Source organism: Chaetodon auriga, chromosome 10 (assembly GCF_051107435.1).
Source record: "Chaetodon auriga isolate fChaAug3 chromosome 10, fChaAug3.hap1, whole genome shotgun sequence".
In the NCBI taxonomy this organism is placed as follows: Eukaryota; Metazoa; Chordata; class Actinopteri; order Chaetodontiformes; family Chaetodontidae; genus Chaetodon; species Chaetodon auriga.
Window position 1 is genome coordinate 3372084 of NC_135083.1, and position 284601 is coordinate 3656684.

The 284601-nt window shown below is 44.2% G+C and overlaps 18 protein-coding genes, 1 non-coding gene and 7 pseudogenes across 26 annotated transcripts; 9 read left to right on the forward strand and 17 right to left on the reverse strand.

Annotated features, from left to right (window-relative positions):
* The first annotated feature begins 13112 nt into the window (after positions 1-13112).
* On the forward strand, positions 13113-21462 carry ccn5 (cellular communication network factor 5). Its single transcript, XM_076742032.1, has 5 exons — positions 13113-13642; positions 14681-14897; positions 15377-15625; positions 16733-16974; positions 17419-21462. The coding sequence occupies exons 1-5, from the start codon at positions 13580-13582 to the stop codon at positions 17704-17706; spliced, it is 1059 nt and encodes a 352-aa protein (XP_076598147.1). The 5' UTR covers positions 13113-13579; the 3' UTR covers positions 17707-21462.
* A 19-nt stretch (positions 21463-21481) lies between these two features.
* On the forward strand, positions 21482-22793 carry LOC143327593 (P2Y purinoceptor 1-like). The gene has a single exon (XM_076742034.1). It carries the CDS (start codon positions 21487-21489, stop codon positions 22450-22452), a length of 966 nt encoding a protein of 321 aa, XP_076598149.1. The 5' UTR covers positions 21482-21486; the 3' UTR covers positions 22453-22793.
* A 1623-nt stretch (positions 22794-24416) lies between these two features.
* LOC143327510 (P2Y purinoceptor 1-like) lies at positions 24417-25430 on the forward strand. The gene has a single exon (XM_076741883.1). It carries the CDS (start codon positions 24426-24428, stop codon positions 25428-25430), a length of 1005 nt encoding a protein of 334 aa, XP_076597998.1. The 5' UTR covers positions 24417-24425.
* A 1091-nt stretch (positions 25431-26521) lies between these two features.
* Positions 26522-27600, forward strand: LOC143327059 (P2Y purinoceptor 1-like; annotated as a pseudogene).
* A 1481-nt stretch (positions 27601-29081) lies between these two features.
* LOC143327264 (UDP-glucuronosyltransferase 2B20 pseudogene) lies at positions 29082-30692 on the reverse strand (annotated as a pseudogene).
* Positions 30693-36240: 5548 nt separating this feature from the next.
* LOC143327263 (UDP-glucuronosyltransferase 2C1 pseudogene) lies at positions 36241-37851 on the reverse strand (annotated as a pseudogene).
* Positions 37852-41436: 3585 nt separating this feature from the next.
* LOC143327262 (UDP-glucuronosyltransferase 2C1 pseudogene) lies at positions 41437-43139 on the reverse strand (annotated as a pseudogene).
* Positions 43140-45752: 2613 nt separating this feature from the next.
* On the reverse strand, positions 45753-47375 carry LOC143327041 (UDP-glucuronosyltransferase 2C1 pseudogene; annotated as a pseudogene).
* Positions 47376-49996: 2621 nt separating this feature from the next.
* On the reverse strand, positions 49997-51607 carry LOC143327021 (UDP-glucuronosyltransferase 2A2 pseudogene; annotated as a pseudogene).
* A 4662-nt stretch (positions 51608-56269) lies between these two features.
* Positions 56270-57266, forward strand: LOC143327461 (P2Y purinoceptor 1-like). Its single transcript, XM_076741812.1, has one exon. It carries the CDS (start codon positions 56270-56272, stop codon positions 57254-57256), a length of 987 nt encoding a protein of 328 aa, XP_076597927.1. The 3' UTR covers positions 57257-57266.
* A 2875-nt stretch (positions 57267-60141) lies between these two features.
* LOC143327140 (UDP-glucuronosyltransferase 2C1 pseudogene) lies at positions 60142-61748 on the reverse strand (annotated as a pseudogene).
* Positions 61749-67759: 6011 nt separating this feature from the next.
* Positions 67760-75276, forward strand: LOC143326987 (6-phosphofructo-2-kinase/fructose-2,6-bisphosphatase-like). The gene is made up of 14 exons (XM_076741089.1): positions 67760-67958; positions 69175-69300; positions 69483-69579; positions 69756-69822; positions 70169-70243; positions 70740-70796; positions 70893-71014; positions 71108-71315; positions 71417-71563; positions 72218-72322; positions 73387-73516; positions 73623-73685; positions 73769-73833; positions 74717-75276. The coding sequence occupies exons 1-14, from the start codon at positions 67856-67858 to the stop codon at positions 74774-74776; spliced, it is 1425 nt and encodes a 474-aa protein (XP_076597204.1). The 5' UTR covers positions 67760-67855; the 3' UTR covers positions 74777-75276.
* A 193-nt stretch (positions 75277-75469) lies between these two features.
* itih6 (inter-alpha-trypsin inhibitor heavy chain family member 6) lies at positions 75470-86137 on the forward strand. The gene is made up of 17 exons (XM_076741087.1): positions 75470-76059; positions 76707-76742; positions 77559-77713; positions 79205-79315; positions 79473-79720; positions 80150-80319; positions 80412-80528; positions 80675-80846; positions 80931-82550; positions 82676-82702; positions 82875-82892; positions 82987-83034; positions 83133-83162; positions 83320-83364; positions 83469-83582; positions 83714-84097; positions 84640-86137. Exons 1-17 carry the CDS (start codon positions 75952-75954, stop codon positions 84891-84893), a joined length of 3657 nt encoding a protein of 1218 aa, XP_076597202.1. The 5' UTR covers positions 75470-75951; the 3' UTR covers positions 84894-86137.
* Positions 85600-93337, reverse strand: gdi1 (GDP dissociation inhibitor 1). Its single transcript, XM_076741091.1, has 11 exons — positions 93049-93337; positions 92043-92150; positions 91736-91835; positions 91396-91530; positions 91106-91304; positions 90268-90399; positions 90065-90164; positions 89776-89947; positions 89366-89510; positions 89174-89228; positions 85600-88427 (listed from the first exon to the last, which is right to left on the reverse strand). Exons 1-11 carry the CDS (start codon positions 93091-93093, stop codon positions 88275-88277), a joined length of 1344 nt encoding a protein of 447 aa, XP_076597206.1. The 5' UTR covers positions 93094-93337; the 3' UTR covers positions 85600-88274.
* Positions 93338-93378: 41 nt separating this feature from the next.
* Positions 93379-99186, forward strand: LOC143326988 (V-type proton ATPase subunit S1-like). The gene is made up of 10 exons (XM_076741090.1): positions 93379-94383; positions 95177-95297; positions 95770-95844; positions 95932-96125; positions 96213-96250; positions 96377-96462; positions 96604-96830; positions 96944-96979; positions 97775-98012; positions 98159-99186. Exons 1-10 carry the CDS (start codon positions 94262-94264, stop codon positions 98369-98371), a joined length of 1350 nt encoding a protein of 449 aa, XP_076597205.1. The 5' UTR covers positions 93379-94261; the 3' UTR covers positions 98372-99186.
* A 51-nt stretch (positions 99187-99237) lies between these two features.
* Positions 99238-102277, forward strand: LOC143326991 (ciliary microtubule-associated protein 3). Its single transcript, XM_076741093.1, has 5 exons — positions 99238-99525; positions 99637-99735; positions 100312-100445; positions 100552-100669; positions 102169-102277. Exons 1-5 carry the CDS (start codon positions 99376-99378, stop codon positions 102232-102234), a joined length of 567 nt encoding a protein of 188 aa, XP_076597208.1. The 5' UTR covers positions 99238-99375; the 3' UTR covers positions 102235-102277.
* A 425-nt stretch (positions 102278-102702) lies between these two features.
* taf8 (TAF8 RNA polymerase II, TATA box binding protein (TBP)-associated factor) lies at positions 102703-108044 on the reverse strand. Its single transcript, XM_076741092.1, has 8 exons — positions 107878-108044; positions 107166-107325; positions 106083-106181; positions 105936-105998; positions 105722-105846; positions 105357-105504; positions 105084-105226; positions 102703-102843 (listed from the first exon to the last, which is right to left on the reverse strand). The coding sequence occupies exons 1-8, from the start codon at positions 107923-107925 to the stop codon at positions 102703-102705; spliced, it is 927 nt and encodes a 308-aa protein (XP_076597207.1). The 5' UTR covers positions 107926-108044.
* A 395-nt stretch (positions 108045-108439) lies between these two features.
* On the reverse strand, positions 108440-109313 carry g0s2 (G0/G1 switch 2). Its single transcript, XM_076741702.1, has 2 exons — positions 109247-109313; positions 108440-109125 (listed from the first exon to the last, which is right to left on the reverse strand). Exon 2 carries the CDS (start codon positions 109104-109106, stop codon positions 108753-108755), a length of 354 nt encoding a protein of 117 aa, XP_076597817.1. The 5' UTR covers positions 109107-109125; positions 109247-109313; the 3' UTR covers positions 108440-108752.
* A 2533-nt stretch (positions 109314-111846) lies between these two features.
* camk1gb (calcium/calmodulin-dependent protein kinase IGb) lies at positions 111847-122371 on the reverse strand. Its single transcript, XM_076741436.1, has 13 exons — positions 122028-122371; positions 120311-120422; positions 117186-117311; positions 116951-117025; positions 116712-116850; positions 116256-116379; positions 116069-116144; positions 115657-115769; positions 115462-115540; positions 114113-114200; positions 113432-113781; positions 113245-113343; positions 111847-112850 (listed from the first exon to the last, which is right to left on the reverse strand). Exons 2-12 carry the CDS (start codon positions 120394-120396, stop codon positions 113286-113288), a joined length of 1314 nt encoding a protein of 437 aa, XP_076597551.1. The 5' UTR covers positions 120397-120422; positions 122028-122371; the 3' UTR covers positions 111847-112850; positions 113245-113285.
* A 3133-nt stretch (positions 122372-125504) lies between these two features.
* On the reverse strand, positions 125505-143498 carry mical1 (microtubule associated monooxygenase, calponin and LIM domain containing 1). Of its 3 annotated transcripts, none has more exons than XM_076740970.1 (24): positions 143346-143498; positions 140356-140665; positions 139135-139342; positions 138148-138255; positions 137920-138015; positions 137625-137780; positions 136794-136894; positions 136274-136531; positions 135324-135439; positions 134215-134341; positions 133523-133601; positions 133163-133310; positions 132764-132954; positions 131607-131713; positions 131307-131357; positions 130950-131193; positions 130534-130601; positions 129454-130258; positions 129239-129363; positions 129041-129154; positions 128528-128621; positions 128286-128379; positions 127937-128010; positions 125505-126856 (listed from the first exon to the last, which is right to left on the reverse strand). In XM_076740970.1, exons 2-24 carry the CDS (start codon positions 140611-140613, stop codon positions 126663-126665), a joined length of 3816 nt encoding a protein of 1271 aa, XP_076597085.1. In that variant the 5' UTR covers positions 140614-140665; positions 143346-143498; the 3' UTR covers positions 125505-126662. The 3 variants fall into 3 exon arrangements, with proteins under 3 accessions (XP_076597085.1, XP_076597082.1, XP_076597084.1); XM_076740967.1 differs by having other exon boundaries at positions 132752-132954; positions 143346-143485; XM_076740969.1 differs by lacking the exon at positions 143346-143498 and having other exon boundaries at positions 132752-132954; positions 140356-140752.
* A 1894-nt stretch (positions 143499-145392) lies between these two features.
* On the reverse strand, positions 145393-171949 carry src (v-src avian sarcoma (Schmidt-Ruppin A-2) viral oncogene homolog). 3 transcript variants are annotated; one of them, XM_076740709.1, is made up of 14 exons: positions 171567-171949; positions 155089-155350; positions 154909-155008; positions 153797-153814; positions 153071-153169; positions 151886-151912; positions 151596-151699; positions 149790-149939; positions 149545-149700; positions 149273-149452; positions 148862-148938; positions 148617-148770; positions 148075-148206; positions 145393-147955 (listed from the first exon to the last, which is right to left on the reverse strand). In XM_076740709.1, exons 2-14 carry the CDS (start codon positions 155339-155341, stop codon positions 147747-147749), a joined length of 1659 nt encoding a protein of 552 aa, XP_076596824.1. In that variant the 5' UTR covers positions 155342-155350; positions 171567-171949; the 3' UTR covers positions 145393-147746. The 3 variants fall into 3 exon arrangements, with proteins under 3 accessions (XP_076596824.1, XP_076596825.1, XP_076596826.1); XM_076740710.1 differs by lacking the exon at positions 151886-151912; XM_076740711.1 differs by lacking the exons at positions 151886-151912; positions 153797-153814 and having other exon boundaries at positions 171567-171947.
* Positions 171950-173832: 1883 nt separating this feature from the next.
* kcng1 (potassium voltage-gated channel, subfamily G, member 1) lies at positions 173833-184944 on the reverse strand. The gene is made up of 3 exons (XM_076740101.1): positions 184531-184944; positions 177155-177989; positions 173833-175470 (listed from the first exon to the last, which is right to left on the reverse strand). The coding sequence occupies exons 2-3, from the start codon at positions 177935-177937 to the stop codon at positions 174694-174696; spliced, it is 1560 nt and encodes a 519-aa protein (XP_076596216.1). The 5' UTR covers positions 177938-177989; positions 184531-184944; the 3' UTR covers positions 173833-174693.
* A 9798-nt stretch (positions 184945-194742) lies between these two features.
* On the reverse strand, positions 194743-194814 carry trnam-cau (transfer RNA methionine (anticodon CAU)). Its single transcript has one exon. It is a non-coding gene; the product is annotated as a tRNA-Met (tRNA).
* A 13245-nt stretch (positions 194815-208059) lies between these two features.
* nfatc2a (nuclear factor of activated T cells 2a) lies at positions 208060-227598 on the reverse strand. Of its 4 annotated transcripts, none has more exons than XM_076739981.1 (10): positions 227513-227598; positions 224612-225545; positions 224340-224508; positions 221826-222028; positions 221547-221719; positions 219465-219605; positions 217324-217379; positions 217056-217215; positions 216227-216940; positions 208060-210002 (listed from the first exon to the last, which is right to left on the reverse strand). In XM_076739981.1, the coding sequence occupies exons 1-10, from the start codon at positions 227568-227570 to the stop codon at positions 209947-209949; spliced, it is 2664 nt and encodes an 887-aa protein (XP_076596096.1). In that variant the 5' UTR covers positions 227571-227598; the 3' UTR covers positions 208060-209946. The 4 variants fall into 4 exon arrangements, with proteins under 4 accessions (XP_076596096.1, XP_076596095.1, XP_076596094.1 ...); XM_076739980.1 differs by lacking the exon at positions 227513-227598 and adding an exon at positions 225943-226224 and having other exon boundaries at positions 217083-217215; XM_076739979.1 differs by lacking the exon at positions 227513-227598 and adding an exon at positions 225943-226224 and having other exon boundaries at positions 216233-216940.
* Positions 227599-235169: 7571 nt separating this feature from the next.
* atp9a (ATPase phospholipid transporting 9A) lies at positions 235170-265329 on the reverse strand. The gene is made up of 28 exons (XM_076740488.1): positions 265200-265329; positions 262587-262731; positions 260605-260718; positions 260279-260387; positions 259059-259117; positions 258160-258211; positions 257004-257098; positions 256211-256291; positions 256027-256102; positions 255496-255572; positions 255152-255312; positions 254911-255053; positions 254005-254117; positions 253034-253243; positions 250766-250927; positions 250100-250192; positions 249907-249990; positions 248502-248672; positions 247537-247635; positions 245564-245653; positions 245184-245328; positions 243977-244041; positions 242929-243084; positions 241171-241235; positions 240822-240930; positions 240650-240707; positions 239037-239240; positions 235170-236908 (listed from the first exon to the last, which is right to left on the reverse strand). The coding sequence occupies exons 1-28, from the start codon at positions 265265-265267 to the stop codon at positions 236772-236774; spliced, it is 3141 nt and encodes a 1046-aa protein (XP_076596603.1). The 5' UTR covers positions 265268-265329; the 3' UTR covers positions 235170-236771.
* A 1857-nt stretch (positions 265330-267186) lies between these two features.
* sall4 (spalt-like transcription factor 4) lies at positions 267187-274737 on the reverse strand. Its single transcript, XM_076741361.1, has 4 exons — positions 274622-274737; positions 269859-272309; positions 269474-269775; positions 267187-269121 (listed from the first exon to the last, which is right to left on the reverse strand). The coding sequence occupies exons 1-4, from the start codon at positions 274686-274688 to the stop codon at positions 268687-268689; spliced, it is 3255 nt and encodes a 1084-aa protein (XP_076597476.1). The 5' UTR covers positions 274689-274737; the 3' UTR covers positions 267187-268686.
* Between the last annotated feature and the right edge of the window lie 9864 nt (positions 274738-284601).

Genomic DNA, 284601 nt, shown 5'->3' on the forward strand with positions numbered 1-284601 from the left:
AGATGTTTAAAGTCGTCACCTTTGACTCTTGCAATTTTTCACCTTTTTTTTCTTTTAAACGTTAGCTGCAGCCCTACAGGTAACGTCACCATAGCACACTGTCACTTCTTTGTCAGTGACCTCTTCTGGTTTTCATCCTTACAGATGCAGCAGCTCCAAACAGTTAAACTATCAAGCTTCTGTTAGTCTTTCTTTGTGCTTTGGCTGCAGATGCAGCAGATTTGTCTTCTCCTGAAACTGAGCCCATCAGCATCATTGCCTTGCGTGTGTGTGTGTGTGTGTGTGTGTGTGTGTGTGTGTGTGTGTGTGTGTGTGTGTGTGTTGCTCTTCCACTTCCGCTGCCCAGATGTCAGTTGTTTGCTGACAGAACGAACCTTTGGCACAATTTTATTCCAACACAGACAAACAGCTGCAGCGACTCCTCTCAGTGTTGTGTTTGTGGCGTCTCTTGGAGATCTTAAGAGATGTTTTGAGCGCCTCCGAGTGTCCCAGCGAGCTAAAAGATTCCCCTTAGATCTGAATATCTGATCAGCAGTCCTCTATTACTCTAAAGGGATCAGTCTGAAAAAGCAGTCATACTCTGTCATTCAATACAAAGGCGTATGGGTCATATCAGTCTCTGCTGAGGTCGTCTTACTGCCAGTCGTTCAGTTCACTTAAACTCACTCTGGTTTTGCAAAGAAAATAACTTTTCCTCTCTGGCTGCGTCTCCTGTTTTGTCCTTTGCACAAACAAGCATCCATTAGCTGCTCATTAGTGTTTAAACAGTGCAGTTTTTCTAATCGCCCTAATAAAGATAAGGGAGACTGTGCACAACTCTTGACAGAAAGGTGTTTTCTTATCTGACAGCCTTGGTTTCACTTGTGCTTGTTTTATATGTGGATAAAACCAAGATTTTGACATCATATTTGAGAAATCAGAAGTTGTGAAACGAGAGCTGTGTGGCAGCAGAAGCGCACCACCTCACATCACATTTACAGATGTGTGCAATTTCATTGAGATATTGTGAAACCAAATGCTAAGTGAATAAGACACAGATGCACACAAATGACCTGGAAAGGCTCCTTTCTGAATGGTGACAGCAATCCAAACAGATGTCAGAGAAATAACAACTCCTCCTAAAGTTAAGACTCACTGTTTACTTTCTATTCTGCTTCTAGAAGTAAGACAACATCTACAGTCTTTGTCCTAGAAGGCCAAAAGAACACCAAGACATGGAAAGTGGGAAGCAACACAATTACCGTTTTTACCTTTGGACAGAGCCAGGCTACCTTTTTCTACCGTTTCCAGTCTTTATGCTAAGCTAAGCTAATGTCTCTTGGCTGTAGCTTCATATTCAGTGTACAGACATGAGAGATCTTTTCATTTAGCTCTCAGTAAGGATGTGAATGAGCCCGTTCGAAGCGTTGAACACCTTCTCTATCATTTATACTCATTTGTGACTGTTGGGCATCTCAGTCCACCGCCCTGGTCATTAACATGCCGCTCAAACAGCTTCTCGCTGCAGACACATCGGCCACACTGAGCTCCGGCTCGCGGTCTGTGTTTGAGTTCATATCAGAGGTGTTACAGGTGCTTGAGCTCAGGGATCTTACACAACTCAGCCACTCCCCTGTGGACTTTGCCTTGTTATGTCAAGAACAGGAAAGGGCTTTCCCCAAATTGTTCGAAAGCATACTGTACACGCGGCAGCATTAAAGGAAAAGGACTTTCTTTTGATGCTTAGATGACGAGAGTGATGCCAGTCTAATGTTCTGAAGCCAAATGTGAAGCTACATCCAGCAGCTGATTGTCTTAGCTTAGCAGGGGGAAACAGCTCCTGACTATCCAACAGATACAAAATCCACCTACCAGCTTATCTGCAGCTCACTAATTAACATGTTGTTTATACTGTCCTTTATCCTGCTGTGTGAAGTGACTCCCTGGAGTTTTTGTACAGATAATGTGTAAATTAGTAACTTCTGGACATGATGGAGGAGTCCATAAAGCTGAGATTCTGGTCCAGGATAAAACTTTTCACCAGGCCTTCCTATTAAAAATGTCCAGCAGGTGGTTGTGAGACACGAAACAAACTAACAGGTATACTTTTGAGTAAAATGCTTTACCAGAAACAAACATTTACTCCTGTCTGAGGCCCAGGTTCAGGCTCAACCAATCAAACGTGCTCTCTTTTCATCCTCTATCATATCAAAGCTGTGTTTGATCTGCAGCCCAGCATTGATTTCTCTGCAGCTTTCAAACGCCGCACCGAGCTTTTCAACCTCTGTCACATCCGAGCGGCACAATATGGATTCTGTGTGATGGAGGGAGAGTCCGAGTGTCTCCTCTGGTGGACTTTTCATTTGCATCACAATTTCACAAAATGTCCTGCAGATGTTCCCACCTTCACCAGTCACAGCTGTGTTCACACAAGCCTACAAATGTGAACACTCTTCTAACTGCAGTGCGTTCTTACAACATGCACATTGTTCAGCTAATAAACAAATGAGTCATGCGCCCCTTTTTAATATGACACCAAGATGTCTTTATTCTATCTCCATTTTCTGTCCGGTTCATTTGGGGTTTTCCACAGCACATAGTTTGAATACTAACAGGAAAAACACAGGTTTTACTTATAACATTCATAATGGCTCCATTCCATTAAGGATCCAGGATTCTAGGAAGCTCATGAGTCCATGAAGATCCTCCTCTGCATCCTGACCTGGAGAAATCGAACTGAATTCAGTGCTTTGCTAACTATCTTACAAACTGTTTCTCAAATGCTATTCTGTATAGTTGCATTTCATTTTCACACGTTTGAATCGAGGATGGACGCTCTACTAACTACTTCAGTCTGCAGCCTGCATCTTCTCCAGAGAGCTGCGTGTGTGTTCAGGTACATATCTGATGTCATCCTGCAACTTCCTTTTTTTCGTCGGGGGCGTCTGTCCACAGCTTCCGGCTTAAAGTGTGCTGTTTATGGCCCACCAGCACTGTCACACAGTGCGCTCACGCAGGTTCAAAATGCTATTTGCCTTTTCAGCGCATGGTGGCAGCAGCGCTTTGTAGCTCTGCCTGGCTGTGTGACCCATGCTGCGACCCCGACCAGCCGATTTCTGCAATGGCGACAGCAGATGAAAAGAGGAAAGTTGACGGTGGAAATTTCAATATTTTCTCGTCAGTCTGCGATGAAAGCACCGACGCATCTGGCTGCTCCGTTACTGTTTTTTTTTTAGAGGAGCTGAAGAGGACTTGAACGCAACAGAGGAGCTGCTTGACCTCAAAAACCTTAAAGGCCAAGTAAGAAGAACTGATTAATTCTTCTATTTGTTCAGCTGTTGAAGTTATTAAAGTTATTAAACTACCCTGGAACAAAGTGAGTGCGTTTATCACCGATGGCGCGACTGTGATGGCGATTATCCCTCTGATCTGACCTGATCTGATCTGATCTGACCTGATCTGATCTGACCTGATCTGATCTGATCTGACCTGATCTGATCTGATCTGACCTGATCTGATCTGACCTGATCTGATCTGATCTGATCTGATCTGATCTGATCTGACCTGATCTGATCTGATCTGATCTGACCTGATCTGACCTGATCAGTCAAACTCCACTCTGTCATTCAGCAGCAGGTTCAAACATCTCAGACTTGATCGTGTTATGAATCCGGTGGGAAACACTATTAATGTCATTCACTCTGAAGCCCTAACGAGTTACTTACATTTGGTTACATTCCCATTTAAAGAAATGACAACTGCTGTGCCATTTAATATAAAATTGTTATGAAACAGTGCACCGTCAGGAGGGACATAATTAGTTTTTAATTATGCTTGACTCATACAATAATCACTAGTACAAAAAATAGTAGTGATAAAATAATATTTAGAATAAGATCCACAGCTTGAAAGGACATAATACATCTGACTAACTTAAGCAGAAATCCGACTGTTCGTCTTTGTTGGGTCACATTTAAACATGTATTGATGGATTTGTCCACTTGAGGGCAACACAACACAGTGCAAACACTGATGGACGATCAGCTTTTAAAGATGTGTTAGCAAGCTTGTGAATGTTCTCCACCAACTTCTGACGGAAATATGTGACTGTAATTGCTCCACTAATTTCACCAGCTCGCCTTTGGGTTAATGTTGGGGTCAAACAGCTGCCTCCTGCGGCTCAAAACGACGCTGATGACAGTGAATGAAAGCAGGAAAGCTGACAGCAGCCATGAGTTTAAGGCCTGCAGAGCACATTACAGGCACGTACTTGATATAAAAACCTTGACAAGAGCACATTTGAGCACATAAAATTATATTATTGCTCTCATAAATTTCACCAAGGTTAAAATAGAAATTAATGACACATCCAGAGGACGGGGCCCTGTCAGTATCACAGTGAGTCACAGGAGGCGGACATTTTCCCCATCAAGGGCCATTTCAGCGGGGGGGGGGGGGGGGGTATCAGGGTGGCCTCGGCCCCCCTGGCTCACTTTATGGTGCCATAATAAATTACACATATATCACACTAACCTCTGTGATGGCTGCTATGCTTCTCTTTGGCTGATGTCAGATGCTAGTGATGATGTACTTTGAGAGATTTTAAGAAAAAAAAAACAATAGGGAACGCTGAATGCCACCATGTGAGTTTGGCCACTAGAGGTCTCTTTGACCACATTAAACAGCCCGGGTATGAACTGGGTGTGCTGATGCATGAACCCTCGTCACTGTCTTACAGGACAGCCTTACATGCCCCCCTGCTCAAAGAAAAACCCTGAACTATAAAAGCATCAGTCCAGGAAAACAAAAGCAATATTTCCAAATGGATACCTGGCCTGGTTTCCAAAAGGTCGATGAAAATGCAACCAATCTGACAAAGGACTTTAATCACCAAACTGTAGCACACCTGCCAGCCTTACAGGTGATTTATAAATAGTTTACACGTATTTATGAGCTTTATCAATCTCACACACCTGCTCATCATCCAGAATAACATATCAGATATAAATCAGGTAAGCAGCTCACATCTATATCAGCTGACCACTAATGGAAATTAACTAAGTACTTGTTCTTCAGAATAATCAGTAATCATTAAATAATAAATATAAAGCACGTTCTTATGAAGAATGTTATAGGGGGTATAGGTCAGAGTGATGAAGATGAAGAAATGTTTGGGTCAGCTGATCCTCATCTTTCTGAATTTTGGATAATAACATACTGATGGCAGCGAAGCAGATCTGTATGTCAAGTCAGGTCACCATTAGAGCTCCGATTACACCTGGAAACACAGGATGCCTGTGAAATCACTCCCAGACACTGATCTAAAGGAAAAATCTACAAACATTGTGAAAATGAGAGTACTTGCTTGTAGACCGTCTCCAGTACATCCAGTCTACTCCCACACACTCCGTCATGCCATCACTGAATCATTGCACATGTAATTCAGCCGTGGAGCTCTGCGGCGCGTCCAGGACTCTGTTAACCTCACAGCTGCGGTCGGTCTCTGACACTCTGACACTGAGCTGCACTCACAGCGTTATTAGCGTTGTCTCAGGAAATGGATTAGAATGATCCACCTCGTTAGTAACATCTGAAGAATTACGTCTGCTGTTCTTCCCAGAAGGCAGATTAAACTAATAAATCAGGCAAACATGAACTGAATTATTTCTAAATGAGGTAAAACATTCCTCTAACATTCCCTCGGCCGTGTGTCACATGCTTTTACTCTCAGAAGAATCCCATCACATGTGTGCACAGCCCAGAATTATGGTTTCCAGGACAGCGTGAATGTGTCTGTCATGACTTCATTAAGTCGACCAGCAGGGGCGAGCATGATAAAAACAATCCTGAGTGGGGTTCCTATGTTTAATGTGTCTGCAGCGGAATATATCTGTCCTGTGCCTGAAGTTAGTGTACAATCCCAGATAAAAATATTGACACTGAGTGCCATGCTAGGAAGTCGCTGCCCTCATGAATTGAATCCTTGTTACTTATTTATTTGTTCTCATTTATTTTTAGTAACTGAAGCTAGAAATGGATGTGTTGTTGGTTTAGGTGTGTCAATGAATTCAGGAGGCTATTTCAGCTTTCCACAAACACCTCCTGAACTCGGCCATGGACAAAAAAAGTTTACATAAGTGGGAGAATGATGAGATAGCAATATGCACGTCAAGGGTTTTGTTAGTGCAGTGTTGCAGCTAAGCTAATGTATCAGGGGACAGTCAAGCAATAAAGGAAAGACAAGACTAAGAATCTACAGCCACCAGTAGCTCCATGCGGTGCTACTCAGCTAAATGCTAACATCAGCATGCTAACATGCGTATGACAATACTACCGTGCTCATGTTAAGCAGATAGCATGCTTACTATGTTCACCATGTGTGTAGGTCATTAGCATGCTAACATTAGCTAAATACAGAGTCCAGCTACTGAGGCTGGTGTGAATGTTATTAGTGTTGAAGATATTTGGTAATATATGAAAGGACAAATTAAAATTGCATATTAAAAAAACAAGTCAATGGATGACCGAAGTTCACAATCCATCCACAAGCTGTCCAGATATTTCACTTAACAGCAGGTCAACCTCATGGTGGCGCTATAGGAAAAGTCAGGGTGGGAGCCATGAATCAGTATAAAGTACATGGAGGAGATACTGATATGTTTGCTAGATGAAAAGTTGGGGGCTCACCACAGTCTGTATGGATTCATCCTCTGAGCACCAGGAATGGCACTCATGAAGGCACCAGAGGAAAGTGAAGGAGGATTCGTCCTCTGGGGACTGAAGGTCTGCACAACATTTCATGATGATTCATCCAATAGCTGTTGAGTTTTTTCAGCCTGGACCAAAGTGGCAGACAGACGGACAGACGGACAGACAGATCTTGCCAACCCTAAAGAAGACCCAGATGAGGAAGAGATTCAGGGAGATTCTTCCTCCTATTATTGCTGAACATGTTGTACCTGCCAATTTCCCTCTTTCAGCACCATCGTTTGAGAGCGAAGCTGCACAGGAAGTTATCATCAGAGCAACATTTCCTGGCATTTGATGCAGCCTGCAATGCCGTGCAGACAGTTGTTTCTACCTTTGCTGATGGCATCTGTCAGTACAGCTGTGACGATGAGGAGGTGCGAATGAGCGTCTGGATGATCTGTGCTTTTCTTTTGTCGCTGTAGACACGGCAGTGACCTCAACCCCGTCTGCGTCAGGAGGTGACCTCTGGTCAGGACGACGTCCTGAACGTCGGCTGTTGGTGTTCCTGTGGCAACACTGTGGGATTTTCACACGTCGAGCTGGAATGCCTGGAATTTTAGGTGTAATATTAGGGAAAACATTAGGGCTGCGGCTGGAGTTATGCATGCTGAGGAGCCCTGGCCATGAGTGTGTGTCTCCTATAGCTGCTTACATCTGGACCACATCTCAACAGTCATATAAATGGCAGTGATATGCACATGGACAAAGGACAATCACTTCTCGAGAACACTCCCTTTCTTTTGCAAGTTGCCATTTTGTGGTTTTGATGCAGTTCTAGTTTAGTGAAAGTCTAGACGTTTTCAGACTTTGGTGTGAGGAATGCAGGTAATTACAGTATTTAGTCTCTGTTGAGTGGTTAGGCAGACTTAAAACATGTCTGCGTTTGTTGTTTTGGATATAATTAGACCACTCATTACAATTAAAATTGTATATTACATCATCTAACGGCCGTGCACCTGTAGTATTTCCTCTGCAGTTTCACAAGAGTGATTTCAGAGGAAACGCCTGGTCATCGTAGTGGTCAGAGTACTTCTGCTGCTGTTCATTTTGTTATGTAAATGTTAGACAGATTTTCCATCTGTTTAAATGTTTGCCCCCTCCTCTTGTCTTTTTCCTCACTAGTAAAAATTTTTTGACAGAGCTGTTTAAAGCTGCACTTATTTCACTTTTCAGACTGCTGCCAAGATTCATACAGAACAAAAAACCACAAGTCCATCCAGAGGTCTTGAGTCTGACAACATCATCTCCAGTGCTGACATTTAAAGGAACGTTGTAAGAGGAAGCTGTTTGAGCCGAGGTCTTGAAGTAGACACACAATGAAAGAGAAACAGTGAGTTTGAGCGTTTATTGTTTTTTGGGTGGATTAGGACGGCTCTGTCTGTGACCTCCTCGGGGTGTGGTGGTGATCCAGTGATGCCCGACATTACTTCTCCAAACTCCTTACTGGAATAATGAGTCAGTACATCAACATCATGAACAGAGTACAACCCACACGTGCTTCCTGACTCGAGGCTGCAAAGCTCGAACGCTGCCTGCTATTTCTGACTGTTCCAGCAGTCACGGCTAATCTGCACTCTTCACTGAAAGAATACCTGCAGATCTCAAAGAACCTGCCAATGACGGGAACCCTTTCAGCAACACGTGGTGCCAAAACCTCAGACACCAATTACCAAGTGCACTTGGAGCTGCATGTGTCAAATATTGTCCTGGGAAAAGATTTGAGTATTATTTGTGGCCGTTACAGACCACAGCCTGTTTATTCTGACTCACACTCGAATCAGTCACAGCGAGTTGGCAACACCCAAACCCACAAACTGGCAAACCTGAATATTGTCTGGGTTTGTCGAGGTCGCAAATGTCGGGGGTACGAAAATGAACTCTTAGAGAAAGAACAAACCTAAAAATGTGTTGGGAATCAGCAGGATGCCTTCTGTTTGTTCAGACATTTCAACAAATAAAAAACAAAGTGAATGTTCACCTCTCGTCAGTCACACGAATTTCAGCTGTAAGGTTGCTAAATGTTCACTAGCTAGCAGCGTATGCACCAACCCTGTCTGTGTGAAAGCGGTGTATTTGTTCTCATGTCCAAACATTTTCATTTCGCTCAATGTGTCGTTGCATCATTTTGTTTGAATTTGCATCTGCTTGTCTTTTCCCACTGACTTTGAATGCAGTTGTGCCACCTCTAATGTTTGCCACACGTTCTGAATACACTAAGAGCCAAAAGCCATGCTAGCGGCTCTGTGAGGCTGTGCTTTGAGTTAAACACTTACTCCAGTGTGCTAACATGCTCAAAATGACAACTGTGTGATGCTGATGTGTAGCAGGTACAATATTTAACATGTTCGCCATCTAGTAAAACCAGTAAAATACTGATACTGTGCAACTAGGGCTCTGGTTTAGTGTGTTAGCATGCTAACATTTACTAATTCTAATAGGTCCACCTGAGGCTGATTGAATTTGCATTAGTTTCAAGGGTATTTACACCAAAGTATTGTAAAAATTTTAACCTGATGATGGCATTAGATGAAAGGTCAAGGGATCAACTTAGTTCTGACAGTTCATTCTGAGGGGAACATGAATGTCTGTTAAATTTCATGGCAATCGATCCAATAGTTATTTAGACAAAGCCACAAATGTGAACCCCATGGTGGCGTCAGAGGAAAAATTAGGGGAATCACCAAAGTGGGGTTCATCCTGTGGGAGCCATGAATTCCTGTAGAAACTTCTATGGCATCCAGAAGTTGTTGAGAGTCTGGACCAAAGTGGACGACAAACAGAAATTGCTGGTCCCTTATGTGGCTCAGTCTCGATATTCATTCAGCATCTGTTACTGTCTGATTTTACTGTGAAACTGTCCTTGAACTGCAGCGTTTCACATCTGTAAATGTGATTTAAGCACTGCAGAACTGTAGCAGTGTCACCTCTGAGTACCATTACAACAGCCTGCATTCTGTACTCCCTCCACTCTGAGGTATTTTTGGGTTGTTGGACAACTTTCCTGAACATGTGTTAGACATTTTTGCTCCATAGTGACAGATTTGGTAGAGTGATTTTCCTTTCTTTCAGCACTGAGATCACTGCATTCTTTTCTAACATTTACAGGACAAATAATATTTTCATTGCTTTGCTGTGCAGTTTTTGCATCTGTGAATCAACAGGGAATCCAGTGGGCTTTTCCTACATACCATCACACACCAAAACAATATTCACCCAAACTGAAAGAGGGTCATTGTACAGGATTTGGGGGTTTCTTCAGCAGCTCTGCTGACAGTGAGGGTGATACTCCAACATCTGTGTGCTCTGGAAAAATGTGTCGAGCCTTCTCTGCCACTCCTGGTTTGAATTGGCAGATATTGTATGATTTCACTATGAGTGATACTGGTTGCAGGTGTTGATGTTATGACTCGGCTAAATCCTTTTCACACAGTAGCTGTTCATAGATCAAGCATAATAAAGCTTGATTAGGCTAGACTGTTCATACAGTGTGTCCTACCAAGCATACATAGGATCATTCAGGATTTTATATTAAGTACAGAAAGACTTTTTCCACACAAGATAATAGTCTATGTAAGATTTCACTGAGCTGCATTCGTTACATAAATTAATTGGAGTCTTCCACAGCAGTGTGTGTCGTGGATCTACTGCCCATTACTGTGCGATCCTTCCAGCCTCTGTCATTCTTGGAGAGCATGGAAAACATGTGGAGTGGTGGCCAGGAAAGCATCGATTTCAGAGAAGGCTGAATGTGAGGCCCTGCAGTACATCGACACTGGCTGCCCACCTGGAGCCCACCTGGAGCCCACCTGGAGCCCACCTGCCTGGACATACATTCTTTCCTTTTCTCTACCTTTCTCTCTGTCTCTGTCTATTTATAAGTCATCACTGGATGTCTGCACTGCCCACCCAGCTGTGGGCTCAAATGTCTGATGTTGAAATTCAGGAATGTAGTGTAACTTCTGACTGAAGCCCCTAACCATGAATGGCTTACTTTCTGTGCTCAGTTTCAGGCTTGGAGCTATGACGGCATCCCTCTAACGTGTATGTATGTAACTGTGTTGTAGAAATAAATGTTTCTTTCTCAGGAACACTGGCTGATCTAAGGATGCCAATGTCAGTGAGACGGCGGGTCCACCATGAAAATAAATAGCATCTACATCTACTGGGTGGACTGACAGACAGGGGCGTAGCACCAAATTCTGGGCCCTGTACACTCTCAATGTCAGTGGGCCCCTATCCATGCCAGTGCACGAGGCGCGTGGGCAAAAAAAAAAAAGAAGAAGAAGAAGAAGAAAAAGACAAAAAGAGGGTATTTATTTAAAATTAAAAAAGCATAAATAGGGTTTTAAGCTACAGCCAGATCAGATTATATTGATGAGTGGTTCTTTCATTCACCACCTGAATTGATGCATTTGGTCTACTTCTGCTCAAATACCTAAAACATTAGGCTACATCTGGTTTCTGTACTAACGTTTTGATCCATGACACTCTTGCAAATTTTGATTTAAAAACATTTATTCTTGAACAGGAGAACAGGAGACAACTGCACACTCAGGATCAAATCAAATAAGCTGCATTACTTTTGTAATGAGATGGTACAGTATAAATGAACAGAAAAATATTAAGGTTCAATGTGAAAAAAAGAAGCTGTGACTGGTTTCTGCTTTTTACATTAAAGGCCTATGTCATTTTATCAACAGAGCCTGCGATAGTACAAAATGTTGACTGTCAAATTGTTCTTCAGCTTGCAGAAAAAGAAATAAAGCCTTGCTGACATGAGATGTAAAGTGACAACTAACGTTATCTAAAGCTGCAAAAAGCTGCAAGCAGCCTGGTTGGAAACTAGCAAAGCTAAAGACTTCACATGAGCATACAACATCAGCAGCAGCTGTCTGTAGTGGACTACGTTAACTTTCATTGGATTTTGCATAACAAGCAAACTCGGTTCACCTTTTGGAAAGAAAGCAGTCAACAGCTGCCTCCCTTCATTCTGCCTTTTTTCTTTTGCCTTCCGCTCTTTCTTCTTTTGATACCCCGATTTTTGCTTTTTGGGCAGCATGCTGTCTGACCCCCAAGTCATTCAATCCGGGCTCACTGATGTTCCACTTGTCGCCGGTCGCTGTCGGGCGGACTAAACCATTTTGCGCGTCCAAGAGGGGGGGCCCCCAGAATGTCCAATATGTTGGGAGGACTGTGACATAAAGTTCATTCTCTCAGTTGATGTTATAAATATATTTGAAATAAATTATGACACCAATAAATTGGAGGGCCCAATTCATTCGAAATAAAAACATCACAAAAAAAAAAAAAAAAAAAAAAAAATCAGGATTGTCATGGGCCCCTCTCCCAACTCGGGCCCTGGGTAGTCAGGTCCACTTTTCCCCCCACTACCACGCCCATGCTGACAGACATTCATGATCCTCAGAGGATGACACCTCATGTCTTTGGGGATCCTCTGACTTTTTGTCCAGTGCCACTAGCAGATCAAAAAATTCTCTTATCTCATCTTATCTATCTCATCTCAACATCTACTTAATGAATTAGTTTGATTTCCTCCATTGCCACCATGAGGTAGACATTTTTAGTTAAAACTCGGCTAGCAACCAGAACCATGAAGAGGGAGCACATTAGTCCAGTTTTAGCTGCTCTGCTTTGGCGTCCTGTAGCATTCAGTAAGTCCTCCTGCTTGCATACAAAGCCCTTAGTGGGTTAGGACCAAGCTACATTACTGAATCTCCTGTTCACTATTTGCCTTCAGCTGCTGCTGGTTTATTGGAGATTTCCAGCAACATCCCCCCAAAAATTGGGGATGCAGCTAATTCAACATTCCCATCATCCTCAATTGTACCTCGTGTTTAGAGCTAACATTAGCATGCTAACACAGTGACCTAAGATGATGTCATTGATAAACATTACACCTGCTAAACAATAGCCTGTTAGCATCAAGCATTTAGCTCAAAGCACCGCTTTTACAAGGGTTAATGAAGATGGCTGTTTACTACTTACACTGTGTATCCTGATCTGAATTGGGCTCATTGTTGGTACTTCTGCCTCTGCATTAACTGCTAAATGAAGCAGCTCAGCTCTGCTCTGTAGACAACTTGCGTTCTTGTGGCTTGTGTGGAGCCTTTCGACTGTTTGTTTCCTGGCTTCTGCTTAAATTCTCTTCATTGGCAAACTGCTTCTCTCACAACAGCTCATGATGATTCACGTTCACACCAACTTCAGACATGCTGCCTTCACACCATGGAAACCAGAGAGAAGAGACGGTTTCATCTCTTTCAAGTCTGGCTGAAGTTGCACACTATGGTTTCACGAGTATTTTAGGTTTGGGGGGGAAAGATTATATCCGTCCTTTCAAAGGATCGGCTGCTATATGTAACTGACCATGCAGCGAAGCAGCAGCCTGTGAAAACATCAGCAAGATAAAATCTCGTCGACTTAAATTGGAATCGTTGCCACAAAAGCCCCGGAGGTTGTTTGACTTGTAGACAACTGGACTAATGTATTTTTCTCCCCTCAGCTCGTGTTAAGCTGTGTAAACTTAGAACGCCACAAGACTGGAAAGAGAGGGAGGAGAGGAAAAAGAGGGAAAGGCTTGGGGGTGGAGGTGTGTGTGTCTGTGTGTGTGTCTGGAAGTGGAAATGGGCAGCAGGGAGGAGGAATGTGAAACATTTCTGATGCTGGTCTAACGGCTGTTTACACGGTAGTCAGCCTCTGACATCAGAGTCCAGACTTTATAAATGTCAGCAGGCGCAAGAATGAGCAGTTCGCAAACAGCTGCACCGGTCGCACCACCCTCACGCAGGTCAGTGAGACGGACTGAGCTCCATCAGCAACACCAGCCCTCATGGACCGACTGCTGTGTGACTGTGCGAGAGCGCTGGCTGTGCTGCTGTGTGTGGCTACACAGGTGAGGCCTGTTCCTGCTTACCTACAGTAGTTTGCTGTGAATGAGGTGATGGTGTGTGAGTGTGTGTGTGTGTGTCTGTCTGTCTGTCTGTCTGTCTGTCTGTCTGTCTGTGTGCGCGTGCAGGCATGGAGGTCCAAACAGTGAAGTGGATTTCCTGTCGTTCATCACTTTAGAGTCTCAGTGGGATCACTTGTTCATGAATTATAGTTGTTTGACTTATTTCCTGTATAGAGAAGAAGAAGAAGAGATTTTATCTGCACAGAAATGAGGTTGCAGACAACTTTGATTGATGAAGATATGTAAATAGGATAAGACAAGCAGGGCTGTAACTAACAGTTTTAGTTGTTTGCTCTACCAGATGTCAGAAAATCCAAATTTACCTTTAAAGCCCAAGGTGATATGATATGCTTCTTTTGTCCAGATATTCATTTTATGGTCACATAAGACCAAAAATAGCAGCAAATCCTCACATTTGAGGAGCTGGAACTAAAGAACTTTTGGCATTTTTGCTTGAAAAATGAGTCAAATGAGTGAGAAACAATGAAAATAATAAGCAATTGACTGACTAATCATTTCAGCCCTGAAGCTAAATAAATGAATCTAGGCAAAAACATAACTCTTATGAAACTGCCTCATTTACATATTTAAAGGCACATGTTTCTCTTCTGTGTTATCATCTTGCTGTTTGGACTGCAGTTCTTCTGTTCTGGTTAAATAAGACTCTGGTTGTCCAGATCTCGCCTGTGTTTTGGCTCCACCACATTCATGTAATTGGAAACAGCGGTTTGGCCCGACAGTGTTGGATACCAACGTGCAGTTTCTGAGAATTTTCTTCTTCTTGCTTCGGCTGCTCCCATTAGGGGTCGCCACAGTGGATCGCTGGCAGACCAGGTCCCTCTCGACCCGGCTGATTTGATTTGACATCGGCTTTTAATGCTGGATGACCTTCCAGACGCAACTGCCACAACAATTAGATGATGATTCTGATAATTGTGGTGATGGTAAACTAACCAGTTCCCATGCATGTTGTCCCTGCAGGTGTTGTGCCAGCTGTGTGCCAGGCCCTGCCTTTGCCCCAGTCCTGCCCCCCAGTGCCCCTCAGGAGTCCCACTGGTGCTGGACGGCTGCGGGTGCTGCCAGGTGTGCGCCCGGCAGCAGGGCGAGCCGTGCACTGAGATGATCCCCTGCGACAGCCAGAGAGGACTGAAGTGCGACTACAGCGCCAGCTTCCCCGGAGGCCCCGGGGAGTGTGTCAGTGAGTGCCTCTTCTAACGCGAACAGCCAGGCCCACGTCTGTGTGGGTAAGAGTGGAGGACATGCATCCTCAGTCAGTCTGCGTGAGAGGGACAGACAGACAGTTAATGTTTAAGGTCTGGTCAGAGGACTGGGAGTCAACGCCTGCCGGGCGGCGGTGCTCTGCCAGAAAACCAAAATGTTTCATCTTCTATTTCGAGACTGCTGTTGACACTTTTCCTCTAATTGCCACCCTTTGAACGTGATAGATTGCAGAGGCAACACTCGTGGATTGAAAACCAGACTCCTCAGTTCTTCAGTAGAGAGGCCTGGTTTCCCAAAAAACTGCATAACCATTGGCACGACAGCAGCTCCTGTGTCCTCCCTCTCTCTTCAGCTGACCTAATCCTTTCACTTCCTGATTAAGTTTCCCACATCAGTCCAAAGTGCGGGTGTGGTGGAGGAAGTTGAGACGACGTCTGTACTGTGTGTTCCTTACAGGTCAGGAGGATCTGGGCTGTGAAGTCAACGGCATCACTTACCACGAGGGCCAGTCCTTTCAGCCGTCCTGTGACGCTTACTGCCACTGCAGAGGCGGAGGGGTGAGCTGTGTGCCAGCCTGCCCTCTGGACGCCCGGCTTCCCACGCCAGACTGTCCCAACCCACAACACGTCCGGCTACCGGGGAAATGCTGCAAGGAATGGGTGTGTGAAAACCTGGAGAACACAGTCATCCAGGATGCCATCACAGGTAAACTCCACAGGTGGATGGAGGAGTTATGAGGGTCAAATCCAGCCTTAAAGGTGGAGCACCTCAGACACCCTGAGATGCAGGCTTTAACTTGAAAAACGCTTATTCACTGTCTTACAAAGATTTAAATAAGATGACTGATTCAGCTCTCATGCCTGCATTAAAAATATGAAGCATCCAGCAGCTGGTTAGCTTAGCTTAGCATAAAGACTGGAAACAGGGGAAACAGCTAGCCTGGCTCAGTCCAAAGCTAACAAAATCTGCCCTCTAGCAGCTCTAAAGCTCACTAATTAACTTATTACAACATGTTTTTGTCATCTGTACAAAAACTGAGAGTTTGTGTTTCCAGTCTTTCTACAAACGTTGCTCACTGATGGTCAGCCCAGATGGCAGCATAATCCTTCCTTCATTTATAAGAGGGTTGTCACTGTCTGTTGTCATGTCTGGGAGGTTTTACTGGAGTGTTTTTGCATGAGGCTGGGGTGTGTCTGGCCAAAGGAAAACTCACAAAGTCCAAATATAACCAACATTTTTCCGGAAAAGTCAAAACATATTTTTTTTCCCAGTCACCATGTTTCCTAGTGTCATAACAACAGCTGTGAAACAATTAAACATGTGAAGCCATGTAGAGGATATTTCTCAGTTAGAAGGAAAGTGTGTGAGTGTGTGTGTGCGTGAGTGCGAGTGGGTGTTTGGGAAATGAAGCCATTCTCAAAACATCTGGAATTCTAAATACCGTCAGTGTCAAACAACGTGATGAGAGCGGCGGTGGAACATTGTGCTCTTGAATAGAAAACCTGCGACGTCATGCCTGAAGATCAGCTGATTATTATGACATATACGTGTTAGTTTTGGGAGGGAGGACATTTTGCTTTGGATTTTTCTATTCACAAAAGTCCAAAGCTTTGGATTAGATTTGAACTGGACATTTTGGGATGCAAAAACAGTCAGACGAGACATTAAAGTAACTGGGAATGAACCACTGAGGTGAACCAGTTCCAGCTTAGGTCAGTTGAGATCAGATGTTGTCAAACTGAGGCTGAAAGCTGCATCATGAACTGTGGATCTGCTTCTTATCCTCGTCATTGTTTTATTTGCTTTCTGTAGCCATGAGACCCACCAGGTTGTGGCCAGCTCTCCCGAGGGATCATCCTCGAAACAGACCGGTTACGCCGGCCTCCACCTGTACAGAGCGGAGCACCCAGTGGAGTGCCTGTTCCCAGAGCTGTGGGGCGGGGGTCTCCACACGGGTTTCTAACCAGAACCCAGCCTGCAAGCTGCAAATGGAAACTCGGCTTTGTAAAGTGCGGCCTTGTCATACGGGTCAGCCTTCTTCGAGGAAACCCACGGTGAGCTCCTCATGTTTCTTTGACAGCTTTAAACGTTCACCCAAACTCACGACGAAGCGTTTCTGAGGAAACACTGAATTTTGTTTACAAGGAAACTTCAGAAGGCTGTATTTAAATTTCTGAACTTCAGTAAAAAAGGCCAGAGCTGAGGGAAAATGAAGTCAGGTGATCAGCTCCAGACTGAAAAATGTAGTTTTGTGACGTAGTGACCAGCACAATGACATAGTGTCACTGAAACAAGCTAGAACCAGCTGAGCTTTGAGGGAGACATTTCGGCATCTTTTGACCTGCGTTCACTTCTCAGTGGGAGTTTCTCTTGCAGCTTACCTCTGTGTGTGTGTGTGTGTGTGTGTGTGTGTGTGTGTGTGTGTGTGTGTGTGTGTGTGTGTGTGTGTGTGTGTGTGTGTGTGTGTGTGTGTTCGTATGTGCGTGCTGTGTTCCCAGCGTGGACGGCAGCGGCGGTGCAGGGCCAGCTACACATCGCCCGGCCCCGTTCGGCTCGTTCACCAGGGCTGCTACAGCACTCGTGCCTACAAGCTGCGGTACTGCGGACAGTGCACTGACTCCCGCTGCTGCACGCCGTATCAAACCACCACGGCCGAGGTGACCTTCAGGTGCCCCTCTGGCAGACTGCTGCAGCGAGCTGTGATGATGATCCACTCGTGTGTTTGTCATAATAACTGCCCCTACGCGCCTTTCAGTAACCCCGCTCTGTGGGGATTCAGGCCCTGATCGGCCTGCGCGAGCACTGATTCATTCAGAACAGGAAGTGAGCGTCACAGGGGGCAGAAATGACTTCACCGACTGATGACCACCACAAGGAACCACATAGGCTTCCTCCAATCAATGGACCTTGAAAGAAAAAAATGGTAATTGCAGATAAACCCTGTGACTGAGTTGGGATGAATGTTGATCTTCACACATGTACAATCTCAATCTGCACTTATTCACAGCTCCTTTATACGCCGACGCCTCGGGAAGTCATCATACCGGTGGTTTCATCCTCATCCAAGAATCTGAAATATTTGGCAAATCTAGAGACAGCAAGCAAGGAAAATTAATTTCCAGTATACAGATCTTTTTACACAGACTTTACAAAGTGCTTCACATGAAGAATGGTGTAGAAGACGCAGAGAAGACGGTATGTATTAAATCAGGGGAAATAAGTGTAAAACCTACAAAGTAAAAGTTATGGAATTAAGAAAACGAGTAGGTTTTAAGAAAGATGTGCACTGATTTGCCCAAGTCCCAACTCGCCACTGGTCATGACCTCCTTAGCATCACTTTTTAAGGCACTGGGTCCTCCTTTAGTATCATTGTTCAGTATGCAATGTTAAGTTAGCAACAATAAATATGGGACGTCTGGTTAGCAAAGCCTGGGTAGACTTTCAAAATGAAGCTTGCTGAGAACAAGCTTGAAACCAAAAATGAAGTTGACTGATTTGCCCATTTTCCTCACAGAGGCCAGAGGGCACAGCAGCTCCTTTAAGTACAGAGGTGTGTGCTCATGTCACGCCTGTATGTCCAAGTGAAATGTAAAGATGAGTCCTCAAAGTGACAGGAAGCCCGCAGAGAGACACTGACGCTGGCGTTCTGCCATTCAGAGCAAGGCGTGATGCAGTTAAAGCAGGGTTGACAACTTCTCACATGGAGCTCAAACGAAGGCTGGGATTGGATGCAATCCCAAAATTTTACACTGGGTTAAAACATGGGCCAATTAAATTTGAGTAATCTGGGCCAAGAAAAAGACATTATTAGAATTCTTAAAGTTTTTTTTTCTAACCTAAACTCTGAATTAAGGACAGTTGGCCATGATATTAATTTGGCCATGAAGATAGTCTTAAAGGAGTATTCACACTGCTAACAGTCGAATCTCAATGAGGTTAAAATGTGTTTCTTTGATAGAGTTGAAAGCGACAGATTGACTCCAACCTTTGTGTTGATAGAGATTGATTTCCGACGTGCGCCATGCAAATTTACCTTGTACAGTCTCCTTTGTGTGTTTGTAGTCAGATGACATTGCACTTATTCCTTCGTTTCCTCTTGTGTTGTAAATAATTCTGGACAGATGTCTCTTTTGTATAGTGAAAAATGTATTTTGCATATGTCCTGTATTTTTACTCTCAAGGATTTTTGTGGTTTTGATTTATATTTTTGCATATTACAGGATTCACAGATGTAGGCCTTTTGTACATACTGTAGCTTTTTTACGTACCCTTTTTTCTAATGTTTCACTTCACCATTTGTCAGTAATCACTGAACAGTCAGGGGAGCATGTAGGCATTCTTCCTCCCTCCTCCTCCTCCTCCTCCTCCTCCTCCTCCTCCTCCTCTAACCCAAAGCTATTCATTTCTTCGTGGGCCCCTCTCACATGTACTCAGTCCCCCCCCGCCCCCCAGTTACAAATACAAATACACAGCACCACAGAAGTCTTTTTTTGTATTCATGTAAAATAGAAGCCAAGTAAATGACTACTGTTAGATGTAATGGCCTTTTGTTGTTGCTCAAGTGTGCACTGTGAAGGCTGTTTCAGTTTCATGACCTTGTGAGACATCCTGCCATCTAGTGGACAAATGGATCTACTGCTGGGGCTGAAGGCAGAGCGGGAGCTTTATCAGCAGCATCATGAGAGCAGAGAATACTTCTTGAAGTGAAGTTGAGCTTCAAGACATTTAGACCTCTAAACCAAAGTATTGGACACATTGAAGTTCTGATCACATGATGGGACTCGAGGAAAAGTCAATGAAATATGAAAGAAATCTTGACAGCTGACAAACTCGTGACTGAAGACGGTTCAGGAGACCTGGATGTCATACATGGGTCACAGTCTGCCAGCTCCTTACCTGCTGTCATTGGTTCTCTCATCTGCTCACCTGTTCAGCCAGCACTGCTCAGCCACGCCCACCTGCCCAATCACCTGAGCACACACCTGAGACTCATCTCTAATCAGTGCAGTACTTATGCTGCTCTCCCACTCTCACCTGTTGTCAGATTGTTCTTCCCTGTCATGCACTACTATTGTTCTGCCTTCTCAGTATCGACCCTGCCTGCCTCATCTCAGACTCGGAGAGACCTCTGTTTTCAGGTAGTGCTGCCATGGAGTCCTGACCTTAGCTGTTACAACATGGAAGCATTTATTGAAGTTCAATCAAGAAAACTATGGAAGAGAGCTACAACAGAGTCTCTGGACTGCCATGCAGCTCAGAAGGATACTTCCTGATGTGGAGTATTTAAGCCTCACTGGACCCCCGAGATGCACTACACCTCCAAGTAAGGTTACTTCACTCATCTATATATATGTGAGGATTCTACACGGTGTTGAGAGAGACTTCCTACCTAAGTCATGCTGAATGGTACACTCAGGTCACATGTAAAGCATGTGCAAGGGGAGACAAACAGACAGACAGACAGTCAGTGTGTTGATTCTGGGCAGCGTGCAGCCTTATCAGGACAGCTGCAGGGTTCAGTCATCCTCACACAATCCATCCCATAGTTGTTCAGACATGTCACTTAAAAGCATAAACCTGTACCTCTTTGTGGCTGTGAAGGAAAATTCAGATTAACGTCAGAGATTAATGTCTGAGGGCCGTGACTGTTCACAGCATTTCATCCAGTAGTTCTGAGTTTTGTGTAGAAATGCGCCCCTGCAACTTGCATCAAGAATCTCATTCCTCCTCAGAGTTATTACTCAGTCAAATCTGCACACACAGACATAATACACATATTTTTACATTCAGTATAAGACCTTCATAAAGAAAAAGAGATTGTAAAGAAGAAACATTTGTTAAATATTGTGGAAAATACACAGCTGTCAAACTAATCCACGAGGATGATACCAAACAGTCGCTGTGATATGACTGAAGAACACCATCAGCTCAATGTTGAGCAGCTACAACAGGAAAGTATGTTAACACAGGAAGTGGAAAATTTTACTGTTTCTGAACCGTACGAGGTAACTGATCTTAGAAATATGGAACCTCTAACCACCAGCAGAAGACTTCCCTCTAATAAACAAACTGCAAACTTCAGAAAGTGTAAACTGGGATATCTATACCTATCTCTCAAAAAAAAAGTAAATATATATATATATCTCCACTCCTAACCACTGGCCGTTAACTGTTCAAATATCACAGCCTCTTGGGGCTTATTGCTTTATTCATGTAAAAACCTCTTCTTTATGTTCAAAGAATCTATTTCTCATAAAGTTCTGTGTTGTCAAAGAAAAACAGAAAAAGAAAGAAAACCTGGATGTGAGGAGGTATATATAAATTGTAGTCTAAGTTGTTTATTGGGCTCAGCATGGAGCACTTCAGATTACTTTTATTTTCCAATAAAAAGATCTCACAAACCAGCCAACTGATGTAATTTCCTGCGTACTGGCAGGTTCAGAAACCTAAACGTCGAGGGCTTAAAACAGGAAGTCTTCTCTGAACCACGCATGCTTTCATTCAGTAAATCTGTAGAGAATCCGCAGAGCATCCACAGAGAGAAGGAACTTCTGTCCAGAAGACAATGAATAACACCTCTTGTCCTCGCATCGACTTTGACTTTACAGGCAGGTTCCTGCCTCCTGTTTACATCTCAGTATTCATCATTGGTCTGGTAGCTAATGGATGGGGACTGAAGTCTTTGCTGCACAACTGGAAGAAACTGGGTAACATCAACGTGTTTGTTCTCAACCTTGGACTCACTGATTTTTTGTACCTGCTCACACTCCCATTTTTGGTGGTGTACTACTTCATGGAGAGTAAATGGATCTTTGGAGATACATTCTGCAAGATAACAAGATTCTGCTTCAACCTGAATTTATATGGCAGCATTGGGTTCCTTACTTGTATAAGTGTGTACAGGTACCTGGCCATTGTCCATCCAATGAGAGTGAAGGGAAGAATAACTGTCACTCACTCTGTGACCATCTCAGTCATGGTTTGGCTGTTGGTGAGTGTTCAAAGTCTTCCTGACATGTTTTACCCCAAAACATTTGGAAACAGCACTGGAAAATGTTACGATACTACCAGCAAGATCCATGTTGAGGATTACCTGAAATACAGCCTTGGATGGACGCTCACTGGGTTCTGTATCCCATTCCTCATCACACTGGGCTGCTATGGACATGTGATCATCGTTCTCTGCCGCACGAACACCATCGACAAGGTTCTGAAACAGAGAAGTTTGAGGTTGTTGTTCATCTTGATTCTTCTCTTCTCTGTTTGTTACATCCCCTATCACGTTCTCAAAAACCTCAACCTCTGGTCAAGAGTTCTGTCCAAACAGCGGATGTGTCGTGGATGGTTCAACGGAGTCTACGTTGCTCGTCAGATAAGTCGTAGCCTTGTGTGTCTGAACAGTGCTCTCAACCCTCTGGTTTACCTCCATGGACAAGAAGATATCCCCGCTCAGCTCAGACGACTCCGCCAGCAAGCTCGTCAAGCTGTCATGCAGCTGTCCGTCACCTATAGTCAAGCTCCCCTGGTGTAATTTTTGATATGAGAATGAAATTGAACAATTGTATTGCACAATCTGCCATCATAACACCTGTTCTGTACTGGGTCATCTGATTTGTGTGGTCATCACATTACTGTTAACCTGCACACAAAAAAAAACTCAGATTAAAAAAACTTAAATTCTGAAAATGTCTCATTCACTTTCTGAGAGAATAATTGCATATTGTTGTGGGGAGGCTCAGAAAAACAGGAAGCTGAAAGTGTGAATGTGTAAAAATAGACGGGGTGCAAATTACATGACAATCACAGAGCGCAACATGGCTTCATCGGCTGCACATCAAAGACATGCACAGGAAGAAAAACGGCAGATTTACAACGTGTCACTACTGGTGCTGTGCCTAAAATCCTACCATACAAAACGTTCCTGCAAAAGAAAGCCTGACATATTAGACCTGTTAACAGCAATGTGTTTGCACAATCCCTCCAACTCAAACATTTTGTTGTATGACAACAGTAATAATTATCATTATGTAGGGGTTGAGGAAATCCAACTAATTAAGCCCTTTAAAAACTCACGGGATGGCTGAGCTGCTTGGTTCCTCAAAAACAGACATTTGTAGTGAAGCAAAAAAAAAAAAATCACATTGCAAATTTAGTTATTTACAAATTAAAGTTGTGCTAACTAGCTAGCTGCAGCCCATCCTGTCTTGTAATACCACTTCATACCTCAAGGGGCGATGATCCAATCGCACAGCCCACTGTAGTTTCAGCTGGGACATGGATGTGAATTTGTTACGTTTCACAAGCGTCCTTAGCTTTTATTGTCAAATAAAAAAAAAAAAAAACTTGTAAAATGTCAAGAAAGGAAAAATTCTTACACCTTTTCTCTTTATCAAACAGAAAATATACAACATTCCAGCTCTAGACATTGCTTTTCCACACTGATGATTACTGACCTTCCTCTCACTGCACTGCCATGTTACAGCATGTTAGCATTCATTTGAAGTCGTATTCCTGGCCATATGGTGAATTTCGGTCCATTCGCTCTCTCTGCAGCTTCATTTTGGTGTACTCCTAAAGCAAATATTTGGCTCTTTGCTGCTAAATGCTCAGCTAAACTCACTAGCTTTTGCTAATTTTGTAATTTAAGTGTGAAATTAAGCTGAACAGTATACTCCGGTGAATCACATATTTCAGGAGGAATAATTCCAGTGTTATTACTGACTTGCAGAATAATGAAATTAAGTTTACTATTGAATTATTTCATTATCATTTTCTGGCACTGTAACTGTGCTTATCTTTATATATTTATGTGTACCTGTTTTTGTTATTTCATTATTTCATGTTCTGTATGCCTAAGAGTTAATATTAGTTCCAACCTGCAATTGGTTAGGAGGGACATTTGTGAGTGTAATGTGCACTCAAGAAGTCTGGTGTGAGCCATGAGAGAGTGAAACTGGTTGCATAGTGTCTTGTCATGTTGGTGTCGACTAAAGAAGGAAATTCAAAGAGAAACTCTAGTCTGTTTATTCCCCACAGACCAGAAGTGGACATGGAGAACATGACCAACCAAGAAAATAGTGTTGGTCTCTGCAAAATTACAATCCAGTGTGCAAATCATTGACCAGAATGGACGAATCAAGTTCCTGCTAGTGCAGTAAAACTGTTTTTCTTTTTCATTAATAAAATTAAAATTAGAATTAAAAATTAGAAAGCACTAAAATATGTAAAAAAAAACAATAAACAAAGCGTGAGGTGAAACTATGTGACATTTTACACCTAAAAGCGAAACATGATTGCATGTATCCTGTGGTATCATTTCATCATTGGATCAACACGCCTTTGGAAATGACATCTTAACTTTCTGTTTGATCCCGCAATGATAAGGTTCTAAGAATAGTGATCATTCGGCAGGAAAGAATCGTTAAAGACATATTGCCTCACTTACTTGAACCATTCTAGGTGCCACACTTGCTTTACAGCATTTGGTGCTTTTCATGAGACAGAATGAATAACACCTCTTGTCCTCGTATCAACTTTGACTTTAAAGGCAGGTTCCTGCCTCCTGTTTACATCTCAGTTTTCATCATTGGTCTGGTAGCTAATGGATGGGGACTGAAATCTTTGCTGCACGACTGGAAAAGACTAAAGATCATCAACGTGTTTGTTCTCAACCTTGGACTCGCTGATATTTTGCACCTCCTCACACTCCCATTTTTGGTGGTGTACCACTTCATGAAGAGTAAATGGATCTTTGGAGATACATTCTGCAAGATAACAAGATTCTGCTTCAACCTGAATTTATATGGCAGCATTGGTTTCCTTACTTGCATAAGTGTGTACAGGTACTTGGCCATTGTCCATCCAGTGAGAGCCATGGGAAGATTAACTATCACTCACTCTGTGACCATCTCAGTCATGGTTTGGCTGTTGGTGAGTGTTCAGAGTCTTCCTGACATGTTTTATCCCAAAACATTCGGAAACAGCACTGGACAATGTTTCAGTACCACCAGTAAGATCCATGTTGAGGATTACCTGAAATACAGCCTTGGATGGACGCTCACTGGGTTCTGTATCCCATTCCTCGTCACACTGGGGTGCTATGGACACATGTCTGTAGTTTTATGGACAATGAAGAGAACTGACAAGGTACAGAAACAGAGAAGCTTGAGGTTGTTGTTCATCTTGATTCTTCTCTTCTCTGTTTGTTACATCCCCTACCACGTTCTCAGGAACCTCAACCTCTGGTCAAGAGTTCTGTCCAAACAGCGGATGTGTTGTGGATGGTTCAACGGAGTCTATGTAGCTTGGCAGATAAGTCATTCCCTTGTGTGTCTGAACAGTGCTCTCAACCCTCTGGTTTACCTCCATGGAAATGATGATATTCCTGCTCAGCTCAGACAGCTGCTCCAGCAAGCTCGTCAGATGTTCAGTGGTTTCTTTCAGTCAAACTCGGCTCGTGTGCATGTGGCACAAACTGCAGATGACATTTCACAAGAATTAACATTTTAACTGTTTAATTGGCTCAAACAGCACCTCTTGGAACTTTATTATTTACTGTCTATCAGAGATAGTGGCGTAAATTCATTACAATGTGAGTGGAATTGTCAGCCATTGGTCATTAAATGAATTTGAAAGATCTCACCTTGTTTTACACAACAGCTATTCATCAGACCACAAGAGGGTGTGTCATTTAACTTCCTTATTTTGAAATCCGAGAAAACTGAAATGCTAATTCTTTGTCCAAAGCAGATGAGAAATAAACTCTGCGATCTCACTCTGAATGTACATAGTTCCACATTTTCACAGAGACCTTGTATTAGAAATGTCAGTGATCCTTATCTCTGCTTTGAAGAACATATCAGCAATATTATTAAGACAAAGGAAAGTACAACCTGCATAAAATACTGCTGCTAGAATATTAACCACAGCTACAACATGTATGCACGGTTGTGTAGTTGTACCGTCTGTTACACTTTTTTGTATATCTACGGCTTGTGTTTGCTAATGAAGCTCATTGCTGTTTTTATTGTATGTGTCAAATATTCCATTTGTAGTGGTTTGGTTTGTATGTAGTTAATCTCACTTTACATTATTGGGTGCTTTGCTAATGAAGCTCATTGCTGTTTTTATTATATGTACAGCTCTTTGAGGCATGCTTTGTGATACTGGGATATAATAAACTTTGACTTTACTCGACTTGACTATCTTAAGTATTGCATTCTTTGCCTGATTAACACTTGTGCTGCAGAGGGTTAATTTTTTTTAATCTTTGTCGTGATGCTTTTACCACATACAGAGAAATGTTCCAAATAACCAGGAAGTTCAGATAAATCACATCTCTTGGTGTCCCTCTTTGAGATCTGCAGGGAGATTAGGATCATTTTATATGATTGGTGATGCGGAAGCCCTGTGCCATGCATAGTCTCTGTTATTTCAGATCAGGAAATAATGGTGTCTGACAAATAGACTCTAAATGTGATGTCTTTTAGGTATACTTATGATACGGTACACATTCATAAGTCTTCCTTCTGCCTTTCTCAACTCACAGAATCTATAGCATCAGCTGCATTTTGACTGATACCAGTACAGAATAAGCAGAGATGGTAGTTCTTCTGGACCTGGACAGTGATAATCGTGTCATGGTTGTAGCATCCCCGGCTGAATAATGGTCTGGCTCTCTGACTGATGGTTCAAAGGTACTTTAATAATCATTTGATTCTTCCACAACTTGTCCTTGTATACCATAAACACAACTTGAACACACTGTAAGAGCTGGTGAGAAAGCAAAATAAAAAAAAAACATTTTAATTACACATAACAATGAAATGTCTTCTTAAGATCCCTTTTTAACTCTTTTAACTGAAATCACTACTGACAATCTCTGTATTAGAGTGCTTTAATGTCCTATACACTTTTATCTCAACATATTTATTCAACAAATGTTAGCTTAAAATGTAGGAAACAGCATTGCTATGCATGAATTACTACTTCTTCGTTATTCTTCTGTCATATCAAATCCATTTCTTTCACTGGAAATTACATATTTCTTAAACAGAAGTGTTTCATATAGACAAAACCCCTTATAAAGCCATGTCATGCTAACAACAGGGCTAAAATGGTGAAATACTAGCTTAACTCGCACATTTCTCAGACTCAATCATGGTTTGGCTGTTGGTGAGTGTTCAATGTTTTCCAGACATGTTTTACCCCAAAACATTTGGAAACGGCACTGGAAAACGTTATCATACCACCTCTATGGTCATTGTTGAGGATTAAATGAAATACAGCCTTGGATGGATGCTCACTGGGTTCTGTATCCATTCCAGACACATGTCTGTAGTTTTATGGACAATGAAGAGAACTGACAAGGTACAGAAACAGAGAAGATTGAAGTTGTTGCTCATCTTGATTCTTCTCTTCTCCGTTTGTTACATCCCCTATCATGTTCTTAGGAACGTCAACCTCTGGTCAAGAGTTCTGGTAAAAAAGAGGATGTCATGGGTGGTTAAATAGAGTCTATGTAGCTTGGCAGATAAGTGGTTCCCTTGTGTGTCTGATCAGTGTTCTCAACCGTCTGGTTTGCCTCCATGGAAATGACTATATTCTTGTTCAGCTCAGACAGCAGCTCCAGCAAGCTCGTCAGATGTTCAACAGTTGCATGTGGGCAGGGATACAGTGATGAGTTCTGATAGGTAGGAAGGACTGGTGGAGTGGATGGCTTGGTAAGTGAGAACAAGGACCTTGTAGTTAATTCGTTGGTGGATGGGGAGTCAGTGAAGATTGAAGAGCACAAGGGAGATATGCTCATGGGGAGAGGTACGAGTGAGAAGCCTTGCAGCACAATTTTAGACGTACTGCAGCCAATTGATGGTCTTGTCCTTTGCCCCCACAAGAAGGGCATTGCCGTAGTCCAACTGGGAGGATTTGAAAGTGTGGATGAGGCACTCTGCAGCAGGTTGTGAGAGAAAGCAGCGAATCCAAACAATGTTCCTCAGATGGAAAAAAGAGACTTTGGTGACATGCTTGATATGAGCCTCAAATAAGAGTTGGCTGTCTAGGTACACTCCCAGGTTATGAACCTGGGTTGAGGGGAGGCCCTTACACCATCGATCTCAAGAGAAAAGTTGGCAAGCTGTTTCAGTGTGGTCTTGGTCGGCCAGGTGCCATTGAAGTTGGCTAGAGACAACACGTTCTAGGACTTTGGCCAGGAAGGGGAGGTTGGATAGGGGCCTGAAGTTTGACAGCTCAGATGGGTTGGCACCTACTTTTTTGAGTGACAGGAGTGAGAGCTGCATGTTTGAGATCATCTGGAACAATCCCGGTGCTGAAGGATGTATTGATAATGGCTGTGATAGAAGGCACCAGAACAGGTAGGAAGATCTTGACCAGAGATGTTGGGAGATGGTCAAGAGAGCAGGTGGTGTTCCTCATCTGGTGAGCCAATTCAGACACAGCAGCTGTGTTGTGCAAAGATGGAGAGACCAGTGACTGGGAGGACAGGAGATGGCAGCTCCACAGCAGTGGATGGCATGGAGAGAATAATGTTATTGATGGAGTCAATTTTGCTCTGGAAATAATGAAGGAAGTTCTTGCACTGCTCAGTGGAGGAGGTAAAAGGAGTGTTGGCAGGTCGGAGGAACTGGTTCACTGTAGAGAACAGGACTCGTGAGTCCCTGCACTATTGATGAGAATTGAGCAGTAGGACGACTGGGCAGAGACTAGAGCGTTTTGTAATCCTTTTGATGCTGTTGAAACATCTGGACATGGACTGTTAGACCGGTTTTCTTATACTGGCGTTCGAGTTTTCTGCCTGTCACCTTAAATGAGCAGAACTCTTCATTATACCAGGGAGAGGATTTGGAAAAAGGACACTGTGCATTCCTTTAATATACGACTATTGATAATTAATTCCCAGGGAAGAGGACAAAAAACAGAAAATTGTAAAACAAATTCATGGTGCACTTTAATTATTTAAAGATCAAAAATGTATTTCATCATTTTAATGCTATTATAGGATTAGAATTTCCATCACTGTCACATTGATATTCATGTAAGTTCTGTATATTGTTCCCTGTTGTTATTCCATAGTTTCTGTAAATAACTGGACTGTTTTATCTTAGTTTTATAAACAGTACCAAGCTTGTTCATTCATGATGTTATCTAATCATTCTTGGACTTGTATGTGGACCTCTTCATCCTCATCGAACATCGAATGAGACATTTACAGGAAAGCCAAACTAAAGCAATGATCAGCAGACCAAATGCTACAAAGACTGCCATCACATCTAGACAGTGATAAGCATACCATGGCAACTGATATGACTCAGTGCGCAGATGTGCCGCGCCCTTGTGCCTCATGACGTACTCTATCCAGAAAAGGGCACTGTCCATGGGTTTTATGGGTTTGTCGTGATGCAGCTGTGACAGTTTGAGCATATTCTGTTTGTATGGCTTTTCTGGGTCTAGAATATTCTTCAGAGCACTTGTCAGTGACTCAACATCTATTGTTGTCACGTCAACGAACTCAGCCACCCCCCGAGCCTTCATTCGGACCATGTTGTCGTACTGGTCAAAGATCAAAGGAATGCCCAGAACTGGGACACCATGGTAGATGGCCTCATAAAGCCCATTAGTACCCCCATGTGTGACAAAAACCTTGGCTTTAGGGTGACCTAGAATATCATTTTGAGGCAGCCATTTAACCAGTTTGGTGTTGTTTCCCAGAGTTGTGGGTCTCTTCCCGATGTGTCTCCACACAACTTTCTGAGGAAGGTTGGCAAATGCTGAGGCGATGATCTCTGACATCTCAGGGCCGAGGTCACCCAACAGGGTCCCCAGAGTCATGACGACCACACCATGTTCACCAGAACTCTGCACAAAGTCCTCTAAATCTGATGAAAGAGGTTTGGATGGCTTACCCTGGAACCCTCCAATGTAGACAACATTGGGCATGGTTGGACGAGGGAACTCTAATGTGAAGTCAACCCGCATTAGCCAGATATCAGCTCCCTGGATGAGAGACATGGTGCTGACATTATGTCCAAAATAATGATCGCACACAGCCTGGTAAGGTGGATTTGAGACATAGTAGTACATGTAAACCAACATGCCATGACGGATTATATTATGAAGTCTTTGGAAAAAGTCCATCTTGTCGGAGTTCTCAGAGAACAATTGGGGCACGAAGGACAGAGGAGAAGGGGCGATGGTGAAGTGTGCATCTTGAGTGAACAGCCAGCGCACACTGAAAACCATGGGAAGCTGGAGATAGTGTGCCAACAGCACTCCGCCTGGAAATGCAGGGTCAGTCAGACAAAGATCATATCCAGTTTCCTTCAACTCCTTGATTAGTGGCTTATTCTCAAAGATGCTGGTGATCAGTTTTGCCACAGCTGCCTGGTTTTCCCCTACCAGGTTGAAAAAGTTCTTATAAAAATCCAGAAACGCCCATGGTGAGCCTCTCCTCCGACGGATCTCTATTGACCTCTTCAAAAACGAGGTCATGATGGTTTGGTTCTCAAAGTGTTGGGAACTTTCCTGGGTGATGGTGATGGAGGTGTAATGAGGTGAAAATTCAGAAACATACCAGCTGGTGGAGGTACGTATTACTGTTATTTGATGGCCCTGAGAATGAAGCATCTCCACCATGACTCTCATATTAATCCAGTGGCTCCCATCCATAGGGAAAACCAGCACTTTTCCAGCATCACAACGGAAGGACAGAGTTGCTGAAAACAGCATGACGAACGCCAGGGCTGGATATGACCCCATCACTGTAGAAGAGACACAGAACTTACTGAACAAGTATTTGAAGTTCATACATTCCTCAAAGTGCAGAAGAACTCCCATATTATCATCTTTAAAAGCTGTCACACTGTCTCAGTGTGGAGCAAACAATTGCCCACATACACACCCAGTAGACATGGAGGTCACATGACCCATTTAAGGTGTGATGGGCTGTGCTCCCACATCATTTATTTCCTATATATCTCTAACAAAAAAGGAAGACACTCGCAGCATACTGCTAACTCTCACAGGAGCCGGTTAAAACAATAATCTTGAGGAGTCATGGGGCCAGGAACAACGTGGAAACAAGCAAGCAGCACAGAGTGGGTTCATGAGCTCTTAGCTTTCTAGATGTTAAACTAGAACGATTTGTGAACCTTGTCTGCCATTTGGTTGTGGAAAGTTAGCCTACAGTGGGTTGATCGGAGCCTGTATGCTTGAAACAGATTGGAAAGGGTTATAAATACAATATTAAAGCATAAAGAGACCGCTTTTAAACCCCCCATGGCTTTTCCAACTGGTGTTACTGTTGCTGCTGCTGTCACAAAGACAACCAGACTGCTTTCCATTTTCCTTTTGAGAACAGTAACTATCAAATACAAAGAATACACTGCAGTGGATTCTGAATTTCAGGGAAGAAATGAGCAACACCACTTTGGAGACAAAAGAGAAGAAAGAAGCATGTACACTCAAGAGGCAAAGTGAAATTGTCAAATTGTTTACATTTTTTAAATTGAATTTATGATATGTTTATGTTCACTCCACTGTAACACAATATGTCTTGTCTTTTCTAAATATGATCATTCATTTTGCTCTTTGTACAGCGGCTGAATCTGTTTTTTGTTTTCTCCTGGAACTGTGAAGTAATGTTTAACACCAGTTGTGCAGTCAAAGTCCTTGTGCACTGACACATGAAAGAGTCATGCATCAGTTATGTATGATCAAAGCATGGAATCTTCAGTGTTAAGTCTTCAGTGTGCACAGAATGTAATGAAATGTAAAATATTAAACTGACTAAAATTTAAATTCATATTATCTATGATTTGTCTGCTCTCTCTCATTTGGCAAATGATCATCATCATCATCTTAAACTGTAGCATAGGGCAAAACTGGCCATCACAGGATATAACAAAACCATAAAGTGGATGCAGTACCTGACTGAGCTGTAGTGTAGACCCAGTTTGAGATCAAACGTCAAATGAGAAGAGAAGAAAGCAATGAAAGCTTTGTTGGAAAAAACTTATTTGTGGTTTTAAATAGTCTCTCATCACAATTAAGATTTTTCTGAGCAGCAGTTACAGTAATGATGAAAGTCATGTATTAATGAAACAACAGGCCTCTTCCTGTGATGTGTGAAGAAATGTTTCTGAACGATCTTCACATTGTCCATAAAAAATTAAAGCACACAAGCAGCAGCACACAGTTTGTTAGCAAATCCTCACCTCAGAGTGTGTGATGTGTCCCTGCAGCCATGAAGAATCTAGTGTCTGAGGATATATGTAGCAGCTGAAAAGCAGGTCAATGTATAACTCTACAGGTCAGACGAGGCCATCTCTGCAGCCAAATGTAATTATACAGATGCCCCCCCCCAACCCTCCTCTCAGGTTTTTTCCTGTTACAGCTGTTCTGCTTTCTGCCTGAACACTAACATTTTTACAAACTTCCAGAATACAGCATTTCACAGAAATATTCAATTCAATTCAGTTCAATTCAGCTTTATTTATAAAGTGCCAAATCACAACAGAAGTTGTCTCAGGACACTTTCCAGAGCTGTTACGGGCCGAGCTCTTCTATTGACTATTGACAGAGACCCAACAATTCCCTCATGAGCAAGCGCTTGGCAAAGTGGTGCTGAGCTGAAGTTCTGGCAAGTCCAACGCTTTCAAACCCAACTATGATTGTAGTGTAGTGTAGAGCGACAACTTGATTATTACAGAATATGTATTTTGTTAGAATCAGAGGAAGAATGAGGAAAAAAGGAAATAAACCAAAAGATATTTAGTGAATTTGTTATTCTGCTGTCAAAACTATGTTTCCAAGATAACTTGGCGTCTTAGTACTGCACTGCATGTTTGTGCATGAGCTTTGAGCTGGAGGACGTTGGACCATTCATATTCACTCCAGTCAGTGGTTGACATTTGGCACTGTAACAGTTTGTTTTGTCCTCATTGAGTGACAATACAACATTTCTCCCAGTTCTGCTTTAACTGCCCTCCTCCAGTTGAGGTCTCACATTAACTGCTGCCATTTTACAGGTGCATTTATAAGAAATCTAATTCAGCTGATGATTTACATTCATTTCCTGGAGAGTAACTGTAACCTCACCTAAAACCTAACTGTAATCAAAGTCTTCACCTTAAATTGAATGATTTACGTTATGGGGACTTCCGTTTTGCCCCTAGAAGGAAAATGAGTCCCCACAATGTGACTGTGTCAAGAGATATATGTCCTCACAATGTGAGTAATACAAGTCCATACAGACACACACACACACCCACACACAGTTAAGCATGTCATGATGGCTGTAGCAAAGCTTCCCTTAGTTGTTTATTGATGCCATAAGAGCTTCTGTTGTTTTACCGTCCATTGTTGTCTTTTTTCTTATTTCTCCTGCATTTCTTGCAACGTTGGTTGTTGCTGTTTCCTGCTGTTAGCATTAGCATCATATTAGCAAACACCTTGAATTCTGCATTGTGTTGGTTCTTTAGATGTTTTATACAATCTCGTGTTAAAGGAGATGCCTTTCACCTCTTTTGAAAGATTTGGGAACTCATCACCACAACAAATGGAGCGATCAAAAAAGTTGCAGAAATCCAACAGTTTAGTCAGTTTAAATCACCTTCTTTGGAGGTAAATATAAAAAGTGAGTGCACCCAAAATGTCTGCTTCAACCTGACTTTATATGGCAGCACTGAGTAAAGCACTGTGGTACACAGAATCTAAAAGGTGGAGTGTACAAGAGGCATGCATGCATGTAGACAACATCACCACAGTCCAAAGCACTTAAAGCTTTTTCCTGGCTAACAGCAGACTTGTGTAACCTGGGGATTGGAAACAAGCCCTAGAAAAAGTCATGGATTTGGTTTTCCTGGCATTAAGAACTAACTCGAGCCCATGTAGTGAGACCTGAAGCAGTTGAAATGCTATCTGATGCTGATTATTGGCTTGGCTCAACTGAGTACACCGCTGTCATCTGCATACTGGTGCAGTTTAGTAGTTTTCAAGTCCTTGCCCATGTTATTTTCTAATATAGAAAACAAAAATTTCTGAGAGAGTCTTATTTAAGACCATCTGTAAAAACACATTACACACCTCGAAGGCCATTACCCTGCTTGTACCATGGTCAGTCAAAGAAAAACAAATGTATACCATTGATTAATATTTTCATGCAATTGGCTGCATATTTGCAGTCAACATCTAGTTCTTTACAATCCATAACTCAGTTTTCCGGCAAACACATGAGGGTTTCGCTAACACCTGCAACAATCATTACCGTCCAATAAGATTCTTATCCAATGGAAACACCGTTCACGACTTCAATCTGAAACGGGGAAATATTTCTAGTCAACTCAGCTCATAGAACTCGTTGACCAAGCTATGAGCCAGAAAGCTAACGTGATGAAGTCAGTAATATTGCGTGTAATTGACCAAGAGTAAATATAATTTGACACACTGATTAAGAACAAGACTAGCCATGTCATTGTCCCCAAATCAATATCAAGATCATCATGAACAAATGAATAGCCGTTTGTGCTGTCGGCGGCAGACTGATGTAATGAGTTTAACAGTGAATTGGATGTAAGATTATCACTTTTATTCATTTTTATTTATTCAGTTTTCTTTCTAATGTTGATTGTCTGCAGCTAGCTTATGCTAATGCAAGCAGAGGCTTCGGGATCAGATTAGATATATTGTCTTTAGTACAGGTAATAAAAGCACTTATTATAGTTCTTGACATCTGCAGAAGATAGGTTGATTACTTTTAAGAGAAACAAAAAGAAAATGTAGACAAATGCCTTTACTATCTAAACAAAGACATCTGCCCCTTAAATTATGCATCTTACTTATCTATTCCTTTGAAATATAAAATCGTATTATCTACATTTAATTATATTTGAATAGAAAAAACATAATTCTGTACAATAATATAGACACCATTACCAAGGGAAGTCAACTCATAACAGAGCTACTAAGTACAACCATAAATCAAGCAATCCAGGTGAATACATATGCTGTCAAACATTGCCAATCATCATTTAATATTACATCAACTTAAATTATTACCATAACAGGCATTTCCAACATCAATACCAAAAGCAGCACTTCTCTGATGAATATTAATCATTCATTTCATACCAGTAGTAGAACACTTTATTTAATGAGCCAGCTTTCTTCATAACACGTACTCCTTTCTGTTTTATGAGTAGTTTATCTTGTATGACTTTAACTCAACATTCATAATACATTTCAAGCTCTGTGTGTGCGTGACATTTCAAATACTCTTGTGGGCCCCCTGGTGGCCAAGGGGGGGGCTACTAAGCAGGCGCTTAGTTCACTTATGCATGGGGCCGGCTCAGGGATGCAGGAAGGCAGAAAACAAGAAGACTTGATTCTAAAATAACTCTGAAAATACCCTTATCATACACAGCGAATTAGAAATAAAGGCCTGTCTCTAATATAGTGCATTTGAAGTAAAGGCCTAGTAGTCAAGATAAATCAAGGCCCAAATGCTATTAAATAATTTATGATAATTTTCTCCTCACTGGATAGGGGAATACTGGTTGAATGAAAATAATGATTAAGCTTGGACAAGGCACCTAGGAGCTAGTTAATGTGTAAGGGACTGGAAAGATGGTCTACCAAACCTACTGATAGGTTGAACAAGCAGGGCCAGAGAATGCTGAACGGCTGAGTTGGAATGGATGTGAACCATTGGTGTAAGCAGCTGCAGCTGCAATGTGGAAGCCTGGATGATGGATGATCATTTTCCTGCAACTGGAGATGTTCAGAGATAGCTTGGCTGGAATAGTCAGAGACTGCATGATGGCGATGAGGGACTTATCAATCTTTGTGTCTAAATAAAACACCTTTATTGTAAGTCACAGTTGTTGCCTGCAAGGGACAATTCTGGAGTAGCAGATTAGACTGGGTGAGCAAGAGAAAAAGTAGAACAGATGTTCCTCGTTTTAGGCTGACAAATTGGACATCAGCTTGCTAATACTAGCAGGAAGTGAAAAAGCTAAACTGAGCATATGCCATTTGCGTCGCTCTGACATTCATCAAAGATCAATCAGAAGTTCAAGTTTTTCAGAATCAGTGGTTTTATAGAGTCTCAGTGCCCATCAGGTAATTTGTGGCCTATTGTGTATGAACAGTCTTTCATCACTCTGGTTGACCTTCATGGAAATGAAGATGCCCCTGTTCAGCTCATCTCATTGTTCTTTGTTGTTCCATAATTTCTGTGACATTGTCAATTACTGGTCTGTATTGTCTTACTTTTATCAACAGTACCATGGATGTTCTATCATGTTATTTATTCATTCTTGGACTTGTATGTTGACCTCTTCATCCTCATCGCATGTCCAATGAGACACTTACAGGAAAGCCAAACTAAAGCAATGATCAGCAGACCAAATGCTACAAAGACTGCCATCACATCTAGACAGTGATAAGCATACCATGGCAACCGATATGACTCAGTGCGCAGATGTGCCGCGCCCTTGTGCCTCATGACGTACTCTATCCAGAAAAGGGCACTGTCCATGGGTTTTATGGGTTTGTCGTGATGCAGCTGTGACAGTTTGAGCATATTCTGTTTGTATGGCTTTTCTGGGTCTAGAATATTCTTCAGAGCACTTGTCAGGGACTCAACATCTATTGTTGTCACGTCAACAAACTCAGCCACCCCCCGAGCCTTCATTCGGACCATGTTGTCGTACTGGTCAAAGATCAAAGGAATGCCCAGAACTGGGACACCGTGGTAGATGGCCTCGTAAAGCCCATTAGTACCCCCATGTGTGACAAAAACCTTGGTTTTAGGGTGACCTAGAATATCATTTTGAGGCAGCCATTTAACCAGTTTGGTGTTGTTTCCCAGAGTTGTGGGTCTCTTCCCGATGTGCCTCCACACAACTTTCTGAGGAAGGTTGGCAAATGCTGAGGCGATGATCTCTGACATCTCAGGGCCGAGGTCACCCAGCAGGGTCCCCAGAGTCATGACGACCACACCATGTTCACCAGAACTCTGCACAAAGTCCTCTAAATCTGATGAAAGAGGTTTGGCCGGCTTACCCTGGAACCCTCCGATGTAGACAACATTAGGCATGGTTGGACGAGGGAACTCAAATATAAAGTCAACCCGCATTAACCAGATATCAGCTCCCTGGATGAGAGACATGGCGCTGACATCAGGTCCAAAATATTGATCGCACACAGCCTGGTAAGGTGGAATTGTGACATAGTAGTACATGTAAACCAACATGCCATGACGGATTATATTATCAAATCTTTGGAAAAAGTCCATCTTGTCAGAGTTCCCAGAGAACAATTGGGGCACGAAGGACAGAGGAGAAGGGGCGATGGTGAAGTGTGCATCTCCACTGGTAAGCCAGCGCACATTTAAAACCATGGGAAGCTGGAGATAGTGTGCCAACAGCACTCCGCCTGGAAGTGCAGGGTCAGTCAGACAAAGATCGTATCCAGTTTCCTTCAACTCCTTGATTAGTGTCTTATTCTCAAAGATGCTGGTGATCTGTTTTGCCACAGCTGCCTCGTTCTCCCCCATCACACTGAAAAGGTGCCTATAAGAATCCAGAAACGCCCATGGTGAGCCTCTCCTCCGGCGGATCTCTATTGTTGTCATCAATGATGAGGTCATGAAGTCTTGGCTCTCAATGTGTTGGGAACTTTCCTGGGTGATGGTGATGGAGGTGTAATGAGGTGAAAATTCAGAAACATACCAGCTGGTGGAGGTACGTATTACTGTTATTTGATGGCCCTGAGAATGAAGCATCTCCACCAGGATTCTCATATTAAGCCAGTGGCTCCCATCTACAGGGAAAACCAGCACTTTTCCAGCATCACAACTGAAGGACAGAGTTGCTGAAAACAGCATGACAAACGCCAGGGCTGGATATGACCCCATCACTGTAGAAGAGACACAGAACTTACTGAACAAGTATTTGCAGTTCATACATTTGTCAAAGTGCAGAAAAACTCCCATATTATTTTCTTTAAAAGCTGTCACACTGTCTCACTGTGTTAGCAAACAATTGCCCGCATACACACCCAGTAGACACGGAGGTCACTGTGAAGTAATGTTTAGCACCAGTTATGCAGTCAAAGTCCTTGTGCACCGAGAGATGAGAGAATCACACGTCAGATATGTAGTATCAAAGTGTGAAAACTTCAGTGTGAAGTCTTCGGTGTGCACAGAATGTTATGAAATGTAAAATATTAAACTTTGACTAAAACCAACAGATGTAACATCGCAGTGCTCACAATCAAATCTGTGATTCGTCTGCTCTGAAAGTTTGGTCTGTGTGGCAAATGATCATCATCATCATCTTAAACTGTAGCACAGGGCACAACTGGCCATCACAGGATATAACTAAACCACAAAGTGGATGCAGTACCTGACTGAGCTGTAGTGTAGACCCAGTTTCAGATCAAACGTCAAATGAGAAGACAAGAAAGAAAACAATGAAAGCTTTGTCTGGAAAAAAAAAAAAAAAAAATCTCATTTGTGGTTTTTAAATAATCTCTCAACACAAGTAAGATTTTTCTGAGCAGCAGTTACAGTAATGATGAAAGTCATGTATTAATGAAACAACAGGCCTCTTCCTGTGATGTGTGAAGAAATGTTTCTGAACGATCTTCACATTGTCCATAAAAAGTTAAAGCACACAGATAGCAGCACACAGTTTGTTCGCAAAATCCTCACCTCAGAGTGTGTGATGTGTCCCTGCAGCCATGAAGAATCTAGTGTCTGAGGATATATTCAGCAGCTGAAAAGCAGGTCAATGTATAACTCTACAGGTCAGATGAGGCCATCTCTGCAGCCAATTTGCCCCCCCCCCCCCCAACCCTCCTCTCAGGTTTTTTCCTGTTACAGCTGTTCTGGTTTCTGGCTGAACACTAACATTTTTACAAACTTCCAGAATACAACATTTCACAGAAATATTAAAGTGGTGCTTAGCCAAAGTTCTGGCAAGTGTAAAGCTTTCAAACCCAACTATGATTGTACTGTAGTGTAGCACATACATGTTTGTGCATCAACTTTGAGCTTTGAGTTGGACCATTCATCTTCACTCCAATCAGTGGTTGACATTTGGCACTGTAACAGTTTGTTTTGTTTAATAAGATTTAATCATGGAGTTGGAGTTCGAAAGAAGTGAGTTCACTGGACTTCTCCATTAGCTGTAGCAGCAGATACAGCAGATATTTTTGAGCTTGTCTCACATCAAGAATATCTTCTGGAGGTGTTTGCTGGGCCTGTAGACCACTGCTGAGGGCAAGAGAAAGTCACACACATCTTACAGAACTCTTGTAGCAGAACTGGTCTGTAACTGACCATTATTATTAGAAGACCACTTTGGATTGTCTAATGATGTAGAAGCATGTAAGAGTTGTTTTACTTTCTATCAGTAGTATTCCCTTTTATATCTACATTAATTAGCATTCCCATGTCCCCAATCTATACTACATACTAAGTCTAGGCAGTGAATACTACACAATAATGGTCATGGTATAATGTTAGTGGTTATATTTACCATTTTACACCTTTTTTTTTTTTTAACAAAAGGAAATGATAAAATATGTGTTCCCAATGATGGTTGAATCCAGGGCAACTGGACTCTGTTGTAGGTACAACCTCGATTCAGAAACAGCTGAGATGCTGCATAAAGCAAATAACACAAAATGTGATAACTTGCGAATCGTTTTTGACATAAACTCAACTGAAACCAGCAAAAAGACAATATATTTAATGTTTTTCCTCATCAGCTTCATAGATTTTTGTAAATATCTGTATATTCTGAATCTGATGCAGCAACACAAGACTGGGAAAGTTGTGGAATGCTCCAAAAACACCTGTTTGGAACATTCCACAGGTAAACAGATTCAAAGGTAACAGGTGATAGTATCATGATTAGGTCTGAAAGGGGCATCCTGGAAAGGCTCAGTTGCCCACAAACAAGGTTGGAGTGAGGTTCACCACTTTGTGAACCCCTGAATGGATAAAAGAGATTACTGCATGAACTCAGGGACACTTTGTGCCAAACCAGTTTGTTAACTAAGTGATGGGGAGTCCCAGATATTAAACCTCTCATTATCGAGGTCACTCATACCACCTGGCTCTTCAGTGGTTGTTGAAACAATGTTCAACATAAACATTATCTGAATTCTTCCCATCTTTTAACCTCCAAGCTGTTCAGAGAAACACAACCTTGATATCTCTGCAATCACAGGACTGTATACTCTGATCCACCCTTGATGAATAAGGCCTTTAATTAATTTTGTGCTCATTTCTGTAGGTCTGACTCATGACTGATCATTTCCCTTTTCCAGATTCCCTTAATTGCCCACTCATTTCCATCTCTTACATCACCAGTTCATTTTTGGCATTTTTGCAAACCCAAATCTACGTGTGAGGATTTTTCTGCTGGCACCTGTCATGGCCAGGTCGCGCCCTCGTTATTTCCACTGTGTTGTGTGTGTGTGGAGTGGGCGTGACCTCCCTTCAGGCTCTGCTCCTCCTGCACTCCTGCCATCAATCAGCTCATCAGCCTCGCAGTATTTGAGCCCCAGCACTTCACACTGCGGTGGTTACTGTGGTGGAGGTGTGCTCCAGGCCCCTCTGGTGAGATGCACGTTCTTTGTATTTTTATACTGGATTGTACTAAGTATGTTTTCCTTATGCTTAAAATCTGACAGCACCACCCTCTCACACACACACACACACACACACACACACACACACACACACACACACACAAGCTTGAAATTGTTGTTCATCCTGTTGTACATCTTAAAAAAGAGGACATGTCATGGGTGGTTAAATAGAGTCTATGTAGCTTGGCAGATAAGTTGTTCCCTTGTGTGTCTGAACAGTGCTCTCAACCCTCTGGTTTACCTCCATGGAAATGATGATATTCTTGTTCAGCTCAGACAGCAGGACAGCAGCTCCAGCAAGCTCGTCAGATGTTCAACAGCTTAGCAAACTGTAGCCGTGTGTGAAATTTAACACAAGTAAACATGTTTCAGGGCAACTCTATGAAATTCAGAATTCTGTAAAAGGCTCACTTAATCACTCCAATTGTGTCCCTTGTAAGAAGTATGAAATATAACAACATATATTTTATCTTAATATAATTCCATAATTATTCGTTCTGTTTATTTTTAATCATGATTATAAATGAACAAAACAACATATTGTCTCCAATTAAGTGATTTTTAAATCTATAACTTTTATCACAGGCATTGCAATATACAACTAATAATAATTAATTTCCAGGGAAGAGGACAAAAAGAACATTGTAAAACAAATTCATGGTGCACTCTCATTGTTTAAAGATGAAAAATTTATCCCTCTGCAAACTGATTTTCAATTTACAAAAAGACAGTTCAGATAACAAAATAGCACTGATAATTTCAACATTTTAACGCTATTATAGGATTAGAATTTTCATCACTTTCACATTGATATTCATGTAAGTTCTGTATATTGTTCCTGTTGTTGTTATTCCATAGTTTCTGTAAATTACTGGTCTGTATTGTCTTACTCTTATCTACAGTATCAAGTTTGTTTTATCATTATGTTGTCTAATCATTCTTGGACTTGTATGTGGACCTCTTCATCCTCATCAAATGTCCAATGAGACATTTACAGGAAAGCCAAACTAAAGCGATGATCAGCAGACCAAATGCTACAAAGACTGCCATCACATCTAGACAGTGATAAGCATACCATGGCAACCGATATGACTCAGTGCGCAGATGTGCCGCGCCCTTGTGCCTCATGACGTACTCTATCCAGAAAAGGGCACTGTCCATGGGTTTTATGGGTTTGTCGTGATGCAGCTGTGACAGTTTGAGCATATTCTGTTTGTATGGCTTTTCTGGGTCTAGAATATTCTTCAGAGCACTTGTCAGGGACTCAACATCTATTGTTGTCACGTCAACAAACTCAGCCACCCCCCGAGCCTTCATTCGGACCATGTTGTCATACTGGTCAAAGATCAAAGGAATGCCCAGAACTGGGACACCGTGGTAGATGGCCTCGTAAAGCCCATTAGTACCCCCATGTGTGACAAAAACCTTGGTTTTAGGGTGACCTAGAATATCAGTTTGAGGCAGCCATTTAACCAGTTTGGTGTTGTTTCCCAGAGTTGTGGGTCTCTTCCCAATGTGCCTCCACACAACTTTCTGAGGGAGGTTGGCAAATGCTGAGGCGATGATCTCTGACATCTCAGGGCCGAGGTCACCCAGCAGGGTCCCCAGAGTCATGACGACCACACCATGTTCACCAGAACTCTGCACAAAGTCCTCTAAATCTGATGAAAGAGGTTTGGCCGGCTTACCCTGGAACCCTCCGATGTAGACAACATTAGGCATGGTTGGACGAGGCAACTCGAATGTGAAGTCAACCCGTATTAGCCAGATATCAGCTCCCTGGATGAGAGACATGGCGCTGACATCAGGTCCAAAATATTGATCGCACACAGCCTGGTAAGGTGGATTTGAGACATAGTAGTACATGTAAACTAACATACCATGACGGATAATATTATCAAGTCTTTGGAAAAAGTCCATCTTGTCAGAGTATTCAGAGAACAATTGGGGCACATAGGACAGAGGAGAAGGGGCGATGGCAAAGTGTGCTTCTCCATTGAAAAGCCAGCGCACATTTAAAACCATGGGAAGCTGGAGATAGTGTGCCAACAGTACTCCGCCTGGAAGTCCAGGGTCAGTCAGACAAAGATCATATCCAGTTTCCTTCAACTCCTTAATCAGTGTCTTATTCTCAAAGATGCTGGTGACCAGTTTTGCCACAGCTACCTCGTTCTCCCCTATCAGGTTGAAAATGTTCTTATAAAAATCCAGAAACGCCCATGGTGAGCCTCTCCTCCGACGGATCTCTATTGACCTCTTCAAAAATGAGGTCATGAAGTCTTGGCTCTCAAGGTGTTGGGAACTTTCCTGGGTGATGGTGATGGAGGTGTAATGAGGTGAAAATTCAGAAACATACCAGCTGGTGGAGGTACGTATTACCGTTATTTGATGGCCCTGAGAATGAAGCATCTCCACCAGGATTTTCATGTTAATCCAGTGGCTCCCATCCATAGGGAAAACCAGCACTTTTCCAGCATCACAACTGAAGGACAGAGTTGCTGAAAACAGCATGACGAACGCCAGGGCTGGATATGACCCCATCACTGTAGAAGAGACACAGGGATACACTGCAGTGGTTTCCATTTCAGGGAAGAACTGATCAACACCACTTTGGGAATACAAGAGAAGAAAGAAGCATGTACACTCAAGAGGCAAAGTGAAATTGTCATCATTTTATATGGAGTAATCTCATTTTGATTGTTTCTTGGTTCTATTTTAATGTTTATACCACAGCTGATGAAAGTAGGGCCTGTGGATGGAGGGTGAAGTCTCGGGTTAAAGTTAAGGTAAAGGTTAGGCAAGTAGTGGTTATGGTTATGGTGAGGGGAAGTCTCCAGGAAATGAATCTAAGTCTATGCAATGTCCCCAAACGTGACAGAAATACCACTGTGTGTGTGTGTGTGTGTGTGTGTGTGTGTGTGTGTGTGTGTGTTTGTTTGTTTGTGTGTGTTTGTTCAAATTCCTGATGAGGCCAATGAAGCCCATGAGGCCCCCCATTTCCTTAAGGCATGATCAACTTTCCACTTCTTTCCCAAATGTCTCCAGCTACTCTCTATGTGTAACATTGAATTTATGTTGTGTTTCTATTCACCACTCTGTGACACAATATAACTTGTCTTTTCTAAATCAGATCATTCATTTTACTCTTTGTACAGCGGCTGAATCTGTTTGTTTTTTGCCTTGGGCTGTGTAATGTTTAGCACCAGTTATGCAGTCAAAGTCCTTGTGTACTGACACAAGAGAGAGTCACGAATCAGTTATGTACGATCAAAGCGAGATATGTAAAGTCTTCAGTGTGCACAGAATGTTATGAAATGTAAAATATTAAACTGACGAAATTTAACAGATGTAACATCGCAGTGCTCACAATCAAATCTATGATTCGTCTGCTCTGAAAGTTTGGTCTGTGTGGCAAATGATCATCATCATCTTAAACTGTAGCACAGGGCACAACTGGCCATCACAGGATATAACAAAACCATAAAGTGGATGTAGTACCTGACTGAGCTGTAGTGTAGACCCAGTTTGAGATCAAACGTCAAATGAGAAGACAAGAAAGCAAAGAAAGAAAACAATGATAGCTTTGTCAGAAAAAAAACCTTATTTGTGGTTTTAAATAATCTCTCAACACAAGTAAGATTTTTCTGAGCAGCAGTTACAATAATGATGAAAGTCATGTATTAATGAAACAACAGGCCTCTTCCTGTGATGTGTGAAGAAATGTTTCTGAACGATCTTCACATTGTCCATAAAAAATTAAAGCACACAAGCAGCAGCACACAGTTTGTTAGCAAAATCCTCACCTCAGAGTGTGTGATGTGTCCCTGCAGCCATGAAGCATCTAGTGTCTGAGGATATATGTAGCAGCTGAAGAGCAGGTATTTGTATATCTCTACAGGTCAGACGAGGCCATCTCTGCAGCCAATTTAATTATGCCGATGCCCCCTCCAAACCCTGCTCTCAGGTTTTTTCCTGTTACAGCTGTTTTGCTTTCTGGCTGAACACTAACATTTTTTTCAAACTTCCACAATACAACATTTCACAGAAATATTAAAGTGGTGCTTAGCCAAAGTTTTGGCAAGTCTAATGCTTTCAAACCCAACTATGATTGTACTGTAGTGTAGAGCAACAGCTTGATTATTACAGAATATGTATTTTGTTAGAAAAAGAGTAAGAATGAGGAAAAAAGGAAATAAACCAAAACATATTTAGTGAATTTGTTATTCTGCTGTCAAAACTATGTTTCCTTATCAAAGAGTACAGATTTGGTAAGATAACTTGGCGTCTTAGTACTGCACTGCATGTTTGTGCATGAACTTTGAGCTGGAGGACGTTGGACCATTCATATTCACTCCAGTCAGTGGTTGACATTTGGCACTGTAACAGTTTGTTTTGTCCTCATTGAGTGACAATACAACATTTCTCCCAGTTCTGCTTTAACTGCCCTCCTCCAGTTGAGGTCTCACATTAACTGCTGCCATTTTACAGGTGCATTTAGAAAAAGATCAAATTCAGCTGATGATTTACATTCATTTCCTTGAGAGTAACAGTAACCTCAGCCAAACGTCTGGCTGTGTGCCTGTGGTACATACATGTTTCATGGCAATTCTATGAAATTCAGAATTCTGTAAAAGGCTCACTTAATTGCTCCAATTGTGTCCCTTGTAAGAAGTATGAGATATAACAAAATATATTTTATCTTAATATAATTCCATAATTGTTCCTTCTGTTTATTTTTAATCATGATTGTAAAACAACCCAAACAACATATTGTCTCCAATCATGTAGTTTTTATATCCAGAATTTTTATAATCACAGGCATTGCAATATACAACTAATAATAATTCATTCCCAGGGAAGAGGAAAAAGAAAAGAACATTGCAAAACAAATTCATGGTGCACTTTAATTATTTCAAGATCAAAAATTTATTCTTCTACAAATTGATTTTCAATTTACAAAAAGACAGTTCAGATAACAAAATAGCACTGATAATTTCAACATTTTAACGCTATTATAGGATTAGAATTTTCATCACTTTCACATTGATATTCATGTAAGTTCTGTATATTGTTCCTGTTGTTGTTATTCCATAGTTTCTGTAAATTACTGGTCTGTATTGTCTTACTCTTATCTACAGTATCAAGTTTGTTTTATCATTATGTTGTCTAATCATTCTTGGACTTGTATGTGGACCTCTTCATCCTCATCAAATGTCCAATGAGACATTTACAGGAAAGCCAAACTAAAGCGATGATCAGCAGACCAAATGCTACAAAGACTGCCATCACATCTAGACAGTGATAAGCATACCATGGCAACTGATATGACTCAGTGCGCAGATGTGCCGCGCCCTTGTGCCTCATGACGTACTCTATCCAGAAAAGGGCACTGTCCATGGGTTTTATGGGTTTGTCGTGATGCAGCTGTGACAGTTTGAGCATATTCTGTTTGTATGGCTTTTCTGGGTCTAGAATTTTCTTCAGAGCACTTGTCAGGGACTCAACATCTATTGTTGTCACGTCAACGAACTCAGCCACCCCACGAGCCTTCATTCGGACCATGTTGTCGTACTGGTCAAAGATCAAAGGAATGCCCAGAACTGGGACACCGTGGTAGATGGCCTCGTAAAGCCCATTAGTACCCCCATGTGTGACAAAAACCTTGGTTTTAGGGTGACCTAGAATATCATTTTGAGGCAGCCAATCAACCAGTTTGGTGTTGTTTCCCAGAGTTGTGGGTCTCTTCCCAATGTGCCTCCACACAACTTTCTGAGGAAGGTTGGCAAATGCTGAGGCGATGATCTCTGATATCTCAGGGCCGAGGTCACCCAGCAGGGTCCCCAGAGTCATGACGACCACACCATGTTCACCAGAACTCTGCACAAAGTCCTCTAAATCTGATGAAAGAGGTTTGGCCGGCTTACCCTGGAACCCTCCGATGTAGACAACATTAGGCATGGTTGGACGAGGGAACTCTAATATAAAGTCAACCCGTATTAGCCAGATATCAGCTCCCTGGATGAGAGACATGGCGCTGACATCAGGTCCAAAATATTGATCGCACACAGCCTGGTAAGGTGGATTTGTGACATAGTAGTACATGAAAACCAACATGCCATGACGGATAATATTATCAAGTCTTTGGAAAAAGTCCATCTTGTCAGAGTTCTCAGACAACATTTGGGGCACATAGGACAGAGGAGAAGGGGCAATGGTGAAGTGTGGATCTCCACTGGAAAGCCAGCGCACATTTAAAACCATGGGAAGCTGGAGATAGTGTGCCAACAGCACTCCGCCTGGAAATGCAGGGTCAGTCAGACAAAGATCGTATCCAGTTTCCTTCAACTCCTTGATCAGTGTCTTATTCTCAAAGATGCTGGTGATCAGTTTTGCCACAGCTGCCTGGTTCTCCCCTACCAGGTTGAAAATGTTCTTATAAAAATCCAGAAACGCCCATGGTGAGCCTCTCCTCCGACGGATCTCTATTGAACTCTTCAAAAACGAGTTCATGAAGTCTTGGGTCGCAAGGTGTTGGGAACTTTCCTGGGTGATGGTGATGGAGGTGTAATGAGGTGAAAATTCAGAAACATACCAGCTGGCGGAGGTACGTATTACCGTTATTTGATGGCCTTGAGAATGAAGCATCTCCACCAGGATTCTCATATTAAGCCAGTGGCTCCCATCCATAGGGAAAACCAGCACTTTTCCAGCATCACAACTGAAGGACAGAGTTGCTGAAAACAGCATGACGAACGCCAGGGCTGGATATGACCCCATCACTGTAGAAGAGACACAGGGATACACAGCAGTGGTTTCCATTTGAGGGAAGACATGATCAACACCACTTTGGGAACAAAAGAGAAGAAAGAAGCATGTACACTCAAGAGGCAAAGTGAAATTGTCATCATTTTATATGGAGTAATCTCATTTTGATTGTTTCTTGGTTCTATTTTAATGTTTATACCACAGCTGATGAAAGTAGGGCCTGTGGATGGAGGGTGAAGTCTTGGGTTAAAGTTAAGGTAAAGGTTAGGCAAGTAGTGGTTATGGTTATGGTGAGGGGAAGTCTCCAGGAAATGAATCTAAGTCTATGCAATGTCCCCAAACGTGACAGAAATACCACTGTGTGTGTGTGTGTGTGTGTGTGTGTGTTTGTTTGTTTGTGTGTGTTTGTTCAAATTCCTGATGAGGCCAATGAAGCCCATGAGGCCCCCCATTTCCTTAAGGCATGATCAACTTTCCACTTCTTTCCCAAATGTCTCCAGTTACTCTCTATGTGTAACATTGAATTTATGTTGTGTTTCTATTCAACACTCTGTGACACAATATAACTTGTCTTTTCTAAATCAGATCATTCATTTTACTCTTTGTACAGCGGCTGAATCTGTTTGTTTTTTGCCTTGGGCTGTGTAATGTTTAGCACCAGTTGTGCAGTCAAAGTCCTTGTGTACTGACACAAGAGAGAGTCACGAATCAGTTATGTACGATCAAAGCATGATATGTAAAGTCTTCAGTGTGCACAGAATGTTATGAAATGTAAAATATTAAACTGACGAAATTTAACAGATGTAACATCGCAGTGCTCACAATCAAATCTATGATTCGTCTGCTCTGAAAGTTTGGTCTGTGTGGCAAATGATCATCATCATCTTAAACTGTAGCACAGGGCACAACTGGCCATCACAGGATATAACTAAACCAGAAAGTGGATGTAGTACCTGACTGAGCTGTAGTGTAGACCCAGTTTGAGATCAAACGGCAAATGAGAAGACAAGAAAGCAAAGAAAGAAAACAATGATAGCTTTGTCAGAAAAAAAAAAAAAAAAAACCTTATTTGTGGTTTTAAATAATCTCTCAACACAAGTAAGATTTTTCTGAGCAGCAGTTACAGTAATGATGAAAGTCATGTATTAATGAAACAACAGGCCTCTTCCTGTGATGTGTGAAGAAATGTTTCTGAACGATCTTCACATTGTCCATAAAAAATTAAAGCACACAAGCAGCAGCACACAGTTTGTTAGCAAAATCCTCACCTCAGAGTGTGTGATGTGTCCCTGCAGCCATGAAGCATCTAGTGTCTGAGGATATATTCAGCAGCTGAAAAGCAGGTATTTGTATATCTCTACAGGTCAGACGAGGCCATCTCTGCAGCCAATTTAATTATGCCGATGCCCCCTCCAAACCCTGCTCTCAGGTTTTTTCCTGTTACAGCTGTTTTGCTTTCTGGATGAACACTAACATTTTTTTTCAAACTTCCACAATACAACATTTCACAGAAATATTAAAGTGGTGCTTAGCCAAAGTTTTGGCAAGTCTAATGCTTTCAAACCCAACTATGATTGTACTGTAGTGTAGAGCAACAGCTTGATTATTACAGAATATGTATTTTGTTAGAATAAGAGGAAGAATGAGGAAAAAAAGGAAATAAATCAAAACATATTTAGTGAATTTGTTATTCTGCTGTCAAAACTATGTTTCCTTATCAAAGAGTACAGATTTGGTAAGATAACTTGGCGTCTTAGTACTGCACTGCATGTTTGTGCATGAACTTTGAGCTGGAGGACGTTGGACCATTCATATTCACTCCAGTCAGTGGTTGACATTTGGCACTGTAACAGTTTGTTTTGTCCTCATTGAGTGACAATACAACATTTCTCCCAGTTCTGCTTTAACTGCCCTCCTCCAGTTGAGGTCTCACATTAACTGCTGCCATTTTACAGGTGCATTTAGAAAAAGATCAAATTCAGCTGATGATTTACATTCATTTCCTTGAGAGTAACAGTAACCTCAGCCAAACGTCTGGCTGTGTGCCTGTGGTACATACATGTTTCATGGCAATTCTATGAAATTCAGAATTCTGTAAAAGGCTCACTTAATTGCTCCAATTGTGTCCCTTGTAAGAAGTATGAGATATAACAAAATATATTTTATCTTAATATAATTCCATAATTGTTCCTTCTGTTTATTTTTAATCATGATTGTAAAACAACCCAAACAACATATTGTCTCCAATCATGTAGTTTTTATATCCAGAATTTTTATAATCACAGGCATTGCAATATACAACTAATAATAATTCATTCCCAGGGAAGAGGAAAAAGAAAAGAACATTGCAAAACAAATTCATGGTGCACTTTAATTATTTCAAGATCAAAAATTTATTCTTCTACAAATTGATTTTCAATTTACAAAAAGACAGTTCAGATAACAAAATAGCACTGATAATTTCAGCATTTTAACGCTATTATAGGATTAGAATTTTCATCACTTTCACATTGATATTCATGTAAGTTCTGTATATTGTTCCTGTTGTTGTTATTCCATAGTTTCTGTAAATTACTGGTCTGTATTGTCTTACTCTTATCTACAGTATCAAGTTTGTTTTATCATTATGTTGTCTAATCATTCTTGGACTTGTATGTGGACCTTTTCATCCTCATCAAATGTCCAATGAGACATTTACAGGAAAGCCAAACTAAAGCAATGATCAGCAGAGCAAATGCTGCAAAGACTGCCATCACATCTAGACAGTGATAAGCATACCATGGCAACCGATATGACTCAGTGCGCAGATGTGCCGCGCCCTTGTGCCTCATGACGTACTCTATCCAGAAAAGGGCACTGTCCATGGGTTTTATGGGTTTGTCGTGATGCAGCTGTGACAGTTTGAGCATATTCTGTTTGTATGGCTTTTCTTGGTCTAGAATATTCTTCAGAGCACTTGTCAGGGACTCAACATCCATTGTTGTCACGTCAACGAACTCAGCCACCCCCCGAGCCTTCATTCGGACCATGTTGTCGTACTGGTCAAAGATCAAAGGAATGCCCAGAACTGGGACACCGTGGTAGATGGCCTCATACAGCCCATTAGTACCCCCATGTGTGACAAAAACCTTGGTTTTAGAGTGACCTAAGATATCATTTTGAGGCAGCCAATCAACCAGTTTGGTGTTGTTTCCCAGAGTTGTGGGTCTCTTCCCAATGTGCCTCCACACAACTTTCTGAGGGAGGTTGGCAAATGCTGAGGCAATGATCTCTGACATCTCAGGGCCGAGGTCACCCAGTAGGGTCCCCAGAGTCATGACAACCACACCATGTTCACCAGAACTCTGCACAAAGTCCTCTAAATCTGATGAAAGAGGTTTGGCCGGCTTACCCTGGAACCCCCCGATGTAGACAACATTGGGCATGGTTGGACGAGGGAACTCTAATGTGAAGTCAACCCGCATTAGCCAGATATCAGCTCCCTGGATGAGAGACATGGTGCTGACATCATGTCCAAAATAATGATCGCACACAGCCTGGTAAGGTGGATTTGAGACATAGTAGTACATGTAAACCAACATGCCATGACGGATAATATTATCAAGTCTTTGGAAAAAGTCCATCTTGTCAGAGTTCTCAGAGAACAATTGGGGCACATAGGACAGAGGAGAAGGGGCGATGGCAAAGTGTGCTTCTCCATTGAAAAGCCAGCGCACATTTAAAACCATGGGAAGCTGGAGATAGTGTGCCAACAGCACTCCGCCTGGAAATGCAGGGTCAGTCAGACAAAGATCGTATCCAGTTTCCTTCAACTCCTTAATCAGTGTCTTATTCTCAAAGATGCTGGTGATCAGTTTTGCCACAGCCGCCTGGTTTTCCCCTATCAGGTTGAAAATATTTTTATAAAAATCCAGAAACGCCCATGGTGAGCCTCTCCTCCGACGGATCTCTATTGACCTCTTCAAAAACGAGGTCATGAAGTCTTGGCTCTCAATGTGTTGGGAACTTTCCTGGGTGATGGTGATGGAAGTGTAATGAGGTGAAAATTCAGAAACATACCAGCTGGTGGAGGTACGTATTACTGTTATTTGATGGCCTTGAGAATGAAGCATCTCCACCAGGATTTTCATGTTAATCCAGTGGCTCCCATCCATAGGGAAAACCAGCACTTTTCCAGCATCACAACTGAAGGACAGAGTTGCTGAAAACAGCATGACGAACGCCAGGGCTGGATATGACCCCATCACTGTAGAAGAGACACAGAACTTACTGAACAAGTATTTGCAGTCCAAACATTTGTCAATGTGCAGAAGAACTCCCATATTATCATCTTTAAAAGCTGTCACACTGTCTCAGTGTGTTAGGAAATTATTGCCCGTATACACACTCAGTTGACATGGAGGTCACAGACCCCATTTAAGGTGTGACGGGCTGTGCTCCCACATCACTTATTTCCTATATATCTCTCACAAAAAAGGGCAACACTCGCAGCATACTGCTAACTCTCACAGGAGCCAGTAAAAACAATAACCTTGAGGTGTCATGGGGCCAGGAACAAGATGGAAACAAGCAAGCAGCACAGTGTGGGTTCATGAGCTCTTAGCTTTCTAGATGTTAAACTAGAACGATTTGTGAACCTTGTCTGCCATTTGGTTGTGGAAAGTTAGCCTACAGTGGGTTGATCGGAGCCTGTATGCTTGAAACAGACTGGAAAGGGTTATAAATACAATATTAAAGCATAACAGACCATGGCTTTTCCAAGTGGTTTTACTGTTGCTGCTGCTGTCACAAAGACAACCAGACTGCTCTCCATTTCCATACACTGCAGTGGTTTCCATTTCAGGGAAGAACTGATCAACACCACTTTGGGAATACAAGAGAAGAAAGAAGCATGTACACTCAAGAGGCAAAGTGAAATTGTCATCATTTTATATGGAGTAATCCCATTTTGATGGTTTCTTGGTTCTATTTTGATGTTTATACCACAGCTGATGAAAGTAGGGCCTGTGGATGGAGGGTGAAGTCTTGGGTTAAAGTTAAGGTAAAGGTTAGGCAAGTAGTGGTTATGGTTATGGTGAGGGGAAGTCTCCAGGAAATGAATCTAAGTCTATGCAATGTCCCCAAACGTGACAGAAATACCACTGTGTGTGTGTGTGTGTGTTTGTTCAAATTCCTGATGAGGCCAATGAAGCCCATGAGGCCCCCCATTTCCTTAAGGCATGATCAACTTTCCACTTCTTTCCCAAATGTCTCCAGCTACTCTCTATGTGTAACATTGGATTTATGTTGTGTTTCTATTCACTCCTCTGTGACATGATATGTCTCGTCTTTTCTAAATCAGATCATTCATTTTGCTCTTTGTACAACGGCTGAATCTCTTTTTTTTTCCCCTGGAGCTGTGAACTGTGTTATGTTTAGCACCAGTTATGCAGTCAAAGTCCTTCTGTACCGAGATATGAGAGAATCACACATCAGTTATGTACAATCAAAGCGTGACATCTTCAGTGTAAAGTCTTCAGTGTGCACAGAATGTTATGAAATGTAAAATATCAAACTTTGGCTAAAATTAACAGATGTAACATCGCAGTGCTCACAGTCAAATCTATGATTCGTCTGCTCTGAACGTTTGGTCTGTGTGGCAAATGATCATCATCATCTTAAACTGTAGCACAGGGCACAACTGGCCATCACAGGATATAACAAAACCATAAAGTGGATGTAGTACCTGACTGAGCTGTAGTGTAGACCCAGTTTGAGATCAGACGTCAAATGAGAAGAGAAGTAGCACAAGCAGCAGCACACAGTTTGTTAGCAAAATCCTCGCCTCAGAGTGTGTGATGTGTCCCTGCAGCCATAAAGAATCAGGTGCCTGAGGATATATGCAGCAGCTGAAAAGCAGGTCAATGTATAACTCTGCAGGTTAGAACAGGCCCTTTCTACAGCCAAATGTAAATATACAGATGCCCCCCCCCCCCCCCCCAGCCCTACTCTCAGGTTTTTTCCTGTTACAGCTGTTCTGCATTCTGCCTGAACACTAACATTTTTACAAACTTCCAGAATACAACATTTCACAGAAATATTAAAGTGGTGCTTAGCCAAAGTTTTGGCAAGTCTAATGCTTTCAAACCCAACTATGATTGTACTGTAGTGTAGAGCAACAGCTTGATTATTACATGTATTTTGTTAGAATCAGAGGAAAATTGAGGAAAAAAGGAAATAAACCAAAAGATATTTCGTGAATTTGTTATTCTGCTGTCAAAACTATGTTTCCTTATCAAAGAGTACAGAGTTGGTAAGACAACTTGGCGTCTTAGTACTGCACTGCATGTTTGTGCATGAACTTTGAGCTGGAGGACGTTGGACCATTCATCTTCACTCCAGTCAGTGGTTCACATTTCGCACTGTAACAGTTTGTTTTGTCCCCATTGAGTGACAATACAACATTTCTCCCAGTTCTGCTTTAACTGCCCTCCTCCAGTTGAGGTCTCACATTAACTGCTGCCATTTTATTGGTGCATTTAGAAAAAAATCAAATTCAGCTGATGATTTACATTCATTTCCTGGAGAGTAACTGTAACCTCAGCCAAAACCTAACTGTAATCAAAGTCTTCACCTTAAATTGAATGATTTACGTTATGGGGACTTCCGTTTTGTCCCCAGACGGAAGATGAGTCCCCACAATGTGACTGTGTCAAGAGATTTATGTCCTCACAATGTAATACAAGTCCATACTGACACACACACCACACACACACACACGCACGCACACACACACAGTTAAGCATCTCTTGATGGCTGTAGCAAAGCTTCCCTTAATTGTTTATTGATGCCATAAGAGCTTCTGTTGTTTTTACCGTCCGTTATTTATCTTTTTCTCTTATTTCTCCTGCATTTGTTGCAACGTCGGTTGTTGCTGTTTGCTGCTGTTAGCGTTAGCATCATGTTAGCAAACACCTTGAATTCTGCATTGTGTTGGTTCTTTCAATGTTGTATACAATTTCAAGTTACAGGAGATGCCTTTCACCTCTCTTATTTACAGTTTAGCAGAGCATAGCTTGCTGTCTGAGCTGCTTTTACCATCATTTGTCATCCTAAAACATCTCCAAACTGTTGACATTGCTCCTCTTCCTACCTGCTCAACTGACAAGAGGTTAGAGTTGCATTGCTGTAAAGTGGTATCAGGTGCTATAGCACCAGAGTAGTTTTATGAGTACAAGTGCATGCACACTTTATCAGACTTGATACCTGATACTGATATCAGGGCTGCTGTGTCTCACCACTTCTTTCGACTTTAGCCTTTGAAACTTTATTTATCCCACACTGGGGAAATTCACAGAGAAATGCAGTAATTAGAAACTGCATATAATGCTGCATTAGAACTAAAATATATTATACTCAGGCAGTATCATATACTTATATTCTCATACTTTTTACTCCTAATAGACTTTTACACATCCCCATCCTCACTTGTGAATCCCTGCTAAACTAATGGTATTCAAATTAGCCTTAAATGTTAGCATGACAGACGAAGTGTCAAAGATATTGAACATGTGAAACATTTCCCTTGTATAACATCAGAACATCTGACTAATGACTGATCATTTCCCTTTTCCAGATTCCCTTAATTGCCCACTCATTTCCATCACTTGCATCATCAGTTCATTTTCGTTATTTTTGCAAACCCAAATCTACGTATGAGGATTTTTCTGCTGGCACCTGTCATGGCCAGGTCGTGCCATCATTATTTCCACTGTGTTGTGTGTGTGTGTGTGTGTGTGTGTGTGTGTGTGTGTGTGTGGAGTGGGCGTGACCTCCCTCCAGGCTCAATGCTCTGCTCCTCCTGCACTCCTGCCATCAATCAGCTCATCAGCCTCGCAGTATTTGAGCCCCAGCACTTCACACTGCGATGGTTACTGTGGTAGAGGTGTGCTCCAGGCCCCTCTGGTGAGATGCACGTTCTTTGTGTTTTTATACTGGATTGTACTAAGTGTGAAAAATCTGACAGCACCACCCTCTCTCTCTCTCTCTCTCTCTCTCTCTCTCTCTCTCTCTCTCTCTCTCTCACACACACACACACACACACACACAGAGTCATGTATACATAATTTATGGATTTATGGGGACATTACATGGACTTACATTCATTTCCTGGAGAGTTCCTCTTACCATAACCAAAACCACTACTTGCCTAACCCTATCCCTATCTTTAACCCCAGTCCCCCATAGGGAAGAGGAGTCCCCACGATGTGACTGTGTAAACAGCTTTATGTCCCTGCAATATAAGAAATACACACAGAAAGAAAACTTATGTTGCACTACCAGACACACCTCTCCACTTCTCTGCTCATACCGTGATAAAGCTTTTCATAAAGGCTTGCTAAAACCTTGACTTTGTCACCACCCTCTGGTCAGTATTTTCCATTAATGTCACCATGGATGTCACCAATTTGGAAATTTCCTCACTGTGGGACTAATATAGGAATATCTTATCTTATCTTATCTTATCTCATGACTGCTCAGCATCAGAAACAAACTTGGCTTTTATCCAACAGTGTGTTTTTCCTTTATAATGAGCATTACAGCCTCACAGAACCATCACTACACAAAGGTAAAAAGTATGCACAAGTCTTCATCTTCCAGCTCACCTGCAGTTTGTTAAAGCGTATAAAGGTGATAATGTGAAAGCAGGGTTCATCACAAAGTCGTTCACAAACAAGCAAATAAGACATTACAGATGTTACACATGTGTATATTAGTCTGTGATCTCAGATCTACATCTGAGACAGCAGGGTTTCAAAGAGGAAGTCTTATTTGAACAAATAGTAGGTCACGTGGTCTTTCAGCTCACACAAGCAAGATCACCCACAGACGAAACAGTTTGTGCCAACTTCTTTTCAGTAGGCAGAATGAATAAAAGCCTCTGTCCTCGTGTCAGTTTCCACTTTGAGCACAGGTTCCTGCCTCCTGTTTACATCTCAGTATTCATCATTGGTCTGGTGGCTAATGGATGGGGACTGAAGTCTTTGCTGCACAACTGGAAGAAACTGGGTAACATCAACGTGTTTGTTCTCAACCTTGGACTCGCTGATTTTTTGTACCTGCTCACACTCCCATTTTTGGTGGTGTACTACTTCATGAAGAGTAAATGGATCTTTGGGGATACATTCTGCAAGATAACAAGATTCTGCTTCCACCTGAATTTATATGGCAGCATTGGGTTCCTTACTTGTATAAGTGTGTACAGGTACTTGGCCATTGTCCATCCAATGAGAGTGAAGGGAAGAATAACTGTCACTCACTCTGTGACCATCTCAGTCATGGTTTGGCTGTTGGTGAGTGTTCAAAGTCTTCCTGACATGTTTTACCCCAAAACATTCGGAAACAGCACTGAACAATGTTTCGGTACCACCAGTAAGATCCATGTTGAGGATTACCTGAAATACAGCCTTGGATGGACGCTCACTGGGTTCTGTATCCCATTCCTCATCACACTGGGCTGCTATGGACATGTGATCATCGTTCTCTGCCGCACGAACACCATCGACAAGGTTCTGAAACAGAGAGGTTTGAGGTTGTTGTTCATCTTGATTCTTCTCTTCTCTGTTTGTTACATCCCCTATCACGTACTCAAAAACCTCAACCTCTGGTCAAGAGTTCTGTCCAAACAGCGGATGTGTCGTGGATGGTTCAGTCGAGTCTACGTTGCTCGTCAGATAAGTCGTGGCCTTGTGTGTCTGAACAGCGCTCTCAACCCTCTGGTTTACCTCCATGGGCATGAAGATATCCCCGCTCAGCTCAGACAGCTGCTCCAGCAAGCTCGTCAGATGTTCAGCCGTTTGTTTCAGTCGCACTCCGGCCGTGAGCGAGTGGCACAAACTGCAGGTGACATTTAACAAGTTAAGATTTTAACGTGAAACATTGGAGGACAAACAGCTGAAACAGCAGCTCTTGCATACACTTACATACACTTTTTATTCTTTGCCTGAATAAGACTTTTGCTGTACAGGGGTACATTTTTTATCTTTATCATGATACTTTAACCACATACTGGAAAATGTTCTAAATAAACAGGAAATTCAGACAAACTACGCATCTTGGTGTTGGTATGCTTCTTTTAGAACAGGGTTGTAGTTACTGTATTTGCAGTTGCTAAGATCTGGGAAGTCATCACCACAACAAATGGAACGAGTTGCAGAAACCCAATACTTTTACCAGTTTAAATCACTTTATTTGTAGCTAAATATAAAAAGTGAGTGCACCTGACATGTCTGTAATTATCCCTCACTGTGCACAAAGAGTTTTGTTATTTTAGTAGAATCAGGGTGTCAGCTTGTAAAGCATGATAATAATTTTTCTGTTCCTTTTTCTTTCATCCTTTACATTAGATGAATGTAGTTGTTTTCTGAAACCTAATCTAACTTCGTGTTTTTCTCTACTGGTTGTCACATGACATGTTTTATCTCTTTGAGTAATCAAGAATATCCATTTGCTCAAGACCATTCAGATAATCTGTTGGGTTAAACTGTGAAAGCTGCAAGAGAGAAACAACACCTGGTGTGAGCATTAGGTGTGTTTGTGCACACATTTAAGATCTGAACAGGAAGTCCTCTCGGTTCAAAAAAATCACACATTCCCCTCACCTCAGAATTCATGTTGCATTTCTAGAAAACCCCATCACACTTAGAGAGACATAACAACATAAATAAAAGGTATATGTACACCTCACAGTTTATCTTTACTGAAGACTAAAGATCATCATGTTTGTTCTCAAACTTAGACTTTGACGTTTGTACCTGCTCACACTCCCATTTTTGATAGTGTACTACTTTTCTGAAGAGTAAGTGGTTGTCTCTAGATGCATTCTGCAAGATAACAAGCACTGAGTAAAGCACTGTGGTACACAGAATCTAAAAGGTGGAGTGTACAAGAGGCATGCATGCATGTAGACAACATCACCACAGTCCAAAGCACTTAAAGCTTTTTCCTGGCTAACAACAGACTTGTGTAACCAGGGGATTGGAAACAAGCCCTAGAAAAAGTCATGGATTTAGTTTTCCTGGCATTAAGAACTAACTCGAGCCCATGTAGTGAGACCTAAAGTTGTTGAAATGCAATCTGATCATAAATTGCTTGGCTCAACTGAGTACACCACTGTGTCATCTGCATACTGGTGCAATTTAGCAGCTTGCAAGTCCTTGCCCATGTTATTTTTAAATATAGAAAACAAAAATCACTGAAAAAGTCTGATTTAAGACCATCTGTAAGAACACATTACACACCTTGATGGCCATTATCCTGCTTGTACCATGGTCAGTTATCAGAAAAACAAATGTATACCATTGATGAATATTTTCATGCAATTGGCTGCATATTTGCAGTCAACATCTAGTTCTTCACAATCCACTCAGTTTTCCTGCTAACACATGAGGGTTTCACTAACACCTGCAACAATCATTACCATCCAATAAGATTCTTATCCAATGGAAACATTGTTCACGACTTCAGTCTGAGATGGGGAAATATTTCTGGTCAACTCAGCTCATGGAACTTTTTGACTAAGCTATGAGCCAGTAAGCTAACATTATGCTATCAAGATTTAAAGTCAGTAACATTGTGTACAATTATCACAAATGACAGCCGGTTTGTGCTGCCGGCCGCAGACTAATGTAATGAGTTTAACAGCGAACTGGATGTGAGATGATCACTGTTGTGTATCTGTTTTATTTATTCAGTTTTTTCCTAATGTTGATTTGTCTGCAGCTAGCTTATGCTAATGCAACAAGAGGATTGTAGGTCAGATTAGATATATTGTCTTTATTGGAGGTAATAAAAGCACTTATAGTTTTTGACATCTGCAGAAGAAATCGATAGGTTGATCACTGTTACAGTTCCAATTAGTCATTTGGCAGACGCTTTTATCCAAAGCGACGTACATATGAATTCACACACCAATGGCACGGCATCAGGGGCAGTTTTGGGATTCAGTATCTTGCCCAAGGATATTTCGGCACGTGGACTGCTGAGGCCTGGGATCAAACTACCAACTTCCTGATCAGTGGATGACCGCTATACCTCCTGAGCCACAGCTGCCCCTTTTAAGGGAAACAAAAGGAAAATGTTGACAAATGCTTTTACTTTCCAAACAAAGACATCTGCTCTTTAAATTATGCATGTTATTTATCTATTCCCTAGAAAAATCGGACATCAGCTTGCTAATACTAGCAGGAAGTGAAAAAGCTAAACTGAGCATGTGCCATTTTTGTCATTCTGACACTGAACTGACAGTGGCAGGAAGGCACAATTTTTGAACTTTGACAGCATTGAGATGATTGGCTAACAGAGGTCGTGGTGAAATCTGACCGGTTTAACTGAGAGAGTGAACAGCCTCAGTCAGCGGATTGAGTTGAAAGCAGGAACAGACCAAACACTGAGAGGGGGAGTAAATAATAATAAGTGTAAGTGTGAAGATAGTACCCTAAGCTTCATCTTTGTTCTATATTCAAGCAAGGACAACTGAGGCTCACAAACTTTATTATTTTATTCATCAAAGTTAAGATCAACCAGAGCTTCAAGTTTTTCAGAATCAGTGGTTTTATAGAGTCTCAGTGCTCAACACTTCCATCCCTCTGATTTACCTTCATGGAAATGAAAATGCCCCCGTTCAGCTCAGCTCATTGTTCTTTGTTGTTGTTCCATAACTTTTGTTACATTGCAAATCACTGGACTGTTTTATCTTACTTTCATAAACAGTATAAAGCTTGTTCCTTCATTATGTCATCTAATCATTCTTGGACTTGTATGTGGACCTCTTCATCCTCATCAAACGTCCAATGAGACATCTGTAGGAAACCCAAACTAAAGCGATGATCAGTAGACCAAATGCTGCAAAGACTGCCATCACATCTAGACAGTGATAAGCATACCATGGCAACCGATATGACTCAGTGCGCAGATGTGCCGCGCCCTTGTGCCTCATGACGTACTCTATCCAGAAAAGGGCACTGTCCATGGGTTTTATGGGTTTGTCGTGATGCAGCTGTGACAGTTTGAGCATATTCTGTTTGTATGGCTTTTCTGGGTCTAGAATATTCTTCAGAGCACTTGTCAGGGACTCAACATCTATTGTTGTCACGTCAACAAACTCAGCCACCCCCAAGCCTTCATTCGGACCATGTTGTCGTACTGGTCAAAGATCAAAGGAATGCCCAGAACTGGGACACCGTGGTAGATGGCCTCGTAAAGCCCATTAGTACCCCCATGTGTGACAAAAACCTTGGTTTTAGAGTGACCTAAGATATCATTTTGAGGCAGCCAATCAACCAGTTTGGTGTTGTTTCCCAGAGTTGTGGGTCTCTTCCCGATGTGCCTCCACACAACTTTCTGAGGGAGGTTGGCAAATGCTGAGGCGATGATCTCTGATATCTCAGGGCCGAGGTCACCCAGCAGGGTCCCCAGAGTCATGACGACCACACCATGTTCACCAGAACTCTGCACAAAGTCCTCTAAATCTGATGAAAGAGGTTTGGCCGGCTTACCCTGGAACCCTCCGATGTAGACAACATTAGGCATGGTTGGACGAGGGAACTCGAATGTGAAGTCAACCGGCATTAGCCAGATATCAGCTCCCTGGATGAGAGACATGGTGCTGACATTATGTCCAAAATAATGATCGCACACAGTCTGGTAAGGTGGATTTGAGACATAGTAGTACATGTAAACCAACATGCCATGACGGACAATATTATCAAGTCTTTGGAAGAAGTCCATCTTGTCAGAGTTCTCAGAGAACAATTGGGGCACGTAGGACAGAGGAGAAGGGGCGATAGTGAAGTGTTCATCTCCACTGGAAAGCCAGCGCACATTTAAAACCATGGGAAGCTGGAGATAGTGTGCCAACAGCACTCCGCCTGGAAGTCCAGGGTCAGTCAGACAAAGATCATATCCAGTTTCCTTCAACTCCTTGATTAGTGGCTTATTCTCAAAGATGCTGGTGACCAGTTTTGCCACAGCTGCCTGGTTTTCCCCTATCAGGTTGAAGATGTTCTTATAAAAATCCAGAAACGCCCATGGTGAGCCTCTCCTCTGATGGATCTCTACTGACCTCTTAAAAGACGAGGTCATGAAGGCTTGGTTCTCAATGTGTTGGGAACTTTCCTGGGTGATGGTGATGGAGGTGTAATGAGGTGAAAATTCAGAAACATACCAGCTGGTGGAGGTACGTATTACCGTTATTTGAAGGCCTTGAGAATGAAGCATCTCCACCAGGATTTTCATGTTAATCCAGTGGCTCCCATCAGGGAAAACCAGAACTTTTCCAGCATGACAACTGAAGGACAGAATTACTGAAAACAGCATGACGAATGCCAGGGCTGGATATGACCCCATCACTGTAGAGGAGACACTGAGTTTACTGAACAAGCATTTGCAGTTCACACATTCCTCAAAGTCCAGAAAAACTCCCATATTATCATCTTTAAAAGCTGTCACGTGTTAGCAAGCAATTGCCCGTATACACATTCAGTAGACATGGAGGTCACATGACCCCATTTAAGGTGTGACAGACTGTGCTCCCACATCATTTAATTCCTATATCTCTAACAAGAAAGGAAGACACCTGCAGCATCCTGCTAACTCTCACAGGAGCCGGTTAAAGCATGCATGCACACCTTTTGTTTTTTGCAGGCAGTTCAGTGTAACATGAAACAGGTCACATCAACTCCACTTTAAGCTCTGAGAGAATGCGTAACTGAACTGATACGTTCTCATCCATTTTTTCGTGTTACGGTTGTTTTGCTTTCTACCTGACCGCCATCTGGATACCATTTTACAAACTTCCAGAGCGGAACGGCTCACAGAAATATAAAAGTGCTGCTTAAGCAGAATGCAAACAGGTCTAACATATTCAAACAAGCTACAGTTTTTGTCTCTGCTCTCAATCACTTCACACCATTGCAACAGTTGTTTATTCATACAATATGTATTTAGTTAAAAGATATCCCTCTTCCCGCCTCTTCTCTCCACACGCATACACAAGAGTGAGGAAAAAAGAAAAAAAAAATAATAATAACATATTTAGGTAATTTGTTATACTGCTGTCAAAACCATGTTTCCTTATCAAAGAGCACAGTCAGGTATCTTTCTTTTAATAACAAATCAATGTAATGTCCCCACTTGACTGTGGATAAGCCTTGAGTTAGAGTACACTGGACAGAATTTTAACCATCCATTGCCTGGAGTTGCCAGGTCAGCCTGCATGACCAGGCATCTTCATTCACTAATGGTCATTTTGTCATGGCCAGCGAGCACAGGCGACAGGGATAGGACTCGAACACAGAAGCAGGCAGACAGGATCAGTTCAATGATTTATTTACAGAAGGTCTATAGTCTTCCATAAGGCAGCCTAGAAAACCTCAGACAAGGTTTAAAGACTAGAAAGCAATGGCAAAAGCACATGCTAACTTTGATGATCTGGCAAGGGAAGAAAGGGCCTAGTTAAATTTCTGTTGGGCCGATGAGGGGAAGAGACACAGGGCAGGCCATTTAACATAAAATATCACTACAACAACAGTGTGGATACCTGACCTGAGCCCAGTGGGACCCGTTGGGACCCGACAGGTTGGGCTGGATTCACACAAAAGAGATGATAGAAATGATGGTTGGGTTAGGTTGGATTCAGTCGTGTTGGCTGGAGTAGCCTACTTGACATGGTGCTATCTAGAAACATTGAAATGACTTTAACTATGAAGTTCATTTGTTTAGCTGCACTTAAACTCACTGTATTTCACTCAAACTTTAGTTAAGCAATTAGAATAAGGTTTTTACTCATGTAATGGAGCTAAAGTGACAATAAATTAAAATACCAACAGTCAGGCTGACATCTTCTTACACTGTTTACATATAGCAGCTAGCAAAAAAACCCATTTCTGACCTGACTGTCATTGTCCGCATCAATCTTGATCAAATCAACATGAAAGGCCTTTACGGTTCTTAGGAATATGTTATAATGAGATGATATCAGATACATAGTAGTAGTAGCAGGAATAATACACTGTGGTCTTTGGGATAGAAAAGATTTTAACCAAGCGAGCACCAGGCCAGAGACGACAAATGGTTTTCGAGTTGGTGTAGGTGTATACCATGATCACAGGTATCGAAAGCCACAATGAGAAGCAGTAATCAAAACACAGAGGTGCAATTGAATCAATAGAGAGCAAAATGTCACTCAGCACTTTACTAAGTGCAGTTTCAGTGGAGCAACAGGCCCTTTCATAAGTTCACATTTAACCACAGCAGTCTTAAAGCTGGTGGGGACAATGCAGTTGTAAGTGATGAATTAACAATATTGAGCTTTGGACGTTCCAGAGATGGCCAGAGGTCTTTAAAAAGTTTAGCTGAAGGAGGAGGCAGGCAGTTTGTTTAGAAGCTAGAAGCAGTTTAGGCAACCTGTCCTGTAGGCCTGCTTAAGAGCATGTGTTTGACCTTTAAACAGGGTATAGACTTCCTTGACCGTCCAGTTTTGGTTGAAGGCGCAAAAGGGATTAGTTGAAGTTCCAAGTACAATTTTCAGCAGGCTCTGTTGCTGTCATGGAGGGAGCAAGACTGCTGGCAACCGTTCTTTAAATGCACCTAAAGTTTCCTGTCCCACCAACTAATCACCAGCAGAGCCAGTAGCCAATCCAGTGGGTTGCTAAGTAAGATTAATAAATTACCACCATGGCCAAATAATTTCCAATTGCCAGTCTCTCATTTACCAGCGCTGGCTTATCACTGATCAATAGCTGCCTTCAACAAGGATATAGCTGCTGCTGACCCCATAGTCCCTAGAAAAAAAACCCTTAAAAGGGCCTGAGGTCCACGTGGTCTACACAGTACCACAAGGTGGAATCCATTTCACTGGACAAAGCAATTTACAGTTGATGGAGATAGTTTTAGTAATAATAATAATTTAATAATAATTGATAATAATGCTGAGAAAACATTTGGTTTCAACTATCTTCACATAAACCAATCATGTCCAGATTATTCTCAAGCATCAGGTCGTTTATCAGTCAGACTTTGGTAAACAGTGATCTGACGTTCATGAAACTAAATTTGTGGGTCTTGCTGGGGCTGCAGTCCGATCAGTGGAGCTATGAGTAGATAATGTCTTAACTGGAAGAAGATACCTTTTATCATTAGTATGGGTTCTTTCTGTGTGTCAGTGAAGGGATACAGTAGTGACATGTTAACTAAATCCAAATCTGCACTGACTATAACCCGAGCAGGCTCTCTGAACAACTGCGACCTGCCGAGCATTAAATCCTTAATGTCAAACCTGACGGCTATTTAAAAATAGACCATATTTAGTGTGCATGCTGTCTGGGTCGAGTTCACTTTATTTTGGCACGATTGCATCATTTCTTCTTGGTGTAAATTGTGAAGTATGTGGATTTTTTTTTTTTTGGTATACCAACTGCGAGAACAGTATTAGCTTGACCTGCAAAGAGTTAGATTGCAGTATGGATTGGGACATGCCATATGTCTTCCACAGTCTGTATATAGATTTTAAGCCACCATGACTGTTCTGTACTTTACTAAGATGATCTGTATGTTGAGAATCATATTGTGTGCTTCAGTGACTCCTCACAGCTGACGTCAGTGCCATCACTGTTGTTCATTAAACTGGTCATGCGTAATGACGGTCTGTAAGCATAAATATTGTCATGCCTCCCTGTGCAACAACAATCACCTCCTCAGCGACCTTTGCACTTGTTACAACGCGCCCTCTGAGTGCTGCTTCTCCCTGCCATGTGTGTACGATGTGAACTCTGGCCTTGGCAAACATTAAAGGACAAGCCCTGTCTGCTGCTATCATATGTCCATGTGTCATGAAAAGAGAGGGCTCGGGGGTGCGGGGGGTGGGTTGAGAGTACTTTGGCAGAGTGGTTTAGTTTCTTTAAAAAGAGCAGCGGTTGTGTTGTCGCTGGCCACATAATCCAGCGTGTCGATTGTGTCGATGGTCTTCAGCCCCTCTGCTGGCTGCTTCATTGGAACGTAGCACAGAATGGAGCTTCCCCAGCTGGAGCATGTGAGGCTACGCAGGTGTGACAGCGCAGGTGAGATCATGGGGGAACTGCCTCTGCAGAGAGCATGCCAAAACAATACATAGAAGAAACCTTGCAGCAAGCTTTCTGCTAATATGTGACTTATGCAGCACATAGATATGTTCATAATGACTGACTGCAACGCAGATATGACAGACTAAAAATAGACCCCATGTGTTTTTATGGAATGCAATGCTTTGTGCAGCAATGAAGCAACTCCCTCGTTGAGTGAAGCAACTGCACAAGTAGAGAGTCCATAAAAATGATAAGACATAAACAGGAAGTACAGAGGGCTGCTGGGTTTGTCTCCTATTATACAGACTTGCTTTTCTATATTTCTCTCACTTGCTTTGTGTGTTTTGTGGTGCATGAGTGATGACAGCATGGAGTGACTTCATGGGGCAGTAAAAGCCACAAACCATGAACGAAAACACACATATGGCTTGATTCTGAAAGATAAATACCACAGGAAGATGAGGAAGTTGTGGCTTCTGAAGGCCTGCTTGCTTTGAAATATTCGGTGGAATTTGCTCTCGTGTTATTTCATTTTTCTTCTTATGATGCTGTTATGTTTGCGTGTCCAGTATGCATGTGAGCGGGGGTAGATAGGGGGTGAAGTAGTGACAGGAAGAGCCCCAACTTCAATCCCCCCAGGGCTGTCGTTTGGTAAGACATGTTGAACTCCTGCCAGGAAAAACGTCCATTAGAATAGCATGCACTGTACCTCTTCTGAATGGTCAAGCTTATCCCAAAACTGGAAACACTAACCATTAGTGGCCATCATCATAATCTTTGGCCAAGAGTAACTGTTTGTTTGCTCAGAGAAATGATGTCTCTGGACACTCTGATCTTTAAAAGCATCAAATTACACTGAACGTAACCAACAAATCATTTATTCAAGATCACTCTGAGGTCTGAATATGAATATTAAGTGAGCTTTGGAGGTGCTGGAGCCAGATTTTGTTACCTTTGGACCGAACCAAGCTAGCTGCTTCCCCCTGCATCCAGTCTTTATGCTAAGCTAAGATAACCGGCTGCTGGCTGTAGCTTCATATTTAACTGACACATATGAGAGTGATATCAATCTTCTCATGTAACTTTCCGCCAGACAGTGAACAAGCTGTAACGTCGCGTTATATTGTAGTATTATAAGTGCAGTTTTGTGGTGCTTTTCTATGAAGTTCAACATATTGGTATTTTTAAAGGATCAGTTTGTAAAAGGTTATGCATTCTTGTAGATTAAACTACAGCTCCAACTCCACAAGCTACTTTTAAATGCTGTTTATATCAGTAATAATAATAATAATAGTAATAATAAGGAATCAGAATGAATACTTTGACTTTTGCATTTGCTGCTCATACTTCTGTATTTGTACTTACAATTTAAGGTCCATCGTGTAGGAGTTAGGGGATCTACTGGCAGAAATGCAATATGATATTTATAGTTTGTTTTCATTGGCTTTAAATCATGTGAAAATAAGAATCACTGTGCTTTTGTTACCTTAAACTGAGCCCTTTGTATCTATAGAGGGAGCAGGCCGTCTTCCATGGAGGCTGCCATGTTTCTACAGTACCCCAGAACAGAGAAACCAAGCGCAGGCTCTGGAGAGGCCACCATAGCTTCTCCTGCACAGAAAGGAAGAGGTCAAGCAAGGTGTATCCAGTTGTTTGCCTTCTGCAACCTCACTGCTAGATGCCACTAACACATTGGTCCTTTAAGTATATTCATATTGTGACATCCACTCACAAAGCAGCAGCCAGTCTGGGTGTTACTTCTCTCTGATGATCTGCTTTTATGAATGGCACCTTCACTGAGGAGAGTTAGCTGATGAGCTGAGACATCCAGTTTCCACATGCACACAGCATTTCAATTTGGTCCTTTTATAGAGTCTGGGGAAACATCTAATTTGTGGCAGTTTAAAAACCTTTAACTGTCACTTCCTGGAGTATCTCAGGTTTGAAGTTAAGGCTTAAACTGCCCTCTAGTGGTAAAAAAGGAGAAGCCCCACTCTTAGTTTGATAAACAGCTCATTCGGTGCCAGCCGAGCTCATCTGAATTCATGAGAGTTTCCCACCTTTGTTGTCTCACATGATCCTGTTGCTCTCACTCTGGCTGAGAAAGCAGCTGTGTCACCACAACACATGTAGAGAAAGATGGCTTTGGATGCTGCTCTGCTGTCTGACACCACCACAGAGATTCGGCCAGCTCCCCTCAGGCCTTTTAAATCACGAAACAGACGGAGAGGCAGACAAACAGCATGTCCTCAGGTCCTCCCCCTCCTGCCTACCAAGTACTTCTCCTTAGCAACAGTCAGCTGACCTGCAGTAGGTGTTCAGTGAAGCACACAGATCACAGAGCTGTGCGTCTCAGTCGTTCACGCTCACTCCTCCACCCGCCGCTCAGGCCTCATGGCTCTCACCATCAACACAGAACAGAAACAGCTCACACAGACTCCTCTGCTCAAGATCTGGGTGCCATGGATGGGCTGCAACTTGAACCGCAGGAGAGGATGTAAGTGCAGCTCGAGTAGAAGATGATCCGGATACTTTACCTCGTCTGTCTTGTTCTGCCTCTGCTTTAACTTGTTCCAGCAGATGAAGCTAGCGTTTGTTTTAACACTCCCAGCAGTCATATCTGTGTGTTTTGTGCCACCTGCGCTGGATCCTCACCGCTCAGGCCTGTCAGGGGATGCAGGTAGACAGGCAGCAGTCTGAGAGACAGAGAGGTCAGCCATGGATGACAGCCAGGCGAGACTAAGCCAGGTCCGAGTTGGCTCTCTGTTCAGTGTCTGACGTGGTCCTTTGAGCATTTTGCTGACACATCATACTCCATTGATAATCGAACAGCCTGGAGGCTGACACTCTCCCTGTCCTTGTATAGACACACACAGGCCAGGGGGGGTCCACCTAACTGGAAGGCAACCCTGCAGGCTGCCTTATAAATTACTGGTATTTTTGTGACCCCAGAGGCAGACAAGCATGCAACAGCTGGCTCACTGCTGGGTAAGAAACACCAGAAACGCGCTAAAATTATCTTCAAAATATGTCAGGTTTGTGTGGAAGTGTATGAGCAGGGAATGATTTATCTCAGAAGTCATACAACAGTGTCTCACTTCTCTCTCTGAGCTAGAATTGTCCAGTAAGAATAATGGTGCCATCTTGGGGACGGTGTTGTGAATAGCTGAGCAGATTTGAAACCATCTGCACGGAGGAGGCTGACATTTTAACACACGTGGAGATTAAGTGTCCTATTCCTGTGATTGTCAGCCATATGGTGCAGTGCACTCTGCTGCTCTGGTTTCTGAGACTGCCTGAGGAGGAGAAGTGTCTGCTCAGTCAAAGTTCTCCTTTAAAGGGGTATTTTACTATTTGAAAATTATTAATTCATTGTTTTGATGTGTTTGGTTATTTGGTTTTGTTTGGGGTTGTTTGGACGAGACGTGCAGCCAAAGACGGGCAGATTAGCCTGTGACTCTGCACTAGTTTGCAGACATTTGAGCTTCGTCTTGGAGCTCTTATTCTCTCTCTTAATGCAGATTACCTTGGCAGGGACACTCACACAGGGCCTCAGAGGGAGGCTCTGGATTGCATTGGACCATGTGAATGCGATGCTAATGCTCTCCTGCTGAATGATGTGTCGCATTTGCAGCAATCACGCTTAAATGTGAACATCAGTGGCATTCGGTGACTTTTCCTTTATGATATTTGTGTTTTTGTCTTCATCTCAGCCTCAGTGCCTCAGCTCTGTAACTCTCCCACATTGATTGTGATGGTGGGATTGCCAGCCAGAGGGAAGACATACATCTCCAAGAAGCTCACTCGCTACCTGAACTGGATCGGAGTGCCGACAAAAAGTCAGTTCTCAGAGTGAATCCTTGAACGCTGAACTTAAAAATGTATGAAAGAAGTCAAAGAATGGAACGTTTCAGTGTTAAAAACACTACGAGTTCATCAAAATTCAGCACCTTTCATTTTTTCTTGTCCTAAAGAGGAATCTATTTTTTAACCTCTATGTTTCCCACCCAAATCCAACCAGTGTTCAACGTGGGTCAGTACCGCAGGGAGGCCGTCAAGATCTACAAGAACTATGAGTTCTTTAGACCTGATAATGAGGAGGCCATGAGGATCCGCAAGTAAGAGGAACAACGCATGCCAAAACAGTAGAATATCACACAAAATATTAGAAATGAGTCACCTAATGCTCAGAGATGTGATTTGTCTTCAGCTCATTTTCACCCTGCGTCCATCATTCACTCGTATTTTTGCAGTTTTTGCTCCTTTGCCTACACGAGTCTAACTTCTCTCTCAGGGCGTGTGCTGCCGCCGCCCTCAAAGACGTCGCTGCCTACTTCACAAAGGAACACGGACAAGTAGCCGTGAGTAAGAGGACAACTGAAACTGTCCCTCTAATCACAATAAAACACTCTGATGATTGGTTAATGTTGTTTCATGTATGTGTGTGAGACTATTTAATTGCATAAATGTGCAGAGAGGATAATTAGCAAGTGAGATCAGAAATTATAAAATTATGGTTTTGAAGAGCTTTTTCTTTCATTGTTGTTGTAAAAACAGTATATAAGAACATCTATCATGATGTTGTGTTAGAGTGTGTAACAGCATAATATGTTCTCTTGTAATGCAGATGCTTGATATACAATCATTACTAGCATTTGTCAGTGTTATAAGGATGCATTGATAACACCTGTGCGCCGTCCCATGCAGGTATTTGATGCTACCAACACCACCAGGGAGAGGAGGGCAATCATCATTAGCTTTGCAAAGGAGAGGGGTTACAAAGTGAGTACATCTGCCAAAGCTGGGGTCATATTTGAGAAATATGCTCATCCACTTTCTCGCTCAGAGTAAGAAGAGAAGATTGATATCACTGAATCCAATTTGAAGCTAGAGCTAGAAGATGGTTAGCTTAGCTTAGCATAATGACTGGAAGCAGGGGGAAACAGCTAGCCTGGCTGTGTCCAGAGGTACAAAACTCTGCCTACCAGCAGCTCTTAAGATCAGTAATTAACATGTTATATCTCATTTGTTTAATTCATGCATTTCATTCAAAACCATATTGTAAAGATTACAAATCCTTTATTTTGACATATGTGTGGGACTTTTTCATGGCCGGTGACAACAAGACTCCAGATTCCACATTTTGTTGTGTTTGGACAAAACCAGACAGCTGTTTCCTTTATGCTAAGCTAAGCTAAGCTAAGCTAATCATCTTCTGCATGGTCACAAGAGGAAAATAAAGGACACATTTCACAGACATTTAACAATTTGTGTGCAGGTGTTCTTTGTGGAATCAATCTGTGATGACCCAGAGATTATTGCAGAGAACATTAAGGTGAGAAGCATCTTCACGCCAGGATATGTTTTATTAAATTTAAGCATCTGCAGAAGTTTTTCTCAATAAAATTCCAAATCTGCCTTTTCTATCCAGCAAGTAAAATTTGGGAGTCCAGATTACGTGGATCGTGACATTGATGAGGCCATGGAGGACTTCGTCCAGCGCATTGAGTGCTACAGGGCCAGCTACATGCCGATAGACGATGAGAGGGACAGGTACTTACCCATGATGCTTTACTTCTTGTGAGATTAAAGAGGGAAGTGGATGGTGGAAGCACAGTCTAAATTCTGCAAATTGACCTTGAACAGGAAGCTCTCCTACATCAAGATCTTCAACGTGGGCAGTAGATACCTGGTGAACCGGGTCCAGGACCACATTCAAAGCAGGATAGTCTACTACCTCATGAATATCCACGTCACGCCGAGATCCATCTACCTGAGCCGCCACGGAGAGAGCGAGCTCAACCTGTTAGGTCGCATCGGTGGAGATTCGGGCCTCTCACCCAGAGGACAGAGGGTGAGCTGATCACACCGCACAGATGGAGCTGAATCCTTCTATCACAGACAGAATGAACACGTTCTAAAGCAGGTTTAAAAAACTGAACTCATTGTTTCCAGTATGCAAACGCCTTGGCGGCCTTCATCAAAGGTCAGAATATCAGCGATCTGAAGGTGTGGACCAGCCACATGAAGAGGACCATCCAGACCGCAGAGGCTCTGGGAGTCCAGTATGAGCAGTGGAAGGCCCTCAATGAGATCGACGCTGTGAGTTTTTATTAAGAACATCCCTTCATCTTAAAACACAGTCCTTCAGACGAAGACGCGTCTAAGGTTAATTTAATATTTCTAAATGATGATTTCAGATGTTGTGTCGTGGTTGAATGCATCAGAGGTTTATTTCAGAGCTTTCACTCTGCAAATTATTTATTCACAGTTTAAGTTTTAAAACCAAAAGATGTCTTCCCAGGTCAAAAAGTAGTACATGTTAATGTATTAGAAATATAATTAAAGTACAGTAAAGTCATTAAAGTACTTTTTTACTTTTTGAAAGTATCTTTGGCATGTACTTTTAAAAAGTGTGCTTCTAAATGTCAATAAGTTCTACTTAAACTACTTTATTTGTATATTATAAATTGTACTTAAGTGTACTTTTAAAAAGTGTGCTGAATTACAAATACTTTTAATAGTGTACTTATGAAAAGTACACTTCATGCTTAGTTAAAGTGTTCTTTAATTTCACTTCATTTTTAAGTATATAGCACACACTCATGTACTTCAGTTCTCTTAAAGTTTGTAAAAGTATCTCTGTCACCTGAAGGTGACAAAAAGAGCACAGAGTGTACTTAGTGCCTTATTCAAACAGTATACTGTAAGTATAGTATTTTTTCAGCTGGGTTAATGATACTTTTTCTCACTAAGGGGGTCTGTGAGGAGCTAACCTACGAGGAGATTCAGGAGAATTTCCCAGAAGAGTTTGCACTGAGAGATCAAGACAAGTATCGTTATCGTTACCCCAAGGGTGAGGTGAGAGCTCCCCTGAGTGTACTGTGACTTCTGAACTTTATTTAACTGCTAAAGTATCAGTTTTTCAGGAGTTTTCAGCGTGAGTTAGTTTTCAGGAGACAGTTATCTTATCTTAATCTATCTTATCTTAGTGTAAAGACTGGAAACAAGTGTAAACAACTAGCCTGGCTCTGTCCAAACTCCAGAGATAACAAAGCTGTGGATTTATGAGGCGTTTCGTGCAGGATTATTGCTTGATTGGCAGAGTCACAGAGATGATTTGTTTATTTGTTGCTTATATTTTGTGTTAATGATCTGAATCTGTGAAGAATCTATTAAAGGTGTGTTGAGTCATTCTGGAGCATAGTATCTCCTCACACTCTGCGAGCTGTCCGCTCTGTGTGTGTACTGAAGAAATCTGGTATTTGTACACATCACTGGTTCACTGTTCCAGCCAATCAGCAACAGGTGGCGAGTAATCACACTGTGAGGAAGGAACTGTTGGCAATATCAACGATCTTCCTGAGAATGACTCAGCCCACCTTTAACTAAACTGTCAAAGTTAGTGCAGTAAAAAGTAAAATATTTTCCACCAAGTAGGAGTAGAATGTAGCATTAAAAGGAAATACTGAAGTAAAGTACAACTACCTCAATATTGTACAGTACTTCAGTAAATAGAGGTGCTGGCAGGTGGGTTTTTTTTTTTTTTTACTTTTGGACAGAGCCAGGCTAGCAGTTTCCCTCTGTTTCCAGTCTTTGTGCTAAGCTAAGCTAACCGTCTTTTGTCTGTAGCTTCATATTTATCAGACACTTATGGGAGAAGCATCAATCTTTTCATCTAACTCTCACCATGAAAGTGAATAAATGTGTTTCCTAGAATGCTGAACTATTCCTTTAAGGGCCTTGCACAAGAGGCCCCATCCAAATGTATTCTGCAGAGATATTCATGATAAGAGTGAGGTCAGGTAGGGTCAGTTCAGCGTTGTACAGTATACATGCCCTCACCAAATGGGCTGAGATGATCAAACAGAATGACTCCAGTTGAATAATTAATGAGCTCTTCAATTATTTTGTCTCTCGTCCAGTCCTATGAGGACCTTGTCCATCGTCTGGAGCCGGTGATCATGGAGCTGGAAAGGCAGGAAAACGTTCTGGTGATCTGCCACCAGGCCGTAATGCGCTGCTTGTTGGCCTACTTTCTGGACAAACCCGCAGGTACAGAAATCCAGACTCAACCGATGCACAAACGGCTTCTTCTCCATTTGTGATACACAATACTATGTGATGTTGTTTCTTAATGATCTTATTTTCTCCTCTGAAGATGAGCTGCCTTATCTAAGGTGCCCCCTTCACACAGTGCTCAAACTCACACCAATAGCCTATGGTATGTGCTAAGTGCCGGCATGAGATACTCAGTCTCTAAATCTAAATCTCTCCCTGACAGTCTGGCTTTCTCCTCAATTGCAGGGTGTAAAGTCGAGCCATTTTTCCTCAATATTGAAGCGGTTAACACACACAGAGAGAAGCCAGTGGTAAGTTTCCACAAGCACACATTTGTCATAATGGATACTTGTCTCTGCCAAACGCTGGGTCTGTGGTACATTATGTCTGATGGCAGGCAGAAATAGTTTCACAAAATTCATCTTACTAACTAAAAGTTACATTCATATGCAGTGAGGAGCTCCTTCCTCAGTTGCTCACACTCGGAGGCTTTGCTGTTTTAGCCTCACTCAGTCTGGTGAGACCATTAGCTTATGGTGGCTAGTGTTAGCTAAGGTTAGTTAAAGGAGATGCTGTGTAACTGACAAATTGTTGAAAAGGTTTATTAAAACCATTGGATTGTTTAAAAAGAACAGCAGGACATTTTAGAGTTGGAGTTGGATGGAGTTAAATATCCTGTAATTGCCACTTGTGGCCACAGTGGCCACTATTCGGTCCCATATCCATATTACATACCAATTCTGTGCACACAATAATGGTCATACTGCTCTAGCAGTTAGTAAACAACAAAATGAACACACACAATTTTGGAATATCACTAAGCCAAACTGAAATAGAAAATGTTTGTCTGAAAACTGAGTTCTTATTTTTGTGGAGAACCTCCACAGTGCCTGTGGGCTTAGCTAGCTAGCCAGAGAGACCTCGCTAACCCTTTTTAGGACACAAGTGGATGCTGCTCAGTAGTGGTGCTTTGCCTTTAGTCATGTTTTATATACTTCTACTTTCCAAAACCAAAAACCCGCTAATCCTGGCCTAGCATACTGCAAGATACATGGATCTAACAGTTTCATGCTGCATGCTGCTGTATGCATGTAGTACATACTGCATACTGCGTTGGAGTGTGAACTGGATTTGGGACATGCTGATCGTCTCGCTTCAGTTTGACTCTCGGCATTTGTGTTTCTGTCCTTGCAGAATGTCGACATCAACAGAAACCCAGACGAAGCTCTGCAGACTGTTCCTGACCACATATAAGTGCCGTTTTGAGGGAAAGGGACGACAATCATACGAAACTGGATGTGTTGCTGCTTATTAGCTTCACTTAATAATAGAGGCGCACTCCAGTTAAAGGTTGACTGTGTGGAAACAGAGGACGGAAGATGAGACGTGGAGCTAACAGTCTGTTTAATGCCTAAAATCGTCACTACAGAAGCACATGATGGAGAGGGTGGTGCAGGAGACTCTGTCTTCAGCATGTCTGTCAAATGTTCTTGTCTAACCTGACTAGAGTTTGCTTTTCTCAACATTTTGAAACTGTCACTTGTTTACAAATGATTTAGAGGAAACTGTGTATTGAGGCTGAGAGGACAGCGGGTGAAAGATGCAGCCAGGATGTCCTTGTAACTGTTGTACAGATAACAAAATGTGTTGTTGATAATCTAATTACAGAGGTGAGAATCAGCACCATGGACAGCGCCCAAACAAACAAAGTGTGTTGGCTTGAATGGAATCCTGTAAATAAAGCGAAGCCTGCAACATGTCTGTGAGCACAAAGTCAATTCACGTCACAAGTCAGAGACATGCTGCTGTTTTGCTGAAGCTAAAGTCAACAAAACGATTCCCCGACACACCAAAGTGCTGCTCCCTTCAGCCAATAATGGGCCTTTGAGAAAGAGCGCGCGCAAGGGAAATGAAAACCCGCATTTGGGGTTAAAACAAGGAATCAAACTCAGACTGGAGACTTTTTAGGAGCACTCCTGCAGAGAAGGGGAGGAGGAGGAGGAGGTGTTTTGGTAGGGGGGTGTTCTCCCCAAATAGCCGAGCAGGGGTTAATAATCCCTCATTTCTCGTGCACCTCGGTGGCAGCAGTTCGCGTAATTTCCAGCATGTACGAACACAAACTGAGAGCTGCTTTCTGCAAACCCAGCGCGACTCACGCAACTTTCTGACTCAAACTCACGCTTTTTCGCCATCTTTTTTTCCACAACACCTGACGGATATCAGAGCGTACACAGATCTGTCATTCTCCCCGCGGTGGAGCCGTTTAAAGTTAGCTGAGGTGAGGGAGAGGAGAGGGAGTAACTTGTGTAAAATGTGAGGTATGTGCGCGGAGTCCTGCTGCTGTACGAGCTGCCTCAGTCCCGCTGACAACGTGAGACCTCTGGGCAGTTTACTTCACCCTGCAGCCTAAAACCTGAACTCCTGTGGACATGATGACCTTAAAGGTTCAGTGCATTCTAGTTTTCTTCACTTTCTATGTGCAAGAGGGATTATCAAGGGATTATGACGCAAACCTCGGAGCAAATATTCTTTTGCAGGTATACTTTCTTTTTACTTTTTTCAGTTTTGTGTCGAAAGACATTGAAGGCCACTTGTAGAACTTTATTTTATATATTGAAAGACAAGAATGACTGTACCTCAACCATACCTGAGTCACAAACATTTGGTAGAACAATTTAAAAGCCCATGTTTCCTGAAATGAGCCCTAACAGTAGTTTACTTCTGCAGAACATATCATAAAGTCTTGTTTTCTTCTATACATTCTATGATTTTTATGTCTCTCCATAAAGGGTTTCCACTCTTAAAGTTATGTGTTTATGTTAAATTCCCAGGATATGTGGTAATGTATTGACACAGCAATGACTTGTGTGCAAAATTAACATTTGAGACCAAACCGTGCAACCCTCTCTGGCCCTGTGTACAGTGAAAGCATTTATTTCCAGTTCCACTTCCCCTCCATTCATGAATGGCTTTGATTCAGACTATTTTGACACAAAATCTTGACCCAGCCCTCACATGGGCGGATTGTGGAGATGGAGGCATTTTGCACAAATTGCTAATGAATAGTATCACGCACCAAACCATAACAAATGTGCCTCCATCTTGAAAGCAAATTATTATTATATTATTGTTTTTTGAAGCCACCCGTGCACTTGATTGACTCGCTTCCTTGTTTCTTTTCCAGAGACTGAAACGTCAAAGCAAGCCAACAAAAGCAGCGGTAAGTTTGTAACGCTTGCTGAACATTTATTATATCTCTGAACTTCATTTGCGTGTGATGGCAGAAATATTTAACCAGCTATTAATGCAAAAATAAGACCTGCAGATCTAAATTACAGCTGTGTGTTTCAGCCCGGGTTCTGCCCTCTGTTAGACAAAGTGAAGCGCCGAGCCTGCTCCACAGGGAAACAACCACCAGCACCTCTCAGGGTATTATCTGTAGCTTCACTGTGGTTTCCCATCTGCTTGCTTCACTGTTAACTGTGAAGCAATCCCCTGAAAATGTGCAGTAACTCAGTTTGCATGGCACAAACCGCAGCTCTCCTAAATAGCCGTGAGCTGGAGGGCTGATGTGGCTGTCTTCCTCCTGCCTGTCGCCTCTTCCTGCAGTAATGTGGCCTGTGCTGACCAGATTGGCCTCAGCAGGCGCCGGCGTTACCCGAGTAAACAAGAGCAGGACAGAGACACCATGCAGGGAACTGCTTTGTGTTGTTTCGTCGACTCGCCGGAGCGATGCAGGCCAAACCGTGATGTGGGTAAAAAAAGAAAGTGCTGTGTGTGACGGTTAGGACTTGTTTTCCTTACGCGTCAGGGTAGGACGGCGGGTTTAGGTAAAGGTCGACGGTTGTCTGGTATAGTCAGGCCTGATTGGTGTTATGATCTGTGGAGCTGACTCCTTTCTGTTCTCAATAAGTTTAATTCAAGTGGCAAACTCATCCACCCAGACCTCCTGTCCTGCATTCACCATCGCTCCTGTGTGATCAAACTCATTTCAGACCTCCTCAGTGATTTCTGCCTGTGTTTGTGCCTCCACCAGCTGAAGGTGACAGACTACCATGTGAGGTGTTCAGTGGTGTCCCGCTATGCTGTCACCACAGTCCAGAGTTCAGTATGGAACCAGCTCCCAATCACCAAGGAGGCCGCCTTTGAGGTGGACCTGCCGTCCTCTGCTTTCATCTCCAACTTCACCATGTAAGTCAGTCCATCAGTGTCTTTCACCGTCTCTCTATCTCCCACAGCACTCAGTGTTTCTGCATCATTTCTTCCTGTGTTTAAGTTTTAAACTCTAACATTCAACCAGTCATTGTCTCACATCATGTCTTTCAGATGGGACCTTATTGAAAATACACCTACTGAGTCAAAAGTATTGAAGTTGGCAGGGAAATATTATTTCCTGCAGAAATAATATTTCCTTGCCATATGGTGAGAAATAAATAGGAGCAATGTTCTGGTTAACGGGCGGAACCCAGAAATAAGACTTCAGAGGAATTATGTAAGGAACTCGAATTCCGGTCAAGAGGAGATGCAGAATTTGATCAGTCAGAGGGCGCTCCTTCAAAAAATACTAAATATAAACAAAACAAATAAGTCAACACTGCAGGCCAAACAGCAGCCCTGGAGCTGGATTTGGGAGCGGAAGCAGGTCAGGAGGAGGTGGAACCTGAGGGCAGATGAATACCAGCCTTTGTAAATGGAAGTCAGAAAGTTAATAGAGAAAATGACAGGAGTTTGCCCAGTCCCCCTTTTCTCCCCCGCACAGTTTACTGAGGCAGCCAGCCAGTTTAGATACGCTACACGCACACACACACACCTACATCGACTGTATGTATGCGTGCACACATGGAGGTGGATGTAGGCTTTTTAAGTATGTGTGAGTCTGGAACTGGTACAGCTTTTTACAATCCTTTAGATTTCTGTTTTTCACAGACATGCACACTCGCTCATACGCCTTTCACACGCACACTCAGAACACCACCAAAAACCCAGAGGAAAAAAACAGGCTGCGGCAAATGTGTTGCGTTACTTCTTTGGCATTTGTGTGTCTGAAACTGAGAGCTCTGTGTTCTGTGTGCAGGTCACTGATGTACGGCCATTCCTGAACCCCCTCAGCCAGCCACACATAGAAATACAAGCGCCTCCATTTTCCACTCTGCTCTCTCTGCCATTCTGCTCTGTTCCTCAAACAAGACCCGCTTCAAGCCTGTGGGTTTATTTTAGTTAGCCCTTGATGTTTTTTCTCTTTGGATATATTTGTTCAAAGGACTTGACCTTAATTTAGCACCTTGTCACATGACGTCGGTGGTCACCAAAGTCTACGAAGTGCACTGTGTGAATCAGATCCCACTCTTGAGCGGTGGTTTTGGTTGGGAATTTGTTGGGTGCAGCACGCAGCGGAACTCCCTCCGAGCGTCATCGGCCTGCAAGATCTCTCTTCATTAATGCTGTTTTTAGAGGGAAATTACTCTTTTCCACTCAACCTGTTTATGACCCCACCTCGCCTTCACATGCTATGAGCTCCATTTGTAAACAAGCACGGTGCGTGTTTGTGAAGCAGCACAAGGAGCAAAATCAAGTAAATCATGCTCAAGAGCTCAATGCAGGCCAGGAGTGTTTCTGAAATATAATCTGGCTACTGTGAGTCACACAGAGAGCTGTTTCTGCCTCTTTTCTCCATCCCATCAGCACCTCCAACGGCAAGGTGTACGTGGCCCAGGTGAAGGAAAGAGCTGCTGCCAGGAAAATTTACGACGCTGCTAAGAAGCAAGGAAAAACAGCCGGACTTGTTGCTACCAAGTCAGTCTCAAGCAAAATTTGTTCTTTTTTCCTTTAATTTCCACAGAATCATTATCAGTCATTTGCAATGTCACGCTGCATGTTCTCCAGTTATTGAAAGGAGACTAACTTCCAATCCAATACTTCTTTCCCTCTCTTTTCCTCTGCGGCTCTCCAGAGAGAGGGAGATCGAGAAGTTTCGTGTGGCAGTGAGCGTCCCGTCAGGAGCTCGGGTGTTCTTCTCCCTGTCCTACGAGGAGCTGTTACCTCGTCGGCTCGGCCGCTACGAGCTCAGTCTGGGACTGAGGCCCGGGCAGCCTGTGCAAAACCTCACATTAGATGTCAGCATAACAGAGCGGCCGGGCATCAGTTTCATTAAAGTTCTGCCTCTCAAGACAAGCCGGCTGCTCTCCAACACTGCTCAAGGTAAGATCTGACAAAGACATGAACCGTCAGGATGGTTAACTAGCTCTTATGCTCTGGCAAAATACAGGTACGCTGCCTCGGATCCCCCATCAGGTGTTTAAAGCGGGAAGTGTAGAAGCTTCCAGGAATCTGAACAGCCTCTCTGGTTGAAAAAAATAACTGTAACTTTAATCACAATAGAAGATGATTTAGACGAGAGGGTCGATACCAATGGCAATTTTCTTACCTTACCTTAGAAGCAAGGTTAGCTTTTCCCCCCGTAGCTGCCATACGGACATGAAAGTAGTATTAATCGTCTCATCTGGCAAGAATGCAAATAAACATATTTCCCACAATGTCAATGTCAATTCCTTTAATGGACATGCTGTAGATAATTACTTGAACCGTTTCTGGTTGCAACGACATTGATTTACCCATGTATTCCTGCAGGTGATGCCGGCGCCCCTGCCTCCACTCATGTTGAGCACAGCGGCGGCTGTGCTCGAGTCCGCTACAGTCCCACCCTACAGCAGCAGAGCAGCATCTCCTCCAAAGGTCTTAACGCAGACTTCATCATTCAGTATGATGTGGACCTCAGAGACCTCTTGGGTGAAATCCAGGTCAGGAGCATCTTTTCATTCCTGGCTGGTAAAATGTGCTGAGCTTGCATGTTTGTGACAATAACAGTGTGTTTTTCTATTTTTGTCCTCAGGTGTATGATGGCTATTTTGTGCATTACTTTGCACCCAGAGGGCTTCCTGTGGTACCTAAGGATGTTATATTTGTCATTGATGTCAGTGGCTCAATGATAGGCACCAAGATAAAACAGGTAAAGTGGACAAACTTCATGCGCTCCCTGTGGCTCAAGCTACAGTTCAGGCATGAAAAAACTAACTAAAACTTGCTAAATCTAACAACATTCTGTGAAAATAATGTGAAATTTCTGTCAATAATCCAATAAATTTCTGTCAGTAGACCAAGCAGGCCATGAGCACCATTCTCGGCGACCTTAGAGAGGGAGACCACTTCAATATCATCACCTTCTCAGACAAGGTTCACACCTGGAAGAAAGGACGAACCGTGCGGGCAACACGGCAGAATGTCCGAGACGCCAAAGACTTTGTGAAGAGGATTATCGCAGAGGGATGTGAGTGGAAATGTGATGTTGTTTGAATTGTGGCATCAAAGTTGACCCTCTTTGAACTTAACTTTTGTTCTCCTCCTTCCTCAGGGACGAATATCAATGCAGCTCTTATTTCAGCTGCCCAGCTCGTCAACCCTCCATCCTCTGCCTCCTCCAAACTGCTCTCACCTCGCCGTGTTCCTCTGGTAATTTTCCTCACTGATGGGGAGGCAACCATCGGAGTAACAGCTGGTGACACCATTCTTACCAATGCCAAGAAGGCTTTGGGCTCCGCTTCCCTGTTTGGCCTTGCCTTTGGAGATGATGCAGACTTCCTGCTCCTCAAACGTCTGGCTCTGGATAACCGAGGCGTGGCCAGGATGGTGTATGAGGATGCAGACGCAGCCTTGCAGCTGAAGGGCTTTTATGATGAAGTAGCCAGCCCTTTGCTGTCAGACATCCAGCTGTCGTACCTGGATGATCAGGCGTTTGACATCACCCGCTCTTTGTTCCCAAACTACTTCCAAGGCTCTGAGTTGGTGGTGGCTGGGAAGGTCAAACCAGGGGTCAAGGATTTAAAGGTGTCGATGTCCGCCACTAATTCGAAGCAGCAAGTCAAGTTGGAGAACGATGTGTTGATTTCTCATGCAAAGGCGAATGGAAGTGCAGATTCACTAGACTGCTCAGCAGGCTTAGAGGGAATCTCCAGCTTTGTGCACCGTCTCTGGGCGTATTTCACCATCAAAGAGCTGCTACTGGCCAAACTGAACACCACTGACCCAGCAACTCAAAGGTTACTGGCAGACAAAGCCACCAACCTCTCCCTCAAATATAACTTTGTAACACCAGTCACTTCTTTAGTTGTAGTTAAGCCAGATGCAGATGAAGCAGCTCAAACTCCATCCACCGCAAAACCCACCACTGCAGCCACTACAACCACGACTGCTGCTACCACCAAAATATCAGCTGCTGGTGCTGCAAAGAAGCCCAGCTCACCTTCTAACCCCCGGCCAAACAAAACCAAACCGGACCCTCCTCAGCCCCCTCCAAACACGCCTCACACTAAAAAAATCCCACCGCCAGCTTCCACAGCAAAAACTGTGGTTTCACCGTCCAAGAAAACCACGACAACCTCCAGCCCCAGCTCTGTCAAAACTGCTCCAGCTCCGTTCTCTGGTAAAAAGCTTGCTCCTTCCCAGAATGAATCCAAAACTGCGCCTCCTCCTCCTGCTGGTAAGATCCCCACCTCTGTGCTTAATGCTCTAAAAACAGCATCACCCCCAGCACCTGGAAAAGTCTCCACTCCCCAGCACAGCGCCACGAAAACAACCACTCCCTCAACAACCACCACAATGTTATCATTCACCACCAGCACCACGCTTCCACTCAGCTCAGTCAGAACCGACCCCGTGCCCCTGCCAGGAAGACCCCTTACCCCACAGCCCAGTGCAGTGAGGACAGCCCCCCCTCCTGTCAAGGTGACTGCACCCTCCACAGAGGCAGGAAACGGCAGCACATCTGCTCCAGATGTTCCTCAGCCTGAAGTCACCACCGCTCTGCCCGAGCTGCCGTCGCCACTCACCTCTCCAACCCCGGCACCGGCTCCGGCTGTGGAGGACAACGACACGGAGACAGACCTGAGCATCGCCACCTTTGTGTCGGCCACCTTTGCCCCCATGCCTGGTGTCACAGACGGGCCTCGGCTGTGGGAGGCAGCAGGGCTTCTGGGTAGGTTGTCCACTGCGTTTCATCAGTCTAATCTGAAATCACAGCCTTTCTGTGCCCTGAGCTTAATGCGAAGGGTGCAGACTCTGTATTTATTCCTAATTGAATGTTCTTTATCTCTCCACTAGATGTCTCTACTTTCATCCAGAGAAAAGGTGAACATGACTTCTCTATTGCAGTGACAGATCATGTTTCTATGAGCTTTGAATTACATTTTGTCTGGTAAAAATGAATGGCTGCTGTTTGATTCTAATACACCATGTTAATCAGCTACAGTACAGCATTGGGACTGAAATATAAGTCAGTCTTTTGTTCTGTCTCTTACAGATATTGATCTTGTGAAAGGTGAGTATCAATATCCATGCTTCTGTCCTCCCCTGTAAAATCAAAATGAGCTGCAGAATGTCTCCTGACCTCGATGCTTGCTTCCATTTCCCAGACTATGATGCAACCTATGACTACGACTATGATCTCACCTATGATGCCTGTAAGTTTTTAAATGCTCATCAGAGGCAAATCTGCACCATAGCTGCTTTTCAGGCCTTAATGGATTCATGTCAAATGCATTTTCTGACTTACTTTTAGGGGACGATACTGCAGACACGGAATCATTTGGTACGTATTTACAGGATTTCATTCACAGCTGCATGTCTTAAATCATATTTCATTTATTATAGAGACACTGCTTGCAATACCTGTGGAGCTCTGTCATTGGTTTCAGTGCTTGGCAGTGAGGGGGGCTGTCCTTTAGTTGAATGTCTTGTGCTTTTAGAACCGACGTCCAGACTGAGCACCGTCCGGGTCTTCTCCTCATCAGGTAGAGGACCGACATTGTATTTAGTTGTTTCCAATGACACTGCCAAAGTCATTTAATATTTGATGTTCTCATGTTGTATTAATGCTTGCTGTTGTCTCTTGTAGTTGATGGAGATCCTCATTTTGTGGTCCAGCTGCCAAAGCTGCACCAGAACCTGTGTTTCACGGTAGACGGCAGGGCTAATGATGTCCTCAGACTGTTAGAGGACTCAGAGAGAGGTATGCTTAGATACACTCATCTCTGCTAAGTGTGTAAATATTCATGTTTTAAGACCAACTAATACATGTTACTACACTGTCAGTGTTGACTTTTTAAGCGTATCACTAAATGTGTTCCCTTCCTCCACAAGGGATCATTGTCGATGGGCACCTGATGGGGGCTCCCTCCAAGCACGGTGCAGAAGACCGACCCCGAACCTACTTCGACCAGCTCACCATTTCCTCGGCCACAGGCGGCTCCGGTGACATCACGATCACCCTCTCATTGGACGCTGTGGTGGTGGAAGGGGAGGGTCGGGATACCCTTCCTATCAATCAGCAGGGGTCCGTGAGGAGGCAGGGTGTGACGGTTTCCTTGGACAACCATCGTAGCTGCTGGATCGAGCTGGCCAAGGACGTGCGCTTCCTGGTCCTGTTCCACCACTATAAACACCCCAGCTACCTGCAGATGGCTCACCTGGGCTTTTACATCACAGATGGAAAGGGACTGTCAGCTTCAACCCAAGGCCTGCTGGGTATGTACACCTCAGCTCGTCACTGATACCGCTCAGTGATGGAAGAAGTACTCACATCCTTTACTTAGGCTAAAGTACCAGTACAGCAATGTAAAAACTCATTGTGACTGTGACTGATAGATTACATGATTAGATTGTTTATATTGATGCAGCAGTTGTTGCATTTCACTGGTGTGGCTGGTTGAGGTGGAGCTGATGCTAAACTACTTTAAATACAGATAAGTAGTATTAAGCAGTACAGAGTTTCCCAGCCGAGAGGTCGGGCCCTCCCAAAGGATCCCAACACAAATGTGAGCTGCTGTGCTTTTTAAAATGTGAACTAATCTTCTGGACCTTTCCTACACTTAACTTTTTTGTGGTACTTTTACCTCTTTGGACCTGAAGAAATTATTTAAAGTAACTCTGAAGCAACTGTCAAACCTGTCAACAGGCACCAACTGCTAAAGTACTTAAAAGCAAGGTTAGCTTTTCCCCCCTGCTAAAGTACTTAAATAAATGCACTGAGTAACTTCCCTCCACTGCTGTCCCTCGTCTGTCCACAGGCCAGTTTCAGCACGCTGACATGAGTTTAACTGCCGTGAAGGATTATCTGGATGGAGGAGTTCACAAGGACACGGTTTCAGCCAGGGGGATCCTGAGGTGGGGCGCCGAGCACGTGCCGGTCACCTTGCAAGACAAGACGCTGAAAGACACGGTGCGAAAACGCCACGCAGGCAAGTGCTGGGTGGTGCCCAAGGCGGAGATAGAGAGGCTACTGGGTCATCCATACGAGAGCTACGTGGTGGATCAGGTGTAATTCTAGCCGAGTCAGCTCCACCTTGCTGCCTCTCTGCTGCACAGCTCAGGTCACAGCAGTTATCGAGGTGCGGTTATCGGACAAAGGGTGAGCAAGAACTGGACTCCGCGAGGCTAAAATGACACGCCGCCGGTCTCTGAATGAGGCTGTCTAATATTCTTTAAGACAAACACAAACAGGTGTGGTTCCAAAAGAGGACAGGAGGGGATGACAGCGGTGAAAGAGGAAGCTGTGAATGTGAAGGAGTGACGAGGACGCACGGTTCGACTAATATAGCGACGGTGTGAGCGATGCTGCCCTTCTCTCCGGCTCTGAATTTGAATCGGATTCAAGCTCTGTGTTCTGTATCTGTGACAGAGACGCAATGTTCTCCTGTTCGCATGGCAACCACAAAATGTCCATTTGTGCTGCAGCAGTTTGCGCTCGCTCCAAAATGTCTTGCACACGAACTCCGTCCAACTTCAGAGATATTTAGCTAATTATTCTTATATTTCACGGTGGAATGATTATTAGGCTAAAGCCAGATTGTTCTCCTTCAGAGCCACCTGTTGTTCTTGTTAAAGCTCTATCATTCTGTGAGTTGTATTTTTTAGTCCAAGTGTATATAAAATATTATTGTAAGTATAGAAAATGCTCCCATAACAGAGTACTGACCTGGTTGTAGCTACTGCATCTCCAAAAAGATAAACAAAGCAAATTCAGGGTGTTTCCAGGTTTGCCATGTGCTTTTTATTTTTCTATCATTTCATTCATAGTTTAATTCATTTTATTTGTTACACAAGACATTAGGCATTGTTCACATACTAGTGATCAAACAAGGACAGTAAGTTTTCTACTACTCAGCCTGAACTATTTCTTTTGTCAATTTCAAGGGATATTGTCAGTAGTGGTTTTCCAAAGGCCAAACTGGATGAAAATTAAAACAGTACAACCACACATGGGGCTTTTGTTTTCAATAAATAAAAAAGAGGCTGATGCTGAGGAAGGGCAGGGGAGGGGGGGCTTCAAATATGTCTCTGTTCAAAGAGTAAACAGTATTCCAGTTGTACTCAGATAACATGTTTCCAGGATGAAGACCACACACAATGTTGAATGAAGCACAGTGTGAAAACCGTTGAATGCACAGCTGTATAGAGTTTGCTTTCGGCTCCATGACTTGACCGTCGCTGTTATCCTTCCATCAAAACCTGTTTCTTAGGAATGCTAATAATCATATTAAATCGTGACGCGGCACTGGAATGATCGTAACACATGACACGGCAAAAAACAAACAAAAACAAAGAATTTCTGAGTGCATCACTTTGAAAAATCCATTTTTACCATCGGAACGTAAACTAATAGCATAGCATACTCAGCTTTTTGAGATAAGCCTTCCCACAACACGTCAGTGAAAATCAAATAAATAGAGCATAACGATAAGACACGTCAAACACCCCAAACACACGATGACTTGGTTTAGAGTCCAGGGATTTGTCGTGGACGATAAAGTGAAATGGAACTGCTTCGGTGTTTCAGAGAAAACGCCTCGTCCGTTGGGTGAGCGAGTGTGCGCTGCAGAGACACGAGCCTCGGCTCAGGTGTGCACGAACAGCCCCGATGTGGTCGGAAACAATATCCCTTCTATAGTATTCAGTCGGATCTGCAGAGCGACGTTCACTACCAAACATCTGTCAGCAAGTTTCGCCAATAACAGCAACCATTTTTGGCACACGACTGACCTGCCACTAACGGTTAGTTAAAACGAAGCAGTAAATTTTTGAAAGGGCACAAACATTTGAATAAGACCCCAAATTAAGGCTAAAACCAAATAAAAGCATCTTGGTTCATTCTTACGGGGCGGCACCTGTCACTGTGGCTTCACACCTTTGCTATGCTACGAAGTCGTTTAAAGTTATGGGAGTATCCAGCTTTTCCCTCTAATAACAACTAGTCTTCATAGGATTTAGTCCCTACGGGAGTGACTTATCTAAATGACATACACAAGGGTTGAAACAACCAAGACACAATCTGGTGCTTTCACTAGGAGCTGAAATTTCAGTCTTCACCCTCTTCACTCAGAAGTGAAACTTTCCAAACGCCAAAACCAAAAACATTTCCTGTATACATTCTTAAACCCCGTGCCACACTTCCTCTCAACTCAGTTCCATCATTTTCATCACTCGTTCCAGATCTTCCAGCCTCGCCTGACTCGAGGAAAATCCTCTCCACGCCTCTTTTGTTCCTTACATTCCCTTTTTTTTTTTCAATGTTCAACTTGAAGACCACAGTTTCAACCTCAGATCTGTAAACGTCATAACTTCAGCCAGTGAAACGTGAACCAAATATATAGAAATAAAACTCTTCAATAATTTAAAATGTTAGAAAGTAAACTATTCAAATTCAAAACTGACATCACACAACAGAGATAAACAAAGGAACAGTTTTTTTTGGGAGGGGGGGCAGGGGTGGGGGGGTGGGGTGACAGTAATTAGCCACTGGTTAGCTTGCTTGCTAGCACAGGGAACACAACAGCATTGCAAAGTGAGCACTATCAGTTCACAGAACAGCCCATTTATGTGTAATTTATCATCACATTTTTTTTGCCCGACCAACAGATTTTGCCAAAAGGAGCGGCGTCTTTTGAAGTAACACAGGTAAAAGACCAAGTAAGAGAAAAGTGAAAGCAGGGTTGACAGGAGCGATGCGTGGAATGGTCCAGCCTTCATACAGCAGTGTCGTTTGAGTCTATGTACAATACTACCGTGTGTAAAAGATGCATGCATGTCAACTGGAGGTGACCCTTCCAGAGGATTCTACACTAAGCCGTCACAGACCTCTCATGTCAGAGCTCGCGGTTCAGACCTCTCAATGCCATCAATCCTCCTTCCACCCGACCTCTGATACGAGGAGAAAGACGTTACAGAAAGAATGAAATGCTTTGAAAATCGCCAACAACAAGTAATAAATTCACCTCTAATGATAATAGTTAAGACATGATTATACTGTAAATTCTACAATGGAATGAAAGACCGTATCAACCCTGCTTTTCGGTGACAGAGAGAAGGAGTGCGAGTATTTGAACAGTGTGTGTGTGTGTGTGTGTGTGTGTGTGTGTGTGTGCGTATGTGTGTGTGTGTGTGTTTGTGAGCATTTATGTGTTTGGACATGTGTCAAGAGAGAGAGGGACGTAAGGAAAAGGAGGCAAAAGGCTGAGGGCGAGCAGAGCCCAGAAGTGCACCCCCCCCCCCCCCCCCCGGCCACGCTCACACTCCCCACCCCTCTGTTTTTTAAGGGCTGCTCGGGCAGCCCCGGCCCTCTACCGCAGGCTCTGCCGCCTCTTTTGCCCCTTTTCGCCCCGCCTGCTCTCCCGGCCCCGCCCTCTCTCGAAAGCCCCTCTACCGCTCACTGCTCATCCTCCCCAAACACGTCGTTCTGTTTGCGCTTCATGTTCTCAAAGTCAAAGTCGCTCCCGGTCATACGTTTGTAGATGTCCTTGATGTCGTTGCAAGTGGTCTCGAAGTGAGTGGTGGCATCATAGGACCTCGAGGCAAAGACCTGGAAATGGTAAAATAAGAGACTGAGAATCTGCAGCCGAGCTAGCGGCTCTGTGAGGCACGGCTGTGCTTGAGCTAAATGCTAACATGCTCACAGCGACAGCGCTAACCTACTGATGTTTACTGTTTTGTTATTTAAGCTCATCGCATGCTGACTTCAGTAAGTTAAATGCTAACATGCCCACAGTGATAATGCTAACCTACTAACATTAGCTCATTGCATGCTACTTTACCAAGCTACATGCTAACATGCTCACAGTAACAGTGCTAACCTACTGATGTTTAGTGTTTTGTTAATTTAGCTTATTGCATGCTAACTTCGCCGATCTAAATGCTAACATGCTCACAGTGATAATGCTAACCTACTGATGTTCAATGTTTTGTTACTTTGGCTTGTCGCACGCTAACTTCACCAATTTGAATGAAACACAAAGCCAAGGCTAAATCAAAGATTTGGGGCAAATTTTATTTTTTTCATAAGAGTTGATTCTGTGGAGATCCTCAATATCTGCAGTAATTTCACGATAATCCATCCAGTAGATTTCAGGCTAGTTTACTCAAAACTTGTCCACCTCATAGTGGTTCAAGATGAGTTGAACCACTATGTGGTGTGCTGTGCACATCTGTAGAGCATCAGCATCATTAGGCTTCATCCTCTGATGGATGGTCTCCGATAGCATACTGGTTTCTAAAGACTTAGCTTATTTATAGTTACAGTTTGATGTTGGGGTAAAAAAAATCTCTTACCTGGCTCTCAGTACCGTCATCTGTGGGCTCATAAAGGTCACTAATAGCCACAAACCTGTCCAAAAAAAAAAAAAAAAAAAACACCTGTTAGCTACACCTGGCTATTATTTAAAATGTTTTTCATTGTGTTATTGTTGTCTTGAGTTTTACATCGAGCTTATTTTTGAAACCATAAATGCGTGAAATGCTGACTTTTGGTCGATGGGCTCCAGCAGCTCCAGGGCCGGCTCTATCTCAGCCTCGGGCTCGCTGGTCTCCACTGTGGTGCTGACGATGGCGATGTACTTCCCCTGGGCTGCCACGTTGTGAGCATAGGAGATCATGCACACGTAGATGTCTGAGAATTGACAAAAAATGAGGAGAAGAAAGTCAAATCAGTCACCTAAAAGCTGCATTCACTGTTTTTTTAGCCACTTGGGGGCAGTAGAAACAAGCTGTCATCACAGCATCCTCTTATAAAGTTGTTATGGCAGACTTGCTAGCAAGCAGTTGCTTATTTGACACTAAAATCAAATCAATTATATTTAACAGAGAAGCATCTTTGTTCTCCATCAAACTGCACTTTGTCATTTAACTGATTCCTTAGCGACCATGATCCGTACCTGAGTTGCGGTTAACCTGATTCTGAGGAATGATGATCTGGCAGGAGTTGGCGTCATTGGTGTTTTTGATGGGGTGGCTGAGGATGCAGATCACACGGATCACCTGACCCGCCTTACGGACGCGGTCTGGGATGTAGCTGGGGTCGCAGATGAGCTGCTTACAACGAGCCACCTGCAGCGGGAACGACGGGGAAACGAACAAGCACCATTTTAAAGGACTTTCCTGAGTGAACAAACTAAATGACGTTAAATTTGCTTAATCACGGATGATGAATCAGCACCGCCGTACCTCGCCCTCAGACTTCACTCCAACCACGTGGCCACCCTCCATCACTATCTCATCCACGGGTTTGTTCAGCATGTACGTCCCTCCGTAGATTGCACTCAATCTAAAATGATAAATTAGTAAGAACTGTTCAATCATGGAGTGGTTTTGCATTTCTGTATTTATCATTAAAGTAGTATGTGGATATAAAATGTATTAACAATAACCTGGCAAATCCCTGCGGCAGCTCCCCTAGACCATACAGGGGGTAGAGGTAGGGGCTCTTCCCATACCGGGCCAGAGATTCACTGTACAGCTTGATACGATTGATGGTCTCCAAACAGGGAACATCAAGATAGCTGAAGGAGAAAACAACAGAAGAAGACAATAAAAATACAGAAATGATGTGACACACACAATGTGTCACATCGCTAATTCAGATCAGAAGTTCATCTTCATAAAGTTCTGTTAAAAAAAATAATCCTACTCGCTGGTGAGTATTCAAGTTAAAGGCGCGCTATGCAGGATTTGTCGGTTGCTGTTTGTAAACACAACATCCAAAGCTGGCCCCTCCCCCTAGCAAGAGAGAGAGAGAGTGTGTGTGTGTGTGTATGTGTGTGTGTGTGTGTGTGTGTGTGTGTGTGTGTGTCTGACCCGCCCTCGGTCAAGCAGAAACACAGACCTGCGGCTCTTTAAACATCCATGATGGAGACAAGAGAACGGAGGAGACGGAGACCGCGATATAACCTGGTCACTACGTTTTTCTAGAGTCCCACCCTCGCACCCTGCCCGCTGTGATTGGCTGGGGGCCGAACACAGCAAAACAATCAGAACATAAAGGCAGAGGAGGGGGCCTCACCACACACTTAAAGTGATGATAGAGAGGGATTCTTTTTGTTTGAGTCTATAAATTGTTTTTAGGAACATCCTGCAGAGTGCACCTTTAAAAAATGACCTTCATGTGACATCAGGCAGTCAGTTCCTACACTGAAGCTTTATTAACCCTTCATAAGAGCTTTTACTCTTGAGCTAAAATCCTGTCCGACGCCGTGCTGTTGCTCTTACTCGTCTGTCCTGTAGAGGGCCAGGGCGTGGCCAGTGAAGTCAATGACATCCTGGCCGAGGTCAAACTTCTTGTAAACATCCCTCATCGTTGTGGTTTTGGGGTCCACGCCCTCAAAGGTCTTGGGGTCATTCTCATCGAAGTTGGCCACAAAGACTAAAAACTTCCGAAACCTTCGCTTCTCGAACATTCCCATCAGATCTGGAGATTCAAACAAAGGCTTTATGCGATCAAATGGGATTTAAATACTCGTAATATTTTGCTCATTAACTGACATATTCGAGCGGCTTACTTGAAGCTAGCGCCTCAGTCTCGGTCGACGGCACCTTGTAGATCTTTCCTCCTTTGTAAACAAAGCTTCCCTCCACTACTTTAAAGTCCAGGTATCGTGTCACTTCTGTGTATAGCAGCATCTTCACCAGCTGACCTGCAGTCACACACACACACACACGTTACATCTCAGCATTCAAGCAATCACACATGAACATAGAGAATCCCACTTCACCTTTCACAAACACTAATTATCACCTAATCATCATAACTATCTCCCAAGTCTATGATGAGTGATGCCAGAGAGTTTTATGGAGACATATTCATCCCTTTACGCCCTCAGACAGTGAAGTGGCACTGACCGTTGGCCATGAGAAACTTGGGGATGAGGTCAACGTTCCAGTCCCTTCCTCTGCCCATCGCCTCGGGCGGAGTGTCTGGAAGACTGAAGCGCTTGTACAGCTGTGCAACGACAGAAAAGAGAAACATAAACTCCATCCTGTGAGGCTGAAATCTACGAAGCTGACAGAATCTGAGGCATTAAGAAGGATATGGCGGTGAGCAAATGAAGACAATAAAAACAGCAGCTGATGCACTGAAAGTAAAATGAGATGTAGTGAGGGACATAAAATATATTGATTGGTTTTACAGATCCCAGGAGGCCTTTACCTCCTCCAGAGGGGTGATGGAAGAGCTCTCGCCACCATAGTAGGGGTTCCTGTCCATGTGCAGAACCTTCTTCCCATTCACAGACATGATCCCGGACAGAATGCACTCCTGCATAAAACAAGATTTAGTGCCGACATCAATTTGAAAATGAACAAACATGAAATAAAGGCTGTTCGGGGAGGAGATCTCTCCAAATGAAAAGAGAGATTTAATAGAAGCCATAATGGGAAGTTGAGAGGTTTTGACAGAAAGCTGCAGGGAGGACAGAAGGAACGGTGTGCGCATGCGCGACAAGCTCGTTTCACCCATGTATCCATAATAACAATAATCATCATTATTATTATTATGATTGTCAATATCATTAAAATGTGTAATCTTAATACGATATCCGGATGATATTATCACGACATAAAATCAAATTCAAATTATTATGGCAAAGCACTGACAAAGGATATTTGATACCTTTAATAAAACTACCAATATGTCGACTTTTACGCGTGCGAAAATCCAGATTAATATCCCCAAACATGTGTCGGGCGTGTTTCTGACGCACTGGGCGTGATAAGTGGAGGGAATTGCGGCGAAGAGAAGCGGCGGTGAGACGCTCAGTCATTTAATAAACCCGTGCTCAGGCCTGCGCCAACCTCAGGATGGAGGCCTGTCTGCGCGGAGAGGACCATGACACTGTGGGGTTACGCCTAAAAGATGCTCCTGGGTGGAACTCAGCACCGGGCCGGCTGGGAGGACGTGAAAATAACTCCCGGAGCACCGTGTGCGTCCTGTCGTGCACAAGCAGGCCGTCTGGCACATTTAGCGACATTTCCGAAGCGCATCTAATATCACAATTTCCTAATGTCACAGGCGCACTGGGATGCAGGAGGCTTTCACTCCTGGGCTCGGACAGATGGAGGATAGCAGGCCTAGTTTGGCTAAAATAATCCCGTGGAAACTCGCACAATCCGTCTCCTGCGTCTCTGCGCAATGTGAATGAATCTTGACTACTTACTGTGAGTCCGGTGCCCAAAACGATCACATCATATTCCTCATCCATGTTGTATCACCGCCTCTCCCGTCTCGCCCTCTTTTTGCCTTGAGAAATGAAGGGTATTGAAGGAAAGAATGCCGGTGAGTCCACAAAACCGGGGGTTTGGCTCCCTTTCTCTGCCCAAAGTGCTTTAAACGGCTCGTTCAAAGTTAAATATTATTTATTAATCATTAGGCTTTAATGACTAATGGAATATACTGTCCACACTGTCACCGGCGAGGACGACCAAAGATGGCCCTGATCATGGAGCACTACAGAACAATGTTAGTGCGCGTCGGCAAATAGTGCGCATCCTCCTTCCCTCTTCCCATCCCGTCACACAATGGACTCAAGCTGAAAAGCTGACGGTACGGGCAAACCCCGCTCTGAGCTGGCTTCATCGAGCGGTTATGCACGTGTGGCGTTTCGTTTTAGAGTTTGGCTTTGAGTTTAACATTTTTTGCCATTTAAAGTACATTTCGTCCAAGTCTGTGCGGTCTCTATTTTCTTTTCTATGCTTCGTTTCCAGTTGTAGGCGCAGCGTTGCGTGGATGCAGGCTGTGGTATCCCTCCGCCGCCACAGCTGTGTGGATCGGAGTTGCTTTCACTAACTGACCGTACGCAGGCCTTTCAGCAGAAAAAACTACTCAAAACTTTGCTTGCATTTTTTATGTGTTACTCTTAATAAAGACCTCATGTGTGGATGATGAGTTATGATGAGAAGAGTAGTGAAATGCCAAATTTTAAGCGTGTGTCAGCACCATGGACAGTTGCATGTCTTAGTTGTTATTCGTAAACAAAGGTCAGAGTTCAGCAGCTTTATACAAGTCACATGTCGGTTTATGGCACAGTACATCTTATGACAGCCAGTGCAGTTGATTGTTATTGCACCTGTTATTCTGCAAAGCACTAAACTGAGGTATAAACTAACTAGCATTAGCATTGTAGCAGCAGCTCGCACAGGAAGGTCAGAACAGCTAATGCTGGCTGTGTCCGGATCAGGAGGAATAAAACAATTCTTCCGTTTTTTGACGTGACCAGGGCAAAGCAGCCACAGCTGCAGCCTGTCGTGGCGTTCCGAGGCAGCTGTGGGCAGGGTGAAAGAAGCAGGAAGTGCTTTCTTTAGCGCTGCGGCACATGACTGTCAGCTGGTTTGCGTCACGTGACCAGAACTTTGCGGAAAAGCTGGACAAAAATGGCAGGATCGAGGCGCTCGAGTCGAGTGCGAGGGATGACTTTTATTGCCTTTTTCTGCGCCCTTTTCGCCACGGGGAGCTTCACTGCTCAAGTTCCAGTTCTGATGTGGTCCAATGATGGGTAATATTTCATTTCCATTATTTATTTGCAACGTAAGACTCACTTTAACGGCCAGCACTGGCTAGCTGTCTCATATGCTAATGCTAACACTTAGCAACTCAGCTAACTGAGTTCTTACTTCTACACGGGTAAGACTAGTTGGTCGACCGAGGTAGAACTCAAAGGCTAGAGTCTAAAAGCAAAGTATGTCACGTTTGTTTTGACCTTCAGTCCGTACAGTAATCTGAAATCCATAGCGAACGTAATGTAGCTTCCACACATACTGAAATGATCCAGTGAAACAGTGAGTTAACGTCTGTTTCACAGACATTGTACGTGTCATTAATAGAGTTTATTTGCACATTTAAACGTGAGTACAGTCGCTACTCAAACGCATTTACACTACAGGTTTACATACAGTAGGTGCCACGGTTCCTTAGTGTCAAGCAGCCAGACATTAGACGGGGCCTACTCATACTGCTCAATGAGGTGGTTTCGTCAGAGGAAGTAACCCAGAGACTGTGAGGACATCACAGCCAGGTTTCACTATGAGAAAATACTCAGATATGAAATAGACAGACAGAAGAAACTAACATGAATTTGTTTTATGGAGACGTGACCGCTTCACTTATTTAATTTGTGTGTTGCTTTTATTCTAAGTGTGATTCCGATAGGAGTACAAGGTGCAACACCTTCATGTGATGTTTGTACTTATTGGTCTGATAACTGCCACACACTGTCAAGCATGTGTTAAATCAGCTGAGAACAGGTGTATTCATATCACAGTTTGTCTTTATTTTTCCTGCATGTGTAGCTTACCACCACTGGCCTCACCTGCAGCTGGTCACATCACGTCTGATGACCAGTTCGCTGCCTACCTCAACTCTGCCTTTGGCTCCGGCCCCCACACTGTGCTGCTGTTTCTGCAGGACAAGGTCAGTCCCTGAGACATGAAGACCACATTCCTGCTCTGCAGCAGACGTGGTTACTGTATGTCACTAAACACATCGCGGCTGAGGGTGAAAAGTGTTGAGGTCAAAGACTCGGTTTGTGCTGTACGGTCAAAGATTCTCTGAGATTTTCATGGATTTCATAACATCGATTGTAGAGCTAGTCTTGGATGTGTACGTTTTGTAGAACAGGGTAGTAATGAGTCATGTGTCGTTGCACTGCAGTCCCATGTGACACAGTCTTCTCATAGTGGTATGATGGTGAGCTTTGGCAAAACTTCCCCTTTCAAAGTTCCTCAGTAACGCATGGCTCAGGTTTGATGTTCATTGCTGTGACTGATTCATGATCTTGATTCATGTAGTTATATTTCAGTTTTCATTGTGTAAAGATATAAATATTTATTCTACTTCTCGTGTAGCTCATTTGTGATGTTCTACTGTCGTTATTTGTGTTCAGTTAAGCAAAGATGACTTCACAGTCTTCGGTGGAGTGTTTGGAAACAAGCAGGATAGTGCCTTTCAAAACCTCGAGGTGGGTTTTTATAACTTAAACATTAGTCCTAGATTAATGCTTTTGTCTGACTTATAATACTGATAATTCGTTCTGCCCACTCTTCAGGCTGCAGTGCAGTCCTCTTCCTCGTCAGTGACGCTTCCTGCATTGGAGTGGTCAGGCTCCTCTGCCGTCCTGGCTATGCTGCAGGAGAAGCTTGGAGTCTCGCCTCTGCTTGTAGACGCAGACACTCTGTCACATCTCAGCATCAACGCGTCTGTCAGCAATCTGCTGCTCCTCAATCTTCCGTATTGTACCAGGTAGGACTCGTGTTCTGCAGCGTATCAGTGAATGGAAATATTTCTGTTTCTAACTGGATAAAATGTAACATTTTTTACTGTTTCTAGTTTGCACAAGCCTTGCAAAGAAGTCCTACGTGACAATGGTAAGTTGTTACTGTTAAGGAATTTCATAGTGTAAAATCATCATCATTTTAGTCACTGTGTATTTATACTCATGTATTAGTAGTTGATGTGAAATGGATGAGTAAAATGTATTTTGCTTTCAACAGATGAGATAATTGGGAACGTTCTGAGTACAATGAAAGCCAAAAATGTCCCATACACTGCGATATACACAGGACTCCAGCCGTCACGAGTAAGATTTGTCAGCTAGCACACATTAAAGTTGCCCCATCGTGTAACAGAATTACAGTTTTTGTAATGATTTCTATCCTGACACACGTCATATGAAGACAAAACGCATACTAATTTTAGTTTTGGCTACTTCTCCCTGCAGGTGATTGCAGAGAGATCTATGTCTAACCAGCCTGTCGGGCGGTCTTTGCTCCAAGCAGTTGTGCCGGATGTCAAACCGCCCATCATGTTTAATGTGTCCGGGAGCCCTTGCATCATGCTCTGGGCTCAGAATCTCAGTGTGAGCCTCTCACAAACGTCAGAGTGGATCGACCTCGCTGCACAAACACCTTCCCTCACAGGATCCCTGTGTAACAGCACTAACTCACGGTGAGACAGCGAGCATGTTAGCCTGTGTTTTCCCTGTTGACAGGAGAAGCTCAGTTTTGTCTTATTTGAAGGAAATAAGTCTTTTTAAATGTGTTCTTCTTCTCTCACTTTAGGCTTGTCCTCAGGTATCCTTCAGGGTTTACGCTAAGGTAAGGCAGTACGTTGCTCATTTAAAGGAATAGTTGGACATTTTGGGAAATTCTCTTTCTTATATCTGTCTATCTAAATATTTTGTTATAGCCAGCAGCTGGTTAGCTTAGCTTCACACAAAGCTTCACTTCAGTGGAAGCAAATGAAAACCAATACACTGTCTCTGCCTGAACATAACAAAGTCTTCTCTGAAGCTCACTCAGTGACTTGTCATGTCTTGTTTGTTTATTTTTCATTTTTCTGATGCTGGAGTGAATGTAGCTCAGTCTGGATTGACAAACATATCTCCCAAAATTGTTCAAATGTTGCTTTAATAATTTGTTTTAAAACCTTGAAAACTTGCCTTTCTCTGATAAATACTTGTGACCAAATAAGCATCATCTTTAGGTATTATTTAATAAGAGTTTTAACAGTCAGGAGCTCAGCTCATCTATCTCATCATGTTTTCAAGGCCTTCAGTCTTTGAAATGGCTGAATCAGTCTCAGACGATGCATAACTGTCGACCTTATTCTTCAGCATAATTCACCTTTCAACTACTTTTTCTTCTATTAAAGATAGAATTAGTTCAGTGTAAGTGTGTTAGGGTGGTGCCATGTGTTGCAGTCTGTTTCAGACTGTGGTCTTTTATGATTCTACCACAGGAAGAGCGAGGAATTGGAGCATAATTTACTGAACAGTTAAGCCATAGATGAATTAATAGAAATAAGTAACCAATTGTCGCAGCTCTAGCTATAAGCACTAGTCCTTTATTTCAATATGCTGTCAGTAAAAACTCTCTTCTGTTGATCTCCAGTTTCTTCATGAGTCAACGGTTCTATCCTGTGTCTGCACGGAACTGGTTCAGTCTGGACTCTGTGCAGCTACAGTCTAACGGTCTAACCGCATCTTTCATCGGGAGCCGGAGCATCTACGCCCCTGCAGAGTACTCCTTCCACTGCCAGTCCGTCAGCAGCTTCCGAGACACTCTGCTCGTGCCAAACAACACCAACCAAAACACCTCGCAGTGGAGGCTCAATTTTGTCGACTTCCAGGTATGTCTACAGTGCTGCGTTTACCTCCTGCTACTCAGTATTCCTACAGCAGCAAATCAAGTACTTTTTAAATGAGGGCTGTTTTTTAATATCCAGGTGTCTTTAGTCTGGATTGAGTGTTTAATGCATTTCATTTTACGGTGCAGATTCAGGGTTTCGGATTGGCCAACGGAACAAATTTCTCCTACGCCAGTGACTGTGCAGGCTTCTTCACCCCTGGGATTTGGATGGGGCTGCTGACCTCACTGCTCCTGCTGTTCATTTTCGTGTACGGTCTGCACATGATCATGCAGCTGAACACCATGGATCGATTCGACGACCCCAAAGGTCCATCGATTTCAGTGCCTCAGTCGGAGTGAAGCACTCCAAAACACGCACAGTCCTCAGTCTTCAGTGCCTCCCGTGTAGATGGTGGACCCAGGAGAGTTCCTCCTCGTCTTGAAGCTTTTGTACTTTTGGGCCTTTTTCTCTGAAGATTTATTCTTCGGGCAGATTGAGCTTCTCTCTGATAATTCTCTCCTGTGCTTTTCTCTAATGAATCCTTCCACTGCTGCCTTTGGGGTGCCGTTACCTTGAGAGGCGCATTCGATTTCATCTCTCAGCAAGTGCCAAAATGGATGCACCTTTTGTATGAGCTGATTTTGAATGCATGTGCTAAAAGATGTTTTTGTGCCACTGTTGGCAAGATATAGCAGATCTCTTCCCAAAAATAATCTGCAATAATTTCTCTTACCAGAGAAAGCCTTCTACGCCAACATGAATGTGTTTGCTGGATGCTGTAGGACCGTTTCAGACCTCAGTTCTTACTTTATCTTTCCAACTCGACTTTAATTTAAAGACTACTGGTTATGGAAGAAGTCCCTGTATATAAAGACCAGAATACTGTTTGTGAATGTGTCCTGACGTGTTGCTGTATGCTAATGCTTTTCTTTGGATCAAGTTCTGTTCTCACGCCTCACAGACAAATCCCACACAAGTGCTTTTCAATCCATGAAGTAATTTATTTATGTACAAAAAGAAAGTTTCTCTAACTTTAGCTACACTTTAAGTTTCCCACTTGCTGCAGGTTCATGAACGCATCGGACAGTGCCTCAGTTCCGCTTTTGTCAAACGTATTGTTGTGCAGTTGCCTCGTGTATTGTCTTTAAATGAAAATAAAGATCTAGAAAATGTGGTTTTAATTGTGTTGTTTAAAGTGTAAACAAGGAAACGCCTCCAATTTGCATAATTTATGCGTCACGCCGGTTGCCATCGTTACAGCAAGTGAAAACGACAACGTCATGGCGGGTGGAGACGGAGCTGAACGTGAGCTCGCATAGCTTTTCTTTTACCGTCACTTTCTTTCCCACAGGTGTTTTCCAGAATGTCAGCAGCTCCTGTTAAGAGAGTGTCTTTCGGCAGCTGTCAGGAGAGGAAACTCCTTCCCCTCCATCATCCACCGAACCGGCTGGGAAACCAAACGTGCCGACAGGGAGCGCCGCATGTCGGCCCCGGCTGTTATGACAACCATGAGGTTCGTCCCCGGAGTACCTGCTTCATCTTGTTTGTGCTGGTTGTTTGCTTTACAACGAAAAGTGTCCTCAGTGTACGGCAGCAGGACTAAATCTCTCCACTTCCTTCACAGTTTGGCACCATACTTTATAACTCACAAAAGACACCGGGGAGTAAGAGAGGATACGGTCTCTCTGCGAGGACTGCAGCTCGTTTTCCAGCCGGCAGCAAGGTGCATAAAACAAACTCACCCCAGCCAGAGAACATTGAAGAGGCCGGGGTCCACTTAAAGGGTGTACTTAACGCATGAAGTTCAGGTTATTTGTCAGAGGGAGTGTGACTCCGCCTGTGGAGCATCTGTCTCATATCTTCCACAGCTGCGTGACTCTAAAAGTTAAAGACAGAAAGCCTGGATCACAGACTGCAGGTGTGACGTTTGGAAGAATTGGACATTTAGATTCAGAATCGCCTTTATTGGCCAAGTATGTGTGCACCAAAGCTGTAAAGTCAAAGTACAATCTGCCTCTGAGGTGTAGTGGAGTAGAAGTACAAAATACCTTGAGTTTATACTCAAGTACAGTGCTTGAGTAAATGTACTCAGTCTGATGTTGCATCATGGGAATTGTAGGATCCAGCCTTTTTGGAGCTTGACCCATATTAGAGACGATCACATCTCAGCCGCTCCCGCTTTGACTGGTCCTTTCTGTTAGACTCTGTCTCTTGTGAGTCCCCCAGCTTTACTGAAGTGCAGTACTAAAGCACTGGAGAGCATTTTAACATGTCCCACATTTACCGTTTCTATCACCAGACAGAGACCCCGTCCCCACAGCAGTACCAGCAGGATCAGAGCCGGTCCAGAGTCCCCCCTCCTGCCAGAACACCTTTCAACTCAACCACGCCGAGGTTCAGAAGCACGCGACGTCCCGCCGAGGAGAGCCCGGGGTGAGACACACACACACACACACACACACACACACACACACACACACACACACACACAATGCGACGGCGCTGAACCGAGCTGACAGGTGTTCATGTTGTGACGCAGCCCCGGGACCTACGCCCACAACGCAGCGACCAACAGGAAGGTGAGCTGGCCCATGCGCTTCGGGAGCCCAGACTGGTCCAGGCTGCCTCAGCTGGAGAAGAAGTCCCTCAGGGTGAAGGTGGGTGAGTTTGGTTTTTAAAGGCAGAATGAGCAGTAAACACAACATTCAAAGTCCGCCCTCCTCTGCCGCTCATGGTGCTTAGATCTGTTCGCCCCCCGACAAAACGTTTGTTTAATCTGAAACTTTTTTCATTGTTAATAACTTTACGGAGAAAAATTCAGTTCAGTTCATTCAATGCATAAAGTAGACATGTTGTTCATCATAAAAGTAGCAGTAGATTTACTCCACAGTACAAAAACGACATAAATTGTACCTCAAACACAATGTAGATAAAGATAAAAAACCTTCAGGCTCCGCTGAACTGGAGTACATTTGAAATGTCCAAATAATCTAATAGTTTTTTTTTTCAATTTACAGTGTTTGAGATTTGAAATCAGTATCTGAAAAAGTATAAAAGAGGGTAACCTTTTAACTCATTTACTCGGAAACGCTGGTGCGCTGTCTGTTATCTTGCCTGTTGTCTTGTTAATACAGGTCGCTGCTGACTGGGTGACACCTCAGACAGCTGATAGAAAACGTACCTAAAAGCCAGTTTGACGTCATTCAACCAGGAAACCGTAACAAACACCCGGCGTGACTTTGTTATTGGCTGAGGGCTTCAAAGGTTGACGCCCACAAACATCCTCAACACAGCAAATAAGAAAATCTCCGCTGACACAGACTGTCACACACTTACTTTCTGTATTAGTGAATACTTTTTCAGGAAATCTTTCTCATTCTGCCTTCAAGGTTTTCACTCCAAAATGTAAAACCCAACAGCTGCTTCAGACACGTGAACTCATGTCCATCGTCAGGCTAAAACCAGCGACACGAGGTTAAACAACAAACAGCCTGAGGAGATTTTCCAGACTTTCACGAGGTGGTTGTGGATGCTGGTTCCATGACTTCATGGAGACGTGAGGCGATTTAACGTGGCTGTCTCACAGGAATATTTAGCTGTTTTTGGAAATATGCTTTTTGCTTTCTTGCCAAGATTTAGACAAAGAGGTCGCTGTCACGTCAGTTAAATATGAAGCTGCAGCCAGTTAGCTTAGCTTAGCTTAGCATAAAGACTTAAAACATATCGCTCCTTCTGACAAGGCCCTGGCCAATCACAGACATGCAACCACACGTTCTTCGTCGATTACTGTGTAACTGCGTATTTCTACCTCTTGCTTTGCTTTAATCAGGGTTGTTTTCAGTCTCAGTGCTCACTGAAGAGTTCCTGGTAGATCTTTTCAAGCTTTTGACGGAGAGACTGGCCTCTGTAGAGCTCTTTACCCACAGACATGACAGCGGTATCATCGAGCTCGCGGCAAGAAAGCGAACAAGAGCATTAAAGAGTTTGATGTGCAGTTAAAAACATGTTTTAGAGTCACATCAGTGCTGCTGACCCACAGTTACTCACAGCTGCTGCTGAAAATGCCTGATTTTCTTTAAACGATTTCTGTTTAATGGGAAGAATTCAGTGAACTAAATGTTCAACATTTAATGTGTTTTTCTTTTTTCCCCTTCAGCTTGACAGTGAAAAGGAGTTTCAGAAGCACAGGAGCAGAGTGGCCTACTTGAGTTTGTACTACTGACTCTGGAGCTGATGGATGAAAACCCACCACACTGACACAAGATGGAGCTTTTTCCTGAACTTTTGCTGTCAACAAAACCGACAACAACTAGTTAATTTACTGAACTGAAACTGCTGCCAAAAGTTGGATTTCACCAGAATAAAAAAAGAAACATTTCTTTATTTCCAAAACGACTGGACACCTGTGTGGTTTGTATGTTATTCTATGACGTTTGTTACAAAGTGACGATACACAAAGTTTAAACAAAGTGAGTGCTTGCTGAAAAAAAAGTTATCTTCAATAGAAGTCAGTCAGTGTAGAACAGCGGTCCTGGTCCCAGCGCCAGGGCCGCTGTCGCCGCTGGTCCCGGCTCACGCTGCGGGCCTCAACACCGGGCCGTCGACCCCGTGGAGCGAATCACTGTCTGCACTGCTGAAAGCACCAACCACTGTGGCAAACATGAGTCCGTTGGCTCGGGCGGGTCCCGACTCATTTCTTCCTCCTCACTTTGGGCTTCTTGACCGGCCGGAGGTACGGGTTGTCGATCACGTTGTCCTCGTTGGCCTTTGTGGAGGGAACGACGCCGCTGGGAGGAAGCATGGAGTTCTCTTTGTCAGTTCCTGGATCATCCTGAATGAGGGACACAGAAAAAAGGTGGACGTCAACAATCATTGTTGAGCACTTTATTGCCAGTTAGATGGGACGATTGAGTCACTCAATTATCTGTTAAGTATGGAGATGATTAGCTTAGCTTAGCATAGAGACTGGAACCAGGGGCAAACAGCTAGCCTGGTTCTGTCCAAAGTAAATGGAAGTTGTCATGATGCTGACATGTTTGATTCTAGTGAATGATTTCCAGTAAGAATAATATAATGAATACAGAATATTATGATGTCACAATGACGTTGACCTTTGACCTTTTGGATATAAAATGTCGTTTTATCCTATGAGACATTTGTGTGAGTTATGGTCAAAAATGTGTTTCTTTTTTTGTTGTGTAATTGTTGAGTTCAAGTGAACGTTTGCCACATTTTAAGGAAGTCCCTCAAGGTGTTCTGAGATATCGTGTTCACGAGACTAGGACAGACTGACGGACGCATGGACAGACAACCTGACAACCAGCGCCAGCCATGACAGAAACGACCCACCAACACGTCTAAAGCTCATCGGTTAACACATCGTATTTGAGTTCATCAGCACAGAAATGGAAGCCACTACTCCTGACCAAGAAAGAGAAACAGCTTGTAACTTATAAAACCACGACTTGTTTTTACACTTCTGTTTATGTACAGAATAAACAATGTTATGGGAGTATCGATTTATCTACAGTGAGGAGGTCGTGAGGGTCAAAACACAGAACTTTCACTCGGAAGACCAAAGTCTGAGTCCTGCATGAAACCCAGAATCAATGCTGACTTCTGCTGTTCAGCTCGGTTACATTTAGGCACCAGAACTATTTGGTTAGGTTTAGCAAACGGATCATCGTTTGAGCGCTAACAGCTTGTTGGCTCCTGACACCTGGATGCTAACAGTATCTGCCTTGTGTTAATGCCTCTGGACGGAGTCTCTATGCTGAGCTGAGCTGACTGTCTCCTTGCTTTAACTTCAGCATTCTCTCAGTTACAACATAAGTCACTCTGAACACATCTGCACTGCACCCTGACATGAACTCAATAATATAAGCACATTCATTTGAAAAGGCAAACTGGATTCTTTAAACTCTGATTCATCAAACCTCCTGCTGGGTGTCGGGCCTCTAGAAGCGCGACTCACTGAGGAATTTGAGGATTTCATGTAGAGTATACAAAAGCTCTATTATGAACATCTTCTGTGGCTTGAGGATTTCTCAGGAAATTACGTCAAACTCTTTTCCTGGTTCAGGGAGTGTTCTTACCCGCAAGAACACGGGATTGTTAGCATTTGGATGTGTGTGTGTATCTGTGCGTTCCTCTGCTTGAAAACTGAAACAAAGACGCCCTCTCTGAACCTCACTGACGCTATCATGCAGCTGCCGTAGCTAAATTCAAAATCCCAACCTTGAAATCTTGTTATTACACTAATTAAACCGGATGGGCCTTTCAGATGCAGTGGTTTCTGCTAACCCGTGAGGGCTTTTCTTTCTCTGCCAATCCAACCTGAAATAACCTCTGGGTCAGGCCTAACATGATCACACACTCCTCTGTTTCCATTACTAATTGTCCTTTGGCAACAAAGCAATGGATGAGCAACCATTTTAAGAAGTTAAATGAGACTGAAATCGTACTAAACGCCCCCAAAACATAAAGAGAAATGCTGTTTAATAATGTGGGAAATAAAGTCCCTGGATTTCATCTGAGGCTACAGTCTGACTGTTAGCTTAGATTCACATCTAAGCTTCAAGTCCGACATCAACGAGGTGACGAAAACTTCATTTTTCCACCTTAGAAACAGCTAAAGCACGACAATTCGATGATGACAACCCAACTCAGTGCACTGACTTCCTGTAACATTCAGCACTGATTTTAAGGTCTTCCTCCTCGTATACAAAACCCTTAATGCTCTGGAACACACTACCTGTAGATATCAGGGAAGCACCTCGTAATTTATCTCTAAAAGAAAGCTAAAAACTGATCTCTTCACTTTAGCCTTTAACTCGCTATGACTTCCTGATAAAGGCCTGAAACTTCTGTGCAGCTGAACTTCTTTCAAATTGTTGTATTTGACCTGATTGTTATGCATTATGTGTAGTCTGTTATCTTACTTTCAGCATCATTATAAAGAGGGTTTTATTCTCCATCTTATTTTACATTAAAGTTTCTAAGTCTGTTCTTTGTCTCTTTGATGTGAAGCACTTTGAGCAGCAATTCTCAGTTCCAGTCATGAGGACTTACATTGATGATGTTTCCTGCCGTGTTCTCGCTGTCTGTCTGGTCGTCCTGCTCCGAGGAGTCCGTCTCCTCCAGACTCTGCAGTTCCAGCTCTGATGGCAGGAGGGCGCTGAGATACGGGATGCTGCTTGGCCGCGCCGCGATCACTGACAACAGAATTGGAAGAATTGGAACTCGCGTTAAAAAACGTGCCCTTAGTAGCATAACAGACATGCAGGCATACATGTACCCAACAAAACTTGAACGTGTCAGCTCCGTCTTGGTGGAATCACTCACATGGGAAGGCGGTGATGTCGTCTTTGAAGAGGCTCTGCGTTTCTCCGGTCTTGGCCATGAAGCGTGTGAGCGCTCGCTCCACGTCTCTCCTCTGACTGGCTGCCTTCTCTCTCACCACTTGGTAGTCTGACACAGGCTCTCTGAACGTCTGAGCGCACAAAGAAAAACACACCTCACACTTTCTGCATTTCATATGCTCACATAACGAAGGACTCGGCTGGGCGATGCCCTGACAGTCACTCAGGGAGAATCACATTAACATAATGGTTTATATTTTATCCTCAGACAGTATTACTGAAGGAAAATTAAATTATTTCAGGTTTGATTGAGGATCTATGTAAAAACCATGAAAAGTTGTGACTCACAGGTGTTTTGATGTAGGTGTGAGGGTCGGGGAACTCTGGGAAGTGGCTGGGGATGTGGGGCGGATGTGCGCGTTTCTGTCCGGCTGACAGCGCTTTGGGAGTCACTGGGGGGTTTGTGACCGGAGCTGAAAACCATAAAAGATCACAGCTATGTCATGAACCACCATTACTGATCCACTTCATAATCCACAGTGGAGGCAGAGTGACTACTTACGGGCCGTTATGACCATCCTCTGCGATCTCTTGGCATACACAGGCAGGGTGTCGACATTGAAACCTGCAGCGACACAGACGGATTAACGTCCTCTGTCTCATCTTGTGTTGATGTATAATTCATCTGTTGCTGTCCTCCAGTACTTACCCATTTCAATGAGAGTGACCACTGTATCCGACAGGGTTGGGACGCTTCTGGCTGTGTGTTCACAGTAAGCTTTAGCACACCGACCGATTTCAGTTATATCTGAAAAAGGGACAGAACACTGTGGTTTACAGCTTTCAGACATAATGAATGATCAGTCATAAAGGATGACATTTCATTTGTATTCTGTAGTATCCATGTGCGTCATTAAAAGAAGATGAAGTACACAGTGCTGATACAAGAATATAGATACAGCAGCTGATCAGATGCTACAAGTTCTACAGTAACTCAACAGGTTTGCAGCAGTCCTACTTTTTCTCTCCCAGTACGGATCCTGGTACTAGACTTCCAGTCCAGTACCAGCGCTCCCTCTCTCACACTGTGTGAGATTCTGTTCTTTGTACTAATAAATGTAACGCCAGTCCTGATTTCCTGAACCACTCTCCTTTATCAAGTTTTGTCAAACCTCCATAAAACTGTTTTGACCCTGCAGTATATCAAAATGATTTCCTGACTGTATTATTAGAAAAATGATACCGAATCAGTTTTAGGTAATATTAGCGAACCACAAAAGGCACAGTCAACACTTCCAACCTGAACCATAACTGACTGAAGCACACACTTAAACACTTAACACTTAAAAATTTGCTCACAACAGCAAATGAATGGAGCGCAACGAAAAGCTGAATCAAATGTAGATCAGTCACATCCAGCTGACACTTTCACACATAATAACAGGTCAGAATCAGGACCTATATTGAGCCAACAAATCAGCTCAGGGCACCGACAACAACAACCATAATGATGAATGACCTCAAGGATCGAACTGTATTCACAAATGAAGAAGCCTGCACAAATGTTTTCACGCAAGTTTTCATCAACCTTGACTCTGAAACAGTTGGGACGCTGCATAAAACATAACTAAAAACAGAACAAATCATTGCAAACAAACTGTTTACCGACAACAGTTACGAAGTGTGAGCTCATGTGGTAATCCCCTTCATCCAATCATGGGTTCACAAAGTGGAACATGAGCATGGTCACACCCTGAGTGAATGGAGGCTCGACTTTAGGACTCATACATACAGCTCTGCATCATCTCAGTCAGAGTCTCCACCGCCGCCTTCTCTGCACTCTCGAAGCCGCACTCAGTGAGGAGGGCGCTGACTACAACCTGCAGGGTGCGCCGCCGGGCCAGGTGGTAGTTCTCTGCGGGGCTGGAAGCTGCTTTCAGACCGCTGCCCCGCTGGAAAACACACATCGAATAACAAATACAGTTATTCTGTAAAAGCAGTGAAGTTATCTGAAACCTCAGGAAATCACACATGACACTGAGCACGAAGCGGACCATTAACACAGTATCTCCAGGCACTTGACAGGAGCACATGTTCACATCAGCAGGTGTAGCTTTAAGATAACAAATAGAGAGAACGTAGCCCAGATTTACACCTTTACTATACACTGTGTGCTATTCCAATTCTTAGCAGTTAATGGTGGTTAGAGAGGCTGCACAGAGGAATGCCCACGACGTTAAAATGCAGCTAACACATGACAGTATACTAACATTTGACGAGGAGGGGAAATATTCGCTCATTAGCAAACAGTGAACTAACCTCATAGTCTGTAACGAAGTGCAGCAGATTTATACTGGAGTCAACAGTAGTTACTTTAAGTTATTCGTCCTTGTTGGGAGACACTCAAGACTGACGGGTCTCTTCCTACAGACTGCTAGGTTAGCTTAACACCGCAAACCGGCTACATCCCGCTCAAAACGGCGAGTTTAACAAGCTTCTCTTACCCCTCCTGCGTTCAGAGGTCCTCCCGATGCCACCGCAGGATCCGCCATCTGTAACTGTCTGTACCCGCTGCGTTAAAGTGATTTAATTCTACAGGGACAACAACTTTATTTGTCCGACGACCATTTAGCCGCCGTTAGTAAACACGGTATGAATTTATGTCGTCGCTTCCGTCAACCGCCGGAAGTAGGAGTTACTTCACTCTATGCCGACTGCCGCCACCTAGTGTCTATATGTGGAATTACACCTGATGCATTTTCAATCGCCGAGCTGCAGATCAATGGGAGATGATGGTGATTATGGGGTATTTTAAAATCCTCCACAGGATGGATTACTTTGCTCTCCTTAAAAACGGACACAGGAAAAAGTAAATTTTCTAAGCATAAATTTGTCACACAGAAGATTATATTGATCAAATGTACTGTGGTTAAATGTAGCTCATTTCTTCTCTTAATTCACAAATGTATATCATGGTCTTAGAAATATATCTATTTCAGTCTTCTTGCAAAATGTACAAAACGTAAAGCCATGACCATGGAATATTTTTATATTTCAGTTGCCAGCCGAAATATAGCTTTATTGGAGTGCAAAATGAATCAAATCACACACATTCCATTTTTTCCCATCACATTCATCCACAGCCACATCCACAAGAATCTGCTGCCCAGCAGCCAGACGTTACTGTTCCCTGCAGTTGTCAGTGTATCTGCACATCTCATTTTTTATGCCAGTCAACAGGGGCAAATTTCATATTTTAACCGAATCTGAAATAAAAGAATGAGCACAGTGGCCGGTTCAACATGGTGATTTAATTTACCACCTCTACCATCAACATTGCAAGTGTCTTGTCCATTTACATCAGCAGGGGTGAGTTTCTTTAAGAAGCGTGTAGGCGGTTGGCTGAGCTTCTCTGTCCAGCTGTCACCAGATGTTTGGCTTTGACCTCGATCACTGCCGTCTCCAGCACGTCCACAACTTCAGGGCGAACCAAGGTGGTGTGCGACGTCAGCACCTGCTTCTTCTCCTTCTTCCTCTCCACCATCAGCTCTGCCAGTGTGTCTTCAACATTCTCCTGCGCCGCAAATGGCAGAAGAACCGTTTCCACCAGTCCGCCAACCACTCCGAGCATCGCCAGAGTGGAGCCGAGCATGTAGATCTTCAGCATGCCCCGGTTGGGCTTCTGGTTCAGCATCTCCTTAGCAAATGGGATGATCTCGCCAATGGTTTCCATGTTGTGTTGTTTGATTTGTCTGTTGAAAAGAAGAGGAGAAATCACACACAGTTGATTCAGCGTTTCAAACAAAGCACTTTGGATACACAGAAATCAATCTTTCTACTATAAAGATAAAATGCTGATGGACAAATACTCACTTTGAAGTACACTTCAAACTCTGAGTTTCCTCAGTGTTCGGCCCAGTCAGGCATTCGCAGGCAGAGAGACGAGGGCAGATCCTGCAATTTAAACACAAGTGGAGCCAGGTCAACTCCCACAGTGGCGACAACATGCATATTCATGAGGCTGCTGCAGTTGCTTGTTTGTGTGAAAGGACATGAGCTTTCAGGACAAGCAGTGAGGGAAATATTCCCTGGAGGTGAAGCTGTGGCTGTGACATCACATGAGGCCTGTGGTCCACAAGAGTCCACAATGAGGATAAATCATGTCAGCATGCAAATACTACACATGTTGCTGAACATTGAACAACATGAGTGGTTGGTTCGTGTTGCGTGGCTTGTTACCATAAACATTGATCCTCATCAGGAGAGCTTGAACAGTGTCCAATCACAGCAGGTGAAACTGTGGAAGGCCAGTCCCACTTATTGGCTGGAAGGCATTGTTTGACAACTGTATGATTACATTTAGCCCTGTATCGAACAAATACTCCTTATCAAATGCCGAGAGATAAGGTTCAGGGGAGGAGAAGGTTCCCCCCAGTCATGCAATCCATGCACGGTCTGACCGTGGAGCTGACAATGAAGCAGTGAGAGATTGCAGGGGTTAACGTGTGTGTGTGTGTGTGTGTGTGTGTGTGTGTGTGTGTGTGTGTGTGTGTGTGTGTGTGTGTCCTCATCTGAAATGCTTTGCCCTTTGACCTCGTCCCCTCGCTGCAGGAGAGCAGGGGGTGAAGTCAGGCAAAGGAGTTGTGAAATGTGTCTGATCTTTGTCACAGAGAGACATGTGTCATCAGCTGTCAGTGAAAATGACAGCCGGCCAACGTCACGAGACATCTGCACGTTGGTTCAACATCTGCGCACCAGATGTTCGACTGCAGTGTGATTTTCAGGCATTGTGAAGTGGCCGTGTCAGCCGGTCTGTTACTGTTGGTCAGTTTACCACTTTAGTTCAGGCCAAAACAGTTTGTACAGACACTCGTGGTCCCCAGACGTTGTATCAGTGATCCACTGACTTTTCATCTTGTGCCATGCAGTACTTTAGTTTACGACTAAATAAGGTCATCTCCATCAGCCTCAGATGCACTTTGTGTTTAGTGCTAATTGGCAAATGCTAGCATGCTAACAACGTAAACTAACAAGGTGAACATGGGAAACATTATACCTGCTAATATCAATATGTTAGCATTATCACTGTGAGCATATTAGCATGCTGATGTTAGCGTTTAGCGCAGGTGCAGCATCACAGAGTTTTTCCAGCTGTGCCTTAAAATGAATGAAGGCCCACAAAGGTTCAAAAACATATGAGCGATATGAAAAGACGCAATTATGACGATGAACGCTGTACACATACACACGTCTCTTCTTCTAAATCACTTTAGTAACATATTCTATTGCAAAATACACATAATTGCAAAATGTGCAAAAAAAACCCAAAAACAAAGTGGTTTAGGAAGTACAAACTTTGAAAACACAGTAAAGAAAAGAAAAGCTAAAAAAAAAAAAAAAACTCTTATGGCGCAACTACTGTTTTGGTGGTTTATTGATCAACGTTTGAACTTTCACTCAGCAGTGATGAAATGTGGTTAAATCTGAGAGCAACCCTTCCCCCGTAAGACAGTTTCTGGAGCGCAGAGTTTCCACAGACGCTGCTGCTCCAATCACCATAATTACACTGTCAATAACGATCCTCCTTCAGCAGCTCCGTGCGGATTCTGAGCATTCATGTTTGCCACTGCTGGGAAAAGGTTGAGACTGTTTGGAGACCTTTGCCCCATATTTCTGGCTTCTTCTGCTTCAATGGACAGTCTGTCTCCACACTGGACTTCACCAGTCCAGCACGTTGTGGCTGTGGGGGGGTTGAGGAGGGTTTACAGTTCAACAGGAGCTCAGGGGAGGAAAGGGTAAGTGTACACGGGGTTTTAGTGTAATGATTCAGGAAGAAGAAATGGCACACATGATCATTTAAAGAATCTGTCACTTTTTGATGTATTATATAAAATTAGGCTCCTGTTAGCAAAGGTGATTGTGATTCAAAGCCAGTGCTCATAGCAAAAACTGAATATGACACTTAAATATATGAGTATTAATGCAACACGCATTTCAAAACATTGGTGAGGATTTCCAGCCTCTGATCCACACTCATGTTTTGATAAAAGCTGCTTTCATTCAGTTCACTTTCAGTTGCACAAGGACTTATTTTTCCTATTTATTATTTATTTTGTTAGATTTTAAATTAAATAAGTTACATTAGTTTTTTTTTTTATTGCTTACAGATGTATTTTAATGAGGAAACCAAACAAAAACTAAAGAAAGACATTAAAAAATACAAATTAAATGTGAGGAAATTAAAACAAGTGGAGAGGAGAGCTGTCCTGTACGGACATGTAGATTTCATTCTCAGCACGTTCTTCTGAGCTCAGATTCCAGCTGTTCTTAGTTAGAAAAGTCTTGTGCTGTACAGGTAATAACTTGATGTAGTTTTGCTACTGACTGACTATTAATTTCTCCATTCTTTGTATGTTTTCAGTGGTTGGTGGGAAGGTGTTTTCCCAAGACAAAAGACAAGACTGCAGCGAGTCTAATGCAGATTCTGTACAGGTTTTATTTATGAGACATCATAATACACAGAGCAGATCGATATCTATTGAATGCATCAATACAAAGCCACGAGCAGACTGAGCAGAACGAACCTCTGACAGTAAACACACAAACATCTATTACAGCGAGTATAAATGAGATTTTATATTCTAGCAGGTTGATGGCATGTGAGAGCTATGAGTTGGCAAATTCTGGATAAATCGTGTTAGACTGTTGATGATTCGTCAGTTCGACCATCTATTATGTTTGTGTTTGCTTTTTATTTTGTGTATAGTTATGTCATTACTTTTTCTTTCTTTTTTTTAAAAAAAGGATGCACATACTTAGAAAAGTAAAACAGAAGAATAGATGAACACAAAGAATAAATAGAATAACAAGAATAAAAATAAGGGACAATTTTTACCAGAATAGATTATATATTATATAAGTATGGCGCATTTGAAGCAGTACGCATGCAGTTTTTCCATATATTCTATTGCACTAAAAGATAATATTTTACACATCAAGTACAATAATTTCCCTTATTGCATTGTTTGTATTTTCTTAAGCGACATGTTACAAAGATCCTCATAAACCAGGACACTAAGCTGCTGAATTAAACTCTCCCACCACCCCAGAGGTCAGCACCGCCTCACCAGCAACGAGCTGGACGCTGACGTGGAGCCCAGCAGCAGGCGAGCCGTCACGTCCCCCTCTGAGAGAGACGACCGCGTGAATACTGTCTGAACTGTCCTGTTTAACTGAAGTCTACCCTGTGCTTCTGAGATCCAGTGAGTCCTGTGCGTTTGTGTGTGTTTGTGTGTGTGTTTGCGTGCTTCTGCGTGGTTGCCGGGAAGCTTCGTAGGCACTCTTTCCAAAATGAAATGTCCCGCTGACTGCGTGGACCTCCTGGGTCCGTCAGAGGATCAACCTCCTCTCATTCTCAGTACCGGGGGACCTGCTGACACAAAACAGCTGCATGCTGAGTCAGCACTGCAACACTGACCTGCAGAGGGCAGAAACACACTCAGGGTGAGACACACACACACACACGTTTGTCTGTACTGAGCTGAGAATTGAGTTGCACAAATTGGTTTGTTTCTACTTCTGTCCCAGTCAGGCTGTTAGCAGTGTGGAGCTCACAGACATTAACAAGGCCGTGCACCTGCTTCAAACTAAGTCTCCTATGAACCATTTATTAATGTTTATACGCTGCTCATAAATGCTAAACACAGTGAGTTCGAGTGTTGCTATTTATGTCATCGAATCTTTAAACATAATAACGATTTATCCTTGTTATTTGTGTGACACTGACTTGTTTAATAAAGGGTTTGGACACAGTTATTCCTTGTACTACAGCGTATCTGATTCTGATATGCAAATGACTGACATGAACCTACCAATTAAAATGCTTTTTTTCCACATACACTTCATGCAGCCTTCACATGACTGAGCAAACTCCAGTCTGCACAGGTTTGCCATTATGGTTTTTACCATACCTGAAAGCAAAAGAGAAAATTCACAGGTGAGTCCTGCTGCCATGTCAGAAACTGAAAAGTCACAGCGTCCGATGAAGCGCGCACAAACCCGTTGAGGTTGGCCGGCTCGGAGTGGTAGATGTGCTTGCCCTGCTCGGCTATGGTGGGCGGGTGGTGACCTCCGCACTGGCTCTGAGTGGTCTTCAGCGGGTGGTAGTGGCTCTTCAGCTCCACATGGCTGCTGGGCAGGGACATGTGATTTGTCCCGTTTGAATTCCCGTTGATCTCCGCCGCCTTGGGGTCAAGTCTGTCTGGATCCAGATGTTTGCAGTTTTTCGTTGGGGAGGAGACATCGATCACCTTGATTTCCGGGATGCTGGCCTGCCTCAGGACCAGCTCTGAGTGGGCCAGCTGCAGCTTCTTCATGTGGTTGATGGCCACGGCGGCGTTAAAGGCTTGCTGTGAAGTGAGCAAAGACAGGATGTTAGCTACACATAGCGTCATTTGAACTGCTCCATGATGATGACCACCAAGTCTGAGCATGCAGAAGATTGTCCAGACGACAGATTGATGTATTACAGTCATTTTTACTGCCGAACAATCAAGCGCACCGTTTCCTCTGACAGTAAGAGCCCTACATCAGCCATCAGCGGCCTTGATTACAGAACAATATCTTATTAAACTGTCCTTAATCAGGAAGGATTTAGGTGGAAACCCGATTAATCTACTATAAACTGCAGGCCCTTAATGAGCTTACCACATCAAAGCCAAGAAATCAGTGAGGACTGACCTTCCACTTGGTCCTGGCGAAGTTCTTCTGGATCTGAACGCTGACTGAATAGTAGATGTCCTGGCTGCGGGCCGTCTTTCCGATAATCCTGGAAAACAGACGACAGGCCGGGACGCTTACGTTTGTGTTTTTAATGCTGAACCCATCTGTGTGACCTCAGATGTTCTTTCTCCTGGACTCACACACCTGTGACTTTTATGAATGTGAGTTTGCAGAGTCACTAAAATGTTAGAAATCTGAGCGTCATCACAAATTACACTCCTGTTCTAGCAGGTTCGTTTGTCTATTTGGGATTCAAGCTGCACATTTAAAAGGAAAACTAGCTCATGTTTTGTGTGCAAACTTCCCTGCTCTGCCGAGTTTGGGGCGTCACCGTCGCAACACCGAACGTCACCGGAAAGACCCGAGTAGTCCCGAAGGACGACCGACAAGTTACGTGTAGCGTGCTGCGCACGTCTTATTCAGGAGAGACAGCGCTAAACAACCGGGTTGTAGCCATCCATGTCGTTATTTGCTGTTGTGCGTGAGTACAAAGTATGTTTGCATTTGTTGTTATTATATGTTGTAACGCGCCACCATACCTGATGCATGTTCTTGCTCACGGACTTTTTTCTAAGTGACGTATGTTGCTACGGGCCGGTAATGCGTCCGTCTTTATCCATGTGTGTGTTTTAACCGTGTGGGTCTGTTGTGGTTGAGTGTTTCATGCATGGATGATTGCAATATCTGACGATATGTATGTTACGTTGTGTGTAATGACGCAGCCTGAAGCGCCCCCCGTGCGGCCATTAAGAAGTATTAATAGACCAAAGTTCTTGTTTTACTGCGTTCTTTGTGTGCTACCATTCGTGTGTTTATCTTACAAACATGTTAATAGCTGTATTGTGTATTTGTTCCATACTTCAGGAAACCACAACCTAAAGCAATACAAGCATCCTGCACCTTGTTCATGTGTGGAGCAAATAAAGAAGAAGAGCAAAACTCTCTGGACTAGCTGCAGTTTTTCTGACCGAAAACTAAGGCCAGACTGTGTACGCCAGCATCCAACATACATTTCACATTTTGAATCTTTTATATTTATAATTATAACTTTCAAGACATGAAATGATCCGAATTTTTAATTGCTGCACGTTGTTTTAACTATGGTACCGTATCCTAAAGGCTCTGTGAAAATGAATCAATAACAGCCTTACTCAGCTCGAGAAACACAACTAGGCTGCAGGGAGTTATTTACTCATTTTACAAAATCAGTTAAAGGGTAAAAAGATTAGGCAATTTCACATTTTAAGAGTCTAATTTCATGTGTCATAACCAGTGTTTGTGCTACGAGGCTGATGCCTGACACTCACCAGGGATGTCTGAGTGCTAGTTCAGTGGTGTAGCGCATGCTGGGATTCTTCTGCATCATGTTACGGATGAAATCTTTAGCTGCAGATGGAAAGATGGCACACAGATGGCAGATGACACACACAGCTCTGTAAGTGGGAACAAAGCGGCTGCAGCAAGCTGCACAATATGTCTGCGCTAATGCTCAGTGCAATTACCAGACTCAGAGATGTCATCCCAGAAGGGCGAGTCGAACTCGTACTGCGCCTTCATGATCTTGGAGAAGAGTCTGGTCTCACTTTCTTCATAAAAGGGAGGATATCCACAGAGTCTGCAACATAAGCATTTATCACCGCCGGAAGAAAGGAGCTCAGGAAAGGCTCCACAATAAGGTGAATGTGCTGGTTAACAGTATGTATCATCGATGCTCACTAGGTGGTGCTCTGGCTCAATAACCGCATCGTTACCCTGCATTCAGGTAGCAGCGTCATGACCTGCAGTGGCCTTTAATCTGAACATCCTGCCACTTAGTGAGGGGAAACCTAAAGCTAGTCTTTGGTTGAAAGGACTCTTTCCTCTCTTTATCTCAGTGTGCTGATGCGTAGCTTCATATCGTAGCTTCATACTTACAAGATGTAAGTGATAACTCCAATCGACCAGCAGTCCACCGCCTTGCTGTAGGGCTTCTGTGCCAAGACTTCAGGAGCTGAAAGCGAGGAGAAAACGTCAAAGCTACACCGGTGTTGCTTCTTAACGTTAGACCACCACGTGTCTTATATTTCTCTGGAGTCCACTCATTAGACAGACGCGTCCTCACCTACGTATCCTGGGGTGCCGCAAGCTGTCGACATGATGTCGTTGTCCACCATCTTGGAGAGGCCGAAATCACTGATCATGATCTTGGAGGTCTCATCTGGGCTGTAGTACAAGATGTTCTCTGGCTGCACAGGGACAAAGAGAGGAGAGCTGTTCACACACTGACGTCCTCAGTGACGTGCTACCTCGCCTGCGGTGGGACAGATTCTTTAATGGAGCTGTAGAAGTCATTGAGTGATTAATGAGATGTGAACTTTCACATTTTGACATGTTTTTGCTGTGAGTTATCTCATTTTAGCACAAGCTGAGAGTCAGTTAATCCAAGAAATAATCCAGTACATAACCACAAATTAGTGTTTTTAAATCCAGTTTTACTTGTGCAGATTGAACAAGACATGACGTGTCAACACTTCAGCCTGTGTAAATGTGTGATTGTGTTATATTATCTGATCCATACCTTGAGGTCACGATGCACGATGCCGTTCTGGTGCAGGTAGCTAACGGCCTGCAGCACCTGCTGGATCACCGTGCTGGCATCCTTCTCTGAGTACACCCCCCGGTCCAGTATCCGGTCAAAGAGCTCCCCGCCTGAAACACTGGTGAGAAGATCGCACTGCCATCAGAGTTTGAACTTAAACCTCATTTTAATCAGCTGACGTGCTCATTAAATAATAACAGAAAGACTGAAAAACTCACAGCTCCATGATCAGATAGTAATGAGTCCGACTTTCATAGAAATCCTCCATCCCCACCACGTTCTCGTGTTTGATTCTGTGGAAATAACAAGGTGCTTTCATGAGTCCCACAAGAGGACTCACATATTTTCATCATAAGCAGCAGCCGGAGGAGAAAGCTAATCAGTGTGATCGCTTCCCACACAGACTGCTGAGAGAACATGAGATGAAAGCCGAAAGGCTGATTCAAAATTCACCTTCTCAACACGGCGATCTCGTTCTCCAGATTGAGGTCTCTTTTCTGCTTCTTCTTCACGCACTTCATGGCGAACAGCTTTCCTGTCTTCTTCTCCTTCACCATGTACACCTCTGAGAACGCCCCCCTGTTAATTAACACACACACACACACGAGACACACACACGAGACTTTTAATGACGGAGTCAGCGATCGCTTTGAAACTTCACAGGAAGAGACAACAGGTTTTCCCCCGGCAGAGGAAATGAGTCGTCCCTCGTCTTAGAACAGAGGACGTGTTAGTGAAATACTTTGTTGGCCTACGTCAAATGTGTCTGATGTGACTCAAATACATGAAAGTATGAAAAAAATGAAAAACTACTGTCAGTAACTGTCACTGTCAGTTTGTTTGGAAATGACTGGTTCTGTTTTTATTTATGTTTTAAACAACATCCCGGCTAATTTGGAGTCAGGGCTGTAAGATTATTCCTCTTCTCGCTGACAGTTGAAAACATTGATACCACTCTCACATTGCTTCAGTATGAAGCTGGTGCAAGTAGACGATTAGCTTAGCTTAGCACAAGGACTGGAAACAGGGAAACTGCCAGCCAAGATCTGTGTACAGATGAGACTGTGGGACTGTTCGACCTCCGTAAAACCACAAGTTTTAACACAAATTTTCTACACCGGCTATGAGACGTTTTGGATTTTGTTGTCTTTGGACTGAACCAAGCTTGCAACATTTAATCCGCTCTTAAAGTTGCCTGTGATGGAAACAGTGTCAATTTCTTGGAGAGCACCAGAACTAAAATAAACACGGGGCAGAAATAGCAATATCAAGGGGTTCAATTAAGATCTACTAAAGATCTCTGTGGCTTAACCATTCGCATGTCAGAGGCTTGTTGCTCGGCTCTGTGCTGCTCCGCGGTCCTGCTATCTTCAGCCCTGTCTGGGAATAGCTGTTCTACCTGGTGGATTAGGCCCTTTATCCCTGACGCAATGGAAACGGTGGCGGGCTGAGGGCTTGAGGCGCAAAGGTCAGAAACTGAGCATGTGCAGCTGTGATCCTGACAACAGGCTCAGGACAGGCCAGGTCACAGACAGGTGTCAAGGGCTTTGGGCAGACATGGACCGCTGCGGCCCCGCCCTCTGTCTTGAAGGTGATGACATTGACCCTGAAGGAATGTGCTCTAATCACGATGGACACACACGCCTGCTGGAGCATCTGAGCACCTTTCACAGTGTTTCTTCAGCAGCACAGTGTGACTCACAACTGTTTGCAGCTTTATTTCACATTTTGAGTGTCACATTTGGAAGAGAAAGCCTGTCTCACACACACACACACACACACACACACACACACACACACACCGTCTAACACCGGCTCAGGGCAGCACTTCACATCCCATTGCTCAGCTGATTTCTTCTTGGTTACCAGAGCTCATTTTCTTCCTGCGTCCTCCTTGAAGCTTGTTGTGGCTCTCAAGAGAAATCATCAATCAACCCCTGGACATAAATGCCACACGACGTCCTTCTTTTAAAGAAACACAAAGGGCAATCAGAGACCACTGACGCACTAGCTTGTGTGTGGAAATTTGCAAGTTTGACATTCAAAAATGTTAAGAATTAATTTGCTTTTTGAGCCTTTGTGGGAGTCATGTGACCCCCTGAGGAGACTGCGTCCTGATTGCCTGGAAACCATTAGGAAGTTGTTTACGCTGCGTGTGATGAGGCCCGATGGGAAAAGCTGTATTTGGTTTTCCATGCAATCTCCTGTCCCCTCTGTATTCTCTTCCTTTTTATTGTGATGGAAACAGGAGGACTAAAAAACGACAGCGTCTACCTGAGAGCGGGCAAAACAGCTCAGGGGGTTCATCCTGTTGACACCTTCAACAGAAGTGAAAGCAGCTCAGACAGCAGCAGGGTCTCCCCTTCGCTTCCTGGCCTTTAATTCTTCTTCAGACGTGATTGTCAAACAGACTTGTGGTTCAAAGTGTTTGGGGAAATAAAAGTACTTGCTGCAAACTAATTGAACCTGGATCACATCCTGGGCCCAGCGGGGCCTCGCCTCCTTCACAGTCTAATCACCGCTGATCTCAGCACAGATCCGCTCTGTTTTCCAGCAACACGCTGACGTCTCTGCCTTTATTTACTGCTGGCCAGCGATCTGCTGCTCTCCAGGCACTCACAAATACTCCAGAGTGTTCAGAAGACCTGCTGATTATTAATGCTGACCTCACAGAAAGTAGGCCAGCAGCAGAGGCTGTTGACTGAATAACACTTTCCTCATGATTACTGCAGGCGAACATTGACATCAGCTTAAAAATGCACATCAACTCGTATTTCAGCAGTTTCTTTGTTTTCAATGCTGCAACTTACTCATGACAAACTAATGATAACTAATATTTTCATTATTGATGAATTCATTTGTTATTGTCTCGATTCAGTCCGTAACTGATTTGATCTATTTCTATCTTTCACATAGTCTGTTGTTCTTAGCACAGCTGTTCAATCTGATGAACATTTGTTATTTATTTGATTGATTGGTTTAATCACCCATTTCCACTTCTTTTAATTCACCTGTTTTTATTTATTCTCTTGCTTCTTCACTTTATTGTGAAGCTAAAAGCACATTGAGAGCTGTGTGCTTTTTGTCAATGAGCTGCTAAGCTGGCTTCACAGCCAGACGGCATCAGGACAGTCGGACTAAACCTCCAGCAGCCACAGCGTCTTGTTGTCTAACACCTCGGTAAAGTAGGCCTCCTCATGTCAATCCAATCAAACCAGTAATCTGTCCCGCGACTCACACAGCATGTCGAGGGTCTGTGGTCACGCCACGTCCACAGAAAGTCAAGAGAAAAGATTTACTTTCACTAAAACAAAGCAATGCAAAATATTCCCAGAGTACTAAGAAAAGCAGGAAAGAAATCTACAGCAACAAAAACTGGACAGGAAACGAAAACCGCTCAAAAAATACAAAGATTTCTTAAATGAATGAGTTGCATGTTTGTCCGTCCTGGGAGACAGATCCCTCCTCTGCTGATCTTCCAGAGGTTTCTCCCATTTTTGTGTTTTTGAGGAGTCTCCTGATCAGCGTTTTGCATGTTAATGAAGGGTGCTGTCTTACATAGAGTACAATGTACTTACGATCCCAGCTCCTCCATGATGTCGAACACCTCCTGGATGTTTTCAGTGTTCTTCTTCCACACATAGTCGGCCTCTTGACGACCCATGTCTGCAGGCACTTCAACAGGGATTTCTTTCAGAATTAAGGAGAAAGAAAAGACTTAAGAACAGATGTCAACACCGAAGTTCCCCCACGCCATGCAGTAATCCTGTCCTAATGTCCAGACTCCCTCATCATCATAATCATGAAGTCCTTGGGGATTATTGAATAGTCATGAGAAAGCAGGTATGAAGGTTGATGTGTCTGCTGCTCAGACGAGCAGATGAGACAGACATGAGTCTTTGTCTGGCAGACAAAAGGTTAGCGCTCTAATCCGAGCTCTAACGAGCACACAGGAAGGTATCAAGCAGTGCCAGAGCTGGCTTATGCTGCATCTGGGCCAGATGATACTGAATGAACCTGCAGCGTATCAACGAGACTGACAAACAATCTGACAAACGACGAGAAAAGTGAAAGAAATCTGTTGCCTTGACTTTCTTTCTGCACTTGTAAGAAAATGTGCACTTGAAAAGAAATAATCTACAAGGATTAGAAAGTCGTGAAGAATGACTTATCCACTAAAACTGAAGGTACTGAGAAGGATTAGGAACACTTAAAATGAGCAGGTCACCCAGTTTAGCTTCCTGGCCTCTTTTCTCTTATATAAGGGATTAGTAACCTTTGATCTGGAGACCTGACCTTATCACAGGTGAACAAAGGGTAGAGCCTCCAACAAAGAAAACTTAAAATGCAGAATCAGTGTCTTCACATATGTTATATGGTGAGCATTGAAAAATCTGTGAGAAAAAAAAACAGTCCATGCAAACCGACATTAAGTCATTACGTTTAAAACGTGACATTTGAGGACAAACGCTTCTCTGAAATGATTTTTAGTGCCCCCTCATTCATTCAAACTGCGTCTGTTCAGACACTGAGGAGCTCTGAGGGTCCTGCGCCTTTTGTTCTCATTGCTTTGCCTGCAGTCATTATTTCTTTCACCGCGGCACTGTGTGCACGTCAGATTGTATGAGCCTCAGCATCAGATCGCTGGCGCCCAGCAGCAGCCGCGCAGCTGTATCCGACCCTCACTCTCATGCAAAACGCGCTGAATGCTGGAGAATGTGTCCAGAACCACAAACAGCGATGCGAAACTAATGTGACAGTCAAAACATGACCCACATTTCAATGCACTTTTCTGCAGATGAGTCCTGCTGCAGGTTGACAGCCACGCGTTTCGTTACCGTGATGCAGAAAGACCCGACGATGCAAAGATACTAACACCGGCAAGACCCGAGCTGATGTGACGGTGACTGACGTGCAGCCCCCCGTCGCCACCCTGAGGCCACCTACGACCGAGCTGGCTGCGGCACCGGCGGAAGAGTCCTCTGCGGCAAACGATCAGATATTCAGATCAAGCTTGAAGCGCACAAGCCTGAAGCCTGAGCATTCAAAAGATTCATCATGATGAATGTTAACGTAGCAACACTGAAAACTACCCAAATAACGCGCAGAATACAAATGAGGCATCACTCATTTGTTGTCTGAAAAACAAACAAACAAACAAACAAACAAACAAACAAAAAAGTCCCTAAATTGCAGCTTGACAAATTAAACAACAGTGGGTTTGAGACACAGAGATCCAAATAATTCAGTTCATAAAGAAAAGGTTCATTCAGCTGCAGACCGGCTGACACTTACCTAGAGACTCTGCTGCCGGAGCTCTGACTCTCCTGTCTACAGCTCGCCGAGGTCTGGACAGATTACTCTGTCTGGGACGTTAGAAGTAGCCTACCTGTTGTCAAGCCAGAGATTACATCCATGGAGAGAGGCGGGGGAGGGGCTGGCAGTGTCACAGGTGCTCATTGAGACTGACGGCACAGACTCCAGATCAGGCAGCTGCTGCAGCACCGCTCATCTTTTTCCACACAGCCGCAGGATTAGACGGAAAATCAGTGCGTCTTGCGCATAAAGGAGCAGCTGTACCCCAAAACTGCACGATTCATTCAAGACAGCTCGCTCCATGTGCACGCGCACCCACGCGCACACGCACTTCTCAGCACTGATAAAAGTGAACTTGAATGAAAGCAGATTTAATGTGACTTTTCTGACTCTGGTCAACAGAAAATTACAATTTAATGTCAAAGCGAAAACAGATCTCTCTAAAGCACTAATACAAAATACCTGTTTGCTAAGTGTTTACTCCTCCCAGATCTGTATTTGTGCACTTTTGGCAGCAATTCAAGCCTTGAGGTCAGCTGTGACTTTCACAGAAGTCCTGATGATTGAGGTGTGTCTTGTTAAAGGGCGTGAATGCTTCTGAAAACACATTTGATATTAAAATGTCTTTTTCTCTTGATTAGTGTTAAAAAAAAAAAAAAAAGCCACATAAGAACTCATCTGATTCAATGCTGTAAAACAATAAAACATGAAAACTTCCAATTCGATCATCATCTGACTGATGTTTGTGCAGGTTAGAATCTGTGACGCCGACCAGCAGCCTAACTGTGCTGCGTATTGATAAACCCATGGAGCTGTCTGTGGTGCTGAAGCAGCAGCAACAGGTAGTCCTGAAAGACTGAGAGGATCACAGAGACGCACTGCTGCCTGGAGTATTCCTATCATATTCCTATGATCATTCAGTGGCATCTGTGCTGCTCAAAATACCCCAGACCCAAATATTTCAGAGACATGAATAATAATGGATTAATGCAGTTCTAAATGCTGCTGAAACGTATGAATATTCACAGGTTTTCATTTACTTATCAATAAGTCATCCGGTCTGTACTTGTTCATAAGTCATTAATAAAGTGTTTTCACAGGAATTAGTTTAATCTACAGTCTTAGTAAATGTAATGCAGCTCTTTTGGGATCAGTCCAGTTGATGATAAGGAGCTAAAAGGAGGATAAACACCATCTAGGCAGATTTTTCATAACACGGCAGCCCAGATGATGTTCTTATTAACAGCTAATTAACAATCCATTTGTCACAGCTTTTTAAATCCTTTTACAAGCCCGTGTCTTCTCAGAAAGTGGCTCAGACGGCTTGTTTTCACATTTCACACTCGAGTAGAAATTTTACACCTGGAGCACAGACTGTGGTCATCACAGCATTAGGCTCTAAGCATGTCTCAGTACACGGCGTGGTCTTCAGAGGCAACCTTTAACAGGCTTATGCATTAATCTGCATCAGGTGCTCATTTCACCTGCCGCACAAGCAGCCATGCAGTATAACAGGTCAAGCTGATGACACATTCAGCGCCCTCTGTTCATGTTCTTACTGAGAACAAGGACGCAAAACAAGTCTGCTTCTGCCGTGCAAAATAAATGATGCCCAGATATTTCACCTGCCATCAGAGGCTGCAGGGTTGCGATCTGAGCTGCGTACCTTCACAGTGCAGCCTACCTGAGTTTCAGGCATGTGCTGTGAAGGGACAGGATATATCAATAGCTGGACTGGCTCGTCACGTTGTCATGGATACTGGTTCAAGAGGCTGTCACGGCTGTCTTGGATTTCACCAGAATGAGCATTTTCCAATCAGGACAGGAGTCACAAGGCCTGCGGGAAACAGCAGCTTCTGAAATGAGAGCGTCACACTGGGTGATGGATGTCAAACAGCACAAAGCAGCACAGTCACTGCAGTTACACAGAGCAGGAAAGAGCTGTCTTCACGATCTGTACCACCATGCAAAATAGTCCAAAATATTAAATCTAAATATATCAAATTCCAGTTACATTTCAATGCAAATCAACTTGTTTCAAATATTTTCTAACATGGAGTTCAGTAATAATAATCTTAAATATAATAAAAGGGGCCATTCTGCATAATGAGGAGCTTTTATGAGTATATTCACACTGCAGTACTGATACTTTTACTGAGTACTTTTCCAGTTCGTCTTTGTAGAGGCTGATGAAGCACTGACACCAGACTCATGTAACCTCACATCACTGACCAGCTTGATCTTTCTGAGGCCTGCCGGTGGGATTATCCAACGCTCCAGCTTCAATTATGTCATTAAAGTGATGCAAAACAAAGCTCTCCATTCTCCTCAGTGGGATTACACCAACAGCCATCACATCTTATATAACCTGAGCTGTAACTACAGCCTCCAGAGTTCAAGTGAAGCAGCTCCCGCATGAGGAAGAGTCACCGAAGACGTTAAACTCAGCACAGACCTTATAAAAAAAAATCAATCAATCAATCAAAAGGTAACCAGGATTTAATTCAACAACAGACATGAGTTTTTAATGTGGCTATAAAAGTTACATAAGTCAGTCAAATTAGAGCTAAAAATGTTAATTGCTCACGTAACCGGAGATTAAACTGAAGTTAGCGCTCGCATGAAAGTGGTGAGCCGTGTGTGGTAACTGATCAGCCAAGGTTATATAAAGTCTTTATCACTGCTCCTAAAGTGTGTTTGACAATAAACATGATTAATGATCACACTGCTGGAATCATAATTGTTACCTTTAGGCGTCACTTCATCCGGAGACGGCGCTCATCCTCCACACAGGCTTCCTCCAGAAGGTCATGAGGTCAGATAAATATTTACATTCATTCAGCAGACACAACTCTGCGAAGATGAGCCAGTTATCATGTGCATATTCTACACATTTTGACGACTGTGAAGTAATTTAAGGTAACTGGACACAAGTATCTCCTAAACACACCAGCAGCACCTTGTAGAGGTACAAGGTGCTGCTGGTGTGTTAAAAAATTAAATCTGGGCTTAAGAACCCTGAAAGCGTTCAAGTGGTCCAATGTAACCAGCTTTATACTTCCACTTCAGTACATTTCAGACAGAAATATAGTACTTTAGTACTCCACTGTGTTTTTTTGACATTAACTAAATACATATAAACATCTCATTAAGTATCAAATAAACTATCACACTGAGTACTTCTGAATACTAACTCCATGCCTGATGAGCTGAGGAGTTCCTCAGACATTACTGCTATGGCAGCATTAGTTTACTGGCAATCAAGAGGACAAGTGCGCACCCTAGAGGTTAGAGGTTAGAACAGCAGGCAAACCCTTTATATAACTACAGTTGTGTGTGTGGCCAAGGTTATGGCAACATGCCCAGTAACAAACAAAGCACCTGACAAGGCTGGACATGCATTAGTTAAAGCACTGAAGACCGTGATGTATCATCAAAAACAGGAAAACTGACGCATCAAAGTGCATGATCTTTATTTGATATACTGTGAAGTGCCGTCCAGGTGGCACAAAATGGCAGCAGAACAATGAGTATATAAGGCTCCTTTTCACTAACAACAAACTGCTCTTTGTCTTGATTTTGGCTATTCTGCCAGCACATGAATAGCAACACCTGCAAACGATAAATGATGGCGTTTAGAAATAGATGAACCGGTCCGTTAAGTCTGTTTCTCATTCACACCCGAATCCCTTGTGTTCATATAATACACCACAACTTAAAGAGCAGCCGACAGTTGAAGGCCATCAGTGAAAAACGTAGCTCTGATCCTAGAGGACTGAACGATCGACCCCTGAGATAAACTATCCCACATGCTATCAGGGAAGGTGAACAGCAGGGAGTGCTACAAAAATCAGAAAATTCATTAATGGAACGTAAGCCGGATAATAGAATGAAATCGTGAATAACGGAATTTAATAATTCAAATATTTACCTACCTTTCCGCTTCTTCTCCACCATCATATTTCTAGAATTTATTCAGCGTACAAATGCCAAACATAGAATTATGATATGTATATCATGTGTACAGTAGCACTTATTCATGATGTCACAGGTAAAATCAACGTGAACACTGAAGGACTCTCAAAAACACCATCTGTCCTGTGTTTTCAGCCTACATCCATCCCAAAGGCTCCGACGCCGGCTGCCGCAGGTTCCCCACCGCTGTCGTTCTCTGCTGCTGAGTCGCACGTTTCTGACACCAAACCAGGCCGAGTCCCCGGCTGGGTAACGACCATCTGCTGTGCCGTGGTTGTTAAATCACTGGAGGTCCTTTCTCAGGTGTGATCTGTTGCTGTGACCCCGATATCCGGGCAGGAACCCTTAGTCGAGGACTTGTTAGACGCCTCAGAGCTCCAGGCTAAAGTCTCCCTCTAGGGGGCGGATTGCAACTAAAATACCCTCAGCCTCTGGCCCTTAAGCCCCAACTCTTCCTCCTATCTGGAGATCGAGGAGCCGCTCGTGGTGGGTTACGCTCCGCAACGATTCTGTCTCATCTTTGGCTTCTCAAAAGTTCAGTTTCAGGTTCCAAGTCTGAAAGCAGCGAGTGTCACGCACAGTAGATGTGAGGGCATCTACAGTACAGGTTCATGCTGAGTACGTGTGTGTGCGACAGCCTTACGCCCAGTGAACCTGAGCTCCTGCCTTCGAGTGCCGTTTGGCCTCCCGGATGGAGAAGGCCTCTTGCTCCTCGCTCATCTCCTTCAGCCTCTTCTCCTCCAGAAACGCCACTAAGGAGTTCCTCATGTCCACCACCTCGATCATCTGCTGGAGGACCCGGTCTTCCTCCGCCTGCTGCTCCAATGTCTTGTCTGCGAGATGAACACATATGCAGCCTTTAAAGCAGCTATAATCCAACACTTTATGGAGCTTGACTTTCAGCTCATTGTTTAACTTTCCGACCTCCAACTTTTTTTCTTTCACCGCTCTCATAGCATCATGTTTGAGCTCTTAAACCCACTGCACACTAGCTGCCCAGCACTGAACAGCAGGCAGACACAGTTAGCAGCTAGCTGGTGAACACAGGGGAGCATTTAGCAGCTAAAGAGCCAGATATTACCCTCAGGTAATAGACCTAAAACACACCAAAACATGACTCCAATGAGGGATTGTGCTGCTCTGTAATGGCTAGATGAGAAAATTAGCTTCTGCTAACAAGTTCACCATATCAGCTTAAAATCAGTTGCTGCAGGTTTTAATTAAGAATGAAACTCAGCCACTAATCCAACACAGACGTGCACTAAACACAGACGTATTTAGTCTAAATTGCATCCTGTAATCCGGCTCTGACCGGCCTCTCCTCCAGCAGCAGAGAGGTCTAACATGAGGAGCGATGGCTGCATAAGACCAGACGACGATATATGACGACCCGTATTGTCAGACAACCCCGCCCTCTCTGTCACCTGTTATTTAATTATGTATTTTTGCAAAAAGACTTTTTGAAGGCACAAAGAATCTTCAGACTTGTCCTGCCTGTTGGGAAAGTTTCCAAATCTAATTTTCCTGGAGATTGATTGTGATTTCCTCCTGTTCATACTGACTGCAAAGTAAACATGCATCTTAGTGTTCAGCCAAAGCTAATATCAGCTAATCAAATCAAGACTTTTTAGGACAACATTTCCTCTTTCTGTACTATCCCGCCTTTACAGTTCAGCACAGACACATGGAGAACACATGGTCATATATTTGGGCTGACACTTCACTAAATGCACTGACAGGACTGAAGCGGAGCAGAAGAAGAGAAGGAAGGAAACATGCAATAATTGTTCCGGCTAAATACAATGGGTGCTTGTTTGTAACTTGTTTTCCTGTTACAGCCTCAAAATCAAAAAAGCCTGCTCAAGAACCTCCGACAACAAAACGTGCTAATGCGAGCACACCAAAGTACACACCCGTAAGCTCCATGTATTTCCTGAGCTCCATCTCCAGCATGCTCTGCTTGTCTTCCAGCTCCAGCTGTCGAGACCTGAGAGAAAAACAAACATCAGCTGAGTCATGTCAACATCACATCCTGCTGTAGCCGCGGGTCATTATGAGGCCATAAGACAAACAGAGCCCGACTGTATCGACGACTGCTTGCTGCCACGGTGAGAACACACAGAAACTGCAGTGTTTTTGAGGCGAAGGTCTGCGGACCCTCTGGCTACTCAGTCACTTCCGCTCCTGCACAAAAGCTGTGCTGTGTTCCCAGCCAGACGACACAGGCGCTCACTGTCTGAGCCAAGGAAGGTGCACACTTACGCCACCATGAGGTCAGACTCCTCGGAGACCAGCGCGTTCTTCTCGTGGACCAGTTGGATCCACTGTTCGATCATCTCAGGAGAGCCACTGCTGCCTGGAAGTGGAAGAGCGCAGTGTTTGGATATCCGTGTGTTCGTTAAGTTAGAAAGAAAGAGGAAGTGTTGTGGAACAAGATTCATGTGTGTGAGACAACACCCATGTGAGCGAGTGCGTCTGCAGGTTTCTGTAGACTCGGGTCTTACCAGCCTCTCCTCGCAGAGCTCGCTCCAGCTCTACACCCTTTTCCTCCAAGTCCTTGAAGGTCACCTCAATCTCCTCCAGTCTCCTCTGGATGGACTGTGAACCACGAAAACAACGTTTGTTGAGAAAAACATTAAAGTTAGATTCCTCATTCATTAAATCAAACCCTGTATTCACGGTCGCCATCACTTGAGTTTCTTTCTTCGTACTGTAAACAGATGCACATTTGCTCTTGTCTTGCATTTCAGACAAAGTAGCTGCTCAAGCAGTCCTCACTTTGACCTGTATTAAACAACACTTGCTGTTACTACCAGTATCCACAGGGGGCGCCACATCAACCAGGAAAGAAATCTCAAGGATTCAAACACACAATAAATATTCTGGAAAGAAATCGCTGCACTGTTGACAGATTAAGAGCAATAAAATTTGATTTTCGAGTTCATAGCTTCTGAGTGATGCTGGAGAAGCTGCTGATCCATAAAACATAGATGAGCGATGAGTATTGTGACACTGACCTGGGCTTTGCGCAGTCGCTGTAATTCGCTCATCTTGGCACGCCGCTCCAGCGTCCTCATCTTCATCAGCTCCAGCTTCTCGGCCTCAGCAGGGTCTGATGGCACAGTCTGGAACTGGAGGCAAAAAGTCAGCGTTGTTCGTGCACTTCTGGTAAGAATGAAGCAGCATGCACAAAGAAAACGTCAGGCTCTCCTTACTTTCTCATCAAATAAGTCCATATCATCTTGTTCAAACATCTCATCGTCGTCATCGTCATCATCGTCGTCGTCGTCTCCGTCGGCGCCCTCCTCTGAGGCGCTGTGAACGTGTCTGAATGTTGTTTCTGTGGTAAAAATGCAAGAAAGATGTTGTGACAAGTGTGACCAGATTGACCAAGATCTCAAACCAAAGAGGAGACGAGTGGTCAGCTTACCCACTCTCCCTGGATGACTGACGAGGACGCTGAGTCGGGGGTCTCTGCTGATCCTCGGGGACGAGAGATTCCAGGGGGAAAACTTGGACCGTACTCTGGTCTGCCCGCTTGGCATCTCTTTCCTCCTGAAGCAGCGCCGATTCCTCTTCTCCCGGACGTGACTGGCGGTGCTCCCGCTCCAGTAGCCCTCCTCTTCTTGTCCATCCAGGCCCTCTGGCTTCGGAGGGCTTGGGCCTCCTGCGGTTGCGGAGGAGGAGGAGCAGGAGGAGGATCCACCAGGGGTCTCTGAGTCGGAGTCTGCGCTGAAGCTCTGAAGATTCACCAGTTGGGTTTTCTCCTCAGCGGTCAGCTGAAGCTTTCGGAGCGACTGCTTCGGACGGGAGTCTGGCGCTGCCTTGGAGATCTCCGTCAGGGCTGGAGACGAATGTTTTTCTGGAGTGGAGGGGTTGAAAATGTGGAGCGTGCGAGGCTTTGCGGTTGGAGGAGACGGCTGAGGGCTGGGGTTCTGCCGAGAGAGACGGGGCTTGGGGACCGGACAGGGCGCGTTGGGAGGAAGCTCCTCAGTCTCCTCCTTGGGGGGTGCTGCTACCTCAGCTTTTGATGGAGCGTCTGTGGAAACTTTCGATGTGTGTGGTTCTTGGGATTCCACTTGGGATTCAAGTACATGACGGTCCTGCCCTTCAGGTTCATGCGTGGGACCACAGTCCAGAGTGTGCTCGTACTCCTCATCTGACGGAGACGGGGTGTAATCGTCGCTGGAAAGCCCATTCTCTTCATTTGTCCCTTTCAGATTTCCTTCGCTATCCTGCAAACAGAAATGACATTGAAAAACAAAAAAGGAAAGTGCTCATGATGTTTTGGTCTGCAGGCCTCACATTCTTTGACACAATGATTAGCTGTGCATAACTGCTGCGAGCGAGTCAGCCCTGCAGGCTGATGACATCAGACCAGCACCAGAAGGATGATGTATCATGCAACAGAAGATTGTGTAACACAAGCATTATGAACACAAGGATTCGACATGGAGTCTGGAGCAGCACGCGGCAGAATGGCTTACATCTGTTCTGCTCAGTGACCCACCTTACAAGACGGTTCAGCCCCGTCTGCCAGCTCCAGCTCCTCAGAGTGCAGCTCACAGAAAAATCTCCCTGAGGAGACATCACAGATAAAAACAATAAACGGAGTTGAAAAGTCAGAGACAAGCGACGTGCTCAAGAGGAAAAACCCTGCTGTTCTCTTAAATCATTCATCACTCATCTCAGTCTGAGTGGAACCCCCTTTAAAAGGGTCTCAGTGCAAATTATTAATTAGACAAATAAATAAATAACTAAGTGGTGCTTCACTTACTGGAGCAAAACCTTGTCCTGGCTTTGAGAGAGCACATTATACCACAGGTTGGAACCAGAATTACAAGTGATTTGTCCTCAGCGACACAGAATCAAGAAGAAGCTGCTGAATAGGGATGACTGGAGCAGATTTTAGCAGCAAGTGCTCACCTGTGGTCTGGTCGAAGGTGTATCCTCCCAGCCTGAGTGTGATGCCGCACCGGTGGCATGTGAAGCAGCTCCGATGGAAGAACTTGCCCTCGGCACTGATGCGCTCCAACACGTAGACCCTCTGACCGCAGAAGTAACACTCCTCGCTGTTGGTCATCACCGCACCGGGACCGGGACCGGGTTCAGGCTCAGGAGCAGGTGTGGGTGTGGGACTGAGCTCAGGGGACACAGGAAGCACCACCGGCTGAGGGAAGAGGTCGTAAGGCAGAGTTAAACTCAGTGAGGCAAAAACAAGACGAATTAGTAGTGAAAGCTTCGAAAGCAGAATCCGGTTAGTCAAACACAGCTCGCACTGACCTCATCTTCCATCCTCGTCTCTCTTGCTCGTTTCTCAGATGCCAGAATCTCCTGCAGAGAAAACAAGAAAAAAAAAACAACCGTCGCATGACCTGATTATGCAGAGAATATTCAAACGAGCCTTTTCAATGAATAACCACAATCCGCTTCCCATGAAATAACAGACGAAACGGGCGTGAGTCACACAGAGCGAAGGCCCAGACGTGACCTCCAGCCGCCGAGCCGGCGCGTTTGAAGATATCTTTACCAAACACTTCTGGCTGCTGTGTAAACACTGAGCCCTGGTCACAGTGGGCGTACCTTGCGTCTTTGCAGAGAGTTGTGCTTCAGCTTGTTCAGGAAAAAGATAGCTGACTGTGTCTGGGAGAGAGTCAGAGGCTTGGACGATGGCAGGAAGCCTGCAGGTTCTGTAGCCAGCACAAAATGAAAGAAAGAAAAATGTCAGAGGGACACACAGCAGATTCACTTTATCTTCCTGTTACACTGCAAGCCTGGAGACACCTCACTGCTGGCCTACTTGCAGCTTTGCATACAGCTGCATAAAATCTTCTGACTGCCTTTTTCAATATCCTCAAGGTAATATCCTTTTATGTCGGATACTGTGTCAGAAATCTAAATAATCCCTCTTGTATTTTCCGTAGCGTCACAGCAGCAGCAGCAGCAGCTGAATTCAACTTGTCAATCCACATAAAAAGTCCTCAGCTCCAGCTCTGACTACCACTCCCACTCTTTCATCACTCAGATAAGGTTACCGGAGACTGACAGCTCCCTCCTGCCTGCACATCAGTCAGCGGATGCCGAGCGGAGCAGCGCAGCATCACAGACACGGGAGCGTATCACACCCACTCCAATTCATTCACTGCCTTCAAACGCTGGGTTCACATTTACGCTGCACAAACTCCTCACGGTACAAAGGCTGTGAAAAATACCTCTGCTGCAAACAGCCGGGAGGAAAATCCTGCTTCAGCGCAGGAACAGCAGACCCCCTTCAGGAAAGCTAGTCCCACCAGAGCCCCGATCGGCCAGGTCCACACCGAGACTGTGTGCTCTGCTGCTGCTGGGCTGGCTGAGAGCAGGAGAGCAGCTCGACCAGTAGAGGCTGGCTCTGAGCACAGCACTGGCCACTTGAGCCAAAATGAATTCTGGGTAATGTGCTCTTAAAGAGACAGCAGCCATTTGATCACTTCTCAACAGCAAACACATTTCAGTGGGAGGACACCTGACCCTTTTAAGGTGATGCTAATGCTGTGCAGTGTCTAAGCAACCGGGTTACGTAAGATTGAGGCTGCTGTCACCAACAGCTATCTCCAGGATAATATCGGAACATAAACAGCATTAAAAATGACATAATTAAGGAAAACATTAACTGTGGTGTATTGCAAAGTGCTTTTTTGGCTTTTCCATTTGGCCTTGCTTGATATTCTTTTTACCCTTGTACAACATACCCAAACCTTTACCTTTCGCCGGCACACTGAAGGCCTTTTGGATCTGGGTGAGATAGAGGACCATAGACAACTTGTCTATCTGACCGCTGTTGGCTAAATCACTGGCAGACATGACAGGTGGGATGCCCAGCTCCTTCTCCAAGATGCTAAAAGCCAGTTGGTTGTTGTGGACGGTGCTGGACTCATCCAGGGAGGACATGTTACTGTGGACGAGTTAAAAAGATGGATTATTGTACAGAGGGTGCCACTAAATTAGTTTTTGGTTACTCTTTGGTTAGCCAAGGATTTTATTAGGTCAAATGTCTTAAATGCACATTTTCTTTGAAGAACTGGGTCAAATTAGCATAATTAAACCATTACGTATCTATACAGCATCCTACAGGATGTTAATGCTAATGGCTAATGACTCACATGAGCTGAGGCCTGAAGTGGTGGATCAGAGCACACAGAGCCAGGCCGGACCTCCAGGACTGGGTGAAATCTTTGACATCCACATTCTCATAACCCGCCGTGTGTTTCTGGCACCATTTCAGCAACTCTTCAAAACCACTGACTGAATCTGGGTGGATGAACACGGACAATTCATCAGACTCCGCAACCTTGTTGTGGTTTTACAATCATGAAAAATGTCTGGCTCTGACATGTAAATATGGTACGAGTGAAGTGTCAATACCACGGAGCCACAAAGTGCTTCCTGCTTTACTCAACACGCCTCAAAGAAAAACCATCATGCACTGAGCCTGAGGGGCTGCACAGTGAGGTAAAGCTGACCTTGACGCATGTGCGGCAACCGGTTCTTCTCTTTCTTGCTCGATGGATTGGATTTATCAACATCATACAGGTGCTGCACCTAAATGAAATGACAGAGATGTTAGTCAATAGACTCTGATTAAATTAACCTCTGAACAGGAGCACAGCAAGACCTCATAATAATGCAACTTTGTGTGGGAGTCAAAACTGCTGTCAGAATTACTTTGCTGACAATAAATATGTAGAACACCTGATACTTAGAGGTCCAGCGTGTGGGATTTAGGAAGATTTATTGGCAGAAATGGGATATAATATTCATACGTATGTTTTCATTTGAGTATGATCACCTGAAAATAAGAATAGCTTTGTTTTTGTTTCCTTACAATGAGCTCTTCATATCTACAGAGGTGCCTTCACATGTTGTCAGAAAGGACAAACCAATCATGAGCTCCAAAGAGCGCCTTTGGCGTTTTCCATGGCCTCCGTTGGGAAGCAGTCTGCTGCTAGATGCCACTACATCCTACACACTGGTCCTTTAAACTCAGGCTGATATTTATTTCCTTACTATTTAAACAGAACGTGAAGTCTATTTTGTTAACGCTGCCTTACTCTCATGTCTTCTAGACTTTAATCTGCATCTCTGAATAACCTCCACGCTCAAAGTGACCCTGATTCAGATCTGTGTTGAGTAAATAAAGGATAACAGTCCTGACCTGGCTGGTCTGGATGGAGGACAGGTTGACTCTGGTGTAGCGTGTTTTGGGGTTGATGCTGTAGCCAGCGTAGTTTTTGCTGGTGTTCTCAGGTGTGGTCTGGGACAGGATCTGGTAGATACTCTCTCTGTATGTTTGTGAAGAAAAGGGGTAATTCAGAGTCGAGCACAGCCCGAAATCAATCAGCACATGGAAACCCAGAGATATTATGCATTGAATGAGTTTGAAAATAACCAGAGAGGTTGTAGACACCTTATTTTGTCTTGTCAGCCATATTTTCATTAAAGTTTTGTCTTGAAAATTCCTTAATCTCACATTTGGCACATTTTACAGGAAAACATGACTCGAGTCAAACACCAGAAGCCTCATCGTTTTATTCTTGTCACATCAAGGAATCATGCTGAAATAATTTTTACATCTATGCAATCAAAACAACTACCCAGCACACTAATTATCTCAGGATGGGAGATCCTCCTCATGAGCTGATCCACGGGTATACTGATGATCTGGGACTATGTATGTATATATATATATATATATAGTTTGTTTTTCAAAGCCATCTATTGATTTTCTAAACTTATAATCCTTATTTTAGTCTCCCTTTGACCAAATATTGTACTGTAATTCTGTAGTAGAACCTACACTGCAAAAAGTGAAATCACAGGAAGATGAAATGTCGTAAATCAAAGCGTTATGTTATATCCTCTTAGCAGGCAGTTTTTATGTTGGAGCATCTCACTTGGGTCGAGCTTTGTTGTCTTTACTTATCTCTAGATTTTATAACTTGTGGCAGATTTTATTAAAGGTTCTGAGTCACTTAATGCTTGAAACTTCCACAAGAACAAAACTGTTTTGTTGAGGTCATAATTTCTTTATATCCACACAAAACACTTGTTTTTCACTGTGTGTCAGCAATTGACAGAAACACTTTCTCTATCTGAAAGTGCAGCATTTCACTGAATTAACAGTTAGTGCAGGTGGTGAGAAATATGGCAGGAAGTGAAGAAACAGGAAGTAGTTTCATCATGTGTTTTTTTCTTATGATGTAAGAGATAAAACCCGGCTGTCAGCACTGTGTGCCGCTTAGTGGTTTTATGAAGCCAGCTCACCGCTCAGCCAGGACCTTGAGATGCGGGACCCCCATGCCCCAGCTCCTCACCATCCACGCTGTGTCGAAAGCAGCTAGAAAGCCACGGGCGATACCCGTACCCAGGGGCCAGAACGGCTGCAGGGAACACAGCATAAGAACAACATTAACATAACCTCGCAAATAATGAGCAGTGTAGCAGATATACAGTGAGTGATTATCACACTGCAGCTGACCAGCTTTTCACACTCGACATGAAAGATTATCAGTCATCAATAAGACTACGTGTCACACTAGCTGCTATGAGAGAGACACAGAGGTGCTTTAAGCTAAATGCTAACGTCAGAATGCAAACAAACTGACGATGAACATGCAGATGTTTAGTCTGCACACAGCCGTGCTTTGAGCTAAAGGCTGATGTTAGCACGCTAACGTGCTCAGAATGACAATGCTAACAACTGTTCAGCAGGTATTATGTTCAGCATGCTCATCATCTTAGTTTAGCATATTAATTGCTAATTAGAACTAAGTAAAGTGAAGCGGGTGCTCATGGGAATGTTGTCAGTTGTGCAGTTATGAACCAAAGTATTATACAAATGCAAAGCTTGAACAAATGACCCGTCAAAAACGTGAAGTTATAACAACGTATCTTGAGGGAGATGTTGCCAGATTTCATGGCAATCTATCAAAAAGTTGTTCAGACATTTAACTCAAAACAACAAATATCAACCTAATGGCGGTGGAGGAAAAGTCGATGGGTCACATCATCTGGTGACCATGAATGTTCGTATATTTTCTTCCAATCTATTTTGTAGATGCTGAGACATTTCACTGGATAAATAAAAAATTTGGCACTACATGAAAAGATGGTTTCATCCTCTGGGGACCATGAATGCACCTTCCATCCATAAACCAAAGCGGTGGACGAACTGTGGCTAAAAACGTGAACTTGGGGACATTTGCACCACTTACCTCCACCAGGCAATCTCCAACAAGACCCATCAACAATTTCTTGCCCCTCCTCTCCCTGACCAGGGAGGCATTCTCAGCGCGTTGCATGCAGGTGAAGTCAAACATGGCCACGTCTGGCTGGCCGGCGTGGTTCAGAGCAAACTGGAGATCGGGCAGTTTGCCACCTGTGGAGAAGTAGGCGGCATCGTGGGCATAGAGGCGCAAAGCCTCGGGATCCACGTTTGCAGGAGCCAGCAGCTCCTCTGCATTGCTGCAGTCCTGTAAAGACAGAGAGGTGCGATCTGATGAGTCATGGCACCTTTTCTGAGTCGGAGTGACAAGTCTCATACCCGGTTTACTGCATTAGCTAAAGGTTCAGGTCTGCAGAGAAAGAGGAGATGATTGACAGCTCATCTCCTCAGGAGCACCTGCATGGCTGGTTCATCCATCTGGTTTGTTGCTTTTTCTTTACCGGACAGAAATGCAGCTGGTGCCAATGAGAATCACACTTTTTTCCTGGTAATGGATGTGTTGTTCTCACCTGTTTAATGACCCCCTTCTTCAGCAAGCTCTCCTTCTTGGCAGTCATGACAAAGTAGTGGGTGTCGTCTTTGTAGTAGACAATATTCTCCAAATCAATACCTGGAATGGAAAATGGAGAGAGAGCACGGTGGGCATAGAGAGCAGCGCAGGAGAGTGGGAGAATCAGGAAGGCGGACAACCAGAACAATTTCTATTCGAAAGTGAAAATTTTCAGTATCATTAGCTTGTCTGATTTAGCTTTTCTGTCATTTTTACTGCAGAGTGGGAGAGGAGATGCAGACATGAGGAGGTCAGAGAGAATTAAAAAGTCATTCAACATGGTACGATCAGGGCGATGAGCGTGAAGCACACAGTCCCTGTAAGGTTTCTCCACAATGAGGGTGGAGTCAGAGCAGAGGAGGTCAGAGAGGAAGGGTGGATTTCATCATGGTTAACGCTGTCACAGGAAATTAACTGAGGATTGGAACTGAGATTAACAGCCTTCCAGCGTTTTTCGCACTTCACACTGAACCCGACCTGACAGCGGGTGTGAACGCTCATTTCATGCCTTCGGGGCTGTGCTCAGCGAGGCACAACAGAACGATAAAATGAAAATAAAAGCGCTCGTGTTCATTAGAAATGTTCCCGTTCGGTGGCTCCGGCTTCATAACTCATGTTCTCACTTAGTGCGCGCTGCGGCTCAAAATAAATGAATGTGAAACAACTGATTCTCTCTTTTCCTGCTTCATTTTTTAAAAACTGATAGCGAGCAGACAGCTGCTTCACTGCAAATCAAGACGTCCTCTTCCATCCAGCTGACTCTGACCGTGCAGCTCATACGGCTTCATACCCGTCTCGGTGAGGAGCTCTTGGAAGAACTTCTGGTTGTAGATGCGTGCCACACCGCTGATCTCTGCTACTTGGGCCTCGGCAGCCGTGTTTCTGTTGATGAAGTTGGCTGTGATGCCGATAGCCAGCTTTCCTCTCAGCTCTTTGTGTTTAAAACCTGATCGTTTGGGAGACAAGAAAAGAGGAAACTGGTTTGTGCTTTCTGGCTTTGTGTAACAGGCAGGCCTTGCAAAATTTCTGTGCTCCCTTTTTCATAACATTGGGAACAGAAGTGATTCAAGGGTTGTTTGTCTCACCATCAGGGACAAACCTGCCGCCTCCAGCAGAGATGAAGACATCAAACTGGAAGGCTGCAGCAGGATGAGAGGCAGGCTGCAGCTTGGCCATCCAACCTGTCAGAAACATATCAAACCTTAATGTGGCCTGAACCTCAGCAGACAAATTTACATACTGCTGCTTCCTAAAAACAACTGATGGTGATGCACAGAGCAAAACTGACTGATTGCTGGTCGGGATGTAAATACCGTTTTCTCCTGTTGGCTCAATCAGGCCTTGAAACTCCACTCCGGTGTGCACCTCCACCCCGAGGAGCAGCGACACTTTCAACAGAATCAACTGCAGCTGACGGATGCCTGAAAACACACATGTATGTTTCAGATAACCGAGATATGAGATAGACAGCCGGCGCATGCAAACACAAAGTTAAAGAGGAGCTACAGCTGCAGCTTGTGAGTATTTTCATTACTGAATAAAACGCACTTGAGAATTGGCTTAAAGTATTGAGGGATGTGTTTGTTGCCATCCCACAGTAGTTAGGAATAATCCTCCAATGTTTTGCATGCTAACGTCTTTTTGTTACGAATCCAAACCCAGTACTCCACCAATTTAGCGTAAAGAGGATTAAAACAGATGCAGCTGAACCAGAGATATGATCTTTTTTACTGCATGCATCTTCTCCCTCGTCTAAACTTGGTGCCTCCCACAATGCAACTCGACCATCAACACTGTTCAGATATTTGGGTATGTTATGCTAACAGTGGCTAACGTAGCCTCGTCCTGCTGTCCTGCTTTTCGACGCTGACTGAAGTGACATTACTTGAGGCAATTACCAGAAAAGCTTTGCACGATTGTTTTCTCAAACGCAGCAGTACTCCACAAAACCTGTAAACAGACTTTCATGTGTAAAATTGGTGACGTTTCCCTTTAAGTGCATCACAGTTAGGTGGTTGAAATACTTCAAAAAGTATTGAAATCACAGACGTACTAAGGCTCATAAAGAGGTGGAGTCCTTTAGTGACTCTGTTGATGCCATAATGTTATTCCGTCCATGACTCGACCTCCTTCCCCTCATCAGACACCAACATGTTTAAGTTTATGTTGTAGATTTACTTTCTGTTCATCACTGAATGGATTACTGGGATAATCATTTCAGCCCTAATGGGAACATTTCAAAGCAAACCCAGACCGGGTCCTCAGAAAAGGCTCATTAAGCAGAGTCATTAGCCACTCACTGATGTGATCCAGAGACCCGGTGCAGAATTTGCCGTAGAACTTCTTGGCTCCGAGCCCGCGGAGGTCACAAATGGTGTAGGGCCACAGGTGGAGAACATTGTTCCTGGAGAAAGACTCTCTCTTCTCCAACACCACCACCTGAGCCCCCAGCAGGGACAGCTCGATGGCCGTTCTCAGCCCACATGGCCCAGCACCCAAAACAAGACACTAAGAGAGAGGAGGAGGAATCAGACAAGCAGCTAGCGTGGATGATGTGACGCTAATCAGAGCATGAGGAGCAGCAAACTGTTCCTGTCAGTGTTTTTCTATCTGCTGTTTGTGTGTTAATATCACTGCTGCGTTCATGTGTTTGCTGCGTTTTACTGCTGTAGATGTTTCAGCTTGAGCTCATTTGAACTGCTTTGTATCCTGTTGGCTGGTTTAATCTGCAGCAATGCATCGTCTTCTATAAGATCGTCACATGTTTGAGGCGTGGCTGTCCTGTGAGAACCACGTATCTCCAAAAAGTTTTGATGAGCTCAGAAAAACAGCCTGTTTTCAGCTTCGTGACGATTCATTTTCAGCTGATCCGAGAGACTTTTTAGAGAGTTTATTTAGCTGAAGAAGGAGGAGAGTTTCCTCAGCCCATAAAGGAAGACTTGATCCTTCGTTTTATCACAAACATTCAACATCAACACATCTGGAGACACGTGGTTTTCACTCGACAGGAAGGCGAAGAAACAGCGTAAAGGTATCTTGTAACTAAAGCTGTCAGACAAATGTAGTGGAGGAAAAAAAGAATAATATTCGCCTCTGAAATGAAGTGAAGTATAAAATTACAAAATGGAAACGCTCAAGTATAAGTATCTTGAAATTGTCCCTTAGTGAAGTACTTGATTCTGTTCCACCATAATAAATGATGATACTTTGGGTTCAGTTAAAACCACAGATAACATATACATATAAACAGATATATTCCAGTGGTGAAGGGCTGCAACATTTTGTACTAATATTCATATTAAATACTTATACTTGAATCTGATAATTACATTGATGAATTATTAGCAGTTTTCAGTGTTTTCACCAGAAAAATCATAAATACGCTGTAAATCAAACTTGATTAAAAGTCAGAGCAGTGTCTGTCAGATCACCACAGATATCAAAAGAATGATCAATTCACCACCAAAAGACCTTTTAGATCCCTTTAAAGTGCAGAAAAAGAAGAGCATCGCGGCCACTACCTTGTTTTTGCTGCATGCTTTTCCTTGCTGGTAATCTGGGTGAGATGCTCTTTTGTCCAGCTTTGTCCACAGAGCTTTGGCCTTCCAGTAGTTCAGTCTTTCCTTTAACTTGCTGTAAAAGCTCCTGAAATCCTTGGGATTGATGTCTAGTTGCCTGCAGAGAGCGACAAAGTTTTGCCTCACATCCTTACAAGTCTGGGCTTGGATGAAGAGGTCAAACGCCGCGTGTGAAGGGTTGACGGGGTCCTGGCTCGCCATAGCGGAGGAGGATGGCTGACCCGGTCCTTGGTTCACTGGGTTTGTTGGTTAACTGTGAAAGAGGAAGTTACATGGTGGTTTTAAAACTTCATACCTAGAAATAACTGCCGTGGGGGAGGTTTACTGTAAATGATCAAAGCGCTGCAAAGTCCTTGTTGTTTGCATTTACAGAGGTGGTCCAGTCTTTTAAGCCCTCTACCATCCATGCGAGAGGAAGTCTGCTCCTCATGTTCACCTAATTATAGTCCAGGAGTTTTCACGCTGAGGACGTCTTTGTCACCTGGTCGGCTGAGTCATCACTAACTTCCTCCTTGCGGTCTCTGCATCTTTTCAGTTTTACGACTGCCCTGCAGGGAACAGCCCGCCCACAGCCGATGTGTCACCCTCACACAGCGCCTCAGGACCAGCCTGTCATTGGTTTTGGTGTGTACGAGTACATCGTTTCATGGAAACATATGGCTCTCACGCAGTGTGAGAAAGGAGCCTTTTTCCGTATGTTTGGACGAGAATGACTGCTGTCTATCACCTCAGACACGCAAGCTGGTTTCAGTATCTATTGTTGTGCAATGTTTTAGTAGCTTGTCTTTTTAATTGGTGCTTCAGAACTTAAATAAATAAAAGTATTATTATTATCATCATCATCATTACTATTACTATTATAGGCTGGGGGACACTGTTGAAACTAATATCCAGTATTAGTAAAGTGTCACACTCTGGCAAATGTGTGCACTTCAGTGAAATGACACAAAACATAACATACAGATTACTTCATCAATTAATTGATTAATGGCTTGTTCTACAAAGCATCACTAAAGTGTGAAAAGTGTCTCCGATAATTTAAAACAGCTACAGGCAACGACTTCAAATGTCTTGCTTTGTCCAACCAACAGACCAAAGTCCAAAGACATTCAGTTATTCAGTCTGGTGACCAATCGCTGCAGCTCTAATCGAAATCTTCAGCACCTCATTTAGTTAGTTTTTAAATTACATTTTGCTGGAATTATTAAGTTGGAACAGCAGAACTGCCCAGCTCACGACTCAAAACCTATGTGTCAGCATTTACTTAAGGTGGATTCTTTTCATAAACAAGTGTCAATTGTTAATCTTCTCTGTAAATACGGCACACAAACGTTAAAAGCGCTGTTCCTGCAGGACACGTCTACAACATTTTAACACTTTGCAAGCAGCAGCAGCAAGTCGTGGCCTGCACTTCCTCTATGAACGCGCACGCATCACTTCCTGACTGTAACATTAACCTCATAGTTCCCCTCTGCTTCCTCGACGCAGAGTTTGTAATTACCATCACATAGACCATTGCAACATGTGTGTGTGAACCGAAACTGCATTTAAACTGGGGATTTTTGAAGGGTAATTATATTTAAAACCATTAAACTCCCATCTCCTGTTCATTAACTGCAGAGTGGACACTACAAGAGGAAGCAAACAGGCCTCTGGACACAAACAGAGCAGAGTCACCTTTGGTCTGAAATGATAAATCAACATTACATCACAATTAAAGTCTGCTAACTGTAAATAGAGCCAATCCTCCATTAGAGGACGAAACAACATTTACCAGGAATAAAACGGCCTGTGAAGACGAGACAGCCTGTCAGAACTAAAAATAACTCTGAGGATCATCGTGAAACTTTTATCTAATTCCCAATGAGGCTGCTGTATTTATACTGTGTGCTATATTTTCTGTTTGTAACTGGCCTGAAACATGAGCAGCAGCAGCAGAACAAACATGAAAGCACAAACGAGTTTCTCATGGTTTTAAAAAAAATAAAAATAAATTGGCTTTTGTGACACCTCTAAATATAGTTTGAGGATGGTCATGCTGTGTGAAGTGTCATCTGTGGCAGAGGTACACACAAACACACACACACACACACACACACACACATACACACACACACAGTCTTTGTCACCTGACTTGCGTAAAGCAATTTCTAAGGAAGAGACAAGTTCCAGCAGGAATCCAGTGGAAAAGATCAGACAGACAACCAGGATTTGAAGGTGAATCGACCTGATTTTCCACTGGATTGGACTGGATTGACCCACCTTATTACATGTGTAAGCTCTGCGCAGTGTGCCTGGCAGCGCTGTGTGTATCAGGATGTTGGATCAAACACTGATCTGCAGCCTGGCAGGATTTTTGGAGAGGGACACGGAGGCAAGCAGAGGGGAAAGATGAGAGGGATAGAGGGAGAGGAGAGGAAATAAAACATGGATTTTCCTGCACTTATCTGGCTCTGACAGACATCCACAGTCTGTGCTGAGGCCTTAAAACAAAAACCTTTCAAAGGTTCACAATGATAGTAAGCTGTGCATGAGGAGGAAGGTGTGGCAGTGAGCTGAGTGCGCTGTGCCAAAGCAGGCTGCAGTCTCAACATGTTACCGAGTGCAGGAAGCCAGATTTAAAAGAACGCACGCATGCTGCAAGAGCTGACAAAGCACGGCCATAAACGGAGCCGTATGACACAAACAAGCGCATCCATTCACGGGGTTTACAGTGGACGTGAAACACGGCAGATATGACCATCAGCAGAGGGCAGCAGCACATCATCAGGCCACAAAACGCACCGACAAAACTTTGAAACTGACCACATTCACTGAGAGAATGAGAAAAGTCTCCCGCACACTGAGCAAACGGACACACACACACCATCTTTCACACAAGAGTGAAATCCGAGCAGAGTTCAGCCTCAAACTGAGTCCTGGACTTCGTTTACCGGCTCTGTGGTCGTGCTGGAAGCCGCTTTCCGTCAACCTGCATCCTGTTTCCACCTCCTGTTGTCGGCTTTGTTTACAGGTGAAGAGCGCGCGCTGCCTCACCTGCGCCGAGCGACCAGTCCGCGCGAGTGGAGTCTCTTCCGGGACTTTCTGCCGAAGCCACGGACACGGCGCGAGCAGCAGCGCACGTGACGTGACGGCAGGATGGGAAGGTGTTAAGGTGAACCGGCTGTTCTCATTAAAGGAGCGCTGGAAAGATTTAAGCTAAAGATAGACACGAGCTACACCTGCGTTTTACCGCGCAGGTACAGATCAGGTGTTAACGTACAGGTCGATGTCTCTGATGTTGATGTTGGACAGACGTGTGTTGATTTGACCTGCGACAGACTCACAATGAACTCTGGACTGTTCCGGCCTGTTCAGGTCGCTCTTTACTGTTTCAGTGTTTCAGTGGGACAGTTGTTATTATTGTGCACCTCTTTGTTGTAAATAAAGAAAGTTTTGAAAGAAAAAAAAAAAGGCTAACCTCATGACCAATGAGCCACTGATAAATATGAGTGATATGACCTATTCACATATAACAACATCAACAATAATGATGAAATAATAATAACACCGATTGGCTTTTCTGCTCCATGATTTGAGTTTCACACAGACCCCAAAAAACCAGAACAACAGCAGCATTAACAATGAAAATTTGAGCCTAAACGATGAATCTATTAATACGTAAATGAAGGAAAACAAGTCAGCGTCTTAATTATCAAAACAATTTGGTGCTTCAGTCTTCTCAGATGTGATGTTTGGATTGAGTCTCAGGAAACTGTGATGGACACTTTCTTCTATTTTCTGACTAAATTAAGTCGATGAAAATTCATGTATTTAAACATGTTTACGGCTGAGGTCTCATTATAATCTGACTTCTGGAACATGTCATCAGTTCAAACATCATGTTTATAGGAAACTCATAAAATGATGGAAAAGTCATGAAGTAACACGATGATAAAACAGTATGTGTGTATTTGTATTATATAGTCCATGGGCCAGACCAGATATCGGTACCACTCAGGGTGACGAAGGTTACTTATATTTTTTTAAAAGATCTATGTCTGTTGATGATATTTTGCAATTTCTTGAAGGGGCGGGTATACTTCATGAGCTGATAACTATGATTTAGCTACCACTCTGGAAGGTCTATCATACCAAAATATCATCTACAGACATAGATCTTTTAAAAAAATGTAAGTAACCTTCGTCACCCTGAGTGGTACCGACAAGTGAAAATCTGGGGTCAGGCCCATGGACTATATGCTTTGTATTTGTACATTTGTATTCTTTAATTATATATTAAATGCTGTTTCCATGTTAATGTAATAATCCTGTGAAATAATATGTTAACATAACACTGAGGCAGGCGTCCATGAGTACTTTTACTTTATTTTAAGTACATTTTGCTGGTAATACTTCTGTTCTTTGTGATATTGGTACTTTTAGTCAAGTAAAAAAAATGTAATACCTCTTGTAGCGCTGTATTATACTGTAGTATGAAGCAAACATGAGCATGTAATAAACCTACCAATGATACATGTGATTTATGTATAATTAAAGAGTCATTTCAGATGAAAATGTTCTTGAGCTGTGAGCACCGTCATGCACTCTGCATGTCGTAGAGTCTCAATACGATACAGCTGATAAACAGAAATGTCACATTAAAATGACTCATACGCTGTTTGTTCAGATCACCGTAAACACATTAGTGACTTTCTGCTCCATTGCGTTTCTAAATATCGTGTCTACACCACTACAGTGTTCCTGCTGGGATCTTATCAAAGTCACCTTCCACAAGATTATTCAGGATTTAATTGACAATATTCATGATGCTGTGGCTGCGTGTGAGAAACATCTGCTAAAGATTTGCAACTGACAGACGTGTGTAATGAAAGCAGAGAGCAGGTTTGTTATTGGTTATGACCTTTGATCTTATTGACTCAGTGAATCCTTCCTGATCGTGCAAATTTACCCAGTTGATAAAACAAGACAGGATCCAGCTGGCAATGTACAAATTTTATTCAAACATACTTTCAAATTTGAACAATATTCAGTAGGATTTAACAAAGAGCCGTTTATCTGAAAATTCCCATTGAATACAGTAGAAAAGAGTATATATAGGAATATCACAGATTTAAAAAAATATCTGCATAGCCAGAAAGAAGACCCACAGCACCCCACAGGAAACGTCCTTGGCTCGTCAGCAAGGCTGCATACAAACAATATGACCTTTATAGTGCACTTTTTCCACACTTCTGCTCATAAGCATTCAGCGAGACGGCTCAGGAAGAGAGAGACAGACACCATGCAGGTCAATGCATTCGTTGTGGCATAACCCATGTCCACAGGACACAGCAGACGCAACACAGATATCAAACTCCTTCCAGTGGTGGCGCTCGCATCATCGTCTGTGTGGAGTTCATCATAGTGAGGGGTGCTTCATGAAGTCCAAGCTGGGGAGGTACGGATGGTGGCAGCGTGAACTCAGAAAAACACTCGATTGCCTGCTCATTTACCAGCCTCTGAAGCAGCACCAAAATGAGTCAAAGATCATCACAATGTAAACATTTGTGGTTTCGATTGTATTATGGGAAGGAGTGATGCTGGTAGATGATCAGCGTCCGGCGAGACGGAGTCAGAGGGAGCAGAGCCGTCCTCCTCACCAGCTCTGCCGGTCAGATGGAAAATGTACAACCAGGAAAAGTTTCACAGAAAAGACGTGCACGAAAAAAAAAACATACTTGTAATGTAAAAGTGTTTCTATAATATATATTTATATCATTATTGTCAGATGTTATTTAACCCATAAAAGTACCATAAAGTTTGAACAAACGAAAGCAAAATAAACAATTGGGTTACTTTAAAAGGAATAAATTATAAAGATATATACAAAAAAATATTAGCATTAAGGATATTTACAGTTAAGTTTGAAGATGCCAATTTATTTGCAATACATGCTGTTTGTGCCTGGTCTGCCCCCTACAGGCTGGAGGAAGGCACAACCACAACCGGCACAGCATCACTTTGTCGCTCCTTTACCGAACATCTCCAGTGTGATCAAAGATGCACTAATTAGGGAAACGCTGAGGCTAATCAAAAAAAAAAGAAATCTTCATACTGATGAAGGTCGGAAGTGAAAGGAGACATGAAGGAAGATTCACCTGATTTTAATTTGAGTGTCTGAAAAACAAATCAGCACCTTGTCGCCGCGCTGGCGAGCCAGCCGGTGCTGTGCACAGGTGCAGGATCGCAAGACAGCGGATGATCCTTTGAGAGGAAGAAGAGCAGAATCTCTGCTTTACACAAGTCAGACTTCATGGTCAGAAAAGTCCAGGGTAGTAAAATACGCTTTCACACAGTAGAAGAGAGTACAAAAGAGATTTTCATTGGCACAAAAATCCTTGCAGCAGAATTCTAGTCTTCTCCATCCTGAGATGACCGTCAGTGATCAGTAGCCATTTGCTTGTAAGAAAAGTCACAATTAGAAAATAGAGAGACAGAACCGGCCTCTTCTCTTCTTTGCACTGAGCTGTATGTTGATCACAGCGATAAACCAATTCGTCCTTTAGGTGAGTGAGACTACAAACTGATGGGAATCAAGGCCGTTATTCGCACACAAAATCTCACAGCAGTGGGGAAACTCGAAGCATGGTTATAACGTGAAATCGTTCACCTGAAGAAATTCCAGTTGATCCAGGTCTAACGGCTAAATACAATAAGGTTAAGACCAACAACATCCTGACAAATTAATCTACGTTCTCAAGTGGCCGAATGGAAGACAGACTGAGCGTGTGCGTCCTAAAGAAAATGAAGCACGAGACAGACACGGTGCTTTCAGGACAGGACAGGACGAAATCCAACGTTCAGTCTCTGGGCTGCCACGTTTGACCCATGTGCGGCCTTTTATGTCACGGTCTGGGGTTGCAGTGTTGAAGCTGGAAGAGATCAGTCAGGTGAATGAGGAGAGGAAGAGCGCAGGGGGAATGTAGATCATTAGGGAGCCTTTCAAACACAAGGAAGGTAGAAAAACCTGCTCGGCTGTGTACAGGGTGCCGATTTGACTGAACCAGAATAACAAAGCGGTGCACAGTTTCGGCTTTTCCTTTGAAAACAGTCTGACGTGTTGGAGAGCACGACAGCGACTTTGGAAAGAGGCAGGAAGTGAATGTTGCTGATTGGTTTGACGGCTCACCGACACGTCTCGAGTTACTGATTGTATCCAGAATGTAGTCGGCTTTCTGCCCCGTCGTACTGCACACACACACACGCCCTCACACACGCTCGCCCATGCACTCTGAAATCGACGCACATGCTCAGTTCGGCGCATGCATGACGCATGCACATTTCCAGCCTGGTTACAGGTTCTCTCCTGGCTGGTACTGAGGCTCCGTGGAGGTGAAGTAGTCCTCCAGGAAGCCCTGCAGGTACTCAAAGGTGGGCCTCTCCTCTGGCTCTTTCCTCCAGCAGGTCAGCATCAGGTCATGCAGGGATTCGGGGCACTCTGCTGGGCACGGCATCCGGTAGCCACGCTCCACCTGGTCTAACACCTCCCGGTTCACCATACCTGCAAAGACACGATGTTAGTATCACATAATCAGTTTAAATCATGTGCTCACTTATGACCAATATACTCCCAGCCAGTGTGTGCTCGGTCTCAAATACACAATTTAAAGTGGTCCTTGCCTGGATAGGGCACTCGGCCTTTAGTGGCCAGTTCAGTCAGCAGGACCCCAAATGACCAGACGTCGGATTTAATGGTGAAGCGGCCGTACAGAGCAGCCTCGGGAGCCGTCCACTTGATGGGAAACTTGGCCCCTGGAAGAGGACAGGTTTATCAGCAAGTTAAAATTAGATCACTGCGGCTCAGACTGAAACAAAAGCACATCGCGTCAGCTGCATGAATCACACCGTTTACTGGAGTCTGACACCTTATAATCACAGGCGCTATAGAAGGAGTTCCTAAATCAGGTGCTGGGACTCAAATCTGAGGAGTCACCGAATTGTTAAAAGGTTGAGAGAGAAACAAACACCTTGTTTTTGTTATACCTGTTTTTTAAATTTTTTAAATTCTTCTTAAGACCTATAAAAATCACTCCTGTTGAACTTCTCATAACTCACCTTCACATCACCACAACGTAAGGTCACACACAGATGACCACTAAAACAGCTAAGATCAGCTTTTACGAATAGTTTTTTACACCACCGGCCCCCTCCTGCGGACTCACCCTGCCTGGCAGTGTATTCGTTATCCTCAATGAGGCGAGCCAGACCAAAATCTGCCACTTTGCAAACCAGGTTATCTCCCACCAGGATGTTAGCGGCTCTGAGGTCTCTGTGCACGTAGTTCATCCTCTCCACGTAAGCCATCCCTGAAGCAATCTGAGGAGGAGACAAAGCTTTGGGATTGTCTGCACTGAGACACCGTTTTGAATGGATTAACGAGATGCAGCAGCAGATTATTTGGGCTGACCTGTGACGCCATGTCCACCAGTTGGGGGAGGCGGAGCATCCTACCCATGTCGCCTTTCAGGAAGTCCAGTAAGCTACCTGTCAGGAGGGACGCACACTGCAGGTTAGTCTAACACCATGAGCTGTTGTGGTCATATCAGCTGGTATTTACTGTCCGTTTCCTGATCTTCTAATGCCCATTTTTGTACACACATAATATCATGTACTTTAGAAAGTTTAACTTTGCGTTGCGATAACATAGCAGGCAGTAAACGCATCAAAGCTTGACCTGGTTTTGATTGGTTCCTGTCAAAAACAAATCCTCACAGTTATGCAGGTTTTAAGGGACATTTACTCTCATACTATTTCAACCAGGCTCAATTACTTGAAAAACCACGATGAAGAACTTTAAAAATGTGTCGACCATGCTGACCTTGTCCCATGTACTCTGTGACAATGTAGATGGGCTCCTCAGACACCACAGCGTAGAGCTGGACCAGCTTTTCATGTCTCAGTTTCTTCATGACCTGAGCTTCCTGGAGGAAGGCCTCGGGGGACATGGTGCCGGGCTTCAGGGTCTTTATCGCCACCCGTGTTGTGCCGTTCCACGTTCCTAATGAAAGATACCCAAAAAAGAGTGATGAGAGCCACTTCGGTGTTGATTGTTGAAACTCAACCAATTATCTTCTTAGTAGCACAGCCTACCCATCCAGACTTCACCAAAGCAGCCCTGTCCAAGCTTGAGGTCAAGACGGAGGGAGTCTCTCGGGATCTCCCAGGCATCCTTGGCTAAGCCCTGAGTCTGAGGCTTCAGTACAGGACAAATGTCTGTCAGACTGTGGCACAGCCCATCAGCGTGCTCTGCGAGACACAGGACAGGACAAGGCAACATGGTCAAGCTGCGTTCCCGGACTTTTAAAAGCAAACCGAAACATCCGTGGTGAACTCACTGCGGTAGTGATTGACAAGCTGCTGCAGGTTGCTGAACTGCGTGCGAGATGTGATGTAGAAGCCTCCGCTGTCCAGCTTCCTGATCTTGTAATGCTTCACATTCAGCCCTTTGGTGTTGTCATAGTCCAGCACAGACAGACAATAGGCACCTGGAGAGAAGACGAGCGAATATGACGCACGAGGTGGAGAAAATCACAACAGGGCGATTTGTTTGCTTCTCTTTCTGACAATGTGCTCATTGCACCACTAGAGGGCAGCATCACGCAGGTGAAAAACTGAACCACAGAGAGGCCCACGTCTCAGTGTTTGAACTGGGTGATGTGGCCCCTGGTTGTACAGTCCTCAGCTCCACGCTGACCTAATTCTGTCGGGCCCATCCACCCAGAACCTTTCCCTTCCCTCCATCCCTCCCCACCTTTTCTCCTTCAATGCAGAGCTGACATACCTATCCAATAACAGGAAACAACAGGAATCCTGTAACGTTCTCGTGTCCACAAATCACACACCTGCACACACAGCCAGCTGCACCCACAGGGACTGTGCTGCAGCAGCTGCCTATCAGAACTATCTCCAGACAGAGTCGCATCCAACCTTTTCCCATCTGCCCGATTCGTTTCTCCTGTGCACCCACAGCGCCACACGGCTGACACGGCGCAGCAAGACGCACGCCGAGCAGCAGGGGGTCGTGTCTCACCGCGACAGAGAATTTGCTTTCTTCTTCTAGGCCCATGTTAGTGAGACGTGTGGTGGAATTTGAGACTGATCTTGGTGTTGAGATCTGGACTGAAAGCTGTAGAAACACTACTACAAAAAGAATCAGTGGTAATAAAGTCAGTTTGAGCTCTGAGGACAAACTGTTCACTGTGTAGGCTTGTTGATCGATACCGTTGAATGAATGATTACATCTGCTCCTCCAGGTCCTGCCAGTTCTCCCCTTTACACACTTACTTTCACATACTGTGAAACCTCTGGACTGCTTTTGTGCAGCTCTACTGCTTTATGTTTCACCACAGGTGCAATGTATCTGTGTTTCGGTGCAATATTAAAATGAATTCTTACGAAATTAAGAATTTGAATCAGAAAAAGGTTACCGTCCATCACAAGGCGATAGGAATTTTTGTTAGTTTGGGGGATATTAACACGTTTTTCCACAAAAACCTAAGACTTTTTCATCATTTTCAAGCATATATAAACTTCTGATTGTACCAGTTTTGATATCTGATGCTAAAAAACATTTTGGTAGCGACTTGAGACATAATTGAGCAAGCCGCAACCAAGAAATGCAGTTCCAGAAACGACCACTAGAGGCTGGCTCCAAAAGTGAGTCAATCCCCATAGACCTCCATCTTAAAATGCTCAACTTTACAGCAGAAACACATTTACAACCTGCTACCAAAACAGTTTTTGCTCTCTGTAGCTAATTTCGTCGTTCATGACATCTGTATGGGAGTAAATCTTTATATAATTCACTCATTTAAATTATATTAACGCTTAAGGTTATGCATAATCATAGAGACGGCTGGTTTGAGTGACAGCTAGTCGCTCAGTTTCATCAACCAGGTTTCATTCGACCCGCCTCAGCTCCTCCCAGGCATCCATTTTTTGGATTAGCTGGGAGTTTTGTGGAGTAAGGCAGTGCCAAGATGGCGACGGCCATCTGAGCTTCACAATGGCTCTTCAGAAACCTGTGGGTGACATCACGGAGACTACTTCCATGTGTCTACGGCACTGAGGTTTAACACACAGCCCTACAGTCTAGAGAGGCAGTTAGTGATGAGTCGTCGTGTAAAGCTCCACTCGCTTACCTTTGGTGGTCTCGCTCTCTCGCACAAGGAAAGTCCCTCTCCTGTTCTCGAAACTTAGCAGCAGCCTCTCAGAGTCGCGCCGAGTGATTTTGCCAAAGTACCACCTGGTGAGGTCGAGAGACAAAACATGGGACACACGGGAGGTTGTTGAGGGGAGGAAGATGAACGTGGGTGGAAGAGAAGGAACGACAAAGCGAGGGTGAGTTGTTGCTCGTGGTTTCAGGAAGTTCAGTGAAAACTCTGTCTTTGCATTCCAGATGCAATGCGTACTCATGCCTACAGCTGCTTACCTGGACTCTAGAGTCAGTCTGAGATGACTGGAGGGACAGGAGGCAAAAGTGAGTTATAGAAGGTTAGTTTGTGTGGCTTGACTGGATAAGCAAGCAGGTTAGCATGTAAAGATCAGCAGTGCATGTCCACCACGAGTAGAAAACAATACATGTACAACCCCGATTCCAAAAAAGCTAGGACGCTGCGTGAAACATAAATAAATCAATGTGATAAAATACTCATCCTTTTTGAATATACTCAACTGAAAACAACCCAAAGTCAGTATATTTAACGTTTGAGCTCATCAGCTTCACTGATCTGTTTATTCTGAAAAACACCTGTTTGGAACAGTCCACAGGTAAACAGGTTGATTGGTAACAGGTGAGAGGATCATGACTGGGTATGAAAGGGGCATCCTGGAAAGGCTCAGTCGTTCACAAGCGAGGATGGAGCGAGGTTCACCACTTTGTGAACACATGATTGGATGTGTGTCGGTGAACAGTTTGTCTGCAGGTGATTTCATTCTGTTTTTATTTGTGTTTTACACAGCGTCCCAGCTTTTATATGAACATTTTAGGAAATCTGCTTTTTGCTTTCTTGCCAGCACTTAGGTGAGACAGTTGATGCCGTTCCTGAGGTAATAAAGTAAATATGATGCTACGCCTACCAGTCGGCTAGCTTAGCTTAGCATAAAGGTTGGAGAAAGATGGAACAGCTCGTCTGGCTTTGTCTAAAAAAATCAGCTCATCATGGATTATGAGGTCATGTGCAGGACTTTCTCTTTCTCCGGATGCAGTGACTTCCAAAGCGCTTATAAACATAATGGGATTGCCAGGCAACCAGCTGAGACCAAGAAATAGTCCAACACATGACCCCCCCCCACCCCCCCCACCCCCCCCCGTAAAACCACAAACTGTCGCCTTTACATTATTAAACAAAGGAGATATAGAGCGTTAATTAGTGAGCTTTGAAGGGTCTAAATTCATTACCTTTGAACAGAAGCCAGGCTAGCTGATTCCCTGCATTTCCAGTCTCTATGCTAAGCTAAGCTAGCTGGCTGCTGATGGGAGCGTCATATTTATGGATGGTATTGATCATCTCATATAACCCTCAACAAGAAAATCCAACAACTGAGTGTTAATTCTTTCATGCGCTTGATGAAAAGACAGATACACGAGGCAGAGCAAGGAAAAAAGACGCTTTACTCTTCTGCCTGGATGGAGTCGGACGGAGCCACATAATTGCTGGGGATGTAACCGCTCTCTCCAGTGGTCAGGGAGCGCGCCAGCCACCAGTCGCCTTCTCTGCACAGATGAAACGATAACACACAGCGTCACCAGGGCTCATCACACATCCAAACACAGATAAAACAGACTGACTGTGAGGGCTGGTGTTCATCAAGTGTCTCAGAGTACGTACAAACTGATGCTGATCGTTTTGCTGCAGCCACCTTTTTTTTTGTTTAGTTCGCACAGTAATTGAGCTCTGGAGAAGCTTGATAAATGCAAGCCCGGATATCTCTACTGTTAAGAAAATTGGGAAGTTATGCAATTATATACAAACATGCATTTGTGTGGGTAAGATAGCAGGGAGGGATGGTGCTTGTATGCTACGCTTCATCAGGGAGTGAGTTGCTGCAGCTTTGCAGCACGTAGAGAAAGTAAAGTCTGTTAACATCAGTTGCCTCCAGTTGACCTGAATTGATTAAAGTGCTGCAAAGCTTTGCACCAACTTCCCTTGACTACAGTACTGAGGGTTCATGGGGCATGGACAGAGTTATGTGGTTTGTGCCTTTGTAGTGAAGTGACACTACAGTGCAAAAGTGATGTATATGCTTCAGGTGACACACACACACACACACACACACACACACACACTCACACACACACACACAGGAAGACATACACAATCAGAAGAGAAGCGTCACAAACCTGCAGTTCACCTTCCTCCTACAAAAAAAAAGTGTTGGTTTGTGATGGAGAAATGGAAAAAGAGAGATGAAAGGGAAATGATGGAAAAGAGAGGGGTTAAAGAAAAGAGAGAGCACGTTATGAGCCGTGGAAGAGCAGCAGAGGACACAGAACACACACGTAATACCATCAATACAGTGCATGTGATAAAGCTATGAGTCCAAAACATTTAAAGCATTACATAACTTGGAGATAAGGGATGCAAAATAACTACATTTCCCCGTTGTGGGATCAATAAAGTCCTATCTTATCTTATCTTAACTAGACAAAAGAGACGAACGTGCAGAAGGCGCAATATTATCATAACACAAGCCGTCAGGTCACAGCGCATGGCTGCGTTATTTAACTGGGCCAATCAGAGATCGCTAAGACGAGCCTGACCGACACCTAATTTGACTGTGATAACAGGTTAACTCATCTTAGAGATGGTTCATGGATTCTGGGTGTACTTGACCCAATACTGATCCAGGTCTTTGGCTTAAGGGGCCAGATGCAGTGATAATCCACTATTGTCCTCAGCTCCTGAGTTCTAGGTCAGCAGTTGGTTAGCACTGGGGGTGCAGCACTACAGTATATGGTTCACTGCACCTCTATTGATTCATATAGCAAGCCCCTGTTGTGAAAGCAAGCATGCCCCCCCCCACCCCCCCACCCCCACCCAAAACAGGTTAGATTTGTACAGAGTAACTAGGTCTCGCTCTGTGTCGAGGTAGCGGTAAAAATAGCCTCACTGAGGTGGACTGAGCAGCGACACGTAACCATCAGTCTTTTGTGAATGGAGCAAAAATCGTGCGGGACGTCAGACAACACAAAAATCAGACTCTACCGAGGGAAGCCCGCTCCTGTGGTTAGAGGAGGTTTCAGAGAGGTGACGGGTGACGTGCATTTCAGTGTGCAAAGCAGCCAATCGGACAACTGATGCACTTGTCGACGGTTATTCTCCATCTTTCACACGTGCATGAAAAAAAGAGTTCTTGGACTATTTGTGAGTTTGCTTGTGTGCGTATGTGCATGAGAGGTGACAGACTGGTTTAAAAAAAGGGCGCGTGATTGGTTATCTGTATTTTCCTTACGTGTTGTTGACGATCTGGAGGCGTTCACCCTTCCTGAAGGACAGATCTGAGGCCGTTCTGGACTCATAGTCGTATAACGCCACGAAGGTCGTCACGCCTCCTATAAGGAGTGAAAGTTTGGTTCTTATCAAAGTTAAACTGTGAACACTACATCCAAACACCAGACCTTTGAGATCTCACCTGCTAGCGTGATTCTGTTGGGAGAGGTGACGCTATTGTTGTCCACGCCTCCGAACAGGGCCAGCTCTGCGTTATTGGCCATAGACGGATTGCCACTGAGACCTCCGTCCACGGTCGGGCTACGGTTGGGTGTTAAGGCCTGCTGATTGGAGTTGAGGTGGTGGCCGCCGGCCCCTCCCCCAGAGCTGAGGTTGCCATCGAGGCTGCGGGTTCGCTGGCCTACATCCTTGGGCTTACTTTTGGATCCCCCCATGGCCGAGGCCTGTGGTGCATTCAAGGACAGAGGAAAAAAAACGTCTGTGAGACAGCAGATAAAAAAAGATTTATCTGGTTTCAAGGCACTGTAAACGATGAATGACATAATAAGTTTGCATCAAATAGCCTGGTTTCTTATGTCATTTTCTTAGAATACAGTCTCTGGAAAAAATCATCTGACTGCTACAAGACCAGATGCAGAAACCAGAGACGGCATGGAGACCACTGCTCTGCACCCACTAAGACACAGTGTCATGTAGACCACATGAACCAAAACGTCCCCACGGGCCAAGGAGCAGCTGCCGCTCCTCGGTTTCAACACAGACATGCAATCCACCGGCAGAGCTCATACGCACACACAGCAGACACGTCGCACATGCCTGCGTGCACATGTGTCGGACACAGATGCACATACAGAGACGAGCTGCGTCATGGAGTGGAGACAGATCTTCTATGGGCTTTATTCAAACTGATCATTTAAAGATGAGTCAGATTATGTATTTAGCAAAGCTGGCCAAACCCCATTCACATCCACGCCACTGTCACGAGGAGGAACTAAAAAGTCATCATCCTTGTAGAACAGTTCTTTGCTGCTAAATGCTTTACTGTGTTCACCTGATCGTTGATGACTTTGTCAGCGTGCCGTTCGGTGCTGGGGAGGTCGTGAACACTGGGCTTATCAGAGCTTGTTTGCTGCCTGCTGCTGCTGGAAACAAGACCAACGTGAGACTGAACTGAAATGAAAGTGTGGCCAAAAAACAAAATAATAGCCTGAAAGAGGCTAAAATGCTCTGCAGCTTGGGGGAAATGTGGAGTCGGGTGCTGATTGTCTGTGGTTTCATCGCTACAAGTGACCCCGTTCACATTGCATGTAGCTCATTTGTAAATTTAGAATTATTGATTAGCGTCAAGAGATTAATTAATAATGGATCATTAGTTGCAACTCTACTCTGAAGCCACTGATCCACTCATGTGCTCCATGTGGATCAAAACACAGTACCTGAACAAAGCTTTCATTGTTTCATGGTGCTGATTATCAAAGCTCCAGACAAACTAAATCAGTGAACATCAGCGAGTTTTCAGTAATGGACAAAATCTGAGATCTTCTAGCGAGACCGAGAACAGAGCTCAGGTCAAGAGGGCAGTTCTGGATTGTAGTTTGTCTCGTGAAGTAGGTTTAATATCAGCTTAATGCGGGAAAATCATCACACTAAGCCAAAGATAATTTAGGGGGTCAAGCCCGTGCTATCATGGACAGATATAACCACAGGGGGCCTGCTAAGAAATGCTAATTTAAACTCTGAAACGCTAAGGTGGGGTGGCGTGGGAGCCCCTCTGATAAGCAGAGGAGGGTCATCTGGGTAATGTCAGGCACCTCAGGCTTCTGCTGACATGTTGCTGTTTAGGAGGCCATGCGTCTGTTGGATTTAACTGGGGTCTGCCAGTGCACGAGCCCACTCTCATTCACAAGCAAAGAGTCTGAAGCTAAACAAGAGACGAGCTACAATACGCAGGCTTGCAGGCATGCTCGCAGTCAGAGCCATGCGGTGACATATGGTGGAAAACGTGTGGCACAAAGACGAGCACAGTCTGCTAACCACGCAAGGGGAATCAGTGAAGCTGTCACTAGTTCATGTCGGTCATTTTGGATGCTTCCTTACTGCAAACCCCCCCCCCCCCCCCACATTTCGCAAGAGAGTGGCAACACTGGAGAGGGTCTGCTGGGGTGTTTTCAGTCAGTTTAGGTGATTCTTCTACATCCGGAGGAGCACTGATGCAGCTCAGAAATAAATATTAAAGCAGACAGAAAGCAGCTGCAGGAGGGGTGAAAGGAAGGGTGGAGCGAGGATGAGGAGGGGGAACATAACATGGGGGTTAATTTTTGGGTGGCACCGTGAATGGGCGAGATGGGGGAGGAGGGCGAGGAAGTGAAGACGGGTCAATGGGGCCGGACAGTCGATAACTCCCCCCCGGGGCACTTAAAGGGGGTCGCATCCCAGCGAGCGTAACAGCGCCTGCAGGTTTACACACACACAGACTCAAAGCAGACACAAAGATGACGGGTGGCTCGGCGAGCTGCTCTTTGTGTGATTTGCGTTTTCCCCGAGCAGACTGGTGTCATGGTTAATAAGCCATCGGAGGCAGAGCAGAGCGGAGACGCCATCTCTCTCATCTCCAGGCGTCCGACGTGTAGAAGCCTTCCCGTTTCACACAGACGACGCCTTCGCTTAAAGGACGTCGCCTTAACGAGATCACTCGGATGGTGCTCGAGTAACGTGTTATGTGAACAGACCATTGCTAAATAATGGTGACTTTGCTGACACGCTGAATATGCTTTAACACAACATCTGAACGAATGAAAAAGATCATTTTAGCAGCTCACAAATGTCAAGGTTGAATAGAATTTGGCTCCTTTAGCCAAGAGTGGCGTAATTCTCTTATCCAGACAAATACACTGAAACCTCCAGGAACGCAGAGTCTCGGCCTTTCTTCACACTCAGCTTCCAACAAAGCCATCTTTTGTCAGCTCACAGCAGGCGGCATAAACAAGACATTGAAGTGGCCTGTGGCTTGCGGGCTGCCAGATCCTAGTGTTACAGCTCTAACAGGCAGTAGAAATATGGAAATGCAGGAAGTGGCGAAGCCAAACAGTGCCATGTTCTGCAGGAATCACGTCTATGTGTGCATCGTCAGTAGCTAGTGATAACAGGAGCCTGATTGTGGCCTAGTAGTGCTGAGGTACTGTAACAAGCACCTACTGTCTGCGAGGCACAGCAGCATGAAAATCCCTCTGGCAAGACGGGGGGTGTGGCTGGGTAGGTGGGGGATTTGCTTAATTATGCATAAGATCTGACAATGAATTCCAAATCCTTCAAGTCTCCTGGGCTTTTGGTAAATGGGAATAGTCTTTTAATATTGCTGCCGGGGTTGTTTTCCCCTCGCAGGAAGCTGCATTCCTCCGTTTTTTTGCTTTTTTATTCCATATGAAAAGAAAACAATCGCTGAACGGTATCCTCTCATTGAAATAACAGAGAGGATGTGGTGTGATTCATCCTTTAACAGGCTTTTCTGGTCTGAGTCTTTGTCGGGGCGGGATCATGACACCGGTGCGTTTCCCCAAACAATACAGGCCTTGTGATGAAGTCTACTGGTTTGTTAAAAAAAGAAAAAATCTTTTCATCTTTCGGGAAGGACCAAACAGTCACGAACATCAGAACTGAACAGGCTTCAGATGTTCTGTGTGCAGGCTTAATGAGAGATTTCCCACGACGAAGCTGAAGCAAACTCAAAGTAATACTGAAACTCTGCTATGCGAGGCGGCGAGTTAGGACTTGTGTGCTGTGATGACGGCTACAGTAGACCCCTCGCTCCCACCGCACGGCGCTCGCTGCTGTCGGCCTGTGGTCTGACACATGGGTCGGGCATGCTCTGACAATTCACCAAAGGACCGATTTTTAATGCCCCAGGCGACGGGTTAAAGGTCACAATTAAGCTTTCGCTGTAGCGCTATAATCACAAGAAGGAAACTGTTGTATTAACGCGTCGTCACACGGAGGGAAAAGTGTTCCTGCATAATGACAGTTCTTTCACGTCTCCCTGTTCACCTACGATGACGGATCACAGAGGAAAGCGACGTGGGATTAGTCTAAAGCCCTGAGCATTTTTTCTCTGAGGAAGATGAAATACTTGCGGAAGAACACGCAGCCATGAGTTTATGAGGAAAGAAAAGACTCTTCTGTCGTGTGTCAGACGTCACCATCTTAGAATTACAAGGTTCTATCCAGATCTTTTGTCTAAAGCTACTCACATCACAAGTTATTAACATTTTGTGCAGGTTTATTCTTACTTTTCAGCGTTAATCAGGATATAATTTGAAAGAGTAAAGGTTCTGTCTCTAACTGGGCTCGGGAAGGGTCAAAGGACCAATCAGATTCCACCTCTTTGCGGTGTTTCTGAAACCTCAGAATTCAAGACGTTGTGAATAAAAGATAACAGATGCTGATTGGTCGAGAGTAAATTTACATCTGGTTGAATTATTTGCTGCTATGCTCGATGGCTAACCTGCTAAATTCAATAATGCAGCTGATGCTAACTTTTGTCAGAGGGTTTAATGTTAGTTATGATTAGCTGGTCAAAGTTATGTCGGGTTCAGGCTGCCTCACATCAGCCCAGTCATAACCAACAGACCTTTTTATCCCATGTAGGCAAGTGCATCATAGCAGACGATGACCGACCAATAGGAGCGCACACAGCTCGTCCATGCACTGTAAACTCTAAACAATCGTCTTTTCTTTTGTTTTTTAAGCTTTTTTAGGCTCCAAACACAACACATCCAGTACCACACACGCCGCTTCGGACGCCATTGTTTGTTTATATATTTGTTCCAGGAAGTCAGTCCTTAGCGTCTCCTTCCCGATGATATCAAACAGGTCATGTAAGACAAGTTATGATTGGCTGGGGACCAACGTGTAGTCTGTTGTGTGTCTCAGCCAAATCAAGGAAATAATTTACCACTCCCTACCTGCCGAATCTGACATCTGGCATCTTAACGGACAAGAACAGTCTGTCACCGGCACTACCGTGACCGGTTTAGAGCTGTCAGCAATGAAGACCAAAACTTTAACTTGCAGGAATTAGAGATGCTAGCTGCTAGTTGCTGAACATTTTAGCGATCTGATGCTAGTTCTACCAAACCCTGCACTGGGTTTGTGTCCGTTTACAAGTCGTGTGCTTCAGCAGACAAACAGTGAGGATCGTGATTACATTCCAGGCTCAGGCACTGACGGCGATGACCCCAGCTTTACCTCCTGAAACGCATATTTGGGATCAGACAAGAGTCCCAAAGCTAGATGATCTGATCCTGAATGTGACCATTGTTCAGGACACGTCCCTCCCCGTGTTAGCATTAACATTTAGGCTCCATAGGTCTCCCATCAGGCCAGCCGAGTGAACAGCAGGTGCCAGACTGCAGGGAGATATCATCCTGTTTTTATTGCATTTGCATAAGCAGACATCAAACGTAAAATGGTGTGTGTGTGTGTGTGTGTGTGTGTGTGTGTGTGTGTGTGTGTGTGTGTGTGCTCACGTGTGCCGCAGAGCCTGAACTCAAGTGGCTGGATGGACAGGCTGTCCTCAAATTCAGGATACAGCAAACAAACTCACACTTATACCCTCATTCATTCCTCATTTTCTCCGTCTGACAGTAAAAATCACATCGTTGAGGAGACAGCACGTAAATATTTGCCTTCTTGTTTTTCAAGCATCGCTCTCATTGGATCGTGGAGACAATGACGGATGTAGTTCAGCTGACAGGAAGTACGCGTGTGCCTGCAGGGAGTGCATGTGATCCTAATGTCAGCCTGGTGGATGTATTCCTTCATCTCGACGCTCTTTATGTAATTACTACGGGGGGGAAAGTGGGGAGGCTTTGGCTCCTGCGTCACCGGCCGCCAATCGTAGCATAATCCAGCCCTGCTTGTTCTGGCCAGATTATCAACATCTATTCCCTAATCTTATTCGCCAAACGCTGTGATGACATTCCATCTGGGGCCTGCAAACAACACGGGTGTAGCAATGACAAGACAGGATAGACGGGTCAAACCGCTACCACTACCGCTGCTCCGAGCGCTTCTCTTATCCTGTCTCAACAAATCCATCTGCTGTGGGAAAACAGTGAAAAAGCGAGCCCTGAACCACAGTTTGATGAAGCAACTCAACGCTCGCCATGAAGCACAACAGGTGGGCTGCTTCCTGCTTCTGAGCAAACACGGCCTGCAGTCGATCTTGTTGCTCTTTCAGCAAACATGAATAGAGGAAATGGCTGCTTGGATGTGTTTGCACACCAGAGCTACCCCCGCGCTGGTTTCAGCGCCCATCCACACTTCCCATTCGCTTAACCATCGGGTTGATCATTACAAAGAGCTAAGACGCAGTAACACAGCAGAGAGCGTGTCAGAAAGCTGCTGGCGTTTCGCCTCTTTTGTAACGTCGGTGCACACCGGATCAAACCGTGAACCACTCGGAGCCAGAAAGCTCCTCCGTGTTTGGAGGTCTGGAGGTAAACACACGCCCCCGATAGCAGGACTTCGCTGAGTCCTGGATAAAGAGTGTGTACCGATCCCCCCCCAGTGCTCCTGTCACGGACAGACACAGCGATGGGGAGGTGGTGAAGTCAATATTTACCACTCCACACACACACACACACACATTAACGCACACACACACAGCCAGGCCGTTGCCATGGAGGCGATTCCAAGCATTCCACAAACCAACAAAGTGCACAGATGTAGGATACTCGCACACAGACTCTCTGGGCCAAAACACTCAGAGAACACTGCATGCCTATCTGATGAAGAAAAAGGAAAGATTAGCGTCTCTCTAAATTATGTGGGATGTCTGTCACTTCCTGAAAGCATTTAGGGGAGAAACGTGGGGGGGGGGGGGGGGGTGTTAGAGGAGGAAAAAAGTGACACGGAGCGAGAGAAGGTGAGATCTCCTGAAGACATTCTTTCCATTGTGATGTTTTGGGTTATACCGCAGGAAGATTCCCATAAAAACATCATGTTTACCCGTTTCCCTCAGCCGCTCAGGAGCCTGCACTGCTTTGGCTCCTATAATAGGATCAGAGGCTGTGAGCCCTTATCCCTTTCACTGTGTGATTGTGTGTGTGTGCATTTCTCACCGCTGGTTTTACTGCTAAAAAAGCGACCTGCAGCGTGTCCAGGTCGCCTTTCGTTTGCCAAGTGGCACGGCTAACGCGGCCTTAAAATCATATGACATCTCTGGGCTGGTGGAGCTGAGCAGCTGGCCGCTCTGTCTTAAACCCGCCGCTTACAGAGGAATTTTTTTGTCCACTTCCAAACAACAAACACTGCTGGCAGCAACTGTAGGTTCATGGATTTTCTGTTATCCCTTGTTCCTAATCTGAGTATGACATACATGAAATTATTTTGGGATTGAGGCTCAGGAAGAAAATATCTGGGCCATTTTAGATGAGGTGATGTCTTGGCTTTTGCAAAAGGAAGCAGTGAAGAGAGAGACTCACTGAAACATGTCTGTTAAAGGAGCAGTTCAGCATGTTGGGAAATATCGTAATTCGCTTTCTTGCCGCGGGGTCAGATGACACGGTCGACGGCGCTTTCGTGACCGCACGCTAGATATGACACGAAAGCCAGCTGATGGTTAGCTTATCTTAGCATAAAACTGGAAATATCAATGCTGGCTCTGTCTGACAAATATGCCTTCCAGCACCATGAAAACATGTTTTATCTCCTAAAATCAAGAATTTATGGTTTTACGGGGGTTAAGTGCTGGACTGTTTCCTGGCCGGCAGCAGTGAGGTTTTTGAATGGATTAAACAAAATAGGAGTAAATAAATGTTAATTAATGAGCTTTAGATGTGCTGGGAGGTGGATTTTCTTTTCTTTGGGTAGAGCCAAACCAGCTGTTTCCCCCTGTTTAAAGTCTTTAAGTTAAGATAAGATAATCTAAGCTAAGATAAGAACAGATGGAGATGGGTTGTTGGGTTGACCGTTTGGATTAATCGGTATCGGCTATCTGTGACTGGCTGAGTCCATCGCTGGTCAGTTCTTTTTGGCCAATTGTTGTCTTTTTTTTGCACATTTAATGGCCTCAGAGGGACAAGTGAGAGTCGTTGCAGAGAAAACTCTGAATTAAAAGTTTATTTCAATCAAACAGTGTTGGTTGTTGAAACCACTGAAAGACAAACCAAGATGGTTTTAGTGACTTTCATTTGGTTTCTGTCCAGTTTGAAAAAGTGTGTTTTAAGCTCGTCTTAGTTTGGTGAAAGAAACTTTTCATCATTGACAGCAATACTGTCTGTTTCAGGAAAGGCCAATCACATCACACAGTTACACATTCGCGGTTAAGGGCTTTGCTAATTTGCACTTCAGTGCTGGTAATGAGTGGTCCTGCCAGTCTGGGGAATTGAACTGACGACCTTCCTGTCACAAGCTCGCTTCTCTAATCTTCAGGCCACAGCTGCCCAAATTGAGTTCAGAAGGTGCATGGTTGTATTTTTCCATTTAATCATGAAAAAAGGTGTAAGAATATTTTCTTTCTTGAGATTTTGACATATCGCCCAACCGTAACTCTGCTGAGACTTTTTCCCCCTGAATTTAAATCATCTCCATTAATCCCCTCCTTCCTTCCATCATCCGTCTCCTCCACCTCATCTGGAACCAGCTCCACCCACTCCATCGCCAACAGGAAGTCAAACCCCACATGTAACACTTGAGCCCGACACTTCCACAGGCAGCGCTGTGATTAAAAATGAAGGCAAGAGCAGGTCGCAGTGGGACACATCTAAACATGTCAGGCAAAATATCCCTGTAAATCCAGAGCTCAGAGCAGCCCGGTCACATGACACCTACCTGTCATACAGCCTGGGTGTACCTGTGAGTTTACACACTCTGTGGTCTGCTGTGTCCTCATCCCACAACCATTTTTGATGTGTAATCACAACTCAAGTCAATAACTTCCTGCTTCCCCTGAGACCCCTGAAACCCTCGTCACGGTGTTACCTTCAAATGCTGCCCTCGTACAGTAAGTGCCTTTCTTCTTACACAAAAAGCAGCCACCTGATTTAAGGGGGGCCTGCGACTAACCTTCCTAGACTGGGTGTGACGGGCATCGGCTAGACGAGACAGACAGAAGACATTACTGTAATTTCCTCCGCTGAGCTCATCAGTTTGTTGCAAGACAGCAAATAAATTCCAGCACATTAACCAATAGTTACACAATTCAACATTTTACAGTTGCCTGTGAGGAGGAAGAGGGAGGAAGCACAATGTCGAACGGCGCATTAACCAATTGTGAGCAAATGAACCTCATGTCAGAACACATGCTCTGTTTTATGGCCCAAGGTTCCTCAGCTGTTCTCCTGTCAGCGACAGCAGCAGGGATCTCTCCTGCTCAAATCTATGCGATCTGAGGCATCCGCGGTATGCACAGTGCCGTGACTGCCATGAAGGGACCTGTGGGTGTTCACTGTACTGTGTTGACAGTGGGAGATGTCGCGCATTGTTCCTCTGTAGTGTATTAAATACCAAGAACAGACAGAATAGTTTACAACTGCATCTGCGAAAAACTGCTGCGCCGCTTCTGAGAAACATCCAGGCGGTGCTGCTTCTGGGTTTACTCCGACATCAGCCTCACATCCTTTCCTCTCTGCGCCCCTGCTCTCATCTAAATATGGTCATTATGTGAAGTGAGACTGATGAGCTGTGGTCATGTGTTCAAACAAGACGCAGAGAAGAGAGAGAGGGAGTGAGATGGAGGGAGAAGGAAAAGATAATCCTCAGGGGCTTTGGCTTTCTTTATTCACCCCCCCTCAAGTCTTACTCCCTCACACTCGGTCGATCCCCCTCCTGCGCACTTTCTCCCCCATCATTTCTACAATCCTTTCAGGAGATTTCTGGAGGGAAATGGTGGAAATAAAGGATTTCAATGCCTCTGATGTGTCAGCCATATGTCACGTGAGGAGAAAAAAAAAACATCCTTTTTCCGCTTCCTAAATATTAGCGAAGTGGTACTCAGCTCAAAGAGGTGGAAGAACGTTCTGAAAGGGTCCAAAAACAAATCCAAAGTCTTTAATGCTACACGACAAAGACACCCGAGAATCAGCATCAAAATGCACTTCACATCTTCTCCAGTATCGTATGGGCTTATGTTTTACCGCTTCAGAGGAGCTATATGTCGCCCGCAGTGAACTCAAGCTCTGTGATAGCAAACCCTTAAATTCACACCCTCTCATCACATTTCAAAGAGGCAGCATTTGATCTGCTCAAGTCCACAGAGACTCCCAAGTGCCTCATGCTTCAGTAACTAAGGGCTTTCACCGTTTAACTTCTCATCTGCACAGCGAGGCAGTGAGAGAAATCCCTGCAGCCCAGAAATCTAAGGCCTAACCCAGGGGAGATTAACTATATATGAAATATACAGAGGAGCAGTTCTGCTAATCGGATAAAACTGTTTATAGCCACACTAAACAAAACCACGTAAACATGTTCAAATATGAGAGAGCGAGCCAGGTGTGTGTGCATGTTTGTGCACTGTGGCATTCCCAGGTTTGTTGCAGCAGTGCGACCGAGCAGAGTCATGGCTGAGGAATGCAGAGCGGAGGAACAGGCGAGTTTCAACTCCTCTCCCGCTCACACAGCCCAAAGCTGGAATGCGAGGGGAGCAGGTAGAGGCACCGTCCGCCCGGGATGTTCAGGAGCTCAGGCCGCCCCGAGCCACGCGCGACGTAACAGCCCAACACGTTCCCGCCCGTCACGGAAAGGAGAAGCAGCAACGTCTCGAGAACAAGAACGCGGAGTCAAGGTCGCGACGCACTGTGGCTGTTCATCCTGCTACGAAAAGGCTGTGGACCAGATTGTGTTTATTGTCAACACTAAATTAAATGCACGCTGAGGGTGTCATGCCGCTCATCATCAGCTGAGCCGAGTGTTTCTGTGTCTCCAATGGCTGAACTAGTCTTCACTGACAACAGAATATTCAAGAGAGGAAAAAAAGAGTTTGGACAAATCCTGCAGAACAGTTTAAGAGAAGAGGAACAGCACAACCTCTGTGTTCATGTGCAGATGTGGAGCATGAATAAAGGATGCTGTATCAACATTTCTATGGCTGCTTTGGCTGAATTGAAACTGAAAACAACACACAAAGATCCCAGCACTGGGGCCCTGCTTCCTTGGAGATAGACAAATAAGAGCAGCAGAATAAATCAGAAACACCCACCAGGGCTCGCCATTAAAATTTTAAAATGTGCCCATGTCACGCTTCATCATCAAAACATAACTGCTCCCAGCCATGACATTTCCATAACAGATTGGAGGGCGAGACCCCCAACACGGGAGTGATTTCCTCCATCTCTTTTGAACCACCCCTTTGTTCAGAAGGCCCTGATTTCAATATTCAAATGTAACTCAGTGGGGCGGTGAAGCAGTGAGCTCTGTCTGCTGACTGCAAGGCAATCAGCAGACAGAGCCGCTGGTGTGGTTGGAGCTAAGATACAGAAGGGTGGGTTCACTAAACTGTTCTGTATCTCATCTAGACTCACGTCAGGTCAGACAGGAGTGACACCAGAGGGGAAACACAGCCGACACTTCCTGCAACCTGCAGAGCCCGGCAAACTGTGACAGCACCGACGGGTCGGCGGCAAAGGTTATCTGGCCTGAAATGAACACAAGTCGCAGTAAAGTCACATTTAAAGCTCCAACACAAAAAGTAGATCAAACAGGAACGAAAGCGTTCGTGTGTGCTCGGTGCACCAACGTCCATCGAGCAGCAGCTAAGAAACAAAGTAGGTGTGAAGCAACAATTGAAAACATATTGTCAAACACCAACGAGTGCAGAATTCTTGCTCAAAAACAGGCATTGAGCTGTGAAGCCAGATTTGAAAGTGAGAAATCACAGCACTTGGCAAAGTAATCACTGAGTCACCGGCATTGTTTAGCAACCTCCCACAGATATATTATGGTCACTCAGCGAGATGAGACTTAGTGCACCTTTAATGTTGATGCAAGACCATGAATCTCAACTACTTACACACATCGAACACATTAGGCTGCAAATCAGGACTGTTTTCATGGATTATTCTCCCAGTTCTGTTTTATGTTTTGTCCAAAACCCAAGTTATTCACTTTACTCTCATATAAAACAGAGAAAATTAACAAATCCTTGTGATTGACAAGCTGTAAATAGTCATGTTTGGCCTTTTTGTCTGATAAAAAGGGATAATTATCCAAACAGCTGCAGATTCATTTCACATTGCTCAACAAATCAAAGTTATTTGTGTAGTGGCACCACTACCAGGTACACTAATAACTAAATTCATGCAGATTCTGCTTTTCAAAGGCGTCACACGACTCAGTGAGAAGATCTGAAATCATTTTGTGAAATCACATCCCTGAGCGCACATTTTGGTGTGGAAATTCCACACAAATATGCTCCTGTTATCTGGTTTTGGTCAGATTCTGAGATCGGCCCGGGGCTGACGTTGAGCCTGACAGGGTCTGCACGAAAACTCCCATGTGGACTTATACTGCAGCGATTCTCCGAGGATGGAGAGCAGCATGAATTCTTCCCAGCATCTCATCATCCTGACCAGGCTCGCACAGCTGCGCCTACACAAAGCCACACATAGAGGCATCTCTCTAAATGCCAAAGACGCTTTTCCTGTCACGAGAAATGTGCGCCGAGTGACGGGAATGAGGGTGTGAGAGCGATCGCTTCTCCACACAGGCAACAGTGGGCGGATTGAGCGGGGATGCGTGGCCTGTGTCACCCTGGCCCGTTCCCAGAGCAGAGGGACAGGAAGTGGCCGGGGATCCTGGGAGGATACAAGCCCTCCTCTGTTTGTCTCTATCAAACCGCTATCAGATACTTCATTCAAATGGCCGGCAGGCACAGGGCCCTCTGACGGGGAGCGTGGAGGGATCTGTCAGAGGCTGCACTTCTGCATCCTTATCATTCAACTGCCTTTACTGGGACTAACGACACGGTGGCTTTGTGGTTTCAGTGTTTACATCTACTTCTGCAAGCAGATGTAAACACACAATCACTAATTCAGGCAGTGATACAGCACAGCGTGGGCCATATAGTGGCCTCAGTGAGGAAGTGAAATGCAGGGGCGTCGGACTGGACTGAGGATGCAGGGCCCTCACGTGAGGAGGGCCTACAGAGACACTACAACGCAACAAACAACAGAATGTGATAACTTGATCATCTTTTCTGACATGAACTCAACTGAAAACGGCACAAGGACGATCTATTTAACATTTGAGCTCATCAGATTCACTGATTTTTGTAAATTATTCTGAATCTGATGCAACAACATGTTTCAAACAAGTTGGGACATGAGCAACTAAAGACTGGGAAAGATGTGGAATAATCCACAAACACCTGTTTGGAACATTCCACAGGTAAACAGGTTGATTGGTGACAGGTGATAGTGTCATGATTGGGTTTGAAAGGGGCATCCTGGAAAGGCTCAGTGGTTCACAAGGGAGGATGGAGCCAGGTTCACCACTTTGTGAACACATGATTGGACAAAGGACATTAATACATGAGCTCACGCTTCATAAAACCGGTTGTCGGTTGTTATTTAATTCTGTTATTTGCATTTTACATGGTGTCACAGCTTCTTTGGAATCAGGTTTGTACAATGACTAACCCTGATCTGGGGAGGGCCCCGTAGAGAATGCCTACGTTTCCACAGGGTGCAGAATTTTGTGCTAGCCCCCGGTGACACACACACAACCTTTAGGTTAATGGCTGCAAAGTGCAAAGAAGACAACAATGACTGACGGAAAACTAGGCCACTGACGCATAAAGAGAATGAGAGACAGACAGATAAAGGCTGACAGGATGGGAGAGATGTGAGACGGGCAGAACGAGCGAGAGAACAGGTGGCTCTGGCATTCCCATGCTCAGCCGTATGCCCCTGAAAGTAGCCGGGCACTAATTAGCACCAAATCTGGGCCAGAGCGACAGAAGTTTAGTATCTCTGCCACATGAAAAATTCAACGGCCTTTGTCAGCGGGAAGCCATCGCAAATCTCATGCCCCGCTTTCATGTGCAGCGCAATCTCTTTCTCCATCGCACATCTCAATGGCAAACTGAAGAGGGGCTGCTGGCATTAGACAACTTGTTTTGTTTGTTAAGTGCTCCAAAGCCAAAAGGGAATAGTGTGTTGTTTCAACAAAGAGGAGGCTCACCATTACTACGATGACTAGAGCCCCGTCCTGCACTCTGCGAGCCCTCCTTTTTCTCTGTTCCTCCGGCCAATAAGCTAGTTCCTCTTCATAGCATCACAAACAATTACAGTATGTCCTCAGTGCTCAATGCCAATTAATCCTCATATGACCTAAAGGAAAGTGGGGCACTCACTAGATCAAATGGTGGACTCAGCAAACCTCCAGCTACACTGGAGTTGGCTCAAACTGCTCAGTTCGCTTCAGTGCAGTTAGATGCAGAAGCAAACATACGCATGGAAATGCTTGGCCCTGATGCTTGAGAAACAGTCTCTCTATAGACGGCTCCTGAATGGTTCCCCTTCCATCTTTCTGAAAAGGTGCACAAAGGCAATTTGGAAAGCGGAGGCGACTTGTCTTAAAGCTGCCGATCCTCCAGGGCCGGATAGCTGCAGAGACAAGCGCTTCATTGATGCCAGGCCCAGTGTATCACCGTGACAGACAGACCACTCCAGTATGAGGGGGAACAAAGGGGCCAGTCCACAGCCACGTTGCCAATTAGCAGGAATTTCGGCCTCAAGAGCCACTTTCCACCAATCTCATTGGCGCGGACATAAACATCTACGGCTTTCACTGGAGGGCATTCATGGGATTCCAAGGAGCATTAGGACCCCTCTGTGGAGTCTGAAATCTGGCAGTTAGAAAGTACAATGGGCCATCTCGTACCACTTTGAGAAACACTTCTCACTCACTGGCTGGCTGCGTCGCCCGGCGCGCAATGCACGCTAACGGCCTGCTGAAACTGGCAACATTTCCTCTTGGCTTTCCAGCAGGTGAGAGCATTTCTCACGACGGCGCGTCCCTTTGTGACAATGTTCCATCGAGCGGAACGTGTGATAAAAACAAACAGCATGCAACAGCGGGCATCATGCATGTCCTGGGGTGTTTAAACAGGGCTTCATCCCCAGCGCCAGTTTGCACGCCATTGGCCCGACACAAACTCTAAGGATACTGAATCCGTGGGATATAATATGTTTTTGCCTGCCTGCTGCCAAACATCCTAATTCCTTCAGGAAAATACAGCAAAATACACACAAGCAAAATCTGCTGGGGATTAGTCTAATGCACGACTGATAATCAAATGTAATAGCAATTTTATTTTTATCACAAAATTATCGATGCTTCTGAAATATGACTCTGGCGAAATGTTTCAGATTTCAGAAAGGATTACAGAGGCAGTAAAAACAGCTGGAATACACAATATTTGGGTTTTAGGCAGATCAAAAAGCCGCGACACCACACTGCAATAGTGGTTCAGCAGGTTTAAGCATGTGTGTGTGTGTGTGTGTGTCAAGCTCTAAAAAACGAGTTCTAGCTAACGGTCATGATGGGAAATGTGTCACACTGTGGCGTCACACACTAACCGACACGCTGATCTTTATGTGTCTGACAGTAAATCTGCTCTAGACGCTAAACCAGGTTTCATTTTCTAGATAAATGGAAACAGACTAAGTTAGCAGATCTGTGCGCTGATCCCGGATCAGCAGTCTGGCTCGGAGAGTCAGCGCTGATGTGTACAGTGTAGACATGCCAATGAATGGTCACAGTGTTAAGACACAAACAATACGGACGGATATGGATCAGTATCTGTATGCTCAAGGACACGGCTTCTTTTACAGACCACACCATTACTCTGCAGTTTAGGATTATTTAGTCTTTTCTATTATTAGTTACCACCTCATTTAAAGTCAATATTTGGGCCTTTGAGTCATGTTGAGTGGGAGAGACTAATCTTCAGCATATGACAGCCATGTCTTTAAAGTGTGTGGGATCCCGGGGAAGGAAAGTCTGTGGCGGTCTGAGCGAACAAGCAAAATGAGTTAAAGCAGAAGATAAACAGCGTCCATCGGCTCTGATCTCACTCACACATAAAACAGCACAGGTCCAGCAGGTAGCCCATAAAAACTCTCACTCAGAGCGGCTAGAGCTGCCAGCTTTCAGCCTGTCTTGTGAAGGCTTCCAGCCAGGGAGTCACTTCCCTTAAAACTGAGGATCCGCTCAGTGAAAAGTGTGATTAAGCTCTATATGTTCCCAAAAGTGCTGCAGACCAGAGGCTGTGTAGGACAGCATGTAGCCTGAATCAAAGGCTGCAGCTTGTATTTCACAAAAGCTCTGATGAGTCAGTGCACAGAAACTCTCAGTGTGTCTGGTAGTTGCAGCCAGTGATTTTAGTGAATTACAAAGTGAGAAAATTACAGTATGACCTCCATCCACTGATCATTATTAACAAAAGCAATTATCTCACATGGAGACAAGGTGATAACAGAGGTGTGAACAGAGTCTAAAAGGGGTCAAGCGAGGTTTATGCCCAACTGCATCCATCTGTACACAGCACAGTAACGTGCAGCTGCTCAGATCAAACCCCTCATTCATGTTTCATGAAGCCTGCCTGTCCGCCTGTCATTGCTCAAGTCACTCGCACTGGAATAACAAGTTCAGGCGACTTACCCTGACGCGCAGGCTACTGGAGATTTGGCGTCGTCGCTCTTCTCTTCAGACAGGAGGATTTCGCGTCAAACCATTAATGAACTGATTAGAGAGACCAAAAGCTCACAGATCCCGAAATCGGGGCTTTGGAGCGGCGGCAGGGGCGGCGGAGACAGTCGGTGCCAAAACGGGCGACGAGGGATCCCATTCAACTGGAGGGGCGGCCCGGTGAGGTCATGACGCGGAAGACTCCGAAGCTAAGAAAACATGTTTCAGTTCAGGCTGAATCAACCGGACTGGAGCAGGAAGAGCCGAGCGCCGGATTTTTCCTCTCACGTATGTAAGCCGAGCTTTACGCGCGGCGGCAGCCCGACAGTCCGCTGCGGCGCAGGACGCAGAATCACGACCAAAACACTGTGATGAGAAATGAGAGGCAGGCAGGGGAGGAGACTCCCGCCCAACGCCGAGCTCTGATTGGTCAGACTGTTTCGTGCACGTCGAGGCCTGATTTAGGTGAATGGCGTCTGAAGGAGGTCCCTCCTCACCTGAGGCTGCAGGTTCTAACGTGGCCTCACTGCAGAGTTATGGAGTACAAATACCACAGTGTGAAAATACAAGTCCTGCATTCAAACTGTTCATTAAACACATCAGTGCTGACATTAAAATATGCACCGAAAACCAAAAGTGAACGTGCTCACTGTGGAGGATGGCCCATTCCAGAATAATCAAATCTTCATCACTGATTAGAATTAGTCATCATGAATGTGTAAACATCACCGGTGTGGCAGCTGGTAAAGCTGGAGGTCATTTCAAGAACTTCATATGTTGCAGAGAAGCTTCATTCATAATTAAACATCATCATCTAATAGTTGTATTAATAATCTGGATCTGCAAAGTGACTCAAGTTGTCAAAGTTAAAAGTACAATATAAGTTTCCAAAATGTATTAGATGAAATGGAAATATTCAAGTTTTAGTGGCTCACAGTACTTGAGTAAATGTACTTACTTACATTCGCTCATTCGGTATTTACATGTTTTGGGGGTTTTTTCGCCAGTTGTAACGCTTAACATTCTGAGACCTGTTACTTTCACATCACTTCACTGCTGAAAGTCGAAGCTTTTTCTTTGATCTGTGCATCAGAAGCGTTGATCTGAGCTCTCTGCTGTAGCTGGAGCCATAATGGAGCTTCATTAAGACACGTGGAATGGCTCAAACTGAATGAAACAGGTGTGTTAGTCTAAGAGAAGCCTGCTCATGTGTGGTGACGGAACATAATAAACATATTTTCAATCACTTTGTAGTCAAATTTAAATCAAACAGCATACGAGAGAGGCTTTCTTGCACTTCCATTGATTTGCTGACACAATGCTGCCACCATCTGTTCAGATGAGGTAGCGCGTCTATGACACCTACACATGAGTTGCAGCACCAGGGGCCGACACACACCTCTTCTTGCTTTAGAAACTCGGCTCTGCTCTCTGCTATGGTAGAGAGCATTGTGCCAGGCCGACTGCTGCATGCGTTAGCAGTGATGTTAACATTAGTTTCTAACATAGAATCCTGCTCTGTTTATTACTGTCAGTGGTTGTAGAAACGTTCAGACCTTTGACTCGCGTTCAGAATAAATAAAAGTACAGAAGGAGCCTTTTATGATCAAAATATACCTGAAGTTTCAGAGGTGAAAGCACTCATGAGGCAGTAGAATGGCCTCTGTCACAGCTTCTATAGGGCTGTTATTTCAAGTATTGAGATGTGAGTCATGAGTTTGTCTTATTTCATCTAAATTTTGTTCCAGATTTATTTGGGCTGTCTGAATGTGATACTACATGCTGAGTTGGCTTTTTATGGAAACTGCATGGCAGCTAAGACACAGCGTTCTGCATCAGAATGTGTATTATGATTTGTCCCGTGATCATCCTGGTTGTTGTTGCTGTCTCGTGCAGGACAATCAATCACTTGGTTAGCTTCATTATACACTGCTGGGTAGAGGAGTAAGTTGACTATATTTGCCTCTGAACTCTGGTGGAATTAAAGCATTTAGTAACATAAAATGGAAACGCTCCAGTCAAGTAAACACTGAGGAAATGTTCTTAGTTACTTTCCACCACTGACTGCTGTGTGCTCGTCCTGCCTGTGTGACACCATCTATGCTGTCACTGGTATTGGGTGTCTGCCATGTGTGAACTGTGTCTTTGACTGTTTTCACTGTGTTCAATTTTGTGCCAAGACTGCTAAACCAACTGGGAAGTTAAAGTTAAAATGAGCGACAATGAAACAGACAGATTTCAGTTTAAATCCACTTTAAGGAGAGAAATAATAATTAGAAACAGCTATGGACAGCAACTGCAGTAATTACAAGCACAATAATGCTATCTTCGATGTCAAAAAGTAATCAAAAATTGCATATGAAACCTCAAGGAGTTGAAGAAGGACAGTTAATACACCATAATTAAAATGTGGAGGCTGACAGCGCCAGAGGGGCGAAATATTAAGGAAGGAAACATCATTCTCAGAGTCTGCACAGTCATTCAGAAAATAATTAGTGGATCACATTTTAGCTTAGAGAGAACTTCCATTTAACCTCTGGGACTCCACAAAAGCAGCGAGCGTCCTCCATTAAGGGACACTCTCAGGAGCACAGGACATCAACAAATCCATTAAAACGTCTGGAGAAGTCAGAGATGAAAGACGTCACTGGAGGATCATCAGGACGCCGTGCGTCCTTTGTCAAATGGCATATTTCATAATGTATTTCAATACATCCATAACAGTTATAGCAGTATAACTGCTGTAATACTATTGAATCTTATGCTTAAATACTTTGTTTTGTTATTTTTCTTGTAAACTGGGCTTGTATTTGATATCCTGTGACTGTGGCATAATGCATTTCATCCGGAGATAATTAACTTTTTGATGAAAATTTTGATTTGAAATGAATACTAATCCTCTCGCCAGCCTCTCCTCCCATGTTTATCCTAAAGTACACTGCTACACAGCAAGGCTGCATTTCTGGGAAGAAAAAAATCCATTTTCTCCTCTGCATCTTGTTTAGAGACACTTCTGTCTCTTTCTCACTGCTTCCGTCTCGCCTCCGTCTTTGTCACTTTCTGTCCTGCTAGCAGTTATGTCCATGCCTGTCCAACAGTCTCAGTCGTCCATGTCTCTGGTGTCAGGCCCGAGAGGGAAGAGCATATCACTCTCCAGGGAGAGGTTGCTGCCCAGGCCGGCCATGCGGCTCCGCAGCAGGAAATGTGTCCTCCTCTGCAGGAGCCTCTGCTGCTCCTGCTTCAGCTCCACGTAGGACCGCGAGAAGGTGTGGAAGATGGAGGTGACGGGGAAAGCCATGAGGAGGATGCCGCTCAGGATGCTGCTCAGAGCCACCACCTGGCCCGGGATGCTCCTCGGCACCATGTCCCCGTAGCCCACCGTCGTCATTGTGATCACAGCCCACCAGTAGGTAGCGGGGATGCTGGTGAACTCCTGCGTGGTGGCCATTTCGTTCTCAATCAAGTACAGCAAGGGGGAATACAGCGCGATGGCCACACACAGGAAGAGGAGGAGCAGGCCGAACTCCCGCGTGCAGCGGCGTGCTGTCAGGCCCAGAGTCTGCAGGCCCAGCGAATGGCGAGCGAGCCTCATCACGTAGAGGATACGCAGGGCTCTGAGGACGCGCAGCACCAAGCCCACTTTGTCCAAGTAGCTGCTGCCAGAGCCCAGCCGCTTCTCCCCTTTGGACGTGCTGTCCACCACCAGGGTGATGTAGTACGGCAGGATGGCCACCACGTCGATCAGGTTCAGGGGCTGCCGGAGGAAGGTCAGCTTGCTGCGGTCTTGAATGAAGCGCAGGGTGAACTCCAGGGAGAACCAGGCCACGCACACGGTCTCCACTATGAAGATGTTGTAGCACATCTGGGAACATGTGCCCTGGTGAAGAGAGACACATGGGTGAGCGTGGTCATGATCAGCATGTGTGTGATGGCTGCAGTCACTAGAGGGAAGCATTTCAATGTGAAATCCAGGAGCAAAGCACTTTGGGATGCTGCAGCTTTAGCGTGCAAACCATTTCTCCATCATAGATCAATCTCACCTGCAAAATGAGCCCTCTTTAACGCCTTTGAAAGGACAAATGTGACTGAGAGAGAAAGTTTTAGGAATGTCAGGTTTGATTTTTGTGATTTTATGTTTGATGTGTGCCAAAACTATTAGCTCAAAACTTGTAAAACATCCATGCTGTTTCCTAAAAGGCGGTGTTCTTCTTAGATTCAATGTAATGATGCTGATTTAATGCGTGGCAGAGAAGGATCAAAGCACACAGCACATGGCACAGGGCCTTTGAACGCAGTCCAGTTAAAAACCAGTTAAAAACATTACGAAACGCACTCCCACAGAGGAAGAGATGGTTCGAGTGGAATCGCACAAGCACCTGAAAACTCCAGCAAACCTGCTGTCGCTCAGAGACGGGAACACTTGCACTCTCTAAATGCAACACTTTGCTATCGTGCTGCAAGAAATTAGAGGCGGCGGAGCTGTTAGAACACGATCACTGGCACTTTTAATTAAACAGCTTGATTCAGGCACACTGAGAGTCCTGAAGTGTGAATACACCGCGAGTATCAGGTCAAATATTCATCAGATCAAGTGCAGTCACTACATTCCTTTTATTCTTTTCTACTGTGATCAACATGGAACTTTTTAACTCGTCCAACATTTAACTGCTTACTGTACCAGAGTACCAAGAAGCCACATGATTAAATGAAAATACAGAGTTAAAGCAGGCCGACTTCTGCTGAAACTCGAGTCAGCGGCTCTAAATGTGGTTTGTAGTCGTCTCAAATAAAAGTTAAGATCTTGGGTTCTCTCTCCTCCCACCTATAGTACCACACACACAGTATCTGCTCTTCATTTCCTGAGTATACACAAGAACAGGTGAAAGCATTAAAACACTGTTTCTGAAGTGGAAAGCAGAGGGTCTGGAGCTGCTCTCCAACTCCATCCAAAAAAGAAATTTCTTCAAAAGCCAAATCCAAGAAGAATTAATCAGTCGATTAAAAACCTGTTTGCACTTTACTCTGCAGGAAAACGATGCGTGTGTGGCTCAAATATTCCGCTTTGATTCGAGTTAAGGGGCCAGCATGCTAATTATGGTTGTGATTGAAGTCAGACATAATAATGAAAGCATTTCATGAAAGCGGACTGAGGCGTCTTCAAATGGTTTTTTCTAATCTGGCAAAACAACTGAACAAGTCCCTTTTCTCGCTGCAGGGAGGTCTGACATCCCATCATTAGCATTTCTTTAATGACTGCTTTCAGAAAAACTCGTCAGTCTACCTCAGCTTAGCTTCAGGATGCGGTTTAACTCCTCTGTGTCTCCACTGTGTTGGGTTCAAATGTTCATTGCCAACACTTTGATTACTCTTGATGTGGTTTGATTAGAAAACATGGAGGACGGATTCCCCAGCAGACCGTGAAGCTGTGTTGGGTCATGGCTTCATTTTGACCTTTCCTCACTGACATGAAAACACCTCCTGGCATCTCGGCAACATGTTTTTGTTTGCAGTAACTTCTCTTGCCCTGTGTGTGATATGTTAAATGCCCTTTGCCCACTCACCGCCTCCTCCTCCTCCCTCATGGCAGGCAGCGTGCTGATGGATAGATTGATGGCAGTAATGGTGACAAACAACACTGACAAACAGGCGAAGATCTTCCCGGGGAGGCCAGAGTGAGGCCTCTCCACCATGTCTCTTAGTTTGCCCATGCACCGGCTGAGTCTGGACTCTGCCACATGCTCCCTGCAGCCACTGTCTGAATCCAGCAGATCCTCCAGGAGTTCCTCCTCCTCCTCCGCCCTCTCCATCGCTTCAAACTCCTCCACGCGCTGCAGCAGACGCCGGCGACAGCACCACTCCAGGCTCTCCTCCGGGACCCCCCAGTAGAGCAGCTCCTCCCTGAAGGAGAGGGCGCACATCTCCCTGAGGGACCGCAGCTTGCCCGCCCGCAGGAAGGTCAGGATGGTCCGGAAGGCACAGGGGCTGCGGTCGAAGAAGAACTCGTTGTGCGTAACATCATAGTCATCGCAGATGCGCATGATCTCGTCAAAGCTGCTGCAGAGGTGCAGCTGGCCCAGGCGAGACAGGGGGAAGTCCTCTAAGGTGGTCCAGGGCAGCTGGTACCGCAGGCCGCCCACATTGATGATGGCGTGGAGTTTCCGGGCGCTGGACAGCAGGGCGTCATCATGGATGGCGCTCAGCTCAGGGGCTCGCTGCGCCCGCCTGTAGAAGGCTCCCTTTTGGGCCTCCTCCTCTTGCAGGGGAGGTGCATTGAGGGAGGTGTCAGAGGCACAGCTCAGAGCACTGTAGTCGTAATCGGAGCCATCACCCGCCAGCAGGGTCATCTTTACTGGTCTGCTCACATCCCTGTGCTCAGTCTGCCGCCATCACTGTCGCCTTCACAAGCAAAGGAGAGAAGCAACAGGTGACACATCAGAACAAAGTACATTTTTCTGCAAAGATAATTGATTGAAAGAAATCTCTGGCTTTGATTTACTGAAGAGCACCTATTAATAGTTCATTGTGAGCCTCTTTAAACTCATGTAGACTGTGGGAGTTAAGTTGTAGCAATGCTGACGCTGTTTCTTTATCATTATGCCACAGTTCTTTACCACGAGAAACATCTACTGTTAAACCCAAAAACAGAAAATACCACAATGCAGCATTATTGGAGCAGGAGGCACTTAGATCACTTGCATTTTAATTCTAATGGACACTCATCATTATGAGGAGGCACAGTCGTACGCAAGCAATTTCTGCCTGCAGAGCAACCCACTCACTGAAGAAATGTGACGAAAACATGAAACCTGTTTGACATTTTCACACACAAAGACAGTTTCTGAGACTGTTAAGATAAGCAGGGAAACTCCATTAAGCTGCATGTGAGGACTAAAGCATCCAGAAAACTTTATTTAAAAATAATTTTCATTAACTAACAACAAAGTCACTTCATTGAAATTGCTACATTAATTTTTAGGCTGCTTTGTAACAATGCAGTGTTACAAAATAAATAAGCTTTGTATTTTACATGACTTGTTTTGAAGTAACTGCTGGATTACACACTTTCACAGTGGGTCGCTATGAAATGCATAATTTATGTTAATCTGCAAATATGCCTCTCTAATTAGCTCCAACCATGTAGCAATTAGCTTAGCTTAGCATAAAGACTGGAAGCAGGGGGGAACAGCTCGCCTGCCTGCCAACCTCACTGTGATGCCAAGACTCCAGGAAGTCACCTTGCTACAAGTCAGCAAGAAATAGTCAGACATGTGAACTTGTGGGGGGTTCTGCTGGTTCTCTGAGCATGCATACATCTATAACAGTGGGTCTGGAATTTGTGCACGTGCAGGGCTAAAACAGTGAGTCTGCAGGGCTCTCCAGCTTTGCAGGTCAATGATACTGTAATCAGCTCCAGCTCCAGCTCCAGCTCCATAATTACCATATGGACATGAAGAGATATTGATCGTCTCATCTCACTCTTGGCAGGAAAGAAATTAAGCGTACTTAAACTGTGGAACTATTCTTTTACTCTTGGGTAAACCTGGCAAAGAGAGCCACATGCTGAGAAAACATTTAACGCTGCAGTTGTGAATGTTTTCATACTCTGAGTCAAAGGAAAAGCAGTTGTGGGCTACAGTGACCGAGCTCACAGATGACTATTATCCCTCAAGCATCACTCCCACGCGAGCACCAACTGAAAATTAAATTAAGCTTCTGCACCTTCAACCTTTATCCACAAATTGCACTACAAGAACAACATGTCTGTGCAATAGTCTTAGCAGTATGAACATGTCATTCACGCATCATTAAACATGATCACTGATCTAGATACATCAGGCATCGAGGGATAACAGCTTCACTCCCCACAGTGTGCACCAACATCTGTTACCCACAGCAGCCTGGGAATTATACATAATGGCCTGATGTTACACTGGCTGTTGTTAGATAATTCACTCATGTAACTGCTTGGTGCAGCTACTGAAGAAGCTATATTTATATAACAGTAAAAAACCTGTGTGTGTTTTAAATCTGTCAGCCATTAGATTGGGTGGATTTCAGTTTGGTGTTGGTTGAGGTGAGTGTACTGACTCTGTGAAAGAGGTTCTACTGAGAGCAAACACAAAGACGCCAGTGTTTCCAGTTTGTTCTCTGCACTGAGATCTTTTTGAAGCTGAGCTGCACAGATAAAAGAGAGACAGACAGAGCGATATCTAAGCGCAGGAGTGAGAACCACAGAGAAAATGTTTACTGGATATTGCCGGAGCAGCGAGGACCTCGTGGCCTGTGTCCAAACTAATTTAATCAATTACAGTAATTTAGCAGGAGGCAGGTTAGCCAGTCGGGAATTAAAATGTCAGTGCATGGATTTGCTGCACCACCAATTGTGGGTCAGGAAGGAGGCCTCGGCTTCTATAACGGGTATGTGGATGTGTCACTGAATGGTTATTAGGCACCTGCACTGTCAGCCTCTGTGAGCACTGATTACAGTCAGCACCATCTTCCACCCATGAAATTAGAGCAAACCCACCCCGAGCTCTTCTCTCCAGCACTCTGCCTGCTTGCATTAACCTGCATTAACCTGCTTCATTTAGGAGCTTTATTAAATAGATCACAGGTGAAATTTGCCGTGAGCAGATTTATCTTTCTAGAGACAACAGTTCAATCGTGTAGACCACTGAAACATATCTGTAATGGATCCTTACATCTGTCACACTCTCCATATTATGAGTGCAGTTACTGTCTGTCAATCAACACTAGAGCTGTTTAACAAAACCAAAACACAAGAATGAAAATCAAGTCTGAAAACAGTGTAAAATCCCTCCTTTCTGCTGCTAGACATCCGTAAATTCTCACATTCTCCCTCCATGCGGCGGAGGTTATCGATACGCCTACAACGCATCAGCAGTGTGGACGCGCAGGCCTACACCGCTCTCCTACCAGATTAAATCACACTTAACCCCTTGAGGCTGTTTGATTCTGGCTTTGCCTTTAAAGCGGCTGCTCTTGCCTCTCCACAGTCGCAGGAGTATTTTTTTAAACTGGTCTTTTTTTCTCTTCTCCGCCTCACATGCCTCCTCTGGGGGACGGAGTCTATCTCGGAAGGAGAGATGAAACGCCGCAGAGACAGAGGAGGCTGTTCTCCCCACCAGATCGGCTGAGGTCTGGCCTCTCTCTGTGCCAGCGTTATCACAGCTCAGCCACAGGGCATGTTCTCCAGATTGCCTGGTGAGTCACCGGCCTGTGAGTCTCTGTTGCCTAACTGCATTGTGCATGCATTTCCCACTGTGGCCTCGTCAAGAGTCTTTGGAGAGCTTCACCACCACCAATATTGATTGAGAAGATTTTAATGAGCGTAATAATGATAACAAGCACTGCAAGGTCAAAGCGGAGCAAATTACGGAAGAATTCTGAAGCCTTTTAGAAGCTGGAGAGGGTTTGATGTAATATTTATTTCGTCAGTCGGAAGAGAAATGTGCACAATGTTCAATGTGCTTCTGATTGCTAAAAATCTAGTATTTCTAAAATGAACACGTGCAGATTTCGTGTCCCAGAAAGAGACACGAATAGTTCATTTATAATTGATTGCTATTTATTGCTGCCTATCTGGATATTGGTGGAAGCGCTGTGCAATTTACAAAGAATCAGAATTGGACAGATTCTTTCCCAATCTGTCTCTGGATCGAGGATTTGCAATTCAACTCGACTCAGTCTGTGAAATACAAACACATGGTAATTAAATGAGTGAGCAGTGTTTCTGATGGAAATCTGAACCTCAGACACTTCCAATGACAGTGAGGCGTATTTCACAGCTGTTAACCTTCCGGTGACAGCCGCTCGGCGTGCACGGCCGTCTAACAGCCATATGTGTTCTTATAGGCGCAGCGATGATGTACGGTTGTAAAACTAATGTTCCTCACTGAGATGGCCCAGAATGAGAGATGTCACATGAAAATGGATTTCACCCTGTACTCTGTCTCCCCGTCTAAATGACCATTCAGACCACATGATGTCCGCTTGTTCTCCCCAATAACCAATTCTCCTCCTATTCCCTTTACAGCTGGCTGCTCTCTAATGGACTATAAGAGGTTGGTATTTCCAGAAATGGACTTGAAACCACAAGAGCTGCCAAGACCCAACTTCACCCCTCTCCCCCCCCCACAACTGAAATCTGGTTAAGCACTGAAACAGTCAGGCATGCCAGAAGTTCTACCCACAGAAGACCTTCCCTTACAGTAATTCCTGCAGGAATAGTTGTAAACAAAACTGTTTCTTTTTTGTTGTAAGTGGGCGGCATTAATGCACGCTGAAAACCCTGGAAGACGCTGCAGCTCCTGGACAATATCTGTCTCCCAAACTGTGTCTGTGGTCCACCACATTGTGCTGCTCTGTCTCTGAGGTGCAGAGAGGTGCGCTGTGGAGATCAGACTCTTCAAGAATGAGCTGTATAGCACTAATAATTGCTCATTTTTGTTCTGTTTACCGTTTGATTGCAGCTGCAGCCCACACATGCATTTTAAAAGTGAGGCAGAGCGAATGCATCTCACACTTCACGGCCACATTTTAAATGCTAAAAAGACAGTAACCTTTTCAAATGCCATTTAAATATTTTTTCATGTCCGTCCTTACAAAGAGCGGTTGAGAATCACATCACACCTCTGCCATTTCCTGTCTTCAGTTTATTTCCCAGCCCGTCCCCTGTCTGTCCATCCTCTTAAAGCACTCTGTCCCCCAGACAGGGTCTGAGCCAGCCCTCCAAATCCCCACATTTCTGCACCACTGCTCCACATTATGCCTCAGCACCCCTCATCCTCTTAGCCCTCACAAACTGTGACACACAATATTTAGTCATCCCACAAAACATCTCACCATCACCTCAACTTTACACCTTTGCGCTCACACTCACTGTACAGGAGGTGGTTTTCTTAATTCTCTGTCATTTCAGCCATTTTTCTTGCCCGAGAGGATGATTGTGTGTTCGCTGTCGGTGAATGCTCAACTAACTTGATTATATAAAGATTGCATAACATCAGGTTCTCTGCATTGTCTGTGTGCATTAACCAATACTCACTTTTCATCTTTAGATGCCCTTTTCCTGCTCAGCTGCAATCATGCGACCACCTAATAGCTCCAGGCTATGTAAACAATTTCTTTTTCACAGGCGGCTGATGAAAGTGGTGCTGAGGCCGGCCGTGTGTGCAGACGGGCTCGAGCTCATGCCGGTGAAGACCTGCCTGTCTGTCACTCTGAAAAGAGTGTTTCAAAGGATCTCTGCACCAGGACTCAGTGCAGGTCCCCACGGGGATGAGGTGACAGAAGGTACAAGCAGTGAATGATCTAAGATTGCTGAAGGAAAAAACTCTTAACACTATTACAGTGTGAGTGAAAAGGCACTTTAGTTGATGAAATGGAATAAATTCACCAGACAAACAGCCACACGGGGCTTCCTTTAGCTGGACTGATGTGCAGTGAAGAAGTGAAGAAATAAGATGATTCACTTGATGTGTTTGGAGCTGAGCGCAGAAAATTACAGCTTTCCCGTCACAGGATATGACACGGCAAGTCATGTGAACAAGGTGCAGGTGACAACTAGAATTTGGTGTGTTGGAAAACTGCATACAGTGTGGATTGGTAAAAATCCTTAGCTCAGTTTGGAGAAGATATAAAGGAAGCAAGAGCTACAACCTCATTAAAACATGGAGCAAATCACAGCCTCTGAAGTCTCTGCAAAAAGATGTGGTTGCAGAAAGAGAGAAGACACTTTGAAGGCACATTCATCACTCGATTTGTGTTGAGTCCGAGCCCTGACTGAAGATCTCTTTGTGTACCCACTGCTGCTCTGGGAAATAGTGCCGCTGGTGGGACCGTGACCCTTTGACTTGCTCTGTTAACACTTCAGGGTACGTATCTCAGCCTCCTTCCACATAAAGACACCTGGGAATAGCAGATTATAATTAGTTTGCAGACCCTTCTTTGTGAGGGTGAATTAGAGAGCCGCTATTAGCTTTTAGAGGAGGAAAAAGTCATTACTAGATTTCATTATAGTCCCAATTACCTGGAGGAGGGAGAGGCTGATCTGTCACGTCTGATATATCACTGATGCATTAGAGTATTTGTCTGAGTATTTGCGTTGAGGACTTGTAGTCACATTATAGGGAATAATCTAACACCAGGGAGTCCATGTGCTGTGTTCAAAATGATCTCTTAACCTGAAGCATAACATCTGCCGTGATTCACTGTTTGAGGACTTGAAGTGGTTCTCCGACTCAAAAGTTTCTCTGGTTTATTTTCATTTTAAAATTAGGTTTCAAAAAAGGTGTCTGCAAACATACTATATGCCGTATATATATCCCTGAGTGCAGAGCATGGCAGAGAAAATGTCGTGACCCTTGTCTCTGATGAGATATCGGTTAATGTTGACAGATCATAACATGCTGTAATGCAGCTGCAGCCTTGTTATCGGGGTGTTCATGCAGTGTATCCACTATGCAAATCACATCATCTGTTAATGACATATTGACAGATTGGACGAAAGATGCAAAATAAAAAGAATGAATGAAAAGCTCAATCTCACTGTATTAAAGCACTGAATAATAAAAAGTGTTTGCCTCTTTCAAGTCGCTTTTAGTTAAGGACTGAGTGCTCTGCATACTTGCACAGATCTGATGATTCTGTGAGAACAAAAAACAGCTGACATCTACAATAACACTTCCTGAGTAAACGCACGCTCCAAAAAATGCTAAACACATTTATCAACCCTGAGCAATCAGCTGCGTAAATGTCAGTCAGCAGTCTCATTTGCAACTTCTTACCATGAAAACAAATGCTCTGCCGCGTGTGACAAACTCTCCAACTTCCAGCAAAGGAAGCGTGTCTCCCTGTGCAAAAAAACTCAAGTTCCAATACAAGAATTATGCAGAATACAAATGGAAATACTCACTGTGTCCATCAGCAGCTGGTAGTTTGCGCTGAGAAGAACGCACATGAAGGAAAATGTGAACTGTGTTTCCAGCTTCTGCTGCTGCCTCGTTTATCTCTGCTCCATCCATGCAGGGCACCGGGCTCGTGTGTACCAGGAGATTATTCGATGATCATGAGCAACAGGCTGCCTCCCCACCCCTCCCTTCCCCTCCCCTCCCTCCTTCCCTTCCCTTTGCCCTCCCTCTCCCTCTCTCTCTCAACTCCTTCCTCTCCCCCTTCCTTGAGCGCTGACATCAGAAGTGGGTGTGCCATTAAACCAAAAGCTTTTGAGAGAAATCCATGGCAACCAACGTCTAGAGACCCCCACCACCACCGCCACCTTTAAATGAGAATAGTCACTGTCTTTTCATTGTGGATTCACTCAAAGGTTTACATTTGCCTGTTGGGTTACCCAGCTGAGGGGGAGGGCCGCTGTAGGCTGGCTAAGACTCACCAGGGTGTCCAATTTTAGACAAGTGGTGGGAAATGCTATCATGAGGTATGATGATGAGGAGGAAGGCATGGCTCATCACCACCAGAGCAAATGCTGCCGTTATGTGTTTTTTTTATGCCTTTAATAATCATTTGTTCCCACTGGCCATTTGAAATGATTCTTTATAACCGCATACCACCAACCAGAAGAGAAGTGAGCCTCAAACATGTGGAAATAATTTGAAAGAGAAAACAATATAAAACAAATCTGATATGGATGCATAACAAAACTTATGCATTTCAGTGTGTGTTCTGTCCACTAAGCATTACCTCAAAGCTGCAGGATCTATTGTCCCTTTATTGATCCAACAGTCCTGAGCCGAATGGAAACTGCAGGAGCAAACACGTGTGACGAGTCAATCTCAGTGCATTACTTCCACTTCAGTGCCTTTATGACCTTTAATGGCGAGGTGAAAAAACCAAAACGTGCATCACTAGGGTCTTTAAAAAATGATTACTATTTTACAGCTGTGGACCGAACGCTGAGCGTGTGTTGTGTGGATGGACTGTGCGTATTGGAAAGAGAAGCGTGTGATTCCTGTGAGCTATTGCATCTTCAGAGCAGAGCTGTTTTCCCGCTGGGCGACTGAAGGCGACTGAAGATAACGACACAGACCAAAGAATGAGAAGAAAGCAATCCCAACAAGAAAGAGGGAAAGAAATCTCTCTGGTTCCAAATCATCAAAATTGCCCTGCAGTAACTGCACTAACCATAAAATGCTGCTTTTATATAGAGGGACATGACGTCTTTGACAAAACAAATGAGCAAAATTAAGTGATTATCATCTGTATGCACGGTTGCACTCCACCAGGCTGCATGTCAGTTTTGAACATAGCCAGGCCACCATGACAAAAACAAGAGTACGGCATGACATGATTATGTGGCATGATATCAAGATTAGCAAGCACGGCTACATGCAAGACATCCTTCATAACTGAGACAAAAGTGCTGTAACACGTCTACTATGATAATGCTAATATGCTGATGTTTAGCAAGTGTGAAGTTTATGTTTATTTTGTTCTTACTTAGGTGTGTTATAGCATGCTAACATCTAAATACAAGTTTAAATGAGTGAGTGAGTATACACCACCTGACCTCATGGTGGTGCTAGACTAAAAGAAATCACCTGAGTGTGACATGACATGAACGTGTGATTAATGACGATCCTGCCAATGGATGCACATTTCACACAAATTTCAGCCTGCTGGTGTCACTACAGGAGGTGTCAGAGGATAACTAACCCGGAGATTTCATCGGGTGGCAACGTGGCTTTGTTCCGTTCTCCACTGGACTTCAAAGTGTTCCAGAAATGGAGCATTACGCCGGCCTGATCTTTTGTTGACTTGCACAGATTTTGCTTATTTGGTCATTTTCCCTTGATCCAGAGTCTGCAAGGGGTGTTTTATTTTGAAAATTGACTGGCTGCTGTGTGTTGCTTCTGAGTTTGACTTCCTGCCTTGTTCAATCTGGGTTGTGCAGCTTGACGTCCATCAAGAAATAGACTAGGTGCGTATTCTCCACAGAGCAGAGCAGGTGCAATAACAAGCATTGTCTACAACGGCTGCAATCACCTGACCGCAACACGATGCAGCCCTCCCAGGTGGAATTTAGCGCTGAATGTTTCGCCCATCATTCAAGCAGATGGTGAGATATTTCACAGGTTGAATGAAAACGTTTAACGTGGAAGGGGCTGTATTAAAATGATTGCACTGAGAGAGGCTGAATCTTGAAAAATTCAAGGCCCTCCACATTTTCACTGGACACTCGAAAATACAATACAAGCCCCCCGAATATCTAAAAACAATGTATCTAAGATAAATATAAAGAGTGAAAATACAGCCCTTCTTTATTTACAGTCAGGCCTATTACAGCCTCTGAATGGCGGTGCTGATAGAGTTAAAAGGAAAGCGAGTGAGTAAAAGTTGAACCACCCTCCCCTCCAGTGCGATTCATAGAGCCATGCTGCTAGTGAGGCTGAAAATATGTGCTCACGCTCATGTTACAGCTTTTGGTGGCAGAATTGTGCCTTTTTCCTTTGAGATAAAAGATGGCCTGTTGTTCATGACTAAGGCTTAATATGCTAATTTTGGCTTGACACTCGAGTGGGCCATTTCATGGGTGTTAACCGAGCTTCAGTTTGACTGTATGGCACAAACAAGGAGTCAAAATGTATTCAGAAATCTCTACTTTTGCTGTATTTGCAATTCATAATCATTAATCACAGTACATTAGGATTCAGGCATGCTGTGCTTCCTAATACAAATCAGGTAGAGGTTCTGCCTGGGGTGGAGAAACACCAAAAAATGACAAAACAAGATTGAAATACAGTTTTGAAAAGCAGCAGCTGGATGTTTACTGAAGTTTTTCAGCACCAGCAGTGATTGCACCTACAGGTGTTCACCTGCTGATTGCTGATTGCTAATTGCTGATGCAATTTTAACCCATTTTGCTCTGAGGATTAATGCAGCACTGTATCCTTTTCTCTGTGAATCGCTATATTTCACTGCTTCTAATTGAGCCAAAAACAGCCTAAATGTTAGCCTTCCCCGACGGCTCTCTGATCCTCCAGCACTTGATTATCAAATAATATTTTCAAATTCACCTTTTATCTCATAACAAAATGATCAGCTGTTAAAAGACGGTTTAAAAATCCTGACAGTCATGAAGGTATCTTGAGCTGTCTGAAACTATCAATCAATTAATTATTTTTTGTTCTATTGATTAGTAGGTATGGTGTGCCACAAGGCTCAATTATTGGGTCACTGCTGTTTTCCTCATGCAGCAAAGTTAAAGGTATGTTTAGCCACATATTCCTGGACTCAGCTCTATATTTAAGAGAATTAAATGAGACGACTGACACCACTGTCATGTCTGTATATCTGTGCAGTTTCTGCCAGCAGATGGTTAGCTTAGCTTGAACCTAAAATGGGGAACAGGGGTAAACGGCTAGCCTGGCTGTCCAAAGGTGACTTCCCTCAAAGAAATAGTCGTGCACACAAGTCCTTGCAGAAGATTTTAGTTTGTGAGCTTTAGAGGTGCTGATTGGCTAGCTGTTTCCCTGTGTTTCCTGTCTTTATGCTAAGCTAAGCTAACAGGCAGCTTCACATTTTCTCATCGACTTCCCATCCCATGTCGAATTGTTCTTTTAACTAATTTTTCAAGCAGTTTGCATTTGGTTACTTTGAATAACTCTTTTAACTCATATTGTATTTCCCCTGTTCTGATCAATAAATCATGTGAATTTTTACACACTTACTTTTATGGGCTTTTTGTTGTTCAGTTAATGTATGTGGTCAGATTCTGCGGCAGCCAGCTTTCCTCATCAGCTGTATTTCCACTTTAATCTTAACACACTTCCTGGCAGCGGTGCATTAACAGTGCTGGACACAGTACTGCTCTTCTATCAGAGCCATCTTTACTTTGCTTCCTGCTGACATTTGAGTCGTGGGCCAAAACAGCGGTTGAGTTGCAGAGCACTCGGAAGTTAATCCTCAGTAATTAATTTGCAAAGGACACATGGTGCTCACTGAAATGAATCTAGTGATTTTTGTTGAGACAATCCCAGAAGGTATTTTCACTGCTAGTTGAGAACCGAGGCTTTGAGAGTGACGGCTTCTGTCTTCACAGTGTATGAACTGGCCTGACCGCTAAGGTCGTCTGAGGCACCGGATAAAACTGTGCCGCCATTTCATCGCTCTGAGTGATGTCATGTTTTACTGATCTAGAAGACTTACACGCTCCTGTTGAAGGAATAGACTTGAAACCACTACAAATGCAAATGTACCTGCCACAAAGTTTCTAGAATTTAAACTTGGTTCTCATTAGCACAGCTTAGTCATGATCAATCATTTGGAAGTGTCCAAATGTCTCTGTGTTTACTCACTGACATTTTAACATTTAAATGAGACCGACCGACATCTCATAAGACATTTGAGAGGAATAAAAGCCATCCAGCCAGTCACTGTTTGCCTCTACTGTTTCAACGGTGGAGAAAGCACAAACGGAAACGGACAAGTTCTTTATTTCCACGCACGCAGACAAACAAGCTCTTTCACTCGCATACAGTGTTTGCATGGGTTCAGCGGCTGTTGTTCCCAACCGTTATCGTCAGAGTAACTGAAATGACTTTCTTTGCTAGCAGTTCTTGGTCACATGTATTTGATGCTGGTCGTGCAACAGTTCTGATGACATTAATTAAAAAAAAAAGTCATCTACAGCTTAAATTAGACAAAGGCTTTGAGATTAAGGACAATCACTCTCATTACCCCTTTGTTTTTACTACAGTTTTGACTAAATGACAGCATTTTCTAGGAATTGCTGCTTGGGCTTCACATAATGACGTCCAACAGACTCTTTCCACGCTCTGATGAATTAAGAAACTGAATGAGAGTAGGAGGGAAAATGAGATTGATCATCTAATTTTCTCATTAGCTGGCTTGTTGTGGCAGGAAAAGTACGTTACTCTGCCAGGAGCAGCACAAAGGTCAATACAACAGCACCAAGGTAATGTGCAACCTGCAGCCACGATTACATCGGACCAGACTCACAGCAGCTTTTGCTTCTGTATCTGATTCCCAGTGGTTATAGAAGTGCTCAGATCCTCACTGAAGCAAAAGTAGCATTACAGTATTGTAAAAATACTCCATGAAAGAGTAAAACTCTTGGAGCATTTTTACAAAAATTGCCACTTAAACTGATATATTTTTATAGGCCTATATTTTTCATTATTAGATTGATGTATTTCCCTGATCTAGTGGTTGACATGGAGCTACATTTAGATAGTTTATTGAAGTGGTTCCCAGCCCACTTGGGCCCCCTCCAAATAGCCACAAGACAAATTTAGAGCTAAGCTTTACTTTTATGGTGAAATATTGGATAGTTCAACCTCTTTCCCCGTCAACATTCGTCTTGATGAACCTAAATCTGAGAAGGTTAGAGGGGAATGTCTCCTGGAGCTGCTGTTGTCTGGTGGAGCTGACACATGACAGCAGACCCCAACTCAATAGTGATTTGATGCAAGTCAAACAGGTCAGGAACCGCTGGTTTAATCTCAAACAATGTTTATCACGTGTTTTACTGTAAAATCTTCATCTGTAAAGTAGCTAAAGATGTCAGATTAATGGGGTGGAGTAAATGTTTCCCTCTGAAATGTCCTAAAGTAGAAGTAAAAAGAAAGTAGAAGTAAGTAAGTTCAGACTTCAGTAAATGTACACACTATATAATGTCCTCTGATGGAGGGATGCCAATGTCTGGAAAACGGCTCAAAAACCGATGCATGATTTTCACCATCTGCAAAAATCCAAATCAAAATGAGGTTCAGGTGCCAAAGAGGCACAGCTGCGTCTGTTGACTGAGATCAGCCGTAATCCCAACTTCGCCTTGCAAACACAACAGAGTTGATTTGGCAATGCAAGCGCCAATATTGTAACTTTGAGAGCGAGTGGATGATAGAGATAACCTCAGTATGTGCTGGAATCAAACAGGAGGAGAATGAGTATACAGTATAGTGAGACCTGCTATCACGGAGCAGAGGAGTTAGAACACAATGTATAACAGTGTGGAAATGTGTGGGAGGTGTCTGTGACCTCAGCCTGACAGCTGTCAGGCCGTGCAGTGTTGATTCAAACAACACACTGTTCATGCTATTCACATGTGAAAAACATGCTATGTGTGTCTTTGTTTACCCAACAAAGAGGATTTCTGAGGCAAGATAAGCACAATTCATTCAGCTTCTTTGGTTCAAGGTAAAAATGAACTCCTCCTGGTTTTAAATGTCAGGGGAAAAACTCGGATTACTTGTGTGATGACACATATTCACCACTGATCTCGTGAAATGTGAAGTTGTCCACCTGGATGCTCTAAAAATTCCATCTTCAGTAGTAACCCAGGGATCTATTTCAAAGCCAGTTTTGGCAGGTGTAGTGGTCCATCTGTTGTGCGAACCAGTTTGGATAGTTTCTATAAATATGAGCTCATTCTCCTCTTGAAGTAATGGCTTATTAAGCAGCATTATAAAGACTCCGGTAAGCACACAGTGGGCTCAAAAGGCTTAAAAGCAGCTCGATCACACAGCTGAAGAGGTTGATGGTATGACTAGCACCATTCATCTGATTCAAGCGCTGGGTTTTACATTAGCTTGATCACCGGTGAAGCTGGGTGTTATTCCAGCAATCGCAGATCTGTGATGTTACACACACACACACACACACACACACACCTCTGCACACACACATCCGTAAAGTCCATTTACACATGTGATTTAAAACACCTCAAGTAAAATCCCAGTCATCAAAGTGGAAAATTGCTCCTTTTATCCAGTTTCCAGTTATTTCACAGGCCATATCAGCCAGCGTCTCCATCATCTCCATCTAAAAGGAAAACGCAAAGGCACAAATCTACCATAATCTCAGTCAACCCAAGTACAAGCAGCCCTTTTTTGATTAATTTCATGGTCTCCACCAACTCCTAAGAAATATATCTGTGTCTTTAGTTTCTACGAGTGTCTGTTGGCGATTTGTCTGCTGCAGCTGAAAATGCCGATCTGAGAGCTGGTGGGAGTAAACTAAAAGTCGAGGCGAGCTATAACTGTAGAGTCAGGTGATCAATCCCCATGAGTGACCCCCTTTCACGTTAAATACAGTGATCTGATCCATTGTTATTACCAGAATACTGATTGTAGCCACTTTACTGTTGTTGATGCTGTGACTGAAAATCATATATTTGGTATTTCAGATCTGTGAAGTGAAGTCAGGAGTCAAAGGGATCAATCAAACCACCAGTGGACTTCCAGAACCTGGATCCAGACTAATTTCTACAGATATAATGAGGAAGGTTCTTAACTCTGTTTGGTCTTCATCAGTTTCGTTCATGGCGTCTGAATAAAGACTGATAATGTCAATGTAATACTTTATATTGTGTAAACTTTCCATCTCCTGTCAGAGTCACCACGTTCTGCAGAAAAGTCCTCTGCCAAACATTCCTAAAAAAACGGTTCAGTCATGACTCGTGTCTAATGGATTATGGATGAATGAGGCATTATCAACAAGGCCATTCACGTCACAATTTCAAATTCTGCTCAAACACGTCAATCACAGGAATTTCTCAACATGCACACAGCAGTGAGACCCCTCCATCGATCACCACAACATGTCTGCACTCGAGGGGTGAACGGGGGCTATTCCTGATCACAGAGTACTGCATCATTATCAGTCCAACGTCCAACACAAAAAGCTCCAGGGGCGCATTTCCTCACACGCTGACCATGAAAGAGGATATCTGGAGATTGATTTTTTCCAGAGATTTTGGAAGGATACCCTCATAGTACAGAAAACTCCCACAGTTAAAAGCAGTGCTCCTGCGTTTTAGCTTGGCAGGGTGACTAAGCACACCTTCATCCCCTCTCACCAACGCTGGAACATTTTGTGAGCCAGGTGAGCGGACCTCTGGAGGTGAAAGGAGGAAGTCCACCTGTTTTTTTTCCTTTGCCGAGACTCTTTGATGGAGTCTCCAAAAAGAAATCGATGATGGGATCAGGACATTTCAGTCAAAACACAATATTCAAGCAACAAGCTGCAGAGCAACAGCAGAATCATGATAAAGGGAAACTGTAAATCCAGAGAGGCAGGAAAAACACTCTTTGTGCTGCCTTTGCAGTGCAGGTTGGTCATTTAAATATGAACAACAGAGCGTCATTACAGTCAAAAGAACAAATCAAAAGAGAAATTACCTACAGAAAAAAATGCTACAGCACAATATCACCTCACATATCATGTTTCACTTCAATGCAGTGAGTGTATTACAGCCGTTAGAGTACTCAGACTACTTCTTTGTAACGAGTCACCCAACGAGTCAGCTCTGCAATTCAAGTAATCAGTTATTTCGGGTCATTTTCAAATAAGAAATCTGTTACTGTTAAAATTTGACCATATTTCCTTGTTTTCTTTTATTGCCACACAAAACAAAACAAAAAAGGAAAATGCCCCACACGTTTGTACTGTTTCTGTTTCTTCTTCTTCTTGGGCGTAGCTGCATACGAGTGGAGGGTATCCACTGCTGCGGAGTTAAGCTCAGCTCAGAGATGGCGGAGAGGACAGCCATCAGGTCGTGGAAGTGTTCGCACTATTTTTAATTTGCGGGTAAAAGGGTCAAGAACAGGACAGCGAAATGCAAACTGTGCCTGAGTGATAAGCGTCTGTCAGCTGTGAAGAGCTCTACTTCAGATCTGAAGAAGCACCTGTGAGCTAAACACAGCTCTGCAGCACTCAGCTGCTCTCAGTCTCTCTTTACTTTCATGTGCTTCAAATGATTCGGCTTTTTCACCGCAGAAAAATATTTGCATTGAGCGAACTTGTATGAACTATTTTCTGTTTACTTGAAATCAAACAAAGATTATTATGATGAATTAATAAAGAGCTGTAAAGAGGTGCCTGTCAGTCCTCTTATCAGCCTGCACAGTTACAGATTATGGGCTGCAGACGAGTCTATGCAGTGACTCTTTAATCCATTAAAAGGCTGAGATCCCTCTGGACGATCTAACCAACATGCTTGAGGAAGCACAATCAATACTGGAAATACTCTGAGGAGTTTTCTGTCTAAGCAGGTGGCGCTGCAACATAACGAGGTACTTTTTAATAGCAGTAATGTAACCAGTTACAATGTTGTCCAACACTGATTACAGCAAAGGTCTTTTTTGTGGGTTTTTCTGCAAAGGAAAATTATGTTTTTCTGTCATTTAGAGAACCTGCAAATGCATTAAGTGACAGTTTGATCTGTTCCTGTTTATTATCTGCCACCTCGTGCCTCCTTACGTTTATGAAAGGCACCTTTAGCCGAAGTCTCCCTCCAACTGTCACTGTGAGGGGAGGAAATTACAGGCTGTGAATAAGAGAGTCTGAGCGCGGTGTCAAAAATACTGTGAAGAAAACTTCCCTCCTGTTAGAGCTCCTCATTGGAAGGTTTAATCTTTAATCCAACTCCCTACGTTTACTTTCCCTGTTCCTCCTAATTCTTAATACTTAGTTTCATCTCTGGCCTTGTCACCTGACTGCCAGGTGACTGTCAGCTGAGGATATGACCTGATGTTTGAGCCTGCGATTGGTTTTTGGCCTCTGAAGTATCACATTATCACACTTTTATCTATATATCATATCCTCCATTAACGCTAACCTTCTAACTTTTATCACCAAAGTCTCAAAGTGAACTGACTGCACTGAATCATTGTCATCACCGGCAGAGTCAGTAGCTTTCAGCGGAGCCCCTAATTGGTAAGCGAGAGTGTCGTTATCAGCTGTGATTCACAGCGCGCTTACTCATTGAACGCCTATTAAAAGGCCGTGACAGCCACAGAAACGACCGTAAACTGTTAACTCAGTCCTGAATGAAAGGCTGCTGAGCATTAACCTGTGCAGGTGCTCGTATGGGCCAGGTGTGTTCTTAACTGAACTGAACAGCCTGAACACACGACTGTACTGCAGACCGTCTGGAGGAGGCGGTCAGTACGAACGATGACGTGCTCAGACTGCGGTGACAGGTATCAGGTTATATTGGCTGTACTGTACACCTGCATGAATTTGATTGGGTGGTAATAGTCAGCTGATAGCTACACATCTGTGAATCAGCCAGTGACCGTGAAGCATGACTCATCAGCTAATACAAGATAAGATAACACTTCATTAATGCTCCATAGGGAAAACTGCGCCATAGCAGAGGATGGTTTCGATCCATCGACCTCTGGGTTATGGGCCCAGCACGCTTCCGCTGCGCCACTCTGCTGCACAAGAGTGGACCAGAAACGCTTTATGTTTCTGACCCTTCTCAGTAGTTTTTAGCCCTTTACTTGTTTTTATCCTCGTATTTTTGTACACACTGAGTTTGATTAAGGACGCGACAATAAAGTTGGCTTTAACTTGACTTTTCTGTCTGCACTTATTCTGTTGTTCATTTGTTTTTGAGCACATGAGACACCGTGGAGCTCTCACTCCCAAATACCAACATTTTGTCCATCCCTCAGTATCTCACACGATGCTCAAAGAGCGTCTGTATGAGACGCACCGAGCTTTCAACTTACTCTGACCATCCAACACGTTTTCATGTCAGCGACCACGAATCCCTCCAGCCAGTGCACCTCTCTGTGCGCCCTGGTCTCTGGGTGGAAGTCCTGGGTTTGTTTGACCTATAAATCCACCCCGCTGTCCTCCATTTGCACACTTCCTTGCTCTTTGTACTACAACACCTTGCTCTGAGTGTCTAACACCACCTCGGATGTACAGTGGAGTTAGTTGACAGCCTGCTGTGTCTCATGCAGACGCTAAAGGGCAGCGTGTGCATCTGCATGAGACGAAGCATCGGTGTTTGATGCTCTGGGAATGAGACCAGGTGCAGAGTTCACAGCAGAAGAGATTGCTTTTTGAGATTCCCATTAAAAAAAACAAAAAAACAGCATCAGTCATTTCAGCTGGAGACCACAGAGAGGAGGTTGGGGTGGTTTTACCGAGCACTTATTGATTTAACCAGGATGATGAACGTCCCCAGACCTTAATGAAATACAATTTTTCCATTTGAAAACAACAGTGGAAGGTTAGCGTACATGCTGCTGTATCATTAGGCTTTCCTCGATGGAAAAGATGTTTTCGCTCTTCCCCTGACTGCCTTTGGCTACAGTTTCGCTCTCCTACGATCTTCATGTGATTCACTGATCTGACTGGCTGAAGCTGGTCCTCATAGACAGCGATGCACAGATGGTCCATCCAATCACCTGCCAGATATTGTAAGTACCTGGCCTGTTCCAAACAGTTTGCATGGACGACATGTGGGACGGTTCTGTGTACGCAGGTGAACATATTCACAGAAAGCTGTGACTCGAGCAAAAAAGGAAAGGCTTAACACTGAACATTCAGCAGGAACAACAGAACAAAAGCACAAGTTAGGAAATAATTAGCACCTCTGAGTTTAACGAACCGAGGCTGTAATTAAAGTATAATCCCATTCCGTGTGTTTCGTGCTCCTCACCAACAACAGAGTGATGTGTAACTTCATTATTTTGTCCAGCATTCGTAATTCTTGTACAATCCTTTGGCTGATCTGACACCGTCAGAATAATGTATTCTCCATCCCGGAGAGCTCCAGCCGCTGATGACAGAATGCAATTATATCACTGCCTCGAATAAAACAAAGGAGAAAACACAGTTGGCATGGTGATACCACATCCACCTATCTGCTGCTTCAGCATCACACGTTCAGATGTCAGGAGTTCACATGATTCCAAAAATAGCTTAAGGTCTTGGCATGCGGTTTCTGCCGGCTGCAGAATAATGATTTCTGTGTACATCTCTGTGTTATTAGTTGTGCTGTTGCCATGGACGAAACATCTCCTTTCCTCTCCAGAGACTGTATGTTCAGTTTGACCTGTGACTCCACCCTGAAGTCTCTGTGCAGGCTAACCATAGCATTTAAAATGACTGTTAGAGCACACAACACCATTAGCAGGCTGATATGCAGACTGAGAGTTGGACAAAACTGTAAACAATCTTTGTATGCAATCAGATCGCTCAGCTAGAGACACTTTAAATGCAAAAGAGGGAAACTGACCTTTTTCACAGCAGACGTTTTGACACATCGTAGCACAGGTGGAACATTAACGATGGACATGTCCTCGGCGGTGATGTCCAATAACAAACCCTGAATGAAACACAGCCGTCTTTGATCTTATCCACCGCGTTTGTGCAAATTTACAGACATGAACATAAAATCCCAGCATTGTGGAGCTTCACGTGTGAGCATTTTGACTTGTCGCAGCAGGAAAAGCTCAGGTGAAACTAATAATATTAATAAATCACACCAGCACACGTGCACTACTGAGATTATTACTGTTACTAACTACACATGTGCTTTTTCTGCTGTGAGGACACGTTACAGTTTTACATGTACATCATTTCACGGCCTGTCTTTCTGTCTTTTGATCCAGTGTATGTCCCTGTAACTGATGTTCTACACCAATCTTCTACATTGACTCACATACTGCACCTGTCCTGCCCTGACCTCCACCCCTCTACCTGTGGACACCCTGACCTACGTCCTTATTAAAACTGTGAATGCTTACAATACTCCTTTAATGGTCCTGTGTATGTGTGTACAGTTTAAGACCTTGGTCTATAAGACTACAATAACTGGGAGAGACTTCCTATCTGCCGTCTGCTCCAATGGTCCCTATACATTATGTTAATCTGTGACTGTGTGAGGTCTGCCAGCCTTGAGACCTTTGTGCTCCTAAGTGCAGAGAAGGCATGTGAGAGAAAATTCCTTCACACTGTCAGTCCCACCATTTTCACTCTTACACAAACGTTTCCTCACTTCCTCGTTCCTAAACCTTGTCTGTTAAAGGCAGAATGAGGAAGGTCTTCCTAAAAAACAGTGTTTAGCCTCATGCAGAAGTGACCTGCCTCAGTCAACAGTTACTGTCTACATAAGTGTGTCAGTGTCTGCAGAGACTCTGCCTGTATTTTCATGTGTTGCTGTGTTCAGGATGTTTCCGGGCGTCACCCTGTGGGCAGCGGGTGTGAACCCCTCAGTCGAAAACAGTGCACAGAGTAGCAGGCAGGAACCAAATGTACAAAACTGTGTGTGTTCAGACGTAGAAATCAGGAAACATGGATGTTCCAGCTTTTTCTCTGTTCCCGTGTGTTTTTTCCCCTCATACATCTCAATCATCCTGAAATTGTGTGCACAAGCTTTCTGACCATCCCTGTAAATTCACTCAAACACACCTTGAGTTGCCTGGTTTGCACATTTAGTTTAGTCTTGAGGAGAAAAGGCATCTAAGAAGCAGCTGAAGGAGAAGAAGCACAACTTCACTGACTGTAAGCTTGAAATAACGGTTGATCAGGTAAGAAGATGTGCAGTTTTTTGGAGCCTGAGCTCTGACATCACCGACAAAATGAAACAGGTTGTGTTTAAAGTACCCGAAGCGTTAAGCACCGTTAATTCTGATTTCCCTGGAGGAGATTTTAAAAAAAAAGGCCAAGAAGCTCATTTCTGCTCACAGCGACAGCTTCGTCTTAACGACCTGTTACCTGGACACACCTGAAGATGTCGGTTATTCTTTCACCCCAACAGGATGATAACCTCAACATATGTAAATATCATGTATTTATTTGTTTACTTATTGATTCAATTTAAGTAATAAGATTATTTTTGCCTCCTTGAGCGCAGTGAAAATCCTGGTGTGTTGAGGCTTTGACAGTTGAAGGTGGTCGATTGGAGACTTTTAGGTTGTGAACACGCTCAAAGTTTCCTTGCAGTAAAAACTAAATTCACTGTTTTTCTGTTTAGTATAAGATTGTTTTACATAAATATTCTCCACAGATCTCACACAGAAATGCAGTTTCCAGGCACCATTATACTGTGTTAACATAACATTTAGCAGCTGCGTGAGGCCGTCGCAGTAAAGTTATGATCTCTGACACAATGTTTGTGTCATTTACTCGCCACTGTCACCTCCTTTCATTTCTCCACTGGATGCATATCTTTTTCTTTTCTCTTCACTGTGTCCTGCTGCTCATTGTCAGTTAATGTTCTCCATAAGCCAAACTTTGCTTACAGCGTTTTTGAACAGAGACGTTTAGCACATTAAGTATCACAGCACCAGATAAGTATGAATAAAATATAAAAACTGCTGAATCCTAAAGCATAAAGACTGTTCAGCTAATCTTGGCCAGACACACGGTGATAATTAGTCTGCAAAGTACAGAATCTTAGAGCTTAATCTGTCGGTCCGACGCTGCCAGCGCTACCCTGGGCCTGTTTTCATTCACTGCTCCTCAGGAAAAAACTCCCTTTCTTCAGAAGAAACTGCTTTACGCAAGACAGTGAGGATTCCAACTGTGCGCTCTGCCTCATGACGATGAGCAGCTGATGACCTTTGGCTTCGCGGGGAGCAGCAGGACTCATCCCTGTGCAAACACCGTCATCTGATGGATGGAGGAGTTGTGAAAAATGAGAAACACGTACTGTACATCCTCTTGAAAATGATGTGATAGGTCGCTCTGGCGTGGAGGTCAGTGAGCAGGATGGCAGAGGGAGTCTGTCCATAGAAAGAGGTCCTTTACAGATCCAGCTGTTCAAAGACAAATCCACCAAAACGCAGCTCTGCAGCGTCTGAATGAAGGTGTTTCCACGATGACACGGACTGATATTGAAAGATTAAACTTTATTTTGATGCAATTATGCAAATATCACTCCTCATTTGCATGACTAATGGACATCCACCCCGAATTGTGACTGGATTCGAGCCGTGTTTTCAAAGACTCGGAGCCCTGCTGACCTTCAGTCGAGCCATCTAATCACAGAGCATTTCACACCAGGATGGAAGGTGGATATAATTATCAAGCTGTCGGATAGGAAGCAGCCGCGACTCTGAAGACCACGGGGTTAAAGAAGCTTCATTAATTCAGTCTCTGGAGATTTATGAGCCAGCGTGAAGGAACGACAGCAAGCAGCAACTGTACGTGTCAATCTACTTAACTCTTGTGAATTTCTTCACAAGAATGAACCTGAAGCCACACGTTTTAAGCCGACACAGACGAGACGTCCTTGAAGCAGCTATAGTGACTATTTCCATTAAAATGTGAAAACAGGGGTCACGTGTGGAGATAAATCCCCACAGAATTATCCCCTGAATCTGCAGCTCCCCTCAGCTTTGAAGCCCAACTTTTCAGCTTGTGCAGGAATTGTTGCTTAATGCTTGTAAACATGTTGTGTCGGCCATCCTTGTAGCTCCCTCTTGAACGCACGCTGCTTATGGTCCGTCACCTGCTTGCTTATCAAATCCTGACCTCACCTGGCTGTTGGCTACACGCCCACTGGCCGAGTCTCTGCGTTGTTTTTTAGGCAAATCCTGGTGACGATAGCTTGTTTCTGCTGTCCCCAAGTGGCCAAAAAATCAGTTATTGCAGGTTTTAAGCTGGATGGGACTTTGAACACTCTGCTGTTCTGTAGGTATGCAGGTGTCTGTAGGTGCTGTGGAGGCTCCAGCACAGCAGACACCTACAGAACAACAACAATAATCAGCTCACAGGGACACACGTGTCAAGAACAGACCCCCAGCTGGAAATCCTGTTTGGATTTTTAATATCATTGTCACATGATTGAAACAGCACGTTTGTGAGTGCACCAGGCATCAACGGCAGAGACCATTTTCTATTTAAAGAGTTGTCGCCGCCAAAGATAACATATAAACTTTAATTCAGTTTCTATGGCTACCACGTTGTTGCTATGTGACAGAGTTGATGAGAGTGTATGTGGTATGTAAAGGCATGTGATGCACGTCCAGCGCACTGTGTTTCCCTACGGAGAGGAGAAATATTGCTTTTTCCAACGGGGATATTCGTTTTGTGGAATTAGCTTTTCGGCCGCTCCTTTAAAACGTCGAGATTTCAGTGTTTGTCGCTGATGTGAAGTCGGACTAAATGCAAATTTATCTGCTCTTCACAGCAAACGTTCACCTCAAAGCTGATTTCTAATTGGTCAGAGGTGAGGATGCAACACTGAGACTGACCTGTTGCTGTCAAAGGGCTCTGATTAACTGAGTATCCAATTAGTCAGGGTTCATTAATTCAGCGAGGCTGCTTTCCTCTTGTTTTCAGCCGTGTTTGGAGCCTCTTTGTTTTTGTGATTAGGCTTCGCAGGAACATGTACTGATTAAAGGAAAAAAAAACATAAATATGCCAAAGTCTTTTCTCCTCTCACACACTCTTTCACTTTGTTTCCTCCTGCGGTCTGAAAGTCAGCTTGAAGTGTGAGAAGTCAGCGTCTGCTGTCAGTGTTAAGGAGATGTCAGCGTCTGTTGATCGCTGTGGCTTTGATTATAGCTGTGCAAAATAACAGCTCCCCTCTCTGAGCAGCCGTCCTCTGTCTGCTCTGCTGCGTGCCATTTAACAGGAGCCTTTGTTTCTTTGATGTGCTTCCCTGATAATAGTTATCAGCAGCAGCGTATTACTGGTATAACAATGTTCTTTCCTCGAGTTGGTAATTACACCCAAACATTAATTGATGAGCAAGGTGTTTAATTTTAAGTTGAGTTCTCACAAAAATCCTTCAACCAGCGCTTTCACCGTGGAAGGATTGGTGATATTAATGTATTATCACCATAATAACATTCCAGAATAACAATAAAACGAGTTAAAAACAGGAGTGTGCTACAGAAAAAGCTCTGAGATGCAGCAGTGTTATTATTTAGTCATGAAATTATCCCAAACTACACGTTGTGCATTCATTTTGCTTTGGTGTTTGCTATCTGGCCGACCGGCAGCGCTCATGGGACGTTAGCACAAGCTTTTTGATTTCTTTCCAGGCTCAGAGCTGCTGTCGGTCATTAAAAATGTGCTATTTATTCATGTACAAGGTTACTCACACCATTTGGACTCAGATCCATGCTATCAGACACTGTCTCTGCTGGATGTTAATTAGGTCTTGGACTCAATGTATAAGTGAGAGGAAGGAACAGGAGGCCCTCAGTGTCTGTTCTCAACTTGGCAGATGGATTTTTTTTCCTCCCCCCTTTTTTAAGTCTTTCCTCAAAGACAATACGGACTCTCAGAGAAAGCTAACACCTGCAGTTGGATTCACAATGAGAGTCAAAATACGACAGATTCAAGATCACAGAAATGAAAGCAAAAGCAAAGCCTGAAAGCTCATTACAAGTCTCAGCTGAGCCGGGGAGCAAAGGGAGCTCGCTGGGAAGAATGGGACCAGTCTGAAGGCCGTGAAACGGCCAGAAAGAACAAAGAGGACTCTCACCTGGTTCAGCGTTTACGGTGCAAACTGTTTGTCACGGTGCCGTCAGTCAGCTTTTCTGCAATTTGACGTAATATATTGGGACTTTGGGGGGATTATTGTAAAACTTCAACCTTTTTGTACCTCATTAATGTCCCACTTTGTATCAGAGTAAATATTCTCCATTTATTTAAAGATTTTCATGCAGATCATTTGTGCTGTTATGGTTCCTGAAAATGACACTCACTTATTACTCACTAATTTCATTAATTCTACATCAGCTTCTGCGCTGCTTTCCATGCAGGGAAAATAGCCCGTCATTATAATCTCACCTCAGATAACCCTCCTCTGACCGAGGACAGGGCTGGAGCGCTCTGTCGTTTGTTAAAGAGTGATGAGACTCTGCTGTGCATCTTGACCTGGAGATATTAAAACTGGATCAGCTCACTGTCAAAAGATTCAGAGCAGCTCTCCTTTATCAATATTAAACAGGATGCTATGCTATCATTAAGCCAGAAGGCCAAACAAGTGGCTGCTAACTGCACCTGGTTCAGACGAGCAAACTATGCCTACATTTCTCACAAGCAAGTAATTGTGTTTGGAAAAGGATCGACGCTCTACTAACCACTTCAGCAGCACACCGTTCAGCTGTAGCCTTCATCTCCTCAGGGAGCTGTGTGTGTGTGTGTGTGTGTGTGTGCAGGTGCAAATCGTCTACCTGATTTCATCCTGCAACTTTTGGAAGAAACCAATACCATAAGAAAGCCGGGGGTGTGGCTTTTGGAGGTATGGTCTATGCAATACTTAGAAGAGGTTTGAGCTAAATGCTTATGTAAACATGCTAACACTGGTGTGTAGGAGGTCAAATTGATCGTGTTCACCATCTTAGTTTAGCGCATTAGCATGCTAACATTTGCAGGAAGTCAGTAAGATTCCTCCTCTGAATCACGATTGTCTGTAAAAACCTGTACATTGAATCAAAGCGGACTGATGTAGTATGCTTTAAAAAAAAGTTTGTTGAAAACTTTATTGACATCTTGAAGAAGAAATTTGAACATAACCTGAACTGAGCATCAATGATTTTACAGCGTCATAAAACTTCTAGTTATCACCAAGTTATGCAAAGTCTGTGTGTGTGTGTGTGTGTGTGTGTGTGTGTGTGTGTGTGTGTGAGATAAGGCCTCTGTTGTTCTGCGGATATGAAGGAAGTAGTTGGTAAATGGTTTAATTTCTGAGATAAAACCACAGATGCCACTTTGAGCCTCCCCTGAGACGTCCCTGCAGCTGAGTGCTCGTGAAATGCGAGAAGCCATGAAGACGTTCTGTGTAATTTGACTTACAGGCAGCACTTCATGGCGGACACCCACAGCACTCTCTCTGCGACAGCAATTATGGTCACATGAGACGCGTGAAAACACCACTGTGATGCTGCTTCTGTGATGGCTAGAAACAAATTGTAGGGCTGTAAACAAACAGCACATGATACAGCGGCTGACCTGCGCTGATGCGTGATATTGAAACCAAATCGAAATCGCTCGTCATGTTTAATGGATAAATGTCTTTCCCACATGCAACATACGAAACGCTGATAATTTTATTTCAGCATTCAAACTGTGTGTTCAAACTCCTGCAGAAATGTTGACTTAGAGAACATTTTTCCACCTCAACCACAGAGCAGCGTTATGCCGAATGAACAGCTTTTCCTATCTGTGCGCAGATGATTGATACAGTTTGATTTGACGACTTTGAGTGTGAAATTGAATCAGTTCGCCGCAGAAGATGCCCTCTCGCCTCCCACAGCAGCGACGGCTGGTTTGTGCGCTCAACCTCCGGCTGACCTTGTGACCGTGTTCGGTGACCTGCGCTGCAGATTTCACATTCGGCAAAGGATGGTGTCAACGAGGACCCGTCTACCACAAATTAAGTTCTTATACAGCTAATTAGCATCAGTGACTACATTCTGAGGGAAAAGTAACACGGAACAGTTCAAGTTTTCTATTAACATAATTAGGAAATGCTGTTAATTAACGTACCTGGCAAGCTGCAAACATGCTGACACTGAACATGTGTTTTCCTCCAGGAAAGGTGATGTTACAACACATTATCCACTGAGTGACTACAGCTTTATTCAGCTTTTTTATCAGGCTTTTTCAGCCACTGCAGCTCTTGGTGAATGCTGAGGAAAGATCAGGGTCTGTTTTAATGCAGAAAAACACAAACCTGACCACAGTCTGGACTTGAACCCTGAATTCTGGTGTCACAGTCCTGCATCCACCCCGACCACCTTCCTGAGACTCCAGCACTTTACATAAAATGTAGTGTTTCATGCAGTCGGACAAATGTTAAGTCGTGCTGTGACCTAATGCTAATGCATGATATGTTAGCATTGATATAACTAACAATATCAATGCTAACATGCTGATGTTTAGCAGGTAATATTTATATTTACTGTAGTATTAGCGTGATAACAGCTGTCATGAACGTACAAAAACACATGAAATACATGAAATATCATGTATTTCCATTTTTCACCTTTTCACCACCAACACTAACCAACCTACCTACCAACCAACCCAATCATACACAGAGAAATCCATCAGAGAGCAAGCAGAGATGCTAATTTCTCCATCAACAATACAATGTGACTATAAGATACTGTGTGTGTGTGTGTGTGTGTGTGTGTGTGTGTGTGTGTGTGTGTGTGTGTGTGCGTGTGTGTGTGTGAAGGGTGAGGCCGGCATCATACAGCACCATGTTCAGAAACCGGTCGACTTCCTTGCCTGCGCCCACGCACGTACACCCACCGCTGATTAAAGGCAACAAGTTCACACCCACTGGTAGCTGCTGTAAGTCGTTCTGGGAAACACAGGAAATTACAGAACAAAGTGAAGCAGCAATGTGAGACATGTTTGGGGAAGCCTGACAGCAGGAGAAAAACTAAATAACTCCTGTAGAAAAACTTTGGGAGGCAGATTTATGATGCGTTAGATCAGTTTGAGAGTGTTATTAGTACTTTAATAAAACACTGCAGTACTCTGAAGTGTGAAAAATCTGCCAATGCAGCAGTTTTACAAATATTCACCTATTCCACACAGCACAGACCACTGAGCTCTTATCATTTGTTTGCTTTTCAAATTAAACTTTTCTACGAATATCCTCCCAATTACTGGGCTGACAGGAGTGGACTGCAGTGAGAAGGAAGCGTTATGTAAACGCAGGAACTCTGACAGCGGCGCCGGTGGAGGGAACCAGAGAAATGAAGTATGGAGCTTTGTGTTGCTCGTGTTGTTGGTGGTGGGCGGCAGCTGTATTTACCACTGGAGCCTGTTGTTTCCTCTGACTTAATGAGCTTCAGGGCCACTTTAGAGCTGATGTCACGTTCACCTCAGAGCCAGAGTGGCTTTTCACCAACGGGCTATAATAGATAATGAGAGAGCATTAAAACAGATTGGACGCCTGCTTTTGTGCTGTTAAAGTGAAGGTGTGCGCTGCATGAGGACACTTTAGAGACCGAATACTTTCACTTTCTGTAAGAACCTGGGCTGTTGTGACATGCTCTGGGTTGATTGTTTAGCTGATTGTCATGTCATTTGTTATCTCAACATTTTGTGGTTTGCAGAAATGCACAACGCAAACTGATTCTGCTGATTTGGGTCGATTATTACACAGAATTACTGCAGTACAATCACTATGTTTTCCCTTACAGTGTTATCTGATTTTCCAAATGCACTATTACCGCTGTATTTCTAATTAAATCTGCATCCGGATGTGGCACCAAATATATCATAACTAGTCAAAACCAACTCACCAGGATTTATAGAGGCCCAGTCTGAAGTCTCATACTGTCTTAAGCCCTAATTTAAGGTGTTTCATTGAATAGGAAGCCTGTTTTTAAATGACGCAGACCTTCACTGGAGAATATTTAGCCGTCTTCGTTCACTGTAGCTCAGCTTCTGCATTACTTTGTTGTGCTGACTGTAAAACGTGTTCAGTTTATGAATAAAACTGCGCCGTGTTTCTTCTTTGCCTCAAAGGGAAACCCTCGATCAACACTCCTCTCCTGCCGGTCCACACTGACAAAAGTTGACTTTTAGGTTAAAGATATTAAATATGAGATGCATCATCATGCTCGTGTAGTAACCCCGTCCTCAGACTGGTCCCCAAAAATACATGTATGCTTTCCAAACACACAAATGGCTGTGCAGCACCAGCTGAACATCCAGAGGCTCTACAACCTTAAAGCTGTTTTTGCTCTTTTGTCTCCTTTAATAATAATTTTCATGCTTCTTCCTGATCCACAAAAAACTGAACTCCTGCTCAGGCAAAAGAATTTTCTCTTTTTTAATTTCTTCACATGTCGCACTGAGCAGCCTTTACAGACTGATGATGAGTTGGAGACAATCTATTTGCGAGTTTCATCCGGACTTAACGTTGCCGAAATGTCCAAATGTCTTTAGAAAAGCTAAATAAAGCACACATCTGCTTTGACAAAGAAGCTTTTGTAAGCTGTGCTTCATTCAATTTGCAATTCTGAAGTGACTGCCAGTTCAGTGGTAAAAATACACAGTGTTCAAGTACTCCCGTTACTCCGCAGAGGGAGCACTTCTGCGCGGTGACGCACCTCCTCATTCCAGTGGAGAGCAGCTCCTCCTGACTGCCTTACATTCACGAGTCCTTGTCTCCCCCTGCAGGCCGTCAGCAGAGCTCACCGCTGATAGTTTCCTCTTCCTACACTAGTTGTCAGTGTAATACAGGGTATGAACACACAGCAGTATGATCGTACATGCAGTGTTTCCATGCTGGCTCTTCATCGCTCGTATCATCACACTGTGTCCTGCTGTTTCCCGGCTGAGAAAATTTCCAAAGCTGTGTTTCTCATGGATCAAAGTGAGGTTATGCTAAAAGCTTAAGAGACTTGTTGGATGTATTTTTACTGGAAGGAAGACAGCAGATTCATACTCACTCGTCCCTCAGGTTGACAAGTTCAGCCGTTGCCTTTATTTGGGTGTTTTGATGCAAATTTCCTCCACGCAGCGCAAACTGTAAGACGACCTACTGTAGCATTAAGCAGAGCATTTACACACCTGAAGCCCAGGAAACTGACTCATGTCTCCCAGAAAATGATGTGGACTTTTCAGAAGTGTCTGCAAACGGACAATGCCATCCTTATTCCACACAAACAGCCCGTTATGCTGTTGCTCCGCAGCTGACCCTGTCATTTTTTTTAAGGTTTTTTCCACTTCTAACACCATATCAGGACACCTGAGCGGTGGAGTGAAGGTAAAGTAGCGCAGCAAGTTCAGCTTTTGACACCATTATTTAAGGCTGCAGTCCACGTGTGGGATTTGATTTGCAGTTAAAGCAATGCTGATGTTGTGGCCTGTTAAAGCTCCGTGGCCTCTGCGTCAGGATGAGCTCAGCCTTCTCTTTTCCCCCTTTTTCTTTTCTTTTTTTTTTTTTAAGAACACAAAAGCGAGCTGAATGAAATGCCAAGCTCATCATGTAGTTCATTCTTGTTTGATTTCACACAATAAATCTGTATGCGGTCCACACTCATTACGCCATCGAGTGCTAAAGGGCGCGTGAGTCATCGTGGCATATCTGCATGAGTGGGCCGTATGAGGCGGCTCACGCAGCGGAGCCCACGTGCTCCCTTTTCACCCGCGGTGATGTCATAACCAGAGACTTCCTGAACACAAGGTTCATTCACAGAGCCCTCCTCCCGACACGGGGACAGAGCACCAAACAAGTCGTCGCCATAGCAACCTCAGCCTCCGGCCATGCCAGTCCCCTTCTTGTTGTTGTTTTCTGTTCGATGGAGCAGCGTGTTTACTGCGCACGGACGCACGCGTCTGGGCGAATGGCACGTCGTTTCAGGGCTGAAACTTTGAGCTGTGAGCATTTTCATGTTGTGTGGATTCTAAACAAACATGCCGGGCCTCCCATGAGTCTGTCTGCTGCTGCCTCAGGATGGCATGATGAGTCACTGTCTGCTGGAGCCACAAACTTTCAATTTTCCCCTCATGAGAGGCAGCAGAGAGAGGAGGGACACCTATGAGCCTCTTCATCATCAGACCTCTGCGCCCACCTGAGGCCACGCTCCACCATCACCCTCTGAGAGTAACTGCACAGTAAAACCAGCACGACCACCATGGATACGATTATTATTTATTGCTACTTTTAAGGATACAAAAATAACATGAAAGGAGGCACAAAGTGTAGTAGACTCAAACCAGAACAAATACATGACAACTATCAACACAGAAAAATAAAATAAGACCGTATTAATAACCCTTTTAAAGACTGTAAATAACAAATGCATAAACAAAATATAACCTATTAAAGGCAGACTTGAAAGTTGACGTTTTATGTTGTAATAAACCGATAAAATAAATGATATGATAACTATAGCATGGTGTGTATAATAAACACAAGAGACAGGCGACAAACTGTTTCTATATTAGTCGACTTCAGCCACACTTTGATATTTACAGAAAAGGGGAAAAACTATTTAATATAGATTACATTCAAGAAAATGACAAAAGCTCTTGTGCTGCATTGGCTCAATGAGAAAAACCATTAAGAGATCAATATTAGCTTCACTGATATCACAAAATAAAATCTTATTTTCTATCAAATAGGCGCCTCAAGTATTAAACGTTGAGATTCAGTCTTAGATTTGACTTCTAGTGTGTGTTCTTACCACTTTTCTTCACTTACAATCACACAAATGGCACTTTTAATGTACTCCAATTCAGTCAGTGAAATATACATTTTTTTTTTCAAACTAATCTTTAAAGCTGTATTTGTACATGAGTTATACACACTGTGTTTCCTCTACTGTGCTGACAGTGTGTATAAAGTAGAATTATAGCAAATAAAATGTGCACTCTGTACATCAGCATGAAGCTTCTGCATCGGCAGCGTTTAGCTTTGAGTATACTGATTGTCATTACGGACGCACTCAGATTCAACTATCCACAAAACAACGCACACAGTAAAGCTTTGGAGTATTTTGTTTTAGACTGTGGAAGCAGCCACAGACGTTATTACAATCACCTTCAACAGCAACGCAAACAGACCAAAAAAAAAAAAAAAAAGATTAAAAAAAGCAAGAAGACCACCTTTAAATCTGAGTGGGCAAAACCTCTCGCTTCAGTTTGCATGAGCCAGACTTCAGAAACATTTTCAAAACATTTTCAATGCAAGACTGAAAAAAAAAAAAATCAACTCGAGCAAAGAAATCGTGTAAAAATGTCAACCGACGCTGAAGCATCGCTGGCCCCCAGAGGCCACTTCGGCATTATCACCTGAATATAATGCAATATATATTTTCTGAATATAAAATGGTACATTATTCACATGACAAATATTATATAAAAAAGCAATAACATGACCCCCTGTTATTGAAAACAGTGCATATTAGGAGGCGTCACAATAGTTCATATGCTTAAGGCAGGTGTGCGCTTCGCTTCAGTTAGAAAACTGCACTTAAAATGAGATGATCGGCTTGTAAGCTCAGGACTATCCTTTCATGTAAAACTGCATATGAAGACACACACACACACAAAATACACACTCTGTGCAAGAAGAATTAAAGCTGTTGGCCGCGAGAGATGTTTGATGAATCGTGTTTGGGCTGTGACACTGAGCTGCAGGCCGGCCAATGAGAAAATTCCACCTGTCTGAAGCTGCCGCGCGCTACATGGCCATCCTTCGCTGGTATGAGGCAAACAGGTGTGAGCGTACCGCCTGTGCAGTACGGCTAATGCTACTCTGAAAACAATACAGAAACTCCTAAGAATAAGGCACATTGTCCTGTTTCTCCCATCGCTTTGCTGGGAGCCTGCTGAGTGCTGGTGTCGACGCTGCGGGACGGACGAGTTGTTGTGTTTGCCGAGTGAAACTGTTTATTGCAGGAAAAGGTCCAAAGCAAACACAGCCGGCGGGAGCTGATACTTCTATCTGTGCGGCTAAAGAAAATGAGGAAGAGAGCGTCTGATTGTTGGTGGACGTGCGTCACCTCGCTGGAAGGTTGAAGGCTCGGTGTGTATGTGTGTGTGTGTGTGTGTGTGTGGGTCACTGGGGAGGCGGGATGGGGGGGGGGTGTTGTCATTTCCTGTCCAGGTCTCTCCTCTATGTCTGCCCTCTGGCCTGAACCCCCGTCAGATCCTTTCTTATGATCTCATTCACTGTGAAGCAGAGGAAGAGAGGGATGTTAGACAGTGATAAGATCAGTTTACCTGTTTTTACAGCCACATTCAGAACTAATGCTAAAACAGAAACGTTCTGATTATTGATTATATAATTCCATTGATCGTATTCCTGAAATACTGCAGACAGAAGAGGCGCTGAACAGGCAAGCAAGTATATTTTCTGGCACCACATGCAGAAGGTTCACTAAAGCTGCGTTAAACTGAAAATTACCCAAATTGTACTTGTGTGTGCTAAAAGCTGTACTCAAGATGTGCTTAGATATTACGTAATTATACTACTGATGTGTAAAATAGTACACTTATAAGAGCACACCTTAAGTTTCCAAAGCATCTCAGGTGTGCACTTAAGTATACTTTGATCACACTTAGAGCATATCAACGATCATCACACTCGATATGTAATGAAGCACCAAAGATGTACTCACAGATGTGTAGAAATAAACCTTTAACACACTTAAAAGAGTCTGGAAACATACACTTTGCCTTGGGCGCGCACACACACACACACACACACACACTCACACAAAGGCTTTGTGCGAGAAAACAAAAGAACAACAACAAAGCAAAAACAGCGGCGGCGGCGATGGAGCTGCAAGCAACAGGAAGACGATCTGTCCATGGTGGGGAGTGGACTCATGTTCTGACAGGTTGACATTTGATGGGAGGGAGATAACAGCTGCATTAATGTTGAGTAGCCACTAGAGGTAGAGCTGTGCAAGAGCCTACGAGCGATCACTTCCTGTTGCTGGGATGACTGCAAGTGTGTGTATACACATCAGCCGAAGAGGAAGGGGGTTGAAATGGAAACTTTCAGTGTCATGGTTCTAAAAATAGAATCACGATGTGCAGCTGGCGGGGGGGCATAAAACCTTTGTCATGCATTGAAAATCATATTAAATATTAATTTCTGGATTTTGAATGATGGAGCTTGTTTATATGCGGCAACATGTGAGTGTTTGAAGCTCTGTTGTGTGTGTGTGCTGGTAAAAATAACCGCTGACGGCAGGAGGAAGTGTAACTGAGACTGCTGCGTGTACCTGTGCTCACCTGTTTAAACACGGCGAGAAAATGGCATGCGATCATCAGGTAGCTCTGCAGCAGGCGGGAAGGAATGAGGAGAATGCGTAACACGTCACCTCTCCAGCTTGCCCACGCCGACTGCGCCCGAGCTGCGGCGTTTACGTGGGAGCTCGGGCCTGGAAGCCGACCCGTCTGTGTACACTGGCACTCGGAGACATTACAGGCCGGTGCCACTGCTTCCACCGTGCCTCGGGGAACTCATTAGGGTCGATGAGTAATATAAGTATTTCAAAGAGTGGGCCAAAAAAGCTCTTTGCCTGTAACCAAGCCATTACGGAGCATATCGTGTCTGTGATTCTGTAACCATGGCTCCACTTTGGGTTATTCAACCAAAGTTAAAAATGTCCGCGTTGGGATCTGAATGTCAGCACCGGTGGCTCATTCAGTAAAGAAAATTTGGCAGCAGCTCCGTTGTGTAATGTGCTAAATACGGATCTACAGCCAGCAGCCATTAGCTTAGCTTTCAATAACAACTGAAAACAGGCGGAAACAGCTAGCCTGGCTCTCTGCAAAGGTTAAAAACATCTTCCTCTTTGGGCATGTCCAGGCTAGCTGCTTCCCCCGTTTCCAGTCATTTCACTAAACTAGGCTAAGCTAATGGGCTGCTAGCTGTAGCTACACATTTAAGGGACAAATAGAGAGTGCTATCAATCTTTTCATCTGCTTTAATCCCTCACAAGAAGGCTCGAGTAAAATGATTCCCTTAAACTCAAAAGAGTGAGATATTAAGATGGTTCACAGCTGAAATAACCACCAGCTACACGTTTGCTGCTACCTCGCACTGCTTTGTTATAGAGGTGACAGTTGGCTCTATTTAAAGCCTTGATTTACATGGTGGCGAGACAAAGGGTGCAACTATTAAAACACATGTAAAATGAAACCGGACACCATCTCACCCACACATGAGGAGACAGTGTGAAGAGCAGAGCGGCTCGTCGCAAAATTACCCAAAAGAAAGTGACGGCATATTTCAGACTACCAGTCTAGAGGTTTAAATGAAAGCAGAGGCTGGAAGATACTTCGAACTGAAACAACGAGGCACGCTCAACTGCACAAAGTGTTCGAAATCCGATCAATCAATCAGACAGATTCTCCTCCGTCCAACAAACCGATCTTTGTCCGTCTCTTTTTTGGCCTCGCCGTCCTTTCTGATCATTTTCAGATGTGAAAAAGTAACAGCAGCTCAACACTGAGCACATTTTACAGCCAGAGCGGCATCTCAGAGCTGCAGAGCGGCGGGAGCAGCCAAAGCGGGCGCTCTGCTGTCGTCACAACATCAGCGTCCCTGTTTATTTTAGTCTGTAGTGGAATTCCCTCCGACACCTAATGCCTTAGAGAAACTTTCATCTCCCCAGCAGTGCCACAGGATTTTTCCCGAGCATAAAACAAGCTCAGAGAAGCAGCGGGTGCGCCGCAGTGGGGCGGCATACAGTGGGGCTTTACTGAATCTAATGAAGGGTTGGCACGGAGCGGCTATTTGAGGCTGGCCCCGGGAACACTCGGGCTAGTCTGTTCAATAGGTGAGTGTCTGGCTCCGGAGTTCTGCACCAATGAGCTGCACTGTTTACCGACGGTGGGAGGACAGAGAGAGACACCCTGTACAGTAGCTGACTCAGACGCTGCACACTGCCTGCTGCGAGCTGGAATGTGTGTGTTTGTGTGTTTGCAAGTATTTGCATGTTCACACAGTGTGTGTGTTTGTGTTGTGGAAGGCTGCGCAGTATGTTGATGGGTTGCATATGACTGGAGAGATTCGAGAGAGGATCGCAATGACAGCATGAGGCTGAAAATCAGAGGTAGGAAGTGGAGAAAGTGGACTGACAGCTAACCACCAGCCTAACCACAGACCGGCGTGTCAGTGCCGACATTCTTCAGGTCTGTCTTCAGACAAAGCTGACGCACCCACATGCACAGCGAAAGAGCTATTAGTCACTGTTATTGTTCCTTCTCTCTACGCCGGCTGTCAGGAGATGCCTTTCAAATATGTCTCCAATGGAAGAAATGGTGGACGGATCCAGTTCCTCTGTTTCTGTGCAAGAATGTGATCCAAAGTTCAACTGAAGCTGCTATGAGGGACTCTTTGTGTTACTGTCCCTCCTCCACAGATCAGCAACGCGAGGGAATTTCACACTCAGGAAACTAACTTTGGAAGAAATCTCCTCGATGTGATCAGCTCAGAGTAGCAGCACGGCGCTCGGGATGTCTCAGATGGTTGGTTGGTTTGTTGGTTGGTCCACCACTCAACTGAAATATCTCAACACTTATGGAATGACATTTACAGTTTTGAGTGAAATTGAGTCTCAACAACTCTTTCTAATAAAATTCTGTATAAAAATTGATATCAGCAGGTCAAAGATTCAATCCAAATACCTGCAACACTACTCAAGCCTCAGCTATCCTATCTGTTTGGCTGTCGTTAGCATGCTAACACCCTAAATCATGACAGTAAACATGGTTTGGTGAACATTAAACAAGCTTATTGTAAAAGCATTGAGCTCAAAGCGCTGCTGCGGCTCAGTGCAGCCTCACAGAGCCACTAGTGCGGCTGCAGACTCTGCATAAAACCAGGACTGTGAACTCTGAACCCGTTATCTTCCAGCATAATTGCGTTTGGAAGAAAAGTCTTCACAGTGTGGTGTGAAGGAACAATTACAGCAACCGATGAATCCTGCACATGTGAGCGTTGTTTCAGAAGATCTATCCTTTAAAACGCTGACAAGAATGAACAGAAATGACCAAAGTCACTGAAAACACTCTGTGAATTCAACAATAACAGCGCCTCAAAGCAGCCGTCCTCCCTGCGGCTGATACGGCTACGCTGTGTATTTGATCAAGCCTTTCAAATGGGATGGAAGTGAGCTGAGACTAATGCGTGCCCATCAGGCTGCTGCTGTGTGCTTTATCTCTGCTGTCCTGATCTCTACCTGCTGGAACAATTTCACCTGCTCCACTGCCTCTAGGCTTTATTCCACACCCACTAAATCTGTCACTCTCCGCCTTCGGAGGCGACACCATTGGCTCTTTGTCTGTTTTAACAAGCTGCGCGGCGTAAAGGGAGCCACGCCGCGCATTCTTGACTTGTGTCGATCAAATGCGAGGCAGGCCCAGACAGGTATCTCTCTGATTAGATAGAATAAATAAATAAATAAATACAAACATCAATCAATAGACTGTTTGAGAACATGGGAACTTGAAGATAGAAGCGTGGGAGAGATTCTGGGCCAAGTTTTGGTACAAAACGAAAATATGTGACATTCATTTTAACACTCTTCACTAAAGTTGACACAGTTCAGGCATTTCGGAGATGTGACAGTTATCGACCACAACACTGCGACGATACCAGGATGTGGCTTCACCCTTCTTTCAGAAATGACTCAAGGCTGAAACGCATCTCGACGCTGACAAAAAATGTGTCTGGTAGTCCCAATTTAAATGATTGTTTTGTGGCCGGGATCACACCTCTACACCTTTGCAGTCAAACACAGGGGGATTTTTTTGACCACGCTTATCTTCTCACCCTTTGTCTAAAAAAATTATTTTGAATATCGGGAAGTCCCCTTTTTTTCCTCATTAAATGATGTGGGTGGGTAGATTATCACCTGTAGCAGTGATAAGCAGGGGGCACACGATCCAAATGCAACTGCTGGTGCATTATAAATAAGGCTGGAACAGTCAGGGATGTGGTATTATGAACATAATAAACTGTATTTGCATGCAACGTGCTTATTATTATATCATGGCTTTAAAATAATAACGTCGCCTGCAGGTCTCGTGTAAAAGGAGGCAATTAAAAAGAATTAACCGCTAATTCTGCAGTTAGTTTTTACGAGTTTTCCAGGGAAAAGGTGGCGCGCTATTTGAATAAAAACTCAACAAAGATGCAGAGGCACCTCGGGAAGCCGAGCGGCCGTCATCACCTTCTGATGATGGGAGGATCAAAGAGGAGGCCCGCTTTGACTGCTCCTCCAGCTCCTTGTTAATTCACCAGCTCACAGCGCTGTTGCTGTTTACTGGGGAGGGAAACCCTGCGAGTTCCATCCAAAAAACACAAATTCCATCGCTGGCCTTTTTTTTTTTCTCTCTCTCTTCGTTTCATTTTTTCCATTGAAACACACGCACGCACACAACCCCTTCCCTTTTCCTGCGAACCACCCTCCTGCTATCTTACAGGGATCAGGCTGGATTTCTGGAGCAGAGCAGCTGCAAAAAGGAATTTCTAGTGCCAGATTGGCAGAATCCCGCGGTCGGAAAAAAAGCTAATCCTCTGGTGGGTTCCCCCACAGAATCGAGGGGCGTAAGGCCAAGGAGAAGCCCTGGCCAACTACAACAAACAAAGAGGCTTTCCCCAGCTCTCCCAGGCAGCACGTTCCACTGTTTGACAATGGTTGCCATGGAAGTTGTTTTTCACTTCATAACAGTGTCAACATGTCCAGGCGGTCAGGAGAGTGACACTTTTCTCTCCCTCCCTCTCCGTCTTTAATGCGAGCGAGGGAGAAAAAATCATTTCCTGATGTGTGGCGGTGCCAGATGAACCCCTGCGACCAGCACATGAACACCGCGGAACGCTGGACGGCGGCCTCACGTGACATACGCTGGAGAACAGAGACACACTGTCCCGCCTTCGGTCATTTCACTGTAAAACATACTACAGTTTGGAGAACCTTTAACTCCGAAGAAAGGAAGAGGTTGAGCCTGCCGCCTGCTGCTGGATGTGGCCTGACATTAATTCTGTCAGAGGGTAATGAGGTTGACAAGCATAAGTATAAACATATGACTCATAATCCCTGTTATTTCCACCTTGAGTGGAACAGAACCACAACTCCTGCCGTGGATTGTTTTAACAGCGTGAGCCTGTTCTGTTGGCTTTGTTCAGAGCGATACTATAGCACATAGATCAAACCCCAGTTGTGCACAAAGGAGATGGTGCAGATATCGTAAATATCCTTGAATTGTTCTGAGGAGAAGTCGTATCTCTGCCGGCCGTTCTTATCGTCCATCTCTTTCGAGAAAGGGAATTGTGCATATCCATCACTTGTCAGCCGCATTAATGCTAAAAACACACACTTTGAATGACGCAACAAGCTGTCCCACTCGCACTGAGTATGAAAGCATTAACTTACACTCACCATCATCTAGGTAGGCCTGGTCCAGGTTCTCCTCCTTGACCGTCACCCTCCTCTGTCCGTCTCCCGGAGCCTCCATCTGCCCCGTGCCGGGCGGAGCGCGGCCTTTCTGCTGCCCCTTCTGCACGTAGGGCTGCTGCTGGATCACGGTGGGATAGTGCTGAGGGTGGGTCACCGCCACCTGAGCCTGGGGGGGTGTGGGGGAGTGGGCGGTGGCGGCCTGTGGGGAGTAGGCGTCGCAGTAGATGACCTGCTGGCCGTCGGGCTGAGGAGCAGCGAGGGCTTGAGGGTCTCCTGCGCGAAGCAGGTGGTGGTTGGTGGGTGAGAACTGGATGATGGAAGGGTGCTGGCCGGCGCCGATGGGGCCTGCGGACTGAGCGGGAGAGCCGGTGTGGACCAGGACCGACCGGTGCGGGTCGGGCATCAACCCTCCAGCCTGCTGATAAAGGCCGGGGCCGCCACTCAGACTCTTCCCCCCGCGGGAGTAGACGATGGCCGGGCTCTGCTGCTGGAAACGTGCGTCTTGGTTCGGGAGGCTGGAGCTGAGGCGCTGGCAGGACGCCATGCCGGTGAGCAGGCCGTTGTCTGGATGGAGGACGCTGCGCTGGTTATGGTAGTAGGAGTGAGGGGATAAGCCCAGGATCTGGGGCATGGCAAAACCCATGTGGTCCGCTTCATACTCATCTATAGGCTCCGTCTTGATGGAAGGAGCTGTGAAGAGAAAAGTCAAAGAGACATCTGAGAGGAAGTGGTGCGTTCTTAATTAATGTAACAATTATTATCTGATCCCTTGACATTCGAGTCCCATCCTGTGAAATACGCATACCACAAAGAGGCTGAGCAGCTTTCTTACATGCCAGCGGTGTGTAGGTGAAATGTTGAGGCTGGCTGCGCTTCCTCTTGCCGTTAATGACGTAGAAGTTGACTTTGACAGGGTGGCAGACTGACGTGTCTCTGTAGGTCGGCACCTCCACAAACAGCATACTCTACGAGACGGCCATATGTGCGAAAAATTAATATTTAGTTTGAGCTAAATCATCATTTGACATGTGTTTAAATCATATTTAAGGAGCAGTCTGCGGTGTGACACGCACCGGTTGGCTCTTATCTTTGTCCACTGTTGCCTCCATTTCCCAGATCTGCTGCCCATCTAGAAAGAAGCACAGAGAGAAAGTGAAAAGCTAATCTTAAACAAGGTGGTAATTAACTCTGCAGGAAAGTGAGTACGGCTGATTGTTTCAAGATGTAGCAGACAGCTACAGCAGCTAACTCTGCAAGGCTTCAGGCTGTAAATTTGGAAAATGCTGAATCCTGGGAATCACCTTTTTTCTCAGTTCTCTGTGTTTTTCAAAGCTCTTTCTGTTTATTCAACTCAAACGCAGTCAGATACTGTAGATCTGCCACCACGACGTCTGTCTGCCAACATGTTTCCCATCTGATTGAAAATACACGCAGACAGAAAAAGTGCCTGTTGATAATATCACTTTTAAAACCACTTCCTCCGATGCCAGCCAGCACACCTACAGGAGGAGAGGATGCGCAGGTGTTTAGACCCAAACACTCATACCCTGGTCCATTAATCAGACATGCGTCCGCCTCCGGCGCCGACAGAAGCACGACGCTGTGATGAGAGCTGCGCAGCGCTCAACGTCTCAAACGGTTACGGCTGCTGATGTGATGTTACATCACACTCGGGTGAAAAAGCAGAAAAAACCAAACGGGCTTGTTGATGTAAACTCCACATGCCCCAACACATGATACGACATGTGCTGCACTGAGGTCTGTTTGGATGTGGCTGTAGGTGGGAAACCCTCTGTCAAACAGTGAATTACAAACACATGGCTGAAATGAGTCAGCAGGAGGAAGGGGGATTCCACGCATCTCGCCAACTTCTCCTTTTTTTTCTCTCTTAACTGTATTTTTATGATCAACTCTCTCCACGTCTCTCACAAAAAGTGATGACTGCTGCTTTCTTGGCGTTTGCGTTTGTTTGCGTTTTGTTGCAATTCTACTCTCAGGGATACCCCGACTGTTGTTCTCCCTCTGGAGATAGTTGTGTGCGGAGGTGGAAACGGGGCTGGAGCGAAAGCCCGAGCAGGCTTGACTTGGCTGGGGGAGCTCTCCTCCCTGTACGAGCTGAAGAGCCAGAGGCAGCTGTCTCTCATGCAGAGGGATTTCACAGCTGCTCCAGAACTTTGTGTCATGCACAAACTCTCCAAAACAATGGCAATCCCTCTCGCTAAGATTTCTTTTTCCGTCTCTGTCTTACTATCCATTACTGCGCTGTGTCGTAACACAGCGGCAGGGAACCCCGGAGAAGCAAGAAAAAAGGGAAAGCAGCCGGGGCACGCGGGTCCAGGTCTTGGTTGAGGTGGCCTGTGGAGTGCCTGCATTTAAAAAGGCAAGCACTCAGCAGTGGAGTCAGTGAGTCACAATAACACTTCTAACATAACCGTCCGCTCCACAGAGCCTTCGAGAAGCAGCTGAAGGTAAACTGTTTGGCAGGAGATCAACACAAAACCCGCCTTCAACTATAAATCCAACTCACATCCCAGAGCCATGAAAACAGGCCGAGGGAAACCCAGGATTCAACATGTGGCCGACCTTTGACCTTATACGAGTGACGCAAAGACATCAAAGTGCACCAATCAGGATAAAATCACTTCATTTTGGCTTCTACATTTCAACAGATTAGAAAAAAGGAAGCAATTACTTCAAGTACTCCTCCTAACTACTTTGTAAAAGTAGGTGCATCGAGGTGCATTTAAGCGTCAACCAGGGGCATCATCAAACGCACATGCAACAACCTTTCATGTGACACAGAGCTATTAATCACACAGCACGATAAGACATCATGGAAGTCAGTGAGGAAGAAAAGGGCAGAAGGAAGTGAGGCCGCGCTGTTATCACGGGGATCATGCAAATGAGTCCGTCTATACAATGACAGCGGTGAAATGTGAAAGCTGCAAACTGGTTACACAGACGTGGCTGCTTGTGAGTCATTAGTATCACTGGTGCTGTGGTGTTAGTGTGGCACTGTGTTGTGTAATAGCAGAACAAACAGATGCACACAGAGATTTCTTAGATTCAGTCACAGGTTTGGTTTCCAGGCAGCGCGGATCTTTAAGGTTCACCTGAATGCTGCTAAAAACCTATAAAAACCCCCCCTCCTTGTTTGAAAACAGAAAGTGAGTCTAATCTGTGAGTGAAGCTGGGATGGCTGGAGGCCACTCACCCTGGGTTTTCTCCATGAAGATGACCTTGGAATCGGAGCTGAAGTTCTGCCCGGTCAGGATCATCTGCTGGCCTCCCAGAACGGAGCAGCTGTCCATGTCCTGCTTCTCCACCATGGGAAGCTCATGTGCCGAGCGCTGGGCTGGGGAGACACACGGAGGGACGCCGTGCTACATTTACTGACTGTCTACTGTTGCATTCACTGTCTACTGTCGCGCACTCGCAGGAGGACAAACATTTAGCACCGAAACAACGAGTGAATCAATTAGTCGATTTACAGCAAAATATCTGACAACTGTTTTGGTAATTGATTAAGAGTGAGAGCATTTTTTCAAGGTAAAACAGTGAAAAAATGGCCAAAAATCCCCTGTTCAGTCTCTCCAATGTGACGTTTTTTTGCACAAGCTGCATCTAGTGATGGTTTTCACTATCAATCAATCTGCTGTTTCACTCTATTCTCTTCTTGTTCGTATATAAAAACTATTTGTTAATCAATTAGTTGATTTACAGCAAAATAACAGGAAAATCTTTTGATAATTGATGAATTGTTGGAGCCATTTTTCAGGCTAAAATATCCCACTCATTGTCTCAGGTGTGATGAGATACTGCTTTTCTCTCTTTTATATAATTGTAAATATTCTAGTTTTAGTTGACTGTATTTTCTTGATTGATTGGTGATATATCTGATGATGATAAACATAAACATGGGCTTTGGACCTGACAAAACAAGACAAAGACGTCACCTACCAGTTGTATGTCGTGTTTTTGGCTTTTCATAGACTGACCATGAACTAAAAAACCGGCAGAATGATCAATGATGACAATAATTGTTACTTGCAGTCTGAAACTACAGCAAGAAAACAAGCAACACTTGATCTGAGAGTTTTGTACTGATTTCCCACAAGCGCACGACAACATGTTACCAAGAAGTGATGCTGTTAAACAATAAAGAGGTGACGCTGAGTCATTCAGCGATAACAACCCTCGCTTTCACTTCTAATGAGTAGCAACATAAATCTGTCAAAATATAAAGTGCACTGTACAGGAGGAGGAAAAAGAAGAGGAGCGGTGAACGGTCTGATAACACAGCCATAAATACGACTCCTGCTGTGACCTCAAACACAATCTCACGTTCTAGAGGAGAAAGTGTGCAAACATGCCAAAATATTCCATTGTGATGGAGTATAGAGAGTTTGGATAATTCACTCAAACAATCGCTGATGTTGTTACTGTAGCGGGCACCAATGATCATGCAGCTCATTATCACACTCAGTCACTGAGGCGAGCTGAGGCCTCTACAACCCCCCCACCCCCCACCCCCCCCCGCCTACAAACGCAGCGGACGACACCAGCCTCCTCAAACACACCGTCACTGACAGGCTGCTTATCAACGGGCCTGACAGATGTGTCGCAGGCGTCACTGGAAGCAACTTTACGCCTGATTGGTTTTCAGTGACGGCGATTGTTCTGAAGTTCATCCTCCGGCGGGCGCTGCTTATTGTTCTGCCCTTTCTGTGATCGGAGAGCAGATGTGAGACGACAGTTATAAAATGATATTGCGTCCTGCGTCATGACTTTTTACAATGACGGGGGCATACTGCGCGCAGACGGTGTCACACTGATGTGATTAACGCCACGTCTTGACCAGGGTGTTGGTCAAAGCGAGATAAATGGCCTTCTTGTTTGAGTTTTGATTACACCAGGTGCTTTAATAACACTGTGTACATATGCACTGATGTACCCAAACACAGACTTTACTACTGTGCACGTACAAACAGGTACACAGACACTGAAACATGCAGCGCCCGCCGACTGGATGGAGGCCCTGCTGCATAAAGACATCTTTGTGCGCAAAAGTGTGGACTATCAGTTCAGCTCCAAACTCATTTGAATGTGGGTTCCTTTTTTTTATGATGCTTATTTTGTGTAAAGTTTTGGTGCCTGTTGAAACCATCAGCAGTTTGACCTCGACGGAACGCGTACATGAGGAAATCATAAAGCAAAGCCATCAAAACTGTGTTCTTAAGATGAGGCAAAAGAGCACAGAAAGAGAAAAAAGAGAGTTTTACGCGCAGCTGCTTACAGCACTCGATGGGATGCGACGCCGCCTGGAGAGAGACGTGCTGTCCTCCAGGCTGAGGTATGTGCACACGGAACACAAGACGAACTCGGGTGTTTTTCCGCCCGACGTCTGTCTCGCCTTTCCTCAGCTCGATGTCGGCGTTCCTGAGTTTCAGGATCCCAGCACAGTCGATTCTGAGAGAGGGGATGAAACCGTAAGTGACAACAGAAAAAAAAGGCAGGCAGAGAGGGAAGGCGTAAAAACTATTCAGACATCGAGTGCACGATCTTATATTCTCACATTGCTTTCATGTTGTTCTTTGGCTCCAGGGGGATCTCAAGGACTTTGGTGCCGTGGATAATCTTCTCAAAGCTGGTGGTGGTAACTGTCTTGCCAGTTATGCGGTGCACTTGATAAAAGGCGTGAGGCTTGAGGATGCGCTCGTCGGCCGTCCCGATGAAGATCTGCAGGCCGAGCGGCTCCTTGCCTCTGTAGCCATGCAACTGCACACACAAAAAAATCAGAAACTCCAGGTGTTGTTTCCTCCAGAGGTGGCTAATCAGCGTCAGACCGTCTCTCTGCAGAAACCAGCAGAGAGCTCACATCCTACAGCCTAGCACTCGTTCTGTCCTAACTGGATGCCTTTCACTGAGAACTGAAAGTGTCAAAAACACCCAGTCTGACTGTTTTAAGGTCCTGAAAAGTGTGAGATAGGTGACGCTGCGGGGTGGCGACAGAGAAAGCGAGATGGCACTTTTAACCTGAGGGTGCCTCCTGAGGAAACCTGCAAAAACCACAAACTTGCATCTAAATGCTGTTTTTGTGCAAACAGTGCCGTGCATAAGCTTTGCCATAGAATACAACCATGAACTGGTTGCAGAGGGATGGAACAAACACTACAGATAAGATAAAATAAGATACAACTTCATTAATCCCCGCTGGGGAAATTAGGGTGGTGACAACAAGCAATAGCAGCAGGAAGGGAATGAAAACAACTATATATACACATACAAAAGGAGTATAAAAAATAATATTGCTATTGGGAAAAAAAAGTTTAAATTGCACCTGATAAAATACGGATAATTAATTCAGTGTTTTGTACTGAAGTAGATAAAACAACAAAGTAGGACAAATGTATAAGTATAGGCTCAGTATGATGTGAAACACACACACCGGAGTGCAAACAGTAGGCGTGTGAACTCAGTGCTACATTAAACAGTGTACTGACTGCTGGAATGAAGGACCTGCGGGTGCGTTCCTTCTTTCAAGGCGGATGCTGAAGGAGCTGCTGAAGGCCCCCGCCGTCCCATGCAGGGGGTGAGAGGGGTTAACGGGTGACTTTGCACTTAGTTTCTAACTCCAGAAAGCGTAAGTCTGACTGCCTGAGAAATGCAGAGTTTGTTTAAAATCAGATGGATTTCTACATCCTTTATATGTTAAAGAGCTGCAGATGATATTTTCCTGCTTCTTTTCCTCGTGGGCAGAAAAGCTTCGCACATCAGTCACATTTCAGAAGGGGTTATCTGCGTGGATGTTACTGACAGGCTCCACGGCAGCTGCTGAATGTGAGCGCTAACTATGGCAACATGAACGAGCAGGCTGGCTCCATATCCAGGTACCTGAGACACACACACACACACACACACACACACACACACACACACACACACACACACACGAAGCGAAACAGAGGAAGCCGACTGCAAACACTCAGGAGGCCGTGTGAGCGGTCGGCCGGTTGTCATGGCAGTGGCAGGAGCAGTGAGTCATGACAGAGAGCAGTGTAGGAAAAGTGGAGGGTACGAGGCTCAGGGAGGGGGAAGGAGGGAGGAAGAAGGAAAAACAGGACGAAGGAGAAGTGGAGGAGGAGGAGGAGGAGGAGGAGGAGAAAGATGAGGTGAAGGAGCGCAGCCGTGGCTAGCCAGGCCTGACCATCTGATTGGCCTGGCAAACCGGGCAGAACTGACCTCAGGGTGAGGCCTTCGGGGGGATGGACAGAAAATGGAAAAGGAGCAGGAGAAGCTTTCTTTCAGCTCCTACTATCCCCAACAAAAACAGCTTTGAAACATGGCCACGGTCACAAAGACAAGAGGAAGTTGGACCTACTGTGGGACGACGCAGCCGGCCTTAACTGTGTCACAGCTGATTTCAACACGCTGCGTTTGAAATCCGTGTTGTGACTGTAAGCAAACTTTTTTCCCCGATCTACAATTATCTTAACCACAGGCACTATTTTTTTTTTTTCTACACATGTCTAGAGAGGCTCGAAGTCAGCTTCCTAATTCGAGACCCACACAGCCGACAAACCAGTGCGTAAGAGGAAGTGAGGGACGGCATGAACACAGATCTGTTTGTGTGGTTAAACCCATCGGGGGAGAGGGGACACAACAGCAGACTACATTCAGCTGCACGGCGGAAAGAGAAAGAGAGAGGTTGTGTTTCTCATTGACCCCAGTTCATTTCAGAGGGTTATCGTGAGGCTGCGGGGTGGTTACGGCGTCAGGGCCTGCTTCGTTTCAGAAAGGGAGAAGCAGTAAAGGTGCGATGAGAGCAGAGTAACTCACATAGAGTCATTTTCATACAGTTGGCCAACGGCAATAACACCACCGCTGGGTGCATAATGAGTAGGAAATACCATTACACGCAAGCCCTCCCATCAGGGCTGCCTGAGGCTCCAAACTGGACGGCTAGTTTAGGGGACAAGATGCCTTCATGTGGTCATTCAGCGCTTTGAGCTGCGGTGTTAGCTTCATAATTCACTGCTGATTTAAAAGATAAAGCACTTTGTTTATTTAATCGTGCTTTTGGCCGTACCTGAACGACAGGATGCCCTCCTGTGGGGGCTTTGACTGCACCCCTGCTCCCCTCTGTCTCATAGTGAGCCCGGTGGTGCGGCTTGGGCTGCACCTCAATGTGGAGCTCGTACTGGTCTGTGCGATGCGGGATCGGCCATTCCAGCGGGGGGAGAGAAGCCACAGGGATGCTGCAGAACAGGGAGGATACAGGAGAGGACAGAAATCATTAGTTATGCTCATTAGAAGATGTAAATTCAGAAGCAATAAGTCATTGCATTGCTGCTCATTTACCTGCAGATGCTGGAAACCAGCGGTTTGGGCCAGATTGGGGGGATAACAAAGAACGGCTCCGCAGCAGATTTGGGTTTTATGTCCTGGTCGCAGGACACCAAGTAGTTCCCTTCTACGTGGTTCTCTGGGTACAGAGTGTAAACCTGGTTGGACGTCTTGACTATTTTCGTGGGCACCAGGCCTGGCTGACCTGTGCCAAAGCCATTCATGGCATCAGCGAGGCTGCTGTGTGTATAGTGGGCACCTGTGCCGTGGTCGTCATGGCTGCTGTGAGGGGAGGGACTGCGGGAGCGGTGCCCGGGGACTAAGCCTGGATTCCTGTACATGTCGTAGGTGCGTTTGCCCTGCGGGGAGGTGGAGCGGGAGCCAGGTCTGGGGGAGGGCGAGCGGGGCCCCAGGCAGCCGTCCTCAGCTAGGCTGGTGCCAGGAGAGGTGCCCGGGGAGGTGCGCGGGGAGCCAGTGTGGATGTTCTGCAATCTGGGGCAGAGGTCTCCGGGGTTCTGGCCGCTACTGGGGGACACGCAAGGAGATGCCCAGGGGGAGTAACTCTCCGAGTGCCAGCTGGTGGAGGAGTTGCTGCTGGCTGGACTCAGGCACTGGGGCTCACGGTAGGCGAGGTTTTCATGGCCAGGCACGGTGAGGGTGGGTCTGGGGCTAATGTTCAGGTGGTGGTTCTGCAGGGAGTCCCGACCATGGTTGTAGTGCTCACGGGAGGGGGTGATTTCGATCCGCGGGCTTATGGCCAGGCCTGCAGGCCGGGTACTGTCCAGATAGCTTCTGGCCTCCTGGTTCTCATATCCTGTGAGAACCTCAGTGTTGTGTTCACTGTAGGGGGGGCTGCAGGACTTGATGCCGTACGGGGAGGCCTCCTCCAGAGGGAAAGCCTGCTCAGACTCGGGGCTGAGGACTTTGTGAGATGCAAGGTTGGGATCATCTGCAGGGAGGAAAGATGAAAAATCATCACAAAACACACACTAGAAAAACACCCGAAATGTTTCCAGAACAGCATTTTATCTCATCACAAAGGTTCATGGGCACGTCTCTAAACGACAGCCATCACGTCAGCTGCATACTTCCTATCATTAAAGTTGATTTTTAACTTTTATTTTAACATAAAACACAAGACGTCAGCAGGAAAAGACTTCGTGTTGACATTTTCTCTCACATGGCTACTACATGAACCCTCATCAAGAAGCCTGGCAATTGTACTTCCTGTTTGTCTTCTTCATTCACAGGAATAAAGCTTGCAGGCCATGAATTAACTCTGAGCCTGCAAATAACCAAGAGAGGAAGAGGAGTCAGCCCAGGCTGCCAAAAAGCATCGGACAAACCTTGATCTCCCCCCGCAAAGTCGCTGCAAGGTGGCTCATATTCAAACAAGTACTCAAACTCCAAATCCTCATCAGGGCAGCTGACTCGACTGAGCTCTTCCTCCAAATCTTTCTCGTCGTAAAAAGAGGTCATCTGTCTAAATTTGCTCCCAACGACTCCTCCGAGTTCAGGCGAAGCGACGGGGACGCGGCTGAGGTGTCGCGGCGCTGATGTGGATTTGGGGAACCTGTTCAAGTGTCAACTGATGCATCGGTGAGCTGCAGGAGGCGAAGCGCGCAAGTTTCCTGTTTCAGCTCGCCGCAGTTATTTTCAGACGAAGGCGGGTCTGTTTTCACGCCGAATGCAGAATTTTCGAGTTCATCTCTCTGTCTGTTCACGCCTCCTCGAGTCGCTGATGCGCCGCAGAGAGTAAAAAAGCCAAAGTGCAGCGTGGAGGTGGTGAATTAACTGCCCCATTCAAACAGATGAGCGAGTGTTTGGCTGACTGTGCAGCCTGCTGCTGCCCCCGGGTGTCTGACATGTTGCAGTGACACAGCAGGGTGCTGGCCGGGCTCATCACCCGTTTAACAACTGGCTGACAGCTCTCCATTAAAACAGGCATGTAGCGGCACCGTGTCATGACATACAGGTAGATGGACGGATTAAAGAGTGGACTGAAGCACATTAACGCACCTCTCTGCATCGTGACAGCCTGTCGACTGAATTACATGAACTCAATCTGCCGATGTGTGCTCTTTTGTTACAGTTCTTAAAACGTGCACAGGTTGGGACTCCTGAGGGAATCCCCAGATTTACGCACGACGCAGCGCAGATTCCAGGGCGTTCCTTCACTTGTAGCCGTACAGCCAACTTTATGCTCAGTCAGCAAACCAAAGTGACGGACAACATTTTTCTGATCTTTCTGGTGGTCTCCAAGTCTCAACCTGACTACAATATTGATTATGGGTTAATTTGGACATGAAACCCAAGAGAACCAGAGCCAGTGGCGAAACATGCACCACATCAGAGAGGGTAAAAATAAAATTCCGGCTGCTTTACTCCTAATTATGTTTTTTACTGAGGAAAAATATAATTAGCATCATATTCGAATCGTTAAATAAGTTTAAATGTGGACACCTGGGCTAAAGTCTTAATTATAGTCACAGCATGCGGTAGTCAGGCAGGCTCAAGTGATTTCTAAAATACACAATATAGCCACATACTGATGTCTGACAGCAAGTCTGAACTCACATTAACTTTATTTTCTTTAGTCATACCTGGTGTCTCTGCTATTCTGCGCTGACAAACTTAAGATTATTTTACTACTGATTACTCCAGTCACACGCTGCTGTCTTTAACGTGTCCTTCTACGCGTTTCCCAGCGATGCCAAAACGCGCGCTGTGCGTCGATCAGCGTGTTTCTTCCCAAACATCAACATCCAAACTAGCTCTGAAATGTTAGGCAGGCAACTGACACATGACATTACAGCTCACATCAACACGGCCTGAAACAGTCCAGGGCCAACACTACTCTATCAATTGAAAATGAAATGGTTTGATTACCAGATAATCACAACACTTCAGCAGTACCTTGATCCATCGACCTCATGGTGTGGTACTGTGCCAGCCTCCAAGTCTCTCTAAACATCTGGAGAAAAAGCGAAAAATCGAGAAAAAGAGAAATTACTTTCCGCTAAAAACCATAGCAGAAGAAGCTCTCTTCAGTTACAAAATGTTGAAAAGAGACGAAACAGAAGAAAAAATCTTTCTGTACACGTTCAGAAAGTTCACGCGGCGACACAGCAGCTGCGCGCAAACTCCTTTTCTTCTCAAAAAACATGCAGCCGCATCAGCCCCGGCAGTGGTTCTGGTATGAAGTCCCCCTTCCTAGAGCTCTATAAGGATTACTTGAGTATCAAGAGCGGCTTCCTTCCCCGCTCTGGGTGTTTATAATGGTCCAATGCTGTAAAATAACGGGATTCCCTCAGTGTTTCCTCCTGTTTGTGCGCCTTTGCCATGGAAACCTGGAGCCGGTCCATGTCGGAGACTCAGGGCTTTCCTGCAAAGCCCCACACTCAGGAATCCATGACGTCTCCGGCTCCCGCGCCAAGGCATTTCTGCGGCTTCTCTCAGACAGTAGCACACAAGAACTTCATTGTGGGGATGAAGAAATTACTGTAGGACGCAGGAGGAGAGAGAGAGAGCGCGAGGGGGAAGAGAGAAGTTTGATTTACATTACATGAAATTTACTTAACAGTTTACTACACTGTTCTGTCTCACAGTTCTTCCAATTTGTGAACAATTGTAGACAGACGGCTCTAAGATGTTTATTTATTCAGGGTGAGTTTAAGTGGCCACGCTTAGTTGACGGTTTGGACACCGAATACAGAGAATTCCACTGAGGGAAGAAGCTGCTATCCAGGAAATCTGCAGCATCTTCTGATACTCGTCTGGAAAAAGAAAAAAAGACCACTACATAGACTGACCCCAGCTCTCAGGAGGACAAACTCTCCATTGCAATACGAGGTTACATAAGGTAGCATCCAAAGGGGAACACAGGCTCTGGATCTCCTGCATTCATCTCTGCTGAAACCTTATTTAGTTTCCTGTCAGACCAAAAACACACACTCACTTTTTCATTTCCACACAAAGCCGTATCAGCTGCTTGTGTTGTGGAAGGATGTGTGTGTGTGTGTGTGTGTGTGTGTGTGTGTGTGTGTGTGTGTGTAGAGTCCCAGTCTTCTTTGAATAAATCACACGAGGATCTCTTGTATAACAGCGGTCAGGATATTTCTTGCAGTAGCCTACAGCACTCGTCTCATACTACCTCAAACCTGACACCGACCTCACTCCAGAGTTGGCAAACAGTCTCTATACGTGTCTGAGTCATGTCTCACTTTATGTACTAGCAAGTCTATTAATAGCTGTGTTGAGGTTCCCTTTTAATTTCTAACCAGATAACGAAGGCTGTAACGCCTTAAATCATCCGCAACGTCAACAGGCTCGCTGCGGTTTAGGAGCTTAAACCTTGAACCCTGAGCAGCAGCAGCTGATCTTTGTTTGCTTCATCCAGCTAATAGATCACTGCCTTCACAGCCATTAGCAATAAATCCAGGTGTTTTCAGGTAGCGAGAGCACACAGCTCAAATTCATCCTGAATCCGTTTGCTTAAGTCAAGAAACAGGTAGTTGAACCTGTTTCAAGAGGGGCTGTTTTAACATTAACATATTGCCCAGGAGAGGAAGCTGTAGAATAAACCATCCAGAGGAGCCAAGTTAAACTACACATCCCTGCTCCAGTGCCATGAACTGATGCCTGCTCTGCTGCGTTCAGTGCACAGCTCCAAAACCTACACGAAGAAAGACAACCCACAAACGAAAGGTTGGATTTAGCGGAAAATCATTTCCTCTTTTGAACTTTCCAGATGTGCGTAGTGTCGTCTGATTGTGTTTAAAGGACATTTTAATGCAGCTTTGATGCAAACACACTGATTGGCTTTCTTCAGCCAGGTGGAAAGACCTACAACACTCTCACATCTGTGCATTAAATGTGAAACTCGATCCATGAGGGTGGTTAGCTTAGCATAAAATAACAACTTAAAGCATGGGGGGACAGCTATGGCTCATTAATTCACACATTAAATCTAATTTTTTGTATTTATTTAGCTTCAGAGTTGCTGGTCAGCAGACAGAGCCGGGCTAGCTGTTTCCCCCTGCTCCCAGTTTTTATGCTATGCTAAGCTAATCTGCAGCTTCATATTTACCACACAGATGAGAGCAGCACTGATGTTCCCATCGAACTCTCAGCATGAATTTCTCAACATGTTTGTAATAAAATTCATCACACCACACTCAACATAGCACCCCAGAGCAGCCACTCTAATAACGAACAATTAATAAAATAGTTCATATTCAAAGGTTTCCTCTTTTTACTGGGTTTAAGTGTGTTGTACTCAAGGTTTTGTGGCCTGAAAGAGGCTTTTTTTACTGAAGTGTTTCAGAGTCTGACTGAATTAAAGCAACCAGAACCATCAGACACTGATCACTCTGTCCTTTCCACATCACCTGACCCCCCCCCCCCCCCCCCCCAATCCACACACCTGGTCCCGCATCCCCCCGCCTGCTCTGCTGTTGTCACGCCACTCATTATCTGTCACTTCATCCCAGTTGCAATGTTGGTTTCTTGCCTTGAGTTTCAGCTTCTGAGCTTCTGTCACCTGAACCTGGACCTGCACCAGCCTGTAAGCCCTCTTCATCAATAAGTCACTCAAACCATCCCGACACCCCCGGCTCTGACTGACTTCCTGCGGCCCCGTACGGTGAAACATCTTCGGCCTCAGTGGCTGATCCCGTGCTTACACCAGTCATGTCAGACCTGTTGGTAGGAAAATGTGTGTTCCTGAGGAGCAGGGAGGGAGTTTAATCAGAGGATCTGTTTTGGATTGAGGCACGGATTAGTCTGAGAGAGGGAGCCTGTGCTAGACTGCCGGGTGAACAAGGTGTCTGCGATGAGTCTGTAGACCACAGTGACCAGGGCCTTCGTTTTGGGGGGTAACCATCCAGCGGCCTCGTCTACCAGATGTAAATTCCTCCACTGTTACGGAAGACTTATGCAACTCACATTACGAATGAGTAAATGAATACGGCACATGCTTAAGAGAGGAAAACCGCCCGCGTCCAGACGGCCGAGTTTGCACTTCCGTCTTTTTTTTTTTTTTTTTTCTCAGAGTCCACTTTTTCCAAGTTCATGCAGTATTTTCCATCACTGTAAAACAGCTCATTGAGGTAGAGTTGTCTGGGTTAGAGCATTGCCTTGTTTGAGTTTTCCAAGTGTAGCATGTGTGATTGAGCTTTTAAATCCAAGCAGTGGAACTTCGATATGGAAACTGCATTATAACGTGTCTCATGGAATTCTCTCCAAGGAAATTCAGGGGGCAAAGGCAGGCATGGACTTTTGCCTCCATTCCTTTTCATTTTACATTTTATTTGCTCGTTTCTCCTTTGCTCTCGACCTGATTAAACCTTTAAAGGCACAATCGTATGTGAAGCGAAGCGTTCATCCATTTTGTACATCCCATTCAGAGCTGCAGGGGGCTGGAGCTGATCCCAGCATGCACTGGGGGAGCAGCAGGGTACGTACTGGACAGTTTGCCAGTCTGTCACAACTGAACCACTGATTAGTTTAAGTGGTGAAATATGGCTTCAAACTGACAAAGCACACAAAGACAATCTTCTTCAAAGGAGTTCAGCCTTGTGGGGAAACGCGCTCATTCGCTCGCTTGCTGTGGGATGAGAAGACTGATGCCACTCTCATGTCTGTTCGCCAAATATGACGCTACAGCCAGCAGCTGGCTAACTTAATAAGCACATTTCCTGAAACTTTCCCTTAAATAAACTGTGTCTGATATTTTTTTCCCCCACAAAGTTCAGTTAAGTTAAAACTTCTTAAAAGCGTATTTATTCCTCCCTCATTAGAGAATCACTCATCATTCATCATCACTCATTCAACCATCTGTCAGTGGAGGTGCACAGGTCAGACAGTAATATACTTTCAAGTATTAGAAATATAACTGAAGTACAGAAAAGTCAAGTTCACTTTTACTTTAATTTAAAGTATGTTTGACACATACTTTTTAAAGAGTGTACTTCTAAATCGATGTCATTTAATTCTACTTAAATGAATTAAAAATGAATATAATAAGTCTTTAATACTTAAAGTGGTATTTCAAAGTACTTCTAAAATTGTACTTTTTTGTAAGTATAGTGTAAATTGTACTTAAGTGTATTCTTAAAGAGTGTTCTAAACTACATATGCTTTTAATGGTAATAAAGTCTACTTTTCACATGCTTAATTAAAATGTACTTTAATTTCACTTCATTTTAAAGTATATTTAAGTATATTTCCAACACATTGGTGAAATACTACAGCTGTACTGCGAGTGTGTTTTGAATGCTCATCAATCCTGAGTGTCACTGGTGTACTTCAGTACACTTAAAGTTTGTAGAAAGTTGTTTAGCAAGTACTTAAACTTCAAGTATACTCAAGTTTTATTCCAGTGGTACTCAAGGACTACTTGAGTACACTTCAGCATACTTTAAGGTGACAAAAATAGCACAAAGTGGGCTTTGTACATTGTTGAAAATAGGACTGTGATGATGATGATGATGATGATGATGCTGAGGATGATGATTCCAAACTTTGTGATTAAAACAGCTTCCATGCACACAACACACACATTCTGCACAGTGAAGTGACAACAAACAAATGACACCTCTGAGAGGTTGATACCAGCGCTGGAGTGCAGAGATTTGATCAGAAACAGGCTGTTTTTAAGCAGTGCAGCACACAGTCCTTAAATCTGTGCTTCAGTGACGAAGCAGTGTAATGAAATTAGGTTGTGTTTCATAATTATCAGTAGATGTTAGACATGCATCGCTGCGGCTGCTGAGACAGGATTTCAGCTCGGGCAGCGCTGGCACGTCATTGTGCAACAAGGAATCTTATTTCCTTCCTGCCACAACTTGAGATCCCTGGAAAACATTTTCCTTCTTTTTCCGAATTGTACGAATGAACTAAGATGTTCCATCAACATGGAAACTACATACATCCACGCTGGATGAAGCCTCCTCGTTATGTAACAGGATTCTGATCGATACTCGAATGTTTGTAGAGAGAATTCGAGTGTCTTAAGTCCAGTGGAAAAGTGGCGGAGCAGCTCATGGATTTTTCCCTTTTGAGCACAACATTGTGAAATCCCATGAAACAATATCAGCTCCCCCCTCCTCTTGTCGACACTATTTTCTGTCCTGTCCAGGTTTCCAGTTCCATCCTGCAGTATTTCATAACTTCAACATCTCTCTGCATCTATTATCAGCACGACATGGATGCAAAATAGTCAAAAGGAAATGGAACAAACTTCTTGAGCTGAAAGAAAAGCTCCCTCCTCCCACTGCAGCTTCATTCATAACAACAACAACGGCTCCTCGGCCTCAACAATCACAGCTAATCGCTTGTCGCAGCAGTTTAAAAAATGTATTTAATCCTGTCGGACTGAAAGTGATTTGGGCGGTTTCGTTCAGTTGTTTTTGGAGGCATTAACCAGAGATCGCAGGGAGAGGCAGGGAAACACATCTGCAGCCTTCTTTAACAGTCATGGGTGCTAAGACAAATCAAAGCATTCCAGGCCCACAGAGCTATAAATAGCGCCAGAGGAGGGTGTGTGTTCATGCTTTGCAATGTTTCTGTGAGGGGCCTGTCATTGCCAAAATCCAGTGTTTACACAGAGCAATAACAGTGTGTAGTAAACAATTCATCTGCTCCAGCTTGTTCGTTATTTGGCGTCGCTGTGGATCATCCATCAGTGGTTTCTGTTATTTCAAAACAGCCCGCTGCATCTAAGCAGACAAGTTTAACGTGGCATCTAATCCTCAGAGCATTATGCAAATGAGAGTTCCTTCATCGGGCCTTTGACCAATCAGCACATGCACAGCTGACCTCGGGCCTAAACTGTGCGGCAGCAGCAGCAGCAGCTCTCATCAAGAAGCTGGCGACGGCCCAGAGACCTCATTGATGTGGTCGCCTTGGCCTGAAGGCTGGATATGGATCCCACATGCTTCCATGCAATCATTTGTATTGTCCGGGCGCTGTGACAGTTTGTGGTGTATTCTGCAGCACATAGCACATCTCTCCCACTGGGAGCAGAGTGCAAGATGTTTCCAAGCTGGAAACAAACTCCTGTCTCGAAGTGCCGGAGATGAAATGCACCGACCCTGCTGATAATTAGCCTGCATCTGTTGCGTAACAGCTGTAAGCCGCCTCTCTTTTAAGGCCTGATAATCTAAAACTTGTAAAACGCAAAGTAAATTTCAAAATTTACTTTGACTCTGATTGGATTGTGGATTTGGCAGCGGACCAGCTGGGGCTCCATCGCTGGCTCTGAGCAGGGAGGAAAGACCGTGAATGTGAAGGTCAGCAGGCAGCTCTGTTGATTCTGGAGTGGAATTTCACTTTTCATGGGACTGATTAAGTCAAATGGTTTCTTTTAATGGTATAACTTGCGCATTTGGGCAATGGAACATGAAGAAAAAAAAACTTGGACATGCACTGCAGCTTTAATTTGAACATGCAGTACTGAGCTGCTTGACTGCATGTTTGAAAAAAGGAAAAGATTTAATGACTGAGAGCCTCGTCCAACTAAAACCATCTCTGGGCTGAGACGCCATGCGAGCTTCAACACTTTCATAACGTGCATGGATGATTAACTAAGCTCCTTCTGAAAACTCTCAGTGTGGACAAATCAAAAAAAGACATGTTTCACCTTGATTTAATTAAGAGTTCATACATTTCTGATTCACTCATTTAACATTTTATCATCGTGTGATTTTGATTCCTGATGGTTTAATGTCAAACTTTGAGGCTGTAAATTACCTGGGACGTGTAGGAGGTGGCGTGAGTGACGGGGAGTGAAACAGCGTCTCCGGGCACCAGGGACTCCCTCCTCTGGTGAGAGGAGGCCAAACACCCAGCCTCCTCAGGCTGCCTGCAGTACGTCCTGTCTCACCTCATCAGAGACTCTGAATGGAACGCGGCCATAATAACCATAATTGTTTTTGCATGCAAACTGAGGAGAGGACTAAAGTCAGTTTCCATGTATGAGGGATGCTCTGGGAGAAGTGATGCAGTTTGTTTCATTCACAAAAAAAATCTGTTTTCTCTGAGTTACTGTAATAATCGCAGCTCGTCTACGGTCACATCACTGAGGCTCGCTGGGCCACGTTAAGTTCAGCTGGGTCCACTTTCACAATTCACGAAAAGGTCGTTTGGCCACATTAAGTTCAACTCTTATTATAATAATTATTATTATAGTCCTTTAAACCACAGCAAAACCTGATGATTCTTATGATTTCAGCCTATTTTTAACAATATTTCCTGTTGTTTTTGCCTTGTTCATCTTATACTGGTTCAATCCCGCACTCATCATCCTGCTGCCTTAAATATGCACTAGAAAGCAAAAAGTGTATTAATCCACAGCTGAAAATAGTCCCAAACAAATGTGCTATTTACTCCTGTTTGAGAGACGTTTGTTACAGACCAAAGTGTCCAGATGTTCAAGGAAATTATTGAGCTTTTTACAAAAGTTGATGTATATATTTCAGCCTGCTCTGAAACAAACGTGTGGGGCTCAGCGCTTCAGACATGGCAGCAGCAAGAAAACTCTCACTGTCACATGAAGAAAAAACAGCACAAGAAAAGAAAACATGAGATTTATTAATCATTAGCACAACATTGACATCAACACAATTCTCCCTTTTTGTTCAGCTCAGTTGAGTGCAATCGACACCGTTAAATAAAACGTGTTAATAAATAAAAAAACAGGTTATTTACAAGCAACCAAATCATTTTAGCATCATTTATGTTTTGCACTTCTATTACAACATAAAAATACAATCAGCTGTACAAAACAAAGCTCTGTGCAAACGGCCTGGACTTCAAACCTTCTGAAATGGTTAGTTATGGCACCCCGAACGCTCCGTTTGACACGTTAAGATTCATCAAGTCACGTGACAGAAGTGACCGTTCTCTTTCCGAATGAACTCAGGTTAGCTTTGAATTAACAGCGTGGCCACGATGTTCTGTTAGTTGCTGATTATTTACAGTATCTCCACCATCACACCACGAATGAAACATGAGGACCGCAGTATCTCAATGTGCAGTAGTAATACTTATTGACAATATTCACATTGTATTTGACAGAGGAGAGGTGATATGATCCTTTTTTTCTTTCACAGCTGAACTCTGGAGGTTAGCAGACGTGAGCAGCGAGGGCGCCCTGGATTAGGCGACATGAAAGGGGGCAGCTGGACGCCGGTCGCCGGGGTATTTTCAGTTATGGCTTTAGGTCACCGTTACAGTGAGTCATCATGCAATGCAGAAAGCGTGGCCGGTGCTGGCCTGCCGAGCAGCCACATGAGAGGCTGCACATTCCCCTGCAGACACGCAGCCAGCCGGGAGCCCCGGCGGAAGGTTTCGGCTGCAAATAACCAACGCTCCTTTGTGGCCCTTCTGACCGCGCTCCACAAACACTAACAAGGGGTCCATACAAAGAGACAAAGACAGATTTAACATCAGACACCACGGGTCATGCTAAAATAAACAACCACCTCCGCCGCCGTGTCGGGCTGCAGCATCGCTGTGACGCATAAACAACTACACAAACTTGCAGACGTGTGTTTTATGCAAAGTCTAGCCAGTAAACTTTTTTTTTTTAACCTTGTATTCTCAAACTCCATTTAGAAATCACTGTTTAAGGAGAGTGTGAATCAAGTCCTGAGTGAGGATGCTACGTCAATTTCAGTGTCTAACAATAAAAACGGTTTTACTATTTAAGGTGGAACTGGAAATTAGAGAAAATTAGTTTCCAGCCCGAATGACACGTGGAGAGACGGAGTGAGAGACGTCCAGCTTGTCCGGTGACTTTGCTTGATGCGAGTTCTGACATTCTAAAACAAACTGGACCTGCAGAGTTTACTGAACTGATTTTCTGCCTTAATTTATTACATACAGGCTAAAAAGCTGCGTGGTACTACGCTACGTATTTACACTTCTGAGCAGGACATTTCTATGTTCATCAGTTAGTCTTTGCATCAAGCACATGGAGCAAGAAACACTGCTTTAACACAAACTCTGGCTCTCAGTAAACAACCTGCCCCTGACATCAACGTCCGTCCTCCACATTTCCAAGCAGTAACTTCTCTGAACGAACTGAAGGGGATGAATCCGTGTTTGATTCTCTGGTCTTCTGGATGAAGACAGGGACGCAGTAAACGAGGCCAGAGGCTCCTCTCAGTCTTTAAGAGGTCAGCTTGGAGTAGCTGGGCGGGGAGAAGCGCCTGCGGAGGTACTTCAGGATGTAAAGGGGCAGACAGCTCACCAGCGTGATGACCGTCACCTTCCACAGGAACGATACCGTGGTGATGAAGTACACGTCTGGCAAAGACCGAGAGTCAAAGATCAGAATGAGGATGTAGGACACAAACACACTTCACTGAGCATCATTTAACGGAGCAGAAAAAGGGATTTTTTTCATGTAATTTAATTAAGTGTAGCTGAAACCATTTCTCCTCAAATAACGAGGTCAGGAAAAACTGAGACTGCTGGACTGGGAATCGGGGATGTCAACAGGAGGTATAATGGTGCCATGGAGACAGTGAGTTATCTGTGGGCTAAAACTTCGCTCCTGTTTTTGTGTATTATTTGGAAAATGGGCACCATTACACGTTATGTTATGGTGAATTAGCTATTAGCAGTGCCTGTCTGCCCTGAATGAATGGGTGCACTGACAGCTGTCACTGGGTTGCTTTGATACTGTTGAACACTTGAACCATCTGTCCAACTGCTGATGAGAGAAAAGATGAACCTAAAACTGTCTCAAACAAATGTCCTTGGAAAATGTCCAAAGTGTGCAATAGGGCTGCCCCTGAACGGCTGCGCAAACTGTTAGACAATGAGAAGAGTCTGTCTCAACCAAGTTTTCATTAGTCGGTTGTCGAAAACAAAAAAAAACAAAACAAAACACAGAAGTCTGCTGCTAACTATACCTGCTGTTAGCTAGTTAGCTGAGCTAGCTGTGCAGCTAGCAGTAGCTGACTCTGCCTGGACTGAGAGCTCTGAGCACCAGGGGAATGCTGGTGTTCACACCTACAGTACAGCAGCTTTGGACTGCAAGGAGGAGGATTTCAGGCCTGGGGTGGGGGGGCACAGCAGGGAGCGGTGACAGGGAGCAGCCCCAGAATGAGCACCAGGACCAGAGCCAAGCGAGCGGACAACTGAACAATGACGAGGCGATTTACAGCAGCTCCAACCAGGACTGGGTGAGTTCAGGTAGGGACGTGAGAGGAGTTTGTAACATCAGTGAGTTAACGTGGAAGTAAAAAACATCCGTTGTATTGATAATTCTGTGAGTATTTGTTTTTGTGGAGTTTTGAACCCAACGTGTGTGATGTTACACTGTGTTGAAATAAACTGAGAAAATGTTCAGTCTCCTTGCCGGTTGCTCCAGCATTCATTACCACTTTGGTTGTTAGCAGTCGTTAGCAGGCGGCTCGGGTTGAGTAAAGTTTATATTTTAAAGGCTAATTATTATATTCCTCTGTAATGTTACTTCTGACATTATTTCTCAGACCTGGAACTCAAACCATTTTCTGATGCCCCAAAACATTTATTTCAATGAATGAATTAATATCATAAATGTGCGACAACTAGTCGACTCATGGCCTGAACTAAAGACTGCTGGTCAACACGGAAAATCGTAAGTCGGGGTCAGCCCTACAGCGTAAACTGCACATTCAACAAAAGAATAGCCTTTAAAATCTATTCCAGTCTGACTTCAAGAGGGAGGAAAAGTGTCCAGAAAGGGTACATTTGACCACATGCCAGTCATGGTCCTCAGTGGTGGAGATTGTAGGCTGAAAATGGAACTCCACACCCCACATAAAGCCGAAAATAAAGGCTTTGAAAAGCTCTCGGTTAGAGTATTGTATATGTCACGGGTCTTAATATGGCACAACTAAAATTGGCTTATTTTTTGCAAGCTCAAGTAAATAAATGTCCAATAGCCTGGCAACATGCAGGCTGTAACAGAGTAATACAGAGAACAACAATACACCCTTCTTCTGCTATAAAAGCTGTTTGTGTTCCAGACTTTGGGACTATTTTTGTGGCCAGTGTTTTCTACCAAACACACCTTTACAGCTATAAACACATGAACCTTGGCAGTCCACAGGAAACTGACAGAACTGTTGGCATTTCCTCTTTGATACTACGGTATGCCTGAGCCTCATTCAGACCAGGACAACCTGTCAGTGCACTCACCTTTAGCCTTCCTAATATCCAGCAGGCCACAGCTTATTGTACACCAGAGGCATTACATGAACAAGCAGATCCCCCTTATTCCTGAATGCTGACGTACAATTTCAAGGTCAGCAGAAGCACAATAACACCAATCAGGCTGCAGCGAAATGCATGCAGACCGCATCGTTTTCTTGTCTCAGTGAAATCCGCCGCTGCAGCCTCAGAGTCACCGTCTGTGTGGAAATATGTGCTTGTGTTCACTCACCTATGAACTCGTGCAGGAAGACGAGCGAGGCGACGTAACAGGCCAAGCTCAGGAGCTCGCCGACTATCATGAGCCAGTGCCACGTCTGAATGGTCAGGGCCACCATCAGCAGCTCAGTCAGGATGAGAGACGTGAAGGAAATGGCGACGATGTGGACGAACTCCGACTCGAAGAGCAGCAACGCTCCGTACATGATGATGCTCCCTGTGGAGTGAACAGAGGGCCCAGCCTGAGAGTGACATCAACACAATGTTTATCCGGCGTTACAGTCAGTCTTTAGTCTAAAGCAGAGTGATCAAAGAGCGAGTGAAACATTATCCTGCAGGATCAGAGCTATGAAGGCCTGAAACAACAAAAGGCTGTTATCAGAGGAGGAGCCGCAAACATAAGAAATCGTTTTATATTTTTTCTATTTCGTCATTTATTCATGTATCTATCTCCTTCTCTTCCTCATGCTTGAATGATAAAGGGACGGGCATGTCCAGAGCAGTGACTGATCCAAAGTGTGCATCCAACATCAGTGAAAACAGAGCCAATAAGAGGAATGTGCTGCTAGCTAGCTAGCTTACCAGGAAACACTAGCAGCTAAACACACTATTCACCGCAGTGAATACCAGCCTATTCAGCTATTTGCAGCTATCATTCATTAGCTAACGTTTATCATAGCTAATTTAACATTAGAGTGATATTGTACTGCTAGCTAGTTAGCTTACCAGGAAACACTAGTAGCCAAACACACTGAGCAGTGACTGCCAGTCTTCTCCACTATCTGCAGCTAACTTTTAGCATAGCTATCTTAGCATTAGTGTTCTCTTGTGGCAAACTTACCAGGAAATATTAGTATCTAAACACACTGAGCAGCGAGCACCAGCCCTTTCAGCTGCAGCTAACACTCATCAACAAACTTTGATCATTGCTAACTTAGCATTGCCATTATCTTGTGTTGCTAGCTAGCTAGCTTGCCAGGAAACAGTTTGTCCTCACAACTTGATCGTGACAGTTTTTTCAAAACTCTTCAGCCTGTCACAGAAACAATCTTGTACCGGAAACAATTTCCCCACCTTGGACATACAAAGCCAACGCAGAGTAGAAGAAACTCTGAGTAAAGTGGTATCAACATACAGAGCGGCGGTTTGGAAACCAGGCCCCATTGCTTGTAAATCATACAGCAGCTTAAGATTATAAAATGAAGCGTTCACGTGTTGACAGAAATAGATAAAGGGTTTCGGGGCGTAGCTTCTGATGCCCCTGTAAGCACCTTTTCACTGCAAATGGCCCATGTCGGAAAGCTAGCTGAGGCCTTTTGACAACCAAAGTCCGCACACAGAAATAAACTCCTCCAGAAATTAAGAGGAAAGTGCGTGGGCTGTTCAGAGTGATGCGTCATGAAGCAGAGACACCTTTTATCTTTGTTTGTCAGGGTTTGGTTTGTCTGTCTGCTTTGTACATTTGCAAACAACTAGACACAAATGTGGTCTAAAACACTGTTTGACTGCTATGATACAGCGTGTTTGTATTGTATGTTGACCGTCCAACATGTGTTTGTGTGTACAGATGTTTTTTATTGGGGTTATTTTGAGTATGTCTCTGTGATTGCATAAACTCTTTCCTACCTTGATAGATACTTATTAAGACCCATATTAGAAAAGTCTTGAAGGACAGTGGTCGACCCTGTGGTGAGAAAACAGAAGAATCAGACTTCATATTGATCACTTTTCATGCATGTTTCTGTAAATCATTTTTGGCTGTGCTTTAACAGTCTGTGTGTGAACATTCATTAAATACCTTCAAGAGATCTTTGTACAATTCTGGGTACAACATGGCAACCTCTGACTTCACATCTTTGTCCAGCACCAGGGAGAAGACGGGGAACATCGTGTACACAGTGGAGTAGCTGAAACAGACAAACTCATGTGACCTCAGTGTGGGGAACATGCTCGGGATAAAATGGCAAGTGGACAAGACGTTTCACACATTTCATTGTTAGATTCAGCAGTGAAACGCATCAGTCAGTACTTTCACATTTTCCCCTTCTCGCATTTCAACAGCGCTGCAACACAGAGGAAATGCCAGGGAAACAAGGCAGCCAAATGCTCTCTTGATAAGTCATGGCCATTCACAGTTTGTATCTCACCCAATAGTCAGGAATCCTTGGTAGAGTGGGACCGAGGCAAAGTAGAAAACAGAGGAGAAGACGGCCTAGAAACACATAAAGAAGAGCCGAGAAAGTCAGTGAGCCATCATTTACTTTTCCGAGGCGCTGTTACAGATAATGGGAGACATCAAGGGCATCGCTTTCCAAACGAATAATCCATTTTCACATCACAGAAATACAAGAAAATGAAAGTCATGACATGAATCTGGCACGGTAACACACAAATTAAAGGGCAACCGCACTTTGACTAATCAATTAGCGAAATCCCACACATAAAACACAACACCGCAGTAATCCCTGCTCTACCGCAGCGCCACCGCCGCAGAGAGTCAAAGTGCACTGACTAATTCGAGCTTCAGCATATGGACGATGCTAATATTGAGCTGTCAGCTAGTGCGCTACCATCCAAACGGCCCCAAACCAGACAGGTCACAGCTGCGGCTGTGGTTGGTGTTAATGTGAGACATGTGGAGGAGGGCCTCCCTAAAACCCCAAAATCCATGATGCAGTGAGTCATGGGCTATCCCTCCACGCGGGGGCTGAGGTTGGACTGGGACATGGGAATTGGACTGGGCACGGTGATGGGGGGGGCGGCTCTGAAGGGCACCACGGGCCTACTCCTCTGAGTCATCGCGCACCCCACCCTTCCATGACCACCCCCGAAACTTCTCCCTGCCTCGCCCCAGTCATTCCTTCCCCGGGTTGAGATTTTAGCTGTTGTGGAGAAACATAACCCACATTTCACATGCTCTAACTACGGTAGCATACATTCTTTTTTAGACAATTTTTCTGTATTTCATAGCTTCGGCTCAGTGTTTCAGTGCAGAAAACTGTTAAACTGACTTCCTGATTCCTCACCTTAAACACAAAATGCTGTCCTCACACACACAGAGCAAAACACTAAAGTCTTCAGTACACAGCCGCCTCCTTTTAGCACAAGTTTCAATATTTATTACTAAACCTAAAAATCACCCAATCAACACCTGCATTTGCAAGTATTTTACCTTACTGGAACATTATTACCAAGTAGCATCAGTTAGCAGCAATGCTAATCCCTTCATATGTATAGCAGGAGTGGAAAGACAAAAAAGAAACTGCACTTAGAAATTTTCTTTCTGTTAAATTAGTGTTGAAAGGTTTAAGTGCACCGAGTGTCTGTTACAGTCGGTTAAACTGTGGTTTAACGTTACATGCTTTCCTTGAAGTGATTTGACGCCTTGATTGAAAACAAACTCGGTGGTTGATACAGAGCAGAGCTGAACTCCTGCACTGAATGAAAATCATTTTTCCTTGTTTGAAAGTAGGATTCACTGTCAGGTCAAACTGTGGATTTTATTGTTCAGTAAATACAATTAAAGAATTCAAACGCCTTTCTTCCTCTACATGAAAAATTCTCCTAACAAGTCTAATATTTTTCTCCTAGTTAATTAATCTTGAGGAAACAACTGTTGCAGACTCAGTTTGAGCTTCAGTTACTGTTTGACGTTTGATTATTTAATGACAATTATATTTTACAATGTGGTAATGAGTATAGATTTGTGAATAAACATGCAAACTGCTGTGGTGCACAGACACATTTAGTATGTGAGGAATTACCTACTTTGACACACAAGTTTTGAGGTCGAAATTAGAAGTGTAGCATTTTGGGATCAGAGTTTTGCTGATGTTACGTTGATGTAATCTCGACCTGACTGACGGACACAGACCTAACGGCACCCTGGTGTGGCTGCACTCTACCTGCATGGCGCTGATGCACAGGCTCCTGTGGATGACAAACTGGCTGAGGGCTGCGGACCTTTTGTAGCTGTTCCGACCGTGGACCATGAGGAGACGGCCCAAATGTTTGAACTGAGTCACCGAGAAGTCGGCAGCCAGCGAGGCCTGCTTTCCTTCCTGTCAAACACACAGCACAGAGGGCAGTGAGGACAAGCTGCAACCAGTCTTTGCTGACCTCAAACGCAGCCTTTTGGGTGCTTGTCATGAACTGATCAGACGGTGACAGATGCATTCATGTAGCTTGGTTATTTGGAAACACAAAAGTCGGACGGAAGTTGGACAAATAGTCCCTAAAAACATGACATGAACAAGAAGTCCAGCAGATTTTAATAAAGCACTGAACCTCAAAACCTTCAAACATACTATATTAATCCTTAAAAATCTGGACAGTTTCAACAAATATTTGTTTCCTACTGATTATTCTGCCATTTCTTATGTGGAGACTTCAGTAAACTATTGCTCCCTACAAAGAGACACTTCCATATTTAGCTGCTGGTAAAAGCACAGGCTGTTGTTTATACACTTGGGTTTGTTGTACGGATCACATAAACATGATATAATGTGTTAATCAGTGAGTTGTAGAAGTGCTGCTGTAGTACACAGATTTTGTTAGCATTAGTCAGAGCCAGGCTAGCTGTTTCCCCCTGGTTTCAGTCATTATGCTAAGCTAAGCTAACTAGCTTTAGCTTTATTTTCCTCACACAGACATAACAGTGTATCTGATTCTTGTCACATCATAGCTGACAGATGCATGAGGCCCACGTCTGAGCCAAGCAGCCATCTTACCAGGGAGTTTACAGAGAGGCGGGCTGAGGCGAGACTTACTTTTACTTAAGCTCAAAAGCATCCTGTCATCTTTGTTTCCTCTACTCAGACAATAGATCCTCATAAAGAGGAATCATCTGTGCGCACATCTCTGAACATGAGAGCGATCTTGGCAGGAAACACGAAGCGAAAATCTGTGAGAGCGGCACGTCAGCGTGAGGCAATGGGATGGACAGAGTCTTACTTTTCCCTCCACTCCCACGCCACAGTCGGCTTCCTGGATCATGCTGACATCGTTTCCTCCATCCCCTAAGAGACAACAAAAGCCACGGAGGTGTCAGGATTCACATCAGTGATTCACCAACACAAACTGTTGGTGAGACTATTGTGTATGTGTCTTTCAGGAGACACTCCCTTAATTTGGCCCGATTAAGAGATCAGAACTGCAGCCAAAGCAGAGAAAGTGACACGGCTGCTTGGAATCTGCAGGATGAAGGGTGAGATACAGGGGCAGGGTGATACGGCTGAAAATCATATTAATACAAATACCTTTCCACAATAACACAATAAAATCATACGTAAAACGTTCAGATTGCCCGATGTTCACTGAGCTGTGTTCCACTGTTAGCATTAAAGGACATGACTCGAGCACATCCACCACAGAATTTTGTAACATGATGAGATGATCATATCAAGATTCTTCTGACAGGCAATAACAACAATAAGAGTTATCACCCAGTCCTCGATGTCACCATCAAGGGATACTCTGTGCAACCCAGATTCCAGAACAGCTGGGAGGCCGTACATAAAAACAGAATCAAACCATCTGCAATCAAACTGTGTTTACTGACAGTTTCCTGAGCTCATCTATTAATTAATCATCTATTAACATGTGTTCACAGAGTGGTGAACCTCACTCACTCCATTCTCACTCGTGAATGACAGATCCTTTCCAGGATGCCCCTTTCATACCCAATCATGACACTATCACCTGTTACCAATGAATCTGTTTACCTGTGGAATGTTCCAAACAGGTGTTTTTGGAGCGTTCCACATCTTTCCCAGTCTGTGAAACGTGTTGCTGCATCAGATTCAGAATGAGCAGATATTTACAAAAATCAATGAAGCTGATGAGGTTAAAGATCAAATACTGTTACTCTGTACTGCCTTCAACTGAGTAGATGCTAAAAGGGATGAGCAAATGATCACATTCTGTCCTGCACTTTATGTTTGCATTTAAGTCATCTCTGCTCGATTGTGGCACCTTATCAGTGCTTATACTGGGAGAGCTGGTGAGAGAAGCAGGGGGTTGAATACGGGGGAAGGAAAGAAGTTGTTCAATGATCAAAACCCACAGAAAGAAAAAATAGAAAACGGAGATCTCGCTGAAAGCTGTTTGGACTGAATCCCCTCATGAAAAAGCAGTTGGACAGTTTCTATTTTGGACTCACCTACAGCGCAGGTGAGCTTGCCTGTGCGCTCCTGCAGCAGTCGGACTATCTGAGCCTTCTGAGTGGGGGTACATCGGCAGCAAACCACAGCTGGACACTGGCACGCAAGCTCCATGAACTCATACTCGTAGTATTTCAGACAAACCTGCAAGAAACCCACCAGAACCGACGGGTGAGCAACTCAGGCCACCGCACGTAACTGATCTCAACTGTGGATCTTTAACTCCTACCGCGGTTTAGAAAGTGACTCTAACCACAGATACCACTTCCAGAGATGCTTCGGTGGCAGTGATATTATCATGCGTCACACAGAGAATAAGTCAGAGTTTCATAAAGACAGACGAGTCAGTGTCACACACACAGATGCAGTCTGAGTTTACCTCAAGCGAGTCCCCCGATATCACCAGCGCACAGTCGTGTTTTCTCCTGAAGGCGTTGAGCTCCAGGTGGGCTTCCCCTCGCGTTGTCACCTGTGGCAATGGCAACCGCATTTATAAATGCAAGCGCACACAAGGCACACTCACAAGACAAGAAAAAAATTATCAAAGATGACAATCTGCCAGCCTTCGCATCCTGATCGTTATCAGGCCGGACGCTGTGAAGAATGGCAGCTTGTTTCCATCCAGCTGCAAAGACGGCAAACGTTACAGCAGCCAAACGACCACCGGACTACACGAGTCACCGCTGAGGCTGGACCAGGCCACTGAAGTAAATGTCACAGGTATTTTGCCCATAAGATTTGATGATGCACTGATCAGACTTCTCCCCAGGAAGCCAAAATCTGTAGAAAAGTCACTCACTGCCTGAGACTCGCTGGGATCGTTCATCATGTATTATACAAGTTAGCTCGAGGCCAAACACCTCCATCACTTCAAGCATGCACATATTTTAATTCTATTACTATTTCAATTAAAAAGTAATGTATAAAGTCATAACAGTAACGTAATCAGTGATTCATGATCATCAATATTTGGGAAATGTAAGCGACTAAAATGATCAAAGTGATGTGATGTAATGTAGCTGTGGTCTGTGTTTCTGAGTTACACCAGAAAAAACATTCACGTGTAAAACAAAAACCTTTCAACAACACTTTCTGTTGGCTTTTTAATTCTAATTTTCCTGGAAAATTCCTTCACATAACATAATTTTAAAAAACTATATCAGCAATACTAAATATTTACTTTTTTTAATTTACTAATATTTACTAATATACTAAAACCTCCTATTTCAGCATTTCTAAACTGTATCTGAACAATGAAAAAATGTTAATGGTTTAAAAGACACTATAATGTAGCTGGAGGCACATATTTATGTTCATTAATGTATCGGTGCGACCTCTCCTCCAGCTGTGTGCAGCTGTGAGTGCAGGCTGGTGTATTAACAGATGCATTAATATGACATATGTCTCCATAGGGGAAGCTGTGATTGTTGAAATGCATTAATAAACACTTAAAATCAGCTGTGTCCTGTGTGCAGCTACGCTACAGTGTGTTAGAAACTGCTTACTGAATCTTTATGTAGTGCTTTTAAGTGCTTATCATGGAGGATTAAAATAAAGCAAAGTAACAAAATCTCAACTGGAAAGCGTGGAACAATTCTGCATTGTGACACAAATGTTGTCAGGTTCAAATATAGACTTAGAAATTCTCCAAAAATGCAGCCCTGACAGGGCACGGTGTTAATCTGTCGACAAGAGTTTTGCTCTGGAATGAATATCCTTCAACCGCTGACTATTCATACGTCAATCCAGAGCAGCCCATCGGTGGCCACCAGGAAACTAATCCAGATGTATGTGTTGCAGGCCCAGTCAGCACTCCCCCGTCCGCTGGGACAGAGGTTTTCAAGCCCTGCCAACCATTGTTATTCTCTTCCAGTAACCGCAGTTGTACGCAAGTTGTAACCTTCCTATATGGCAGGCGCTCCCTCTACACTGGCACGGCTCCAGAGGGGAAGGCAGAAGCGGACTACCAAAGCAGCGAGAGGGGCCGAAACCTGCAAAACAAATTAGGAAGTGAGCCCTCTGCATGTTCCCTCTGGGAGTGGTTCAGCTGGTTTCTCCTCTGTTGAGCGAAGGCCTGTTTGTTCTTTTTGACAGTGGTTTGGATGCTTTCGCTGGTGGGAGGTGATTTATTCAGCTGTGGACGCTGGCTTGGGCTGCATGCGTAGTTGCGTGGGGCAGTGCGACCACTGGCTAGCGGGCCGTGGTCGCCCAGAGGATGGATGCCCGTGGGTCGAGGCAGTCAGGAAGCTGTCAGTGCTGCATTGAACTGGGATGAACCCTGCGGTGCTAAAATCAACTATTATCCACTTCATACACACAGAAGAGGAAGAGGGGTCCTTGTCCTGCACTTACGGGTCTGAAAATATGGATGTCCTGGTTGCGGGTGATCAGATGGGCGTTCTTGGCGGTGCATGTGGCCGTTTCAAGCTTATCTCCTGTCAGCATCCAAACCTACGCAGCAAACAGACGATGATATTTAGATTCTTAAGATGCACGGATGTTTGGAGAGAATTTCCAGCTGGACTTGTAAATACATGAAGCCAAATGTATCCAGAATCTCTCTATTAAATCAAATGACAAAAGCTTAATTCCAGGGATCAAAGACTAATCACCGACTTCATCAACCCACCTGTAGCTGCTCTGACTGCGAGCCAAAGTTTGTGAGCTTACAGCGTCTTATGCTCAGACTGGCTTACTTTATTATAACACTTCAAACAGAGGACTTTAAGAATTTCATTTGTGCTGCTCACAGCATTGAAAAAAGGCATTTAGAAGCAGTAACAGGTCTTTCCTGCAGTGACGTTCCTGCAGAAGTCTCCGTTGGAACTACTTTCTACAGAAGAATGCTCTGTTGCAGCATGTGCAGGCAAATAAGAGCTAACGATTTTTAGAAATTTCAGTTTAAATGACCTCCACTGTACTATGGAGCAAATGAAACCAAACCTATCTGCACGGCTACGCACCACTGCAGACAAGTGAGAAAACAGCTTTTTCTGTTTTGGGTGATCTGACCTTAAATTAAAAGGAGAAGATGAGCCCAACTTTTACTTTTGTGACTAATCCACTTTCTGGTTCCCTCGCAGAAAACCAATTTTCCATATCATCCATCGGAAGTGTGCCAACCAACAACCACTTAAAACTTTCCTTACAGTCCATTCAAATTCCTGATAGCCTTGGCTCCGTTTTAGACTTAAAGGAGGCACTTGGACGAGGCTTGTTCATGTAGGTGGATATGAAAAACATATGTAGTGTACTTGTCTTGTTTCTATGTTTTGTTTGTTGCTACTGTGAGCTACGAGGCCGTCTGCCCCCCAGACCTTGATGCCTGCGTTGCGGAGGATCTCCAGGGTGGGCCTGACATCAGTCTGGAGCTGGTCCTCCACCCCGGTCAGACACAGCAGCTCCATCTCCATCTCTAGACTCTCAATCACTGTGGCCACCTTCAGAGAGCGGTCATGGACGCTCAGCTTGGCCTGGACGTATCGCGCCTGTGGAGCAGGAGAGGGAGGGGAACGTTTTGAGTGGGAGGAGATTAAATTAGATTCAAGATTCAAGATTGCTTTTATTGTCATTGAGCATAGCCATGTCAATGAAATTTTTGTTGCAACCCCCGTGTGAAAAAGAAAAGATAATAAAATAAGATAAAATAGAATAAGATGAAACACATCTAGATAAAATAAACTCACAATAAAATAAACTCACAATAAAATAAACTCACAGATAACATAAATTCACAAATAAGATAAACAAAACCAAAGGACATAAAAAGTCAGCATTTAAGACGTATATACAATATACATAAAATGCAATGACACTGTGTGTATACTTAAATGTTAAGTACACAGATAAATAGGATAAATAAGGTAGAATCATTGCAAGAGCAAAGAAGGGAAACAGCCGGGGATAGAGCGAGAAAATACCAATATGGCCACCAGCTGTGGAAGTCACGACAAACACAAAAAAATGCAACAGGGATGCCTCACGCAGGGCGCACACACGAGCAGAACGTTTTCCACCTACACACAGATGAAACTGTGCGCAGTGTGAATACACACCATTCACACACAAACTTGCAAATGAGCTAGAAAAGTTTCAGTTTCAGTACAAATTACAGATATCTGCTTGCAAGCAACTCTTAACGCTCCCATGTTTCAGAAAGCTGGAAACACAGAACAGACATGATTATTGGTTAACGCCCATCTTCAGCGCTCCAGCTCCAGGGCAATTTGCGAGTGAGATAAAGCAAAAACAATCTGCGAGTGACTCATACAGGAACACAAACTGTGTGTGTGACTCAGTTGGTGAGTCATTGCTGCCCACCAGCTCTGCTCACACAATTATACACTTCAGTCATGGGCCTGGGGCTCAAGACTGCAGGGGAGACAACCCAGCCCTGTTCAAACAATGAGTGGGGCCTGGGTGTGTGTGTGTGTGTGTGGGGGGGGGGGGGGGGGGGGGGTGGGGGGTGGGGGGGGGTGGACTGGACCCTCTCATTATCCAACAGCACACTTTGACATTTGAAATACTGAAGATGTCCACATCAGATATCGCTCTGCATGTGTGTGTTTGCCAGTGTGAGAGACATCGAACATGCTGCTGATATTTACCAGCTATAAGGACTTTATGAAACAAGCTAAAAGTGGAAGTATTGTCTTGTCTCAGATGAATCTGGGATCCAGTCCCTCAGCTCGGCCTCAGTTCATCTCATGAGACGGCACTTACCTCAAAATCTTGATACTGCTCCTCTGTCAGCGACTTCTTGGAGACCACGAGGACCCTCAGGCCTTCCCTCGCCATGTTTCCGCACTGCAAAACAGAGGCAACATCTGGATTCAGCAGGTTTAAGAAGTCTACGAGTCTGTGAAAATCACTGCTGTTCTATACGTCATGTGTAGTGAAAAAGAAGGAAATCCACCTCCTCTTCCAGCCAATCATTGTACTGGACGATGCCTGCCATCACCACATCAGCACCCTTCATGTAGAACGTGATCTCTCCTGTGGATTCATCCTGGGAAACAATCATTCCCAATTTATTCAGCATGAGAAACAAACAGGATACACAAACCTGGCTGACATTAAATGCCCGGGTCTGTTTCACTCAGAAGGGATTTCCACTTCGTGCCCACGTGAGCCAAAGTGCACGTGCACCACTTTATGATTTCACGTTGCCTAGAAATGCACAACTTATTTTGGTATTCACAAGGGGTTTCGAAAAGCGTTTGAAAATATTATCGCGAGGAAGTTGAGTTTAAAAATCCCAGGCTTCCTGAGCTACGGCCCAGCCAACAAAAATAAAGTTAGTCATCAGACTTAGTCAGAGGTTATTACAAGGTGAGACAATATGCTTTAATTTCAGTCTGTTTCTCTTTTGTTTGTCTTGTTGAAGCCAGTGTCAAGTCCTACTCACCCCCCTAGCAACAGGCACTGACCTACATTGTAGTAATATTTATAAGTGATATTTAAGCAACTGAGCAAACAAACAAATAAATTTCCTTGAAGCAAATAAAACAAATCAGCTGCTGAAACTTAACTGACAGAAGAGAACAGAAACCACAAACACCTCCATTAAGTTGGCACTCACTCGCACTATGATGCCCATCCTCTTGCTCTCATAGGTGAAGGGGAATATCTGCAGGATGGTGAAGTTCAGTATTTGGCCAGTAGGGGTCCGCAGCTGCATGGAGGACTGGTCTCTTCCCACCAGCGTCAGGCCAACGCTCTCAGTCCACTGCACCAGCGACACCTACCAACACCACACGTAAAGGCTTCAGTGGGAGCTCACAGAAGTGGATACAGGTGAACTGAACTGTTGGCATTTTGTATCTTCACCAATTAATAAAATAATTCAGATGTGTTGTATTATCAGGCACAAACTGCAAGTGAGAAACGTGACCACTGCTCAGGGTGTTTATTATTCTAAAGCCATTCTGTCAATGTGATGTTCCATTACTCTACTGACAAAGAGAGCAGAGAAGGGCACTTTGGACCGAGCAGCACGTCAGAGAGCACAGCAACCATTCACTTTCCATCAACAGCTCAAGCATTTCCAGCACTCAAGACTATTGATTGATAAACGAGGGACATGTCCATTTCTGAACTGAAAATATTGTTTTGGCTTGATTCTTTCTGAAGGACACAACAAACGACATCCATTAATACGATGTTAACTCTGCGTGGGGAGAAAAAGAGGGCACATGACATTGCCCAATAACTTCCAGACCAGAAGCCAGATCACAAACCCAATTCATCATCCATCCTCTGACAGCTCTAATAGCACAGCCGCCAAATGGACACAGATGAGAGACGAACGGCGAACATCGCCATGTTCCAACCCCAGTTTTATGACCACAGATTTCGCAGTTCTGAAAATCCTTATTTTGGAAATACATGACCATGTAGTCTGACAATGCCTGGCCAGCAGCACTTGAACGTCAGAAAAGCTCTGACTACCGTAATGTTTGTCATCCAGGTTGGGAAATATGAAGATTGTGCTTAGTCACAGTCTAGAAATAGTCACGGCGGAGGCATTCTTGGATCTGGCGCTGGCCACAACAGCACCACCTTGTAACAGCAGCATCTGGGTTGGCTGCAGAATTTTAACTGGACTGAATAATGCTGTATCCAGTTGCCTTGACTCAGAACTACCACATGTTTTTTTATGAGCTGAAGAGCAAAGTGATTCAGATATCGGCTATCCTCGGTGAATCACACATAACAAAAGTCAGCCAGGACATTAGTGCCTGGGGGGGGGGGGAATCCTACTTTCCTATGCATGCAGATATCTTTAAGAAAGCGTGTAGGAAAACATCACGTTTGACTGCATTGGTAAAACCATGCATTCAACAGTCGCTGACACTGCGTCCATAGAGCTCACAGCCAAAACCAGATCTATATTAAGACTTCCTGAACGCTGAAGGAAAGCAAACTGAATCTAGATTGTATCAAACTCATACAATGCACCCTTCAGGGCTCCGAAACGCAAGAAAACAGTTGAACTGTTTATCCAGTGTGACCTAAAAGAATAAAACGGCTCGATTTCCTTCCCACACTATAAGCCACAGGTCTTTAATCAGGACAGATGTACGGGGCTCTATCAAAATATGCTATCAAAGAGGAAATTCAAAAGGGGATAAGTGCAATGGGCCGGGGAGCACATTAAGGAAATCCGTATTTACGCCGCAGGAAATGGATCCAAGTCGAATTCCGCAGCCCTCTTCCTGATGTTCAAAGAATTCATACAGATCAAGGACATAAATGTGGGACGCCGTTTGGCCTGTGGACGTTCCCCTTCGATAAGAAGGCAGTGAAGACACTCAAAAACCAAGAAGTCTGTCCTGCTGTCAGGCCTCACGTGTCCGTCCTTGAGAAAATGACGTTAACGTGGACTAAGCGTACATTCCCCAAAAGGCCAAGCTGAAGTATATCAACACAGACATGTAGGTATTTGCCTGTGTGTATTTGTGTGTATTTACATGTACCATCTGATGGATATACTGCAGCTGGTCTCATAATAAATGTGGGAAAAGTCTACATGTATGATTCCACACAGACACTCACAGAAAAAGCAGAGCCATAAATCAGCAGTGAAGCACTTTCAGCTGCATTTGTAATATGAAAGCTTCCACCGGTGTGCACAAGAAGTTCCTTATCATTAGTGCTGTTATTATCATTATTCAAACAGGATGGGCTTGCATGTTTTCTCAGTCCAGTCCCGACTTCTCGTCAACTAAAAAAACAGGATGAGGTGGACTAACAGAATATTCTCAGTCTTCTAAGGAACATTTAGCTCCTGATAAAATGGTGAACATCACTAAAACCGCAGCGTCACGTCTGCGGTTCCACGTCGTACCTCATCAGGGCTGGAGGCCTGGTAGACCCTGCACGTGTCTTCGTAATGCTGCTCGGCCTCGGCCTGGTCTGTCACACCGTTGGACTCGTACACCGGCGTCACGTTGTGCACCAGGGCGATGGCCTTCACAGCCTCGTGAACTCTGCTGCTGATGGTTTTGCGGACCTTCGTGGCTGCCGGAGCCCTGGAGGCTGGAAGGTCATGGGTGGGCTGAAGGGAATTACAGAAGGTGCTGTGATCAAAAGAAGGGCGCGCAGGCATCTGAGAAGAGTTATAACATGCTTTCTAATGGGAGGCTTTCATTTGGCTCAAGGTTCTTCTAAGAGTGGGCAGCTATTGTAGTCAATAAAACTAACAATCTGTACTGTCAGGAAAAAAAGAAGCTGTGTGAGTGACTGAAAACCTGAGGCGTTAAACTGGAAAGTAAACAAGATGTATGGACACTTACACAACTCCTGTATACAGCAGCACACAAAGCTACTGTGAAAGCACAGATTACTAACTGGAGGTGTGGAGGTTTTAGTCTGAGAAACGAGAACGCTTCACTAAACCCAGTTTCAATCACGGCTGCGATAGTGGCCTGTAAACATATCCAGATGTGTAAAGTAAATATGAACAATTTGCTATTTTTAGCAGACTGTGCGTTCCAGGGGTTAATGGCAGCGTCATTAAAGAAGTCCGGTCAGTGCTCTGCTTGTGGGCTAATCCTGTTTCCTGCTTCACTAACCTCTGGTGTCGAGGGGGACAAAGAGTGTCATCTGAGGTCAGGAAGCATTCAACCAAACAATAATCACAAACCGATCTGTTTCTGAAAACAATGCTCGTGTCTGTTTGTTTGACCTTTTCCCAAGATTTTAGAATTTCAATCTTTAGTTTTGTTTGTTTTCTGAATGTTCTGGGTGAATTCGTTCATTTTCAGTCATTTCGTCTCTGTGACGGACGCGGAGCAGCGCTCAGACTGCGTCGTTTACCTGCGTGTAGGCGCTGAATACGTGACTTTGTACTTCGTCCATCGAGTCCATCCCATATGCAACAGTTCCGAGGTGGAGCCGCCTGAACACCATTTCATTCTGAGTGAGAGTCCCTGGTAAAGATGACATTACAGGCATTGAAAGCTAATTTCAGCATCACGCTGCGTGTGACACTTCTGCATAAAGACTGACAGCAAAAAACATCAAACAGTGTTTTACATTTTGGTTTCTACATGAATATAATTTTGGGAACTGACTCTTCCAGCTTCAAAACTTCTGTAAAAGTATTCCTACACCTTCCCCAGGCTGAGCTTTACAAACATGAATCAGTTACTTAAAGCAGAGTTTTCATGTCACATGTGGTGACTGGAGAAAAAAACCAGTAAGAAAACCAGAAGCCGTCCCTTCGACACTGCACACAACCTCCGTATCCTCACACTCACTTTAAAAGCATTTTCCGCCAGTATATCAAAAAGACCTCGGGGGCCTCGCACGTACATTAGCCTGACCCGCAGACCCCGCCGGCCTTATCGCAGTCTGGATGGGAAATGGCTGATCATTTTATTGGGCATGAGGGCTGTAAATCTGACGTGTAACACCTCGCGCCTCAGGAAACGCACTAGTGGAGGTGTTGTGCTCTAAAGGTGTGTATGGATGAGAGACTTTGGGTTTTTTTATGATTTAAGGGTCCAATAAGTAGCAGGTCTCCGAGAGCAGAGACCCCACCACATAGCAAACCCCCCCGGGGAAGGAAACGACTTAACTCTGTCCTACTGGATACTTCCTTGGCAAATCCCCAGCACAGTGAGCTTTCATTGTAGCGCTCCACACGGTGGCCATAGTGACTCTTTTCACCACACAGTCAAGGGTTTTTAGCAGAGAGTGTGCTGCTTCTCACAGGCTCACCTGTTTTGTCAGTCAGCAGGTAGGAGATGCGTCCCAGCTGTTCAGGTATGGTGCTGGCCCTCACCATCGTCCCAGGGATCTTGGAGTCTTTCTTAATCATCCAACTGAAAACTATCTTTCCCATATCCAGATTGACACGCAAACTTCATCACACAAAAACAGCGAATGAGCGTTTTTCAACTCCTCATTGTCAATACAATGCAACACCGCAGAGGTGAGAGAGGAGAATGTGAAAACGTACCTGATGGGCACAATGTTAGAGAAGAGCAGCAGGAAGCGAAAGATCTGAAGGTACCAACGGCCAGCAAAGTGCTGCAGGGCCACCATCACCAGTGAGACCACCACCAGAGCTCCAAACAGGATCTTGGTCAAACAGTTGACTTCCAAGTCAAACAAACCCACCTGCCACGAGGCAAACATTAGGACAAATTTCAACAGAAACGCTCTATGTAAGTAGAATATGGAAATCTAAGAAAACCTACAACTTAAAATCAAAATCAAATCAAAATCTTCCAACTAAATACATCCTCATGCACAGTAAGCAATCAAACGTTGGTCTTCGGGCTCTGGTTCATGCTACTGTACCTTGTGCCTTGGGTTGGAGGTGTTCATGACACTGCGCAGCTCCCTGCCTGTGTAAATCACAACCCCCACCACAGTGCCTGCAGCAGGGGGAGAAAAAGACCTTAAAAAGCTGCCCAGGTCAATATAATAAAGGGACAACATAAAACACGGTATGTCCAGAAGATGTTTCCCAGACTTATAATCCTGACATGAGTAGACATTTGGATTAAAGGATGCATATTTCAAATTGCATAATGGAAAACATATGAGAGCGCGGTTTAAGGTGGATTAAATCTGCTGTGGAAGGAGCACACTTTCTTTAGCATTATGCTGAGCAGCCCCCCGAGCTATTTATAAATGAGCAAAGCGTCTGACTGTGTGTGTGTGTGTGAGCGCGCGTGTGTGTTTGGTGAGAGACGTCGTAAGATGAACAGTTTGAAGGAAGCGACGCTTCAGTGCTGCTCTGTGGGTTAGGAGCGAAGGCTGGTCCTGGTTATTTCCTGGTTATTAGCTGCCTCTTCAGCAGAGCTGCACCATCAGTCACACATTTACCAGAGGCGACCACGCTGCTGGCCCACAGAGTGTTCTCGATGCTGAGGCTCTCGTTGACCGGAGGGTCCCCGTCTTCCTGTAACACCACAAATATAAGAAGTGACACTCGAGGACAGAAAAACGGTCAAATAACTGCTGTCTTTGTTAAATGGAGGTTTTGTGAATGTGTAATACAAACACTCACTCTGGTGAAAGTTCCAATAAAGTTGTGGATATCGATGTTTGGTTCTTCGGCATACACATACGATCTGATTTGCAGAAGGTCCTGTGAGACATCACAAACATGGTTTATTCTCTATTTTCACTGCTTTGCTTGAGGCTATAACTTCAAGTTAAGCTGCTAACAGATTAATACTTCAAATAATCGATGAGCATTTGGTCTGTAAAATGTCCGAAAACAGTGAAATAGTCCAAAACCAAAAATACTCAATTCATTATCATCAAGAAAACCATCTGAGAAATCACAATCAGTGATTTTTTTTGGCATTTTTACTTAAAAACTGACTTAACACTATAATCAAAATAGCCACCAGTTTACTTTCTGATGGATGAATTGATTATTCAGCTAATCGTTCCATCAGCCTTTAACTACAGATCAAACTACACCTCAGCTACGTCACAACAGTCTGTAAAACATTTATTCATTTATCATTCAGGATGATTGCGAATGAAGTTGTCTTGTGAAATATAAAAACATCATCTTGAGTATTTGCTTTGAAGAACTGCTCACACCCTGAAGAGCTCTCTGAAAAGCTCGGCCTGAGGGGAACCTTCAGTCATGACGGTTTCTGATGACGAGGCCGCCCTGCGCTCACGTTAAATCACCGTTCTGCTAATGAAAGACTTCACTGAGACCATCTTCAGCACGTGCAATTACTCACATATTCAGGTAAAAACACGACACAGCAACTGCACAAACGCAGCGCTCGACGCACAATCCCCCCCGACTGCCTCTCCATCTTTATTTTCTGACTCACGGCAGCAGTTGGCAGTCTCTGCGTGCAGGCCACTGGGAGGCGTAGTTTCCAGTCCGTCTCCCCGTCCAGCTGGTCAGTCCGCAGGAAACAGGAGCCTGGGAAGGAGAGGACAGGAGCTGTCACTGACGCCGGGTGCAAACACATCCACCCCTAGAGGGCAACAACAGACGGGCTTTTAGTTAAAGGACACATCACACATCCCTCATTCCTGATGATTCATCGAGTGTGTAAATCACCACTTGTATATTTCAGGAGATACTGAAGGCTCCTGTCAACTGTCGCTGCTTCCGGATTATTAGCTCCCAGTTTGAATAAACACATGAAAAAGGGGCAATAAGACAATTTAGCGTGGAGTCACGGATGAATAGCAGGAACCTCTGCGAGTGGGACAAAGCTGCATTTTACTGTTGGGACAGACGTGAAGGCATCCACCACAGCCCATCCCCCCGCTGCCCCGCATGCGTCATCCTGCCCAAAACTCCCAGCCCTGGCCTAGGCTCTTCATAATTGACCTAATGGCCTCCACATGGAAGAGAGATAACCGAGCACTATTTCCAGTAAAACAAAGCTGCTGTTTTTCTTTCCATAGGAGCGGCTCCTCTTACAGAGCTGCATTTCTGGAGGCCGAAGATGAAGCATCTCCCTGCGATGACATTAATGCTGCGCTGAGCTTTGGAGGTTGTTATTTTGAATGGACTTATGTGTATTTTGTATATGTGCAAATAAACAATGCGATGCAATTCACTAAGTGCGCCATCCCTGACAAATCTGCTCCTAATCCATATTTGATTATTCAGATGAGGCATCCTCCTCTCATGTCTCCGGTTTTGTCTTTGCATTTGATTTCTGTGTGTCCCTCCATTTTCCTTTTTCTTTATCTTCTCATTTGACAGACAAAATCAGTCATAGACGAAGATGAAGAGAAAACGCTGTTTTGTCTGCAGAGTCCGTCTCACCATTACTCTCCACCCAACCGCGCTTTGAGTGATAGTTTAGTACTGGACTCAATTACAATCTAGACATTGTAGGACTTCCTGTCCCGGCTCAGGGCTAATCCCTGCACCTCAGCGCCTTTTAAACAAGTCATTTCCCGGGCCGGCCAGCCAGGCAGCCGGCTCGTTGTGGAGATCTGGATGAATGACCAGCAGATGTTTACCATTTCTTTCAGAGGTCCTTAAAAAGATCATGTCAGCAGGAACACGCTGGTTCTACAAAGAAAGGCAGAAAGAAAAACATGACTTCAGCATCACTTCCTGATCCTGCACTTCTCCTCCTCCCCGCTCTGCCTTTAACTGCACAGAAGTACAACTTTTAGCTTTTCCTGTGTCACATTACCAGCAGCCAGTCAGTCAAAATAATAAGCCCTGCAGCAAATCATCCTGTCGTGGCCTGAACGGGACCCTGACCGGGTTTTACACTCTGCCTGACCTGCTCCCTGTACGGCACCACACAAATTCTGCATTCAGTTCATCTGGACAGCCTCCCAAAAGCTGAACTGTGCATGGATTATTGCTAAGTGGTCGATACTCTAAGAAAGATTATTCGAATGCAGGTCAATTAAAAGGTTTCTGAGGGACTCAATCACTCAGTCATATTGGTGAAAGGACAACATGTGTGACCTTTCCTTCAGCTGCGTTGAAACGAGCTGGAAACTGAAGACCGGACTCACTTCTCGTATTTCATGCACAAAGAGAATCCGCTCTGTCCACCAGAGGAGTGAAACCTGAAACGAACTAGGACCTTTTAAACAACTGCAAACTACAAATGGGCTTTCAAGATGAGGAAATAGTAAAAATAATACATAATGGAGTTTGCGTTTAAGATCTAATCAAAGGCGTTCTGGGTTCACGTCTGCTGTGTGTGCATTGAGTCTGACAGGCTGCGGCTCAGCATTGATCACAAGATTACAAAATCTTTACTAACTCCTTTCACCTCAGTCACCAGAGCAGCACAGATTAACAGCCCCCTCATTACTCGCTGTCAGATAAACGGTAACTTGACAGTCCTGAAAAGCAGAACTATCCGCAGGTGTGGATTAAACAATCTTTAACAAACCTTTTCCACGATTATAAGATCTCCAACTTGAATGCTGCTGCTTTTAACCTTCACTGTGCCTGAAACACACAACAGGTTGGAAAGTCAATACAGTGTTTTGGAACTCTGGATGTGATTTGATGAGTGGAAGAGTGAACTTTTCTGAGCATTTCATGAAATAGATGCTTCAAAGAAAACCACAAAATGTTCCCCTGTGTTGAATCCAACATGGCTCCAGCCACGAACGTCTTCTCGGGGTGAGCTGCTGTCCTGCACGCCTCAGCAGTCAGTGAATTTGAGAGAGCAATTTTCCTCACAGATTTGAAAGAATGCTGGGGGAGTTGAGCCTTTTCTCTCATTTCATTTGGAATGAACGGGCGAAATTGTTTGGAAGAGATCACTGACCCTTGACCTCTGCCGTGACCTCAGGGCTTTGCATATGTAAGACATTAAAGCACATTAATATTGCTATGCGTTCGGGTTCAAGGGACTTCACGTGAGCGTTCTGCTCCACTAAAGCTCAAACATTTTACATATATCTAATATTAAAGATGAAGCTTTGATTGATATAAGCCAGCGTTTCTTTTGCATATTTATTGAGAAACATCAATTAACTGATCAGTCGATCAGTTAAAATCAGGCTGATTTTATTCTGATAATTGATTTATCTTGTTCCAGCTTCTCAAATCTAAAGAAATGTTGCTTTTCTTTGTCTTATTTGACAGGAAACTGAACAGCTTTGCTTTTTTGGCTGAATGAAAAGCAATTTGAAATCATCCTCCATGAGCGGAGGGAAACTATTCCGGCCATTTTTCACTTTTTTCACATTTTACGGACAAAACTAAACACAAAAACTTCACTCAGTTTATTCCTCCTCACCAAAACAACACACCAAGTTCTGACATCATAAAGCTTCTATAAAGCACAAGATATGCACGGGGGCCGCTATCATGGAGGCAACCAGTCATTGTGTTTATGGGTAAAACAAGCTGCCACATCAAAGGGGAAAAGTGATGGAAACCACAAGAGGTCTCCTGCCTTTTATTGCTGGTAGCACTTTATACCAAGGCCTCTTATGTACACTTTTACATCTCTGCTTTGAATTACCCACCATTTCCCCTAGCCCCAATAAGCTTTAACAGGACCAACCTCCTACAGTTAATAGACGCTGATGCTGAGAAATAAGCAACGTGGTTCAGATATCAACACGAGGAAGCAGCGTCCAGGTCTCTAATCCGTACCTCTCGTTGAAAGCTTGCTGTAAATCTGAGAGTTCACTTCTTTGTCTCGAATGTAGCATCTTATTTCTTCAACTGCCTCCCTGATGACGGTGACAATCAAAACGAGACCCTGGAGGATGAAATGTCAAAGAGAAACGAGTTATTTCCTCCAGAGCAGAGAGCAGCTAACCGACTGTACATATGTGAAAGCTGTGGAAACTGCGTTTGAGGGAAATACTGAAGATTTACGTCACAAAATACTGACAGGCACAAATTCAGCGTGAAAAAAAGCAACGGATTGACTATGATGATTAAGAACGAAGGGAGGGAAGCTTTGAGCCACATACCAAAGGGACCCAGTAGGTGTAGAGAGCGCCTAAACGCAGCTCGTTGACAAACTGAGAGCAGGCCAGGAGCAAAAAGTACAAGTTGAAGAAGTACTTGAACTGATTGAAGAGAACCTGTGAACATAACGCACAGAAGCACAGAGTGAGACGTCTGCTGTGCATGTCTGACATTTACTGCAAGCCTTTTGTTGACTGATGTTGACAGAAAACGTATTCGGCCTCCGTCTGCCGGGCTACGACATCGCTTTGCTGACCTGTGGATGAAAAGCCGTCTGTGGAAATGAAAAATGACTTCAGGTAAAGCATTTTTCTCAACACAACAGACCAAACTATTAATTTACTGAGAATATAAACAGCAAATTAATTGACAACTGCACATTTCCTGTAAAATCAAACGCAAGTTCCTAAATGAAATCCTGTGTATTAAAAACTCAAACTGATGCAAAAATATACCTGAATATAAACAGTATGACAAAATCTGTGACACATTCATATGATCTTGTGCTGACATGTGACCCAGGCCCAGTAAACAGTAAAGCATTTTCAGTGTAGCTCAGTTTCAGCCTTGGACTCTTTTCACTGTACACTGAACACTGTAACACATAAAGTAGTTTTTCCTGCACTTGTGTCAGTCTTCAAATTAACACTCATGCAACAACTTTGCTCAATTTCATTACCACCAGCGTGCAAGATTACTACCAAGTTAAAAGCTGTGTCTTCACATGGCTACTGTACGTCATTTCCAAAGCTGCTGCCATGTGGAGATCATGAAGCATCAAGACTACAGTATGTTCCACTGACAAGAACTTCTTGACATGAACCAAAGTCAATAAAAAGCATCATCATTTGCAATGCAAAAAAAGGCTTTGCTCTTGTCTTCTGCTTCCCAAACAAATCTGAGCTGCTTTCACTGTCTGACTTCATGTACAAAAAAAAAAAAGGCATAAGATCTTAAGACAACTGAATGTCCGGAAAACAAATGCATATGTAAATCAGGCTGGGGGAGAATGCGATGGACATGGAGACACACAGCTTAGTAAATCCTGTCCATGTGATCATGAAGCGCTTTGAGAACATGCAGCCGTTTGTCCAAATGAGGCCGAAACGATCAAACGCTGTCACACTTCAGATGATCTTCATTTTAACGTGAGATGTTCCACCGTTTATGAATGACTAATGATCTTCTCATACTGTCGGCATGCCAGCTGAGGAGCGTGATCAATATTTTATTTACAAACCAACATCACTAGCATTTCAGTCCAGCACGTTCCTATGAGAGTGCAAACTGTGCATCTGTCAGAAAACACCCTCTGGTTTAATACATATTAGTAAAATATAACCATCCATACGTATGCTAACAGGCAGGAGTTTGGGAAACAAGACTACAGCAGTCTTAGATTAAACTAAAGAAATATAAGCCTAAAAACACAAATAATATTCATATCTGAGGCAGGTATCTGATCCAAACAGAGTCACAAAGTTCATCGACAACTATTTGGATAATTTATTAATTTGCTTTAGTCCCTTTTGAAGCTAAAATGACAAACATTTTCTGGCACCAGCCTCTCAGACCTGACTTTTTCTGTTTTATGTTGCTGTAAACTGAATATCTTTGGATTTTGACCTGTTATAACACCTTGGGCTCCACAAAGTACAAATGGAAATGTTTATTTTCTGACAATTTACAGACTTAATTATTAATCTGGAAAATAACTGCAGCCCTCATGTGATCAACAGCAATTCAAAATGAGTCAAACATTACAATGAGCTTCAATGTCTTGACATCCCACAATGTTAGCACCCAACAGCGAGGAGTGAAAGACGACAGCCAAGATGACCACAGTCCTAAGATTATGACTGTCCTAAAGGGAAAATATGGCAGACGAGTGACAGCGAATCAGGGCCAGGCTGAGAGAGGTGGGTGGTGGTTCGGGGGTTAAAAGGGAGGGAGGGTGGAGGGGTGACCTTTGACTGACACTAACCGCAGGCAGGAAGGTGAAGAAGTTGTACTTCTGGTTGTTAATGACATTCCTGGGGTACCTCTGCTCCCTCTTTTCTGGGTGGCCGAGCCACACGGTGCGGGGACGGAAGTCACCCAAGCCACAGCATCTCGACCACGGGCAGCACCTGAAGGGAAGACGTCGGGGAATTTCACGTTTAATCTCACCATTTGGTTCAACAGCCATCAACAAAAAACAAGTCAGTGTTTAGGATTTCGTTGATCAACTTCGGCTGTTTCACGTCAAAATGAAGACTCTGCAGTTGTACTGTGTGACACTGTCAAGACTACGGCTCCATTTTTAATGAATTTCCCGTCACATCTCTTAGTTAATGTGTTGCTTACTGCAGCTACAAACCCACACAACAGACAAGGCTTGACTAAAGATCCATGACCATGGAGTCCGGAGAGATTATGGCTTACAGAATAAACATTAACCTCATGAGGAAAAGGGTGGCCACTCCCTTCCATCTACCCAAAGAAAACATACCATATCAATCAGCTAAGAGCCCAGTGACTTCCTGATTAATAATTGAATGACTGTGTTAGTTATAAAACACTGAAAAAAAAAAGGTGTGACAAATAAAAAAAGCCTGGGTTAGCTGCAGACAACAGGGTTCTACTCAGAGATTAAGGAAACGATCGTTTTATGACATGACTCAGTTTTTTATACACCCTCACAGTTTTCACTGTCCAGAAGTCGTCTGCTGGACATGGCATCTTGTCCACTGCTGTTAATTTCTGGAGTTAACTGTGTGATAAGACCTGCAGTGGATGAAACACAAGGTTTCTGCCCTCCTTCATATGTGAGAGCTTCAGTTTCGGGGGCCTGGTGTTGTGCACGCGGGCTCATTGTGATACTGTCACGGCTTAGTGGAACAGGTGGACAGCATGAAACCTTTATTAATATCTATTAGTAACACCTGTGCTTTTCCTACCACGGTGAGTCAGAATGTCTGCTGTGAACGAGACCCTTTTTGTTATGAACTACTAGGTCAAACAGTTTCTCAATGAATTGATTAGCATTTAAAATGTCACTTAAATATTGTTTAATTTCTATAAAACATAAAAAAAATAGTGGGTAAACAAACAGAAATTTGCAATAGCTGAAACCACATACATGAATCCACGCATCCATCCATGCATTCACATTCACACACACACACACACACACACACACACACACACACACACACACACACACACAAAACCTTCCTACAAAACCTTGTGCAACACTGAGTTTGGAAGTTATGCACCTTTTTATGGGAGGCACTCCCACTGCCACGCCCCCTTTGAGTCAACCAGTGTGAACACACACACACACATACACACACACACACACACACACACTTGACCACCATGCCAAATTTCAGCCTGCTGGGATGAAAACCGTGGCTGCCAAAGGGTGGGGAAATCTTTGCGGACCAAATGAGAAAACGCTTAGAGAGCTGCTGCAGCTAAAAAACATGCCCTTTCAAACTTCCCAGAAAGCTGCTGTCATACTCAAAGGTCTTGTTTTGTCCAACCAGCTGCTGAAATCCTGCAAATCCTCGCATTGGAGAAGCAAAAACAAGTTAATGTTTGACACTTGACTGCAATCTTTAGGTTCTGTAATACGCTCAGTTGCCAGTTTATTAGGAACACCTAGCTAAAACCACGGTGGTCTGATGCAACAGTAATGCTGTTTTTACTGAAACTGCTTTGAGAGCTGCTGATCCCGCTGTGATGAGATGTAGTTGGTGGTACTATTGATCTGTGCTGCATAATACAGAGAAATGTGTGTGTTCTAACGCAGCCTGCCCTCTGATTTAAACTGAAAACAGAGCACCTTCACGTTGATGGAGGTAGGATTTATTGTACTTTTGTACTGGACTGCCTTTGTTTAAGCTGGGTGAGTGTGCACCTTCCATGTCAGAGGATGGGCAGGTGAGCTGAGGTCAGTGATGGATCAGGTGTGACTGTAACCAGAATGCTAACGGCAGAAAACTTGTAGCAGCTAGCTTCAACATGTCTGCCTTCTGAACAGCTAATTAGCGGATCCTCAGTCTTTGTTCAGTGTGTTATCAGAGGCGGTGACATCAGCCCGGCAGCCTCAGCAGACCGCTGGCTGCACGTCAGCCCTGTCACTGCCTCTTCCTCATCATTCAGCAGGCCTGCCCCGTTACGTGCCGGTCAAAATAAACCTGCTTCACGTAGCTAGCACGAGAAATTAGCATACACTTGTGTAAAGTCGGGGCCTACATTCGTGCTCTTTGAGCTCCGAGCAAATATTGACATCATGGGCGTCATGCACTTGTTCCGACTGTAGCCCGGAATAAGGATGCCTCTGGTAGCTCTAGCTAGCTTTTAAAGGCTAAAATAAATGGCCGCATCATTTTTATTAACAAATACGTGTCTGTTAGCCGTCGTTTCCCCCCTGGCTGCTCTTTTCCCCTGAAACCCGCCGCCGTTTAGCTAGTTATTGAGACACCGTCGACGCTCCGGTGAACGTTTCAACGGCTGATGTGACATCGGCAGAAGCTCGCGAGCGAAACACGTTTAAAAGACAATAAAAATGGCTCCCTGTCGATATTCCCGCACTGTTTAACGGTCTTACCCATTTCTGTGTTTACTGTCGTGTCTTTTCGGCCGTCTCACGGGCTGCAGCGGGATGTTGTCGGTCATTCCTGCGGCTCCCGGCGGCGGGTGGAGGCTGTCGGCGGTCCGCCTGGCTGTGGCGGCGCTGGGCGGAGGCTCCGCTGCTGTCAGTCAGACAGGACGGTTCAGCGGAGTCAGCTGGGACGCGAAGAGCGCTGATCTGACCAGTTTCATCACGAAAGATGTGGATTTTTAGACCTCTATTAGTCCAGGACTAAATAAAATAGAACCAGGATCAGTCTTGAGGAGGCTCATCTCAATGTACTTACAATTTATTGGATAGTAGAAATAGACATGCAGCTAAAAAACAAGGACACCAAAATAAACATAGAATAATTATATACATACAAGTAACCCAGGTGTAAAAATAAGTACACATATAAACATATATGAAACAACCAACAACATACAGAGTCTATAATCAAGTGTCAAGTGTTGTAAACAATACAAATAGTATGGAAATATTGAACGGATGTGCATGAAGTGGCTTTTATGTTCAGTATGTATTCATGTCTATATTCAAAGTCACTTTTATTTGTCAATTTCTTCACATGTACTTAACATACAAAGGAAAAAATATGCAGTACTCACAGCCTGCAGTTACATTTGACAGTGTGCGTGACAGTATTTGTACTATACCAGCACATATGCCTTTTATGCTACTTACTACTACATCACATTTCAGAGGGAATTTGCGCGTCGTACTTCCACAACATTTATTTAACCACTACAGCTACTGGTCACTTTGATTTTACATTACACAGACCTGTGAGTATGACGCATTATAACAGATGAAATGCAGGTGTTTTCAGCTGTTAGGGCTGATTTGTCCTGCTCAGGTTGGATCTGTAGGATGGTTAGGGATGAATGACTGTGCACTAATGTAGCAGAAATGTACTGTTTGTATACTGCATGCCAAAACTTTCAACTTCAGCCAGTGATGCAGAAGAGGCACAGCAGTGTTTGTTATCATGATTTGGAGTCACCACAATGACGATGCGTTGTATTTACCCTTAGTGTTTACATCCTGTGCCATGCTTCAGTTTTCTGCAGAAAATGTTGTTTTTATTTCATAAGAATCTAGCTGACATAAAAACAACTGAAGTATTCAATGCAGTAATCTTCTTCATGCAATCATGTGTTCACAAAGCGGTAGCCTCGCTCCATCCTCACTTGTGAACGACTGAGCCTTTCCAGGATGCCCCTTTCATACCCAATCATGATACTATCACCTGTTACCAATCAACCTGTTTACCTGTGGAATGTTCCAAACAGGTGTTTTTAGAGCGTTCCACATCTTTCCCAGTCTGTGAAATGTGTTGCTGCATCAGATTCAGAATAAGCAGATATTTACAAAAATCAATGAAGCTGATGAGGTTGAACATTAAATACAGTCTTTGCATTTTCAATTGAGCTGTTATACCACAGTACAGGTGTTTCTGTATCCCCAATACTAGTTTGAGTGCCCTATAATGACAGTTATGCAGAGTATTACATCATGTAAAACTCGTGATGGGAAAGGCCACTGTATGGTCGACCTAAAATGGATTGTGGACACACATGATTGGAGAGCGCCTTCAGTTGTGGATGCAAATAGTTTTTCGTTGCAGATGCAAAACGGGAAAGGATTAATGGCTGCTGATGGGTCATGAGAATAGGAAAAAAAAAAATCACTTGCGACATCTGAAGGTTAATTGATGTAAATTAGGGATTTTATGTGCATTCAAACTTGCCTGTGCTGGTGGCATCGGGGGTGGGGTACATTTCAGTGCGAGTTGCAAGTGCAATGCGGCCGAATGGGTTTCCCACCACCCGTACAAAGTCGACTCAAGTATCAGCTCAAATAAGTTTGGCAACAGTCTTCTGTGGTGAATTGACGACAGGAAAAATGTTGAAAAAGTCACCCTGATTTTATTTTTCAAAATCAGAAAACATTTAGGCGAAGGAAACATTTGAAAAACAAAAACATTTACATTGTAAACAGGCCAAATTGGCTCAACATTACTTGAATTGTAGAGACAACTTGAAAGCAGTTTTGACATTGTTTGCTAAAGAAAGGCACAACTTGGCAAATGCATATCGATAAGGAATGTACAGCAGGGGCCTACGAAGTACTCTGACCATTCTGAGTTGTGTAAAGTGTCCAGTGATACATTCATTACTGTTCAACTCAGCAGGTTGAGAATGAAAAATCTTATCGCATACTCGAGAATGTATCGGAAAATGTACAGATCATTGCTGTGAGAGTTGGGGGGGTGGAGGACAAGTAAAATCTAAACGAGGTAGAACTTACCCCCCCGAACTCAAGCATTTTGTGAAGCATAAATAAATTAAATGATGCTACAAGCTGATAAGATAAAAAAAAAAGTCTGACAGCTAATCGAAATTGTTTTTTTGAAACCACATCTGAGAGGAAGGAAAAGTTAACAAAATAGTCGATTTGCCCTTTCCCTGTTCAGCCATCACGATAAAAGCAGTGAAATGCAACTATAAAATGTAAATGTAACCACAACCTGAAATAAAGTGCAGGCATGAGAACGTTAAGCATATAAAAGCCTTCAGACCTCAGCCAACTAAACTTGACTCTGCAGATTTACAAGTGGAATATGTTTGTGGGGGACTTTTGGAAACTGATAATATGAACTAAGTGTAATGGTACACAGTACAACCCACTAACTTCTCAGTCTAACGAAGCCTTCAAAACAACCTTCTGGTGCAGTGAAAGACAACAGCAACATGTACAGTTTGAGTTAGGCACTTGGCAAAAGGCTCGAGTCAGTAACTACTGTACCATAGCACCAATGGAGCAAAGATGAAAGCCTATTCCATAACCTACACTATCCGAAACAGATGACTGAACTGTTGCACCTTGATATTTTGGAATAATCCACCAATCTGATCAATGCCCCTTCAAAATGAGACACGCTAATGACATTTACCTCTACAAAAATGTACAATGTCATAAAACATATGGCACACAATAGGAGGGAAAGTAGTCATCATAGATACATACCATTAACTACACCATTATATCTGAACACTGAGACATGGTGCCATGCCCTGAAACTTTTCCTATTAAAGTCAAAATCCTTCAAAAGTATCTAGGAGACGATCTGAAGTAAAGCAGTTTCAAGTAAGTTATACATTCAAACTTCTGGATAGACAGCAAAACAAAAAAAGAATGCACAGGAGAAAAAAAAAAAAATACCCGCATATATATTTATGTAAAATAAAATACAACTACAGTAGTTATATCAAGTTCAACTAAAAATAACACTTGAGAGTCATTCAGATCAGGAGGGAAGAGAGCTGCGATGAAGTTACTGGAAAAATTCAAACAATCTAAGCAGAATTCTACAAAGTTTCTTCTGAATATCGATTGTACCTCATTCGAAAAGGACACATTCAAAAACAGACTTCATGTGATGAATTGATGGCTGAAAAGCCTAATTGACCGCAATTTTACCCTCCTCCATGAAATGTGGGAACTGTGATTTTGGCACATTGTCGGAGCCGTTCTTCTCAATTTCGGCCATGGTGGCAGGCAAGCCCGAGTGGGATCCATCCATCTTCATGAGGCCTCCAGTGGATCCAATCAGGGGCCCACCGGCAGGGCTCCCGGGCAGCGGGATGCCGCCGCCCTGGATGACAGATATTTCATTGGTCTTCATGGTCAGGCCACCACTGAAGGCAGCAGCATACTGGTTCCACAGAGAGGGGTCGAAGTTTATTTGTGGAGCACCCAGTTCTTTGGGGGCCTGCATCATTTCTGGTAACATCTTAGCTTCGGAGCTCATTGCCATCAGCGCCATGGGATTATCCAGAGACAAACGCTGGCCACGCCGTGACGAGTTGTTCCACATGTGAGTGCCGATATGCACCTAAAAAAAGGAAACGAAAAAAAAAAAAAAAAAAAAGCCAAGACAGTTGATTACAATCCCATCACACACATTTGCAAGTAGGCATCTAAAATTAGGGCTTCAACTAACAATTATTTTCACTATAGATGAATAAAATCAATAATTTACAAGTCTACAAAAAAAGTGACGTTTTTAATTAGCTTCTTTTGTCCAATAAACACACCAAGACCTAAGGAAAAGCAACAAATCCTCAGATTTAAGAAGCTGAAACCAGCAAATGTTGGACATTTTTTGCTTGAAATATGATTAATCTTTGCAGCGCGACTAAAAACAGCCTAATCAGCACTTTGTCAGACAAACAAAGACGACCTACCTTTAGATTTCCCTTGGTGGTGAAGGCCCTGCCACAGATGTTGCAGGCAAAGGGCTTCTCTCCTGTATGAGTGCGCTCGTGGATCTGCAAGGCACTGGCAGATGAGAAGTTCTTGCTGCACACATTACACACGTGCTGTTTGGTTGATCGTCGCGGTGCGGCGGAAATGGAGGGCATGGCTGTTCCCTGAGGCATGTGGGAGCTGAACAAACCGTGCGGGCCCAACGGATTCTCTGGAGGAATCTTCATCTCCAGACTGGCCAGACTTGATGGTATCCTCATGAAAGGCATGTTACTAGGAACTGTTGGCAAAAGGAGGTGGAAAATTACATCAAAGCATCTAACATGACAGCCTCTAAAAATGCTTTTCGTAACCAATACTCACCATAGTCTCCGTTTGTGAATGGAACGCCGGGTTCCTCTTTAATTGCTTTCGGAGTGAAGCTGCTGGAAGCTGTGAGGTCAAGGGCTCCACCCGACTCAGTGCCACTTTGAGCACCACCATCAGCCTCCGGTTTTGACACACCACGGGCATAGTCGTCAATGGCAGACTCGGGAGACTTGCAGCTACTCGTGTTGTTGTTTACTGGGGAAGATGAGTGGAAGGACATGGCAGAGTCAGAAACGGCAGGACTACGGCCGTTCTGATATTCCTGCTCTCTTGGAGCCGATGGGGATTCTTTGGATGTTCCCTCGCTTTCTGAAGTGGTGCTACTCTGTCGTTTCAGTGCAAGAGCAGAGGTGAGATTCTTCAGAACATCTAGGCTGGAAAACACAGCGGGGGGAACATGCTGCTGTGGTTGTTCCTCAGAGGCAGATGGGAGGGACTCTGAGACATCATTTGGCTTGTGGGGGTTCAGCTCTGCCTCGTGATCCTCCATGTTTGCGTCAAAACCATTGGTATCCATGGTATCCTCTGGTAGAGAGGACTCCATTGCTTCTGCTGCTTCAAACTGGTTTTCTGGCATCGGGGTGTTGGGGATCTGCCCACCCATGTGCATACGAATGTGCTGCTGCAGAACCACAGCGTTGGTAAACTTCTTCTGGCAGATGGGGCATGAGTGCTGCATTTTAAGAGGAGTGTTAGCCCTGTGCACGCCATAATGGGCCTTGAGGTTACCTTTGGTGGAGAATGCACGGCCACAGATTTTGCACTTATAGGGCCTCTCGCCGGTGTGTGTACGGTAATGCATTTTCAGCGAGCTCTGGCAACTGAGCACCCTATGGCAGATTACGCACTCGTTGGGGTCATTGGTTCTCTTTTCCAGGCCATCCACCATCTGCTGAAGTTTTGCAGTCCCAGAGCTCTGTTCTCCTGGGAGGGCACTACCATTCATATGATGCAGCACTCCAAGCAGCTCTTTAGTGTCCTTCTGATTGGGATCCAGTCCAGTCTCTTGGCCAAACAAGTTAGAGGAAACAGATGGGGAGCCATCACTCGTTGATGGGGAAGGTCTCTGGGAAAATGGGTTCTCTGCAAAGCTCTCAAATGTTTTCAAGCCTGGCATGGATGAGGGGTGGAACCCAGCAACAGGATGGCCTAGCATAGGCTTAATTTCAGTCAAATTTGACTCATCCATGGGCACAGACATGCCAAAGGGAATGCCACTGCTGGTGGGAATATTGTCAAGGTGCTCTGGCACAGGATGCGGGTTCATGCTGATGTTTGGGTACTTGTCTTTATGCCTCTGGAAATGCACTTTGAGGTTTCCTTTGGTTGTGAAGCGGTTTCCACAAATGTTGCACTTGAAGGGCCTCTCGCCGGTGTGAGAGCGCAAGTGAATCTGGAGAGCACTGTCATTGCCAAAGGTCTTTCCGCAGTACTTACACTTATGCTTGTACAATGAGTCACCGTTCTTTGACTCTGGTGTGAGGTTCAGCATCTTTGTCTTCACTTTTTTGGAGGACTCGATCCCTGCTTGGATACCACTGAAGGTGCTGGAGAAGCCCATTACACCTGGTGACTGTGGCAATAGTGCTGGTAAACGGCTAGCCAGATCTGGAATGCCCTTCAAAATGTCTGTTTTAGAAGTCATTGAAGCCAGTCCTGCAGGTAGAGACGTAGGGATGCCGGTGGGGAGAGGTAGTTTACCTTGCTTCATTGTCTCCATAGAAAGGCTCTGACTGCCGGTCCTTTTTCCTATCAATGCCGCTGCAGCAGACAGCTGTTGAGAGAGATGTGCACCAAGAGCTTTCAGAGGGTCCATTACTGCCCCTACTGATGACTGCAGACCCTGTGGAGTCATCATGGCTACCTGGATTCGAATCTGTTCTGTGAGCTGGATTTGCTGTAGCTGCTGTTGCTGGAGGCACACTAACTGTTCCAAGATCATCGGGATGGCCTGGATGGCTTCCTGTGATGAGGGAGGAGATTTATTATTTGAAGAATGTTGGGAGACAGCCACCTTAGTGTCTGCCATGGTTTCAAGAGTGACATTTGAATCTTGGAGTTTGGACAATGCATGGAAAGCCATCTCAGGGCTGGCAGCCACCTCTTCCCGGTCCCGTTGTCCCAAGTCCTCTGCATTCTCGTCCTCTGTTCTCTCCATGTTCTCTGTATTGATATTTGACAGGGAATGACTGCTGGACCGACTGTCATCATGGTCACTCGTTAGGCCATCGGGAGAGCCTTGCGAGTACTCCTCAGGCACTTCATTGCCATCTCCATCTTTCATGATGACCACTTGCTGACTTTTAGTGCAATTTTTCTCATGCTCAAGAAATTCTGCTTCATCAAAGAACTCGGCACAGCACTTGTTGCAGACCCTGGTCTCCTCCATTCTGAACCTCTTCACTTCGTTTCCAGTCTCCTCAGCTTCATCATCTTGAAGAATCCCTAAAAACAAGAGGATACATGATTTGAATGACTGCTTGTCATACAGTTAAGACAACATTTGATGGATACAGTAATATTTGGGGGGAAAATTAATTTAGCATAGTCATAATATAGTCCAGTATAATCAGTCGCAACTTTTGAAAACAATATTAGAGGTCATGTCCAGATAAGTCAAAATGTGTTAAGAGAGAACAGATACAACACACCAGCCTGTAATATTTTCACTTTGTGATGCTTATTATTAAATGCTGTGACTATGTGCGGATTTGAGCCTATTTTAATCTTTGAGGCTTCAGTTTGCTGTGTTTATTGGATAGTCCCGTTCCTCTTATTTTGTCCACTCCCTGTAGGTCTCTGCACTGGCTGTTGTCAGCAGGGCCAGCAGAGGGCAATCATCTACCTGTGACACTATCCAGAACAATGTCCACAAAGACAAAGAGCCCTGAGCATTAAATTACTGTTTCTGAAACATGCCACCAAGCACTTGCTAAAAATCAGATCTGTTTCCACTGGCGCCACGTGTGGGGCCACACTAAGATCCAGTAAAGGATGAATCTATCTTCCACAGTAAGAAATTAATCTCTATAAAACAAAGTTTACTATGCAAACATGGGATGGGGGGGGGGGGGGGGGGGGGGACAGAGGGCCAATCTAATGCTGATTACCTTCAAGCATTTTCACAGCCTGTGAGAGCCTGACAACTTCTCCTCTGTGTATTTTAATTTGTCTACTGACCATGAGGCCATTTCACAACTGGGTGTATTGTTAAATGCTAATGCTTCAGAGAAAGGGGGTAGACCACCTGTTTGCATTTGCCCGAGGAAACTGTTGGACTTGTTAATTGCTCACCAGGAGGCATTGAAGCGGTGTTACAAAAAAAAAAAAAAAAGTTGAACTGCGTTTCAAACTGATGTATGAGCAAACAGAAAACCACCCACATGTGCGCGCTACAGTCCTGGAGCTCTTCATACAATCAACACCAACAGGAGCTGTGCGCAAAAGGTGGAACTTCATATTCAGCCGTGCACTGTTTTCTCATCCTCCAATGGAAAAAAAGGGGGAAAAAAATCACTACTTGTGGATTAGGAAGTAAAAATGAGGAGGCAACGCGCTGGTTTACCACTTGACGGCGCATGACCTTTCGTGGGGTACATGACACGAGGTCAGACTAAACCTTCAGCTCACGGGGCTTGTGGGCAACACAAAATCTGAAATCTTTCAGCAAACTATGGAGTTATAAAGTCAGATACAAACCGCAAATACGCTGCGGCTCTACAGAGCAAGTTACCAAAGTTACCCAACTCTAGAAGGTGAGGTCTCCGGCAGCGCTGGAGCCTGCATATGGCACCACCAAAACGCACCCCCACCCAGTCTCCACAGAAAGGCCACTGCTCCATCCCCCACCTCTCCACATATGTACGAAAGGAAACAGTCATGCATTAAACTGGGGGATTTATTGCCTTTAGGTCAGCTTACTCCAGAGTCACATTTCATACAGGTTTTGGGGACCTTTGTTCAAAAGCTCATTTTGACGCACGCCAGCAAGAAAATATCAGGAATCAAACACACACATTACTACATTAGATACAGAAATACTCCAAGCAGAAAGTCATTAAATTTACGACACAATAAAAAAATGGCGACTGTGACAATAGCCATCTAAATTCAGTCAAGAGGCTCTGAAAAGCCGCAGTAACATTTGCCAGTGATTAAAAGTTGTGCGTCAGGACAAATGAGAGCAGTTTGTTCGCAAATATCTGAAGGAAAAAACTGCATCCCGAGCAGAAAGGCAGTGATTCAGTGTCACAACTTCCCACACAAGTCGACAAAGCATCAGACAAGCAACAGGTAACGACACGCTTCATTCAATGAATCCAAAAAGTTCAAAAAGGGATCGACCGGCTTCACTTCCCACGAAATCACGACCCCACAAACCTCAAAGGCATCGACGATTCAGGGTGAAATGACTCATTTGTTAATCTTTAAAACCACATAAAAGAGCTAAAAAATAAAAGATGCTTCATCGTTTGACCTCTGGTGAGGTATTTAAGTAAAAGCTGACAGCGTTGCGTTTTTTAAACACCTGTACTGTGTTTAAAATCATTTCTGAACGCGTCGCTTCCCAAAACTAAGCGTGACTGCTGGTCAATTCAGACGGACAGCAACAGGTCAAAGTGCGAGAGGAACAATGTAAAAGGCAGCAGCCCCCAAAACTTTCACATAAAATGTCCCACAGCTCGCAGCACGGCATGGCGGGGCCACACGGTCACTTTCCCGGGGAACCCTCTCTCCTCTCCTGTGCGTAAACTTACCGTTTCCCAGCGAAACGGGCTCGTCGGAGTCGATGTGCTGCGGTTTGGCTTGCTTTCGCCTCGACATGGTGCAACCATCAGGAGCAAAGAGTTGCAAACAATTTCCCTCTCCTTCTCCTCCGAATTCTTCGGCTTGGAAAATTAGCCCCTCAAGTAGAAATGCGCATGTCAACGTAATTATTATTATCAATAATGCATTGCGATTTATCACGGTCCTCTGACAGCTGATTGGCTCCAGTCCAAGTGCTCACACATTATTCAAATGCGCTCCCCATTGATGAGCGGAGCGCAGCGGCGGGAGGGGGCGGGAGGAGCCCTGCGAGTGGCCGGAGCGCAGGATGGAGGCAGGGTTAATAACACCCAACTCATCGCTCCTTTTCCTTGTTCATGAAAAAAAAAAAAAGAAAGAAAGAAAAGAAAATATTGTCACCGACGCGCACAAGCGAGAGAAAGATCAGCCGAAGCTGGTCTTCAGCTGCTCGTCTGCTTTTAACTTCTGACTCTTTTAACTCAGGAATATTATGGAAGTAGAAATATTTGAATGATATTCTTTTAAGCAGTAACCATACGCGCTTTTGTTTTATTGGTCAGATCCATGCACACGTGCTGTTTCTGTATATAAGTGTGTGTTTGTGTTGTATTTTTCTGCCCAGCACTTCCAGGAAACCCATCATGAGTTATTCCCTCTCACAGCTTTACTCTCATATATTTATCATGTTTCTGTAACTAAATGTGCTGCAGCTGTGATCCAATCATATATATGTGGTATCACCATAAAATTCACATCATATTCCGTCAGTATTTATAGATGTGTTGGGATATTATTGTAACTAATAACGAGGAATGGCTGTTTATTAGCAGTAAGGGTATAAATGTTCAGCCAACAGTTTGAGGAACGTACACTCACGTTGAGTGTTCGGACAGCTTTCTTCAGGTCTATATATCCATGATGTAGGTTGACAAAAGACATAAAATGACATGAGGTCAATTTTAATGGATAATAAAACAAAACATAACTGCTTTCATTGTTGTTTTCATTGTGACTGGGAGTTTCTTGCTTTAAGTGTGCAGCTGTGCACACTTACTCATGTGTCTGTTCCAAATATCCTTCAGTATCACACACAGAGATCACTTCACTGCTGTGAATGTTCAGACTAATGCAAACAATAATCTGCCATTACACTGGTGCTCTTTGGCTCCTGTAGCTCAGTCCTGTTCTTTCTGTTAGATGTTAGGCTACCTGAACTGTTGACAGAGATTATTATTTATTAAGGAGGCAGAATTTGTCTCATAGTTTCTCCTGTTTTTGCTACATGTAGCAGTGAAGCCAACATAAACTGGTAAATCAGATAAAATAGAAACGTCGCCCCAGTCATCAGGTGCTTTGTTGCGTTCTAGTGTTTTACATTAAGGCAGTAAAAAAAACCATCTGCTGTGTTATGGAGGGAAGAAGGTGCTGTAATAATGCTGCGTCACATTAACATTCACCTTGTGGGCACGGCTGGTGCAGCAGGGATATTCCAGGAAGTATCCTACACCTCCCTGAAGACGGTTTGCACAAGGGGAGAAGCTTTAGGAGCGCAGTGATCACCTCCTGCACACTTAGACTGAACTCAATAATAAAGGTGCGGATTATCAGCTGGTCAATGTGTTTTTATCTGCAGAGCGGAGATACATGAGGTATGCTGTACAGGATGGATAACTTGCCTTATTTGTAACTTTATGCAGACAGGAATTTATTTTTGGAAAGTGACATGCCAAGCACATACCAAGCCGTGCACAAACGCTGCTGTTCAGACACGGAGGGGTCATTTGAGAGCAGTGAAGTGTGGGAAAATCTCTTCTGGATTCAAATTCACTGCACATGAATTGTGGAAAAAGAGAGAGAGGAAAATAATCTCCCAGAGACACTGAGGTATAACAAGAGTGATATTATACAGACACTGGCATTCAGAGAGTAAACAGCATGAAAGAAACAGCACATGTTTGTGCACAAAGAAGAGTCAATGGAGTGTAAAGGGTGTAAGTGGATTAAAGTGTCCACAGATGCAGAGCAGACACAGAGGAAGTTTCCTTTAATGCAGGAACAGTCAGTGTTAGGCAAGGCAGGGAAATGTATTCATAAAGCACCACTCAAAGAGGCAGTTTCAATGTGCTTTACACACATTTAAACTTTCAAAGGAGTTGAAAACACTGTCGATGACTGAATAAAAGAAAGTGTGAATACTTCTATCAGAGCTGTCCAAACTTTTTGCCTTTGGGTCGCAAACACCTTTTGTTAAGATTCAAAACTGTCTGAACATCCCAAAAGTTCCCTTTAATTTACCTCCTGCACAAACTCTAATGAATGATAAGGACTCCTACATGTTCAAAGAGCATTTTTACTTCACAAAATGAAAGAGCATAAACAGCCATGTATATTATTCATTTGTTTTTGTTTTTTGCTAGAAACATCTGGCGGGCCAAGCCAAACCTCATGGTGGGCCAGCTCTGATTTACACACACCTGGAGGCAAACCTGAGGTGGAAAGTGGGAAAAAAAGACAAAAACAAGACAAAAGCAGTGAACAAGAAAGAATATTTTTGGATTTCTTGATGGACCAAAGATGAGTTAGTAAGCTGTCAGTTTTGCTTCTGGTATTTCATGGTGCATTTATTTTGACACTTTAAGACAATTAATCAACTGCAAACATGACAATGACAAAACAACACAACAAAAATTATTCATAGCTGAGAATTATTGTATGTAAAAACAAATTTTAATGTCATTTAAAGGAGCCACAGACGAGTATCTGAAGTGAATAAACTCCAGCTCTTTTTCTATCTGACACTGAAACGTGTTATATGAAGCCACAGCTGATAAGTGTGAGACAAAGACGAGCCAATATATCCAGATAAACAAATGCTCTTTAAGGGGCTGGCTGAGGGTGAAAAAGAGGGGAGTGCTGTCTAGACGCTTTATTGCCCCAATAAGAAACTATGCTTGAATACACTGTTTCTTCCACATTCAATCTAAACAAGTCAAACTGTGTGCGCTCGTAAAACTGCAGTTGTGGGAACTGGAGGGATATCGGCTACATGAGCTTTTTGGAAATTAAGCAATAAGGCTCAAATAACAACAAAACAGAGCAGAGATGTACAAGATAAGTTCACTTGGAATGAAATTCAGTTTTCACCTTGACACACACACACACAATCAGTGGAGACAACGATTATGTGAGAGAATAGAAATCCATCTTGCTGTTTCATACTTGTTCTGTAAAGAGCAATAAAGCACACAGACAGATGGATTCTTGGCTTCTTGCCCCCCCCCAGCACACACACACACACACACACACACACACACACACACACGCACACACACACACACACACACACACCCTGCCTTTTGTTAAAGTGATCGCTGTTTCTGAGCTGCACAGAAAGCATAACATGCACTGTGTCCTTGACCGGGTCGTGGATCTGACAATAGTGACTCTGCGCTGGTCTCAGATGAAAGGCCTCATAAATGGCCATCAGGGCGGTTTGAAAGCAGCCTCTACGAGCATTTTCTATATCCTGAGCCTTTTCCGAATCTCTCCGGAGTCAACACGGGAGGAGGCTGCGAGATGGAGACACATTATGCTTCTCAGATGTGTCATTTGCCGAGCTTTACGACGACCTTGCGGTGGACAAACAATAACGGCCCGACACTTGCTGAGGAATTGTGAATTGAACATGTGTTTTTTAGGACTCAGTAAAAGATGAAAGGCGCAGAGCGACTTGGGAAGGATGAGCTGTCTCACACGAGTGTGACCGACAGTGCTGCTGTCAAAACAAGGCCAGGTTCTCTGAAAACAGCCTGCTGTAGTCCTGCTGCACTGACCTTCACTGTTTAACACATAAGAACACCATTTAGTGACGTCACAACTATCTAGAAAGCCAGTCCAGTACGGAGCTTCGACGAGCATCATACGGACACCTGAACCCTCACAGCACACATGCAGGGAAAATGCGCCTTCAGTGAAGAAGGAGACGTCTTATGTCAGTATTTATACAGCAGCTTTGCATCCTATTGGGTCTTCAAACATTTCTGGAATCAGAAAACTTCAAACAGTTTATGATGTAATGTGTGTGCAAAATGTACCAGGAAACCCTTTCGTCGTTCCTGATGACGTATCAGTCTAAACCTGAGCTCCTCGCATCGAATCACGTGCTTGACGAGTCTTGGATTGCAAATAATTAACAGTCTATGGGGGAAACTCAACAACAAAACTGCATTTTCCTGCACGCGGAGCTGAAAACACAGCCAGGCGGCTCATTTCTCACCCTTCCAGATGCACTCCCTCAAACGGCGGGACCCTGCTGTAGTCTTTCAGTGGTTGACCAGCTTCTTGGTCATGGACATCAGTGTATTTGCCATATCCTGTTTTATTATTTTATCCTCCGCTGGCTTTCTTCAGGTGCCCCTTAAAACATTTCCTCCCTTGTAGTGATAAATAACGACATTAAACTCTCACAAAGGACAAAGGGGAAAGTTTTTTCTTACTCATGCAAGACTTGATTCCCGTGTAAAGTAACGCTGAGGATAGTCAAACACAAATGAAAACAGCCCAGGTGACCTTTAGTTGCTTAGGCTACCTCGGCCCTGTGTTTTTTTCCATTCATATTAGTCATATCACAGCATAAGCTCTGCTCGCAGGCAATCAATGCCCCCTTTTCTATGACAGCGCTGTTAAGACTGTGCAGAAATTTTCCCTGCCACCCTTTGTCCTCAGTGATTGTACAATCATCTGAACATGGCATTATCTAGCAAATACAAGTATAGAGGCTCATGGCAATTACTATAGTGTCAGACTGTTTTCATTATTGATCAGCAAACAGCCTTTCAAATGTCCTCCTTTTCATGAACACATGTATTTAGTTCTTTTGTTTGGTAACATCAGCCTAGAATAGAGACTGAGGGCATTGAGGTGAAAGGTATTGGATGTTTGTCTGTTGTACCAATATTGTTTTTCCCCCATTGAATGTTGCTCTTTTGGAAAGCATATGAGTTATACAGCATGCGACAAATTTACATGTACAGTGATTATATAGAGCAGATTTTCTGGAATAGATTAAAAAGCTTGCTTGTTGTTGAGCCTCACTGTGTGCAGTGATGTATGGACTAAAATGCTGTTTTCACGTTTATCTGCTGAGGGATGAAAGTTCCTCTGAGCTCACTTTAGAAGATTAAGATGTGATCGTAGGAGCAGGATTTTCTGACATTACTTTGGAAGCCAAGATACAATTTATGTGACGTGGAAACCTCCAGCACACATATGCTACTAATGAATAAAACAAACCAAAAAAAAATCATCAGATTTGCAGATTGTGGATTTTAAATGCCAATTTGAGAATTTCTAACTTGCTAATTTAACTTTTTGTATAAAAAAAACTACATTAGACGTACATTATTATCATGCTCTGACCGCAGCACAATCTGACAAATTAAAAAAACCACACACACTCATTTGCATGTTAAGAGCTCAGGCGGAAATGGTTGTAACACCTGGGTGAAACAGGAAGTATAAATGACCGTGTCTTTAAACTGGATCTGTGCCTTCAGAGATAACAAGAAGACTGCTTATTTGTCTCACACCATTGACTCAGAGGTTGGGAGTTGGGGCTGGAGGAAATTATGTGAGCAGCATTCCACAAACAACCTCCGCTCCGGTCAGCAACACTTGGTTTAGGATTATAATTCCTGTCGAGATCATTGTAACCGCTGTTTATCTGTCATTTTCTTACAGGTGATGACATGAGGGAAGAAAGCCAGCGTGTGTTTTTTAAGGTAATATCCTGCTCAGCACTGAGTGTGTGATCTGTGTGTGTGTGTGTGTGTGTGAGTGTGTCGCTGGTGCAGGGCTGGCGGGTGAGGGGAGAGATCAGTGGCCCACACATGGCTGTAATTTAATGGAGAATTGCCCAGTGGTTCCTGTGCAGAGGTAAACACACCAATAGTCAGGCTTTTGTTATTGCATGACTATGACAACCGCCTCCATCAATAAACAATAGAGTGTTGGGGGGTGGTGGTGTGTGTGTGGGGGGGGGGGGGGGGGGGGGGGGGACAAGGACTCACTGTATGAAGAGAACCCCACTGTGTCCACTTCTCACTCTCTAATCAGCCACACAGTGAAGAAGTGCATGATGAGCCTGAGCAGTAACGAGCCCGCAGAGCTGAAGTTTGGAGAGGAAGTAAAGCACAAACTGATTCAACATGCAAGAGTCTTACATTCAACCGCCGCCGATGTGCAGATTTCTGTATGTGTTTCAGGAGGAATTGTCGTTTCGGGGACGAAGAGGTCAAACTTGAAGAATTTGAGACACAATAAACAAAGAGATAGGGAGAGCTTGGCAGTCACCATCAAGCTGTGAGTCAACAGGGGGCCAATCCCTCAAATCTGAGATGCAATCTGGGCCTGGGTCATAAACATTTACAGGGTGGGAAGTGCCGAGCAGAGGGCCTGCAGGATATCAGTCCTCTCTCACTTCTAATTAGCTTATGAGAATGCACTAGTTATACAATAGCGTCCTGCCAGCTCCTATTTGGGTCATTTCCGAGGGCTAATTTCAGTTGAAGGGCAGAAATGTGATAAGATGAAGTCAAAAAATGCATGAATGTGAAACAATCTGTGAATCTAAACGTTTCGCTTAAATGTACACAGCAGAGGAATAAAACTGATTCATGGGCATGACTGACCTTCAAGAAGTCAAAACTGAACTTCAAATGCATGTGAATTAAATGTCCAGTAACATCTGAAGAGCTGCATAAGTCAACTTTGTGAATGGCTGAATTGACTGAGTTAGAGCGGTTGCTTCATGGTGCAGGAGGACACATGTTCGGCTCATTCACACTGACGCATTAAGTTTTGTGGAAAGTGCAGCCAGATGGCGAAGTGACCGGAGTAAAGTATGGTGCTGATGAAACATTGATGACGGTAACACGCCCATGTTAACATGATCTCATGCTGACACACCCACCGACATATGCACACACACAGCTTCTACGCCGCGAAGCAGAAAGTGTCGCCGGAATATTGATTGATCTCACTGAGGTCGCACTTATTTACAAAAATATGTCAAAATGTGTGAATGTGAATAACGAGCAGAAAAAAACTTTTATATCTTGTCATTGACAGAAGTGGCAACAGATATTACAGGCGACGCACACATGGAATAATGGCTGAAATAGTTTTAAAAGAAGCTCTTAAAGGCTTAATTTATTATGAGGAAAAAGCGCCTCCGGGTGCTGAAGGTAAAAACTTCCCTGAACACAAAAGAAACACTCGACAGTGAGTGTGTTCGTTCTGCTGGGGCTCAAAGACTCAAAGACACCTGGTGGGTTTCCAGGCTCTTCAATGTAGGTTTACAGCGGCCATTGACAAAGACGGCCGTGGACTTCAGAGGTATTGACCGCCTTCTGCGACCTGCTGAAAGAAAGTCTTAAGCCCCTCAGCCTCTGCCTACTGTATTCAACAGCATTCACACTGCGCCATTTAAAATCTGTTCACATTTCCTGATGAAGATGAGCGAAACGTTGTGGTGTTCGTCTCCTTTCGTGCTTCCATAGACATTCAGTGAGGTTAACATTTAGATTTCCTTTTAATTGAAAAAGAAAGCTCAGGAAAAAATGGCACGTTTGAGTTTTTTATGCTTCATCTTGTCAATAAAGTTCAAAGAATCAGAGCTCATTCTACCATGAGTGCAAGGACATGGGTAAGAGTGTATTATGGTTGTTATAGCAACCACAGAAATGGCCTCTATGCTGAACAATGGTCAGATGGGCCTTGGGGAGGCCCGGTGGCACCCCCCCCACCCCACACCCCCCGACACACACATCTGCTGCCCCCACATTCAGACTTATGGGATGTTCTGCCGATTATTTTCTGTCCTGCTTCCCCCTTTCAGAACTGACAGGCCGAGTGAATGAGAGTGAAATTAGGAATTCTGCCTACATCTGTGCAGGAACTGGGATGCAGTAAGCTGTGGGAGCGCTGTTTTGATAGGAAGCAAGAAAAAAAAAGAGACATATGAGGTCCTGTTGAAGTTATTCAACTCAATGGGGGTTTAAAAAAAAAAGTGTGTGACAAAAGTTCTTATGTGCTGCGCAGGGTTTATAAAGGCAAACAATTCCAGAGGAAGAGCCAGAAACATCCAGCTGCACGGGCAGTAAATAATAACAGAGCATAGCAACCAGGAAGGTATGCAGAGGCAGAATATGTACGCTTCCGGAGCTTTCTTCTGTCCTTTTTTTTTTTTGCTTTTATTGGTGAAACGTAGCAGGACATAAACACAGCAGGTGGCTAAAGAGAGGCAGGTACAGCAGAACCCTACAAACACCAACACAGGTTAAAGCAGCGCCATGCAATTACTTTACCCTCAAATGATCAGAATCAGACCTGACTTTATTGGCCATGTATGCATGTGCAAGGAAAATTGCAAGGGGAAAAAAAAAAAAGGACATACAGCTTAAAAATCACTTATGATTGGGCGAACGATGCCTCTGTCATTCTGAGTCTGCACCTGCAGCACCTGCACTATGTAACTTGGGTCGGCAGGTACGATATCCCGCCACAAGTGTGTGACACCTTTACCTGTGTCCTTAATTCTAATGAAACTGGATCATATTTTATGGAGAGGACGTCTTCTGCTCTTCCCTCTGATGTCCTCCTGCTTCCCGGCGGACAGATAGCTTTACTTGTTGCTAAAGTAACATGCTAAGCTAGTTAGCTCAGTTAGCCGTGTGGCTAAGGTTTTCTACTGGCCAGTTTCTGATCATATCAAACGTGGTAGATAAGAAATGCACGTGTGCTGCAGTCCAGATTGAGACGGGGGTGTAAAAGTGATTGCAGGTGTGCCACATAGCAAAAACAAAAGCCAAATTCTTTCATAATGCTGCTTGTAAACGTAAAATATTGCGAAGAGTAAATGACGACAAAGAGTTGCTGACTGATCTGATTTTTCTACCGCAGCGACCCCACACTCTGACGAGCAAAAAAGTGTGTGTGTGTGTGTGTGTGTGTGTGTGTGTGTGTGTATGAGAGAGGGTGGTTTACTTTATGGGAGGCACAACTGTAAATCACGAGCGAGACAAAAAGGAGAAAACCCCGTCGAGCCTTTGTGCTTTGATTCCTGGTGGACAGCAGCCGGGCTGTACTGGACTGAAGCCACCTGCCTGCCTGCAAAGCCACCGTCACCGAATGAAGGAGAGACGCTGCTGCCTTCCTGTGATGGAGGGAGGATTTAAGATTTTTCTGAAAATGAGTTCACACACACACACACACACACACACACACCACAGAGCTAAAAAGACAAGTATTCAGGTAATTTACTTACACATGTAAAAGAAGCAATAACACAGCATGAAATACTCCATTACAAGTAAAAGTACTTCAAAAGCAAAGTACTTAAAGTATCAAACGTAGAGGTGCTCATAATGCAGAGTGGCTACTGTCAGTCTTTTAACTACTTCATACACTTTGGCTGTTTAATGTGTAAGAAATGGTCATTTTTATAAACTGATCATATGTTTTGTGTGTGAAGTCTTATTTTGAAACATAACTAGTAACTTAAATAGATATAGTGAAGGGAAAAGTACAATATTTCTAGTATAAAGTAGCATTAAATGGAAAAACTCAAGTAAAGTACAAGTACCATATGATTGTACTCAAGTAGAGTACTTGTCATTTAAAGGGAGAAATAAAGAGGAAGGCGGTGGAGGAGGTGAAACAGAGGAGGGATTCCTCCTCCATGACGGCCAGACGTGCTATAGATGTTGAAAGCAAGTCATTGTTATGAAGCATCCAAACTTGTATTACTCGTTTGCATCTCTGTGCTGTTTGGCCAGTGTCCTCCTGATGGCGGACGTCTGTCCTCTCAGGTATGCGTCTCTCATTTTGTGCCTCACACTTAAAAAGCCTGAGTTCTCCTAATACTCAGTGACCGCTGATGCGTTTACAT

Bases quoted from the DNA above. Each gene is read 5' to 3' on its own strand.
- LOC143326988 (XM_076741090.1), top strand. From the start codon at position 94,262: ATGGCAGGATCGAGGCGCTCGAGTCGAGTGCGAGGGATGACTTTTATT. The intron at 94,384-95,176 runs GTAATATTTCAT...CTGCATGTGTAG, and splicing joins CTGATGTGGTCCAATGATGG to CTTACCACCACTGGCCTCAC. The intron at 95,298-95,769 runs GTCAGTCCCTGA...ATTTGTGTTCAG, and splicing joins TGCTGTTTCTGCAGGACAAG to TTAAGCAAAGATGACTTCAC.
- LOC143327510 (XM_076741883.1), top strand. From the start codon at position 24,426: ATGAATAACACCTCTTGTCCTCGTATCAACTTTGACTTTAAAGGCAGG.
- g0s2 (XM_076741702.1), bottom strand. From the start codon at position 109,106: ATGGAAACCATTGGCGAGATCATCCCATTTGCTAAGGAGATGCTGAAC.
- LOC143326991 (XM_076741093.1), top strand. From the start codon at position 99,376: ATGTCAGCAGCTCCTGTTAAGAGAGTGTCTTTCGGCAGCTGTCAGGAG. The intron at 99,736-100,311 runs GTGCATAAAACA...TTCTATCACCAG, and splicing joins GTTTTCCAGCCGGCAGCAAG to ACAGAGACCCCGTCCCCACA. The intron at 100,446-100,551 runs GTGAGACACACA...GTTGTGACGCAG, and splicing joins CCCGCCGAGGAGAGCCCGGG to CCCCGGGACCTACGCCCACA.
- ccn5 (XM_076742032.1), top strand. From the start codon at position 13,580: ATGGACCGACTGCTGTGTGACTGTGCGAGAGCGCTGGCTGTGCTGCTG. The intron at 14,898-15,376 runs GTGAGTGCCTCT...TGTTCCTTACAG, and splicing joins AGGCCCCGGGGAGTGTGTCA to GTCAGGAGGATCTGGGCTGT. The intron at 16,975-17,418 runs GTGAGCTCCTCA...CTGTGTTCCCAG, and splicing joins CTTCTTCGAGGAAACCCACG to CGTGGACGGCAGCGGCGGTG.
- LOC143327461 (XM_076741812.1), top strand. From the start codon at position 56,270: ATGAATAAAAGCCTCTGTCCTCGTGTCAGTTTCCACTTTGAGCACAGG.
- LOC143326987 (XM_076741089.1), top strand. From the start codon at position 67,856: ATGGCTCTCACCATCAACACAGAACAGAAACAGCTCACACAGACTCCT. The intron at 71,015-71,107 runs GTACTTACCCAT...GACCTTGAACAG, and splicing joins ATAGACGATGAGAGGGACAG to GAAGCTCTCCTACATCAAGA. The intron at 71,316-71,416 runs GTGAGCTGATCA...CATTGTTTCCAG, and splicing joins TCTCACCCAGAGGACAGAGG to TATGCAAACGCCTTGGCGGC.
- itih6 (XM_076741087.1), top strand. From the start codon at position 75,952: ATGATGACCTTAAAGGTTCAGTGCATTCTAGTTTTCTTCACTTTCTAT. The intron at 80,847-80,930 runs GTGAGTGGAAAT...CTCCTTCCTCAG, and splicing joins GAGGATTATCGCAGAGGGAT to GGACGAATATCAATGCAGCT. The intron at 84,098-84,639 runs GTATGTACACCT...GTCTGTCCACAG, and splicing joins TTCAACCCAAGGCCTGCTGG to GCCAGTTTCAGCACGCTGAC.
- nfatc2a (XM_076739978.1), bottom strand. From the start codon at position 226,075: ATGACCTCTTTTTACGACGAGAAAGATTTGGAGGAAGAGCTCAGTCGA. The intron at 221,720-221,825 runs GTGAGAATATAA...CCCCTCTCTCAG, and splicing joins AAGAACAACATGAAAGCAAT to AATCGACTGTGCTGGGATCC. The intron at 210,003-216,226 runs GTAAGTTAATGC...TCTGCTTCACAG, and splicing joins CTACCTAGATGATGGTGAGT to TGAATGAGATCATAAGAAAG.
- mical1 (XM_076740967.1), bottom strand. From the start codon at position 140,613: ATGGCGAGCCAGGACCCCGTCAACCCTTCACACGCGGCGTTTGACCTC. The intron at 135,440-136,273 runs GTAAGTGGTGCA...TGTTCCCTGCAG, and splicing joins TTGGAGATTGCCTGGTGGAG to CCGTTCTGGCCCCTGGGTAC. The intron at 131,194-131,306 runs GTCAGTGCGAGC...CTCTTCCCTCAG, and splicing joins AGACGAGGATGGAAGATGAG to CCGGTGGTGCTTCCTGTGTC.
- kcng1 (XM_076740101.1), bottom strand. From the start codon at position 177,937: ATGACCCTGCTGGCGGGTGATGGCTCCGATTACGACTACAGTGCTCTG. The intron at 175,471-177,154 runs GTGAGTGGGCAA...TCTCTTCACCAG, and splicing joins TGAGGGAGGAGGAGGAGGCG to GGCACATGTTCCCAGATGTG.
- src (XM_076740709.1), bottom strand. From the start codon at position 155,341: ATGGGGGGATCCAAAAGTAAGCCCAAGGATGTAGGCCAGCGAACCCGC. The intron at 149,701-149,789 runs GTGAGTTCACCA...TGTGTCTCGCAG, and splicing joins GCTTGTCAATCACTACCGCA to AGCACGCTGATGGGCTGTGC. The intron at 148,207-148,616 runs GTGAGTCCGCAG...GTCCTCTTCCAG, and splicing joins CGAATACACTGCCAGGCAGG to GGGCCAAGTTTCCCATCAAG.
- taf8 (XM_076741092.1), bottom strand. From the start codon at position 107,925: ATGGCGGATCCTGCGGTGGCATCGGGAGGACCTCTGAACGCAGGAGGG. The intron at 105,505-105,721 runs GTGAGTCACAAC...TTGTGCGCTCAG, and splicing joins ACACCTACATCAAAACACCT to ACGTTCAGAGAGCCTGTGTC. The intron at 102,844-105,083 runs GTAAGTCCTCAT...TCCCTCATTCAG, and splicing joins CGGCAGGAAACATCATCAAT to GATGATCCAGGAACTGACAA.
- camk1gb (XM_076741436.1), bottom strand. From the start codon at position 120,396: ATGGGTCGTCAAGAGGCCGACTATGTGTGGAAGAAGAACACTGAAAAC. The intron at 117,026-117,185 runs GTGAATTTTGAA...TTATTTCCACAG, and splicing joins GAGATCGCCGTGTTGAGAAG to AATCAAACACGAGAACGTGG. The intron at 116,851-116,950 runs GTGAGTTTTTCA...TCTTCTCACCAG, and splicing joins TACTATCTGATCATGGAGCT to TGTTTCAGGCGGGGAGCTCT.
- LOC143327593 (XM_076742034.1), top strand. From the start codon at position 21,487: ATGAATAACACCTCTTGTCCTCGCATCGACTTTGACTTTACAGGCAGG.
- sall4 (XM_076741361.1), bottom strand. From the start codon at position 274,688: ATGTCGAGGCGAAAGCAAGCCAAACCGCAGCACATCGACTCCGACGAG. The intron at 269,776-269,858 runs GTGAGTATTGGT...TTTTGCCAACAG, and splicing joins ATTCACAAACGGAGACTATG to TTCCTAGTAACATGCCTTTC. The intron at 269,122-269,473 runs GTAGGTCGTCTT...TCCTTTTTTTAG, and splicing joins CCACCAAGGGAAATCTAAAG to GTGCATATCGGCACTCACAT.
- gdi1 (XM_076741091.1), bottom strand. From the start codon at position 93,093: ATGGATGAGGAATATGATGTGATCGTTTTGGGCACCGGACTCACA. The intron at 92,151-93,048 runs GTAAGTAGTCAA...TGTTTTATGCAG, and splicing joins TTTTGGGCACCGGACTCACA to GAGTGCATTCTGTCCGGGAT. The intron at 89,948-90,064 runs GTACGGCGGTGC...TTCCCGCTGCAG, and splicing joins GAGTGAAGTCTGAGGGCGAG to GTGGCTCGTTGTAAGCAGCT.
- atp9a (XM_076740488.1), bottom strand. From the start codon at position 265,267: ATGACCGACAACATCCCGCTGCAGCCCGTGAGACGGCCGAAAAGACAC. The intron at 250,193-250,765 runs GTGAGTGCCAAC...ATTGTTTCCCAG, and splicing joins GGATGGGCATCATAGTGCGA to GATGAATCCACAGGAGAGAT. The intron at 236,909-239,036 runs GTGAGTGAACAC...GGTCTTTGCCAG, and splicing joins CTTCCTGCACGAGTTCATAG to ACGTGTACTTCATCACCACG.